This window comes from Neopelma chrysocephalum, unplaced genomic scaffold (genome assembly GCF_003984885.1).
Source record: "Neopelma chrysocephalum unplaced genomic scaffold, ASM398488v2 Primary Assembly neopelma1_26, whole genome shotgun sequence".
NCBI classification, from domain to species: Eukaryota; Metazoa; Chordata; class Aves; order Passeriformes; family Pipridae; genus Neopelma; species Neopelma chrysocephalum.
Genome location: NW_020897695.1, coordinates 3356373 through 3644730, shown reverse-complemented (window position 1 = coordinate 3644730; position 288358 = coordinate 3356373). Strand labels below are relative to the sequence as shown.

General features: G+C 38.6%; 3 protein-coding genes and 1 long non-coding RNA gene across 14 annotated transcripts in view; 2 read left to right on the top strand and 2 right to left on the bottom strand.

Moving 5' to 3' along the window:
* The window catches only part of TBC1D5 (TBC1 domain family member 5), a 289248-nt gene extending 236359 nt beyond the window's left edge, over positions 1–52889 (top strand). For 3 of the 4 annotated variants that reach the window (XM_027675357.1, XM_027675356.1, XM_027675358.1), the window contains 7 exons: positions 2281–2549; positions 7350–7409; positions 12334–12497; positions 29111–29210; positions 42785–42864; positions 43611–43787; positions 49679–52889. In XM_027675357.1, coding sequence (XP_027531158.1) covers positions 2281–2549; positions 7350–7409; positions 12334–12497; positions 29111–29210; positions 42785–42864; positions 43611–43787; positions 49679–49972 — 1144 coding nt within the window. In that variant the 3' untranslated portion in view covers positions 49973–52889. The remainder of the gene's footprint in view (positions 1–2280; positions 2550–7349; positions 7410–12333; positions 12498–29110; positions 29211–42784; positions 42865–43610; positions 43788–49678) is intronic. The other variant, XM_027675359.1, reaches the window with a different exon arrangement.
* Positions 52890–95994: 43105 nt separating this feature from the next.
* Positions 95995–205411, bottom strand: PLCL2 (phospholipase C like 2). 5 transcript variants are annotated; one of them, XM_027675352.1, is made up of 7 exons: positions 205397–205411; positions 193915–194362; positions 139804–142290; positions 136190–136393; positions 120804–120879; positions 106041–106150; positions 95995–97260 (listed from the first exon to the last, which is right to left on the bottom strand). In XM_027675352.1, exons 2-7 carry the CDS (start codon positions 194230–194232, stop codon positions 97081–97083), a joined length of 3375 nt encoding a protein of 1124 aa, XP_027531153.1. In that variant the 5' UTR covers positions 194233–194362; positions 205397–205411; the 3' UTR covers positions 95995–97080. The 5 variants fall into 5 exon arrangements, with proteins under 5 accessions (XP_027531153.1, XP_027531152.1, XP_027531155.1 ...); XM_027675351.1 differs by lacking the exon at positions 205397–205411 and adding an exon at positions 195174–195264 and having other exon boundaries at positions 193915–194462; XM_027675354.1 differs by lacking the exons at positions 193915–194362; positions 205397–205411 and adding an exon at positions 169050–169099.
* Positions 205412–238441: 33030 nt separating this feature from the next.
* Positions 238442–242282, bottom strand: LOC113963872. The gene is made up of 2 exons (XR_003532990.1): positions 242136–242282; positions 238442–240512 (listed from the first exon to the last, which is right to left on the bottom strand). It is a non-coding gene; the product is annotated as an uncharacterized LOC113963872 (long non-coding RNA).
* A 20250-nt stretch (positions 242283–262532) lies between these two features.
* On the top strand, positions 262533–274045 carry DAZL (deleted in azoospermia like). 4 transcript variants are annotated; one of them, XM_027675348.1, is made up of 11 exons: positions 262533–262648; positions 264869–265003; positions 265323–265414; positions 266731–266782; positions 267913–267979; positions 268304–268443; positions 269731–269811; positions 270545–270601; positions 271677–271778; positions 272520–272615; positions 273195–274045. In XM_027675348.1, the coding sequence occupies exons 1-11, from the start codon at positions 262643–262645 to the stop codon at positions 273246–273248; spliced, it is 882 nt and encodes a 293-aa protein (XP_027531149.1). In that variant the 5' UTR covers positions 262533–262642; the 3' UTR covers positions 273249–274045. The 4 variants fall into 4 exon arrangements, with proteins under 4 accessions (XP_027531149.1, XP_027531148.1, XP_027531150.1 ...); XM_027675347.1 differs by having other exon boundaries at positions 272517–272615; XM_027675349.1 differs by lacking the exon at positions 262533–262648 and adding an exon at positions 263401–263524 and having other exon boundaries at positions 272517–272615.
* The last annotated feature ends 14313 nt before the right edge of the window (positions 274046–288358 follow it).

Here is a 288358-nt window from a genome sequence, read left to right as displayed (position 1 = left end):
ATAGATAGATAGATAGATAGATAGATAGATAGGTAGACAGATAGCAAGTTTTACACTGTCTGTTGCAACACTATGGATCGTGCTTAGTTGTCTGGTGGAAGGCCCCAGAAATTAGTTTGGGGGTGCTTTGGGGGTCTTTGATGGCTTATGACACCTTCTGAGACATTACAGCTGCCTCTCACATCAGCATAGTTGACCCAGTTATGCCCCATCAGAAGGGGTGAATACCTTCAGGCTTATGTGTGAATCACCTGGAGGGGGGGGGATTTTTACACCTGAGCCACTTGTGTAAGGGAGGAAATTAGCATGATAAAAAGCATTATCTCACATCCACAGGATCTGCTTCTGAAAAACCAGCTTGTTGCAAAACAAAGGTTGGTTTGTCATGGTCATCCTCCAGGGTGGATACTCACCCCTTCTGCACCTGGCCTGTTCTTATGCAGATTAGAGGTTTCACCACCACACCCAAACCTCTCCTCCTCCCCTTCAGTTGTGGGGTGCAAACCTTGGCCTAAGCAAAGCACTTGCTGCTTTTGAATGGCTGTTTTTTTTAATCATTACCTTTAATATTTCAGTCTCTCACTACTCTTCAGTTTGCTTTTGAAACTGTTTGGGCATCCTCAAGAGTATTTTATAGTTCTGCGATGCTGTCTTTGAAGTGACTTCGTCGGTCATTCTCAGGTGGCTACAGGAAGACTTTTTGTAATACTGGCAGCAGTCAATAAAATGGGGAGATGCAGAAACATCCTGTAATTATTATTCAGCAATCATTCCTTCTCAGCTTCCACAAATTGGGAAGCAACACTTGACCCCAGTCTCTGCTCTGCTGGTCTTCCAAAAAAATGCCAAGTACCATCTTTCTTCATCACCAGTTTATGGCAGAAATGCCCCGTACAGCTTGGGGCTGTATCTCGTGAGTGTGCAGGCTCAAATACTTCCTTCTGATATCTCTCCTACTCTGTCTATTCTGAGTATCTATTCTGAGTCTAAACAACTCAGCTGTTGTTATTTTCTGGATGTGCTTTATGTGTGTGTGCACATTTGTATTGTGTATTCTAAAAAAATCTCTGGAGACAAATAGAGAAATTATATGAAAAGCAAAATCAAAATTACTTTTCCAGGTGCTTGTACAAGTTACAAGTCACCCATATTAATTCATTTTTATTTTTAGTTAAACTTCCCCAAAACATTGCAAAGCACTTTTTTTCCACAGTACAGTGATTGTATTGGTTTTAATTACATTTCTTCACATTTTTAAAAGACAGCTATTTATATCATGGAAGTACAAATCATCAAAATAAAACCTCAAGAGTGAAAAAGTCTTTGTGATTCTGATATATTTCTGTGAAGAGTATTTCAAGCATTAATTATATAAAACAGGAAATTATTGCATGAACAAATAGAAATGGCTTTGCTGATCCGCGGGTTATCGGAACACTTCTACTGGGAATTAGAAGGTTCTTTGCCTCTTTATTTTAGACAGATTAAATGGTTTGACAATTTCCTCATTCTTAATGTTGCATATAACTAAAGTGAATTAAATAGCCACTGTAGTTAAAAATATAACAATGATAAGGATAATGATTCAGTATATGTGTTATATCCTTAAGCAGTCCTTCACCAAAATCACTTTAGAAATCAGGATTCTCGTGCTTGGCTTCAAGTGCTTGGATTCAAGTGCTTGGCTTGAAATGATTGGGCTGGGCAAAAAGTGAACTAAGAGCAAGGGACATCTAGCTCTGCTAACCTAAAAGTACAGTCTACTGTTAGTTTTTCTTGCTGAAAGAAGTATTTGGGTTTGAGTAAATTTAAACATTTGAGAGAATTTAATCTAGCAGAAGTAAATACTAAAGCAGTCTTTGAGTAAGAGTGCAAAAAATCAATTTTATAAAGCTTTCAATTCTATAAAGCCTGGTTTGCTTTTTGTCACTCTTTCTTTTTTTTTATGTAATTTAATTTAAATTATGTAAATTATGTAAAATATGTAAATTATGTAATTTTAAAAGCAAAATTTAGAAAAATGGTGCAAACTCGCTTTGTTTGGGGTTGGTCTGCATTTTTCAGGGAGAAAGGACCAAAAAAATTTGTCACTACTGGTTGTGAAAAATTCACAGTCCCTGTGGTCTCTGCGTGTATTCCAGTATAACTGTAGTAAAACACCCTCTTCATAACATTCAAATCTTAAATTTTTCCTCCCATTTTTGGAGACTGATACATTTATGTCTGTGTCTGTTCAAACCATTGGCAACGATGTGATGATTTCTCTTCTTCTTTTCTCAGCGCCAGTGCTAAGGCTGCTCCTCTGAACATTAACAAAGTGTCCAACAGCTTACTGAATTTTGGCCGAAAGCTCATTGCTCCAGCCATGGCTTCAGGTGGGACTGTGGGCACTCCTGCAGGGGGGAGCAGCTTTCCTCCCACTTCCATGCCCATCAGGAGCACAGTGGAAGCCCCCCAGCACCATCATCACCACCAGCAGCACCAGCACCACCAGTCGCAGCAGCAGAGGATGATGAAGTCCGAAAGCATGCCAGTTCAGCTGGGCAAAGGTAAAGGAGAAACATGTGACAGTACCGTGACAGAGGGAAGCTTTATCGTACATCTTAAGGCCTGAAGAAAGTATTTTTTTGATTTTTTATATCAGCATGTACATATTTGGAGGAAACAGCAAAAAAAAAGTATTTTGTTAGCCAGGCTACCTGTGCCAAGTACAACAGTACATTTGCAGTGTAATACAGAACTAGATGCTATCTTAAGAGTGTGCAAATACTGTAAGAAGTTTTAAACCTTTAAAAAAATATTAACCAGAAGCTGCATCAGACATACCAACAAGCTACATTGTTAGCGTAAACATGAGCCAATTAATTTTTTTGGTTTTTCAAATGCAACCTATTTTTAACTGTTAGACTAATTTCATATGTGTTTTTCCAGGTTATTGGCACAAATCCCATGCATAAAAATGTTAGCTAAATACAAGTGAAGGAAGTAAGGTCAATTCCATAGTAATTCTTAATAAACAAATTCTTACTCCCTTTAGAAAGTGCGGAGCTTATGTAAGAAGTTATTTGAACAATAACATGAATTTGTCTTTTAATAATTTGTGATGACCCTCTGCACTTAATTTAATAAACGCTGCTTCTTTTTCTTGAGCCTTTCTTTTTATATTTCTTGGGGGCAGCTTATTCAAACCACAAACTCAAAAGCTCAGCTTTGGTAGTTGTTCCCTATACTCTGCCATGCTCAAGGTATTTTACTGCTTTTCATCTTCAGCCAGCCTATGGCAGTATGCGCTTTACAAGGAGTATGTAGAGCACAACAGTATCTGCTGCTTCCAGCAACTCATCCCAAGTCATGGTTATGAGTTTGAGGGCTGGTGCTGGTTGCCCTGAACCATTGCATAGGATTGCACCATTTTTTTCAGTGGATTTAAAAGTGTAAGAGAAGGGAAATAACACTTTGTAGCTGAAGCTGGTGTTCTTTGTCTTTCCTCTGGCAGCCATATGGTCCAAAGTTAGTCCTTCCATGATGCATTGCATCCCCAGCAGACACTGAGGGAGCAGAAATGAAAGGTACAGCCATTCTCTTGAAGCAGACAGATATACAGGCACTTCTGTGAGGACCACTGCAGCTGCTTGGCAAAATCCAGAGATGCAGCTTCTGTCAGAATCATAGAATAATCTCAGAAATTGCTCCAGCAAGGGTTTTACAGCGCAGATGTGAAACTGAAGTGCAGTGAATCTTTGATGCAAATCCTGTTCACAACAATGGAGGTAAAATTAGGCGTAGAACAAAATTATTTACACAGTTTTGGAGAGACCTTTTGTTTGCTTTTTAAAAAACATTTTCCACAGTTCCCTTATCACGTTATTCTTTTTTTCCCTTTTGAGTTGAAAAGTGGTCCTCAAGTGGTTATTTTCTTTCCCTGTTTAATATAATAAAAGTGTACAATTTGAAGCAACTTCTATAGGTGGAATCAGTTGTAGCTTAATCTTGATCTGGCTGGTCAGGGATGAGCCTTTTTATACTTGTATGTGCCAATTAATATGTTGCATCATTAGGAAATGCACCTAACACTTCCCATACAAGAATCAGAATAAAAAATTGTAGTTATATTTGGCCATTGTCATGTACAAGCCATGCACATATTTCTCTATCAACAGGAATATGATGATTTGGTAAAGTTACTAAGAATTTATGATGTAGGGCACAAAGCATTTTCATGGTAAGAGGAAATAAAACATACTGAAACACTTCAGTACTTGCAGCTTCCTCTCACCATACTCTGTCTATCCATATTTGGTACAACCCTTGCAGAAGTAATTTAAGGGCAACAAAATGTAAATATACTTTTTCTTTAATAGGTTGAGATGACAGTGAGTTTTGTTTTACATATTTGTGCCATGCTTGTTGTTCCAGACCTGTACAGTTACTAGTATTTTGCCTATAGTTGGACAGAAATTTTAAATGATGGCTGGTAACTGTGTTTGCAGGTGCCATAATTTATATTTTTAAAGAGACACACAAAATGACAAAGGAAATGTAAAGTCTTTTAGAGGCTGCCCAGGGAATTCTCTCTGAAGTAAGTTTAAATGTAGGAATAGTTTAGCAAAAAAAAAAAATTCCCTATTTGCAATGACACTGTGGCAGAGAGAGGCTAAAAAGCCTTTTGAAGCATGATACAGATGCCTTCGTATACAGCTCAGCACCGTATCCATCCCACCTTAAAAGTAAGAATAAGTCTTTGCAGTTCTGTGGAGAAGAACAGTATCACCACCTAAAGAAAGAGATGTACAGCATCTCCAGTGAATGAGGGCACTCCCCACAGCTACGAGAAGCTTCTGGTACTTCCATCCCAGGCATTAAGATTTAGGATTTAGAAGCTCTCATTCCACTTATATTTGTGCTGAACTTCTTACATGCCTTTTTAGCTTCTGCTTTTTTTCTAGCACTGGATTCTGTTGTAGCTTTTGAGTATGTAAATGCTATTTGGCATGGTTTGGGAATATAAGGTTCCCAAGTTTTTAACTAGCTGTGACTAATTGTCTTATGTTCTTGTTCTTCACTGTGTTTTCAGCTCTACTCAACCTCCCGGAGCTTGATTATTTAGCTGAGGTAGGCAGAGGCATGGATTTAGGATTTAAATTGATAGACATTTGCGCTTCTGGTTGATCTAACACTCACAGGTGCTCAGTTGGACAGCATAACAGGCTGAAGTGCTGTAAATCTAACAGGCATCAAGCCATAAGTTATCCATTTTTTCTCATATTGTATGGGTCCTTTTAGGTTTTAAATGCTCAAGTAGTGCTGATAATTTATATTAATATGTAGAGAGTTATAAATTTGAAGAGATTAAATTAATTGCCTGATCTACTTTTTTTTTAAGTGTGAAGAAGTCCTTGGTAACAAAATATCTTGCAGGACTGGCAAAATAATCTTATCCCAGTTTTAACATCTCTGTTTAGACAGTTAACACTCACAAAGCCACAGCAGTGACAGATATCATTTGTGCTGCTGTACTCTATATGAGGAATGGTTGGTTTACATAATCACTTGAAATTATTTCTCATTACAAACTTTTGATATTTGCTGAATTTCTGTATGAAAAAATGGATATAATTTAGATAATGTAAATGAAAAACAGGAGACTGAGAAAAAAAAACCCAACACATAATTGCAAGCCTGGAATTCTAGAGGAGTCTTCAACATTACAAATCACAGTTACACTAAGTATCCAGACACCTAATTGGAAATTCAGTTCCTCCTAATAATGTATTAATCCCATTCAGCCTGTCCTCAGCACAGAAGAATCGGGTATCATTGCTGATTACTTATGCAAGATAGCCCGCTAACAGAAAAGGAATTAAAATATTCTTTTGATCACGCACGTTGAAGTAATTCATTGGCACAAAAGTTGAATTCAAATCTTTACTTCATTGGATTATCAGTTGAATTTGTTCTTTTGAAAGACAAAAATGTTGATAATGGAAAAATATGGGAAAAAAGCAGAATTGTTACCCTTTGTGTTCCACTGGATGCTTGATCATTCAGAAATTGGACACTCTTTGATTACCAAATGGCAATGTGTTGCCAGAAAAGAAAGCATTTCTCTTTCACGTCTTCCCTGATAGTGCCAGATACAGTTTTCCTTCTAGGGCCTTTCATGATGAAACCCAAGAAGCTTTTGATTTGAATGCAGCTTTATCACAAGGGCACATTAGATGACCAGTTTGAAGATTAAGTTCTGCCAAAACTGTGATCAGCACTTTAAGGAGTTACCAGGCTACTGTTTGTTTTTATGAGTTGATACTACTGTGGTATTTGTTGTAACACAAACAGAACTTCCACAATCACCAAATATGCCCTAAACAAATGATCTCCCTATTTAGAATTATTTATGAACTGTCTCTAGAAAATGATTATGCTTTTTAGAAAGATAAAGAAATTGTCCTTACTGATAGCAGAACTGAGTAAAAATTACAGGAATAAAACACAGAATGACAAATGCGTTTTTTTCCATTTTAAAAAACATACAAATATACATATTCTTAGGAAATTATGAAATTTTTTTTGGCAATAAGAATACAGGTTCTGAGCTCCTCAGTACAAGAGAGACATGGAGCTCATGGAGCAAGTCCAGTGAGGGGCTACAAAGAACATTAGGGGACTGAAGCACCTCCCTTACAAGGAAAAGCTGAGGGAGCTGAAACTGTTTAGCCTGCAGAAGATAGAGAGGGGACCTCGTCAATGTCTATTAAGAATCTCAAGGGGGAGTGTCAAGTGGATGGAGAGGCTCTGCTCTGTGGTGCCAAGCAATAGGACATGAGGCAGTGGGCAGAAACTGATGCACAGGAAGTTCCACCTGAACACAAGGAAGAACTTTACTGTGAAGGTGACAAACACTGGAACAGGTTGCCCAGAGAGGTTGTGGAGTCTCCCTCACTGGAGATACTCAAAAGCCATCTGGACGTAATCCTGAGTAATGTGCTCTAGAGGACCCTGCTTGAGCAGGGGGCTTGGACCAGGTGACTTCTAGTGGTCCCTTCCAAACTCAGGCATTCTCTGATGCTCCAAAATAGCACAATTACACTGTCAGTGTTCAAGTACCAGCAACAAAATGGTTTTGATTGTTTGTTAAAGTTTAGATTTTGGTTTAAATCAGTCTCTTAAAAGCCTATGGCACACTGGTTATCAAACCTTTCCGTTTCCTTTTGCCCGCCCCCACACCTCTCTGTCACGATGTCCTTTCTGTTCAAAGCAGGGTCCTTCGGCTGAACCCCCCAAAGCTGCGGCTCTTCCCCTAGTGGAGCTGCAGCGGCGGGGCCCCGCTAACGCTGTTGTTTGTTTGCCAGGCGAGGCGGGCGAGGCGGCGCCGCCGGGGCCGGCGCAGCAGCTCCCCCCGGCCCTCACAGGTAGGCCCCGGGGCGCCGCGGGTGCCCCCGCCCGCCGCGGCGGCTGCGATCACTGCCATTGTCCATCCACCGAGCGGCACTGTTGTGTAGGGAGAGAGCGGCAGCTCCGCTTCATCCCTCCCCGGCCCCTTGCGTGTGCGTGTGTGTGTGTGTGTGTGTGTGTGTTCCTTCACTTACATCCGCTGCGCGCCAGCATCTGTCTGCATTAAAAATCTGTATGTGCTTGTACTTTGTAGCCCATTTCAGACTCTGGCACGGGGGAGCAATTCCACCATCAGTGTCCCTTTCAGCTCCATTACATCCCTCTTGTTATATTTGAGGCGGGTATTTTGAGCCAAACATCTACTTTAATGCACTTGTCTGACAAGGAACTTACCTGCCTTGGTTGAAATAAAAAGCACATGGATTTGTGTGATGAGGTGGTTTGAATGAATTTCAAAAGTGCTGGAAGCCCTTGTTCCAATTTCACTGTAGGAGGAAAAGGGAAACTAATTTATCTGAAAAGTTTTATAAAACTCATCTCATTCTTTTTGCAAATTTTAATACCCTACATTCTGACTATGGCAAATAGATGAGCAGATCTGAATGGTTTTGAATTATATATAGTGCTTCACTTCTTGGTATCTTTGTCCTTGCTCTCCTTATAACTATGAAAGCTATTCTTTTCCTCTGTAGGGACCAAATAGAACGAGTCATCAGTTTCTTATACACCTTTTGTGCATCTTTCTTTGATTTTTTCATATAGTTTAGTAGGGACCTCCAAGGTTCATGGTTATCTCCCCCATAACTTACTCAAACTTAGTAAGACTCGAAGCTCACTTTCCTTTCATTGTAAGTCTTCTCCACGCCTCTCGTCACCTTTAACTGCATTATAAGACCTTATTATTGATCACATTACATTTAAATTTTCCTTCCTCTATTCAAGACATTGGCACACCCTGTGCCCTTCAATACCAACAGGTCTGTTCCTTTTGCCACTACCACTCTGTAGTTTTCCAAATGTTTTTTAGGCAGAGCATTTGTAACTCTGGGGTCATCCCCAAGATCATTAGCAACTGGCAAGTAGTGAGCCACTTAGAAGCCAGTACATGGAGGTAACGTTGCTCCTTTTTGCCTCAGAAATTTCTGGATACATATTAAGTGTATGAAATCCTATGCATCATTACTGTGAACTATTTATGCATTTTAGCATGCATGTATATATTTTTGAGACATCCTACACAGTAATGTGTTCTGACTACTGCATATGTCAGGGATCCTTAGATATTTGTTCTGTGTGTTTCATAAGCATGTATTTGATTTCCATGCTTATGGGGTTTCTTCAGCCTATTTTATATAGGCATTAGGACCTTCTGGTATATGCTCAGAGATATTCAGATATTAGATTTCTCTAATCTTCTTTTAAGAAGGTGTAATTTATTTATCTGAGATTGACAGAATGAGCAGATTGTTTTTTCTTTTGAGGAATAATCCTAAATTAAGAACTCTATCAAATTACCTTCTTGCGAAACTGTTGACTGAGAAGAATGTACCATGCTGCTTATTAAGATTTAGAATCAGTAAGACCCACAATACAGAAGGTACAAATGGCATTTGTGTCATTCTCCGAAGATCCTGAAATCTCTCCATTGGTGCTACAGTGTTATTTCCTAAATTATGTGAGGACTGTTAATGCCTCAGAAATCGGCGCACACATAATACATCTGAAGGACTTCAGAAGCGACATGTTGACTCAGTTAAATGTTCTTACAGCAGCTTCACTTAAGAGTTGGACTCAGTGATCCTTGTGGATCCCTTCCAACTCAGAATATTCTGTGATTCATTAAACTTCTGTGTTGGGAAAATCATAGATATCTTTGGGTTTTTGTTTGTTCTTTTTTTTGGATTAAGGAAAACAGCTTTCTTATTTACAGTTGTAAAAATGTTGACTCCTCTAGAAATTAGAGAAGCCTATTACAATCCAAGAATTTTGCTTTATGACTTGCAACACACTGTGATTGTTCATAACTGCTGTTCTTGCTTAATTCTTAATCACATCCTCCAATAATCCGTGGCACAGCACTGTTCATGGGATTGAATTCAGAATAAAAATTTAGTGTTTCTTAATGATACTTTCCCCATATTTTCTTATTCATGCAGAAGAATCAGGTGCATCCTAACCTTTCTTCTTACTTAGGTGTAAAACATGCAGGTATAGTATTTTTATCACCTCTGGTTCTATATCTTGTATTGCTCTTATTTTTCATATTCATTATATATATTTTTAGGCCATAAAGCCATATCGTTCAAAGCTCTTGGTGTTATTTGAGCAAATTCCCTTTTAGGACAGTTGTATTGTTCCATCCACAAAATCTTGTTTGGTTATGCAAGTAGTGGCGTATTTTGTTCCTCTAAACTGTGACCCATCTTTTGAAGTGTAGCTGTTTGCAGTGGCCATGAGGACAGTTCTCTGTGTTTTCAATTTCCTATTATATTTTGGACATCTTTTTTGTTGGAGCTGAAAGACAGAATGTAGAAAAAAAATCTTTACAGATAATTTTGTCCATTATTTTATCAAGCTGCATTGTTTCATGTGCCTGGTTTCCTCAAATATACTTAAAGTATCCTTCTCTCAATATTATCTGTGAGTTTTTCTCACATAATCTGCTCATTTGCAAGTTGAAGTGCGTTAAGTGCAGGCCATGCAGTGAAGAGTATGTGAAAAATACACATTGCTCATTTCTTAATTGTTTTTTGGGTTTTCTAATCTTGATCCTATGTGGAAGATGATTTCTTCTTGCTAGGTTGGGAAAGAGAGACTGTCTAGTCTTGATTTATACATAATAAATATTTTTTCATTGAATTTCACTCTGTCCACTGAATAGATTTTTTTTGTGTGTGTTTAGCATTTTTATTGGCTGCTCTGACTTAGCTATATGAATTGCTTTTATAAATGCTTTATTTGCTAAAATACGTGATTCCATCTGTTCCAAGACTATTTTTAGTTTACCTACTGCAGAACCACACTTCCGTTATAAATTGCCACTATGAAATGCATATAAAGTCTCCTTCTTACATAAAGGCAACTGTAAGGATAATGGTGTTGCCAAGTGACATGATTTTATCCTAAAATTAGAAATCTTCTAAAAACTTCCTTGTGACTGGATTATTTCTGCTGTTTGTAATACAGTGTTTTCTCCTTTTCCATCTGTAGAATTAGTTGCAAAATACCTGATTATTGCATATCCCATTTCTTTATAAAATATGAAGGCAAAAGTTAAGTGAAATCTATAACAGCCTCCATCTCCTGGACTTTTAAGGAAGCTGTTCAGACTAAGTGGTAGGTAGTAAGTGACTGGAGGAGGGCTGGGAAGAAACAGAAAAATGCACTTAATGAAGTTGGTGGGAAGGAAAGAATATATGAAGAAAAAAGAATAAGGAAGTTGCAGAAGAAGAGGCAATGTGGAGGGGTCTGAAGAAGAGGAGGAGGCAGACAGGAAGGCCCACAGAAGCATGAGAAGCAGGACAAAAAAATAGGAGCATCATAGGAGAGGTGATCAGAATAAGGCAACAAAGAATGAAGGAGAAGGTGGGAAGCAGTTTATATGACAATTTTCCTCTAGAAAATGTTGAGAATATTAAACCCAGATCCTTTCTTGGGTTTTGTCCTTTTTAGTCTGTTTGTGATAAACATGTGATGTTTTATTCTTTGCTAGTTCAATCTCTGCATTTAACAGTCTTTTTCAAAGAGGATATTTCAAATAAATCTGTATTTATTCCCTTACGAAAATGTGAATGATTTAGTTGCAGAGGATCATGCTTGATGCTTTAGATGGTAGCATGAAAGCACACCAAAAACAAAGGAAAGGAAAAAGGGAGAACATAAACAGATTCACCAGAATAGCTGTCAAACAAGAGACAGGAATTCTTGAGCATTAGTTTTATGTGGTATTTAACTTTTTTCCAGAATGGAAAACTCTAGAATTTCACTGAGTCACTCTAGCTTGACTTATGATAGAAAGATTTTTTAAAACTAGCAGCTGTCCTAAAGCAAAATTTTCTTAATGAAAGTTAATGAAAACTGGCATACTGGTTTGTTTTTTTTTCTTCTAATGGAAAAAAAATTAATTTGAATATTTAAAAATACGTTGTGGGCCTCAACTAGAAGAAATGGTCCTTCTCAAAGACTGCCTGACTGCATACATTGTCATGGTGAACCACCCCAGGCTTTTACTCGGATGTCTTTGCTATGTCAGCGAACAATGGTCGATTCTTTTTAAAAGCTCCATGAAATGATAATAAGTAACTATTGAGTAAACTTCATCAAAATGTCTTCTAGGTGGAGATGGCCTTAAATTTGATGCATGAGAGCTTACATTCTTTCCCAAACATGACTTACTTCTTCCTGCTGTAATTCTAAATATTGTCATCTAGATCGTCAGTGTCCAACCATTATTAGAATATGAAGGTCTTGTTCTTAGCCTTTTTTGCAAAGTTTCAGAGTTTATTTGTTGAGAGAAAAAAACTATTTACATTGTAGTGTTGATGAGATCAGATTTTTTTTTTACTATGAGATGGTACTTTGCTCATGCCGCGTGAAGGTCTTCAGTCTGTGGATATAATAGGGATATATGCTGAGATGGTATTTATATGTATATATATATGCACATATATATATATACACACATATATATTTACTAGATAGTGTGTGGTTGTGTATATATCTATATATACACTGAGATTTTGTATTCTTCTCTCATACAAAAATTAAAGTTCCATATGAGAACAGTCCTTCAGTCTCTCAGTGCATGCTGACACATTTCAACATTTCATTCTGTGTTATCTCTGAATCTTGGTGAATGTCAATTAAGACAAGGAGATATTTACAGGGAAAAGAAACTGCCCACTGATTAACTCTTTTTATTATTTTATACTTACTTTACAGGCCAAAGTTCAAAAAACATCAGTTCATCTCCAAGCATAGAGAGCTTGTCTGGAGGACGTGAATTTACAGGATCTCCACCTTTGTCTGCATCAAAAAAGGATTCCTTTTTCAGCACCATCTCGCGCTCTCGTTCCCAAAGCAAAACTATGAGCAGAAAAGAGTCGGTGGGTTCTTTTAACTTTTTTAAGCTATTTTGATGCCACACTTCATCATTTGTTAGAGACACACATTTCTCACGTGCATTGAGCACTTGCACTTGGAAGTGTTTCCCTAAACACACATTAATGGCCAAAGCAGAAATAAGCTATTTCAACCATTTCTGTTGAGTGACATCTCCATTATGGCTTCCATCCCATAATCCTACCTGAAATGAAACTGTGAAAGCACCTGTTGCCTCTGAGAAAGAGGAGAAAAGTCCTTTAAGTTTGTTTGCTTTGTTAGACTTTTACTGTAGTCCTGAAGTTAATAAACAGTTCAGTGGGAAGCTTGAATGCTCAGCAGATCCAAACGTGTCCATCTGTTGTCCCTGAAATTCCTTAATACATCAGAGGATTCCCAGTGTCTGTAGCATCTGTAGTCTGCAGTCACAGTTCTATTTCTTACACAGCTCTGACCTTTCATTTGGTCACAAGAAGCTAATATTTAAACAGGTTGTTCTCATCCAAGAAAATAAGCTCTTATCATGGGTACGTTCCAAAGAAATTCTCATCCCAGCAAAGATATTTTAGGAGCGCTACTTTGATGAACATCATACGCCATGGAACACAAGGACTCCTGTTTATTCTATATACACATTTCCCATTGTCTCTATGCTGATTAAAAACTGTTACATTGTAGATGTAACAAGTTGTGTTTTTTGTAAGGTGAAGGCACAGTGGTTTTCTCTGTTCTTTTTTCATAGATGTATGCTCATATAACTTCATATTGATTTCAATAAATAGGAATTGTAATATCCAGATTTCTATGTTGCAGCATTCTTCAGGTGTTCAGAGCTAAATATTGCGCAGAAATATAATCTGAACATCTAAGCATTTTTTTATTTTAAACAGCAGAATCTTTATTAATACCCACATCATGCTTTCAGTTTGATATTCAAAATGTTCTAATGAAATGCACAACTATATGCAACTTTGTTCAGTTTTTGTTCATGAATGAGAGTGTTTAATTCTTGTTCCAAATGTTTTAATGTTGTCTAAAGACAAGTTGTGTTTTGTGGTTAGTCAGCACGAAGCTATAATTTGGTTTGTGACCATTTAGAACATGTTGGATTTAATTTAAAGCTAAAGCAACAACTTAATATCTCTCTGCTTGTCCTCATGAGTTGAAGAAAAACAAATATACCAGCATTTAACTTTTCTTTTTATGTGGTTAATGAGATCTATATCCAGTTTTCGATTGCAATTTTTATCCAGGCCAGAACTTGGGGTTCTCCTTAGTTCTCTAATAGGAGACCAGGAGAATTTGCCATTATAATATTCATACTCAATTAAAATTCATTAATGATTAATGTGATTTTCAGGTAAATAATTTCCCAAAATCAGAATATTAATGTTTTCATCAAGAATTTTGGACAAAAAATATTCATTGTAACAGATTTGTTGTCCTTATGATAATTTTCAGTGGATTAGTAAACATGATAAACAAAGTAGGCCGTAAATTTTCAAAATAATTCTTTGAACTGTAATATGTAATTTATATTGTACCATTTTATGATTAAACAGCTAGAAAAGGGTTTAGGCTACCAAAATCCATTTTCTTCTCTTCAGTTTTTGACTGACCTTTAATATAGGAAAATTGAATTTGTAGCAGATCCAAAAGGAAAAGGTTTTTTTAAGTCTGTTCTCTGTTGCTCAAGACAATGTTTGTTTTTTGTTTTCCTGTAAATTTCATGATACTTTGTTTTCCGTGTAGAGTAGAAAACCCCAGAGTTCTTCCTGAAATCCCAGTATAGTTGCATCAGAATTCTCCAGTCTTACAGTTGCTTCATTTACAGCTGTTTTTTGGAGGCAGAATGTTTGAAAACATAATGTTTCACATCTTTGTTTTATTTAGCAAACTGAACTGGTTTACATTTTTAATCTAATAATTATACAGATTGTGTTGTTAAGTATTGGGGAAATTACCTTTGTTGGAATATTGCCATGCATCAATCTCTTTATAAAAAGGTGGTTTTAAATCAATTACTGTTGGTCCAACAGGTGAAATTAATGTCCTTCCCAAGCAAAGTCAAAATGCAGTACATACATAAAAACACATTCTTCAACAGAGTGTAAAAAAGTGATTTTCACAGACCAGAGGGCATTACTGCAACAGTGTCATGGGATGAATAGGAATGTCATTGTCACGGATCACACCTGAAGTATCGTGTCCAGTGCTGGGCTCCCCATTACTAGACAGACATGGACGTACTGGAAAAAGTCCAGCAAAGGACTATAAAGTTGATGAAGGGACTGGAGCATCTCTCCTACAAGGAAAGGCTGAAAGAGCTGGGAATATTCAGCCTAGAAAGGAGAAGGCTCAGAGGGGATCTCATCAATGCGTGTTGAAGGGAGGACAGAGCCAGGCTCTCAGTGGTGCCCAGTGACAAGACCAGAGGCAGTGGGCACAAACTGAAACACAGGAGGCTCTGTATGAGCATCAGGAAACATTTTTTTGTTCTGTGACTGAGCAATGGCACTGGTTGCCCAGGCAGGTTGTGGATTCTCCATCCTTGGAGATATTCAGAAGCCATCTGGACATAATCCTGAGCAGCCACCCATGTTAGGTGGCCCTTCTTGAGAGGGGAGTTGGGCAACATGAGCTTCTGTGGTCCCTTCCTACCTCAGCCATTCTGGGATTCTGTGAGAGGGTAAGCTGGAATGTGACATGTCTAAATTCTTTCTTTCCTAAAGCCAGTACAACAAGTTGGACTTTCTCTGTGAGAGTTGTGATCAAAATTGATATTTAACTTGATTCATTGCCTCCAGGAATAGGATGTGTCCGTTTCTCATACTAACAACTTCTAAAGGTAGTAACATTTGGGTTATATTTATTCTTCTACATATTTTTCCCCCTCAAATGCAAAGATCAGTGGAGTGACTTTTTTACTTCTGTTGTCAGAAACAGATGTCCCCTCTTATTTAGTTAAGGAAATGAGTCTACAGCCTAAGGGCTGAATGCACAGTATCAGATCATGTTTTGGCAGCCCATGGCATCCTGGTGTTTATCACATTACTGTTGAGTGACACTCAGCTCTATGTTAACATGAGGTCTACCAAATGTGTTTAAAAGTGTTTTTTGCTCAGCACTGAGATGGTTCCCTACCCCTTTGTATCCCTTATGGCTTTCTGACAGGAGTAACTTAAGTTGCAGTTTCTGGAGCTGCCTTCCCATAAACAAATACAGGAATTTTGAATCTGTAATGCACTCTAGTGCCTGCTATCTTCTGGCTGGGTCAGTCTTGCTGGAATAAAGTCCTTGAAAATTTCCTTTCGTAGCTTGCCTACTGCCCTCTCCTTTTCCACAGAATTGAGAAATAGGGTGCATTTGTGGTCCATTTATTTCTCATTATGTTTTGTTTACATCTCCATCAACCATTTAAGACAGTCTACCCCTCTTTTTAACAAATAGCAAAGTTGCTTAAAGGTTGATTCTGGCAAATATGGTTGCCTGGTCCCAGCTTCTGGCTGAATATTCTGTAAATAGCTTTCAGGCATAGAGATGTGCCAGAGAGGAAACTTTTGAGCCAAACAATATAAACATTTTTAAAACTTTCACTAAAAAAACTCCACAGGAAAAGGCAGTTTTGACTGAAAAGAAACTTTTGATTTGAAGAAACTGTATTCTTATAAGTAAATTTCTACATAAAAGGTTTCAAGTTAAGAAAAATCAAGTTATCCATTTGGAAAATAAGCTAGTTAAAAATTTTCCAAGAAGGAAACATTTCTAAGTAAAATCTGAAGCAGTTTATTTTCTTTACTAAAATAATTGACAAACATGGCCAATCAGAATCCTCTTTTCTTAGCAAAAATATCCTGAACGAAAGTGTCACGCATCATGGTGGTTTTGATTGCACAGACTTTTTAATTGAATCAAATTTGACAACATATGCTATTGTCCCCACAAGCATGTATAAACAACTGTTACTGTCTGTGATTTACATAGCTAGTCTGACTGATTTGGAGTTAGTTATAAGTACCCCTACAGGTTAGAAAATTAATGTATGCCATTATTTTCAATTAAATAGGCAGGCATCTGCTCTACTGATTTAGGAACCTGATTTTAAGCATTAAACTTGACAGTTCTGCTCAAGGAGAAGTGGTATACAAAACCCAAAGAGATAATAAATACTCGACAACCACGCCAAAAAAATCATGCATGCAAAAATTCCTTTGAAAAAGAGCATGCATTTTGTACATGGACAACATCTTGGAATTGGTTTTTATTCCCATTTATGTTTTCCCTGACTGTTATTATTAAAATCTCTTTAAAATGTTTTAAGCAAAATACTTGTCAGTTCATACTTACCAATGCCAAACATTTATTTGGAAATACAAATGCAATGATGAAATGTCCTCTTTTAGTTAGACATCATAAAATGTGCCCAGAATAAGTTAGTGTCTGTGTACAGCAGCCAAGTCTTTGATCAGTGTGTTGGACTTTTTAGGCCTAAAGTTAATGACCTTAATTATTCTTACTTCCATTAAGTTTAACAAACTTCAGTGCCTTAATGTTTAGGTGCAGTTAATACTGGAGGACATATGTCTTCCTTATTCTGATGTGATAGCACAATTCAGACACCTGAAAAATGCAATTTATTTAATACTTCAGTGCTCTAATTTTAGGGTTAGATGAATAGAATATTAAATTTCAAATGCTGACAGGTCACATGAAAAGAGTTCATAGAAAAACCTCTGAGATATTTTGGAAGTGTGATTCTTTTCTTGGTTGCCTTCCTCAGGCTCACATAACATCCTGTAACTTGAATGGAAGAGCTGAAAACAGTACAAGAAAAAATAAGTTGCCTTTTATAGTGTTTATTAGAAATACTTGCAAGTTTCTTATAATTTTGTAAAATGACAGCTGTATGCATGAGTGGCAGCTTTGAATCCGAAAGCTCCTTATCTTTTTTGGAGTGATTCATTTCAGGGAAAATGAACTGTACTGTGATAAAAACAGGAAGTTAATTGCTTAGAAAAAGAAGATGAATAAAAACCCAAGTGGCTCTGCAGTGCTTTTTCTGTCATATTACGAGCAATAAACATGTATACAGAACAGATCTGTGGGGCCATTTGGAAGACTTTAAAAATGTCAATGCAAACTGTTATCTTTCTTTAGTACCAAAGATTCAGTTACGTGCAGCTGAATAATACTTGCCAGTAACTTCTGCACAGAAGCAAATTAGAATGATACCACTTGAAAGAAGGCAGTAAGAACTTTAAACATTATTGGGCAGCCCTATAAAACTGTCAGGAAGAATTTAAAAATTACCAAAATAATGAGTGAAGGAGACCATCAACAATGTTTACAAAAGGATCAGCCTGACTTAAAAGACAAGAAGTGTGATGCTTTCACTTCACAGCAATAGCGTTTACCTGCAGCAGGTACAGGACTTGCTCTGTGTATCCTCTTTCCATACAGTAATCATGAAGTTAATGTTTCAGCATCCCAGTGGCAAAGAAAAACATATCTGAGGATCTGTGTTGATAGTTTGAGCTGACCCTTTTTCCTTTTAACTAGAAATTTCATCTCTTCATCCTGCTCTTTTAAGATAACACCACAAAATTACTGTCCATTTTTGTTCAGAACTGAGACCTGCACTGAACTCTCAACAAAAAAATCGATGTGGATGAGAAACACCTCTCCAAATCAGGCCATTGTTTTAGTTGGGAATTTTTTGACCAGAAAGTGTTTGGAAGATATTTTTCCTACTGAAATAGATTGTGGATATATGTTTAATAGCTTGATTCTTATTTTTGTCTGTGTCTTGTTAAATCAAACAATTACCAATAAAAACATCAAAACTTGTACTTCTGTTATTTTAACAATGTAGTATAAATGGTGTATATTTACAGTCCCTTCATAATTATTATACTTAAGTTTTACCCTCCTTAAGCTCTGAACAATGTAATCAAAAATTCTAAAACCGCTAAATAAATGATCCTGCTCTAGTCTACATCCTCAGTCATGTTAGAAATCATAGAAAAGGTCAAATACATCCAGCCTGACCAGAGGAAAATTTAGCGAAACTATTTTGCAACTAATGCTTAAAAATATTTTAAATGAGTATGAATTTAACAAAGGATGTACTTTGAGAGTCCTTCATAAAGGATTATGTGTATGTCGAACTGTGTGTATATTAAAAAGCTTATTCAGGCAGCAAAATGAAGAAGCATAGTTACGTAAGTACCTCACACCTAATCAACCGTTCCAATAAGATTCAACCAAATACTTAAGTAATGTAATATTAAAGCATGGAGCATGAACTGTATTCATTGCGGAATATCTGTGTATTAATCATTCCATATCCATATCCATACCCAATCCGTATGCATTCAGCAGTACTTACCACATTGTTTCAGAGAGCTCGAAAATCATAAAATAGTGAGGTTATTTCCCCTGCTCACATTTCTCTTACATTTGCCACAGTGGGCTTATGCAGTCCTGAAGGCTGGCAATGTGTGTACCAGATGGGCAGAAAGCCTGTCAGAAGTGATAATGAAAGTAATGGAGAAAATGGGATTCTTGTTCACCTATGTGTTTATTTATAACTATTTCCAAAATACTTGCAGTCATACCATCTAAATTAATATATCAGTTTTATTATTTATGAAGAAATATTCCAATATTCTTCAGTCAACAATCTCAACAGCAGCACTGGGAGAAACCTTTTATCAGAATTTCTGTTCAAAGGGATAATTTCTAGTACCCTACAGCTCTTTCTGTTCTCGTCTATTCACTTACAAAGTGAATTAGTACCTATTTTCTCAGTTGTTCACTGCCTACCCATCCATAGTCATTTATGCACAGCCTTTTGCACTCCATGGATTTTGCAGATTTTTATGGTTTTTATTGTGGCAGTCCCACAGTGCAGTGCCAGCAGTGGACTTGTGCAGTCAGCAGGTAGATAAGTCTCCCAGGTCATGTGTCTGCTTGTGGAAGAGGTTTCTTTCCATCCCTCCTTTCTTTGTCTCCAGGCAGGAGCTTTCTCCATTAGTCATATTTATCCTTCTCCATCTTCCTGGTAAGGAAAAATTGTGTGGGCATAGAAGTGGAGTATTTTTAAGAGAAAAATGCACCCAGATCAGATGAAAACAAGTCCTCTCGTACTCCATTAGTACAGTTGCTGGTTTCTAGCTCTGCAACAGTGAGGCTGGTGCACCTGGAAGCTGTTCCAATAATAGGTTTGACAGCGGGAGCTGCTTTGGAAAATTTCCAAGCCCGTGGTCCTTTGCCACTAATATCTCCAGGCAAGGTGGAATGTGGCAAACTAAGCTGATTCCAACAGCGCAACACTGGCAAATTGACTTTGAACTGTTTAAGATGGAAATTCAACAGCAGGACCTGGTGTTTAGAAGCTGTTAGCCAGAGCTTCAGCTATTTTCAGGATTTTAATTGAAATGAAATGTATCTGTCATGAGGTAAATCTTCTGAGGCACTATCTTTCATTTTCTTCCAAATTTCTATATATTTTTAGCTTTGTTTTTAGAGACAGTAAATCAAAAAAATGGACAATAATTTTGCCTCAAATTCACTAATCTTAGTAGAGTTTATAAATAAATATGGATTATAAAAAAATTGTTTATTTATAAATTATAAATAAACATATAAACTCCTAAAACTAGGGGGCAAGAAATAGAAACAGAGTTACTCTAGTTTGGAAGAAGAGGATAAATAGTTCATTACAAATTCCTGTTTCTTACATTTCAGAAAAGCTTCAGATGCATAATGCTATCAGATACACAATGCTATCAGATACGCGTATATGTATTTCACCCATCTTCAAATCTAAAGAGTATGAAAAGCATAATTTTTCTTGCATTTAGAAAGTGTGGGTCTCCTCAACAAATGCTAACTCTAGAATGGTAGAAATTTGGATGTTGCAAGAAAGTTCCTAGGTCATTGGTTATTCTGAATCTGAGTTGCAGCCCCTTTCAGTTTTCTTGGGGCTTGTTTTCTATAAGTACAGAAAGGCTGACATTCTTATTCATTTAATCTTTTACTGATAATCTGTTCGTTCTGTTTATATGTGCATAGCTTGGACAAGCATTGTGAGATGCCATTCCTCACTGTGTTGCTACTGAAAGCACACAGAGGAAGTAAGGATTCTACTAATGCCCAAAAATATGTGCCTTTGCAGGTGAATGCCTTCTAGCATTTTAATTTATTGCCAAATTTGTCTTGATCTCATCCTAGCTGAACATTTTTATCTGTATTATAAAATTCCTTTCTTGTCTTTGATACTTTTTTTCAGTCACAGCCCTCTGAACCAAATACTTTTTTTTTTGCAGTGTTGATATATAACCTGATTTAGCTTGGCGCCTAGGAGTCACAGTGGATATTTTGTTGACCTTTTTTCACTTTTAATTTTATTTTCTTATTTTTTCTCAATCCCATTTCCCCCACCACTTTCAGGGGGCTGTCACAGCCACTAATAATTCTGCAGTGGCAGTTCTAACGTTTTAACTTTGACGGCACTACATTTGGAATGTAGACTTCTATGATTACTCTTTGCATAATTCATTTGTGCTTACCCTGATGTCCTCTGATGTATTTTGAGGTATACAGTACTACCAGAGAGCAAAATTGGAAGGCAACAGGTCAAAGTAATGACACAACAGAGGAGAAGAGAGATTTAAAACTAAAAAGTATGCTTCTGTAGGTTTTGTACTCCCCTTATCCTTCTTTAAGGTGGGTAACTACATCACAATGTACTATTAATCTGACAGAGCATCTGTTTATACTTTAAGGGTTCTAATCTAGAAAAGTACTGAAATAAGTATGTAACTATCAGTAAGTATGAGATCTGAGCAACTATACCTACTAGCACTACACAGTGAAATTAAGAGAAATTTTAAAGAATAGAAAAGAAAAAAGGGAAGAAAACGTTCCTACTTAAGCTACCTCCTACCATCACGGTGAAGCAGTCTGAGTTAAAATGGTGGAGAAAAAACCATGAACAGGATTTAAAATGGTATAAAATAAAAACACGGCTCGCATTTACTGTGTATGCAGTCTAAAGGAACAAAATACATGTTTTTATAGGATTTGTCTGAAAGTACTGCGCTTAAAATATTTAAAGTTTATGAGAGAATATTCAAAATATTAAAAAACAGGCAGTTGTAAAGATGTGAAGAACACAAAGCATGAGTAAGGTATATTTGGAAATATATTAAGCATGAGGATACTTCAGTTAGCACAGGGACATAGAAATATTGGCAGGTAATAGTTCAGCAGAGGAAATCAATACATAACCTCTACTTCTGGAGGAATTAGTATTTGAAGGCAGTATCTGTACTTCTTTATGTCCTCCCTGAGTAGTACATTAATATTTGAAATAATTCCATTTTGTGCAAAAATTTTACAAGTAAAAAAATTCTCTGTGTAAAAATGACAATATACATTCCACCCCTGACCGTGATGTGATTAATGAACTTTCATCTAATCATTTTGTAGCCCCTTCCACATAGCAAATGCCTTATGAAAACTCTCTTAAAAATTCCATCTTTTCATCGACAACAGTTTGGCTTCATGCTGAAGCCATGTCTAGAAGACTGACTAATATAGCCATATTGTTTCCATGTCCTCCCCATATGTGTGTCTCCAGCCATCTGTTGTCTCTTGGCTTACACTGTGAAGTCCTTTAGAGAAGCAGGATTTTTCTTTTTGTTTGTACAGCACCCAGCAGAGCAAGTCCTTGATCCTGATGAGGGACCATGAGTGATACAGTTAAATAATAGATAAATTAGTAAATAAAATAAATTAAAATTTTGGGTTAAGTTCCGCTGTATATAATTCATTGCTGAGAAACAGTGGTTTCTGGTTTAAATGTCAGCGTATGCTGAAGACCATTCTGTGGCTGTCATAGAACATAAAAAAATTATGGGGGTGTCAACCAACATTGAGCTGTCAGAGGTTTAAGATTATAAGGTTAAATCTTATATTTAATTCTTAGAGTAGAAAATTAAATAAATTCTCACAAAGCGGAAACAGTAAGCACTGCTTTTTTATCAAGGGAAATTTGCATAAAATTTTGCATTAAAGTTGCATTAAAAAGGCAATTTATGCCATGCATCTGAATCTTCTTTGACATGTAAAATGCTACCAACATCCAAAAGTGGTTTCTTCTAAAACTATATTTCTTCAGACCTCCTCTTGTGTAGGCTGCCAAGTTTAAGTGCCCTTACCCATGTCCACAAACCTTATTGCAGCTTGTAAAGCAATGAGCTGTAAAAGGATAGGATTACAATGTCAAAGGTATAAAACTTTCTGTAATCTGTTCTTGAATGTGCTGACCGCTTTCAGTTATTCACAGCTGTTTTTCTGAAACAGTAAAATTTGATGAAAAACAGGGCATGGCAGCGGCATTGCTGATCTCATTATGAGCTCAGGAGAGAAGGAAGGATATAAAAAATTTATTTCCATAGCTGTCTTTGTAAAGGTGAGAAGACAGATGAAAGGAGAGGTAATAAAAAGGGAAGAACAGGCTTTGGACAAATGAAGAGTACAGAACCATATAGACTAGGGAGAAGAAATAGCAAAGAAATGGCAAATGATTAATCATGAAGGAATTAGTTTTCATGGCAAAAGAAAAAAGGAAATATAACAATGTCAGCAATGTTCTGAATGAGGATAAGAAAAAAGACAAATATGAGAAACATAAATGTAAGTCAAGATTTTTACAGAGTCAGTCATGTGAAAACCAGGAAAATAGTTGGGAGATATGTATATGGAGGCACTCAAGTAGAGTCTTGCTTTGACTGAAGACATCAATTCTGGCCTGCTTTATATTATTAGTGAAATGTGAATCAGTGTGGCATCAAAAATAAACTGCTTCCTTTCCATTCTCGTCTTCAATTCAAAATGTTATTGGTTATCAGTAAGGTTATCTACATCATCTGCAAGGTTGAAGGTGTGGAAAAGTATTTTGAAAACCCTGGGACTGAATTTTCAGAAAGTATTGGTTTTCTGTGAGATTGTATATGTCAGTTTGCACATCTTGGTCTCCCATGGGTGATGCAGTAATTTGTTTGATTTGCTGCTTGATTTGTTTTTCTTCTTCATAATGCAACTCCAAATATTAGAAAATATTGCGCTTATGTGCTTCATAGAACATGTTGTTCAGTAAGCTGACACTGATTTTTTATTTTGGTTAATTAGTGTATTTTGTGGTCAGCTGGTTAACTTCTGAGAGCTGTGCCTGAATGAGTTGGAATCATAGTTTGCCTGTTTCTGGTGCTGTTTGTGTCAGATCAGCTGAAAGGTCGGTTTCTCAACAGAACACAGACCATACTGGTTTTCTCTTGACTTATGTTTGGCCTGTTTGATGAATTTATAGATGTCTGTTCATGCATAAGAGAGATCAAATCACTGCTATTTGTACACAAAATAAAAGTGGTATCCAGACTACTCATTGTCTTAGCACAGTGAAACAAAGAAGTTTGCACTTAGAGGAAAGTACAATATATATTGTCTAGACAGGGATTGAGATTGTCTGCACAGTGATGGCTATAAATGAGTTTTTTCATCTAATACTGCTAAAGAATTTGACTTTAGAATACTGGAAAAACTCCTTATTTCTGTGGGCCTTTGTGATTTTGCTGCTTACCTTTACAGAACTATTTTAGAAAAGTACTATGAAAAGATTAGTCTTAGAAATGTCGATTAGAAGAGTCTTCTGCTCAAGCTGCTACTTGGAGCAGGACAATCACTAGCATCAGAACAGTTCCGTGACTTTAAATAGAAACACTACCACTTCTATAAGTAACCTCTTCCAGTGCTACACTGCTCTTCTAATGAAGAAAATTTTCCTAGTGACCAATTTGAACCTTCTAAGGGGCAGTTTTGGGCCACAGTTCCTTCTGTATCATCTGGGAAGAGCTTGATTACCTCATCTTTGTCACTCCATGTAGTTGCAGGCCCTCAGGAGATCCTCTTTGGGCTCTTTTTCACCAAAATAAAAAAGCCCAGCTCCCTCAGCCTGTCCTCTATACCTGTAGCCTTCATAATAGCCCTGCACTGAAACCTCTCCTGTTTCTCAATGTCTTTCTTGAACTGCAGGCCAAAAGCAGTATTAAAGGCGAAGTCTCAAGAGCATGAAGCAGAGGGGTGTAATGACTTTCCTGGATTTGCTGACCACATTCCTTGTAAACAGTTGCACCCAGCTACATTACATTATTCACGATAAGAGAACTTTATTAGTTTGTAAACAGCTCCACAGCCACTGTAGCCTCCATATCCTTTTCAGCAGAACTGAGAGATAGTAAGTTCCTTCCCCATCTGCACTGGTGTGTTGGGTTTTTTTCTCCTCAGGTGCAGAATTTTGCACTTGCTGAAATTTCTAAAACAGGAACCTCAAAAAGGTTTTTCTTGCCTAGGCTTCAAGCATCTCCTGATGTTTGTGAATTGAGGTTCTACCAGTCAGCACAGCAACCAAACCTCCCAATTTTGCATTATCTGAAAATCTACTGAGTGTACATTCTGTCTCCTTATATGGGCTGTTGGTGAAGAGCAGTCCATTGTTACTGTGCTCATTTCCAAACACCAACTGGACATCAAGATATTGACTCTGTTCTTTAGGCCTGGGGTTTTGAACAATTTTCAGCCCATGTACAATCCTTTCATTCAGCCCATACTTCATCGTATTATAAATGATGATGCTTTTGGAAACAAGTGTCAAAAGCCTAACTAAAGTAAAAATATGTGTCATTCACTTCTCTCCCTTCACCTGCATGCCTAGTCATTTCATCATAGCAGGCAACCAGATTGGTCTAGCATGATTTGCCCTTGGTAAATCCTTGTTGACTTCTGTTGATTATTGTCTTGTACTTTACATGTTGAAAATTGATTCCAAGAGGACATGCTCCACGATTTTTCCAAGGACTAAGGTGAGGCCAACCATTGTATAGTTCCTTAGATACTCCTTCTCACTCTTCTTTATTATGTAGGTAAAATTAACCTTTCTGCAGTCATCAAGGATGTTCTGTAATATTGGTAGGTTTTCATAGGTAATAGCCAGTGGTGTTGCAATCACATAGTCAGGTTTTTCAGCACCCATAGGGGTATCCCATGTGGTCCCAGTGCGTTTGATTGCACACTGCTTCTTCAAGTATTCACCAACTTATGCCCCTCCCCTCCTTCCCCCTTCAGCTATTCCTCTCCTTCCCAAACTGTAGATGCAGAGGTCTGGGAGCAGAGTTGGCCTAAAAATTGAGAGACAAAAATTGTTTTGAGTGCTGCAGCCTTTTCTGTATCATGTTGTTGTCTTGTCTCCCTTAATAAGCAACAGACCTTTGAATCTCCTTTTGCTGCTCTGCATACTTGTAAAATTCCTTCTCTTTACCCTTTAATGTCTCCCATTAATTTTAGCTCCAGCTGGGTTTTGTCCTTCCTAGTTTTGTTCATATGCCCAAACAATGATTGTGTGCCTGTCCTTTGTTTCCTGTCATTGTTACCACACATGTGCTCTCCATTTCCACCATTTCCATCTCCATATGGGCTTTTCCCATATTAGTTCATTAAAAATCTCCTTACTCAGCCAAGTGGACCTTCTGCATACCTTGTCTATATGTGCTGCTTCCTCATATATTTCTGGATTAGGTCCCTGTTCTGGCACAAAGTCCTTCCTGCTGGATTAGCAAATCTGTTCACAAAGAGATTCTTCCCTCCCTTTGCCAGATAGACCTGTTCTCTAAGATGTCTGTCCTCATCAAACTGGGTGCCACAAGCAAAATAGCTGAAACCCATCTAATGCCACCAGATATGTGGTCTCCCTGATACATCTGCTGCTATCCAGGCTTCTCCCTTTTGCCACAGGATTAAAGAGAAACAACACCAGGGTTCCTATCCCCTTCACCATTAGGTGACCCCAAACAGTCTTTTGCAACACCACAAACTGCAACTCCGTGCAAGCAAGAAACCTCCCTAGTTGATGAGTCGGGCTGGAAGAGAGTCACCAGCCACTGACTGTCACTCATCACTTTCTCTTGGTAGTGCTCTGATACAATGTCCAACCTCAATTCTTCATCCGAGGGAGCTTGTTCTTCCTCTCTACACCACTGGTCAGCCTTTCTGCTGTCAGAAATCACAAGCTTCTAATTTCCTCCCTCTCAGAAGTGTATGTCTTCTTCCCACTATGTCTTGCCTCAGTTGCACCATCCCTATCTGTTGCGTGAGGTTTTACACCTTAAAAGATCTTGTTAATCACCTGTTAGTAACCCGGATGCAATAAAACACACCTGCCTATTCTTGCAACTCCTCACCTGCTGCTGCAGCAACTGCAACAAAACAAATCCCGCTTCAGGGAGGTTACCCTCAGGGTCCTCTGCACAGAGGTTACCACAGCACTGCTGATGACAGCAGAGGCAAGAGTTATGCCTTGTATCAAGTCATCACCATTTGGGTGTTGTCTTCTTGTGCAAAAAGCCCTGATGTGTCAAGTGCCAAATTCACTGTCTTGCTTATTTGAGCGTCCCACTGTTAGCACTTCTTGGTGCGTTTCCCAAGGATGCCAGGTAAGTCAGGAACCCGAGGTACAGTCACTCGGCTTTGTGCAAGATTTCCCACCTGGCAGGAGATCTCTTGTACTGTCTGTGAGTCCCCAGCCACAATACTCTCCTTTGTGAATGTTAGGTCTGCTGAATACTTCTGCTCCCCAGGTTGGATCCTAGAGAGTGGGAAGAATGGTGAATGTAGTCTTTTACTCAGCACTGGTCTCGCTTGCCAAAAGAAGAGGTACTGTTGTACAATTGAAAAGGTCAGTTTCAGGATCTGATTGGGTGGATTGAGCTGTCCAAAAACATTTTAAGATCAATTTACTGCAGTCTCGTTCATGAATAAGAAAAAACATAGTCTGGGAAACATGGAAATATTTATTACTAGCAGTTAAATTTTCTTGTTCACTTGTAGGAGATGATAAACTGGGGTTCAAGTACTTACTAACGATTTTAGAATTTGATTATGTTACTTTATAGTAGAATGCTCAAATATTGTCACCCTTCCCTATCTTACAGCTGCACTTGCCGTGCCAATGGCAATTGAAAATTTATGGTAGATTATTTCTTGCAGTGACTAGCTGTATGTACTAGATAAAGGTCTTCTGGAGGAACATCGCTTGAATAGAAATGTCAGTCCAAATATGCTTGTATAGGCTGTGACCTATACAGATCCTCATTCTGCAGGCTTTGAATGAGGTCACTCTTTCAGCAACTGTAAATTGACAAATAAAATCAATCCTTTTGAAGTGTAAGTGGTCAAAGTATGAGGTTGAGAAGAAAAAAGTGAGAGCATATAATATAAATAAATAGTGAAAAAAAATGTTTAATATCTGTAGATTGTAGGTGTGAGGAAAAAGTCTGTAGGGAAAAATGATATTGCCACAGATATTACAAAATGCTGTGGTTACAATGCTTTTTGTTCATTAATCTCTTTCGATATAGGATATGTTAGTGGGAAGTTTGCCTGGCTCTGACTTGTTTTCTGATGGAGGTTAAGATCACTTGTACCTTTAAATCAAGAATGATTCATTCTCTTAGTTCTTGCTGATAAGTTTTGGGTTTTTTTCATTTGAAAAGTAAATCACATTCTAATGCTCAGCGATTTCCATCAAAAAAGGGTATGATAGAACTGCAAAGCTCCTAAGAAAAACAAGAGACTAAAGAGTTACTTTGGCTTTATCTGAGTATCTTGAATTCGATTGCATACTTAAACAAACAAAAACCTGATTAATACTGTTTGTGACTAAGCTTTGAAGGAATTTTTCCTAAGGTGTGAACTTTATGCAGTATGGTCTTCAAAGTCAAGACTGAATGGATTTTTAAACCAGCAAACAAAGGCGTTCAAAGAGGAATTCTTAGCTGAGGTAGTTCCCATTCCTTAGACAGGGCATGTGGCTAGATATTAATGCTTCTCCTGGGCCTTAAAATCTTTTTTTTTTTTAATTCCTATTTTAAATTACACTTGATGCGTATTTTTTAAACATAACTTAATAATTTAGAGTAACTGCCTTACAGCATGTGAATTAAAAATAATTTTCACCTAAATATTATGTAAGATGGTGTTTAAAAGTGCAGCTGGCTGTGCATACGTTTTATACAGATAGAGATGACATGTTATGAAAATAAGTGTGCCAAAATATATGGCAGTAATGCATCCTTGAGATGTGATACTAGGTTTCATGAAATATATGCCTTGAAGTAAAAAAAGGGTTCAAAGGAATTGCTGTGGAAATTACTCTGGCAAAAACTAGAATTTTTCTCATTTGGTGAGTTTTTTCAGCCATTACAGTGGTACTGTGTTTGTACAAGGAAAAACAGGTTGCTGGTCTGTAAAAGAATTCTGAATCATTAACCTTTCTGAGATCAAGGTAAACTATTCTATTTAACTATTTAGAAGGAAAAAAAGTAGTATTAATAAACATTGAAATATTAAAAACCCTATTCCATGAAATGGCAAAATTTCCAAGAACAAAGGAATAGAAAAAGTTAAAAGACGTCTAAGTATGTCAGGGGTTAACTTACTACTTTTACTCTGCATTATAGAAAGTTGGGAGTGTTATATGCTAATAATCTCTTAATTGTAGGAGGAAGAATTGGAGGCCCAGATTTCATTCCTACAAGGACAGCTAAACGATTTGGAAGCCATGTGCAAATATTGTGCAAAAATGATGAACACACATCTTGGTAAGTGCAGTACCCTGTATTAACCTGTAAATCTTTGCCAAGGCTCTTTTTATGTTTGTATTAGAACTAAAATAATATTTATGTAGTAAAGTGCATATTATTTTATAAGCCATCATGAAGATTGAATTGATGTACTGAGTTGTTTCATCACATGCTGCCAGCCACTGTATCTTTATTCTGCTTTCAATCTTGGGAGTATTATAGGCACTGATGATGCTAAAAGAGGTAGAGGCATTTTAGTACAGATGCCCTTTGATTTCTTGTATTGTAAGAGACTTGTTGGAGTTCACAGCATCTGAGCTTACAGATTTGAAGTCCATTTGCAATTCAGCATTCCCACAATGATACTTGATGTGTGCAGTGATAGTTGTATAAAATCCATATACTTTCATTAAATGTAACAGCTTCACAATCTACAATCACCTTTGGTGTGTCAAAATGTGTTGCTGTAGGCTGGTTAGTTGGGAATATTTTGCTCAGACCAGGAAAAATACTGTAAGATAAACATCAATATACTGGGAACAGAATCAGCAAATACGCCAGTCTAAAATTCTACTTACATATTTCCAAGACAAGTCAGGGAAAGTAAACAAAATGTTTCGCTCAGTTCAAGTGTAAATATGTTTAACTAGGCTTTTATGAAAGTGGCATTTTTAAACTGTGTTGAACTAAACTCCAAAAGTTAGTGTATTTAGTTATGTGAAAAAGTACCATTGTTAAGAATTCAAGGCACAACTATAATAATTTTAAGATTTATTTTTGGCCTGCAACATCTAAGCAAAATAAATTAAGGTTCAATATTTTTGTGGGTAGACCTAAGCATATGATATCTAAGTTTGCCAGGTCAGAATGTTCAGATGTGAAAGCTATATTATATTTGTGTTTTCTTTTATGTGGGTGTTTTACTAGACACTATTATAAGCCTAGGAAAAGCTAAAAATATTGTTTTATTTGAAAGTTGTGAATCACAGCCTTGAAAAGCAAAGTCAACCTCTAACCCCAAGAGCTTTAGTCTGATGTATTACTTCTGTAAGGGTACATGAGCAATGATAAGATTAGAAGCAAGCAAAGAGATAAATTATTAGCTACTGAAATGATGGGGAAAAGATTGCTGTGTCAAGAAGAAAAGCTGAAGTTTCTTTCCCTTAGGAAAGAAGACGAGGAGTGTTTAGCAAGGGTATCAGTTCTAGTACGAGCATAGGCATTTCACCAGCTACAGCTGCTCTAAAGATCAGAATAAACCCAAAGATACTTGAAGCAGTCTGCCTTTCGGCACTGGATTAATGAACTGAAAGCAAGAGATTTGTCATCGTATCCAGGTGTTAAATTCTTTTTCTCAAATATATTGGAAACAAAAATGTTTAGGGCCAGTAATCTCCCAGGAGCATTGTGGAACAGCTTTTTACCCTCACAGGACAGGGAGAGCCATCCCTTATACAGCTTTGGCTGTGGGGTGTGCTGGGTGCATTGTGACACCCCTGCAGCACTCCCAGAGCCTTCCAGCCTACTTTCTTCTAAGTCCTACTCCCTATACTTTTTCACAATATTCCTGCATGTCTTGTCAATATCATGAGCTATTAATTTTGCAAATTTGTGTTACACTAATGTGTTTAAATCCTATAGAGATTAACAGTTATGCACCATAAACCGAACACAAGAGACAGAGATGTCACCAGCCTTCACAGCTTCTGCACTTGTAGCAAACTGGTGAGGTTAGATATCCCCAAATTGGCCAGCAGATGATCTACGTGAAGGCATGAAAAAAACCCTGCCAAGATTCTTGCTGACATGCAAAATCCCTTCTGACCTGAAATCTGTCCATCTGAGCAGCACATACCAGCAGGTTGTGCAAGAAAATGGATTCTCTATAGCATCAAAGAACACCCTCTGAGGATTATCTCCATGTTCATCCATTGCTCAGAGCTGCAGAGAAGGGCAGCAAAATAAAACTCAGAGCGTATCTGGTTATTTCTGGGTTAAGGGAAAAGTTAGCGGGGGCTGCTACTGTACCTGATCTGATTCTCCTCCTCTCTATCTCTTACCCATGAAAATTGCTTTGTTTCAGAAACTGCAGAGCAGATGAGTTGTATCACTGCTCCTGTAAACTGTCAGAACATTTAGCTTCAAGGATATTACTTCTTCCTGTAGGCTGAATTTTTCTGACTTCATCACTCAGCTTTTGGATCTTGTAGCATTTTCGTTAGCGAAGTTGAAAATCTTCATTTAATTTACTTATACGCAGTGATTAAGTAATCTCTCAACACTGTCTTTGCTAAGTAGAACACTTCAAGTTTCATTTTGTGTGGGTTCCTTTTTAGACTTGGTCATTTTTATGGTCTTCCTTTGAATTCTTCAGGGTTTTCGTACACCTTTTGAAGTGGCTTAATCATATCAGGATATGCTGTACCAGCACTGGCTCAGCACAGTGATTATTTAGCACAGGGAAGGTCATCTCTCTGCTCCTATGTGGCATTCCTCTTTTTAAACATTTTTATTGCATCATCATGGTAGTGCTCTTTGACAGAGTGATAGGTTGAGGAGATAATACGTTATGACCTTTAAAATTTGGTGAATCACTGCTTTCTAAACAGAGGCATTTATCCTGTGAGTAAAATCAGGAAATGTTTATTTCCATATATGTTCCTTGAATTTGATGATATTAAAATTCACTTCTTGTCATTTGGCTTTTTAGCTGACTAATTCAGGTAACTGCAATGTGCTCTATTTTCTTCTACTATTCTAACTAGAGACATAACCATCATACCTTTAATAGTGGTCTAAACTGTTGATTAAAACATACTGCTATATAAAATTCAAGGAGCCCTATGGAACTAAGTCCTTCAACAAAGTGTTAGACAACATTTTTAAGAATTATTAATAAGTCAGTCAAGGATTCAGGCCTGCCTTTTAAATTTGATAAAAACCTCATGGGTTTTTTAGATTGACATTGTAAACCTTTTTTTCAGACTTTATTACTCATCAATATTCTTTTTTCTGTGTTGATGCATTATATTTGCAGGTGACTTTTTAACAAAACCATATTAATTCAGGCTTATAAAAATGCACATACAGTGACTATTTGCCACAAAATTGTCACAACGTCAAACAATTACTGAATGTTCTTTTTGTGGTTTACAATGAGACAGTTTAGGATTTTTTGGCTCTCTTCTCGACTTCTTTCCCTTACAAGGCGGATCTGATGAAAGTCAGGTGCAGTTACTTCATGACAGAGATGACGTGTTGTAGTTGAGAAATTATCAAAATGACCACCTCATCTATTCTATTTTGAATCCCCAGTAATTTATCGTTTTTTATATCAAATCCAATTATACAAAGTATATTTTTATATGATACCTTTTTAAAAAATAATGTTTAATTAAGAATTTCTCCTTTTGGCCCTATAATGATTCTATGTTTCTTTACCAAGAGCATTTTATTTCTATAGGTGTCAACAGATATTTGCTAACTTACATTATGAGGAATAGAATCGCAATTTTATTTTGTTCATATATTCAAAGATGCTTTCATTAAATGTTTATCTCCTTCTGTAAATTAACCACATAATGTACCACATGGCAACAACATAACTGCTTGTAATATCAGGGAATGTTACCATGGGAATGAATGATGGTTCCGAAATATTGCCACTTAGGGCTATGTGCAGAAATTAGAAATAGGTATTTGATTATAAAAACAGAGGACAGCCATTCTGTGATCTTTGTCTCCTTCTTATGGCTGTGCATTAGAAGAACTTTACTTTTCTTCTTTACCTTAACCATTGGAGTACTGCTAGGGGGGAATTCCTTTTAAGACCTCCAAGGACAAATGCTGAAATTATGGTATGTAAAATGGCCAGACAGGGAAGCAGATTTTACTGCTGTTCTCACCCTTTTTCACAAGCTTGTAACAGCTTTCAAGAAAAAAAAATCCTGTGTTCAATTTTTCCATTGTTGCAATGAAGATACATCCAAACTTGTAAACCTGTCCTACGGCTTTGTTCACAATATAAATGCAGAATATTACTCAACCAATAGTGGAAAAAGTATAGTTGCCATAGCTATCACTACTCAAGCATCATCACAGATACATTTTCTTGATGTTACTTTCTCACAAACACTGGCCTTTTTCAGGAAACAGTGTTGTCACTGGTGATTTCAGTAATATGGTAACGTTCTTCAGCATTTTTCTTTCTGGGAAGTACACTACTGTTAGTGCACGTAAATACCTCAAGGGTCAACGATTCAGAAAGCTGTAATACATTAATAAGTATTACAATATTATGACTTGTTATGATGTTATTTACTTTTTTAAGAATTTTGATTGTTTTCTCCCGTCTTTCACTATTCGAAAATAAAAGCATCAAGCTAGCAAGTGCATTCAGAAAAAGATTTTTCCTGGTGACTGGTAAATGTGACATCTGTCTGATGTCTTAGAGCAGATCACAAGAAATTTGTCTAAAAGACATGAACACAAACAACAATCAGAGGGCATCATAATATCTGCTGGAAGATTCCTCACTTGTCCTTCATTACATCCCAGGCTCAAGCCAACACGGCGCTATTAAATGGCAGTTCAGGTAACACCAGTTAATTACAGTATCTGCTGTTCTAATATCTTTAGGGTTTGGACCATGTTAACCCTGGCCCACAACTAGGACAGCCTCTTAACAAAAAGTAGATTAAAACTCTGAAGACATATCAGTACTCCTTGCGCAAGTGCCAATATGAGAGATTGTGAAGGTTCTTTATGAACTTGCCAGTTTTGTTCCATAGAGAAAAGTGCTGAAATTTAAAAAGTTGTCTCTTTATAAGGGACAGGATTCAATCCATCACTTTCTCTGAGACAGAAGAACCTACCATTTCTTTCCAACAGAGACATAATTTCAGACCTCCAAGTGTGTGAAAATTTACCAAATAATTACGTGTGTGGCACAGGAAGCCCTTTTCATGAGAGGCAATTTAAAGGAACATTGGTTCAGTATTAACTTGAATATAGAGGTCTTTATTTAGAAACTAATTTTTTTGATGGGCAATTTATCAGGTTATAAAAGTGGAGAAACTAAAGTCATTCCACACTTGCTTTTGCTTGAGGGCAGCACTATGTAAATGCAGAAGGTTGCTCCCCCAGCTAGCTGAGATTCAGAAGCAATTTAGCTGCTTTCTCACAGCATAGAGCCTCAGCTAATAAGCCCTGGGCTTATTAGCTCCTACCAGCTCTGTGAAGACTTAGCTCACAGGATTCTGCATAACACCCTAGAAATATGTGCCAAGGTACCCAGTTTTACAGAGTAAACAGAAGTCTACCTGGTTTTATTAACTTCACCTTCATACTGTTAGTGCTTAACTTGAACCAGCTGCCAGAGAGACATCTGTTTAGGTGGGTCTCAGAAATATGTTTCTCAATATCCAGGTCTTTAAATCACTTCTTGTCTTGGAGGCAACATCACAAAAACCTCTCAGCTCTGACCCACATTGAATAAGTTTATGCATCCTGGCTCCACTAAGCCAAAGCAAACAAATCCTCTCTGAGCTACCCATACAGGGCTGATGGGGTTGTCCTTACGGTGCATTTTTTGATTTGACTTCTGCTATCTGTAGTATGTTGCTATGTCCTTCACCAGTATTCCAGTACATCTCTGCTACTCCAATGTGGATTATGGTAGGGATGTGGAAAAATTATGTTTTCATCCCCTATTCTGAACACCACCAGCATTCTCCCACTTGAATAATGTCAGTTCTCAGCTTTCATAGGTGGCGTGTAAATAACTGCACATATCTACAAAGTGCCCAGAAGCTATGGCGTCACGGTAACAAGAAAAATGAAAGCCAATCCTCTGAGAGTTCTTTCAGTGGGATCACAGGACATGTCCCTGCCACAGCCATCAAGCAATGCTGGCAACCGTAAGATTCACTAACACTTCCTGACATCTCCCAGACAAATATTTGCAGGACTTTTTAAACGCAGTTCAAAGCCACCTTTTCATTGTGATTATTGCAAACACCATGAACAAGGAAGAAAAAATATAAAAATAAAGGAATAAAAACTGTGTAGTTTGCAACTATATGTAGTTGCAAGTATCATTTTACTTATTGTGTGCAATAGCACCTTTAAAGGTTTAATTGGACTGACTTATGCATCCCTCTTTTAACAGTCAGTGCAGTTGTTATAAGAATGCATTTCATTATAAGGATCATTTGCAGTGGGGGAGGGAGAGGAAAAAGTTGATTTAATGCTCAATATTTAGAGACTGATATACTGCCCAATATAGATGTGGATGCAGTACTTGTTAAATGTATGCAAGATAGTACTGAATTCTTGTTTCTTGTTTTGTTTGTCATGTGATGAGATGAAAGGTTAGGACATTTTTGTAAGGATAAAATGAAATGGATATTATTCAGCTACCCTGTGTTGAAATGAAATACTTCAGAGTTTGTTGAGGAAGTAAGTCCATTAAATGAGTTCTCCTATGCTTGGGACATAAATAAAATAAGCCATAGTTTATAAACCCACTGTGATTAGAAATGTTGTCACTAAAAAAGACCACATCAAAGACAGCCACATGAATCTAAGGGAATTGTTCCATTTAGTTAGAAATAAATAACCTATAAAAACAGCTTATAAATAAAGAACATTAACAACTTTATTAAACCAAATATCGGAGTGGTTGCTGGGAAACAAGTATTTGTTGTATAGCATGACTTTTAGACTGTGACTTCTGGTCATTATATATATTTATATATATAGATATAGATATATATGTAGGAAGAATAAAAGTGTAACTCTTCATGCTCCATGAATTTTAACCACCTTTTTGTCACTTGAGGGTAACTCTTAAGGTCAAAAACTACTGGTTCAACTGATAGAGAGCCTACTTACTTTATACAACAACTGTGCCAGTCCTGAAAGTCCAGCTGTGTTAGGCACCTACAGATGCTTTCATCCTAGTAGTGTGAATGAAAAGGAGATTAAAATAGTGAAGCTTACACACCCCCTCATTACCTAATTAACAGCTTTCCCTGCAACTTTCAGTGAATTCCCACTGCTTCCTTCCTGCTGCGTGGTAAGCACCTCCCTGCCACTGAAATACACTGACAATCCACCCTTTCCTTTCCAGCATCTCTTAACCAGTGGTTTCTCTTACAATGTCAGCTTTAAGGGAATAAAACCTTAGCAGAAGCTAAATCGTGGTATGACTGAATTGTTAGTTTCCCCATTATTTCCATAAATACGCAGATGTAAGGTATATGTTAAGCATAATTTGCTTACCACGTGTAAATTAGAGTTCATAGTTAAGAGTTGATCTTGTCTTTGAGCAAGGGATGGACAAAATGACGTCGTGACCCTACCAACCTCATTTTCTGTACATCTGCTATGAGTTGATTGGTGACTTTTTACTACATATTTCTCTGATGTCACAAGCATTACCACACATTAAATATTGATAAAGTGTTGGTGCTCCACACAACACATGAATCAGAAGTATATACTCTATAAATACATACTTTATATTCAAATAAATGTTTTAAAGAATGCTGTACTTCACAAATAATTTCATACTTCAGATTTTTAAGATCTTTAAATTCTTTAATACTCAAATGTTGCTAAGTGATGCTTTCGATATAATTTATAATTGTTACTATAAGAGTTGACATTCACAGTGAGATAGGTAAATGATTAGGCTACTCAGCAGTGTTGCCTTCATCAATGCTTAGATCACAAATACTATTATTTTAGAAGGGAATTCAACTCCTCTCATTTGTATTTTTAATGCTGGAAAGAAAATGCAGTAGTTGGAAACATCCTGAGCTGCATTATTAAACAGCAATATGACTATGTCATACGGTGTAGTCTTTTTAGAAAGGCCACAAACCACTGTTAAGTTCTAGATTTTCTGCCCAGTTTTAAGGAGAGAGCATATTTTCCTGCTCCATCCGATCAAGTTCAGGTAGGAAAGAAGAATTTGTTGTGAAAAGAGAAAAAAATTGATTATCAGAAGCTAAAGTCTGAGTACATCCTTCCAGCCCCCTAATGTTCTTGAAAAAGCAGTCTTGCTGTTACTAGTATATCATGCAGGGAATGCTGGAAGCATTTTCTGTGAACCCTTATTTCATAAAAACAATCACACAAAAGTACTGGAATATGAGTCCGGAGAGTTGAATGTGCCTTGCCATCTGTGGGAAACTTGGTATTTTTTTGCTTTCCTTTTTTGGAAAAATAAGGAGGTGTAGTAGCACCCTCAGTTCTCCCCTTCCTGCTGCCTGCCTTGGCAGTGAGAAGGTACTTTTGCATTCTGAGTTTGAGCTGTCTTCTCAGTAGTGTAAAGCAAGGGTGAAAAAAGTCGATTTAACATGATTCTGGCACTGTTGATTGTTCACAAGTCATTGATCAGGAACTAGTAGTAGAAAGGGAGCATTCATAATACAGCTTGCAGCTATTTCGAGTTAGCTCCTCTCAGCAGGAGTCATCTTCCTGGAAAAGCCCCACAGAGACTGGCTTAAAATAGAAATCATTAGGAGAGAGATGCACTGCAAAAAGGCAGCACTACAGGAGAAAACAAAGAACCTCAGAGAACAAGGGTGTTAAAGTTATTCCCATGTTCAGTTTTCTCCACCTCCATCTGATTTTATGTCAAGTCTGTCTTATGCCTTCATCTGGCAGGGCTGTAACTGTTTGTCTCCCTCCTCTTTAGGGGAAGGGAAGAGGTGCAAATCTGTCTTCTGGATGGATGGGCATGAAGGGATGCCTGAGGGGACCTTGTCTACAGCAAACTAGTTTTCCCATTCATTTAACGCTGCTCTGGGTGGATTTGATGCAAAATCTGTATTGAAAGCAAGTGAAACTTTCAGGGAAAGTTACTTAATTTAATAAGCCTCTAAAATAATTAGGCCAAGCCTAACAGCTTTTCCACATTCAGAGAGGAAAGTTTTGAACAGCCCCTTTCCCTGGCCTGGGAACTCAGTTGTGACTGCTCACACCATCATGCAATATATAGCAGTTCAACCATCAGAGAGCATAAGCTTTCTCTGATTTTCCTGCTAGGAGCTGCTGTCAATGTTTTTCCTCTTTCATCTCTGTAGAGAGGATGATAGCGTATCTTCAGTTTAATGTTTAGCAATTAATTTAGGGAAAGGAAATGGAAATCTTGATTTTTTGAAAATTACTTCTGCAATGAATTTGCATGTGAACTGATGGTATAACTGTAAGAGCAAGAAATGAAAAATGTATTTCATCTTAAATCTTAATTTTTAGCTATTTCAACTGTTGCTAACAAAATCAGTATGTGCTACAGTGTTTTTCCATATCTTGTAGAAAAGAAGAGCACGAATGCAATCATTTGCATGTTACTCCTCTGTAGTTATAGTTGGCTTTAAAGTACATCAAGGCAGCTGATCATAGTCTCACTGATGAAGTAATTCTTGATTTACTGATCTAGTGTCTATAAAACTTAAATGAATCTACTCATTTTTGAGAGTTAAGTACACAAAATTAATTCTAATCAATTGTATAAAAGGCATCCCTTGAGTGGTGATCCATCATAGTGGATAACATTGCTGAAGAGAACAGTTCTGAAGAGAACAACTGGTTTTGCAGCTCCAGTATTTATGAGGCTTAGTCAAGAGCAGAGTCAGGATATGATAGTTCAATTTGTGATAGTCAGAGGTTTTTTAAAACTAAGTTGAAACAAATCCGGAGTCATGTAATGGCTGTCTGGTATCTCATACGTCTCACAGCAGTGCTCTGACCACCAGCTGAGAAGTTGCAAAATTCGCCTTTTGTTTTCCTCTACTAAGAACTTAATTGAAAAAAAATTATCTTTTTCTGCAGAAAAATTTGGCATCAGCTAAATGGAATCTTGAAAGAAAGAAAAGAAAAAAAAGGCAGTCAGGAATATTTGACCTTAACCTTAGTTTTCTAAGTACTATAGGAATTTGATAACTTTTGAATGACAACAGCTATCCCAATAGATAGATATTTATAGCGTACTGGACTTCGTTTTTAATAATCTAGAAATCACATAATTAGTTTGATTGATTGCATCAGTTTGTTGGGTTTTTTTAAAGTAAGAACTTCCAAATTGATATCTACAGGGGGTTTTTTAAAGATAGTAATTTTTTTATGAAAAAAAACCAAACCCACAAGTGTGAGGTACTGATATAGAGCATTGGATAAGGAAAAAAAAGCCAATTCAGCTTTAGACATAAAGCACTTCTCTCAAAGTACAGTTACATCTTCTGTGAAGGAAGAATAATTAAATTATATATCTCAGCTTAATGTAAAAGTCCCTCAGCTGAGCAATATCATATCAAAAATGCTTCCTAGAACTCTTGAAATAGTATTTTTAAGGTATTTGTACTTACAAGGGTATCTTTTGAGATACAGAAAGATTGATAAAACACTTTTGTCTTCACTTGTGAGCTTAGTTTCCCTCTTCATCTCAGCAGCTTGACTGCCCTGTGAAATCTCCCCAGCAGTGGGAAAAGGCTTGGATGAGAGTCCCCCAGGTGAGGAGTGCTGCGCCCTGGCACAGCCATTCACAAGAGGGCAGCTGCAGAGTACATACCAAGTTTCTTATGCTCCCTCCTCTTCTTCCCACCTCTCCTGCAGTCCACATGGATTTCAAAGGGTGGTTCCAGCAGAAAGATGTGATCAAGGAGGCACTCATGCAAAATCAGTGATGCTATACTTCTCTTATCTGAGGACTTTTTTTTTAAATTCATCTCTCCTCATTAGCCAGGGAAGAAGAATGAGCACTGATAAATTTGGTTTCCACTTATTTGATAGTTAAAAAACTTTGCATTCAAAAGGGATGAGGGCAGGAGATTAGAAGCCATATGCAATTCAAGGACATATTTAAGAAGAAATATTCATTGCCAGTTCCCCAGGGAAACCTTCCTTCTGTTTCATTGTACTAGAGAAGGATATCTCAACTGATGCCCCTGTGTCACAGCTGTTATTTACTAGCAGAGGGAGAGCGGCTGATGACAGGGATTTACATCTTGGGGCATTTTTCTGGGTTTAAGAGGAAATGTGCTCTTTGAGACCAAAATTGTGTCATAGAGCAAACTGCTAGTGGAACTTTTTCCAAAATAGGTTTTAGTGATTTTAACTGATTAAAAATAATAGACCCTATATATCCAAGACATATATCATACTGTACTTTAAGGATACAGCAAATGCAAGAAAAGATGTCAGAAATTCCACAGTTCAATTTTAGAAAATGTTGCTGTATTTCCTACCTTTTTTCTCTTAATCTTTTTTTTTCTGAAACTAATATTAAAGTCTGGCATTAATCTTGATAAAGTATGTGATGATACAAACATTTTTACTAATTTCTACTGCTGGCTAACTTTCATGGATCCATTCATAAGTTCTTAGAAATTTCTCAGTATGCTGGCTCTTCAAACACAGTTACAGCTGGGTTTTGTAGCGATGATAGATTCTTTTGCATTTTTTTTAAATACTGACTTGTAAAACATCTCTAAAGAACAGTAATAATAGTAGATTATTTTCAGATCATGTGGAATGCCTTTCAGCTTTTGTTCTCTTGCTCTTATTTTCCTGATTTTTTAGATTTCCTTCATTTAGTCTTCAGCATGTTGGAGGTTTGTTTTGAATTATTTTCTTGGTCCATCAGCTTAGTCAGTATGCATGCCTTAGTTCTTTAATGTATGGTTTTAATTTATGTTGGGATCAAACACTATGGAATGCTTTTCTTTTTAATGCTGAGAAATGGAAAAGACAGTTGAATTTAGTGATTCGGGCTGTGATCAAGCATATATGAATGTATTTTATTTACCAAATTGAGAGACTAGACAATTTAGATGTAAAGTGTAAAAAAGCAAGTAAAATGTTGAAATAATTATGTTTTCTCTCAATTCATGATGCTACATATTTGCAGAAAGATCTAGTTTTTTGTTATTTCTAGCCTTCATAATGTGGTGTCTTTCTCATTTAAAATTTATGCTAGACATCATTCAGTTGTACTACATTTCATTTCATTGCTGCAGACCTTGCCACTCTAATATGCTAAATAATGCATGCTAAGTAACGTGAACATAGATCTCCTTGTTCAGGTAGGCTGCCTGTGCAAACCTGAGATTTCATACCTTCACTGATGCTCTTGACCTTGATGCACCACCTTGACTTTTGTCAGCTATTGCCTTTCATGGCTCCAGCCTCTTTTATTCCTTCTACTTTTCAGATTGCTTTTTTAGCAGTTCAGTTAGTACTTAGGCTTGGATCTTTTCTCCTCTTTGCCCTTTCCATTCTTCCTTTATACCCATTACTGATTTCTGGTCCACACTCAATTTCAAGCTTGTGTTTATACACAGGTTTTAAATCCACCTCTCTGCTTTTAATCTTTCTTCTTGTACTGTATCCCACATCTCATTCTTTTGTTATTTATTCTGTAAACACAAAACTCATGCCAGATTACTCAATGCCTTTACTTGAAAACTCATGTTATGTCAGAGTTGGCGGTGTCATCATATTCATCCTTGTCAGGATCATCTGTTACAACATTTTTGGCTTTTCACTGGTTTGGGCCCTGAACATGCAGGATGTTTTTAAAAACAAACAAATGCAATGCAGGTGTGGATTAATGGTACAAAGCTTTTGATTGTGAAGTACATGGGATACAGATACTTAAGAGCAGCAAAGCATTCTTCCCAAATGAGTGTCACTGAGGAATTTGGGCTCAGAATGTGTATGTAAAACAGGAGAGGCACAAAGGAGTATCCTGTCATTTCTATTGACAGATAGCATTTCATTCTGCCAATCTGTCACCAGGAATCTTTGCTGTTTTCTTAAAGAGGAGCTAGGAGGCCAGAGAATGATCTGACATAGTTTAAAGAGTGCAGAGCTATTGAAGCTGTAGTTTCTCTGGGCTAGTTTGGACTGTAGCATTGCCTGGAGTTGTCCTGCCTCCTATAAACACTGTATACCAGGGTCCTGAAATGCATCCTTGAAAGGACCACACTATGAGTATGGAAGGCAGGAGTCTTCGGAATTGTTGGTACTGCACTGCTCCTTCTGTCAAATCAGTTTTGTTCAGCCCTGCCTCTTTTACCCAAAAGAAGGGATTGGGAAGGGAATGAAACTTCTTATAGTCTTTTTATAAAGAAGAAGAGCATTCTAGCATCTGCAGTGGCCATGGGATTAAGATGAAGATTGCTGAACTCCTACCTTGAACTTTTCTGTGAGATGCAGCAGATTCCTCTAAATGTTCTTGAATGCTTTCCAAAGCGTCTTCATGTTCAAAGCTGTACGTAACACAGAGGCTGATGTTGTCTTCTAGGGGGCAGTAGTAGCCCGAGTCCCTTGGTACACAGGGGCAATAGCAGTTCTGCAGGAGCAGAGCATTGCTGGAAGCCTCCTGGCAGTAGTGCCAGGCTCAGGCTGGCCTCACCTCTGCAGCTAATCAGGTTGTCAGCCTCTGGGTTTCAGTGTGGAATCGTGTTTGCAGGGCACAGAATTTTGGTTTTGAAAGCATCAGTCAGTGGTAGGTTCACAGCACGTTAGAATTTATTTAGGGTATTTTCTCTCTTTACCTTTTTTTTCTTTTGATGTTGCAGGAAATATTCAGGAAGTCATTTTACAAGAACACTTGGAAAAAGAAGATGAAATTCTGGTTTCCTTGGCTGGTTTGAAGCAGGTACTACTATTGCTTAGCTTAACCTTCTTGTGCCCAAGGCTATTCATCCTTTCTATTTTTTCTCCTATTTTATTCTTTTTGTATACTGCTTTTTGTCTTTTTGTAGCTGTTTTACTAGGGCATCAAGCATTGTGATGTACTTTTATTTATAAAGGTAAAGTTCAGCTATAAACAGTTTTAATTATTTGCTCGATATTTGCTCCTGTGAAAGTTTTGGAGGCCTTGAACCAGAACTGAGGAAGTGCAACCCTGAATGCTGGACTTAAGCCACGCTATCATCCTTCTTAATGGAAATGTACTTGCTAGGCAGTAACCGTGCCTATGTCCCCATTATTTAAATGTGGCAACACTTAATGTCATTGAATTAAAGAAAAAATACTACATACATAAAATGAGAATGCTGCTGAGCATCTGTAGCTCTGATTATACTGTCCTCTGCTCTCAAAATACATTTTATGAGGAAAAATGTGACATATGTTAAACGTATAATGAGGTAGGGAACAATCTTAACAGTTTCATTCGCTTTAGATTTCTTGGATAGTTGTTTTCCAGATTCTGATACAACCACACTTAACTGTAATTTGTATCTTTAATCAATATAGATATGAATATTGACTTGCTTCCTGTCTTTTCAAAGCAAATATTTTGGGGAAATGGTTTATGAAAGCATTCTGCACAGAGCTTTAGAAAATACAGAATTTCTCCAAATTTTTAACTTACATCCTTTCCCCTTCCATTCAAAACAGATCAAGGATATCCTGAAGGGTTCATTGCGTTTCAACCAGAGCCAGCTGGAAGCTGAAGAAAATGAGCAAATCACTATTGCTGATGATCATTACTGTTCTAACAGTCAGAACAAGGGGGCAGGCGATGTCCTAAAGGGACCTGTTATAACAAAGCAACAGTTCATCTCAGGACAACAGGTAAGATAAAAACATCTCAAGCAGGCCATTGGTGGCCTTCCATTTTTTGGAGACTTCCTCTAGCACGTCCAGATATTATATGGGACACACCAGCATTCCTGGTGCTTATGGAGAGTGGTTGAAAGTGTATCTTTAGCCAGTGTCCTACTCCCATCAATTATTTTTATTGTAGCCTTATGCTCCACATGTGGATATTTAAGTCTAAGTGTTAGGTGATGTTTTGGGGGAGTTACTCTTTCACGTTGTTTAGTCACAAAATCACAGATTAATTTCTTACAAAACAATGTAAAAATTGCAGGTAAATGTTCCCATACCAAATGTTCCCACATGATTATTCTCATTGTCCTTGTCCTCCAGGATCCCATTATGTAAGAGCTGATTAACTGCATTGCAGTGTATTCATGGCTAGGGCCAAAAAGGAAGTAGCAAGGAGGTTGCTTTTACCTTCTACTTCATTGTATTGACTTTCTCCTTGAATCAGTAAACAATGTTTTCACATACAAAGCATACAGTCATAGCACAAGTTCATAGACAGATGTATTTTCCTTTGATGCTGAAAGGTCCTCTGTCTAAGACTCAGTCCGACTCAAACGATATCTTAAAAACAAGTACTTTTGTATATGCTTATTTCTATATTGGAGTTCTGTTAGGTCTGCCACCCCACTGCTGAAATTCACACTTGTAAATCAGCAGCAGCACTATCACCTCAAAGTCTAACTGAGCTTGCCATCAGTTTACTTTCGACAAGTTTACTTAGGAAGTACAGGAAGTATTTATTCATTTTCAGATAATGACACAGGGTCATTTTGATTTATTACACACAATTCCCCGGAGTTAGAACACACTATGTTAAAAACATATTTTAATTGTATTTCAGTATTAGAAGCAATACTGAGATTTCTTTTTTTATACTTAGTAATGGCACCTTCAAAGAGCAAAGCTTTGATAGAAAGCTTTCCTTGTTTGTTTAGCTGTTGTCATTACAATCACTACTTTCTGCTATAATTAAGCAATAGGTTAAACTGATGTAGCATATTGGAATGTTCATATAATGACCTCCTATTTTTGTCCTTTATCTCCTGGTATTTTATACAAAGTACCTTTGGCTTTCCTCCCAAAATGGCAAATAACGTTTTTCTGATGATTTTTCACTTCTAGAAACTGGAAGGTAGAATGATATATAACATGACAACATGCTGTATGTGTGTGTGCAGACCCTACTCATGCTGGAGAAACCCTTACTCAGAGGCTGGTCCAAACCGTGTATCATGGAGGTGCTGGAGATTTGTGTTTTGGGTATTGGGAGTGGAGCAGGTGAAGCTTGGTCTGCACAGGTTTCTTTCCAATGGAAACTTTTAGGGTGATGTACAATGACATTTGGTCTTATCCCAGCATGTAGTCAGAATATATACATGCAGCCCCAGGAACTGACTGGCATCTGTGGGTCCCACAATTTCGAAGGCTGCTTGTAAGTCAACTATGACCCATGTGAGTAGAGACTGTACAAGCTGAGCTGCTGCAGAGGATTAATGAGGCATTGGCACTGCATGGTTTATGTTTGGAGGTGCAGGACATTAACATGGATTAGCCTCCTCTCCTCTTATCTTCTGAAAGTTCCAATTATGATAATAAGAAACAGCCCCTTTGACAGAAAGAAAAAGATTAGAATTAGATGTGACAGTCCAGGAGGACTGTTAGTATCCCTAGTTAGTTCGGGATAGTTTGTCTGTCTGTCTCACTATCCCCTAGTTAGTCTGTGCTGTTTCTAAGCCCATCATCTTTAACCACCATGGCTAAAATCAAACAAAAAGAGGAAAACTTTGGACCCCTTTTAATAAAAAATGTGAAAATAAAACTGCAGAATTTAGTGGACTGTGAAATTAGACTGTTAATTTATGGGGTCAGTTGTTGGCCCAAACCAGGCCACAGCCTAAGCTTTTAGCTCTGCTGAAGAAAATGGGCTGCACTGGTGCCCTGGGTCTTGCTGGGAGTACTTACTGAGAGCTGAAAGGGGATTAAAAACAACCACTTCTACACCATTGAATGCATTTCTTGCTAAGTAATTTTTACTGTATTTGCATTTTCTGTGACTTTGGTAATGCATGTAATTCTACTTGGTGGGATTTATACTGTAGAGATTTTTCTGTGCTGCAATTATAGGGATATTTTCTAGGACAGCTGGAAAAGTTACCGGTATAGCTGTTCTGTAATTGAGATAAAATCTGGTCTTTTGTGCTTGGTTGTTATATAAGTATAAATTATCATTTTTGCTTTTTTTTAAAGTGCTCTTCCTCTTTTTTGCCTCAAAATCCCCTTCTGGAAAGCGAGGATAAGGATATAGCCCTTCTTTAGAAAGGAAAGCTGCAAAATTAAAAATGCAAAAAAAGTTAAGATAAAGGCTCAAAGAAATTTGTGATGTTTGGCCTTGGTAGCAGTATGCAGTTGACAAACAGAAGGCTTCTGTTGCTAAATAATGAATGATAATTAACACATTATCTTGCCTTTATGTCTGTTCAAAGAAGGAGGCAAAACGAGATGCTGTTCTTCTAAGCTTTCTTGAATTGTATCCTTGCAGTTTTAACTCATTCACAGTGTGAAGGCAATTGAAATAAGCCTGGTCCTAGTGGCTATATTCATCAGGAAAAATTGTTTGGAGAAGCCATATGGCAACGGGCGTAAGGTTGTTAACTTTCAAAGCTACTGGAAGTATAATTCTGTCATTTTTCATTTATTCAGTAGTGGCAGCAGATGGGAAAAAACATGCTTCACGTCAGCATGAGTTTCCTGAAACAGAAACAGGCAGAAGAAAAAGGAAGGAGGTATTTTACCTCTGGAAGTATCAGTACCAAAATACCAGTGTATGCCAGGGATAGGCAAACATTTACAGGAGGCCCTTTTATAGCATTTTGGAGTCAGTATCTCTGCTTTGCTGCTTCTCTGGTACTTCAGTGAGCTATAGGTCTCCTTAACCAAACCAAAAAGTGTGGGTAGCATGAAAAGTAGTGCTACAAAGCACAACACTAACGACAAGGAATTCAGATGAGTAGTTTTCTTTCCTTTCTTTATTAAAGGGCAAGATGATTTTTTTTTAACTGCACAAGAGTGCATTTTTGAAAGCAGAATTTAGGAAATTGCAACAACAGTCCAAAGTGTTTATGATGGAGGGCCCTTGCTGAGGGTCATTGCCAAAGGCAAGACACCCTGTTATCTTTGGGGGTGCTAGAGAGGAAAATACTGATCTTGATGAGCAGGTCTGTCACTAGGTAAGAACTGTGTTACCCTACACAAGGAGGCGCCATCTCAGGTGTGAGGACTTAAACAGAGCATTCTTGATAGGTTGGAATAATAAAGTCTATAGTTTTGCGAAATGAGACTTTACTGCATTCCCTGGGAGCATGGTGAGACACTGGAACAGGTTTCCCAGAGAGGTGGTGGATGCCCCATCCCTGGAAACATTGAAGGTCAGGTTGTACAGGGTTCTGAGCAACCTGATCTAGTTGAAGATGTGCCTGTGCCTTGCTGTGGGAGACAGACTATGTGACCTTTAAAGGTCCTTCCAACCCAAACTATTTTATGATTCTATTTTGATGGAGCAGAGCCACGGCTGTGTGCTGCCTGTGTCCTCACCCCCTGGAGATGGCAGCTAACTGACTGATGGCTCATGAAGACAGCATTTCAAACAGACAAGATGAAAGCAAAAGGCTAATTAACAACAAATGATGTCTCAGCTCAGAAGTGTTTAAATAGCGAAGTATCTCTCCTTGTAGAATAGATCTGTTTGGTTTTAACTTCATGGAAACTGCTTGAAGTTTTTGACATTTGGATTGCTCTGGTTCTGCGTGGATCAGGAAGTTTTGAGATCAATTTTGATAGCGTTCAGCAAAGGCTAGTTTTTGCTATTTCTAAAAGCAATCTGCTGGGTTTTATATGAATTTTATTAAGTCATCTCAGGAAAATGAATTTGTATCAAAAAAATAATAGATGTAAATTTCTATCTGTGTGATGACTGTCTTACACTGGGACCTGTAAAATTAAAAGAAATACTCTGGACTTAAGATATTTCCATTTGAATTGCAAAATATTAAAATTAATTTATTACAAAACAGAATACTATATGTTATACTTATAATAATATTAATTGTATAATATATTATATTATGTAATTATACCTATATACTTGCAGACAACACGCAAAAATTATAAATTATTAAACCAGAATATTTTCAAAATTTACTAGAAAGGGAGATATTTGAATCCTTATTCATATAAATTTTGGTCACAATTCTGTATTTGAATACATTTTCCCATTCAGCTTTGTGACTTTTAACAATTTGTAGCTGCTATGCAAATGACAACCAAAGACTTCTAGCTCCTTCATTTCATCGTACAGTCATTCTTAATCTCAGGTGGGTTTTGTTCCCTGAGCTACTCTACAGTCCTCTTTCAAGAAATTCTGATCTATAATCAGTAATCAAAGCAAGAAAATAATTTTCAGCTGTAATAATAAATTTGGCAAAATAAGTTTTGCTAGAGGGCATGGATACCATAACTCCACTTGTCACTTGCTGATGCTTGCGGTGATCTCCATACTCCAATATTACTATGTTGAAGACCCAAGAGAATCTCATTCATATTATTCCTGTTGTTCTCTTCTGTAACTGCTTTCTTTTTTCTATAATACCCACAATCTCTCTTTTACACCAAAGTGAATGTAAATTTTTTTGTTTGGTGAAAGAATCACAGCTGAAGGGCTTGTATCGCCACGTATGTGGACATACACACTTCCCCAGCTGCCCCTCTACTTCTCCTTTTTCTCAGTCTTGCATTCATGTAATCAAATATATTGGTTTCGGTATCACACCACTTCAAGATGCTTGTACCTACAGGCTGCTTGGCAGGTTGCATTATTACTCTGAAAAAAAATTGTGTGGAAGCAACCAAGAAAGCAGTCATGCTCTTTTTAGGGAAACATAGCGCTAGACAGGAATTGAATGCCTCTCTTGCAGAAGAAAACAAAGCGTTGTCCTTTTGGGTTGCAGCCAAGCTAAAAGACTGCCAGTTTTCAACACATGAGAAATCCCATTTTACTGTATATGGCAGTCTTCCTTTCTAATTACATATAGCTCTGGCTGGAAAAGCTGGGTTTCTCCTGAATATGGCTAGTATAATGGAATATAAGATTGCAACATCATGGAGTTTTCTGATACACTGATGTGCAGTCTTTTTCCACTACCTGAATGCTCAGGGACACACATTTCCCAAGGTCTAACCAGACAGAATTGGGATTCCCAGACCCTCATTTTCTGAAAGAGTTAGGAAATATTCAACAACACTAACCCTAGAAGCCCTGGGAGCCCTGATCTTTTGAACACAAACGGGTGCACACTAAACCGGTCTATGTGTGGCTCAGATTCCACAGGTCAGGGTTTTACTAGGAAATTTGATATCAAACCATTCCTCTGACAAGGTCCAAAACGCCATTGTTCATGCAAACCAGCAAAAAATTCCTCAAAACTACTTCTACTCAAAACTACTTCTAATTACTGCAGAAAACCAATATAATTACTGAAAATCTTCACAACTGTAAAGTATGTGTTTGATACTTAGCTGCTGTGATCACTACATGGATGCACTGTGATGATAAGACATGTAAGACTGCTATACCCAATAAAGTATTTTTAGTGTTATATTTTATGCTTTTGTAAATGACAAATAAATTATGTCATCTGAAGTTAATATCCGCTTTATTTTTTACTTTATTTGGACATTGCTACTTTTGGATAATAATTATTCGTTTGTCCCATTTCCATATCCCTGACATGCATCATAAAACTCGTTATTTGGTAAAAGTGGTACACACTTTAAGTCCTTTCTGTGCTGTTTTCTCACAGACTACGACTGACTCGAGCACTAGTGAGAACAAGAGTGCTGATGACTATATTATGGTTTCCAAAGAAGAGGAAGGAAGTAAAAGTGCTGTTCCGGAGCCGGTGCAGTCCCTTCAGGCACACAAGGAGTCAGTGGTGAAGCCAGAAGCTCCGTCTCGTTCTTCTTTGATATTCTCTGACCCACTGATGGGTTCAATTTCAGCCTCCTCCAGCAACCTGAGCTCCAGCCCTGATGACGACAGTAGTAACAACAGCAAAGATTCTGACTTTGCTATTGTCAGCCCACTGGACATCTAAAGAAACAGGTTGGGAGAGTTTGGGAAGTCAGTCATTACAACTCAGTTCAAATGCCTATGATTCCATGGGCTGGATACTTCTTAGGATCAGAAGGGCAGAAAATAGATAGAGGTAACCCATTTCAGCTGCCAAAAGCCTAAATTAAAATTAAAAAAAAAAAAAGGCAACACAAATTTGACCTTTTCAAAAATAATATACACCTTTTAACAACTGCCTTAAATAAAGACTCAGTAAAACCCAGTTCTAATATAGCGTTATTCTTAGTTATGCTTTTACTTTACTTAGGAGTATTTTTGCTATGGAACTGTTGCTTTCCCAAAACATAGAATAGTATGTGCTAGGTACCATAATGGAAATGTGTAGATACTTGGCATCAGACTTGAAGCAGCAAAGACAAGCCAGATTTAATGTCGTCCTTTTACAAAATATGCTTGACTGGGTATTCTGAGTAGGAAAAGGTACTGTTTCTTATAAGACTGTGATTAGAGAAGTAGGGAATGACTATCAGAAAGATTAAAAGGATCATCCTAGTAGTAAGTTTGTTCTCCCTTAAGGAATCCTAGTTTCTTCATTTTCATGCAGCAATAGCCTGAGGTGTGTTCAAGCCAGAGGTCTGTGTAGTTGTTCCTCAGCGCTTACAAGAGGCTATGTGACAAACTCCTTGAGAATGGGAAGCTATACAACAGAGCCTTATTTCCCTTTGTCTACTTTTTTTTCCCCTTGAGTGTCCCCAGTTCACCTCTTTCCCTCTTTATATTTGTCTACTTTTACTTCCCCTGGCATGAATTATTTTTTATTTTACTGAGACTACCACAGTTAAAACAGTAGGTGCAAGGGAAATAACAGTATTTCATAGTGTAGACCTGAGCCAGTTGAACTAAAACTAGCTTGAGTATGATAACTTACCAGGGAAGGTTGCAAAGTAAAATGAAATGTTCATAATTAAAAGCACTTTATGTCTCATTGCTATTATCTTCTATAGACTCTGTTTACATATATTCCTATACAATTTCCATATTTCTAGTCAAGAAAACATAATGGTGCAGCAGCGTTAACCAACAGAAAGTTTCTAATAAACTCTATAACTTGTTCTTCTATGGAAAAGTGTATTTCTTTCCCATCAAGTAGCTAGTGCATTTAATAAGAGCTTTTTCAAGTAGATAAGGGGGGTTTTTTTGTGCTCTCTGATCCCTTTAACCTCTATTGGAATTCAGAAAATTAAACCAGTGGTGAGTGGACACCTCCTCTTGCAGGGTCCACACAGAGCTAGCTTGAGGAAGGAATGCTAGTATATCGCTCTATAACAGCAGCAAAAAAAAAGTATTATTTGCTTTGAAGATGCGTATACATTATACTATGCAACAACTTCGTAATTGCATGGCGAAGCTTGTGTTTATTCGAAGGTAAGAAATGGTTGTTATTTGCTGCTTAGTCTGTAACTGTAGATGGAGTGAAGTACCGTATTCCAAAGATGAGGTGATGTGTGATTTGCTGGTCTTAGATTTTACAAGGTCTGTGTCAAAGGCTGAATTGAAGAGTTAATTGTCATGTAATTACATAGTAGTTGCCATATCCTTACATGTTCAAAAGCTGCCATGTAATTCTTTGGAGATTATTTGTGCCTTGTAAAATGTTAAAATACTAGAATGTTATGAGCAGGCATAGCATCACACCTCTCTGCAACAGAGTGATGCGACCAGTCAGATGACTGTTTAGATGAAAGATCTCAAATGCGTAACATTTACAAAAGGTGTTTATTTTGGTTTAATTTTAAACTTCATAGAAAATCACTATGGAATTCAGCATGCATGCCTGTCTTCAGGTTTATTTCATTTCCCTGAGTTTGCATGAATGCCAGGGGATTAGGTGGCTGTTGATTTATTTAGGTCTTTCAAGCTTTTCTAGCCTTAACCCATTAAGCAAGGCTTGTGCCACACCACCAAAAATGGGAATCTGTTCAAAAGCTACCTGTGGAAAGAGGAAAAAAATATTCTGGGGACAGAGAGAAAAGTTTTATATTCTGTAATAGATAAACCTTCAAAGATTCCAGTACTTTGGCGGGAGGAAATGTTTTTACTTCTTTTTTATTTTTTTAAGCATCAGTCTTTTGATTTCTATTCTAGTTGGTTGTTTCAGGGATCACATTGCTATTTTCTTGAACGGTCTCATTGCCAATGGAAGAGTGTGATTTTTACAGGTTTTTTATTTTTGTAAGTTAGTTGTATCTTTAATATTGCATATTTTAAAACAGCAGTAAAAGTCTGTAAAGATTTTGGGAGTTTCCAAGAAGTTTTCTCTGATCAGTGAATACTGATGAGCTGAATGCGTATCATGCCATGGGACATGATAAAAATCTTCAAAAGCAGAGAGATGATTATACGAATAAGAATAGAGCAAATTCCAGTAAATGAATCTGCTTTGGCTGTACCATGTCCTTCCATATCTCAAATATGTTGTCTCTGATACTTGATCATAGTGCAGAGATAGTTAGAATTTTGGTATATTCATCAAGTTAGAAACTTATAAGTTAGATAAAATGTCAAATTATCGTCCTGTCTTGTGTTTTGTTAAGAATATACTGAGAGAGAAATTGTCATTTAAAACATGAGATTATTCTTTTTCTCCAAAAATGACCTGTTCATAATGCTCATGGATAACAATAATCAGATAGAAAAATTATATGCGTTGCAAATTACCGATGAAAACTAATAAGGCATTAAGATATGTATCTGAGACTGTTGTACTGTATCTCATATCTGTAATTTATTACTTTAAAGTCCCTTGCATGTCATGTCAGTTGTATGTACTGCAGAAAGGCAGTATCATATTTTGACTAGGTATTGATTTAGTCGTGGAGCTTTGCATCTTTACTCTGGAAGAACATTTCGCCCGCTTTATTAAAGAAAAAATTAACAAAGTTTCTGGGCTGCGCTTGTGCTGTTTTCTCAAAAAAGAGGGAAAGCTTTTTGGCTAGAATACTGGAGGTATTATTTCTGAGAGATAGGGTGATTAAAAACTTCAGAACTATCGATATAAGCACAAAGTTTATTAATACTTTAATCTGATTTTATATATGTGATCCAGGGAATAAAACTGCTTGTCATTTATCTCAACTGAACAGTATAGAATATTTCCTATTTTACCGTGTTTCTTGTATCTGAAAATAACGAACCAGAATTTAACATGGTGTAACTTTTCTGCAATTTCATAAAACTCAGTATAGTTTCATCGTTGTGTCTCAGTCACAGTACCTGTTTCTGTACAGTACTTATCTGAATCTCAATACTTTATTTCACCTTCTTAACTGTTTCCTATGATTCTCCAGTATGTTCTCATTAGGTGGCACTGAGGCAACTATTTAAAAGATTACATTTCAGATTTAAAGTGTACTTTGCCTGGCAGTTACAATGTCATCTGTTCAAATACAGCAATCCTAACATGAACAGATTTCCAAATTCTCGGTGTCAGCCCTTAAATAGTACTTCTGATTTTGTGCTGCATGTGTTGGTCTTGAATGAATGATTCTAATGTTTTATTAGACTTGAAAAGGTGCAATTTCATAAAATAAACTTCATTTGGCTACAGAATAGTAATTACACTGTCTCATAATCTGTGCTGTTCTTTTGAGAGTGATTGTATACAGTCTCTGCATTAGTATTTCCTGTGTCACCGAGTCTGCTAGGCTCCAGCTTTAGCAGTTAGCTAAATTTAGAGATGAAAGAGCATGAAAGAAGGTCATCAGAGAAACAGCAACTTCAAATGTGCACACAGGCAACTTGTTTGCCTGCTTCTCACAACGTATTTAACCACTACAGTGGTAAGGGAGGTTTTAGGTATGTGGGAGGATCCTGCAAGAGGCAAAATGCATAAACCTAGAAACAGACAATGAGCCAGAAGGGCCGCAGCTTGAGACTCTCTTGAATTATGGGTTCTTTAGGGGAGGAACCATCTTTTTCTCCATTTGTACAGACCTTCTAGCATAGTTTGCCATGATCACAAACGCTGTCAAGATGATGATGATGATAATAATGATAATAATAATGTACTCCTTATTTCACCAGGTTTTGCTCTTTCAAACAGCGAGCTAGATTTAATTCAATAACAGTAACTCAGCTGATAGCAGTAGTGTAGTAGCAGAGAAGTTTGGTCCCACACTGCTAAAATAAGTGCAACTGAGGAGCAGTCACTTAAATAAATTAATTAAAACCAAAGAAACCCCATACCAGAAACAGGACAAAATTATTGCCAAATACAAAAAGCTGTATTTCTTTCCAGACATATACAAAGTATAAGAACTGTTTTCTTAATTGTGCTTCAGGTAGCCCTTGTGTACCTCATTTGACTACATCAGGTAGGTTTGTGCAAACCTATCTCTTTTTTTAGCTTGCAATAGCCTAGTGATGCAAGGATGTGGGAAGCATTAAAATATGTCAGCTGCAGAGGGAAGACATTGCGGTTCCATTTTCTGTGAATGGTAAGAATTTGATCTTTCAAATCCCTCTGATTTAACACTTTCACTGTCCTCCATGGTGACAACATGAAAAACCCTGTAATCATTTCCAGAGATCTGATGGGAACTCTGCTGCTTAAATCATCACATGCAGTTGTAGAGCTTTGAGATGAGAAAGTTTTCACAGCTTTGCCTTTGACTGTGAGCTTTAGGGACTGACTAACTCATACAAAGAAGCATTCAAAGATACTACAAATTATCATGTCAGTATTTGAGACCTTTTGGAATATAAATGGCTACATAATTTTGAGATGTAAGAATAGTTGTCACAATATCTTTACTTCACACCTGCTGTGTTAGTTGAATTCAGTGGATGGGGAATATAGTAGCATTTTCAGAGTATCATTATATTGCCCTTTAAAATAAGAGAGAATATAAAGCAAACAGATATTAAAAGGTAGATTGTCAGAGGTGTCATATAGCTTACTGGATAATATATACCTCTCTGCAATATTCAGGAACATTTATAATTTTTAGCCATAAATGGGGGGACTTGCAACATGCTGGAATACATGACAGAAAAAGTAAATGAACACAAGCCTGTTCTTAAAACCATTTTTAAAGCTCCGAGGATAAAAATACAGCAAAAATATTTTTTAAAAATGTTTAAATACACACAAAACTTGTTTAGACCTGCAAAGATTATCAGGTCTCAGTGAAGTTTCATCTAGTTTAGAAAAGTTAGATGGAACTCCGGCCTCCAGGGAATAGCACAGTGTGACTTACAGAAGCACCTAAAGGTAAGAGTTTGGGACCACAATCAACTTCTACTTCAGACCAGTAACTTTCAAAATCTGGAGAAAATTAATTCCAGTGTATAAGCAATGAATTGCACATGTCTACTAAGTTGTAAAGAAGTTGTGATGGGAGAGCCCCTCAGCAGACGCTCTTTCCAAACTTCTTTTGTTCTCATTTCCCACAGCCAAGCCCATCTGGTAGTTTTGTGATACCAGGCATAACCCATAAAAACTTCAGCTGTTTAATCTTCTTGAATAACTGAATTCTCAGTCACTGTGATCAAAGTTAGCCATTCATCCTCTGAGGATTCCAATACCCTATGCCTGCAGCCTGACCACCAGCCCAACCAGTGTGCTTCTTGTTCTCGTGTTAAATCTGAAATCTTATGAAAATCTCACAATAACTTATACAGCAGGTGCTATCCATATTCAGTCCTCATGACTTCCCTGTGGTAAGCTTTACTGTAAGTTTTATTGCCTAATATTTTCTCTATTCATACTTCTGTTGTAATATTTACAATCAAGAAAAAATAGAAGAATCTTGGCTTGGCTCAAAAATGCTTTGCTTTTTCTTTCCTCCCTCTCCTGGTAAAGTATCTTTGCTAAGGATTTTTGGTTCTTTTACTTGAAAAACAGCCTATGTGTATTTAAACTGCTTTTGAGGTGGAGTTCTGATATGTGTTGTCTTAAAAATGCTGAAACAAGACATTGATTTTTCCAAACCTTTTCCCGTACTAAGTGGGCCTTGAGTTAAGCATCAGCTTTAAAAATGCTTGGGCAAGGGCCGTGGGCTGCAGTGTTGATGGAAAGATGGACCAAAAGATGAAAATTGTATTTGTTACCTTTCATGGATCTTTAGGCTTCAGAGTAAATAAAAATGGGAAAGCAATTGCTAAGCATCATTAACCATGCTGGCATTGCAGTCACTGCAATGTGCTTTCCTCAGTATTTTCTTTCTGTGGGATGCAAATTTTGCATCGTAGAGTAGCTTATAAGCAGAAAAGAAAAATCTCCTTTTTCATGTTTTGACACTTTTGCTGTATGTGAATATTACGTTTTTTTAAGAAATGTTTTTATTGTTATACATCCACAGAAGGATTGCAACAACTTCTCTCCTCTTCTCCATGTATCAGACATTTTGAAGTAGGCAAAAGAAAAGAGAGAGAAATAGCATCTTTAAAATTCTTGTAATGTAAGTGTTGAGTGTTTTACTTGGTGGGATTAGTATGTTTGGTAGCTTGCACCAAGTAGAAAACCAACATCTATTAAGACATGTTGGAAAGAGAAAAAATGTCTACAGTTTTTCATCTGTCTGAGCGCAGGACTCTGTTTGGCTGGTGCTTATTAAGGTGCATTTGGCCTTATTGAATAAAGGTATATGATGAATATGGCTTCTGCAGATTATTTTTTAATAAAGAAAATCAGTACATGCTTTTGCATATGAAATTTCCTATTGTTTTCTAAAATCTTTCATTCTCTGTAAATACCTTTTTGGGCTGCTTCTATAAGATATGTCAAGACTTTATTTTCCCTTCTCATCATCCCCTGTCTTCCTCTCTTGTGCCCTGGCATGTGTACAACCTGCAGAACCATCTCATCTCCCCACCTCTGTCTACCCCAGGGTGGGATTTATGAGAGGTCAAGTTGCAACTCATTTGGGGAAAACCACACAAAGGATGTGAGGGTACAACACAAATCACAGCCTGACCCAAATTAGCAAGTCACACCTTGCCAGAAAACATTTGTTGGTTCTCTGACCTTGCAAAGCCACAAGCATACTGTCATGGTTTGAGAGCCCCAAAATCCAATTCCCTAGTTCTAGCCCCCCTCCCACATCTCAACCCAGTGTGAGATGGGTTTCCACACAAGACTCAAAATGGGGGGAAGGGAATATATATTACAAGACTGTACAACAAATAAATAGTATAATACATCATAAACAATCTTAACTATCTCTACCATGACATACAGTATTTACAATGGATCAAATCTCTTCTCCATTCCAAATAAAAGTCCAGGAGGGAAGAAGGGAAAGATCCTTTCCTCCCTCAGAGCAGCAAGTCTCTCTAAGGCAGCAGTTTCTCTCTGTCTTCCATGCAGCAGCTGTAGCTGGATCTCTGCCAATACACACGAGGGGATATCCAAGCCCCTCGGCCCTTCGTCTCCAAACGAGGGTCTTCTCTTCCGTGGGCTGCATAGCAGGGACAAGACTCGCCTCACCACGTCATATCATGGGGTGTAAGACATCCCATGAAGGTCCCTTCCTCAGGGGATTCAACCCTGAGTCAGAATGTCTTGGGCAGCTTTCAGTTGAAGGCCTTTGCCTCAAGAGTTCTATCAGAGCTTCTGTGCTCTGATCTCAGGCTGCCAGCTTCTCAGTAGCAGCGAGGGGGGAAGGCCAAGGTCACCCCCTCCACATTCTTGTCTGACCATCTCAGTCCAGCTTCGGGATGCCTCTGAGCTTCTCAGCTCCTCTCTTTGCAGCAGTGCTGCTGCGTTTTAGGACTCCTTTCAGGTGGGAGTCCACCACCCCCTCCTCTCTATGAGAGGAGAGGTCTCCAAGGAGTTTGGGGGTTCTGGTTGAAGTCCTTACCCCAAATTCTCTCTCTCTGTAGAACTTAGTTCTCTCTCTACTGCTGCTCTCTTTCTCTTCAGACAACTCTGTGTCTTCTTGCCTGGCTGCAATGTCTGTTTGCTGCTCCTTATCTACTGCTGGCTCTCTGCCACCGCTTCTCCTCAGTCAGTGCTGTTCTTGCTGCCACTTCTGCTGTCCACGGTGGAGGAAAAACTCAGCTGCAGATACTTAGCCCAGTCTTACACTGTTCCAAGTCCCTGTAGCCCCCCAGTCGGGGGCTGGGGGGGGCTGTGGCCCCCCAAAGGGGCTCCTGCCCCTTCCTCGTGGCTCACAACATGGCTACTTCAACTACAACAACTACAACTACAACTACTTTCTTTTCCAGTCTAAGTGTGATATGTTTACATTTTGCAGGAGCACTGATTGGGTCAAACCCCAAGGGTCACGACCCCCTGGGGGTTTACCATTTATAACTCTAGGGGGGAAAACTGTTTCCCCCCACCACAACACTCCACCCCCTGCTCCTGCGGAATCTAAACATATCACAACAATTTGAAAAACTCTAATCAACATGCAATCTTCAATAAATCAAAATATAATCAAAATCTCTCTACTGCACATCAATATAGCATTATCACAAACTTAACTCTACTCTGAGTACTTATATCACTATAGCTTTACTTTTTCTAGAATGGTACAGTCTGTGTTTTGTCTGAAAACTTTTCCTGTTATCACAAGCATCATAGCTCTTATCTCTTTATCTTGATCGAAACCATCCTCTGCTACCAAAAATGTCATGGTTTGAGAGCCCCCAAACTCTTTGGAGACCTCTCCTCTCATAGAGAGGAGGGGGTGGTGGACTCCCACCTGAGAGGAGTCTTGAAATGCAGCATGCACTGCAAAGAGAGGAGCTGAGAAGCTCTTAGGCGTCCCGGAGCTGGACCGGGACGGCCGATGGAATGCGGAGGAGAGTTTCCCCTCCATGCCACTGCCAAGCTGGCAGTTTTGAGACAGAGCACGGAGCTCTGCAAAAGGGGCTTGGATCCCCTGAAGATACAGACCGTCGCGAAGACCCCTGCGCTTCATGATATGACCGTGGTGGAGCGACCTTTGTCTGGGTGAACGCAGCCCACGGAAGAGAAGACCTTCGTTTAGAGATGAAGGGCCGAGGGGCTTGGACTCCCCTCATGTGTATTGGCAGAGATCCAGCTACAGCTGCTGCATGGAAGAGAGAACGAGAAACTGCTGCTCTAGAGAGACTTGCTGCTCAGAGAGAGGAAAGGATCTTTCCCTTCTTCCCTCCTGGACTTTTATTTGGAAGGGAGAAGTGATTTGATCCACTGTAAATACTGTATGTCATGGTAGAGATAGTTAAGATTGTTTATGATGTATTATACTATTTATTTGTTGTACAGTCTTGTAATATATATTCCCTTCCCCCCATTTTGAGTCTTGTGTGGAAACCCATCTCACACTGGGTTGAGATGTGGGAGGGGAGCTAGGACTCGAGGATTGGATTTTGGGGCTCTCAAACCATGACACATACCAAAAGTCACAGGCTGTTGAGGAGTCAGGCCTTTTTTGAAGGGTAAGTATTCATAGGAAGCAGTCTGCATGATAGAACAATTTACTATTATTTGAGAATAACTTTACCTTCACAATCAGAAAAGATGAGTATAACTTTCAGCAAGTTTATTAAATGTACAGCAAAGACCTCATAAGTACAGAGAAGCAGCCCAAAATTCTGTCATTTCATAAGCCTTTGTCATCAATGCACACTGTGGATGCTGACATGATCAAGATAAATACAGGCACTGGGCGCTGGTGATAAAAATACAAACTCCAATGTCTGCTGAAAAAAGGCTGATGAGGGCAAATAGAAGCATAAGGTAGGAGACAGGTGAGTTCAACAAACTGTGAAATACCACCCCTTCAGAAAGAAATCGTAAAAGTTTCAAGTATACTGGTTTTATATTCTCTAAGATAAAGTCACCACCTGGTTCAAAATTATTTCATTGGGAAATTTTATGTAATGCTTTACAGAAATACAAAATTTGAAATATATACAAAACATATACAAGTAATTATTTCAGTTCATGACATTTTAAAATTCCTTCATCAAATCAGTGATTTTTGGATGGAGGGGAGCTTACCTTTAGTAAGAAATAAAATCTACATCAGACAGATTAGCCTATGCTGCAGGATGCTCCTTGAGAACAGAGCCAGGCTTGGCAGCTTACGCTCACAGCCAGGCCTCGCATTTTATGGTGCTGGCTGCTGGATGTTGGAGGATTCTGACCTGAAAACCTCAGTCCTCTAGGAGAGCCGGTGAGCAGCACAGTCAGGGAGAGTTCATACACTGAGGCAAATGAAGCTGGCTTTGTATATGCCCCAGCCATCTGTCTGTATGGCAGACTGGGATGCTGTATCAATATCGAAACCATTAGCTGTGTGATTAGCATTCACCATATTTTGGGTGAAAGAACATTAGGTTAACCCAAGGTTATAGCAATGTGCTGGGAAATGTCCTCCCTAACCTCATCATGCATGCAGAGCCACCGTGGGGAGAGGTAAATCCCCATTTTCAGAGCCTGTGGTTCAGAATTGTCTGTTAAATGCAGACACCCAGCCTGCTTGGATCAGACCATCCTGAATGTAAATCAGTGCACTTCTACTGATGCCCACAGCCCACAGCAGCTTATTCAGATCAAGATATGTTTCTTTTTTCCTCCAGCATCTGCTGGCCTAGATAACCATGGGCATCAATGGTTCACTGCCGGGCTTGGGGTGGCACTGCAATCCAGCAAGTCAAGGTAATAAGAATGGTCTCCAGAAACAAAGGCACCAAGGGAAAACTTTTTTTTTTTCTGATAAGAGAATCTGTTAAAATTTGAGAGTTTTAGAGAGAATGACTGAGGATTAAGCCTGTTGAGAGCATTTTGCATATCAGCTACGTTGCTGTACCAGTGACTTGGGAAACCTGGATGCTGGGGAGAGCTTCCTCTCCCCTCCTGCTCCATCAGAATAGCTCCGTGCTAGCACTTGTTCATCTCTGCAAGTATGTCCTGATTTAGGACACCCATAAGAAGTGACAGGTCCTTGTCCTATCCAGGGTCAGCGTAAATGCTCATTGGAGACAAAGCCCCTAAGTATCCCTTGGTCTTCAAAGATACTAGGCACTGATCACACTTTGACTCATGAATCTGGTTGGTTGTGCATAAAACATCTGTGTTAAAAGCATTTTTACACCTCTGCTGTGAGCAGTTTACCACAGATCCTCCCTTTCAGCTCCTGTCTCAGCTGCTAATGGCATGAAATCACATAGCAAAACCCAGCGAGGGTGGCAGCAGCTGGCGCTTCTTGGAAGTCATTGCCTCAGTTCAGGGAGGTCTAGAAGAGGAATCACAGGCCACAAGGTGCCTCCGCACTGGGCCGAGGACGGGACACTCGCCAGCAACCCAGTACTGAGCACTCGCAGCATACGGACAGCACACACCTGGCCCTTGCCCACTTTTTCAGTCGCTGCATTGATTTTGGGGGATCCATGGTCTGCCTGGCACCCATTCTGTGGCGCGCTCCCTGCCAGACATCCTCCCCATGCTCTGCTCCTGTCGCTGTTCTGGGGCTATTGTGGAGGTCATGGCAAGTTTGCAAAGGCTATTGGTGGGAATGGGCACTAAGCCTCATACAGGTGGGTGTAGTCTAGTTTTCATGCATCCACATGTCCTCCAGTTTGGCTGCATCGGGGGAGAAAGGTCTCCCTTTTGGTTGTAATTGGCTTATTGCTGAAAATCTTCATTACAGAGTTTTTCTTGGGACTTGAACTCAGAGGTAGGGTGTGGGGGCTGAGGAGGTTGTCTTTCTTCAGTCTCTCAGAGTCAGGAATGTATTGGGGCTTATTTTCTTTCTTTTAAATGTGCAGAGACCCTCCTTCTGAGGATGGGCACACTGCCTCGTCGGTGCTGCTTTTTGGCATTGGGTCACCAAATTGCCACCAAGCTGTGCTCCAGAGGGGGCAAGTGGTACCACCAGTGATGGTGGGAGAAGTCTGCATCTGAGCAGGTAGAACCACCCCATGCACACCCTGAAACCCAACCTTTGCCACAGCCTGTGTTACCAGCAAGCTGGGGAGCACAGCCTCCAAGTTTCTTCATGAACTGGGCTCTTCAATAAGCAGAGCATGAAGAACCCTGTTACCAAAGGTCCTCTACAGTGCAATGCATGGGCCAGGCGCTGCCCTGTGGACTGCAAGTGCCCCACGGCAGAATAAATCTGCACTGACCTGAATCAGCATTAAAAATAGATCCCAAGATACAAGACTGGGGGGAAAGGCACAGCATAAGCTCATTGCCACTGCTGACTTTTGCATTTGAATAGATTTTCTTAAACAAGTAAACAAGAAGCTAACATCTGGTTAGACTTTTGTTATGGAGTCCATGTTTTAGCACCATAATTACTGTTGCATTCAGAGTTTTCCTGAATTCCCTTATTTTACATTTCATGTAGTTTAATGAAAGTGGCTAAGAGATTTTGCTGAAAATGCTTGTGTAATATTGATTAGGAGGATAATTTTAGGAACATTTGGCAACTAGAACACATTTTCTGTTTCATAAAAAATACTTCTTTTTCCAAAAAAATGTTTTATATATATATAGTGTCTCGTGATTAAATGTTATATATATATATATATGTGTATATATATATATATATATCTAGTGTCTCATGATTTTGAGACCTACCTTCTCAGCTAAAGATTGAAGATGAGTTTTTCAGAGCAAAGGTGTAGGAGGCTAAAAGAAACTAACTGCACCGTGATAATAACGAGAGGAGAGTGTGAGTGCAATATGAAGGCTGTTGACTCTAGTTGCATCAAAACAAATTTACAAACAGCTCAAAGAATAAATTGAAGTACGCATTAATAACAAGGGCCTTAGTCACATTAGGGCTTAATGAAGGGTTTATGAAATAGCAGCCTTGTAGTACTGTCCTTCAGAAGTGATTCACTAGGATGGGTCTGATAGCACCTGAATTTAATTTGTCCAGTGTATAGGGCACTTAGGAAGGGAGACAAGGATATGTTACCGAACATTGCTTCAGGATTACCAATCAATTCCAGAAAGTGAGAAATTCTCCTGGAGCATCTGTGCTTTGCCAGATGCAGCTTGATGTGCAGCAAATTCAGACAACATTAAAATCAAGAGTAAAGCCTACACTGAGCTCAGACTGTACACAACTCTTGGTAGGAACAGTGCAAGAAATGGGGACTGAAAGAGAGGTTCAGTTCATAACAAATGGAGGTTGTCAAGCACTTATCACTTAATTGCCTCAATGCAAGGCAAAGCACTGCCTTTTCTGCCCCAATTGGACACTTGCCCATGCTGGGGTTTTTTGGTTGATGACCTGTGACTAAGGAGCCTGAGATTCTCCAAGAACAAATACTACCATCTCTTCTGTAGTCTCTACGGTCATTATAGAAACAGGGAACTCCTTGTGCTCCCATCCCAGCTTCATTAAGGTCCATCAGCTACCCAAGTGTCATACAGAGAATCGAGGAGACAAGTAATTCTGCCTTGCTGTTGGAGAAGACTGATGTGACAACTCATCAGCAAGCTAGAAGCGTGAACGCACAGCCAGTGGGCAGAGCTGCACCAAGTGGGAGCAGGAGCTGGTTGGTCTTTGGTTTGGTTGTAACCTGAGGTAATCTTCAAGGGTAGAGTGGGCTCATGGGTAGGATGCCAGACGGAGTTGACATCTGAATGGATTAGGTGCCTAAATACCACTGAAGTGGATATTCGGATTTAATAGCTCAAGTGCTTTGCCACTTCTGAAAATACCGCCAGCAGCTTTGAAAGTCTTGTCTGAGCTGTTCTGTATGCCATTTTCCAAGCTCTGGAGAGTATAATTATAGCTCTGTCCTAATATTGCATAACGAATACATGAAAAATTATATCCTCTGCTGCTGAGGTAATGGGGAGCCCCTGCTTTATTTTAGATTGATAGTTGGAGCTTGTTTATTGAATAGAGCATTTCTAAGGACTATAAATTTGGAAAAGAAAGAAAAATAGTTGACTGCAGAGGTAAGTTTAAAGGTACTATAGATATATCATCAGTATCACATACTTGTTTGTATAAATAGGTACATGCAATGGGAGTAATTGGATCAGACGTTATTTGATACATTTAAATAAAGTTGCTGCTCTGACAAATCATTCTGTGACAACAATAACTCTCAGGGCATGGAAATATTGACTGATAGATGCATGACTTCTCCTGACTTATCACTTCCCTATGTGTACTAATGCTGAAAATACAGACAGTGCCTACTCTTTGCCAGGGACTGGAAAAGTAATTCATGCTCTAGGTTACCTTTGTGGTTTTCAACAATAAAGGCTGGACCAGCTTTATGCTTTCATTAAGGAATAAATGCAGCACAGACAAAAAAGGGTGTTGGACAAGTCAGCCTCTGCACTGTTACGTGCCAATTTAGCCAATATCATGTAGTGCAATCTCTCTGCAGCATGAGATAATGAAAGAATTCAGAGCAGGTTCTTCTGCTCAGAGTCTTTCACAAAGTACATTTCCAGATCTTTGCAATTCAACCTATTCTGCGAGGAGGAAGAAGTAATTCTGCGTGCACGTGTGGTTTTTTATTTCAGGGTGTTTATTACTTTTACATAAAATTGCTGAACTTTATTTGATTCATTAGTTCATTTGCTTTGTGGGAGAGGAAGTTTCCTGGGGGGGGGGGGAAAGAGTTGTAGAAATCTGTGCAGAACAAATATGGTATGCTTTGATGTTTGAATCTGGAAACCAAGACTTCTCCTTTTAGAAAGTCTGAGAAAGAATACCAATGAACTCCTACATATGGGATGGCTTTAAATAATCTTCTTTAGGCTGGGAAACTCTAACATTAACAGAGGACCTAGTATTTTGGGGGAGCATAAACAAGCCTTTATGCAAGGATGAAGGGATTTTGGACAAGGATGACCTAGCCAAGATCAAACACCAACATGCTCACAATTGGTTTGAAACATTTTGGCAGTTGCTATATTTTAACTTTTCCCTTTGTATGTACTGAAAACCATCATTAAAACAACAAGTAATTAGCTTGCTATGTTTATCTGGCCTTAAAGAAGGTATTAGCGTGGTGGTATTTGACAGTCATCATAATCACAGAGAGGACTGTTCCCTCAGCTGTTAACTTGCTTTATAAAGCAAATTGCTCAGCGTGCCTTTGATACAGTAAGTTTTTAGGATGGAAAGAACTTACTGCCAGATGGCTGACACTGCCAAACTGGTCTTTTACAATGATCTTCACCTTCCAATTGCTATGTAAAACCAGCTGCCCGTTCCTCCATATCTGAACATCTTAGGTAGTGAGATTCCCAACGGACCTCCCAACATCCATGTTTTCTATCTTCTAATGGTAAAAGACTAAGCACAGGGCACAAATATTACTCTATCGGGACTGATTTAAACTTCTTTTGGAGAGTGGGGGGAGTGGGGGACTCCTCTTATGGTGGAGAGGAATTTTACCAGCATTGCTAAAGTTGTTCTTAGACAAGAGAGCTGTGTCCAAGAACATCACTGGAAAGCATTCCCTAAAGATCTGAGCTGAAGTTTACCTCACCCCAGATATCTCTTTTGGAGCTATAAACTAAAAACGGAATGGAAGTTAACACGCTATTTTCCCCAATTCTATCCTAATACTTTTTCATTGTTGTTATTATTGTGTTTCTTACAAAACACCCAATGCGATTACTAAGGCTATGAAGCCCTTCCCTTTCAGATCATATGATAAATAACCTAGATCAGGGTAATTTTAGTGGAGAAAAAAATCACCTGCTAACAGTGTACTTGATGATATACTGAGAAGTATGGCCTTCAGGAAGTGGGGAGATGTCATTCTTGCATGTTATCTTACTGTATTTCCTGTAAGGCTCAGCATGTTGGTTGAAATAAACAAGGGTGCACCCAGATGGGTGCTACAGGTTATTATGAGCTGAAATAGCAGGTAGTTCACACTATTTGTGTACAAAGTTTCAGTTCCTTAATAGCATACCAAATCTTGAAACTAGGCTTATACACTTCTGTTGTACTTGGGAAGAATGTACGTTTCTCTAGGAAGGATTTCTTAAGCAAATACAGATCTTCATGCTTTTGATTATAAATTCTGTACAGTGAATAGTTTATGTTAACCAGGATTCTCAAATAGAACCAGTGAAAATGCAAAAACTACTTCTTCCTTTTCATGAGAAAGCTTCTAAGAGCATATAAATATTTTGTTAGAAGATCCATTTCAGCTAGCAGACCTCCAGAAACTAGGGCATTGAGCTGTAAATTTCACATCCTGGTTTTTCCTTAATACCATCTGAGGAAAATAATGGAATCTAGGCTTTACTGTCTTCCCACAGATCATACACAAGATAATGGTGCCAGCAAAAAGGCTATCGCTTGCTTTGTTGTGCTGAGACTGTCACCAATCATGTGAAGCCTAAACCTCGTATTAATCTCTGAACCAAGATGGCTTTATTTTCAAAGTGGCAAGCTTCATTTAAAAGCTGTATATGGCTTGAGGTTCTGGCTGCCTGAGGCTGCTGTGGTCTATAGGCCTTCTTACAGTGGCCGTATCTCATCTGACTCCTCAATAAAACATGCTACACTCACTCACTGCCCTGCCAGGAGAAACCGAGATGGGAAACTTTGCTTCTTCCCAAGCATTGCAGCAACATCAATACCACTGGATTTTTGTAGATATTTTTTGTAAATCCTGTGTGTTATGTTGACAAATAAGGATATTTCATCAAGACTGTCCTCAGATTACTAACTCACACAAGCCAAGGAACTGCATGTCTCATCCTCTGCAATACACTCATTGTGGCATTGGTACAGGAAGAGGAGACCTGTCAAGGCTCTTTTTGCCACAAAGGATTCAGATGTTGCACAGAGGAAACTGCAAACCTGTCAGTATTGTTACCTAATTCTCCATTCTTCAAATAGAAAAAAAACTTCTGAGTCTTTTCAGAAATGCAGCAATGGGACAATTCATGTCTTGGTCTCCATTTTCAGAAGAAGCCTCCCAAGTGGTTACTGCTAAGAACTTGAGTCTTCTTTTTCACTTTTAATGTAACAGGAATAATATTAATGGGCTTTGAGTGTTTGTTTGCTCATTAAGCAGTCAGTAGGAGCTCACTTAATGGAGCACAAACTCGCAGTTATTACATTATCACTTAATTATTCAGCCCTGACATCACTGCATCTTCACAGCAGGCACCCGCACAACTTGGAAAAGGGTGCATTTCACTTCAGCCTTGTACATCTTGGTGAAAATAGGGTAACAGGAGTGACTGGAGGCAGCACTGTGGCAAACTGATCCTGCCTTACTGGATATAGCCTTTTATGCAAACCAAGCTTTTGGCATAGAGCACAAGCCACGGGAAGTTATTCTGAAATAGGGCTGCTACAGGGAAGAGTGATCGGTGCAAAGGGGCTGACAGTAAAAATGTCACATTGCTGTACAACTGTACTTGCCAAGATATTTTTAGGTTGTTTAATGGGTAGAAAGAAAGAGAGAGATGGATGTTTTTGAAGTGGTAAAAAAAGTGTTCACCTAAATTTCCTGAAGTCTCAATTCTTGTGTTTGTCCACAGGTAAAACAAATTTAACACCATGAATCTGCTGTTTCTCTGTGAGTTAATTTCTAGAGTAGCCTTCCATGTAGTCCTTGGAGAGTTACCTGTTTCTGGAGTCTTTCCTAAACAAAATCTGGTCAAATGTCCAGGCAATACAAGTCAAATTATCCCACCTCTCCACAAGGCTGTGCTACAGGGGAATGCTGTAGACTTTTTGTTCTCATAGTGGAGTTTCAATCATTCTTCTTTCAAACATGCAACACAACAAAGGTCAGGTGCCATGCAGTGTAAGAACTCAACAGAGTCTCCTTGTACAACAGATACATTGCCAAAGTCAGTCATTGTTCAGGTGGTAAAATTGGGGTGAGTCAACAGTGTTCAGCTTTGCAAGGCCGTGCTCCAGCTCACTACAGAAAATGTGCAAAAGCAGCAAGGAAAACAGGCAGGAATACTCTGCTCAAGGGTTTGTGGGTTTTTTCATTGTTCTGTGCAGAAGAATATGTTCTTTTATTGCTTTCTCACGGGAAAAGAAAAATCTCTTTGGGCAGAATTTTCTTTTACAGAAATGACTGGCAGATTCACTCAGCAGCACAAGCCTGCGGATAAGTGATTGTTTCTAATATACGGGAACAACTTTTGCAGGAAGTCCTGGAAGCACAACTTTTGAATATCTTCAGTGTTAAGAATACAATGTGACACAGGAATTTGGATTCACCACAATGAGATGAGGGGCTGTGAAGTTTAGGGTGATGACCTTACAGATAATATTTGTTGCTGTGTCAGTCTGAGATTTAAAGGTGATTTTAAAGGATGATGTGTAAAGGCAGAAATGTTTTTGTTCCATTGATATTATCAAGATGCCTACCTTTGTGTTGAGTCAATGGATCAGGATTTAGGAATTTGCAGCCACAGAAGGATCTCTTCATCCCCTTCCCTTCTTTATTTACCTTTCTGTCTGTCATTTTCTTGTTGTAGTTAGCAAGACAACACAACAGTCATTACAGCTGGTAAAATTCATAAAACCTTGTTTAGCAGAAATTACTCATTTTCTGTTGCCGGAAAATTGTCTGAGAAGAGGAAGCCAAGAATGTAAGGGCAAAATACAGTCAAACTATTAATAACACATGAGGCTCGAGAAAATGGCTCTGATGACTTGTGGAATGTTGAATATCACATAAGAGTGATCCCATATCTGTACATACGGTTTGAACTCTACCTACTTAAGAAGTTACTGCCTGGTGTGATTTCACTGAGTTTTTTGGATCTTTTGGCTGGTTTGTGTAGACTTTAGAAATCTTTTGACTGTCTTATACAGGCAGGAATGTATTGGAGGTACATCAGATCTCTGATAAAGTGCTGTATAGTCTGCATATTAATTCTATGCATTCTGTACTAAGGCTCATGGAATTTTCATGAGGGGAATGTCCTCTGTATGCAACACAGGAGAGGCAGCAGTTCTGGCAGAAGCTGACCAGTAGGAGCCCTAGAATCTGGTGCATGCAGATGGTGGGGTTATGAGCTTCACACTAGTTTTCTTCTCAGAGATGCCTTCATTGCATATTTAACCTAGATGACTGCCATTTGGGGGTAAGTACCCCCAAATAGCCAAATATAGCTAAATTCAAGTGTAAGGAACTGCACTGACAAACTAAAATCCAGGCTGGTATCATATTCAGTCTTTTTGGTCTCAGGGTGTTCTGCAGCCACGAAATCTTCTTAACATTTAAAGAATGACTCAAAGTCATCCTGTGATTTATTTTCCTGTCCCAACAATGTTGCAGGAAGAGTTTACAAAATTGTCCAGTCACATAGGAAAGCATGACCTTAATTCAATTATTTATTCAATAAACAATTTCTGACTTTCTGTCTATAGCTTTGTTCCAGTGGAAAATAGCTATAAACAGCCAAGGATGGTGACAACTTGTACTAGTATCTGGCATCAAGACAAATCTATTTTTGGGAAAAGGAGGAGGTGCCTGATAAACCCAGGACATACTTGGACAGTTCCTGTGGCCAGCCACATGTTACCTTGAGAAGTCTGAGTAGCTGCAGCAGTAGGTGGGCTTTGCCAGCTGCATACTTCTGCTCCAAGGAGGCCAGCTTTCTCAAACAGCAGGTGTTAGCTGTGCCACAGCAAGACACACAGAAGTCATGCCTGCTTGCAGGAGAACAGGAAATACTGGGCTGTCTACCTCCCCAGTGCTAGTGGTGACCAAATTAGTTCTTAAGTAGCACCTGTGTAAATTTGCTGTGCAAACCACCCTGTGGCTGGTCCATGTGTGGTGAGGATTGCTGAGGTCTACATAAAGGGGTAATAGATATTCCAGACACTACAGTCATCGGAATGACCCAGCCAAAAGTCTTCTACAACACCTCCAAATGTACCTACTTACCCCACAGAGAAAGTATTACTCACACATCATGGCAGCCTTCACTGGAGGAAGTTAGGAATCTGGAGTATACCAGAAAGGTGCCAAAGCATACCAGAGACGCAGTGCTGGGATTTTAAGTTCTTCTCCTGTTTTTTATCTGCTGCTGATGCTATTCAGAAGTTTGTATGTGTAACCAGTAGAAGGGATAACAACTATGTGGAGAACAGTTATTAATAATGAAAGTGCAGAAGTGACACCAGGACTGGTATTTTTCTGACTTTCAAGTCTCTCACAATAAGCAGAATCACTTTGTTTTATGCTTTATTTTTGTAACATCACTCTGCCTCCCACCTAAAAAATGAACTTTTTATTGTCCCTTAGTTTGTTTTGCTCAGCTCTCAGTCAGAATTGTGACTTGTGACCTTTTTGAGCTGTGACCAGTTTCCTGACTACGCATTAGCCCAAGCTGTTTTATGCATTATTTGAGAACATGAAGATGAAACAAATAACAGTAAGTTGATTGCAAACATAACTCTTGCAAACTCTGCCTTGCAAGTACTCTACCTTGGGAATTCATCTGCTGCTTTAACTTGATACAGAGAAAGTCATGTCTTCATTGCTTATCCGCGTGCAAAGAGATTGCTAATTGAGCTCTTGTCATCTTTGTTGTAAATGAGACCTGCATTCTGGAGCTGTAGTCTCAAGAGGACTATTAATCATCTTAAAGTGTCCTTTTTACTGGAAGCCCAGAGTAATGTAGATTGATTAAGAAACAGGGGGAGAGATGTGTGAAAACAATCCATCTGACAGATGAGCCTATGGCCACTGGATTAAAAAGGAAGGAAAACTTACTTTCTCTGGATTCGTATTTAGCGTTATTAAATGTTTAAGGAAAATTAATGTAGCTATCTAAGTGTTCAAATAGTAATAGTTCTCAAAAGGATGAAGTTGCCTCTAAAATCCCCCTGTGAATTGAAGCACCCCTCCTGCAGCATGAAGAGGTGCACCCCACGCTGATTTCTCACAGCTCCTCCTTACTTTGTCACTCTAATCCGGAGAGTCTGAGGCTAACAAGGGAGTGATAATTATGTGCTGACTGCCCTTGTTAACCTTCAGTGACCTACTCCTGTCGCTGCGCTTGCAGGAATCCCCCTCCCCACAATACAGGGAAGTGACAGAGGTGCTGCTGGTGCCCCAGTGGGTGGCTGCCGTCTCACACGTGAGTGCAGCCATCTGTGCTCCCTGTTGATCTAACATATGTAAAATACAAAATTAATATGAGGAAGGCAGTCAGTGGCAGGTTAGTATAAAGCCTGAGACAGACTTTTTCTTCTCGTGATCTTTTACTCTACTGTTGTTTTACCATGATCCTTTAAAGGGTTTTTATCTGCTGCATATTGATGCTTCTGAACAGTGCTACTGCTGCTCTTACAGAAAACTGTAAGATGTGCCTCTTCAGCGTATTTAATTTTGATGCAGGAATCTCATATATGGCAAGCTACAGAGGTAGTACTAACAGGGGTTACTGCACTGTCGTTCTCATCATCGGCACTTCTAGAGAGTCTGGGATGAATCCCACAGGAAATTTAGAAGCTGCTTTCCGAATAGTCATGGCTAGAACAGAGAAGCAAGGACCTGCCAGCATGGCTAGTACTTCCCCTTTCAGCAGAGAGTGGACAGGATAATGTCAACCTCTTCTTTCCCATCTCTCCACCAGGGTTTGCCCTTCTGAATCCACTAGCAAAAGGCTGATATTGATCTTTGCCCTGAGGAGGAAGAACATAGTTCAGATGACCTGCTAGGCAGAAGAGTTAAGTGCTGCAGTCTGTTCCCAGCCCTTTGTGGCATCTGTGGGGAAAGCAAGGATACTGTATCCCTCTCCTTCATTCACCTCCAAAAATTGTTGTCATGACCAGCTAGATCACTTTTTTTTTTTAATGCCTTTTGTTCTCTGCACAGAAACATGAAACTGAGAGGGATTATTCATGATAAGCTCATGGTTGCTTTAGCTTTCATTTCCCTTTTGCCCTGCCTGAGTTGATTGTTCATAAAAGATAGTTTTATTTCTTTAGCTTCCACTCAAGCTGGGGGGTGTGGGTGTATATGGATAACACCGCACAGTGCAGAGACCTTCCAGCCTTGCAGCAAACAGGTGATGTCCATGGCTGGAAGCGGAGGTCTGATGTTAACATGATGTTGCACCACGGCTGGCTTCTCCTCTCTCACAAGAATATCCTTGAGATTGCCAGCTGAGCAACAGCAAGCAGTCACATTCACATTCCTTGCGCAATGCAGATGTGCAGTAACGTGGGATAATTTAAACTGTTTGCTGTTCAGGTCCTGCACAGGAATGAAGTAAGCAGTGGCAGCTTACCTTAGAGATGTCTGAGCTAGCTGGAGAACTGCACTGGGCCTGCTCTCTGGCTCTGGTGAAAGTAATACTAGTGGTCTTTAGAAAATCATCATGCACCAATCATTTTTCATAAGTCATGTTTTGCCCCTCTACTCTCTGACAGCCAATATTGTTAGCACTTAATTATGCAGATCTCTTGATCAGCCTTATATAGCATAAACAAGTATGCAGGTTTGAAAGTTATTAGACATATGAGAATGGCTAATACTGGGTTGTCTTCAGATTGCCTGAGAATGTCCTTAATTTCATCCTTCTATGACAATCCTTTATCACAACCCTCTATAGCCTCCATCCTGCTCTCTCAGAAGAATCTTGAATCATATCTGTGCAAAGGATTGCTCTCAGCTGAAAGTTAAGATCCTACTAAACACTTTTGTGATCAGACTTTGTAAGCTGTTCCCATGCTGAATTTCTTAGGTTCATGAGACTTCAGGGTTTTGAAATAAAAATCCAGATGGATCCACAGATGCACTACCTGCCACAGGTGCAGGTGGGAGGAGTTTGTAATGGTTTTTGTGTAAGGATTTATCCAGCCTACTCATCTGTTTGAATTTCTTTTAAGGTTTTTATGGATTCTTTTTATTCCCAAACTATCTCTCCAGTCTTTCAAAAATGTAATTAGTAAAGTTTAGCAAGTTTGCCTGCAACCTATGAGAAAGCAAATTTGAAACAAGTGACTAGTGCTTCCCTTGCTGGCTAGAATGACATGCTATATATGCATAATATTCTGCCTCTGCCGAACAGTATAGAAAAGTACATTCTACTCACGAGTTATCTTTGGAGGCACAAAATGGTTTCATTTGAGTCGTATTCTTACATGGTTGGCTAAATTAACCCTAATTCACCAACCTTGTCCACACTAGCACATCTTTATTTGTTCCAAAGCAGCACCTGAATAATCTGAGCAAACTCTAAGTATCTCAGCAAGGGATGCAAAGTTACATTTCTATATTGTCACAGAAAAAGAACAGTTTTACCTTCAAACAGGGCCTCACTTCCAGAAGGATTAGTGAACGAGTCATGAGAATGTGCTGGTTTAAAAGGTAACCAGCAAGGCAAAATGAACTCAATTCAAAAGAGAGATTTATAAGTCAGAATAACAATTTATTAAAATAATGCAATAAGTACAAGTATACAGACAGACAATTGGTTTTAACCCACAAAACCCAAATGTACAAACCCAGCACCCTGGGGTATGAACAAAAGTGGTGTACCTTGGCCCATCCCCCGAGTCCAAAGCAAAGGGAGAGGGGATAAAACCTGCTGGTGGGAGAGCTGCTGCAGTCTGGTCAGAAGTGGTGATTGCAGTCCAGTTGAGGGTGGTGGTCTTAGCCTGGTTGGGAGCAGCGGTGGTCTGCTGTCTTCCTCTGGGTCCCACGAGAGAGAGCCCCAAGGCTCTGAAACTCCCAGTTATATACTCTCCAGTTCAGGCGGGAGTGCTCAGTCCCTCCCTCAGAGTAGGGAATTCCATAAAAGGGCATGTGGATGCTCAGTCCCTCTTATCAGAGCGGGGAATTCCATATAAGGATATCAGAGCGGGGAATTCCATAAAAGGGTACAGGAACATCTTCCCACCTTGCAGGCTTCTACTGACAGCAGTTTTTGGGAAATGGCATGGAGGCTATAGAATACACAGTTTTGGGTTACACCCATCCAGGGATGAATTGGTCCCAGCCGTTCTAACCAGGACATTATCCACCCCTTATTCTATGCCATCCATGTCATGCCCAAATTAACCCCCTTAAAAACTATGTCTCTTTAAAACTATATACACATATGTACAATGAAACATTACGGACCATTCTCACTCAAAATTAGGTCCCCTTGTGGTACACAACGTGTCTCCCCATCTTTTTGCATTACCCACCAGGTGAAACCAGGTCCTTGAGCAAAAACAATCCCTCGGATGGGTTTGCCTTTGCTTGAGGTGGGACTAATCCAAACAGTCTTCCCTAACATACCTCTCATATGCACCACGGGGACTTTATCTCCATCTACAGTATGCAAAGGTTCTGATTGGGCAGGGCCAGCTCGATTAATGGAGCCTCGCGTGTTGACCAACCAGGTGGCCTTTGCTAAATGCAGCTCCCAGTGTTTGAGAGTCTCCCCACACAGTGCCTTCAGGGTGGTTTTCAGCAGTCCGTTGCACCGTTCAACTTTTCCAGCAGCTGGTGCATGGTAGGGGATATGATACACCCACTCAATGCCGTGCTCTCTGGCCCAGGTGTCTACGAGGCCATTCTTGAAATGGGTCCCATTATCAGACTCAATTCTCTCCGGGGTGCCGTGTCGCCACAGGACTTGTTTTTCAAGGCCCAGGATGGTATTCCGGGCAGTGGCATGAGGCACGGGGTATGTCTCCAGCCATCCAGTACTTCCTTCTACCATGGTAAGTACGTAGCGCTTGCCCTGGCGGGTTTTGGGGAGCGTGATGTAGTCAACTTGCCAGGCTTCCCCATACCTGTACTTTGACCACCGTCCACCATACCATAGAGGCTTCACCCGCTTGGCCTGCTTGATGGCAGCACATGTCTCACAGTCATGGATGACCTGTGAGACAATGTCCTTGGTTAAGTCCACCCCTCGGTCCTGAGCCCATCTGTATGTTGCATCTCTCCCCTGGTGACCGGAGGCGTCATGGGCCCATCGAGCCAGAAATAATTCTCCTTTGTGTTGCCAATCCAGATCCACCTGAGAGACTTTAATCCTGGCAGCTCGGTCCGCCTGCTCGTTGTTGCGATGCTCCTCATTAGCCCGTTTCCTGCGTACGTGAGCATCTACGTGACCGACCTTCACACTCAGCTTCTCTACCCGGCCAGCGATGTCCTGCCACATCTCCGCCGCCCAGATGGGTTTCCCTTGGCGCTGCCAGTTGGCCTTTTTCCATCGCTCTAGCCATCCCCACAGAGCATTGGCCACCATCCATGAGTCAGTGCATGGAGGCTATAGAATACACAGTTTTGGGTTACACCCATCCAGGGATGAATTGGTCCCAGCCGTTCTAACCAGGACAGAGAATTAATTATGACTCTTTGTTTCTTCCCTTCATTCTAATATCCACATTTCTATTTTTTTTAAGTGCAGGAATGCACACAGTCAACCTTGCTGTGTCTTCATGGAATACACTTCTGAAAAGGAATAAAAAAGGATACATAGAAGTGCCATCTGAAGCTGCTTTCATAACATAGCCTCTCCCGCTCCACCTCAAAACCACAAATCACTGATTTCACTCAGCCATGAGGCACAGAGAAAAGAAGAAAGATTAAGAAATTTTTGACAGGGAATTTGAAGTAAACAGGGACCATAAAATGAATTAATAACTCAGTTAACTCTTATTTAAGCAACATTGGTAGAAGTCCTTTGAATGACCTCCACAAAGCTTTGCTGAGGCATCCTTTTACACTCTTGTAAAAGATTAAAGTTAACTTTCATAGCTTTAAATCTCCTCTTTCATAGATGCCATATGCTATCATTCTTGTTACATATAAAAGAGAGCTGATTAGAGAGCCACCTTGAAGACCTGACTTTACTGAGTCATACAGTTTTGGAGACACACAAAATTGTTGCTGGTTTCTGGGCATTTTTCCTGAAAGGGTGAATGAACTGATTAAGCTTAAACTGTCATTGGCTTTTTATTGCCCACAGAACCAGCCATTGCCTCTAGTGAGAAGACAGAGAGGAAATGCTGCAGGCAGCTATTTCAGCAGTACTTTACCAAACAGATTATGCACGATTTGTCTGGCATTGAATCACTGACTTGTGTAAACACCAGATGCTAGCGAAATGCAATGTCTTAACTAAAATGCTGTGTTTTGGCCCGCAAAAGCAAAAATTATTAAAGTTAATGCTACTGTTACCTGTATTTGGGTTATGTACCTGTATTATCCTCCCTGTCTCCCCTGGCTGTGCCAGGGGTTGCTCTGATACCCTGATGCTGCTGGTCTACTGCCATGAAAGGGTACTGCTGAGACTCCTGTGTGCCTTGCTCTTGGAGTGGGCTCAGAGGGAATGTTTCTTGATGTCTCCAGAAATCAGGTCTTGCTGTTTGATGCCCTGAAGATGGGCCTGGTCACCAGCAACCTTCCTCTTCTCGCTCTAGTGCCTTCACATGTGTCCTTGGGGGTGTACTGACTCTAAGATCCCCAGGGAGCGGCAGACATGGGGCCTTATTCTGGCCAGAGGGAAGCTGTGGCCATGGCCTGCTGGGATGTGTAGAGGAAGAGGGGCATCCTGCAAGCATTTAAACTGTAGAGACACAGCCTGTGTGATCAGTGCCTGACGCTCTGTCCTCCAATGGCTGCCAAGAAAATCTGCAAGGAGATGCAGAGAAAGGGCAGAAAGCTGTTGTCACAGTGCTCTTGCCTTCCCAACCTGGTCTCGTCTACACCCCTGCTGTTCCCAGTTTCAGGAAGGGCCACACTTTGTGTGTCCAGGTGAGTGCAGGACATGGGTCCATGCAGCAGAGGTCTTGCTGGGTGGTCAAAGAAGCTGGAGGTAGGTATCCCTCCTGAAGGTGTTGCTCTGGGGCACCTTCCCGAAGCCCTCCACAAGCATGCATCTCATCAAGAAGCACACGTGCAGACTGCACACATAGTCATTCAAGGTGCTGGACCCTGAATCAGCAAAGTATTTAGATGCTGGCTGATGAACGTGGAGTCAACAGGGCTTTGTAGGTGTTTATGGTAAACGTAGTCCTGGGGATGGAGATTATATATGTGTGTGTGTGTATACATATATACACACAGTCTACACCCCATGAAACTTTCCGTAGTCTCACAGCAATCACGTGCCTGAACCTAGAACTGCACCTGCTCTTGAAAGGCCTTACCTTGGATTTTGTTCCTGGAAGGGCAACAAAACATTGATTGCCTTCCTTTCCGCTCTTGGAAGAACTGCATGATGAAAACATTCCCCAGGGATCTGCAGAAGAGAATGGGAAAAACTGTATACAAAAGGACAACTGGTGACAGTGGGTCTCCTGTGAGAAGGGGATTCAAGACTGTCAAGAAGAGTTGCTAGTGTGTCAGAATGGTGTGGCCAACTGGCCAACAGCAAAATAAATTACTACAGTTTGCTTGACAAACAAACGATTATATAAATATGTCCGGTATATTCAAGTATGAAGGCTGGTGTTACAAGCATTAGGTGGTGCAGAGACTGAACTGGCAGGGAATTAGTGATACATGATAGTCTTATGGATTTAGTCACAGCCACAAAGAGACTTCTGGAAATTGAGCTAGTTCAGCATCTTATGTACTGCCTAGCCAGGGTGGAGTATCTTGTCCTGTCCAGCCTGGCTGCTTTTTCTGCTCTGTAACTATCACAGCCAGCGATGGGGGGGGGGCTGCTTAGTCTCTCCATCCAGCAACCAGATGTGGCTCCTCAACTGGCAGGAAAGGAGGAAGAGTAATGCTTCATGCTCAGAGTGATGCCTGCTTCATCAACAAAGTAGTACAGCAATTGAGGACAAGGTCTAAGGTTTTCCAGTACTGTTCCACTATGAGAAAAATAATTCAATTATCTGACAAAAAAATATGACTTAGAGGTATGTGGTGCTAAAATGTATTCCTTCTCAGTAAAAACACATAGTTATGGGAAGTCATTAATCTTGCTGCAGAAGAGCTGTATCTTGACGCTTTATTAATCCAATGACAAGATGTGAGGCACCTGTTTTAAGTTCTCAGCTTTACTTAAGCCATCTGGGATCTGCACAAGCCATCTGATAACAGGTTTGCACCACTGGTCTGTTAAATGAACTTCATTAACCTCCACTCCATAACAGTGCATAGCTTTGTGTAGCATTCTCTTTCCATCATGCAGTTCATTGAATTACCAAATATCCAAGAAAACTAGTGTTCTCTGAGGCTGGAAATGGCCAGAAAGCATAGTTTTGGTCACAGTGTTCTTGAGTCTGAACTTTTTAAATTAATTCCCTGTTCCTTCTGGCCTCTTTAAGAGGGAAAGGTTTGCAACTTTCTCTTTTTTTACTGTGGCACCACGTAGCGAGGAATGAACTAGCTTTTCCATTACAAAGCACTTTTTCATTTCTCAGCATGCTGAAGCCTGGCACACAATGCTAACCCAAGATGCAGGAAGGGTTTTTAGCAGCTTAAAGCGAGTTAAGCTTTCTTTCAGTTTTGGGAGCAAACAGAGTTGTTTGTTTCTGAGGGGGAAAACTGGGTGGTTTTAGCTGGAGCCTGGCAAAATTGTGTATATATAGAGCCAGGAAAGCCAGGTTGTTTTGCTGGCCCTAAATATACTCTTTCCCCTTACTCTGAAAAAGACTTTATTTTTAAAAACAGACAAGATTCCAGCAATCTTAGTTCTTTCTTTGAATAAGTTCCCTCTTCCGTTCCTGTACTGCGTTTGCTGCTTTTTTTTTCCTTATTTTCTTTGCCAGTTCAACACTGAATAGAGCCATCCCCTGGCCTAGATTTATCTGCACAGGAAATCAATCCTGTTTCCACTGCAAGCAGCTTCTTCAGGTCACCCTTAGCACAACACTCTGCGAACAAGGTGATGGCAAACAACAGACATCTAATCCCTGTATGATTTCAAGGGAATATAGAGAAGGCTTGTGTTGGTCTTGCAGTAACTTTACCAAAACACAGTCCTGTCCTGAGAAACAGTGTCAATTTAATGAAGATGCAGGGCAATTATTTATGTGTCCACTTTCCTTCTTAGTTCTCCCCGAGATGTAGCTCTCATTCCCCAGTGAGAGAGTGGGCTTTTCTCTCCTCCATCGCTGTTGATGAGAAAATGTTAATAACACTACTGGTAATATCACGTGCTTTATGGTCAATTGCCTCTGTTTTATTTGTAAAGTATTCCGAGATGCCTGAATAAGTCCAAAATACCCTCCAGCCATAAGCCGTGCTTGAGGAAAATTGACTGAGTAAACCGAAGTCATTAGAGGAAGTAAACAGTGTTAAGCAAAATATATGAATGTATAAATCTACACTGCTGCTTTGTCCATTTGGAGATCATGATGTAAGATAGATCTATGATCTCTAGTTTAATTTTGACTTAAATCGGTTGCTGACTGTGTATCAAATGCTATTTTCTGACTAAAAAAAACAGTTCTATATAATACATCATTTTAAATTAATGTCCATCTAGTTCCCCTTGAATCACATACAGCATCAGCAGATGCAGGGGTTATTTTGCTTTTATAGCACCAATACAACAGCAGAAATGTCCAATGTGCACTGCCATTTATATGCTGCCTCCTCCTAAAGGCAAAATTGTCTGTGTGTCTATGTGCAGTGAGCATAATGAACATCCTATTAAATTAGATCCACCCTCAAAAACTAGACTAAGACAAAATCCAAATGGAAAATCATTAAAAATAAATGTCCCTTCTCTCTAAAATCAGAACATGGAAAAAGCCACCCTTCTATAAAGTTAACCCTTTTGTGTTCTTTTGAGCATGTAGCTCTCAAAGTAGTCCGCCAGGGGAGTTTTCATCAGTATGTGCTTCATCCTCATTTAACAGTGGGAGGAAGCTGATATCACCCATCTGTTTCACTTTTGAGTTATAGAGCTTAGGAAGTTGATTTGCTGTGTGTAATTTGACGCGCTGAATGACAACATCAGGAAGAGAGCTCAGGTCTCGTGTGTGTGCCACTTTGCTCTTGCTGGCTAAGATCAAAGCAGCCCCTTTCCCTTGGTGCATCTGTCACAGAGAAGTAGCTACATAAATAGCCTTGCAGCAGCACTTGTGCTCTGACTAGCACATGATTCAATCCCTCTGAAGAAAGTAACGCTGAGCACAGTTACAGTTATAGTTAGTGTAAGTGTCCCATAAGAGAAATTATGTCCAATGCACAACTTGCAATCCTATTTTTCAGTCTCAAAGATTTTAGGCTTCAGTATCATTCTTTTGGCTCATAGTACTACATTTGCTACATGAAGAACCTTTTGCGACATCACTTCTGAGTCTTGTCAGTAGTTCTTGCACCACTAAAACCACGCTGAACACACAACAGCAGCAGAAAAGTAAGTGGTTGGATTTTTTTCCCCCTAATTTTATGAGCGGACTTTCCTTTTGATGCAAACAGAAAGACCTCAGTCGTGGCCATAGCATAGAAGTCACATTGTGCAACTGTCTCTCTTGATGGCACAGTTAGCTTTGCTTGGACACTCTCTGCTGTTTGCATATGTAGGAGAAATTTAGCTGAATACTACATAGATGGTGAAAATAGGGACTTGAATAAAACCTTCGAAACTCCTATAAAGCCAGTTTCTCATTTTAATAAAAGCTGTAATTCTCTTATTTTATTGCACAAAGTAACTTTCTAGCTCTAAGAACCAAGGACAGAAACCCAGTGAAGTTAAAAACACTGTAATTGTATGATACAGAGGATGGAATACATTTAGTGTCCATAACAGTGTCAAATTCCCATTTAACAAATGAACAAGAAATGGTGGTATGTTTTTGTAGCTGTGTATTACCTGTTGTAGTGTTAAAGATTGCAGACAGAGCAAAAAAAAAAAGGCCAGTTTTTTGAGTCAAGGCAACTACTAGAAATTAGTTCAATAGATCAAGGCAGGAGGATTCAGATTAAAACATTTCTGAATTTATACTGAAAATTCTCCAAATTAATTTTGTCCAAATATTCCCTCCCCAATGGGATCCCTGACCACCAGTTCACTATTGACCTGGACTTTTATTTGACTTTCCTTTTTCAGTATTGGTGGCCTGTGTTTAGAGACCTTTTGTAGAGCATGGTGCACCACCCATCATATTGATGGACCTTTTAATGAGCAGTATTAAGTGGAGATGATAGATAACTGCCTCAAACAAGCTGAGGATGATCCATAACATCATACAAAAGCTTAAAATGCACCAAAACCAAAGGCCGCCATGATAGTTCCAGCTTACTTCTTGTTGAAGCCAAGGGTTCATTGTTACTTATTACTTCATGTGAGTTTTGTTTCCCATGTACTTCCCCAAACTGGCCAGATCCTTGTGCAACAGAGCTGGCACCTGTCCACTGAGGAGAACGGGCTCTGCAGCAAACACAGCTCCAGTGCCTGCCAGCCTGCAAACTGCTGTGGTTAAAGGATCAGGGCTGAGAAATAAAAGGACAGAAAGTAGCCATATTTGCTACAAGCAAAGAGATATTTCACACAAAACCAGTAGCTTACGAAGACAGCTTTTTACCAGAGAGGTCAGGCTGTGCAGGGAGGGAGACAGAGGTATCTCTGTGGCTGCATCCTCAGGATGCTGTGAGCCAGCAGAGGGAAGGAGCTGAGCCAAAGAAAAGAGGTTGAGACCCAGCCACAGTGAACTGCTACACACCCTTTTCTCAGAGAAGGTAACCAGGCATCTTAACCAAGATTAAGTGCTAGAAAATCTCTCACTGGCTGCTGCAGAAACCTCCATTTACAGACCCCCTCCAGAGCCACCAGAAGGACACGTGGGTTTGGCTGCTCGGTGGGCACAGTTCTGTCCTGACTGCATGCAGTTGCACTGAACTTGCCCCGAGCTTGATTAGACCAGGGACATCAGTGTCTGGTCACCACCGAGGACTGAGGGACTCCCTCCAGTAGGGACAATCAGTCTTCCCAGGCTTCCGAGCCCACTGCAGGCAAAATAATGGCATTTGGGAATGGTGTTAAAAAAAAAAAAAAGAAGGAAAGAAACCACAAAAAGACCCCCAAACCAAACAAACACAACCCCCCCCCAAAATCAAACAAACACAAAAAACCACCACAACAAAAATATCCCAACAAGTCCTGCTTATTAAAGCTCTAAGGCTGGCAAAAGTCATCATGATGAGCTTTCTCCACCTCTTCATCCAGATACATTTATCTTCTTGTCAGGCCTTCTTGTATCCAAACAATAACAAATACACCAGCAGTTTAAAGCTCATTTCCCTAGCCTGCCTAGGAACCACTCCAAGTTCTAACATTTACCCAATTCAAAAACTGTTTTATTTTGCCAAGGTTTCTCCAGACCCCACATGACACCTTCAAAACCCCTACTTCTCAACCTGCACCATAGCTAGACAGTAGCTGCTATTCTTAAATGCAAGCTTGTCAAAGCTGAGCACAGCAGGTATTGATAAACAGCTGCTGCTCTTCTGGAGCAAAGCAATGACAAGCCGCTGAAAATTTGTTTACATGATTCTTAAAAAGCAAAGTTCTTTCTCCCCAGAAGCGTTATTGATTTAATTGAAGAACTCCCCTGGGGGGCGGGGGTTGCCTGCAGAAAGGTTACAGCCTGTTAAGAAAAAATTATCTCCATCAATTGTCAGCTCTTTAACCTAATGATGACAATCTTGAATAGCTTTCTCTACTCTGCAAAATTACATAAAGCATTTAATTAGATTAATTAGCAAAATAGAGTTATCATAAAGAGTCTGGCTCTATATTTCAGTGCCAGAAAGGAAGGAGGGAAAATAAAAAAGGGGAAAAAAAGTGTGTACATTAGTCTGAATGAAACCTGGCACTCATTAAATAGTAGCTGGTAATTGCTGTGCTTTGATGGTCGAAAATTTTTCTTGTCTATCCTGAAATCTGAAAAAAAAAGCTTAAAAAGTTTCTCTTTTTTTGATGGATACTTGCAATGAATGCAACTTAGGATTGCTTGTTGCTGTTCTTCCAAGGGATAGTGTTTCAGTACAGTGAATCTATCCTTAAACTAGTAGAGAGGTGCTGTAAAGGGAGGTAGGCGAGGCAGGAGGTAGGACCTAGGGGTGGCTGTGTCAGGTTTCTTAGCATAATAGTCCTCTGCAAGCACAAGCTTTACCAATTTCTTCAGAAAAAAAGATACTTAAAAAAAAAGAAAGAAGCGCATAAATTGATAGTCTTGCCAAGCCTGAGACGTGTGAGACTCAAAGAATAATGTTTTGTGGGTTTGAAGTAGACACCAAAGTGAGTCAATGTTATGTTTCATGTTTCCTGCTCAGGGAGCATCAACACTCACATGATGTTCAGCAGCAAAACCCAAGCCCTGGTCTGTGCTTTGTTTATTGAGCATAAACTCCTGTTTCACACTGAAGATGCCATCTGCTCTTACTGTGTCAATCAGATGTTTCAAATTTGTACAACATTACTTCAACCAAATGTTTATTGCTAAAGGAGTGGTAGCCGCTAAGTAAAAAGGATGGATTTGTGTCGCAGTAGGAACGGCCGTGCGACATAAAAAAGGTTCCAACAAAGTTTATTTCCAGGAAAAAGACAGCACACCGGGGCTGCTTAGCAGTCCCTTTAAGTACAGTTTTTGAACACACGTAATCCACACGGATAGGACAGTTCAAACTCACACACCAGAATTCTTACAGCTAATAGGTGCATTTTCTAAACTCTACTTTCTCACAACAACTTTGCTCTTTCTCAAAACAGCTCTGTAAGGTTCCCACAACAGTCCTGAGCACCTGTTCTTATTTTTCTCTCATGTTGATGTTTTTCCCGAACACTCTTGTTCAAAACAGGTCTCTGTTCTCATGAGACAATGTTCTCTGTTCCCACGGGACAGCTTCTTCAGGATGCATCAGTATACTGTCAGGATCAGGGCCTCAGTCCTCTCTTTCAGTCCATCTCAGGGGTACACTTCGATCTGGTCAACATCGACTGCTTCGTCGATAAGTGCCAGGCTGCTGGCAGGTTCTCTGTCAACCCCCGACAGATTTGGATCCCTATTTTCACGTAGACATATTAAAAAATTGTTAAGAAATTTTCTGAACCTTTGACTTTGTTCCTAACTAAGCGTGGTAAGCTGAGAAAGTTCCCAGAACAGAAAAGTCAGAAGACCTGTAGTACTCCAAAAGAGTAAAGACAGAAACTGCATTAGCTGTGCAATCCTGAAAAAAAAAGGGCATAATACACTATTTATACCAGTTAATTGGGCCAGAGGGGTGTGGGGGGAGGGGGAAACAAAGGATGACAACTTACTAAATTTCAATTAAAAATTATTTTACTGAGCAAAATGTCAAGTAAGCTTAACTTCTTATTTGATGTAATTATAACTTGATAATTTTGTACAGAAATGCTTCATGTCATGACTGATATTTTGATTTTTAACTAATTTAAACTATCTAAGATTAGTTTAATGGTATTAATATGTAGTTAATTTGACTGGAAAGACACCACCCAGAAGAAGCATTTCTAGCTGAGTGCCATGTAGTGCCTGATGGTTACTTTCAGTTTCTTTATACTGATCTGAAAAACACTATAATTAAAGATTCCATTTACAGAGGAAGCATAACAGGAGTGTAAATAAAAGTGAGGTGAAAACATTTGTACAGATGGATTTGCATCACTTGACTGTATGACTGCATTAAAAGGAAATTTCCTACATTTAGGAAAGAAAAATCCTATGACTAGCAATGGGATCTCATGTGATGTATCACTAGCAGGGACTGTGTCTCTGTCATTCCTGTGTCATTCCTGAATATGTTTTCGTAGTGTCAACATCAGAATTTATGCTGAGAGATCAAAAAGGATTAATAATGAAGTCAAAAGACTGACTTGAGCCATTGACAATGCACTTCAGTGAGATACTTCTATCTGATACATAATATATGTTTCATCATGATTAGACCACAGGAAAGATATATGATTATAATGGGATCTGTTATCTGGTGAATGAGTGAAAGCTCAAGGAAGACAAACTCAAACTAGAAATAAAGTCGAAGTTCTACCATGAGAAAATATAGCCTTTGAAAAACATAACCTACAAATATTAATTTTTAATTTTCATCATTTCATAGCTCTTAGGAAGGGATGTGGATTTAAAGAACTACTGCAGGTGAAGAATCCAGACAGGAGACACTAGGTGAACTGGTGCTTATAATGTGGTGTTAGACAGACTAAATTATCTGCAGTGGTTCAAACTAAATTACTGAATACCTCTTTTTCTCATGTATTTGCCATAAATTTTCAGTAAAATGGATCTGAGATCAACTTAAGCCTGCACAGTGGCATCCCTCATGCTGAGGAGATGGAGCTATGATTTTTTTCTTTCATTTTTTGCAGAAGTACAGAGTAAGTACAGAGTGGCTGGTGAGATTATAAATTTAGCCTTGTGGCAACTTTCAGGAAAGGAGGCAAGAGTGTTATGAATAGGGGCAAGCAAACCAACTGAGATAAAGTTAGAAACAACCTCAGCCTGGACCACATACTAATATTTACACAAAATGTGTGGAAAAATTAGAATATAAATAGCTGTCAGTGGCTAAAGTCAGGATGCTTTATATGAGTAAAGTACCCCAGGGAAGACATACGATGATTATTTGCATCATGACTGACAATTTCAAAGATGGGGCCCCAGAGGTTTAGCCCAACAAAACCTTGATTTTTAGTGGTGATGCTCTACTTTGAGAATTTTGGTCTACATATAGCCATTCCCAACAGCAGTGATAACACCCATCTGGCCCAGCTCTTGCTCACCTGGAGCTGAGTCCCTCATAAAGAGCACATGAGATCTCTCAGCACGGAAGTGGTTTAGTTTTGTTGGAGTATCCTCAGGGAGAAAATCCATAGCTCTGCCACAGGGTAGCCATAAATAGATTGTGGTGTACCCCAAGTAACATGTTACACATAAACCATACAGAGCCTTCCTGCCAGGTCCCAGGATGCCAGCACACCTGGCAGTCTCACAGACACTTAGTCATGTGTTCAGCTGGGCTCAAGACCATAGTATGGTTTGAGGTCTACAAAAACATATTTTCTCTCAAAATATTCCAGGCCAGGCCAGCCTAAGCTTAGTCTCCAAACACCCCTGAGACCTCATTTTTCCTCTCTATTCCAGGCACTAAACAACTCTTCCTCTACGTGTGATTTTCTTCCTCAGGGAAGCAATTTGGAAGTTGAGCTCAGCAAGCACAAACTTTACGCTACTTGGAAAAAGATGAAATTATATTGCTTAGAAGGGTCTTGGCCACTCTTTTCAAGACATTGCCATTTGATTTCAGAGTTTTCCTGGGTCAGTAACACAACAAGTAGTAAAGCCACCCCCAATGTGAGCATTTGATATGGGTCTCTGGAGACACATGGCTCTGCAATGAGCTGACTTAGACACTGAAACTAGGGAAAGGCCATACTGGATTTCACCTCAAAATGCCTCTGATGCATGTGATATGTGCCAAAACCATCACAAGGTCTGCTCATACCTGTGTGATGCTGTTATATCTTTTGATTTATATATTAGAAGCTCCTTTAGTTAGGGCAGCCCTCTCTATCTAATGCTCCGGCAAGACTCAAAATCCTCTTCCTTCATCAGTGCTGTGCATCAACATCCTGCTTGGCAGAGCAAGCCCAAGGAAAGCACACAAGTAACAAAGACAACCATTGCTGCGACTCTTTCAGATTCATTGCACTTTCTATTAACAGTTCCTTGTTTGCTGAGTCCTCTCTGTCTGGCTGTGTGGTCAAGGTGCAGTGCAGGATGGATGCAGTGTGGTTGGTCATATTCTTACCTGAGAGTGTACAAGGCCCAGTGGAAGACAGGTTACACATATGTGGTGGGCTGTTGGCAACATTAAGCCTAGAACTGTTGCGTTGGTGGGGAGTGCATTCGCACCTAACGTGGAGCATGTGAGAAAATAACAACTTGCAAAGTGCCTGATCCCCACCTTACTGAGTTACCAAAGGGGAAAGACCTGACCACTGTCCTGCCCTGCTCTCTGCTTGGTCGCTCCATGTGTGTGTTGGATGCAAAGGCAGCTGCTGTGCTGAGGGGGGTGGGGGTTGGGCTGATTGCCTGCCTGCCCACTGCTGTGACATTAGAGTTTGAAGCACTGCAGGAGAAACAGTTAATAAAATAAGCACACTACATTTCTCAGTCTGTTTTCACATGTGTCAGGTTTCATTTTACAAACCTCTCATGTTGGGTCTGAAACCAGTTGGCAGTTTGAAGCTTTTGAGAACTGTTTCACAGTTGATCATCCAGCACGTGGTAATTCATCTTTATGACTAGTGTTTTATATTTTTTCCCTTTGGTTCTTCCAGCTGAATTTGAATCTAACTTTGTTTTCAGCATAAGCATCCTTCCAACTCTATATCACATCAGCACGCTTCAAACCACTGGAAAAGTCCAAACTTTCAGCTTGTGTTTGTAGTTCAACTGACTACAACAATTTACTTGAGAAATAGTTGGTGATCTATCCTATTTTGTCATCTTCCCTGCTTCATCTGCAATGTTAGAGCTCTTTCATTCTTAGAAGAGTTGTGCATATGAGGAGAAGAACAAAGTCCTACTGATGAGGCATTTAAATGCCATAAAATGTCACAATATCAGATAAGCTTCAAGATCTTAAAAAAGGATTAAATGTGCAGAGACTTTATTGGATGCTGACACGCAGTTAATAGCACTTTTGCATGCAATGACTTCACACGCTGTTACTGTGCAGTTTTAAATGTCATGTAAGTGTATAAATTCCATTCAAACATAACCTTTATTATGAGGGCATCAATAACAGAGAAATCTAATTAAAAAACAAAAGGCATGGTGGAAACATAACCTTTTTCATACTGAATTGGTAAAGAATTAATAGAATTCTATGAAGGATGTTGTTTCAGAGGAGCACTGACAAGCACAGAGAAAACCCTACCTTTCACCACATGGTTTAGTGGAACTGTCTCCTCTCTCTTCAGCAACCTATCCTCTCCCTCTGTATCCTGTGGCTGCATCAAAATACATGAAAACAGCGGCAGGACCTTTGAAATCCCCCTGTTTCTTTCAGCTCAGTTCATCTACACTGGGACACTTGCCACCTCGCCACAGTCTATTACACCCAAGCCTGTGGCTGATGAATTACAGCTCTGTCAATCCTTCTGTCTAGCAAATTGCCACTGTATGAGAAGGAACCCATTATCACTATCAGCATTACAGAACACTATGGACAATGTAATAGCAGATTATGTTTCCCTCGTTCAGTGCTTATCCCAGAAAACTAGGCCATGGTGTCCTTCAAACCATAATGAGAATTACTATGGAGAGGACTGTCAGTCTACATAAGAGAAGAAATGAGGCTTGACAGTTCAGAAAATTGGGGATAAGTACAGTAGCAGCACCAATTACTGCAAAAGGATTCATTTTTTTCTCCATACTCAGTCTGAAACAGCTAGAAATGACCCAGGCCATAGTTGTTGCCTAATTTTGGCAATATATTCTTATCTGTTTCCAGCTGTTGATTTTGGCTGGAAGACTTGGAATGTCATAAAGTTCCATTTAGGTTCTGTCTCTCCCTAAACCATAGTTAAGTCTAAGCTATGAACATGCCACACCACACTGCAGATGGATGATCAGGATAGCTCTCATCCTTTTCTGTTTCTTTTACTATATTCCTATAGAATCACTATATATATAAATATCACTATGTATAAAAATAAGAATATTTTTTATCTTGTTCTTTGTATTTCCAAACATCACTTGTTTTTATTCTGCATCGATTACTCAGGAATTATTACTCTCCCTTCCAGACTACTGGAAGATAGTACAAAGCCACTTGATACGTACTGTTGACTGACAGGGAGAAGAAAGGTTCAGAAGGGACTTTTCTATTACAGGTAGCCCGTGGCAAACAGCAGAAATGTCACAGGTCTAAGCAAGAAAAATGGATTCAGAGATTCACACTGAGCTGACAAATACAATGAGGAGTTTGAAAGCAGACCTGGATGCCTCCAGCTGGGTGTCTTTCACTGCTGTTGTCCCCTGCCTTTCAAATTGTCTCTCCAGCTTTATGTAGCAGCCATCAGCAGCCGTGCTAAGCTAGACCTCTCTTGATGGATCTTCTGCTACACAATTGGGAAATTCTTTTGGATACACAACCTGGTTTCTGAATGCCAGTATATAGTTAGGGCTTGTGGGACTCGGTGCTATCATGTGGTTCTGAACAGGTCTGAAATCTATGTCTAGTCCTTCCTACTGTCACTAATGCTGGAGGGGGGAGGCTTGTTTTTAACATGTTTATGGTACAATAATGCCCCTTATAAGTTATGCACTAAACATAAACCAGAAATATCTATGGAAAACAGAAGATCTCCTGTAGCAGCAGGCATTGGCCATTGACTTGTACCAGTTGTTTCAGCAGACAGCTTAAAGTTCTCTCAAATATGATGAAATAGATTATTTAGGGCCCTCATGCATGATGTCTAATCATTCTTCATTTAGTGCAACACACTAGAATCTCAGTGATTCTGTATAAATTGTAAGGTATTCTTCTTGAGCTTGCAAAGTTGGCCTCAATGAAATCCTGTGGCTTTGACTACTAGCCACTATAAAGTGAAATCCTGGATGGATTTCAGTATTTTGCAGCCTTTTATTTCATTAATGTGTTTCACCATTTACCTACTTTATCTGTATTTGAAACAGCAACATTTTAATATCAAATATGGCCATTCTTATAGGTACTATTACCTGCAGCACAGATCATAAGATAATTTTAATCTGGTTCTTCTAATGAATAGTCTATGAACAGAATCTTAAATGTGAGGGTCTGATTTTCAGAGAGATTCAGCACTTGAAGGAATTGCATTGACGTCATTTGCATGTTATATACTTAGGCAGTTTGCAAAAGCTGCAATTCCAGCATTGCTTATTACAGTGCTATTTATTAACTATCTTTCAAGTTTGTTTCCGTACAAGAAAGTAAGCACATGACAAATATAGCACTGCTTGGAAACTGGATTGAGGTCTTTTTCTATGTGGATTATGAAAAATGTGAAGGTGATTGATTTTAGACCATATAGTGCTCCCATCAGTTCTCCGCATCTCTGCATCAGTACAGGTGCACGTCATCTTTTCAGGGTCCTACTCCTAGGATCACTCTACTTTTGGTAATGTGGCTATGGTAAGGCATATCACTGATTAGCTTCAAGTACTCTGTTCATATTTAAACTTTGTTCTTGTAGTTTTCCTCTGGGCTTTGAACTGTGGCAGATATTTTATGTAGGTAGAAAATGCCTTTTTTTTTTTTGCTAGAATTCTTCTGGGGAGATGCTGTCAGAGTGCTCCATCACATGTGATGGATCATCACTTACAGAGAATTATCTCTAATACAAAATTGAGTTTTTATCTTGAACTGTCATGTCTGAGAAGTCTTGGCTGTGACACAGGGGAGTAGAAGGACCTAGATTTAGTAGCTGATTGCTCTTCCAGGACTGATTCTATCCTATCTCTTATTACCAGTTCTGTCCTTAATCTTGTAACAGCTGCCGCTTCCCCCTCCTGGGCTAACATTATAGTGACCAAATTTTCAGTCCAGAATCAGATGTTGTCACAGTGCTGACATCACTGGTGCTCTTCACACATTCTGGCTCTTACTATTTGTGAGCTATTAGCTGCTAAAATCATTTTGGAAAGAGTGGTGGAAAAATACTCAGCAAATCAATGCAACAATCTCCAAGCAAATAAACTTCGAATACTGATTGTGAATCAAGGCTTAAAAAAACCCCAAAAGGTCGTGAAGAGTAAAGTGTATAGTTCTGTAAAACTGTGTGCCAATAAATGTAAACACAAAATATTGTACCCTGGAGAATGATGTTCAGGAAATGCTGTTTTAAGTCCTGCTTGCTGTCTGCTCCCTGACATATGCATGGGACTCTCTGAAACACAGTGACAACCATTACTCCCCTGGGAAGCTCCCTACCCACCTCCACAATTACAGATTCCTGGTCTAAGACATGATCTTTATTTCTCCATCCAAAGATATTGTCTTTTCCCAGTAATCCTGGCAAAAGTATCAGAACCAGTACAATATATAAAAAGATATTTGAAGATTTTGTTCCATATTCATACTTGAAAAATTTAATTATTATTTGGCTAAAGACATATCAAAATCACAGCAGTTATCATCAGTTCTGGAATTCAGAACAGGGACAGCTGAATCCTAAGGCTTTTTCTAAGATTTTTGTGAGGGATTTTTTTATCCATAAAATAATATCTGAGAATAAAAGAAGTGCTTCATGCTGTGAGCCACAGTGTAAAGTCTATAGAGTGTAACAAATTTTTCTTAATAGAGAGTAAAAATATTGGAACTCCCCAGGATGTGGGACCCCACACAGACATGATTAGTTCGTAATCAACTGATAGGATTTGTATTTCGTAGTTTATAATCAACTGATAGGATTTCTATTTCAATACCCTCTTCACCAATCAGTAGCACGTTTAAGAATGCCTGCTAAGTACATGCCACTGAAAAACTATGTAGGCATCAGTGCACTTTGTAAAACAGTATCTAGTGAAAGCTAATGTGCATGGTATTCACAGAGTGCTGCCTTCTCACAAAGTACTATTTATATGTCAGTTTATTCGCTCCTAGCCACCTTCCGCAGGGGTTATTTTTTTCTGCCATTACACAGTATGTTTCTTCTGCTACTTCAAAAAGTGGTAGGTGTCACTTCCTCCAATTTATTGATGGAGGAAGCTGAGCGCCAGAGAACAAAGCCCAGGCCTTTGAGTTCCTGCGCTCTGTTTCCTGGCCCTGCTGCTTTCTTCTCCCAGACGGTCACCAATGCACAGGCCAGCGCTGCATCCAGCCGAGAAGACTCTCTGCTCCTCCACACTCATCTCCACGGAAAAGAGATTACTAATAAAACATCCAAGCTCATTCAGAAAGCTCTTCTACAGACTGCAGGTGGCTTAGCGAGGCTGAATTGCTCTTGACAAACAGGAGAGGTTCATCACAGATGAATCACTATTTGGTTGTGCTACGCCCACTCCAGCTCAAGCTGCCTCCTTTCATACCACCCTCCCACGCTGCCTCTCAAACGCTCTCCTGCTGATCACACCCCCCCCCCCTCCTTCCTCTCATCTCTGGTGTGCCAAAGTGGCACTAAGGGGGAAAATCCTAGGAGTTCAAGTGGCAAAGGTATGAAGGCCAAAGCAGTACATGCAGCTGGGCCCAAAAAGAGAAATCAAGAGTTCGGCATTTGTATGTGACCACTCTCCCAGCATCGCTGCTCTCTTTGCCACGCCAGATGATATTGTAGAGGAAAGAAACATTATCTTTTGTTCCAAAGTACCAGTAACCAATGGGAAGCATTAGGGATCCAGCAGGATGGCACTGGGACCACACCATCCTCTGGTTACCTATACTCCTGGGCTAATTTTTTTTTTTTTTACATCCAGTTTTGCTTGTCTTTCTCCTTCTCACTGCTGCATTTCAGTCCTTAAGTGCCTTTCCAACTTGGTTGACTACAATGCATGTTCCCCAAAGCCTGTGACGACTTGTTGTTGCTCTTGTATATGAAGCCCTGTTTCTAATCTTTCTGCTGAGCTTTTTGCTGTCCTGTCTTTCCACAGCCACTCAGAACAGAGTGATGAGTCAGAAAGAGAAGTTTAATAGCATCCAGAAACAGAAACAACTAGAAAACCTCAAGAGTTTTACTGCCTTTTTCTTAATGAGAACAAATAAGCTGCAATGAATAAAGAACATCACATGGGTTAGTTTCAAAAATTATCAGACTGACCTGTCCCACAGCTGCTTTAATAACGGAAAGCAAAAGGGATCAGGAAGTGCTAAGAACTGTAGAGGGTTTGATTTAAGTGTTAACTGGAGTTCAAAAGACTGAAGGTCATTATAGGATACATGCAAATCTATTTATCTTTAAACCAAGTTGTTAAATACTCCATTTAGAAAGCTTGGTCACAGTGAGTAGGTGTGAATAGAAACAGAAAAAATTGTGGTGAAGTCCTACACCCATTACAGTCAAAAAAAGCTAGCTAGTGATTTTCATCACTTTCAGAATTTTGCTCATAGCATCAAAACCCCATGGGTTACTAATCCTGTGGCAGCAGCACTCTGACTGTTAGCTATATAGGGATAAAATGACTTCACAGTGAAGAACAAGCCATTGCAAGCGTTCATGCCATACATGCCATGAATATGGCTGTATGATCCCCCTTCTTGCAAATAACACTCTATATTAATTTTTAACCTTCAATTAACAGAAGTGCAAACCTAGGTAGGCCAAGCCTTAATGCAAGATTATTACACTGTGTACAGGACATTCAGGACTTTCCTTGATCTGTGCAACAAACAATGCATATAGCAAGAAGAAATCAGCATTACTTATAACACCCATGCAACAGAAAACTAGGAAATGATACAAATGGAAGGGATACTCAAGTACTGCAAGAGTGAAGGATTGGTTCCTTTCAGCATATTTTATTTGATTAGTAGACCAGTGTTAAAATTTTTGGAACTCACTTCCATTTTTCATGCTGGCAACTCTGAATCATCTCTCTCTGATGCTTCAACTTCAAAACAGGAAAAAGTGAATACAGTAACCAGCCACAGAACCTTATAAAAATATTCCTATGTCGTATAAAGTAGATGAAAAAAAGGTTGACTCATGCAGCATCTTTCACCATGCCTACTTGTGAAACTGTGCAGGGCACCATTCTAGTAGTCTTTGTAGCATCGTGAAGAGAAGGTAAAGAAAAAAAGGACCTGAGATAAAGGGGAAATTTTGCAACACTGCACTTCAATCTCAATCCTACTGACTTGAGTGAAGACTACCATTGACAGCACAAAGTGGAGCTTTGCCCCCAGTAGAGAATGATCCCCAGCTCTGCTTTGAAGGCTTTTGTTGTTTTGGTGGTATCAACAGACTCAGAAGTGTCCCTCAGTAACTGCTGCTGGAGGAATTCCTAGAGAACAGAGTTGTCCTCTATAGCTGGTGGTTGTGTTCAGAGGATGGAAGGCATGGTCCTGGGCTCTGTGAGTAAATATCCAATGGCTGCTATGTACCACACCACACAAAACCAATGAGGAGCAAAGTTTAGGCAGGAAGAACGCAGATGACGTTTCAGAGAGATGCTCCTTTTTCAAACAGGCAGTGTTCCTCCTTTTCCTCATGTTTAAAAAAAGAATTAACTGTCTACATGGTTAATCTGTATGTGAACTTTTCCTTTCCCAAGTAGCATTTTCTTTTAAATTGAGCAATATGCTGACTTAGGTCTCTATACATACCCATACTCACTCACTGTTTACTGGAGCCAAACAAAAGGAAAAAAGGCACTCAGATAAATAGTCACTTGTATTTTGCCTCCATCCTCCATAGTTAAAAACTATGTAAACAGTTAAACTGTATTACAGTTTATTTAAAAAAATAAAGGCCTCAAAAAACTGTAAAGTCAATCTGTGAATAATGTTATTTGGAATACTTCACTGGATATTGGGTGCTTCTTTCTATATAACCTAAAATAAACACTGTAAAAAAAAAAAAAAGGGCTGATAATATGGATGCAAAGAACGCTTTAAGAAAATACAACTGAGAAAAATATACTAATACATTTGGGTTTGAAATTATCATCACTAGGTTAACAATAGAGCCAGATACTTTGCTTGCAGGTGTTTACCCTGACCTCTTTTACATGCAACATGTAAACTCCCTGAAGGATTTTTAGCTGCACATCACCTTTCAGAGTATCTGCTTGACTCAGCTCATTTTAAGACTTCATGGTACACACAGATTTCGACTGAGCATGAATAATGCATGAAATTGACCTCCATTTTAAGGAATCAGCACTACACTCAAATCCTAACATATTTAAACGGTCACTTAGCTAAATGCATGTATTTTAATTTTTTAAAGCAATATTGTGTATCAATTCTTATTCTAACAAGTTAGGACAGGATCAGAGTAAGCAGAGTTACATATATTGTAGAGTTGAACAGAGAAAATCTCTCAGACCTAGTGTATGTGATACTCATTTTTCACTTAACTATTTTTTGCCTTAAAACCAAGAAATAAAGCACCAAACTGTGTTGAATGCTCTCAGTGTTCCCTCACCTCTTTTCAGGTTGTAGTGTGCTAAAGAGAAATACATAAATGCTAAGAATACCCAAGCATTGGTTCTGACAATGTGGTTGGAGGAAGAGACTCTACAGAAATGGTTAATTTGTGATATAAATTATTTCATTCCTTAAATGCCATGCAAACAGTGGTAGGGCAGGACCGCAAATGGAAACTTACTGGCTTTTAGGTGACAACACTTTTCCACAGTCTCCATCTTTCAATTAGGACTAAAAGTCAGAATTAAAATTCCAACAGCCTAGGTTTTGAGCTTTCTGATGAACTGAAACTGACTGTATATTTATGGCACGGATGAACCTTGATGTAACACAGTTATTTTTCTGTAGATAAATCAGATTTAGCTGTGATAGATTTGGCTCTGGAAGACTAATTTCAACATCAGCTCAGAATACAGTTAGCAACCATGAGTTTCATGTTGCTTCCCATCAACTTCAGGTTCAATCAGAAGACTTCCAGCTGCAAACATAGAGAAGGACTGCCTAAAAAGCAATACCTGTAGGTGTTTACCACAGGCTAAATGTTTCATTTTGTACAACACAGAACAGAACTTGCTCCTGGCAAGATCATAATATTAAGGCACACAATCTGTAACTAGACACTGAAAGAGCTTAGCACCTTCTAAAACTGCTCCTAACCCATACAGTTTGACATTTAAAAGTGCAGGCTCAAGATGTGACATTTACTGTGCAAACTGTTTTCATCCCATCCTGTCCCTGCTTTAATTTTATAATAACTAGAAAATAAATGAAGTCTCTAATAATTCAGATGAAGTGCAAGTATAGCAATGTTCTTGTTCACAGCTCTATTGACTTTTACAGGATGTTATATATATGTAGATGTTCTTTACAGTCTCAATGCAGAAAGAGCATCTTGAACTGGTTAAAAAAGAAAAAAAATCCATGTAGAATGCATGTCTTCAAGACCTCTAATTAAAAAAATGCTTTTAAATAGACATCACCATCTTCCCCTTTTTTCCCCATAACTGAACAAAAACTGCATTTTCATCTGTGTAAGATTTTGCTTGTTTTCCTTCAAATTTATTAGCTTCTGTAATTATATAGTCCATTTTATTGTTAAATCAGAAATAGGAAGAGAACACTCTAGGTTGGTATAGTCATTTTACAATAAGCATATCAGCTACAATATCTTTATCTAATGTTTTCAGAAAACCAAAACAGAATCAGAACAGCAATTGATTTATTTTTTGACAAACCTGCTTATAGAGATATCACCTATTCTGTAAGGAAGAAAATACTCAAAAAATAAAAAAGTTAAAATTTAGTTAAAAGCTTTACTTGTTTGAGAGCAATCTCATAAAACTCTTTAATATGAGCACTTCACTTCACAAAATGAAAAACTATTTACATCATTTTACTTGCAATTTGGTCACATTATCTACACACATTTGCAGAAGATCTTAGGCAAAATAGGTATGTATCTTCTTCTGACATAGGCTATCAGATTGATTGCACATTTTCCTTTTACATAATGGCTCTCCAATAGTGCACTGAAGTCAGTGATCACTGTCTAATTACATTCTCATTTTCATTTATGGCTCAACAATAAAATCAATACCACCTCAAACCCAAATATCTGAGCGGCTGAATCACATATAGTGTGAAACGTGGAGTCCACTTTTTTGGATCTGATTTTCAAAAGAATAATACATCTCACTAGCACAATTAACAAACTGTGCAAAGAAAGAAACTACCTGTGCATCGAATTAGTTTGAAAATCAAGGCTTCTTGTCAAATTCTGTCAACTGATTTTCTGCTAATTACATCTCATTTAAAAAATGTTCATTTCCCAATGGCACTACAATGAACTTTTCAGCACGCAATTACTGAATTACAGTATCTTTTACATATATTTGTTATATTTAGGCCAATAATGTAATTTCCATGTTACACAATGTCATTGCCTTCACAAGCAGAGTTGCTACATACATTCACAGTTTCAACAGATTGTAATTAGCTTCTCCAGTTGTGCTTTAAAAATCCCAAATATTTTCCAACAGTAAGTGCAAAGCAAATGTCCTATGCAGCTACAATTGGTCACAGAGTTATAAACTCCAAAATTACGAGAAGAGCCTTCTCTCATTCTCCATTTTCATCACCTGCTTTTTCAGGTATGACCTCCAGACTTCGACGAGGCTTTGAGATTTCTGCATTTTCAGTGCCTCGCTTATTGAGTCCACACGAAAGAGTGGCATAATGGATTTGTTTCAGATTCTCCAGTGCTTCATTTTTAGCATATTTGAGAAGATCAGCTTGTCCCTGTAAGGAACAAAATGGAGTTGGAATACACAGTTGATACTAGGATTTCCTTCTTTTTGACCCTTCTGTTTGTTTTAGGTTAAAATTATAGCTGCCCTTCTCAGAAAAAAAAAACAACAAACCAACAAACCAAAAAAAAAAAAAGAAAAAAACTACAGAAACCAAATGAAAACCCCTCAAATTAGAGTATTTGATGTTATTAAGAACCAAGCTCTTTGCTTTCTCTGAAGCCCACCAGTAGCATCAACAGCAGGACGGGGGTAATTTCTGCCTAACAGTTTTCAAGAAAGTAATCTATGCCATACTTTTAATCCGTGGTGACTAAAAGTGTTTCTGCACAAAGAAAATAAAGGCTGATCTTAATACTTCAGGGAGCCATTTAAAGCTTTTCCGTTTTTTTCATTCTTAGAGATATTTTTTTTCCTAGCAATCTGATTCACTCAGTGGTAGGATGGTAAAGGACCAACGCTTGTCAATGCATGAAATATGAAAATACATGTTGTGAGCAACACACAAAAAGGATAGTGATGACAAAGACTTCACAGAGTTATCTGCAGTTCAGTTGTCTGCAGTCTCTTATCACTGTCCCTCTTTAGAATCATAGAATCATTTAGGTTGGAAAAGATCTTTAAGAACATCAATTCCAACCATTAACATAACACTGCCAAGTCCACCGCTAAACCACATCCTTAAGCGCCACATCACTCTTCCTCCTTATATCAATTAAGTTATAAGTAAAGCTGTAAGAGAAATTGCCCCACACTGAGGTGATTTGGCTCTGTTCTACAGGACTCCACCTCTTCGTATCAATTAAAGCCCTCTGACAGCAACAGCTCTCATTAGCAGTCTATGGATGGCCTTCCCCGCTGCTGGATCTGCCTACCCTGCCCACCGGCAGGGAATGAGCACAGCTGTAGCACATGGTGAGCACATCTGTCTTACTGTGGGGCACAGGAAAGTTTAAAAATGTGCAGAAAGTCTGCATGGGCCAAAATGATTGTGCTGTGTCTGTGCTTCCAAAGGAGAACTGCTCCACAGCTTACAGAAAAGTCAACAATGCTTCAAAAATACCTGAAGGGGAGAAACACACACACACACACAAGCAAACAAACAAACAAACAAAAAGTCTGGGTACTGTAGTTCCTTTAGACTGCCAGTACCTCTAATGTCCAATAAGGTATGAACACTGACTGCACCTTCTCCTGTAATTGGGATACTCTTGCCTGTCTGTCCTGTGTAAATTTTGGCTCCTGGCAGATACTTCTCTTGAAGAGATGCTAATGTCTCTTCTACAGAGATGTTGGCCCTCCTTCTCTGCCAAATAAGTTTGAAATGCATCTTTACATCTTGATTTTAAAAATAAAGGAGAGAGAGAACGGCAGTCAAAAACGTGCGCACTCATGGTGTGATACTTCCAATGCTTCTTTAGCAACTCAGAACATAAATACTATCCTATGAAGTAAGCAGAATTACGCATCTGAGGCACACAAATTGAAAACAAATAGTGCTTCCTTCAAAGAAATAATGCCCCCCTTCCCTTACCCAAGACTATAATAGCCAAAGTCTTCTTTTCTGATCACTAGAGAGGAAAAAAGTCTAGGAGTTCACCAATCCCAGCACATGCTTCAGTAATATTTTCTTCTAAAAAAAACCAAGGCACTTTTTAAAAAAATCACTTTTTTTCCAAACTGACAAACAACTAAAAGCTAATTTAAAACACTCCAGCACTCTAAATGAGTCATATCTGGAGTGCATCTGTTTCTAGCCCAAGTTCTATTTTACATGGATTAGTAGAATATAGTTCTGGAACTTTAATCAAGTTGTTTATTATAGGCAGAGCTGCTAGCAAACAGTCTATTAATAAGGTTGACCAAAACTTCTCAATTTAACCCCCCCTGCTTTCAGTTACTTATATGCTTGCCAAACTTTAACTACTTAAGCTGATACTTTCTATGCAGGATTCTTGTCATTGGCAGATTTTATTATTATTTCTGTTTAGTATTATTCTTTAACCTCATCCATATGGTTCATTCAGCTCCAAGAATAAAGACAGGAAAATGCCATCAGAACTTTTTGAACAATCTTCTGTACTTCCTTCCCTACTCTCACTTGGGATAGGGACTTGTAATTCAAATGACTTCAGGGACCCATAATAGTGGATCCAAGCTACGAGCTTTTAATGAACAAAAATCAGATTTTGAATGTGGTTAGTACAATCACTTAGGATTCCATTTTTGATGATCCTTCATCTCTTGACACAGCACACACAGAGCAATGTGGCAAGACAATACGTATTCCATTCCCACAGAATAATGAATGTGCACCAGGAAAAAAGTTGTTTTTTCCTGGATGGCTTCTCCAAGACACCAACACTGGGTTGCCAGTGCAGGCAGTCCAAAAGCCAGACTAGAGGAGGGGAAGGAAGAGCCTGAGACTCTGGAGAGGAGGTGGATGGAGAAAAGGAGGGGGTAAGAGCGATCTCTGGGACTGACCTGGCAAGAAGTCTAGGACTGCAAAAAGGAAAGTTGGACTGCACTATACAAAGTAGATACCAGATCTTGCTGAAAGAGGAGACTGTGAAACACACAGTGCAACAACACTGAATTTGGATCTCACAGGTGAGCAGAGAAAGACTGAGGCAACATTTGGGGTTAAAATACAGAAAGAAAACAGACTGACAAAATCCATCATGTTGAAAGAAGCCTAAAAATTATAGACAAGTTGAAGGACTAACAACTCAAAAAAAGTGAGAGCTTGGTAATGAGAATAAAAGCTGGTGACAAAGAAAAACAAAAACACAGAGCAGGGAGAAGACTGCAGAATATAATCAAGTAAGGTGATGAGAAAATGAAAAGTAACACTTATCAAGAAGGATCTCTAGAGGTGGCAAGGAGGGGGCAATATGAACTGGAAAGCAATGGGAAAAACTGACAGAAGAGAAAATTAGGCAACAAGTGAGAACAGAAGAGAGGAGGGAGGCAAGAAGAGAAGGAGGAAGTCAAGAGTTAGAAGGAGTGATTGGATTTTCAGCAGGGAACTATGAGTGCCTGGACAATACTGACCAGGGAAGGAGAACTTTGTAGACAAAAGAGAATCTGGATTATTGCAGAAGAAGTGATCAGACTAAACACATTCGGCCAAGTGACATCAAGTTTAGACCAGGTGTTTGTGAAACCAACTGTGTTGTCATTATCTGCTGGTATGTCTTGATCTCAAGATAAAAGAGCCAACCACTGCTACAAAATATGCCACAAGCTCAAGTGAGAGAGGTCTGTGCAATTGTTACGAAGTGTCTAGTTCTGTTGATATACTATCATGAAGCCATATGCTGGGGAAAGAAAACAGCATGCATCTTAAAAATTCAAGTTGCACTCACAGTGAACACTGTAAAAAGTAATACAATACTCCTGAAAGGCAGAAAAGTTAAAAAGTCATCCAAATCTGAAAAATTTGCCTCCATGCATTCTAATGAACTCAAAGACCTTCCTTCTAGTTATGTATCAAATGTCTCTTGTCCAAGGGCTGTCAAGATCCAGTTTCAGTTCTTTATATTCTATGCATCCTGATTTTCACAGTAGGTGCCATTGACTCAAAAGGCAAGTTAATCGCAATGTCAGTTGACTACAAACTGGAACACAGCAATCTCTCAGACCTATGCACTACTCAGAGTAGTCAACTACTCACCTCAGAGTAGTAGACTACTCACCTTCTTACCAGTCCCAAGTGACTGTAGCAACTTGCTGTGATAAAATGCATATTGTAAAGTCAATAAAAGAAACTTACCAACAGCTCAAACTTTATCTTAAGAGAGTACCAAAAAACCCACATTCAAAGAAACAAAGCTGGTTCGTGCAGAGAATTCAATGCTGGAATCTGGAGCGGCTGCAGAACCAAATCCATATGTTTCTCGCTATGTGGTAGGGCTGTCTTTGTCAAGCTCTCATCTCAGATTAAGTCAAAAGGTAAATTAATTTAGCCCTTAGTGTTGTCTGGCAAACACACCTCAAAACTTGAATTTACTCCCAGCACTGTGGTTAACAGGCAGTTTGTGGTAATTCCCACCTGGGAGCGGGACAGATCACAAGTACAGAGCACTCTCCTCACCGCAGCAAACGACAATCACTGCTCCCTTTCCTTCACCGTGGTTAAAATTCACTAACACAACTGAGCACTACATCACTTGAATACCATCTATTTCATGTATTGATGTTCACAAGCTTCAGAAGGAAGAATCAAGCAGCAAGTTGTTTTTTAGGCAGACATGAAAAAGACCTTAAAAAAGATCAAAGAACAAAACTGATATTCAGTTAAAACCTTTTTATAAGCAACAACAATAAAGGATATGGATTACTGTGGAAGTCCAATTCAATATCCTTCATACCACTCTGTCCCAATATGCCTGTGTCAACTAGTCTGGTTTGATTTTTTTTTAAATTATCATTAAAACATTTTTTTTGTTTTGGAACTTTTGGGTAAGAGGCAGTGTTTTTACATCATAGCTCCTTAAAGGTAACTAAAAACAAAACCAAAATCGTTCCTATCAGTTCTCATACCTATGAAATGAGGTATGACTTCAGAGTCAATTGGATATAGGATTGACTGGAATGTCTCAGTACAGTTATCTTTATAAGCTCTTATGTATTCACTCATGATTTTTGCTTAACTGGTTCTTCACTGGGTGTGGGAACATGAAAGTAAAACTGTACAGATGACATTTGAAATAACTGCATGAACACCCTTTCCCCCAAAAAATCCCAAGAAACTCTATCATTAACAACTGGGCTTTAGCTCAGGTTCTGGAACCCAAAGCTCTTATCAGGAAATGTAAAAAGCCCATACCCCTTTCTCCAAGTGTTCCTCTGAGCAGTGGCTGCTTGGTACAATGGGACATTTCTTTGAGCAACCTGGGCTAGTTCCTGCCCAGGGCAGAGGGGTCGGAACTAGATAGATGAACTTTAAGGTCTCTTCCAATCCAAGCCATCCTACAATTCTGTTTCTATGACATACTAGTGTTCCATGCCCAGCTGACATGCTCTGAGTGCAGTTTTGGAATGAGGATATAAAGGACTTAAAACTGCCTAACTTTTAAATAAAGCTTTAGTTAGGAGCCAAACTCCCATCAGTCCAGCAACTTCAAGAGACTAGTAGCTTCAGATATTTAAATAGTACTGGGTTGTGGGAAATCTTCCAAGGACCTACAGGACTAGGCAGCAGCTATCAGAGGCTTTATGAGTGCTTCGTGGCTGCCTGAATCCACTTGGAGATTTGGTTGAAAAAATTCAGATGATTTAAAAAAAATGTAAAAGTTGCAGTCCTGTAAGTGCCTTGAATGTTCCATTTATAAATACATTTTTAAAAATAGCATAGGTGCAGAACCAATGTTATTACAGAGATAACAGATGTCATGAACTGCATGCCTTGGGATTTCTTTCAAGAGAAAGTAATTCATGTTGTCTAATGTGACTTGTCTAAAAACTCATAGCCAAAAAAGAACATCTAACAAATGCCGATTTTAGGAGTCCCACCTTCATTCTGAGTACTTCCATTGAACTCTCTCTTTGTGTTTAGAACAGCACTTCTTTGCAAAGACTGATTTACAGATGCTGTTATGTTCTTCCTATGGGTATCTCAAATTCTGAGCCTATAGAGGGTTTTTCCTCAAAGTTTTCCTATGCCACACAAGTCCATAAATTTTTACAATAGGTTATTTGTAGGACTCTGCTGAAACAGCAGTTGGAGTAATTTTCTTTCTTTAACTGTGTACTTTCTGGCAGAAAATGTGATTATCTATGTTTAGAAAATATGAATGCTATCAGTCTCAGTAATAACAATAAATTACTAGCAAATGATCTTGCAAACTGCATATTTGAAAGAGATGAATATTCTAACACTGTACAATCTCTAAACCTCTCAGGCAACAAAGTTCAGTAAAGCAGACTATATTTACTCTAAGTGATGTTCTGAAGTTAAACAAATATCTCTATGTACATATATGGGGTGAATAAGAATGGGCATGTGTGCATATGCACATATACAAATTGGATGGAGATATTTCAGCTGAACTCAAACATACTCTACTAATAATAAACTTGGCCTCATGGTTTCAAATTAAGAAAAATTAAATCCTTTAGAACAATAACTGTAATGCATGTGCGTGCAAACACACAGATATTTAATAGCTATGTCAGATGTTCTAAAGAAAGAGTTCCCCTAGAATTAAGCTGTCAATTTTGTTATTTTATCAAACTTTCCATTGCATCAACTGTAGTTAAAATGTCCCAATTGAAAGAAAACGATCAATAAGTATCTTGAGGGTAAAATGCAGCTTAATCGGTTTGGAAAATACATTAGCCACACCATGTGAGCATTCCATGATTCCTCTGTGAGGGAGCTGAGGGTGGCGCTCATGCAGAATTATTTAGTAACCCTGTTCAGAGCCACACAGCAACTCCTGAACCGTAGCCAAGAATCCATACAAAATACTTTTCCTAACTACAAGAAGAATAAAAAGTTAAATCCATCTAAGCACTGCACTGCCTTCAGTGTGTTGTTTGCTCAACTGTCTTGCTTGTTGGACAGCAAAATTTGAAGCCATTGAATAAAAAGGCTTTTATTTTTGTGATATTTGAGAAGGAATTAATTTTGAAGCAGGCAGGGAATTCAACAGATAAAAGAAATTCTTCTTGAAGTGACTCAGATTGTCAGTGTCAATTTCTACTCTAAAAAATGTGGATATTCACTTTCCATCCCTGTTCTTTCATAGTTTTCAGAGAACTGAAAACATGGAAAGAGTAAAACATGGATCAAAATTATGATTGCAGGTCTTTTCTCCAGAGAGGAAGAATAGTGTGTTGGAAACTGATCAACTTCTACTTAGTTATATGACACAAGAGAAGCTATGCTTGCAGCCCGTAGTTAAGAGGTTGGAGTGAAAAACCTCGATGTGTCACTTCAGACACATCAGCCTCTAACTTTTTGTACATCTAAATGTGAGTAACAGCACTTAGCAGATGCCCATCTGAACTGTAATAGCTGTAAATAACTTTTAAGATGTAACAGCATACCAGAACTTTCTGTAACACCTCCTGCTAAGTTTCAACAAGAGGTTAATTAAACATCTCCCCAATTTTTTAAAACAAAATATTCAATATGGGACAGATTGTACCTTCCTACAGAAAGGATCTTAATCTCTGAGTAGAAAAAAAAAAACAAGTCAATGTTGAAGAGATTTTCTCAATAATCTCTTCAAAAGGAAGGCCTTCTAACTTTATAATTACGTTAATCCTAAGGACATGCACATAAGCCTTTCAGTGCTCTGAAGAGCCAGATCTACCATGTGGCTTCTCCAATTTCTGGCTAACACAGAAATCACGACTTCACATTTCAGTCGCAAACCTCCCCTCCACCATCCCGTATGTTCTGAATGGAAAGCAGAGATGAAGCAAAGGTACTGCTGTTTCAGGCAGTATTAAAATAGATTTGCCTATCCAAGCTGGTATCTGACACCTTTGACAGAAAAGAAGGGATAAAACTTATTTTTTTGACATTAGCCCAAACCCACTGTACTGACTCCTCTCTATCTCCTCAGAAGCACAGGACTGGTAAGTGACACATCCCATAATATGTCTTCAGGAAACTCCATTCTCATAAAGGAAATGTGATAGTCTGGTCCTTTACCTATAAGAAGAACCTGCATTCATATTTTTAGAATGTATTAACTGCAGCAAGTTTCTCCCCCTTCTCTCCTCAGCATTGGATTCGTGCTGAGTATAACACAAGGGGGATGGAGCAACATGATGAAAAGCTTAACAACTGACACCAGCACGGAAAGCTGCATAAATACATGTATATTACTGCGCTTTTCTGTAGTAGTTCACTGTAAGAAGCGGTGATAGGGAATTGTATTTTTAAGAAGAACTAAAAATAAAAAATAATTTTCTTTATAATTAAAACAGACTTTATAGTTTAATGTAGTGATGAAATATTTGATTGAGTGGGCGAGAAGAACTCATTAGTGGATGTAAAAACAAAACTTGAGTAATTGGGTTAGAAGAATAGTGTCAAGGGAATAAATTAAAGGAGGCAGTTTTGCTATCTCTGTAAATTTTGTTTTCCTCTGCTGAGATGAAAGACCAGCAACAAGAAACCTGAACTGTTCCACATTCTAGTTTCCTGATGGTCTCGGGCTGAAAGCTTTTTTTTATACTTCATCATTTACTCTTTTGTCAAAATGTAAACAAATGTGCTCAACAAAATGTAAAGAGAATCTCCAGCTCATATACATTCAACTTACTCCAGAATGGATTATGAATATGATTTGTTTCTACCATTAATCACTATTCATCACTGACTGCAGTAGTAACAGCTTCCCTTTTGTTTTTCAGTAACTGCATTAACCTTAACACTCTTACTCCCTTCCAAATCACAAAACAGGTTTCCTTCCAGCCTGAGTCACTTTGCAGAAATCAGTACTCATTGTTTCACTCAGGTATTCAAGATTACCAAGGATCCTGTTGGTGTTAAAAGGTTGCAAGAAGAAAATGTCAAACAAACTAAATGAAATAAGCTTCCACAACAACAGAAGAGAAGAAAAATTCACATTGAGAGTCTGGTATGTTTCAGGTTATAATAACTTAAATGACTATGGCTATAGAAGTGAATAAATCCAGCTGAACTGTGACACAGAGTAATGATCAGTAACAATATTAGAATATCAATATTAGAATATTTTCTGTTTTGAACAGAAAAATACAGTAACTAACCAAAGGAAGACACATTACCTTTAAAATTGTAATGTTCCATGTAAAACTTTCAACTGATTTTTGCAGTTTTCTTTCTTTTAAGCCTTCTCTTGCTCCTATATTGTGCAGGTTTTCATGAAATTCCATTGCTGTGGAGAATAAAAGAGGGAAGAATATAGTATCCATTTTAATGTATTTTTGTGGTCACAGCAATAGCAATTTGAAACTAATATGGTAAAAAGACAGTGAAAAAGCTTCAGAAATTTTACTCTTCAAGCACAAATCTATCTGATCTAGTAATGTGTAATATTATACAACATGCCAATATACACAAATGTCTCTAAGCCCAAATCCACTGAAGCACCTGTTGGGCCATTGCTTATACAAAGATGAAGCCCAGCAAGTATTTCCTACACAAAAACAATCTCTAAGCACAACTGAGTTTGTTGTACCATATGTAAAAACCTTTTTGTGAGTTGCTACAGGATGGAAACAGTAATTTCATTAACTACTCTATTGCAACAAATTTATTTTGTGCCTTGCTACTTTAGGCACTAAATTTACATCACAGTTGTCCAGCTAACAGCTTCTGTGCTGAGGCCAGCCCAGAAAATAACCACCTCACGTTATACCTGAGGAGAAAAGGAATAACTGCGAAGGAGGAATGCCAAGTGAATTGCCAAGGACATTTTACGACACCGTGTAAACTACTGTGTCCAGAAAATTTGTACCCAACAAGCTCCAAATCAAAAATTTTTGGCAAAATTCAGATTAGCTTGATCTAAACATTGAGCAGACCAGCCAAAGCTTTAGATTTTACCCAGCACACTGCATATATAGAAGAAAAATAATTTCTTTTCATGCTGCAGTTACAAGTCATATAAAAATAAACTTTAAACAGTTTCCTTCATACAGGGGAAGTAAAATGTTCTTCCATGGGTATACACAGCAACCCAACATGGACTACATCAACCTTCCTATGAAAGTCATACTTTTATTTGTGCTCTCAGGATATCTCTATCTGTAGTAACATAAGGGGTATTTCGAGGTCAAAAGTTGGCAAGTGGTTCTGACTTACAACTATGAAAGTAAACCCAAATTACAGTTAAAGTAAAAATTGTAATTTTAGCTATGTTGGTTGAGATCTACTTGCCCAGTGAGTGCATGTGCTTCAAAATGTGCTTCAATCCATGAGAAGACTGAGATTTATGGACATTATAATTACTTCTTCTTTATAATCTCTCTACCCCAGACTCATATTTCATTAAAAGTAAGAGATATGACCGAATGTTTTCATTGTACATTCCCTTACCTTACTCTCACATATATATACGCATGTTTTAAAAATATTCATAGATTCATCTGAAAGGCAAGATTGTTCTTTTTATGTTTTCTTACTATTTTGACTTTTGCTACAAGGAAAATAAATGGCAAATATTTTCCCCAAATTAAACTACTGTATCATTTTTATTTCAGTCACTTCTCTATAGCTCTGACTCTGCCTCTAAAGTCTCAAATAATCTTCCTATTATATTTCCCCAAAACAGATTTCTAAACATTCTAAACATTTCTAAACATTTCTAAAGTTCATTAATCCATCACTGTTTCCAAGTATCCATTTCCTTTTCACATCAACAATAAAAAAAACCCTCCCAATATGACCATGGAAAGATTACGTACAGATCCATATTTACAACATTACATTTCTAGAGCCATCATGACAATACAAATCATCTGATTTGTACCATGAATTCTAAGACACTGGTAAACGTCTGGACTTCTGTACCTCATTTCCACCTTTATAATTTTTGCTTTTTAAGTCAATGGACACTAGTGATCAACAATAACATTGAACTAAAACCACTCAGAGAGATATTAAGAATAATGCTGAGGGGCTTCATGATCAACGTGAAATTGGTGCTTTGTAGAGTTCAGATTATTTTTATGTATATGAAATCCCTGGTATCACAGACATGGACACAAAGTGACCACATATTCTGTCAGCCACAAGAGCTCCTTTTGTTCACCAACTACCTTCTATGGTGATGCTCTCCCTTTACACTCATGCTATGATACATTTCTGTTCTGCCAAAGCCATTCCACTCCAGCTAAGTATACTTGGCAGTTAGCAGGAACATCTTATCACAGTTCTTCAGAAAACGAAACAAAGTCAGATCATCCTATCAGGGCACACACATGTAAACCCTCAGCAAACAGGTGTCTCTTGCTTAAATAGCACTAATTACCTCCCTATCTTAAACATCTCTTACAGACTGGCCAATTCCTCATCATCATGCTACACTAAACCTGTCCTACTCTAAGCCCAAACATACAAGCAGGGACAAGTAGATTTGAATTTTATTTCCGTTTCTATCATTAGCTCTTGCCTGATAAACTGAAATTAATTATATCACCTCTTAGTCTCAGTTCTTCCATCAGTTGAAAGGAATGAATTATATTTGCTACACAATATATGGACAACTAAATTTTAGAGTATGAAAGCAGCATAGCATTTAATTGTTGACTATGTCTGTTTTGGTATTTCCCTTACTTGTTCCTGCTTGGTTTTCTCACATTTTGCCTTGGAATTATCTCATGCATTAACTATGGCAAAGTAAAAACACAAGTGTTAAGTTCCAAAATTAAGCTGCTTTCTAGAAGATAACAGAAGACAAAAAAAAAAAGAAAGACCTTCTCATTTACAGCTAAATTAATAAAATAAATTACATGTCCATATAAATTCATGTAAACGTGCCTTTAGGATATGCTGGCAAAGAAAACTGAAAGCTAAATGACTTTTTTTCGTAAGTACACAGAATTTTCTGTCTCTTTGCAAGTAAAAATTCAGCTCTTACTCTCATTCAGACATAGTAAACAAATCACTAGCCCTCATTACTTCTAGAATTATTAGTCCATTAGTAATTTCAAACTGCCTGAGAGCTCTTGAACGATAACAGGCATACTACTAACCTGATGTATCACCCAATATATTTCTGTACATACCATCTGCTTAATCAAAAAGCACAAATTACTCATGTTTTTCATTTACAGTGGCAGATGTTAAGAAGGATATCATTCACAACTTTCTAAGTGATCATGAAGATTATGAGTGTTCTGTTTAGATGGTATTTCCTGTGTTTTAATTTTTGCCCATTGCACAAACATATTTATCTATAATGAAATTATTACTGATTGTAATCTTAAGCCAGAAAGCTCAATTCTAAACAGCTCTTTTGATCAGTCAACTTTACTAAAATCCTTATTTACAAAGAATCACTGAGGTAGGAAGGCATCTCTGGACATTGTTTAGTCCAACACCCTTGACCAAAAGCAGGATCAGACAGAACAGGTTGCCCAGGACTGTGTTGAGTTGGCTGTTGAATATCATCAAGGATGGAGACTCCACAATCTCTCTGTGTGACCTCTTCCAGAGTTTGACCACACCAGGCCCTCACTGAGCCTTTTCTGCTCCAGGCTGAATAGTCCCAGCCCTCTCAGTCTCTTCTCACAGGAACCATCTTTGTGGCCCTTGCTGGACTCTCACCAATATGTCTGTGTCTCTCATGTACAGGAAGTGCAGATCTGTATGCAGCACTGCAGATGTAACCTCACCAGTGCTGACTAGAGGGGAAGGATCACCTTCTTCAGTCTTCTGGCCATGCACTTCCTTAGGTATATTTGACTTCTTATCCATCAGAGCACCCAGATCCTCTTCTCCGAAGCTACTTTCCAGCCAGCCTCCAGCTTGTACTGGTGCATGCACAGGGTGCATGCAGTACTTGGCACTTCTCTTTACTGAATCCTTTTTATGGGGTTCCTATTACCCACATAAGCAAAGTCCCTCAGACAACCAGCTGTTGTATCCACCCTAAACAGACTTTGGTATCTTCTGTCACCTTGCTGAGGATGCATTTGGCCCCATCATCCAGGTAATAAATGAAGATATTTAAACAGTAGTAGCTCTAGTATCAACCCCGGAGGCACATCACTAGTGACTGCCCTTCAGATGGACTTCATGCTCCTGATCACCATGCTTTGAGTCTGGCTGCCCAGCTAGTTTTTAGCCTCTACATTTAGTTTGTCCAAGAGAATTTTACAAGAGGCAATGTTGAAAGCTTCGGTGAAGTCAAAATAAAAAACATCCACTGCTCTTCCCTTTTCCACCAAGCCAGTCACGTCATTATAGAATGCTGTCAAGCTGGTTAGGTCTCATTTGCCCTTTGTAAATCCACGCTGACTCTTCCCAACCATCTTCCTGTTCTGCATGTGTTAGGAAATGGTTTCCAAGAGAATTTACTCCACCACTTTTTCTGGAATTGAAGTGAGCCTTCTTGATTTGGTTTGACTGTGGTAACTCTACTGCTTGTGACAGTGTGATGAAGTTTCAAACATTGTCATTTGATTGCCTTCCGAGTTGGGGGCGCTAAGTTGGCATAAGCTGCATTCAGAAGTCTGGTCACCGTTACTCCACCATAAGTAAGGGCAAGGTAGAATGGAAGCCATACAATTTGCAAAAAAAAGACTGATTCAAGTCTTCCACATTAAAAAGACCAGCTCTTCAGTGACACATTCACCCTGACTATTAAGTCATGTAAATACACTATAATATAGGTAACAAAACAGCAACAGCATGATTCAACAGTAGGGTTTTAAACTGAAAAAAATACTGCCAACAAATTTTCATAACTGTAACCACATATTTCACAGCATATCTTTCTCCCTTGCAGTACACTTACAAAGCACACTCATAAGCAATCCTCCAGTATTTCCAAATATTATTTTCCCCTTAAGTGCTGAATCTCTTTCTGGTTCCCAGTGAATGCTGGTTAGTCTGAATGTCATGATTGTCTCAGCTTCTCCCTCTCAAACCCTCTCCCCCAATCCTGGAATGCATTAGATGGCTTTAACACTTCTTCATCCCCCCGGGAATACCTTAGCATTCAACATGCTCTTCTGAAATTTTACGAACTATTCTTTTCTCCCATTTTGAATAACTCCAAACAGCATGAGGAAAAGAGAAGTGCCATAAAGCTGTTCAATGTGTAGCAACCCTATATCATGTGAGGAGACTAACAAAAATTTGCTTGGCTAGTCTAGCAAAAAGAAAACCAAAAGAGGAGCAATTGCTCTCTAGATACGCATCAGTCAAGTAAGACCTTGGACATGAAAGGATTGATTCAGCTAAAGGAAAATATTAGGATGAATGTCCCTCAGCAAAATTGGAATATATGTATAATTTGTAACCATTGTAGATGTGGTTCTGTAAGCAGCCTAGAAAAGGAGAAAATTACTCAAATCAAAAACTCATATTCATTTTAAGATACACCTTGACATGATCAATGTCCAAAAACTGTACTGGGAAGTAGACTTCAGGACTTTCCAGTCCTGCATATCCTCAGACAGCTGCATGATGACATCTCTAAATAGTATTACATGGCAGATCTCAAACCTGCATTAATTTATGCTTAACATATTCTGATGGAACATTTATGTCTATAAACTAAAAAAGGACTACATGACAGTATAGAAAGCAAGGTGTCTTATTGCTATGACATACTTTAATAACAAAAATTTAATTCCTAAATAAATCATACAAGCCAATACCACAGTCTCGACAGGCTGACAACAATTCTGAGCAATCACCTGTCAAAATAACTTCCAGATTATAACTTCAGTTTTATTTAATGTCCCGGATTCTTAATATCTTATTTGTCACAAATATGTTCAGCAGATATAAAATCTTTCATAACTTACAGCATGCATAGAAGCCTATAATATGTGTGTTACTGTTTTGCCGATGCTTGAAATGCTGGAATAAAGAAGATGCATTTCTGTTGCTGCCCTGCCTATTGTTGTAGTGCCAATACTGTATCTTCATAAAAAAAAGTATTACTTGGTGATGTATCTCAAAACCAACATTGTAGATACTACTAAAAGTTACTCATCTTCAACTGTACTTAGTTTGAAAAAACAGCTTTTTGATTTCCTTAAAACGAAATTACTTCATAGGAAATTCACTATCCTTAATTACTAACTAGAAATGACAGCTGTTGAAAGCTGGTTAGCAATTCCTCCTATTACTGAGATTTCACCATAGCTCCGAAGTCCTATACTTAAGATATTGATTAAAATGTGACATATACAGCAACATAAGTGATTCTGCTATTTTTAAAGTAATTAAGAAAGATATATTAAAAAGGAAAGCGGCCTTAAGCCACTGAGCTGCATGTATTTATGTTTTTGCTTTTTTGCTATACAATATATGTATCTTTGTTGGAACACTCTGATGATAATTACACATTTATTAAAATTGAGATGTGAAAAGAAACTGAAACATGGAAAATTGGAGTGCATGTGTGTACTGTAGGAGTTCAGGCTGTTGGAACTCTAAGATTTGTTTGCTTTTGTAAGAGTTACTATCACAAAACCCTGGCATACAATCTCAGTTTATAGGAAAAAAATTCACGCCTTTTCTTTAACTGAGAATCGAGATACTAGTTTTTCAAGGAAAACTAATTTTTCCTAGCAAAACAGCCAGCACAACACTTGCTAGACTGTATTTTTAAAGCCAAACCTCTACTTGACATGCTCATTTATTTTCTTTGATGAAAACTTTCTTGCCAAGAGCATGATTTACAACCTAGCTGAGACATGACTACACAGCAGGTGGGCTCCTCCTGGTATAGGATTTTTCTCTTAATAAAGAACTTTATCAATGAAATAGTATAATAGTAAAACTTTGGCAATAAATGTATATACTGAGTAGGCCTAATATGAAATGAGTAGCAAACAAAATTTGACTATATCTATATGAGATATACACTGGTAATACTCCAGGTATGAAGCACTTAACTGCAGTCAAGACAAATATATTTTATTTCACTTTCGGTAGAGCACTTTGATTTAAAAGCAAATGAAATACTTATTGGTTACTCTTTTGAAAAGTAATAAAAATTAAATAAATGTTAAATATTTTTAAATGAAAGGAAAATACCATACAGCTCTTGATTAGGTTACCCCATCTTGCAGGTCAATTACTATGTAGACTCACCTCAAATACTTATAAAGATTCTGTGAATAATGTGCATACACAGATTTGTTCTTTACGAGAAAAAACATCCAAGTGTTTCACACATTAAAATATTTTTTCTACACTGTGTAAGTTAAATGGTAATATAGGAAAAGAAAGTTCTAGAAAAGAATTTAAGCTGTATTAATTTCCACACATAAATACTAATATTTATATGTGAAGTACTTAAACATATATAAACATGTAATTTGTTTAGACAACTGCTATTCTTGGCCCCACCTTTGAAAGCTAAGGCTTTAATTTTTAAATATATTTTTAAATTTTTTTAGTTCAGATTATATTCCTTAAACACTCAGGTATTTCAGCCTCATAAACAACTTCCTTTTAAAACAAAGTCTATCAGAAAAAGTGATTGGGAAAGAAGTCTGGCTACTAGATCACATGACCAATAAATCAAATAAATCATATTAGAGAAGCAACCAAACTCAGTATACTTAGAAGTTCTCCCACATTTTGCTTACAGAACACTCTTCACACAAAAAATTAGAATGAATCTTAATAAATTAATGTTTAGAGTACCTCTGTATTATCTAAGAATCATTACTAACTGCAAAAACTGAGTCTTAACAATAACAAGGATTAGATCTTGAAATACTTCCAAGCACCTACTTTCCACCGAAGTCACTCAAAATATTTTATGTCATAACTAGAGAATTGTAATTTCTTTGTGGATTTTAAGTGTGTTGTTCTTCAGCTTCAAGAAGCTCAAGGTACAAATTATTTGCATTCAACATATTTAGATTAATACTTGACAAAAGAATACATTAACTTAATTAGTTGTTTGGTATTTTTTAATTATTTCAACTTCTTAGGCAATGTGCACTATCTCTGTAGTAAGTGGAAATGTTCCCCAGACACAGACATCTTTGTACTGCCCCTACTTAGGTGGTTAAAAAATGTTTTGGTGCCTGATACCCTATTATTCTTTATAAGGGGCAAAGACAAATTGTATGTTTGAGATAAACTTCTTATCCCAACATCCCAATCGACAATGGCATCACAGCCTGCTGAACACCATCCTCTCTGCAAGGACAAAATTAGTGTTTAGTCTTTCAATCCAGACTCATCCAGTCATATTCAATCACAATAATTCAGTTTTCAATATAAGACACTTTCTTTAAAGCTGGAGAACCACTCAGGACATAAGATGTTTACCAACTTCTTTATGAACCACTGTCAGAAGAGATTCAAAGTAGTTGTAGCACCAAGCTTATGCTGGTATGATGATAAAAAGAGGACACCTGTAATATCTGGCCTTTATTTAATTACAACTTTGTTACTTCCAAGAGTTAAGTAAGCAGCTCCACCTTCCTTGAACACTTTCAAGACAATCCTATATAATATTAACCCTCTTGAAAACAAAGTAAACAAAAATAGCATCAACCGACAAAACACATAAAACCCATACTAACATTCTGTACTTCCAAAACAGCAACACAGAAAACCAGATCTTCACATATTAAAACAGTTGTTCTGGAAAACTGACACATAGTATTCCACCCCCAACGTACAGAAAATGTTATTCCACAAGGACATTTTTCTGTGAAGACAGATTGTATTTCTAAATGTGGGTGAAGTTAAGCCACCACATTTATTAGAATGAACTAAGACTGTCAATAATGGGCATAAACACAGAGGTACAAGGGAGAGGATTTTTTCCTACAGACTGCTGTTTCCATCTTTTATTTATCAGCCTTGATCCTCAAGAGAGACCAGTGAAATTTTATGGAAACGTTTCTGATTTTATTTCATGTTAGAAAGCAGACTTAATCAAGACATTGATTTATGGCACATTATAATTTCTCCAGTGTTCAGATCTGGCTGAGCCCATGTTGTTTCACTGACAATAGTAATGAATCTCTTTCACTTCCACAGGAATCTAACTTCTTTCTTCACTAGTACCTTCTGCACCTGAGAAATTTGGCACCCTTTTCTTTCAAGTTGCCTGATTAACACAATTAATTTAAACCCAGAGCCATTTCCCCAACCTGTATTTAACTTGGTATTTGTTGTTATTGCTTAAAATATAAAAAGGAGGAATGTCTATCTGAAAACCTGGCAACTTTTCAGCCCTTCAGCTAATAACGCATGTTACAAAATTTGTCTTTTAACCATACTGATTGTAACACTTTACTACCTCTGCTTTTTCATAATTCTCATCTATGGATAGGTTGCAACTGTTGGTTGGTCTCAGTCAGCAGCTGTTGTATTAGTTTGTTCTCAGATATTGATACAGAAGACCCATGGGGGAGTAAATGGGCTCCTCATACTTTCCTCTCATTTTGGATTAGATAGCAGTTAGGATAACCATGTAGATTTTGAGCAGATCTTGGTACATAAAATGCATGCTGTATTTGTGCACTCTAGTATGCCTCTTTACATCTTAAGAGATACAATTAATCTTGTCTCCTTAATCATTTTTGCAGGTACAAGGCAAATGCTAAAAATACAATCTAATATAAGAGATCAATTTTGTAAATATTTCTGTACTGGGAATGGCTATTTAAAATCCAGAATTCTACTTTAGCCTCCTACAACGTTAATCTGATTTTGAGTACACAACCACAATTTCCAATAATTTTTGCTCACTGAAGTTGCTGAAAGTTGAACGTGCAAATCTAGATAGACATCCTTAATATGATCTGATCATTTCCTGGGCTAGAATGACAGTAACAGTAGGGGAGAAAAAGACATATGAAGGGGTAAAATCAAGAGAGTAATGCAAAAGTGTTAGTAAATTATTTGCCCTAGTAGCAGTGAGTGAGATCATAAAGAAGTATGGGAGATATCTCCTAGGAATCATCCACCCATGTGCAAAATATATCGGGTTCCCCAAAAAACAATACCATCCAAGGTATTACAGTGAGCTATGTATGAGGAGCAATACAGGAAAAACATGGTGTATATCTGGTGTGAATAACCATGGTGAAAAAGATCAGAGCATAAAGAAAAATTACTGATCATCTGTTCACTAACACTACCAAAGTTGATCTAAGCGCAATTCTTCATGTCCCCCCTCCCCAGCAGAATGTGGCTTCAAGAATATTCAAGGCACAGGAGAGGAACAGGATTACAGAGCCAGGGAGTATATGTGCGTGTGTGTGCACGCATCTATATCTGTACATATATCTCAGTATAACCCAAGCTGCTGTGGAGCTGTACCTGAAGGGGCTTAGTGGAGTTGTTTGAGGAGGAAAGACAAACAGAAAGAAAAAATACAGAAAAAATGGAGCAGACAGAGCAAAGAGGAAAGAAAAAAATGATGGACTGAATACAGAAAGCAAGTTAAGAGACATAAATGAAGGACTGCCTTGAACATGCCCTTTATTTCCTTAACTATCACAGAAAGCCTATTGTGCTAATAAACATTGAAAATGATGTTGTGACAAGTATGGAGAAAGGAGCTAAGACAATTTGACAACTGCCTTAGAAAAAATGGAGACATGGAGAAAACGAGGAAGAGCAGGTATTTCAGAAGCATGCAGGCTGGCTGAGAGGGGCCTCAAAGTGCCGTTTTAGTTATAGCAGGTGATTTACGTGACGGTGGTAAATATTGTAGATGGCTTACTTTTGACAGTGAACCTCATGAAAAATATAGTAACGGATCCAATTCTAAGATGTAACTTCACGATCAGCACATCCTACTGATGCAATCAAACAAATTAAATATTCTCAGTCATGAAGTCCAATGATAACAGATAAAGCAGCATTCCTTCACTCCCTATTTATGAAATGACAGTTTAAATGCAGTGGCTTCTAATCAAAAGGCAAGACTTGCTGATGAGAGGCAAGACGTGGATTAACAAGTTCTGCTGAATTTGTGTAAACTCCACAGTACTCAGACCATAAACACTGCAAATTCTCTTTCAAGCCAGGTGTAACTGCAGAAATACAGGGAACCTAGTCATTGCCTTTCACTCAATTGCATGTCTATATACCCAGTCAAAAGTGCTCCTCAATATTTAATTATATCAATTTCTTTTGCGGGATTACGTAATCTGTTATACCATAGACTTTTACTTTTTCTTACATGCTTTGTTTTGATGGACCCTGAGTCAAAACCCAATTTAGAAAGCAAGTAACAGGAACAAATAGTAAAAGAAACAGCTCAAGAGCTCCACAAGTGTCATTTTACTGCAAAACTTAAGCAGTAATGGTGGGGAAATAAGAGTTACAGCTACTTGAACAAAATTGATTTTATTCCTTTGATTTTCAACTACCAGACATATTTGCAGTATTTTGGTATGGTCATCATGCTAATATTTTTCTGCATGCAGCCCAGATGTAACTTTTCCCAGCAATGATGTGCACTGTGTTTATCTTCAACAGCATCCAGAATGGCTAATTATTTCCCTTCTTGAAACTGTATCCTGCTTCTGACACTGCTGAAGGACTGCTTTGAGTACATGTTAGAAAATGTACTCATTTTAGGTCTTTCACTACTTGCATCATTAAAGTCAGTCACTGTACAGATGGGATAAATAAGACAGTCCCTGCTCCAACAACTCAGAATCAAAGTATGAGGAAGAAAGGGAACAGATGGATAAAGAAAGAGTAGGGAGTACACGGCAGCAATGAAAACTATTTTGGTTAAGGTGGTAGGAGGACATGTGTCAATCTAGCTATATTTGTGGGATAATTTTAAAAACAAACTCAAAGGAAGTAGCCTGGTGGATGTTTACAGTGAGCCCGTGGGACAACATGATAGAAAGTATGATGATGGTTGACAATCTATCAGGCAGTGGAAACTCTTGCTACCAAATGAGCAAACACAAGAGAAGCGAAAGCAGTTCAGTCTTGACGCACAATGAGAAAAAAATATCAAAATTCATCTAGGGACAGACATCATCAAAACAACAGCCAGGAAAATGACGTGCATAAAGCAAAACTGTAATGGTCAAATGCAGAAAAAGGATGGTGTAGCCAAAATCCCAGAAAATAAGAATCTGAACAAGAGTTCTGGCAGCACAGATGACTAGGGATAGTTATGCCTCTAAAAACACATGGAAAAAAATATGTATGTTTTTAATGAATCTGAATTACCAGCCCACATATGCTGAAATGCATATTTATGCATCACTTTAGCCGTAAATTGACATTGCTAGAACTGGATACAATAACCTCATTTTCTGAATTAAAACAGAAAACTCAGAGACCATTCCCTGCAGGTATTGTCAAGGCAACCTTTTCCCCTAACTCATTAATTTACCCTTACCGATGTTATATTTCACAAGATTATAGAATCATAGAATGGTTTGAGGTTGGAAGGATCATCTAGATCCAAACCCTCTGCCATGGGCAGGAACACCTTCCAGTAGACCAGGTTGCTCAAAGATCTTCCTGTACTGTTTCACAGTCATATCTACATTTGATTACATTCAATAATTGCCACCAGTAAACTGTGTTTGCTCATTATTTGCCTCCCATCATTTAATGAGTACTTGGAATATCACATGTCCTTCTGAGCTTCCACTGCTAAACATGAAAATTGATTCCCAAGCTGTGGTTGTCTTTTAACCAGTGATGAGCACAGGCATTATTTGAATTATAAAGTAAAAGAATGCAATGGAAGATTCAAAAGAGGAGTTGAAGATTGATGTGAGTTGGGTACAAAGGAGGCTATGAATGGGGTAAGGTGACCTAGACATTCAAATTCTTTACTCTAGCAAAGATACAGGAGCATTTTTGGTTTTTAAGAGATTAAGGGAATGAACTGGATTATCTTCAAATTTCCTTTAGCACCTAGGTTATATTTTCTTCCAGGATCTTTAACTGGCTTAACAGCAACAAAATAAATGGCACTGCAGTCATCTTGAAGTTATGTGAATTTTTTTCTTAGTTCTGTGAAGAAGAATGGTACAGTGGGAACCAAACCACTATTATGTTATTATTTGTTTGTTTTTTTCATTATTTTTGTATCTAAAATGCTTTCAATAACTAATTAAGAACTTAATGTGCTGAGCTGAAATTAACGTGCTGATATGAAGAAAATAGATAAGTTTTTAAATGGTTTAAAGAATCAAAATAAGGAGAAATGTTTACAGTTAATGCTCTTAAGAGAACATTAATTCTGAATTAATTCTGAAAATAACCATCTCGATAATTGTATTTTTGCTCATTCAACAGGCCATCAACCTAACTAAAAAATAACAGTGCATTTATTTTAAAGTTAGTTCTGAATTTTATAAGGCCAAAAGTCTTATTATTAAACTTAACGACAGAAAACAGTTTAATACAGTGAGTCTACTTTGCCTATTTAACAAAACTCTCGTATAAGCCTGTCCATGACAACAAAAATTTACTGCTTATTGGCAGCTTGTGTATTTCTTCTTATTTTAGCAACTTTTCGACTCTTTGAGCCATGGAATGAAAAAGCCCAAGCAAGGGCATGATTTTGCTTTTTCCATATCAAGAAACTACACAGGAAAATGTATAATCTTTTATTTGTAATTAAATAGAGCAGCATCTACTGAAATCATGAGATCAATCAGTCATAACACAATCTTCAGAAACCATTGATATTAAAAGGTAATCCAGTTCAGCTCATTCATCTTAAAAAAAGCCTTGACCCTGCAGGGCTAAAGCTGCCCTAAATAGCAGGATCTATTACATAATCCATACTTAGGCTTATGTACCATGCTGGAGGGTTCTCATTTAAATGAGATCAAAATCTCCACTATTTAGCATGGGCTTTACGTCTTTAGCGTTCTTAAACAAAGGATTCTTGGACCGAGTTGTCCTTCATGTAAAATAACGTGGTAAGACTCAAGAAAATCAGATATATGGAAGTTTACTGGAATCCATACAAGCTAGGAGAAAGCAATCTTTCCTGAAGAGCAGCAATTCTAAAATACAAAAAATGGGCAACTACCTTTTGCCTTACTTCTAACCAAGGATCTAAACTGCTTGAGATACTGGTGACACTAAAAAAATATGGCACACTATCACCACATAAATGGGAGATGATTTAAGAAGCACACAAGTCTACCAGACAACAGTTTTACGACAGCATCACATATTTTGTGTTTGGTATTGTTGTGGTTTAACCCCAGCCAGCAACTAAGTGCCACACACTTGCTTACTCCTACTGGCTGGGATGGGGGAGAGAATTGGAAGAGTCAGAGTGAGAAAACTCGTGACTTGAGATAAAGACAGTTTAACCGGTAAAGCAAAAGCTACACACGCAAGCAAAGCAAAACAAGGAATTCATTCTTTGTAAGCACTGCTCAGCAATAACAAAAACATCTCAATATTATCAGCTCTGTTTTAAGCACAAATCCAAAACTAAGCCCCATTCCAGGTACTAGATACAAAATTATCTCAGCCAAAACGACCACAGTATTTTAGATAAATAACTTCCATTAGATAGATTGCTCTCTTTCCTGTAATCCTTCATTTGCATTTGTGGAAATGACCATATTGACAAGCTACTGTCCATATATGAAATGCTCATGATTTCCAAAGTCAAGCTGTAATTCTATGGATCCTTGATTTCTATGGTTTGAAATGCCTTTTTCACTCTTACTGTATATGCCTAAATTACAACAATCTCTTTTTTTGTGTGTTTTTTGTTGTTGTTTGATTGTTGAGTTTTGGTGGGTTTGGGTTTTTTTTTTTGCTACAGTTGAATAAATAAACTCAATTAAAAGTTTTGGGAAATAAAGAAAAATGCAGTAAATTCTGAATATTTTTAAAAAGCAGTTTGTACTTACCTGCTTTCTGACACTGTACTATCCTCTCATATAAGCTATCTGTATTTTCAACTAGAGTTCTGATGGTGTGAATCATCTGCAGAGAAAATAAATTAAAATATACAGGAATATCAGTAAAATTAAATTTTTACTGAAAATTTTTAATCTGTAAAAGATGCTTAAAAATAAACTCAAATCAATAACATATTTACCATTAACATAATGAATACACTCATTTTTGTGGTCATGACAAGGTAGAGAAGTGTCCTAAATGTAGCATAAAGACATAAAACATATGATGATTTTGGGCTGGGATCTGTGAACACTGAAGCAAAATGTCTACCCCATGATTCATTGTCTATCAAAGTAAGTGGAAATGATACAACCAGGTAATTCACTTTTGGTGGCTTGGGTGAGATAACCTAGATGCAAGTTTCCTCTTCTTCACTCCAACATTCAGGATGATGACCACTCACCACCCACTGCTTGCTTTTTCCTAGGGATCATTCCACTGCTTTTCCAGATTTTCCACATTTTCCCTTTTTGTGGCATGACCCGTACATATGTATGAGACAACACTCTATGGAGGAAAACAAATCATCTGAGGCTGGTACTGGAGGATAAGAAAAATAAATTATTCCTTTACTTGATCTTTCTAAACAAAAATCCTATCGGGGAAGTTCAGCTGAAGGCACAGTCATTAGGATGGAACCGTGCAGACTTTTCAGCCCTAGGGTATACATTGAAAAGTAACAACTTTGCTGCACCTTACCCACTGACGCCCCTGGTATCTATTTAAGCAGACAATTTTCTCACCGCTAAAACAATGACTAAAATTTGACATGTTACTTATGTGGGTGTTCATGTGGAACTTACTTGTTCTTAGGAGACCACAATTCGCTGTTATGAGCAGGAACATTCCATGTTATAGGGAAAAAAAAAGAAAACCCAAAGTTCCCTAACACTCTTCCTCAGAGAAAAATTGCTGTAAGGGGTGTGACTATTATGGCAGTCCTTCCTCACACATATTAGAAGGACCCTCCTCCAGCTGAATGACATTGAGGCTGTTTGTCTGAACATTCCTCTAAGTGAGGCATAAATCAATTTTGAGAAGCAGGCAAGTAAGCCTCAGATTTTTGATCATGACAAGTGTGCAAGCAAGTGAGAGGAAAAACACCTGCATAGACAGACTTCTAGAACTGTCAGCTACACAAAAATCTGGTTTAAACAAATGACAAAGCATTTAAAAAGAATTCTAGTTCTGTTTCTATTATTTCAGTTTAAACCAATAAAGAAAATGATGCAAACTCTGAAACTTTTGGTTTATTCTACATATAAACAGCATGTAAATAAGCAACTTTGGAGTATGTGGAGGTCATCATACTGGATAATTTAATTTCATCTTCACATCCGGATTAATCTGTATTAAAATTCAAAGTATCTATTTAGCCTGATTTATAGTTTGTCAGTTGATGGAGTTGTTTTTTTTAAATAAATGTAAATTATAATAAATGAAGTAAGAATAATTTGATCAGGTTGCTAAGCTGCAAGTGAAAAACTTTAGCTTACCCATTTTTAACTGGATTGTTCTTTGAATACAAATATCAGTGTTCACTCAAGCAAAAACTACCTATAAATAGAATTATGCTGATTACTATTTAAGTGTAACAAATTGAAGACGACTTAATAAGAGAATACTATATTTCACCCACATAGGGAGCAAACTGACTATTTCTGATTGGTCAAGGAGAAAGCCCTATTTCACTGTGTTTCATTACCATTCAGTCTTTAAAACAGTATTCAGAAATTGAAATAAGGTCACTATAAATTTGCTTGAAAGGCAAGGATTTTACCTGTTTCAATATGTATGTCATATAGCACATCTGCTTCTGCAATGAACTTAAATCAAGAGAACTAAAACACAGCTGTTGTCAATCACAAATACACTTCCAGTAACTGACGTTATTTTGCTAACTAGCTGAAAGGAAGCTGTAAAGCAATTTTTTTCTGCATTGAAAATCCCCTTGAAAAATGAAATGCTGAGCATATATGGCTCTTGTTTTTCTCAGGGTGCTAACAGACAATAATAAGGACTTTCATCTGAGCACCCTTTTGACTGGAGTTCATAAAAAAGAGAGACCAATAGTGCTGCCTGTTCAAATATTTGTTCTGTAGGAACTGTAAGAAATATTGCAACATCCCTGTTTTTTCCATGTATAATAATGTAATTTCTAAGTCATCTCAGTTAGGTCCTATTCCAGACACAAAACATATCTATCTGTTCTGCTTCCTTCATACGATACACTCTACATGTACATCAGATAATTCAGAAGCAGTGGAGAACAAGTTTCAACTGATTAGAAAACTTACTCTGAGACACTGCACTGATTTTCAGAAATAAGAGAATTCTAAAATGAATAAAAATGCTTACATTACTGCTTTTTGTTTACTTTCTGTATTGACAAAGCAAGAAAGTTGCACTAGTTCTGCAGATGAGAGGAAATGAAACTTATCACTGTATTAGTGCTCTTTCATCACAGCAAGGCTAACATTGAAGAACAATTTATAGTAACATGCCCATTTCATATTTCACAGTTTCTGTACAGAAAGCTGCTAAATACTCTCAGATCAAAAGCAATGCCCACTTTTCAACTTTGGAAGAAAAATGTCACTGCATTTATGTGACAAATTATTCTAATATCCATTTTTATATTACCAGGACCAGTAACAGTTACTTTCTTCATCTCAGGTCTCTAAAATACATACAAAGCTGTATTTAAGATTAACAGCACTGCAGAGCAAAATTGACTGAGCTAGCAGTCAATTCAGGGGCTGCCTGCCACTACCATTTGATCAATATTATGGAACACCCCAATTTTCTTACATCCTTCACTAAGAAAATAATGGAACAGTATGCTGTGTGCATGAATAGATGCACCTTCTAGTCGTGCTTGATTAATAAAGTAATAGTATTACTATAATTTTATTCTTACACTGCTCTTCACCAGGCAGTCACCGTTTAGTATGTATTCAGCTATTTGTTACATTATTCTTATGGAGTGTTTGAACATATGAATCCTTTCTGGTGTTCAGGCCAAAATTATGACATCACGAAAACACTCTTGTAGATATTAACAGAGACTGAAAGACTTTGGTAGACACAGCATATGGAACAACTGAGTATAAATGGCTATATTTAAACAGAAAATTAGCCTAATCCAAATGATACTGGTAGGTATGTGTATGCTTGATATAAAAGCGAAATAGAAAATGATGAGTAAGCAGCAGCTTCAGTGTGAAAAACAGTATGTCTGCAGCAGACTAAGACATGGAATTCTCAAGGCAAATAAGTTGTGGAAATTGAGGGGAAAGACCAGGTAGAATCTGCTATATACTACACTAGTCTATATTGAACGAGCCAGTCAATAACCAGGTATTTGCTAAACACAGTCAACTTTAAGAATATTATCAGTGACAAAACCAGAAAGAGAAATGCAAACAAACGTAATAGGGAACAAGCAGTTACCAACTGACCATTAAAAATGTATTGCAAATTACCCATGCCTGTTCTAAGAAAAGAACAGATATTATATGAAGTTTAGTAATCTATACTGTCTAGCAAGTCTTTCGCAATACTAATTCCCATTTTTAAGCTACATTGCTTTTTATGGAAGTAAAGATTCAAAATATCCAAAAATATATTTGAAATACAGAATTTGTAACACTTTCTGGAATTTCTTCAATTCTCCATTCAATTCCCACCCCACCACCACACCCCAATCTTGGTATGACCACAGAACTTGCCTGGTACCCATTACGTACCAGACTACGTCCCTTTTTTTTTCTGGTCAATGGAAAATGGGAAATGCAGAATGGTCTGTTTTATGAGACTTGAAGTCATCACATTTTTTCAGAGGCCAGGCTGACAGTTTGATCTATTCTTCAAACTCTATTTGTTAAATCATGCAAGCATTTTACCTAGTTATCAGAAAAACTGCCATAAGTTCTAACAAAAGGACAAATGTCAAGAAAGATGTAAAAAAAAAAATATATTATTAAGAGGTTTTAGAAATAAATGCTAAATGATTAGTCCAGAGCTCTCAGTGAGGATTGGAGATCTGTATTAGTATATATTGTTCCTGTCTTAAAAAGATGATGATGATTAGAAATCACAATTTTTGCTTCAGACTGATGTAACTGTACCGTTACCAGTACCATTCACCACTTACATGACACTGTCTTCAAAAACCAAATTAAAAAGTCAGATACCGAAAAAAAAAATCCTCCTTCTCAGCAAAATAGAACTCTGTCATTAAGACAGCTACAGAAAATTAAAAATAGATACATGTCTAGACTACTCTTAGAATAATTTTTTAATGTTTCAAAGTTTAAGTCTGTTTTACTGTTTTACAAAAGAGATAAACTATGCTATGAACTAACACTGTGTAGATCTATGCATGTATGTAAGTGCTCACACATATGTATACATGCATATATTTGAGACCATTCTTTCAATTTGAGCTAAATTTGAACAATGAAGATCAATTTCTACTAGGCTCACAAAGACAAGTCTTCTGGTAGAATATAAACCATCCTGTTTATGCCTTCAACTTAAGGAAAATATGTAGATTGAACTTAACACTAAATATTTTGAATACTATATTTAACAAAGACTACAGAGTTTGAGAAAGAAATCTTCCAAAACTCATAGGATTTATGCATTCCTCTACATGTGGAACTGGTTGATAGCACACCAACAGAAACATCAGCTGCATTTTAAAATGGAAAAACCAGCCAATGATAAACTGTGTCTGGCTGATGAAACTCAGAGAGAGAAAATACCTTCAACTGACAGAATTGCAACATCAAGGATGAATGTTTTATTTTTAGCAAGTAAAGCACACCACACATTTAAGTCATGAAATCTGTGAATATGTGTTGCCAATACTGATAGGCCTACATTCCAAGAGCAAAACTGAAACTATACTTACAGTAGGTATAAACCCAATCTTCATTAAAATGGTGCTCACGTTCTACTTTCACCCAAATCTCAGCATATTAGATTTCTGAAACCACAAACTACAACATTTCTGAAAACAGTTTAGTATTCAGAGGCCAAAATGGAGCTCTTAAAAGTAGTAAGAAAAATGTAATTTGCATTTTCCAGACATTTCATTAAGTCCAGGATAATACAAATGGTACCAACAGCAAATAGCACTTCTCAAAAAAAGGAAATCAAACATAGGGCATCCCAAACTGCTAATACATAAGCTGCTAATAGTATCTGCACCACTTCAAAAGTACGTGTGGCACAGAGTTGCCTACTATTGCCCCAAGTAATAACAGCAAGGAAAGGAACTCTGGTGGGGACAGCATATAAAGGCTTTGACCTGAAAAACCATTTTAAGTACTGGAAACTCAAGCAAAATATGGTCAGTTCAATTCAACATACAATTGAATATATGTATAAACTGTATCCAAGCAATCCAGTATTCAATGTCAAGGCATCTTTGTTATGGCACTGGAACAAGCCAAAGAACTATTCTTAGTCCTTTCAGTGACAACTGCCGTGGTCAGCTTGCTCTGCAGCTGCATAAAGAGTTGTTTTAAACTACAAGTGCTGCCTTTTATTTTCTGCCGGAGAAGAATGGTGTTATAGCAAATAAAAATCAGATTGTAAACTCATATTAAACCTCATAACTCCAATTGTTCCAACAGTGTGGACAGCACACAGAAAGCATTCTGAAACATCCAACTTTTAACCAGGACCACCATAAACACGAGAAGTGGACTTCTAATAAGTAAAAAACATTCACTGCTTTCCTCTCCTCCGCCAAACCAGCCACCTCATTGAAGAATGCTAGCTGTTAGCTAAGCCTGAATTCCCCTTTGTTAAACCCATGATGACTTCTCCCAGTCTCCCTCTTGTGAGGCCACATCTGGAACCATTCATTCCAATCTGTGGCTTTCCAGTACAATAAAGATATGGACTTACTGTCCAGCACAATGCCACAAAAAGAGTTAAGGAACTGGAGCATCTTTTACATGAGGAGAAGTTGAGATGGCTGGGACTGTTCAGCCTGGAGCAGAGAAGGCTCAGGAGGAATTCTGGGTGGTCAAACACTGGAAGAAGCTTCCCAGAGAGACTGTGGAGTCTCCCATCCTCAGTGATATTCAACAGCCAACTCAACACGGTCTTGGGCAACTTGGTCTATCAGATCCTTCTTTGAGCAAGGGGGTTGAACTAGATGATCTCCAGAGGTGCCTTCCAACCTCGATGATTCTATGTAAAACAGGATTTTAGTTGACAGATAATCCAAATAAGGATTTAGTTGACAATAGTAAAGTTGATATCACCAGTCAAAAGAACTGAGCTTTCTGGTTCAAGACAACAATCAATAATAACTTCATTATAGATAAAAATCAGGTATAGCTTTGCACAAAAAGTTAAAAGTTGCTCTATAAACAACTGATCTTTCTACTATCCAGGTACAGTCCAAAGCGCCAAGGAGAAAAATGACTGCTCCGTACACACGGAGTACTCTTCGCATCAAACATTTTTAGCAAATGTATTGTCTAAATCAGAAATTATTTCTTCAACTAAGCAAGGAAATAAATTTAGCAAAGAAAGAGTCATTGAGGTTAGAAGGGACCTCAAGAGGTCATCTGGTCCAAACCCCCCATCTCATGCAGGGCAACCTAGCATGGCTGGCTGCTCGGGACCATGTCCAAAAGGCTTTTGAGGATCTCCACAACCTCTCTGGGCAACTTGTTCCCATGCTCAGCCACTCTTACAGTCAAAAAGTGTTTCCTGATGTTCTCACAGAGCATGCTGTTTTTAATTTCAGGCCTCTTCTCCTGTCACTGGGCGCTACTGAAAAAAGCCTGTCTCTGCCCTCTCAGCAACCCCTCTTCAGGCATTTATACACACTGATGAGATCCACCTCAGCCTTCTCTTCTCCAGATTGAACAGTCCCAGCTCTTCTAGCCTAGAAGAGATGCTCCATCACCTTAGTGACCCTTTGTTTGACTCTCTTGTGCATGTCCATATTTCCCTTGTACTGGGGAACTCGGCACTGGACACAGCACTGCAGATGTGACCTCACCAGTGTTGAACAGGGCAGAAGGATCACCTCCCTCAATCTTAACATATATTATGATATAATTAGGCATTATGTTTCTCTTTAGACTTTAAACCACTGTCCTCTTACAAGAAAAATGCAGATGAAATTTCCATTATGCTTCCTGAACTCACTGGCATATTACGATATAAATGTAATGCTGTACCTAACTGACAGTGGCAGTATATCTCCATAAGTAGGAAAAACACAGGAACAGACTCATGGCTTAACTTTCTCACCCTTCCTTTCCCCTCTCACCTCTTTTTGAAATGTTTTACATTCTAGGAAACACATACATGGAAAAGGGTTTTTTGTCTTCAGAAAGAAGCACGCTGAGATTATGCCATAATACAGTATAGGAGCATAAGGGATGGAATTCCCTCACCAAAACTAATTCTTGTAGGTCCGAGAAAAAATATGACATAATCTGTTCTTAATTCTGCAGTATCCCAAAATGAATTAGATTTCCCACAGTTCAAGAAAACTTTTCAAAGGAAAAAAAGTCCACAAGTTATCCATTAAAAAGTCTTCTATTCTTTCTTAATTCCTCTTGAGTAAAGTATATGAGAAAGACTAGGTTGAAGACAGAGTAAATATAATAATCAGCAGCTCTCTTCTAAACTATGTACCCAACGACAATAAACTCTTAAATCCAATAGTAATTTCTCTTCACTTTCCTGATACTCTGGTTGTTGTATCAAAATGATTTTTGTCATTTTTTAAGCTAAAGCTGACAGAATGAAAAACTATACAAAAAGTGGACAATAAAGAAGCACATATATATGAAAAAAATCTTGTATCTGTATAAGAAGAAAAATCTATCATCTGTGTGAAAAAATTAGTAAGTAATGTTATGTCTGAAACTAAAACTGTCAGTAGCACAACTGTTTTCACAGAGGTGTGAGTCAGAAAGACAAACAGAAGATTTGGAATTTATTGAAAAAGAAAAAGAGAACCACTATTGGAAATACAGAATACATTTAAGAGAAGTTGCTATGCATCTGACCTATTTTTAAGCTCTTCCATAAACATTCCATTGGACTACATTAGAAACAGGACAGTAAGCTACATGAACTCCTCTTCCTAAGCAGCTGTATCATTTTATGCTCTTATGAATACCGTGAGTCAGCCATTAGACATAATGAGATTAGCGAGAGGATACAAAAAACTTCCCCATCCGTGCTCTGAACAAAAAATGCAGAAATCTTGACTTCACAGAAGCATCAAGTTGTCATTATCAGAGCTTTTTAATCAATGCAAAACAGCTCATGCTTTACAACATTTGGCACTGGAGTCTGAGAATCCAAAATTAGACTTTTGCTTCTGCCCTTGTGGACTGAAAAGCCCAGCATAAGCTGAAGTTATCATCTGCAGTTCTGTTTTTGGAAGCATAATTACAACATTCATGACTGCTCTGTTATAAAACAGGAAAATAAAAACTGATAATAAGCAGCATAATTCTTTCTGAAGAAACTGCCCAAGCTATTCACTATATTTTCCATCAATACTTATTTTTCCATCAGTTTTTGTGACAGATAAACAAGTACACAATCAGTAACTGTTTCAATTCATCTCAAAACACAGGATCTACAATTATTATAATTTATTAAACATGGCAAAAACCATTACCTGGGCTATTTGCAATATTAAATTGCAATGAATGATGTATGTTTTCCCTTAGATCTCTTTACCACTGAACTGTATCCATTTATTAGCTAAATAAAGACAGTTCTACTCTGCAGAGACTTGATAATGAAAGCAAGAATACTGTAGAAAGCCAGAGGCAGTAATGGAAATAGTGAGACAATGTGTGTAATCGCAACTAAAATGCTGCATTTATATTGCCAACTCTGAAACTTACTGTTTTAACACGCATTATAACAATCTACCACTAAGACTGAGAAAGTTGTTGAAAGTCTAAGCAGCCACATATCTCATACCTTGATGATCTTTGCAAATCTGGAGGCATCATTAATTCATACATCTGCAAGAGTACTTAGTTACTTTAGCTAGATCAAAGTTGTTGGAGCTACACCTACTATCTCTAATCTGCTTACTGGAAAAACGTACTCTCATGCAAAAATCAACACAAGCAACTGTCTTTAACAGTTCTTTTCCTACTGGAACATCAGGTTAAGTTCAACATTCACTTCAGCTATCAGAGAAGATCTAAGAATTTTAAAAGGCTAAAAATTTAACGGTATCTTCATTTCAATATGATCGTTTGAAAAGGGACTTTGTCAAATGTTTTGGAAAATCCAATCAGACTGATCTTCTGTGTCTACATGCTTCTTGACTTCAAAGAACTCCAAGGGATTAATGAGCACTTCATTTTATAAAAGCTGTATTGACTCTTCCCCAACATGACATGTTTCTCCATGTTTCCTCTAATTTTCTTCTTCAAAACAGTTTCTACCCATTTTCACAGTACAGATGTCAGCCTGTCTGATCTGTAATTTCATCATCTTCCCTGGAAATCTTTTAAAACACTGGCACCACACTAACAATTTTGATAGTCAGTTGCAAGTGAGAGGATACACACAACAATTAGCACTTTTGATACATAACTCTTGAGATCTTTCAGACCTCTTGACTGAATATCACCTCTTTCTGTTATATTATTTTCTCAGTCATTTTGCCTTTCCTGTGTAATATCTTCTATCACCATTTCAGTTAAAGATGAATTCTCCAATGAGTCCCTCACAAAGAAGCATTTCATATGAAAATTTAATCTCCATAGGTAAATGCAAAAACTAATGTAGCGTTGTGGTTTTATCTCTTTAGCTGGGGCTTTCTTTTATATGTTGATCAGCTAGTGATCTTACACACTCTTTGACAAGCTTCCTGTTTCTGGTATATTCAGAAAAGAAGATATGTTATTTCTAAGTCTGTGCAGGTTATTCTTGAAATTCTTCACTGTCAGCTTTCTTATATTTCTTATTTAACATGGCAGGATTAAATATCTATCTTGTCTTCCCTATTTGCACACAACTTCAGCTTTTTGGAAGACGCCTTCTTTTTTTCATGAGAACCTCCTCCTTTTTGTCCTCCTCAAGTCTTTTTTGATAAGTGGTACATATTTATTTCAAGCTCCCCATGTGGTATCTTTAGAGTGTCTGATATCTATTCTTTTGACTACTTCTCTTATCTAACAAGGTTATTTATTTTTATGCAGATTTTTTAAAGACTATTTCTAAGAGTAGTTATGCTCTTAAGTGTAAAAGCAAGGAATAATAGTTTTTCAATCTTCTATGCAAAGCCTACGTTATTTTCTTTATAAGCCAGATAATGCTAAGAGTTAAACTGTAACATGGAATACCCATGGAGCTTGACTGCAGAAGACATGGTTTCAAGAAGAACATTCTGATGTTCAAGAACATTCTGGACCAACTGGAAAACAGAACACAGCTATCATGGCCTATGCCAGTCAAGTATTCCTCAGAAAAAGTACCAGATGGAAAAAATTTGGATTTTCTTCAAGAGCACAAAGCAGACAGTGGTCAGATGCTATAACGTAATTTAAAATCAAATGAGAGCCAAAGATTGAGTTCTAATCCAAGAGATTGGTGACCACACTGAACTCAGCCTCCTCTGACAGAGTCAGAAACTGACTACTTAGATCAAAAGAAAGTTAAAGAAGTATTTAGATCAAATAGAGTTGAAGTAATCTATTCACTCACTCAGATTTAGGAGATAAACTGATAACTACCAGCACTAGATCCAATTTTTTTTTGGTTACCCCAGAAGTTTGCAAACTTAAAGGGCAGTTTGTGGAACAAAGGCTTCTCAACCAAGTAACTCTGGCACATTAGTAGGCTAAGATGAAGTAGAAACATCTTGAGCTACTTGTTTTCTCAAGATACAAATCTCTAACCACAGCACAACAACTGTAATCCTTTTTAACTTTTTGCAAAGTAACCATAACCAAGGACATACATCAACAACAAGGTAACTAATACAGATTTTATGAGCTAAGCATAAATCTAAACAGATCTGCTAATGACTCAGACTCTGGGAAAGAGGCAATGGATATACTCTTTGCTTCCTTCAGAATTATGAGCTTCAATCCAACACACCTGATAAAGAAGTGCTCCACCCAATTCATCTATATTAATATCAAGGTAAAAAATATTTAAGATTTTGAGCAGTAGCTGAACTTCTGTGAAGTAGCTGAAGTATAAGAAAACTATTAACATTTTACCAAAACCTTGATGCTCAGCCCCTTTTAGCTAGTCTTTTAATAAGCCCTAGCAGTATCTGTCCAGTCTATAACTCCACAAGGTGCAATGTCAAACTATCTACTTCCCTATGAAACAGACACATTCAAGTTCCAAATATAGACTATCATATTTAGTTTATGTCATTGCCAAAATTTCAAACTCCATAACACGAAGTTAACTTCTACATGATTGCATATGCAGTCTGTTGTACCGAGTCAGTAGCTGAAATGAGGCAACAATAAGGCAACTGGATTTAAGCTTACTACAGGGCTACTAATCACCAATCATATGGTGTTTTCCAACTTAACAACTTCACTCTGTTTTAATACCTCCCATTTTTATTATCTCACAACCCCCATCACCAATAAACACAGACCTGTTCTCAAGTCCATCCCTAAGGTATGTATACAAAACCTATTCATCTTACTTGATTTCATTTAAATCAAATACAGACCTCCTATACTGCAGTCTGCAGACAAAAAAAAAACCAAACAAACCAAAACCACACCACCACCCCCAGAAACTGGAAAGAAAAAAAATGGAACTAGTAGCATTATCTAATTAGGATTTAATAAAATTTAATCCTGATTATTGTAGCAGCATTATCTTTTGCACATAGGTATAGTTATCTGCCTGTTTTGTGTTAGTTTTTCTCTTAGAAGTAAATGCCTGCTTCCAAAGTTCAGAAAACCTTATCTTCATCAGATGGGGCACTTCATCCTCCACTAAGGGCAGAGAGAGACAGTCAAATTCTCAACAGTATCTGGTTTCATTTGTATGCTCCTCTAGCATATCTTTGCTGTGCTATTATACTCATCACTGAATAATGCTGCAGACTTAGGGCAAGATAATTTTGTTTTCTCTTGCCATAGCATAACTTCTTAAGGCTTACTTACTGTTTATCTTAAAGGTTATAAGATATTAAAAAAAAAACATGCAATGGTGTGGAAGAGGCACTTGCCTTAACTCCAAGCTTCAGTCTGCAGCATTGATCAGTGATGGGTGTGATGACACCAACAGAGTGCATGCTGAAGTATCACATAAAGGAAGCTGAAGTTCATGAACAAGAGGGAAAAATAAAACATTGTTAAAAAGTGAAAAGATGGTAGGCTGAAAAATATTCAGGAGCACGGAGAAGCTAAAGAAAAATACACAGCTTAAACCTCTGCCTTTCTAAAAAACTCCTTATTATATTTGGTTTTCACCATCCTGAAAAGACACCCCAGTTCCTGTAACACGGATAAAAGGTTTTAACCCATGAATAGTACCAGCTTTGATCACTTACAGCTCCTCCACTAATACAGCAGTGCACGTAGACAATTTAAGAAAGCATTATGTGCTATTTGTTTAAAGATAAAAACATCAAGTATCCAGTGATATACTAACTTTTTATTATTTGCTTCATTGTTTCTTTAAAAAATATATGTACCTGTGCTACACCAAAGATACTCTCTCCTTTCCATGTGCACCTGCAGTATTTCACTCATTTGTAATTATTTCAGTGTAGACTGACTGTCCCGCTGGTAAAGGTCTTGCATCCTTTCTCACTTTACAGACCAACAATGAGTCCTTTAAGCACTCCCAATGTAAACAAACTCTGAATAACTAAAATCTTGGCTGAATATCACTTTCTATGTTTATTATCAGTTTATAAAAACGAGAGTATTACTTACAAATAAGAATTAGCTGAAAACATCATGAACCTGAAACATCCACACTTTGAGAATGCCATTACTTGTACCACATTGAGAGGGCACACCAGGTAATGACAGCCTATGTATTTATGGTACTAATCAAGGTTTGTTTAATAAACATTTAACACCAGCTTTGTTATCAACACTGTTTCATACAAGATTTGACACGCTGGAAATACATAGTTACATAATTTTGACCTAACCTGAGGCCTAAACCAGCAGAAAATAAGACAAGTAGGTAATCCTTACTTCAACAGTACATCTATCCTTTCTCAATTCTGGATAACGATACTCATTATTAAGTAGGATTTTACACCCACATACTAAATAATCATTACAAAAATATCCCCAAGCCAAAACAAACAATTGAGGTAAAATGCATCATTTTGAGGGCTCATTATATGAATTTACACCAAAACCATACAACTCCCCTGTGATCTATGATAATATCAGACTCTAAACAACTGCCACTATAGCAAATACCAATATACGAACTAAATAGCTTCAGAACTCTTCTCCTCAATTTGAGGAAAGTATGATACAGATGTCTCCTACTGTTTCACAATGTGCTTTCAGAAATAAGAGCATGGGAATACGGCTCCCATGGCTGACTTCATTTCACCATATATCTGACAGATTTTAATTGCTTAAAATCTTTTGTCAAACTGAACTGAGTACTGGCAAGACCCAAATTCCACAAATTAAAATGCATCTCATTATTTCAAGTTTTATTTTATTTAAATAATCTTGAATTTACTTATCTTCAATATCATTTAGAGCTAGAAGCACTATCATACTCTTTGTTTGAAATTGAGTCTTTATCTTTCAGGGAAGAGAGGATGGAAACATTTTTGCCACTAAATAAATATTTTAATACTCTTACATATGAAAGTAAAGTATAGATTTCTGAAGTACACAAATATTCAAATTGTGTACAGCCTGTCAGATGGGGGGTGGGTTGGGGGGGGAAACGTGAGAGACAAAGGGGTCACAAGTCACCTCTAAGTGACACTCAAACAAAAAATTTATTCCAGACTTAGAATAAGATTTTAAGTACCTGGAATAGTTTAATAACTAACAACCAGTATCATCACATAAGAACTAACTGCAGGTAGAGACATTTTGGTCAAGAAGATAGAACTTCTTTACTTATATGTTACAGGTGCAATCCCAACAATCCAGCTTGTTTGCACCCTAATTATAGTGATACCCTGTAAGCCACCACTAAGAGGATATACCACTATCTCCTTGTAACTGTGCTACCATTCCAATCAAATTCTGTTGTATTTACAGCATCACTGAACTATATAAACTCTGCCTAAATTGCTAATTATCGATGAGTGCTTTTTGGACTTTGGTATAGCACAATTCTAAAGCTACTTTTTCTTTTAAAAACAGTTTATAAGATGTATATGAAACTGGGCTACTGGTTTCTTTTCCTCTATTTTTGTTCTTTAAATGGCAAGTGACTTGGGCCTGCCAGGTGGGGTTTCTCATTTTAGTGCACAAAATTAATGTAAAATTATCCTAGAAACATTTATTTATTATCAGATGATATATCAAATGAAAGAAAACATCAAATAAATTAATAAATAATCAATTACTCTGCCAGATTACTTCAGTGGAAGTAAGGAGGACATTTCAAATCACACTCATCTGAATCTTTTTTCCACATTTCAAATTAATGCAAGACTGATGTAAATCAGTATTTATCAGTGAATTAGTTCTTCCTTCCTCCCTTCTTGCAACATGTTTAATTTCTAGTCTCTAAAGACACAATTTACATATTTACTGAAGTATAAGGGCTGAAGTTAACATTACAGCTTGCTTACATATGGAGAAATGCCTAATCAAATGAGATCTGTAAGAGACAGAAGAGGAAAATAAAAATGCATGTGTAGCATTTTACACTTTGAGGTGCTTATAAAACAACAATACCTAAAAGCAGTGCCTGACATTTTTTTATTCCATGTTGAGTCAAAGCCAATATAAATCAAGGTCCACAAAGTGGAAAATGTAAAGTTAGCAAATTAATGTAAGATCTTTATAGATATACAATAGGTTTCTAGTTAGTGCAAAACTGGTAAATTAATACATCCTCTTCATGGTAAATCCTCTTGATTATAACCACTTTGCTTTCTGAAGTGCGCAAACACGTGTTTGCATGCAGTATATTAATCTCTCTGGTTTACTCTGTATGAAAACACTATCAGTTGCTGTACATTTGTGGGAACAACTTTCAAGTACTTGTAATGAAGCATGAAATAGGAAGTCATAGGTTAAAATGACTTTTCAAAACAGGCATGGTACTGTATATTAGATATATTTTTAAAAAGTCTTTCAAATAGCACATAAGACAAAGAACTACTCACCATTTCATATGCTGTTACAATCTTTTTCAAGACCTCTGGAACAATCCCTTGGAGCTCCATAGTCGGATACTGATCACTGAGATTCAGTACTACCAAGGGTGTATTATCAGGCCCAACCAAGTGCATAGACACTGCCAAAATGCACTGCATAAGATTTGCTACAGGGGAGAGGCCACACAATTCTTTGAATGAAACTACTGCATTCTGCAAAAAGGAAAGAAAGAGTTTCCTTTACAGTTAAATATGAAATTTAAAGTCTCATTCTCTCAGGATAAAATACTTTACTGTTATAGTTGAGCTATAATGTGGAATTACCACAGCTTTTCCCTGAAGAACTGTCAATTTTCCAAAGCAACTAATATTGCACATATATTTTTAAAAAATGTTAAAAATTCAAACAATTCAATACATGCCATAGAAAAAACCATCTATTTAGAACAAGTATATCGGCTCCCTATCACTGCTAAAATTAACCACACAAAAAACAGTTTCTTAAACATACTGGTTAGATATTTTGAAAAATTCTATGACATTTCAAAAACATTTTTAAAATGCCACCAAGAGAAACAAAATATTAGACGGTGAATACCCCAATTAAGCAAAGTGAAGTGGAAGGAATTCAGCACATTTGTAACTTTAAACATACCTGAACTACAGTCCAGACGTGCTGTGGATCTGTTGGCTCCCATTTGGTGTGATTCACAAACCCAGCACTCCACTATCGATGTATTCCTATCACAGAATCACACTTAAGTGAATTTTTAAGGTACTTTAATACAAATACCAATTTTGTACCCTTCGCTAAGATTTATCACAGTTATATTTTATATTCAGTATGGCAGAGTGTAAAACCATATGTTTAAACACGGAGAAAATTTACAGTATTAGAAATACAATGTGACTCCAAGTAGCCACTGAAATTCCACGGTGCGAATATTGTCAGCACTGTATTTATTGAATTTAGGATTTTTGTACCAATTGGGAGCTGGTGATCTATGGCAGGTCTGGAGTTTGTGTTCCTGTAGGAAACAAAAACAAAAATATGGTATATTTAAGTTACAAATGTGCTCAGTGTTCCTTTCTTTCATGTCACACCCAAGCAGGGTATCTGACAGAGATTTTTCATTTTAATCAAAAGCACTTTTCATCTTGCTGGCATGGTAACACTCATTTGTGGACATGTCTCCTAGAAAGACATAACGCCAACCTTAATGCAAACAGGAATCAAATGTGAAATATTTTGCTGTCCCTTTATGAGAAAAATACTGAAGCAGACTTCAAAATATGCATATATAACATATTCATGCAAAATTATATGAACACTAAATTGCATCTAGCACAGTCGCTTACAGTGTACTTTAAATAAATGTTTAATAGCATCTAGTAAATGTTCAGGAAACAGAAACTACTTTTATTAACTAGACTACACCTTCACGACAAATAATTACATAGTTGAAAAGACAGACATTGGGAAGTCCATTCAAACATATTTTGTTTAAGATAAGTATTATGGGTAAGCCATTATGAAAAACAGTTTTACAGAGAGGTTAACGAGGACCAGGGAATGTATATATTCACTAATGGCAGGCAGGACAGAACTACCATATTCTACTACTACAACTCTTGCCTTTGGACTTCTCTATATGCAGAGACCATTCCTCATACTGTTAAGTAATTTAAACAAGCAACAACATCACATTCTGTTTAATCACTCATCTTATACTTTTATCAGTGATTAATATGTAACAAGTTATGACATCAGCTTTTGTCACAGAAACGTAGGAACAAAAGGAACAAAAAAGGCTTGTATTGTATTCAGATTTAGAGAACCTATTAAACTCACTGTTGCACACTTTCCTTTTGTCTCTCCTTTCATCTTATACTATAAAAAAACAAACCAACCAACTTTGCCCTTTCATAATCCAGCTTGTGGCAACATTATTTCAGCGTCATAAAAATCATAATTTATAACACAAAATTTCAGTAATACAGAAATTAAACAAATCTAACATTCCCTGTTATAAGCTGAAATTTATTTTAATTGAGTGGTTTATTTACTTTTGTTAGCTGTAAAACCTTAGTTACGCATGTTACAACCTTTAATTGTGCACATTACATAATCTGTTAAAGTCTCAAATATCTTCTTGATAGCAATTTGAGAGATGATATTGATAAACTCAGTTGATAGCACATCTTTCAAACTGACAGAATAAAATACATAGAATACCTTTTAATATCTCATGTTCAAAGAAACCACACTGTAGAGTCTGTTTTCAATTACATCATTATACGGTGCATATTGCAGCGTGCACAATAAAGAGTTTAAAGTAGCTACTCAAGATTGCATGTTTTCACTGCTTTCTCAACTCAGCTCTTCCTTGAAAACTGTCCTAAAATACAGTATCTTTTACATGACAGAATTCTAGCCTTCAATAGGTTAACTACAGGTAAAATTCAACTTATATGCAACCTGTAACATGAAAGAAGTCAAAATATCATCCCTGTATTTTTTTAATTATCTTTTAGTATCGCAATTTTATATACCAAGTGGAATGGGAGAGCTTCATAATGATGTACTAATTGCTTCTTTCATATGAAGAAAAATTAGTTTTAAAATTATATTACTATTAAAATCTGTTTAATGTAAGATTATTCAAGAAGAAAATTTATCTGATATGCCTTTAAAATCCAGAACTAAGACTCAGACATTTTCTTTAATCGGTTTCCCCTTAACACTGCCTAAAAGCAAGAGGATTTTACAGGTCACTTTATTTGAAATTACTATGCTTAATTTTACTGATCACTGCGAGTATTCCATCAGAAATTCAGAGATAGTTAAAAGCTTTATTAAATGGAACACAACTTTACAACTCAACTTTAATCTATTTCTTAAAGGGGTTATTTACCTGGAATCTTTACTGCAATCTCCAAATAATGGATCTTTTGAAGTGAGATCTCTTGGCTTCCACAAAACCAAGCACCTCAGCATGTACTTTTTCCTCAAATTCAATGTGTTTACTACACATGACCTTTAAGGTAAGACAATTTCTTCTAGAAGACGCCTTCTGATACCTTAGTGCTAAATCCATGTATTTCTAACATGTTGTTACTAGGAAGAATCGTGAAAAGCAAATGGGTCTTTCTGAAAGCACTGCCTTCTATTTGCGAATAAAGAAAAAACATCAGTGAAACTATGCTAAATACACTTGGACATACAAGAAGGTCTCTAACAAACACTAAAGTCTCCTTTTTCTATCTGCTGTATTTTCCTCCCTCATTTATACTTAATTTTTAAAAACTCAAATGCTGACATACATTTTTCTAGTGTATTTCTAATATTCCTTCAAAGACATAGGATGAGTCAACATCATTGAGCTGAGTTCTAACAGTGAAGTCATATTTCCAGTTCACATTCAATAAAATACGCATGTGCATTCAAGGTCTCATCAGTAGACAGTTTACCTAAAAGGTTGCTCTGACATAATCCATTTTTAAAGCTGTTCAGAATCAGACTCAAACAGCATAACTTACAACATTCTTAAAAGCATATATTCTATATGCATCATAATACACAGACACACATAATAACCAGTAAATTCATTATAAAACTGTACCTGCATATTTTCTCTCAAATCCGTAGCATCCCGAATAGGTTGGAGAGCATTCTTGAACACTTCATCTATTGTTTTAATCCATAATGTTCTCATAGAAGCATATTCCCTTGATTTCTTGCCCTTCCTCACAGAGAGGCCCCGCTTATGAGGTTTCCCACCACCCCTTCTATTAGTAATGGCCACGTGCACAAACAAGGAAGCATGTGCTAAAATTTCACCAGTTAAAGACTGCAGAGGAACGTGCCGATAACCAGTCTGTAGACACTCAAAGGGAATAGTGTATTGCCCGATAAACTCGTCCCCAATGTAATCATCATCCAGTACTACAAAACGCACCATAGCTAGTTCTGGCAAATTTATTTGAAATTCAAAGCTTTCATCAAAAATTGGATTATCCCCGTTCTGATGCATAGTTTTCGTCCTTTGCTCTGCACAGTCAGCAGGGATTCCATGTATTTCAACATAGACATAAGGATCCACAACATCACCTTTGGCACCTGATCCTTTGGGTTTAGGGAAGTTTTGCCCACTAATGATTTTAATATGAAGCAGCTGAGGTGAAACTCCAGGCACGGTGTCTTTTGTATTTGCGCTAAAGAAGGATACTTCTTCTCTCATGATAGCAGGACGAAGGACATAGCCACAGTTTCCATTTTGTCGAAACCAGCCAATGTTAAGGTCCATCATTAAGCCAGGTGTTTGAAAGTTCATTGCTACTATCTGACAACCACATTTCCAAAAGTCCTGGGGATTCATATTACTAGAGTCAATTCTCATAGGACTAGGGAAAACCCTCGCAAGAAAACGCTTGTTATAATTTACAAAGTCTCCTGGGTTTTCGTTGGCATATTTGCTAGCAAGCACTTCATTAAAAGAGCACACTTCCCAGTACTTCTGGAGCTGAAATGAAACTTGAAACTCTTTGAACTGAACCGATTTACATATGCTTACCAACTCAGAGAGATCTTTGCAGAGCTGAAATCGTTTCCCAGTCATTGAGTTTTGCTGTTCTACTCCCTCTTTCGCCACTCTCTGTGACATTTCTGCTCCTTCATCTTCATCTGTAACATCTCCCTCTAGTCCAGAACAACTAGCAGAAAGCTTCTTTGCTTTGATCAGAATTTTCCCTTTAAGTGATTCTGGCGATGGAAGATAAGACTCTTCAATGTTTGGAGACTGTGTATGCAGTTTGTCCCCCAAAATTTTCTTCATGTGTTGTACCATCACTTTCTGCTGCTTAATAGAACAATGATTTTCTAAACACAAAATAAGAGGGTATTCTGAAGCAAAAAATGCATACTTGTTAATAATGTCAATCACACTACGGAAGACAATCTGTGATGTCATTGTATGCCCTGTGTAAATCACTGGCTCATTATCGGGACCATCCCATACATCCAGTTCAACACTTCGACAACCCATTTTTAGAGCACGAATGTAACCTGTGATGTCAGAAGGCCCTCGAAACTGATCCTCGATCAAGTATGTATTATGAGATGAATTTATAAAATAATGAGACAAGGGTTGTTTCATATCTTGACAAACTTTTTTATGCTCTGGATCAAATATGTGGCAGTCTGGTGAAGTAAGGTAATTCGTAAACCCATCTATAGAAAGACAACCCTTTTCCTGGCCCTCTTTGGCTGGCTCGTATTTCTGAATAATTTCAAGGCTTATTTCTTCTGTGACCTGTGCCATACCCTGTTCTGCTTCTAAAAACATCATGAGATCCTTGGTATCTAAAAATTCTTTATTGCTTGAAAACTGAACTAACAGAAAATAGATTTCAGGTCTGGTACAAAGCTCATGAAAAACTTCAATAAATTCTTCTTTTGTTACTTCAGTACCAGTTTTTTCCCTGGATCTATGTAACTCCTTGAATTTTAGCTCAATTTTGTTAGTTTTTAAACCAGGATTTAAGTCCTTTATAAATTGTACAGCATTACATAGGGGTATATGTCCCAAATTATCTACATCTGATTCACTGAACATTTGTGAAAGCCATGAAGTCCGCATATTATCTTGAGTACTTCCTATCATATCTAGAGTATGTTTTCCATAGGAAATCAGGTACCTTAAGCCAGTAACCCAAATATTTGCAACATCTGCTGAATTAGCAACAAGATCTAGTGATTCGTAGTTTTCTCCATATATAATTGAAAATGCACAGTCTTCTGATATCTGGTCATATATTCCATTGCTGCGAAAAATATCCGTATTTTTTCCTGTTCTTACTTCTTTGATTGATTTAATATCAATCTTTGCTTTTTCAGAATCCTTTTTTGAAGGTTCCCAGCGCAGAGACTGCATATCCGCATCCAAAAGGAAGTATCGGTGATACACCCTGGAGTTGGATCGAATCTTTCTGAGCTCAGAGCCTTCAACCATCGCATTTATACAGTCGCTTGCACTGCTGATCTTCTTCTCTGTCGGCATGCTGCTAAAGGACACAGTCTTCTTCCGTTCTCGCTTTTGTTTCGTACCATCCTAGTAAACATGCAAGGGGAAGGGAAACAAAACATCTATTAGTATGATTTTGCTCAACATTGAAATAGGTTTCAACTTAAAGCAGAAAGTTCATAAAGTAGTTCAATAAGGTCTGTGCAACGACCAGTAAGATAGAAATGCTTACTAGAATCATCACAATCAAAATACTAGTAATTGCTTAATATTTGTTCTTGCTTAAATAAATAATCTTCCAGAGTCTTTTTTTTTAATATTTTTATGAGCACAAAATTTAAAAAAACAAGTTTTGAATGCTAATGAAATAATAATGTTGTATTACTGCCTGTATGTACATGCATTTTATTTTATGAGTAATATCCTACTTACAGAGGTAACAGGTTCTACAGTCAAGGCAGTAGGAAGTTAAGCTTTCCTCCAAGTCCTTATAGATACTTGCTGAACTTGTCAGTACAGAATATAATATTTTAATACTATTTAATGCTGACAGGGTGCATTAAAACACAATTAACTGCATAAAATCCATAGGACATGGTTCTAATCTAAGTATATAAGACATTAACAGCACTTATTACGCACAGCTCCCTTCACTGCTGCACCCATGTGTGCTCTTCCCACAGACTGCCCACAGCACTCACACATGCATCTCACTCCTATACTAGGAAACTATCCATGATAGTCTAAAGAAGCTGCACTGAAACACAAGGGACTGGACAAGAGCAGATGTAATTCACTGCAAATTCTGAGTTTCAAAAAATATGATAGTGACTCAAGAGGGAACTTCTGAGAGGATTAAACTGCTTCCAAAGAACCAGCATATCATTAGAAATAAAAGGAATGGAAGACCTGGTCAGGAAGGGAAGCAAAAGTGATTTACCTTTGCTCTTAAAAAAATGAGATAACCCAGAGGTCTTACTTTACTAGAGAAAGTTTGGGATATATAAGTCCAAAAAAAAAAAAAAAGTCATTTGGCTACTTCTATTTGTTGTTTGTATTAATTCAAACAAGTGCAAATAAATCAGTAACACATGACAGGTACAATCAATTCCATAAGAACTGAATTTAAGAAACCTGTGTGATTTCATTATTTGCATTTTCTGAGACTGAAAAATGGTGTGGGTTTTTTGGTTTTTTTTGTCTTGATGAGCCAACTTTTAGTCTGAATTAATGCTTCCATTAAATAATCTTTTTACATTAGATACCCTAATTAGAGCACAGCTCAAAAAATTACTTTTCCAGCTTTATTAAAAAAACAATGTTGATATTCCCCCCAACAGTTTTCCATTTGAAGTATGTTCCAGTGCAAATCAGCATTGCTTATATGGCAGAAAGGAAAGTGAAAGAAAACCTTCAATGATTGCTATGCTGAACAGATGTTCAAATAAAAACCATCCATTACAAAATGCATTTACAGTTCAGGGCATATGTGCTGTATGTTTAATTTCATTAAATTAAAAATGCAGAATCCTGATTTTGTCATTTAATTTATAAGCATCCAAAAAGCCGTGCATTGAAAACAATGATTAGTAAAGTGAGCAGACAATATTTGCTGTTCCGTGTTTGAGAAAATTAATCAACCATACAATTCTTGCACCTTTAATGACAGCAGAATTTGCTTTATGCAAGTTCTCAAGAGACCAGTATAAGCGAATAACCCTGTAGATGACTGTTTTATTTCTAACTGCAGATCAAACACCTGCAATGGATACTGCACAGGGTTGACTCTCAGAATCTCATTACATGTAATTTGGGCATATGGATTGTTTTCAAACAAAATCGAATTTCCTTTTAAAAAAAAATCAAATGTGCTTTTTGTTGACAGAGGTTTTTGTTTCGTTTTAAGCCTAGCCTCTTGTCTGGCTACCTATCTACATCTCTTAACCTGAAAAAGTGGCAAGGGACAGTCCCACAGAAACAAACAACGATGTTCCCTTCTGGTATTTCAGGGCTTGGAACGAAGCATTTTTTAACTCCTTAATGCTCCAGATTTCTCAGTCACAGACCTAGGAGGGAAATACATTTCTCAAACTGTTTGGTGAGAGAGAGCTGACAGATAACCTTGGAACACCAAAACCGTCAAGGCCTGGGAAGTACCACCTTGCCTGACCATGATCAGAAGGAAGGTCTATGCCTTTCTGTGTGATCAGGACTGTATCTGCAAAGGAAAAATAAAATCTTCCATTCCTTGATGCCATCTGATGTAAAGAGGTCTGTCCCAAGGCAACCTCTTTCTCAGCGCTAGTTACCAAAACACTGAATAGGAGTTTATGCATGTGGATCAGAGGAGTAATTCGATCCACCACCTGCAAGATTATTTGGCTTGCCTGCCAGATGAATTTGAAGCCAGTTCACAGTATTCTGCATTTCTGCAGGGTAAAGCAGTCTAGCATCAGTTTATTTAGATAAAGCCTGCACCACAGTGTAAATGACCGTGAAAACATTCCGAGCTCCAGAACACCCTTCATAAGTTTTTGCTTGTCTAGAGATCAATGACCCAGAGCTACCAGACTGCCTGTGCAAGTCCCCATCCTGACAGAGGCATGGCAGTCATGATCAATCTGTATAAACAGAACTTAAAGGATATTTTACCAAAAACACTGGTGAGAATTATTTGCCTGTTTGAATTACCCACCTGTTTGAAAGGAAACAGGGAAGAAACTCTCATTCATAAGCTGAGAATGCAATTGCATAGAGCGCACACAAACTGTGTGAAACAAGTTGGTGAGCCTCAGCGACACAGTCTGGCACGGAGAAGGAGACAGATATATTCTGTTATATGATGTGGAAGATTTCACCCTGAAAGTGGGGTGGCATCCATGAACTGGGTCAGGTCTCTCATGGCCTTAGGTGTGCCTTGAATTGAAAGACTGGCCCATCAGAAAACTGTTACATATCTGAACAAACACAGGAGAGATTTTTCAGCATTCATGAGACTTACAGTGTTCTTGCTGTTCAAGATGCTCGAAGTGACAGTGACTTTACGGTGTGGATGCACAGGTCTGTCCAAGGAAGCAGCTACAATTTTTGTGCTGAAACAACTTTCAGTCATTCTAGGATCTCTCACACAATGAAGACCATGTCAATCTTCAAATTATAACATGTACTGTCATTGTAACAGGACTTCCCCTAAAGACTATCTGTGCTTCAGAAGACTCTAATCACTGAAATCAGAATGACCACCTCATCAATACATTTCCTAACACTAGGTGCCACAAGCAAGGTCATCTGCAAGAATTTTAGAGGAACAGACCAGAACACACATAAAACCATTTTGAAACACTGCTCATAACCACTACAAGCAACTACACAAAAAGTGTAGTTTATCCAGGAGTTCCTAGCAACAGAAAGAAAAGCATCTAGCAGTTTAAAAAACCAGAAATAATCCCAGCTGTCATTTGTGGCACTTAAGAGACAGAGACAGCTGGAGAAAACGGATTAAAAGCACAAACAGGGAAGAGTATCTCCATGATAACTTTATTCCTCTCAAGGTACCGACAAACAAATAGTTGTGTGACTAAGACAGCACTATCTACAAAACAGAATTCTGGAAACAACAGAGAATCTTGAATCAGACACTGGAAGAGATGCACATCGTCCCTGAACTGAAAAGTTTTTAATTTATGCAATTCTACGATAAAATTACTTAAAAAGCAATTTGAATAACCACTGGTACTGACAGGGACAGCAGTGGAGTTCAAACAGCGATTTGATAACTTAATAGACCAGGACAACAGAGGAAAGCAATGACTAGTATAAAGTTTGTAAACATCTGCTAAAGGAAAGAAAGCAGAAAGTGAACTTTATGACCTGCAAATGTCCAAATGAATCATGCCCCAGAAGCAGTACTTCAAGAAAAACATTCGAACATTGAGTTACCAAGATGTTTAGGTACCGCTTGGTCCAGTGGAATTTAGAACATTTACAGCCTGAGGCAGAGGCTTGTCAACTAAGTGTGGGGCTGCAACTTGAGCACAGTGCAGGCCAGTCCTTCCACCTGTCAATACAAGATGAATCTTCCACTCACTAACGGAAAGTTTGAAGGTGGATGCCTGCAATCCTGCCTCTTTCTCCATGACTAAAGCAGCCACCTGCAGCTTTGATGCGGTACTTTTGCTAACTAGGACTGGAAGATCAATGCCTCTACCTGCATTTAGCCCAATAAAGTATTCTTTGAGACAGAGGACTTCAAAAAGAATAGACAATGGTAACAAGAGGAAGTATCACGGTGATAGATTTTTAGAGCACTTGTCTGGCATCTGGGAAGTGAAAGTCCCTGATGTCACTGCTCCATAAACATTTCACTTGGTGACCCTGAATGCAAAATACACCGACAGTCCATGTAGCAGGGACCTGAACACTGAATTTTACCTTCTCAGAGGAATACCTACCTCCCCAGGTGACAGGTCCTGCTGCTACTTGCTTATGCTCTAACTGTAAAAAATTTCCACTTGTTTTTATATACCAGAGGTTAATCGAAATGTGGAAGGCAACTTCATCCTGGTCTTGAGAGCATATGCCTGAGCATTTGAAGAACCCCAGGCAGAGGGACTAGAGTCCAGCCACTCCATGAGCAGGTGAGTGCTCTGCCAACCAAGCAGAGCGGAGGAGCACAAAGGAACGGAGCACAAAACACCCTCCCCACACATAACTGCAGCACCTCACTGCAAGTTTTTTGATTGTCAATGGGTGAGCTTTGACAACTTGTGAGAAAACTCACACACTCTGCAGCAATGATGGCACACAGTCTACAGGAGCCACAGTTCCAAGAATACCTATTTAGTTCATCCCCAAAAGGCTCAGAAACAAGATAAATGTGAGACATTCATCCTAGCAGAGATGGCAATGTCCATACATATGTGTGGTAACAAGACTGCAAGCATGTACAGTGTCTCAAGAGCTTATAAATAAATCAGGTTTTTTTTGCACGTAAATTCTGAATTAAGTGACATGTTTGTGAATCTGAGGGCCAGTGTTGTGCCAATACTCTGAGCAATTACTGGTAAGTTAAGTGAGAACACAGGCAATGCCTAAGTTTGGTTACTTTTTAATTTTTTTTAAATTACACCATTATTTCATGTCATATAGTGTAAAAGCTGTTTTAGATGTAATTTAATGTACATCTGTAGCCAACAGTTGCAGTACAATTCACTACTTTATGATGAAAACAGGCAGCCTAATGATCTTTATGATGAACAGAGTGAACTAATTTTCTGACATGATATAATTCATTGATGACTTGCTTTTATAGTGGATGTGATGCTTAAGTAGCCAACTTGAGTACAAAAACTGCCTGTCTTCATCAAATTCAATTCAGCAACAATTGCAAAATCACCTAGCTTAACAACATGATGTATAACAAGCCTTTTTCAGGAAGTAGTTAGTTAAAAAAAAATTGAAACTTTGTTTATTTAATTAAGATTCCTAAGCATTTTTCTTCAGAACCTCGTAAAACAAAAAACTTGAATTTCATATTCTTCATACCTAAGAAAGCATTCAGGTGTGTCTATGTATAGTTAGGTCTACTCAAGGGAAAAAAAACCAGATACCTAAAGTCAGTAGTTTAAAATATTCAATTTCCAAATGCATTTTGTTAAAAAATATTATAATCCCAGTAATTTGTTCTTTTCCAAGGCTTAACCTGTGGTTTTAGAGATATAAATGCAGGCATAGAGCAGCAAATTAGTTACAAATACAACATAAATATCAAATTAGCCTTATGTTTATAAGTATTTATATCACAAAAATATTTAGGGTTTTCTTTGAAAAAATATCTGTAACTGAAACAGCAATAATAAACAGGATCACTAATTTTTGCAAACACACACAAAACCCCTCATATTATGTATAATTTACCGATGTACATCTGCCAACTCATTCCAGAACATAATATGCAGTATTATAAAAGAGGCTAAGCAAGTTTTTGTGTGAACAAGTCAGTAGATAAATGGAAGGAAAATAGCAGGTAACTCAAATCAGCAATGTTTCATCTTTGTTACACAAAATATAGCATTACTTTCAAAAGTTACATCCAGTTACAGGCAGACTGAGAGTCTTCTTTAGAAGAGGGTGGGCAAAAAAAGGGAGAAAGTGGAGAGAAAGAGAGAAGGTGGTGCAGGAAAGGCATTTCACCATTAGGAGCCACGTCCCCAAAGACAGGAGCTCTATGTCCTCAATGCACCCTCTCTCAGCCCAATTCTCCTGCAATCAAAAACTCAGCAGAAGAATCTGCTGACAGCCACCACTCAGCCTCATTCCTCCAGCCAAGCATCTCCGTTCTCCCTACTCAGTACCTTTTAATTTGCCATTACTAGAGGATTCTTACTAACATAGTGACCCAGATTCACTAAAAGGCATGTAACTTTGTAATGCTTTAACACAGCAGTCCAAAGCTTCCAGAACATGAGAAAGCCAAAACAAGAAAAAAACTCTGCAAATAATTAGCAGTTCAGCTGAAAGGATCCCAAACACTTCAGAAATGGCACACGTTAAATCACACTGCGTACAATAGTTTCTGAATGGAACTGCAGCCACTGTTTAAATGTACACAGCACCAAGCAGTTCTATTTAAGACAAAGTAGAATCCTCAACTGAAATAACAACCATTTGGGAGGAGACAAATCATCAGCTATTTGGAAAACACAGGGCCTCCTACTTGTCGTGAATCACTATATTTGTGCTCAGCATTTAAATATTTCTCCAAATTGGTATTCATGACATATCTGTTGTTTGCAGAAATTTTTTAAGAGAAACTTATTTTTCCAATGTGTGGTAGGTTGACCCCAGACCGACCCAGTTACACAGTGTTATAAATAACAATGAGAAGGAAAGAAAAATATGAAGATTAGTTGCACAAATAACAATTCTTCCTCTTTTTTTAAATTTTTTTTTACTAAAGGAATTCTGTGCTTAAAGGAATATGGACACGGGGTAAGTCTTAGCTCAATATATAATAATGGCCAGTCTTCGCGAACGAAGATCTGGGGAAAGGTCTTTTACCTTTCCAGCCTGCGCAATGGATTTTTTTAGGTGAGACACAGCCTGCGCTGAACTGAGCCCACCCTTTAATCCTAAGGTTCATCTGCCGGGGCCAAGCACGCTTGGACAATGGCAGTGAGGTCCTCAGGACGTAGGTTTGTTTAGAGTGACCTTCTCATAGATGGATGGCCTCACAGGGCTAACGGGTTCCATCTGCCCGGGAGACCGTGGAATCGAACCCGGGTCGCAGCAGTGAGAGTCCTGCATGCTAACCACTAGGCCACCAGGGGTCTCGAGTCTTAGCTCAATATTCAAACAAAAACTACCTATATTATTTCAGATGGGCAAATTGCATGGTTCATGATACAGTTAAACAAATTCCCTCTTCAAAACATTAATTTTCTGTCCTGTCTCTTCCTCCTCCTGCCCCAGCTGCATCTCCATTCTCCCCACTCCAGCTCCTCAGGCCCTCATTAGCACCTGTCTGAACACAGTAAATTAATTTTACCTCACTACCTCAGGAAACAAAAAATCTATTTTCTTCCAAATTAGTCGTGCAATTTTAGTAAGCTGAAACAATTTGGCATTTGATCAGTTAAGTATCAGAGATGGTTCAAAATAACCACTAGAAACAGGGAACGGATTAAAAATGGGGGGAAAGAAAAGAATCACTCACTTTTATCAAGAATTAATTCAATTAAAATCAATGCAGTTGAAACTGTTCTGTTGATCTTACATGACCTGACAAGAGAGCTTTATGTCTTTAGTTTAGTGGTGGACTTCACAGTGCTGAGTTATCAAGTTGGACTTGATAATCTTAAAGGTATTTTCCAACACAATTCTATTAGGGAAAACAAAATCTCCCATTTTTCTGTGAGGTCCACCTCACAGAATGTACATCAACAATTTCATAAAACATAATAAATATTACGGCAAGATATTGGCAACTGCCAACAGCATAAAATAACAGAATTAGGGTTCTCAGGTTCTTGGGCTCATTTGGTTCTGCCTCATTCCAAGAAAACAAGACACCAAAAAATTCACGACTCTATGATATGACAGTATCGCTTCCCCACTACCTACTTGAAAGGGCAGCGAAAAATGGTAGCCTGTGTGTTGGCCTTGCTGCTTTTATAGCAGGCAATTTAACTCAAAAAGCAAGGAAATAACAGGATGTGGTTTTGCAAATATAGTATAGACTAAGGCTTTCTTTGAAATTCTCCTGTTTATTTTAGTCATTTGATCAGTTTACAAGAGTATAAAGAAACCATTATCTAATATTTTTTGTATGTTGGTGTCTTCACAGAATCACAGAATACACTGAGACGGAAAGGACCCCCAAGGATCATTGAGTTCAATCCCTAGTCCTGCACAGGACCATCCCCAAGAGTCACACCACATGCCTGAGAGTATCATCCCAATGCTTCTTGAACTCTGTCAGGCTTCCCTGGGGAGCCTGTTCCAGTGTCCAACCATACTCTAGGTGAAGAACCTTTTTCTAATATCCAACTTAAACCTCCCCTGACACAACCTCAGGCCATTCCCTCAGGTCCTGTCACTGGTCACCAGAGACAAGAGACCAGTGCCTGCCCCTCCTCTTCCCCTCATGAGGAAGTCGTAACTGCAATGAGGTCTCCCCTCAGTCTTCTTTTCTCCAGGCTGAACAGATTAAGTGCCCTGAGCTGCTCCTCATACGGCTTCCCCCCAAGGCCCCTGACCATCTTCACTGCCCTCCTTTGGACTCTCTCTAACAGCTTAATGTCTTTGTTATATTGTGGTGTCCAAAACCGCACACAATATTCAAGGTGAGGCCACCTCAGTGCAGAGCAGAGCGGGACAATCCCCTCCCTCAACCGGCTGGTGATGCTTTGCCTGATGCCCCCCAGGACATGGCTGACCCTCCTGGCTGCCAGAGAACTTCTGACTCACAGTCAACTTGCCCTCAACCAGGACCCCCAGGCCTCTTTCAATGGCTCCGCTTTCCAGCATCTCATTCCCCAGCCTGTACAAGCATCGAGAGTTGCCACATCCCAGGTGCAGAATCTGGCACTTCCCCTTGTTGATCTTCATAAAGTCGGTGATTTCCCGCTCCTCTAATTTGTCGAATTCTCTAATGAATTCTTAAACATCCTTAGGTCCTTCATCATTCAAGTACTTCCACAGTATGTCACAGGGGAGCTTTTCCTGATCCTCTGCTACAATCCACTTCTTCCACCAAGACACCTAAGGCATCCACATGCATGATACCACTTGCACCCTTCTCATTCAGCTCTTACATAAATCCACTCCATAATTTTTTCCAAAGAAAGGAAACAACCTCTTTCATATACAATTATGTCTGCATATTTATGAAATTAAAATGAAGTGGCATTTGGTTTCAGGGGTTAATTTACAATACAGATGAGCAGGGGAAAAGGGAAAAACAGTCTGATCTCAAAAGAAAATAAATAAGAAGCATTTAAGGAAACTACCCAGACTGCTGTGAGCACTGAGAGAGCCAAAGCCTGAGTTATGCTTGGCATGAACATCTCAGTTCTTCGTCTTTCTGAGTCGGTTACAGTTCGGGCTTCTGGGTAGCATTTCCAATGGAGCAAAAGAGGTATCTCGTTTTTACAAACTCAATAAAAGCAAAACACGTATATCTCAGATTAAAACAACCAATATTTTAACCAAATTCATACAAACTACAATAATTATTTATGAAAACCAGCAGTTAATATGTACTGTTTAGTCTTAAACTGAGAAAACTGCACTGACGGAAAGCTGTTAAAAATTACTTGATGCCATGAAAAGAATTTCAGCCCTAGATAAATAAGTAGAAAGTATTTCAGACTCCTAACTTCTCGTGTACTTAAAAAATTATATCTAAACTATGACAAACAGACCATTTTAACTACTATAAACTTATGTTTATTACAACCATTTATTTTTTCAGCCATCAATTATCAGAAAAAGTAATAGTAGTTACACATGCTTTTAGCTTGAATAATGACTGATGATGACAAAGTTGGCCCACTATATGAAGGTACTGAAGGATCTGAACATGCAAATTGGCTTAACAGGTTTCAGCGTGGCTCAGGACTGAAGGCGGCTCCGAGTCTTCTCTGCCATCCCTAAAAACAGTAAGATGCTCTTTCTGCATACATGCACATCCATTTAAGCTCTCAGCATTTTCATTTTCAGTTCTACAATAATGTTTTAAATACCCAAATGTTATAGTTACAATCCACTTTCAGGAGCATTTTAATCAAGACCTATCAACAAGATTTAATAAGCAGAATATCACAGCAATCAGTCTGAAGTTGAATACCAGATTTTTTTCAAGTATTCATAGCTGGATGTAAGTTCTACTGTTAGAAAGCACAGCATTTTTCCATTTCTTGTTAAAGTCATAAACAACAATTTGACTGAATTGACAAAATAAGTAACACAGCTGTCAGGTTTTAAAGCAAAAATACAGCATGTGGGTGACTTCAAAATATAACAGAATAGCTGCATTTAACATTTTTGTAATTTCAGATGCAGGTCTGCAGACAGCTGCTTCACTTCTCCAGCATCGCAGAGGAAAGATAACCCTGATCAGCAAGAGGTGAAAGTGAGCACTGGCTCAAGCCCCCCTACCCTTTCCTACTCCCGTTGGTAAAGCCTTCCCAGCAGCTTTTCCAGAATTTCCCAAAAATGTTAACTGTTGGGTTTGGTTTGGTTGGTTGGTTTTTTTACCAACATTCCTACCTAGCAGGCTGAGACACTATGTTATTTGATTCACAACAAACCACCTGACAAAAACAAGCCTGTAGAGCGTGCATCTTAGGACGTCATTACAGGTACATACTCCATGAAGTTACATGTATTTAAATACTAAAAAAAACCAAAGGATACCTCATACCATGCAGGTAAGATTCATATTTTTCAATGCTGCAAATGTAGCCAACAAATGAAAATAACTGTGTTTGTTATGAATGACTAATTTAGTTGGAAAGCAGAAAAGTACATTGTCTCTACTGTGAGAAATATTACAACTACATGATAATCCCTTAACTGTCAACAACTCTTGCTCACGAAAAATAAACAGCAGATTGACCATGAATGTGTTATATAATTTAAAGGACTGGCTTTTTCACACATCCTTACAGGTCATCCCACCCAACCTCTCAGCACAAGGTTACTATTAAATCACACATTTCACTTTCACTGATGTCGCAAAATGTTCACCTCCACCTGTACTGTCAATGTATTTTTCCAAATTTTAATCCAAATGTCATCTGCTCTCTTGGAAAGTTCCTGGTGTTCTTTTGTGTCCTTTCCTGTCGCTAGTGTTTTCCAGAGAACAACATGGAAGTAAAACTATCACCTAAAGGTTATTTTATCCAAGTCAAACTTTCATGCTTAAGAGTAATAAAATGTAAAACTTTTTTTTCATTCTAAAAACTACAATTACCTCTGCCCTGAAGCTTTCTATTCATCCACTGATTTCCTTTATTCTAGTGATTGATGAATGGTGTCTTCAGATTTGCTTCTTGACTAATGGTAATTGGACAAACGAATTTCACAAGGCAACTTCAAATAAAGAGATGGAACTTCACAAGCTGAATTGTTCTTCTTTTGTGGTTTGAGGTAAGTTCCTTTTTGTCAATTAGGAGAGTGACTATTATCAACAATCAATGCCATGAAGAGTTCATGTACAAAATTCAGTATTAAATTATGTAAAAAAGTTTGAATTTCTAAAAACCTCCTACTTCCTAAACAAATACTATCTTGCAAATTCTTCGAGTTGCTACTTCAGCCTCATTATTTAGATGGCAATGATAATTAAACAGTGATAAATAGCTGTTGAATTTCAAGGAGACCAATTGTTATGAATCGGATAAAAATACTTATTAGGTTATCACTGCTCAGCGATCACACAGGCAGAGAATATGTGAGTATCCAAGTACCTTTGCTAACCTCATAAGGCTGCTTCTCACTTGCTCTCCTGGTTGATTTTCAGATGTATGTAATTTACAGTTGTGAAAAAATTATGGGAAATTCTCATTCTGAATGCTACATCAATGCCCTTCTCCCCCTTAACTCTGTTCTTTAATTATTCATAACAGTTACAAGCACTTAGGAAAGAACAGTGAACTATAAATATTTAATACATGTCTTTCTGTAACAGAAAGACATGAGAGAGCCTACAAAAATCAAATAGTATAAAGTATTTGTTTACCCTAAGCAAAATACTAAGCAAGGCATATGATCTTTAAATTTATAGGTGTTCATAGCTTTGACAAACCAAACCTAATAAATCATCTGTATGCTTTACCAAATAATTACAACTAAACAAATAAAAATTAACAGGTATATCAGTTTTCTCTAGACTCTTAGTATTTTAAAGGGATCTATTTTGATACAAGCTTACCTTGTAAAGAATGCTTAATAAGCATCACTACAGGACATTACAGTTTGAAGCTGTTAAAGGATGCAAGAGTCAAGAGCAAATACACTGAAACAATTTCTGAATTCCCAACCACAACAGCATAATCTTAGCAAGTACTTGCTAAGAAATTCTCAGTACAGATGAGAATTATAGCATTTGGGGTGGTAAGAAAGTATGTGAGAATTTAAAATACTGTAAAAAAAGGTATACAACCCTTCTAGATGTGGAGGGAGGCTACGGATATACTGTGCACTCAAACTGCCGTATAATATGGCAGGTAAAAATAATCCTACTTTTAATTTTCAGAGCTCACTGTATTTAACATGTGGTATGGGCAATAATGAAAATATGGTAATACCATAATTGTGTTCTGTGCAGGAAAAGATTACTAGGAAAACAGCACTTCTTTTTTTAAAACCACTATGACATACAAGAGAAATATCATCAATCTTTCATTAAAATATTCATGTACCATATCTCAATACACCATAGGCAGCTTTCTAAATATCTTACATATCACAAATACTCAAAAAAGTCACAGTGTAGAGCACAAACATAACATCCAAAACTAAAACCAATCACAGAAGCAAAACAGTTTTGTCATCTATTTTCTTCAAATTGAATTACTGTCTGCTCACTCTGAGATCAAAGGCCTCCACTGATTCTGCTCAGCAGCAAAGGGTTCTGCTACCCCTGTCCTTTGAAATGAGGTCAGTGTCCCACCGCGAAAGCCCATCTGCCTAAACCAATAGGAAAAAAATGTGTATGCCTGGAGTGGTCAAGAAAAGGTTGAAGAAAAGCTTAGATAATATTTGGAAACTATATTAACTTTCCTTATCTCAACCTTATAGCCACCCACCATGTTAACTCACAGTGATTAAATGACTTCACGGGGAGAAGTTTTGTTCTTGTTTGGCAGAGAGAGAAAGAAACTAAAGCTGTTCCACCACAGTGAACCCCTTTGCTCTCCCAGCTTTCTACATTCAACTGCTTATTCTCTATTTTGTTAAAATTACTGATTTAACAAAACTTTTCAAATATATTTTATGATTTTAATAGTTCATATTGTATTGTTTTAAAATTATTTGAACATTCACCTTCAACATGGAAACCTTTGTGCAAAATATGTTTTTTTTTCTTTTCCTAATACTGTTAATCAGAACTGAAAATGTATCACAGGAACTACTTTTGTACATAAAGTATGCAGATAGCATAATCGGATGTGGAGGTGGAGAGTATATTTAGATTGTACTTGAAATTTTGGCTGTAGAGTGGACAGTAATGTAAAGAAAATCCCAGCTGTAAATGACATCAGTGTACCAGAAAAGTACTAGAATGGACACGGTTATATTTGCAAATGTGTCTTTTGGTTACTTAGCTTACTCCTCCCAGTAGTTGACTTATACCAGGAAAATAAGCCTCCTGTTAGAATCTGTGTGGTCCCTAAAAATAGAGCTGGCCCTCATGTCACCTGCACCAATAAATCTAATCAAAAGCAGACAAGCCGTCGGTATTAATACTTACACTTGAACCCTGAAAATAAAGACAAGCATTCAAATGCCATAAAGCAATCTGAAGGAAGGACATTTTGTATATTAAATAATTCTCAGAATAGTTTAACTGATACAGAGACTAAAACATTAAATCTTTAACTTTTTACAAAGCCAAAGAGATTATTATTTTTTTTTAAAAGAAAAACACTGACATTAGAATTTAAAACTCTTGCCTTTTTTTTTCTTTAAAAATAGACTGTATGTAAAACATTTCAAAAGCACATCTTTAACCAACTTTACTTGGATTTCTACAAAATTTTGTAAATTTACGCTGCAACATGACTTGCTCTGTTGGACTCAACAGAACTTGAGTTTGAAATGACAAAGGAGCCAAAGGGAAGCATAAGAACTGAGGGGAAGCAGATGCGCCATTAGCAGAATAGAAGATTTAGAAGATTTACATTTCTGTACTAGGCCAGAATAGAAAGAATACATCTAAAGGAAAATAATTTGCTGAATTAATTTGATGCAATGGCTAATTGAAAAGTTAACAAAAATATTAAATTATTTGAATACTGCATTTTGCATATTTGTGTATTTGAATATAGAATTCATTATCTATTATCCACTTTGATTCCTGAACTAAAAATAGTTGCCTTATAATTGAAAATGCTATAAATCAACAAATTCTCTGAGGTACAAAGTTAACTGAATACAGCAAAAGCATTCTGGCAATATTAGCGGAACTGCCTTATTTGTATCTGTAGCAACTTGTTGCTGACAAATTTTCCATATAATTGGATTTTAACTATCAGTATAGTTCAGTAGGAAAGAACAAACAATAAGTGGTAAAATTATTTCGCTGATCTTTGGTAACTTCTCATTCAACACATGTTGAATCCTTATTTCAGTAGCTTGCTTTATGCCGCAGCTCTATTTCAATCCTTTAACAAAGTGTAAATTAGCTATTTGAACTCGTAGAAATAGGAAAGTAACTTTTCAATAGAAAAGTGCACAAATTTTACAAATTTGGAAAATAAACATCAATTTGGTCCCAGCCTATTGCACCGGATTATTTACTTTAGCATTTTTTAAGAACAGTTGCACACATTCCATCATAAAGGATAAATTTTGGCCTCAGTAATTTATTTTAAATACCCTTCATTAAAATACCCATCATCTTCTGCTAGTCCCAACCAGAACAATACTATTTCCAGAATGTTAAGGAACTCAACTTTTAGATATCTCTGTTAACTGATCTGCTTTTAAATACACCAGAAGTATCCCAGTTTACATAGAACCTTTTCCCTACCACAGTATTTGCATACTTCTCACAATGGCCTTTAGTTACAATGAAAACTATTTCTTAAAAGATTTATGAGAAGGTAGGAAATCATAGCAGAATAAGCTTCATGATGATAAAAGTGATTGAGATAGAAGCAGGCTGTTTCCAGGGCTACCAATGAACTGTATATTATGTTTTAGATGGTTTCCTAGGAAAACAATCCTAGGGATCACATCATCTATCTCTTATGCATTCTTTCTCCTAACTTTAAAACTTACTCCTTGGTTTCAAATAAATCTCCGAAAAGATTTAAAGACAACAAGGCTTTCCAAAACCAGAAAGTTGAGAAGAAAAAAAAGAGTCAATAAAATTCAGATTATAAACAAAGCACATATCAGAGAGTTCACACCTCCTTCAATCCCCAAGTCAACCAAGAAGACACAATCCTACTGGAGTTTTCATGTCATTAAACCTTGTGGCAGACACAGCTAAGTCCCAAGAAAAGCAAATATACTGCTACTTTCCACAATATCCTGACTTCCAGAGGGGAGTAAAATTTTAGCCTAAAGAACAATTTTTTCCTTCATTTTTTCATTCTGGCTTCACTGAAATGAAACAGATATAAAACACTGAGATCTAAACATCTGAATGCTTTACTGCCTCTCGCTAAGATTTCCTCAGCAGACATTACCAGCACTGCCAAGATCTCCCGAGGGCTCAGTAAGAAAAAGAAAAGCTTTTTGTTTAACGTTATCAATCAAACTCTGCTCCAAGAAGGGCAGGTGTAGAGTACCTGCCTCTTCAAAGACTACACTCTCTGCTACTACACAGACTAAGACTCCTTATCTCCTCTAAGCAAGACTTATCTCATCAGAGGCTTATCTCATCAGAGCATGACCTCATGTCTTCCCACAGAAGTTCCTGGCAATTTTGAGAGAGAACAGGAAAGGTTTCAGAGCAGATCTAAACCTGTGTCAAAATCCCTATTGTGGTATTTCTTTCAATGCAGGAAATTCAGGTATTGCCTCAAGTGTTTAAAACCAGCATTGTACTTACTATTCACCCCTTTTATTATCAAGATAGCTGTAAACTGCCTCAAAATCAGCCATCCCATTGGCCTTAGCAGATACTGACAAGTGCTGGATACACACAATAAAGTCACAAAACTTCCTTTTACCATCAGGCTTTTGTCTGCAACCATAAGATTTCAGAAATGAGTTCTCTTCAGATTGCCCTAATCTCAAATGATTTCTTTTCTTAGGGGAGATTAGAGCTTTGTAAGACTGGAGCATTCTTCTGTAGACATTGCTACTGAGGGGCAATGGGCCTTGAGCTAAAATAATACCAAAAGCCTGAGGCATGTCAGGTTTTAGCCTGCCTAGTTGTGACAGCAATGATCTAACGACCAGGTGATTATTACCTACTTCGGTTTAGATTTTGGTGAATTGTGCAATGTAACACTATATATTTTTGTAGTTGAAGTTCAGTAGTAAGGAATAGATGACCTGTGTAGAATAACCAGGCTGCGACTCCATAATAAAGCACAGAGCTAGGAAGATGGCAGGGGCCTTGAAAATGCACGAACAGAATTATACTGGACACCCAAAGGCTTTAACTGTCCATGACTGATGGCCAAAGGAATGCAACCTTGGAAAGTAGTAAGAATGTTTTTAAAGCGTAAAAGGAACAAATACAGTACTAAGCCCTGGGGAACACCACTTGTGACCGAGTGCCAGCTAGATGTAACTCCATTCACCACCATCCTTCAGGCCTGGCCAATGATCAGCTAATTCACACATATTTCTGTGTTCTGTTAATTAGAGAGGAGAAATACCATTTGAGCAGACAGCTTACAAATTGGTTAACAAAGCAAGCACTGATAAAAACAGTGCTGAAAAGTCCTTCATGACATGTGGTACACTACACATACCACGGTTGACTACTTGTTAATGTTGATCATAAACATTCTGAAAAACCTCAAGAGAACATCACCTATGCTGTTCAAAATTTATGACTTATAGTCTGCATTTCTCTCAGAGTTTCTGGGTAATTTCTAAGTGATACATGAAATGGTAACTCAAAGCAAGTGTGAGGTTAGACACTTCCCCTATTATAACACTACTAGGTAACTCTGGATGTCTATAAACTAGGCAAGACTAGAATACATTAAAAAAACATTAAAAAGTTCAAAAATGTTATGAAATATTGTTATTAGATGGACCCAAAATTTCTGGAAGAGCTATCGACTTTTGGAGCTCAATTTACAGCTGCTTCCACCAAACCTGTTGTAAGTGATCCATTTTCCTGACTCCTAGCAAAACTCAGTCACTCTTTAAAGAGGTGCTGGAAGTCAGGAATCCCTAAATGAGCAGTTCAACATCCCCATCACTTGCTATGTTAATTTATGTTCAACTTTAAGCAAATCTTACAGGACTGAATCCTTTTTTACCTCCTAACTAATTAATAGTTGGTAAAGCAACATCATACCAACAATAATATATTTCAAGATGTATGAAAACATATCCAAAAATTTTCTCCCCCATTTAGCTCTTCACTGCACTTTGTATGAATGTACTGCAGCTACAGAATGATGATTCAAGTTTTGCTCCCATATGCCAGATTGAACAAATGTTATGCAGAGAAAAAAGATACATTTTATGAATGTATGCAAGTATATTATTCACTGATTTAAGACACTGGCAGCTAAAAAGAAATGTTTACACAGGCAACCTTCCTAAAATTCTATGTTGTATGGTAATAGGATTGCAATTCTGCTTGAGGTTAAAAGTAAATTACTGTATTCAAACCCAGACTCCAGGTATAAACATAACTTTATGAACAGCACGTCTGCCATACACATCATTTTGTTGTGGACACAACTGAACAACATACACATTAGCAATATAAGACTTTTCAAGAAAAACTGGCAGACTTCTCACAGCTTGGGATCCGTCAGTGTGGGGAGAAATCATAAAAATGAGTAACTGGATGGCAACAAGTGCTAATGGTGAGACTGCACATACATCCGCTGGCTGGTTCCAGAAACAAACTGAACAGCTGAACCGAAGGCTAAACAACAGCAAATTTTTTGGACGCTTCTCATCTAAAGACTTTAACCAGCTTCAGGAAATTGTTCCAAATTCAGGCAGCAATTCTGCCTCACTACGTGAGATTCACTTGTTTTAACTGACTTTAAACTCTGTAAATGCAGTCCAAAGTCTGAGGGAAATGGACAGGCTCACTTGCTGTCATCAGATGAAGAATTATAAAGAATATGAAGAATATAAAGATAAGACTAAGATTCAGGAACATGAAAGACAAGGTACTCGATTATGTATTCTTTACCTCATAGTCAGCTCCCTAATACATAGCAACAGAGTACTTTTGTATAGGTTTTTGTATACTTTTGTATAGGTTTTTCTTCAGTTTATCTGTATGTCGTCACAGCAGGCCAATATTTATAACATCGGTGACCTTCTGAAGCTTGTTTGATATAGTCATAACATTCACCTGGCAATCTTTTTTCTTTATTTAAACACAGTATTTAGATAAATTACTTCTGTTAAATAACAGTAATAGATAAATTGCTATTACAAACTAGTTTAAAGAATATCGCTTTAGTTCCCTTTAAAAAAATAAATAGACATTTCCTTCAGGAATGGACCACTCTCTACAAAAGCTTATTAATTGTGTATGCTGTTACACTTTTTGATATTTTAATATATTGCTGGTTAATTATTTTATTCATCATCCAATAACTGCCAGTGATGTATACATTTCTGATTTTCTTACTTTATTGAAATTACAGTAGGACCAGGAAGTCTTCGTGACAGTAGTCTAAATTCTTGTTTTACTAAGGAAATTCCATTCCTTATTCAAAACAAATTCCATATGTTTTGAAGCCAAGCTGTACAGCTACTAAACTTAAATGTGCACCACACATCAAGATTTAAGTACAGATTTAGAAGTCCCACTTTGTCTTACATGGAATAAACTAGACTGGTTTCTACAATTTCTATTTATAGCTGGTCATGAAAATCCACAAAACAAAAGGAAAAGCATTTCAGAAACCAAGATAAGTCTGAGAGAACAGGTATCCTATGGCTTAGGCAATACTATTCACCTTCCAACTAAAAGCTAGTAGTAATACAGCTCACTCTTCCCCTGAACTGCATAAACAAATAAATGCAAGGTGCCAACACTACTAAGTCACTTCCTGCTCAGGCTTCACAATTATGAGAGAGGGAGGGAAAGAAAGGGAACAAATGCTTCAAAATGAAGAGAATTATTCCTTAAAATGATGAGAAATTATAATTACCAAAACTCTGCGAAAGTATCAAACATTCAGCTGGTAATACTAATCCATATCGATATTCCATATGGGGGAAAACAAATTTTATTAATTAACTTCGTCATTTATTATTTACAAATTCATTAATTTTATTAATGAATTTAACCACTATATAAGCTACTTGAATACTGAAGAATTAGACAGAGAGACTTGTTCAGCTGACTATCCCACCATTGTGTAACTGATTTCTACTGAAGCTTTTATAAAAGAACCACTTGAGGCAATATTACTTTTGTCTCCAGTTACAATATTGTATCTTGGCGGCTTCTTCTAGAGGCCAACAGTGTGAAAGTACCTTGATCCACATCTCTTTCTTTTATATCTCATGAAGACAGAAGTCATTCTTCTAATGACTTAAATATAATTCTTACTAAATGAACTTAATTTGTTAATTATGTCATTAAAGTAAAAGTGGAAGGCATCATCAAATAATGGCTCATAATTTGGAACAGTGCTCACGATACCTTTTTAGGAATTTTCAAGCCACATAATTTCCAAGAGCATGAGATCTTAAAGATTTTTCTTATTTTTTATTTGGGTAATCCAAACCACCTTGATATAGCAATCTTAAACATAAACATAATTACTCAATATTTTTAGACATTGCATTGGCATGTAGACTTTGAGCCGCCTTTTGGGTATATTTACAGAGGCTCCTGGGACACAATTACCAGGGAAACCTCTGAGGTCACATAAGTTAACGTAAATTACAGAAGTTCCAGGAGACTCCAATTCATGTTAAAATTGCATGTACCATGCATGAATGCAGCCCACTGCACCCCACTGAGCCAGTACAGCTGCTGCAGCACTACAAGACAGCCCAAGTCCTATAGGCTGCTTCAGGGAGAATTCCTCTTAAAACTGATAGAGGAGGGCATGGGGAGGAAAAAAGTAATTCTTAGCCTCAACACACCTGAAGCCACATCTTGTCACATCCCCAGGTTCCACAACTGCTATAAGGCTCATGTTCAGTCACATTCCTGATCTTCCCAATCATGCTCACTCCTCTCCACTATCTCTTCCCATCTTTTACAGTCCCCACCCAACACCAGCAGTGATCCTACATAGCTCATGCAAATCCTGATCCTATCCTTGGCTTGCAGGGCTTTCAGACAGCCAAGAGACAGCACGTGTTGCAGCTCATATGGAATGACACCTGTGTGGAAAGGCTTGGCAATGCAGACCTGGTGCCTTCTCAGAAAGTCATCACTAAAAGGACAGATAGTGACTATGCTTTCCCCAAGTTACTGCAATGAAGAATAAACAGTGCATCTTTTTTCCACTCAACTGTAAATGTTCATGAAATCTAGAAGAAATAAATTACATCTGAGACATCTATCCTTTAGTCTCCTTTGCTAGAAATTAGCTAGTAGCAAGCAGATGCAGTAACTCACTCCCTCAGGACACTTGGCTGGAAAAATTATCTTCTCATAGAACGACAATGTATGTAACTTTTATAAATACAACTGGAAATCTTTGGATTAAACTCTGATATCAAGGTAATTAGTTTATTATATACCTCATTGACTTTCAGCCTTTTTTTTTTTCCTCCTAGCTAAGTAAGGAGATGCAATCTGTTTGGATCTCTGGATCATTAAAGGGAAAACACATAACACAGGAAACATTGTCTGAGCACTCCAGATAGGAAGCACATACAAAAGATCTGTCTCCTGCTAGATTTATAAAAAACAGATATCTTTTACAGGTGAGAAAAAACTACAGACTTGGAAAAAACACAGTAAAAGCTGTGATGTTTTCTCATTTATCAAAAATGTTCTTGTGCACATACAGTAAGTCACACTGCCACACAGAACCTTCTAATTTGTTTATTTTACTATAGCCACTCCTACATTTGACACTAATTTGCACTATTCTCTGAAAGAATCACAGCTTTATATTTACTTAATTTACAGACCTTTTGCTAAGATTTTTAATCAGCAACATAGAAGAGTATCCGTTCTTTATTATGTCTTAGTTTTGGAAGGAGACTAGCCAAGCCAGCCTGTAGTATAAAGAAAAAGCTTATTTATAGAAGATGGCATCAGTCAGTAAAAAAGCCAGTGGAGTTCTATTATCCATAAAATCTTTCAACAAAACACACTGAGATGATCAGTAAGAGTTCTAGCATTGTCCTCCAAGCTCAGGACTACAGACAGAAGAAAGCACAGCTCTGGAACCACTTTCAAAACAGCTGACCCCCTACTCCTCTTCACCACAGTGATAACAGAGGAAAAACTGATCATCACACTCTCCAATAACTAATATTTAAAAAAAACCCAAACCCCACAATATATTAAAAATTAAAAACTGATATAAAAAGATTGAAGATTCTCAGAGTTTTTCCATTCATTCAACAACAAAAAAGTAATATCCTTAAAATAAAATAAAAAACTACTCTGGTTTTCTTACATATTTTATTTTCAATATTAAAATAATCTCTTATGCAGAGCTTATTTATTAGAGTTAAAAACACTTCATAGTACAGATTCAAATTTCTGAAAGAGTAAAGAACCTGTTTTTACAGTGGAACCAAGCCATGACTCTAGGACATTACACATCATGGGCTATACTATATGAATGTAAGAGTATAATGAAACACCAATAATTCTACCTGGAAGGGGAGAGAAATTTAGGGAGTACTGGGTATGTACATGTATGTACATGTAAACACAAAAAATAAAAGAGGATAGGGAATAGCCATCTTCCAGTCTCACATATTTCTACTTTGAAAAGAAGCACAGGGCCCTGCATCCCACCAAATTTCACCACCTATATTACATCTCATGTACTTTCTTCAAATTAGCATTAATGATACATATATGGCCAAATGGGAATTTTATAGAATGCCTGCATACCATTCGTCACATGCAGATGTGACAATTTCAGAGCAACAGTCTTTCAAACTTAATCAAAACACACTTCAACCTGATTTTTCAGTGCTTTACAATTAGCAAGAATTGCCCAGATCTGTAAATTATGGGCAGTTTGAGTGCACTCAGTAATTTATATACATAAGCACTGTAAAAACCAAATTTGTAGAATTTGTAGAAACAATGTTTTCTAGAAACAAATGTTTTCCTTCCAATGAAACATGTTATTTGAATTACAAGTTCACCCACAACATCTGAGGCCCAAATGATGCATAAAATATCACATGCACTAGATAAGTGGGAAATACAAAAGAATAATTGGTATTCATTCTGAAAATTTATTCCAAAAAGGAATGAAAATTAAAACTGAATTATAAATGTTTATTTAGATTGGTCTCCAAGTATTACCCAAACATATTCTCTAATACTTTTTATCTGTACAATATATTCTCTACATTTTATAATAATGAAGATATGCAGTGTCATTCTGAGGAATAAGAGTCAGAAAACATTTCCAGGCATTTCCTCAGTTCTAAATGCACAGTCAAGTGATCATAGCTACAGACTGGAAGCAGAAACTCATTTGTTGTTGCATAAAGTGACATTCCCAACATTCTCTAAGTTTTGAAATTCCCCCTCCAAGAGTGCTGGTCTTTCACATTTCAATGTTAATATTTGTAGATACATTCAATTGCTATCAAGTAAGTAGCAAATTACTCTCAAAGGAACGTCCTGTACTTTTGGAACAAACATTTTGAAGGGTATTAGCAACACATTCTGACTGGAAAGAGGGAAGGATATTTTGATCCGTGTACTTCTGAAACACAGTTGTTTTCTAACATCCTCTAAAAGTGCCTGCATTTAGAAAGCCATAGCATATACACAGACCCATATCAGTGACTGATGTGGAACTTCTGTGATATAGGTAATTTTTGAATTCTGTATGCCTACTTGAATAACACATGACCTGATAGGTTTAACCTGAAAGAATTCTGCCTGTAAAAACAGACAAAAAAAGAAAAATTAGGGATGACTAAAAATTAGCTTATTCAGTTCACATAAAACAGACAATGCCAGCGATTTGAAGATCATGTCTGCTCTGCAACCCATCCTTGCAACTGATTCTAATCCTGTAAAGTCAACATCCACAAATAAGCAGAAACTACAGTGGAATGAGAAAGAGTTCCTTGAGGTCTTCTAGGAGCTACTGCAAAGCACGTGAAACAATTTTATAAAAAAAATTCCAAGCAAAAACTAAAGTTAAAACATTATTAGAAAAAAACTGTAACAACTTTTTTAATAAGAACTTTTTATTCCAAAATTTATGACATTTATACTCAACCCTGTCTCTAATTCCCCTAACAGAAACCTTCGTAGCTTAAGCACTCTCTAACTATTAGCTGCAGAATAGCATCCAGATTTCCCTTTGTTGATCTCCTTTCAAATCAAGTGCTAAAATCAAGTATTCTGGATTTGCAGTGCAGTGCAACTAAGCTGAATTTGACTCAATATTAAAATTACAGCTAGTAGAACTAGCTTGTTCTGGCCATTTTTAGAATATAATTGGTGATCCTATTGTTCACAGTCTCCATGGACTTCCTTATATAACTTTGTAGGAAACTGAATCTAGTATGTATGAGTTTTATTTCATGGATGGGTTTTTTCCCTTGCAAAAATCTTCATAGCATGCATTGCAACAACAGTAATCATGATGAAGGAAGCCAAAATTATTCATCATTTCCTAAACACTGCTTTGTAAAATTCTACAATTCTCTACTTTCCAATATTATAAACCAATTGCTCCTAAGAAAACAAGAAAGGGTGAAACCAATTTTTTATTAATTCAGTGATAACATGAAGTTAGAAAGCAAGTTCTTTAGTAAATAGCAAAAATGTGTTTCTTCCTCTGCTAATGCTATTTTAGATTGCCAGGAAGATTACCACCCATTTTGCAAAAACTAGCAAGCATTTTTCATTTAAAAGTATTTGTCAAGTCCTCAACCACAAGAGCCTCTAACTACCACTCATAAGGTCACTGATTGCACCGCAAACATTAATTAGTCAACCACTGCAATAAAAAAATAACAAAAAAAAATCAGCTCTTAGAACATGTATTTTAATTTTACAGCCTTTACAAAACATGTTTACTAAAATTAGCTTGGCAAAGCACTGGGCCAAAAAGAGTTTAAGTACAGTTTATTCTCTTTCCTGTTGCAGCTGTTTTAAGCATAATTAAGCTTGCAGGGTGTTCAACTGTGGCATCAGGATTTAGAAAGGATGCAGAAGATCACAGGAATGCAAAATATATTCAAGTACAAAACTAGTCAGAGTCAGGCTACAGTTACAAACTACAGTTCATGAAAAAACTTATATAGCTTCAGTAGTACAAGAGTTACATTACTATCACTTATCAACAGTCAAAAGCTCCCCTAACAAGAAAGTAAATTGTTATAGAAGAATGTCAAGCAGAAATTTATGACCAACTGACAACTGAAGCACAAGAGAAGTTACATAAGGTCTTGGCATTCTTTTAAAAAAAGGCTTTTTATCCTTATTGATGTAATTAACTTTCTTCCTTCAGACACAGATAAGTCTGTATTTTAAACTAACTTACTCTAAGAACACATAACTATGTAGATACTTTAAATAGTCACCTAATTGTCTGTCTTTCCCTCTTACAGTCTTTCTCACTTATAGCTTTTAAATGTATTAGCCTATCTTAAAGAAATCTGAAAAACAAGACAGATATATCTTCACATCATTTTATTCCAGTAGTTTTCCTAAACAATGGTGTGAGGAGGGAGACGCAAAGTGAGACTCGAAAAAGTGGGCAAAATTAAGCTGCTCATCAAAACCCATCACCCAGTTGGCCTACGCAGTTGCCTCTTCAAGAATGTGACTTAACATGAGAACTCTATTGTCGTTATTGTAAACTTCTTAGTTTCCCAAAGATATTTATCAAACATTACAATTATTATTGTAAAGTCTTATTTTTTCAACTACCTATAAAACACCTTGTGTTCCTCACTAGAAAAATGCACAGAAGTCAAGTGTTCAAGAATCTCAAGATCTGCATTGAATCAAATGTCTTAGATTCAGAATTTCAAACAAAAGTATATTCTACCTTCATCTTCAGGTTCTCAGGACAGCAAAACCATGGCTGCTGACTTGGCAAACTCCTACAAATCCATTTTGGCCCGTGTCTCACCTTTAGACCCAAGGGATTACATTTCCGATTTCATCTTCTCCAAAATGGAAAAACAGCATTTAAGGACTAAAAATCTGTGTTTTGACTGAAAAACTGTTTCATTAACACTGTGACTTCCAATTGCCACATTTCTTTTGCTGTAGACAAGGGCTCAAGCACTCAATGAGATGTTACATAGTCTACCACTACTGATAAACACCCTACAGCTGGATTTAGGATCTTAAAGTTCTGGTATACATAGTTAATCCACTCTGAAACTCAAGTAGTTGCAGCAGATGGTAATCAGAAATCTCTCATCAGCCCCAGAATACCCTCATGGTATATCATCCTATAAATAAAGCATATCGCCTTCCCCCTGGGCTGTAGAACTGATTATGGAACATCAGAAATTTCTCTAGATTATAGAATGTTCAGGAAGATACTATGCTGCAAAGGCTCACATCTCATAATTTTTGAGTGGAGTATTTTTATGATGAAATCAATGCAGTTTGTAAAAATGTCTGATTCATTTGAAGCTTATGCAATTGCAATTTTACACAAGAATTTCTAATTTATAAGTGCAGTTTTTAAAGCATGTTTTGTCTTACTATGTGCATATTTTGAGTTTTACAGAATTGCAGTCAGCTAAGAATAAAAATAATGAAAACTGATGACCTGATTTGGTTTGCAGAATAAATTAGCTCTACACATTTAAGAGCTAGTGCTACTTATTCAAGGCAGAAAATGGCACATCTGAGGTTTGATCACTGTTTATAGGTAATGAGATATATTAAAACCAATTATATTCTGGTTTCTTTCCAGACATCTTCAAGAACAATTCAGCATAAGTCCCTTAACAAAGAATCAAGCATCATTACTTCTGACTTCATTCTTATTTGGGAGGGGAGAAGGGGTAAGCTGGCTCCAAACATAATAAGTCACTATACTGGCTGTAGCTTTTACAAGTTTCCTATTAATTTCTATCCTTCTTCTGCACATACAAATGTAGAGAAACCTTATTCACGTCCAGCGCATCTAAAAAATAAAACCTGAACGAAAACTTGCGTCACAACACTATGAAATCCTCTCTCAACCTTACCTCCCAAATATCAAAAAGTAGTAATTATTTCTTCCCTTAAAATAACAATTTGCAAATGAGAACATCATGTTCTGAAAATTTTGGGAAAAAAAGTTATTTTTAATTACTTCCTGAATGTGGCAAAGTCAACAGTCTTTGTTATCTCTCCTGGCAACCTGTTGCAAGTTCTGGGATTTCCTCGGTTGTAGGGACAAAAAAGGAACTTTGTTTTCATCTACTCTTATATGAGGTCATAAAAGTTTACCAAATAAGAACAACATTGGCATCAAGAGTTCTTGTTGATCAGGAATGTTATTTCTTGAAATGTGAAAAAATGCAGACTCATCTTTTGGTGTATGTTTACATTTGCAAAGAAAAATTTCCTCAGACAGCCGAATCCAACAGATTTGAATGCTGCAGCAGAATGCAATCCCTATCAATACTTTACAATCACATGAAATATTGCAGAATACTTCCGAAATACTTTATAACCAAGTGAACCCTAACATGACATCTGCATTAGAAATTAATTTATATCATTTTTCTCAGAGATCTCTTCTCCCAACCCACACTTGTCTATACAGAATGTCAACAGACTTAGCTATTCAGAAACTTCTGATTGCATCAGCAGCACAGTCAAGTACCCAGATAAACATAAGTAATTGAAGTAATAATGCTTATTAAGCAATCAGTAGCTCACAAATTTCACTTTCAGTATTCCACCACCTAGCTTTACTGACACAAGGGCAGCAGCCACAATCAATGTATGAAAACAACTACGTTCTTTTTCTAGTGATACAGATCCTAATGATCTGATAGACAAAAAGTTATTAGATACCAAGGGTTATGCAAGTCTTTCAGATATTGGGGTAATTCAGACAACTTTCAATGCCAAATGTGGAATTGTTTTGGTTGGGAGAGGAAGAAATTACTTCCTGTGACTACTGACAATCAAACAAACAAAGTCTTCCTGCTTCTTAGTAAAGCAGTGAGAAATGAAACCACAACATGGTATAAATGGTTAGATGTTTCCCAAAATACCTTAGAATGTTAACACCAGTTAAAAAATAGTTTTCAAGTTTTGATTTTTTTAATGAAGCTATTTAAACAACTGTATTGTTTTGAAAGTTTTCTATTACAGATCTTATTAACAATGGTCAACACTGATTTATATTCATTATACTTGGGAACTTGAAAGTCAATTTCATACCCATTTTTCTGTCATTACACTGTATATAACCTTGCCAAATTCATGTCCTTATTATTATTACCTTGTGATATATAACACTAGAATTTTCTACTTACAAAGTCCTCACTGAAGGAGGATATTCTATATGAATAGCAGGAGCAGCTTTGAAAACACTGCCTTATCCACAATCTACTTGCAGTTTTGTTTTAACCACGTATACACTAAAATAAATACAAGGAAATTGATATCAGTAGAAGAAATATAAATGTTTTTAAGTTTTACTAAATTATAAAATCTAGATAGTACACTTACATAAACATATTACAAAAACAAGCTGCTAATGTCAGTGCTGCATTCTGTGCCTATCATTATTTACAACTGGTACAAGCTGCTGGTTTGTAATTAACTAATTTCTGTTAGTTAGACACTCACACTTCTAGCTGCCATGCCATAAAATCTAAGCAAATACTAACAGCTACTGCAAGCATACTAACTACAGAATTATCTCAGCAAATTTATTCTGCTCTTGTGTGAGAGATTAAAAATGTTTGCACACATTTAGCTAATTCCTGAAGGCCAGCAGTAGGAAGAGACATAACCTCTACACTGTCCTTCAATGTTTAAACAGAAGTGGACACAAAACTATGTCAGTTAAACAATTACTACAGTATGTTGTGATACTGCCTAGAGGCACAGTTAGGAAAGGCACCTGAACATAGTTGTCAGAAACTGTCAGAGTCTACAAAAATAAATCAAGAGTCCATAGGGTTTGCTCTACAGTCTATAAACTGCTAAACATTAAGCCTAAATGTGCCATTAAAGATCAGGAATTTTATCATACATTGAGCTACCAAATCTTTCAGTATTAAATCATGTACAGGTATACCTGTCATACCCATCATACCCTTTCACTGCTGTTAGGGCACACGGAATGAACCTCACAGAGAGAATAAGACAGCATTTGTAATTAGCAAGCCTTGAGGGTATCCCACTGGGAGTGGTAGAACCTAGGGAAAGCATAAATAAAATAAAAGAAAAATGATGCATAGAGAAGTGAGGGAAACAAGAAGATATTGTATCACTATAGCAAGTGGTGTGATGAGAGCAACCAGAGGAAAACAAGCAGCACTGGTGAAGTAGAAGGCAAAAGCCATATTAGTTTTGTATGTTTCGGGATTTTTTGATGGGGTTTTTTTTAAGAAATTAAGACTGGATTTTGTGCCAGTTGATGAAGATTGGGAAGTTCTGCTTGACCCACAAGACCATGGAACTGGAGGAAAAGGCAGCCTGAAGAAGCCTTCACATGAAAAAGAGGAGAAGAAAGAAAAGAAGTGGTGACTTCTCAGCAATGTTTCACATGGTAACTACCCTAACCTTTGGGCCACTTAATGAAACTCAATCTCAAGAATCTGTGTTCATAGGACAGAGATAATACCCTTTCCTCACCACACAAGTCCCTTGCAAGGTAAATGCACTAGCCTTAGAATGATGCCGTGCAGGTGCATTCATAAATGGCAATACAGAACTACTTTCACTCTTACTCCTTCGCGTAAGGATATTAATTATTGTTAATAGCATTAATAATGATTATGCATTACTAATGATTATCATTAGTAATCAATAGTTCTGAACATCTGTATCTTAGCTCAGCAAGTCTGCAACTAAAGAAGATTAAAATTTCTTTTTTTTTCCTTTCAGAGGTATATTTACACTGTGACCAAGAACAGACAATATTAGGGCAGTCACTTGGCTGCCATGGCCTGCTACTGTCTCTGCAGAAGTACAGATCTTTATACAGAAAGATTCTCAAAGTGGTCATTCCATCTGTGTATTTCTGGAATCTTGTTTTTTATGAGTTATATCCAAGCAACTTAAGAATCACCTATCTATTTGCAAGCTTGAGTGATTTATCTATAATTTTACTATGTTTTATTAATGTACTTCTCCTGCCTAAATATTACAAGCACTCTGATAAAAGTTCATATTAAATGGAAAAGTTATATTTTTAATTTCAAGTGTCTTCAAACTATATACACCTGCAACTTAGAGAAATGGCTTTGCTCATGCCACCTTCTTTGAAAACAAAGGACTGAAACTCATCTGCAATTTTGTTATTGTTTCTGACTACAAGTCAAACACGCAGTGCTGACTTGTAGTCAGCTGTCTTCAGAGTCTAGATAAAAGTTTCCTTCCACAGGTAAGTTTAATAAAGTGAAAAGGGAGCCAGCTACTCAGAGTCACATCCTTGGAGGCAATGCAGAAAAGCATGACAATTATCTCATTGTTTAGAATTAGTAAACACTACCTTTCAGGTCAGATCTTATTCTGAGAACAGCACATGAAGAAATTCTCCAACACCACACAGGAAGTTAATTTTTTTCTTTTACTGGTATGACCCTTGCACTAATGTGTTTAACACTGAGCCATATAACAGCTGCTTACTTCTGCTTTAGTGAGTGCAAAGTGCCATATCAGTAAGGTTTGGCTTCTTCATTTCCACGCTCCACCAAAAAAAAAAAAAAAAGGCCAACTGGCTGTTTAACACTTGACAACATCTCACATATCCTTTCTACCTTCATCTATTAAACATTATCTTTTCTTTAAGCTTTAAAGCATTTTTTAAAATTGTATTTTATATGGCAGAAACTAGGAACATAGTAACAGATATCAGTACTAGAATCCAGCAAAAGTATTAGATTCCGCAAAGGGACTTTTTTCCCCACCATTATTCCCCAGCTTTTAAATGGATGCTAACTAAGAAGTATGCTCTTCCTACATTCTGCTTAACTTTGGCAAGTTTTATATGTTAAATTACAACAAGTAAGGTGTGAATGTAAAACTGCCAAGCAAAAAAACTATAAAAATACCCACTTCAAACTACTGTTTTTAATATACAATATCTTTATTCCAATATTAACAATTCTAGTACTCTTCTATTCCTAAACCTTAAAACAAGAGCAGTTTCTCCCTCCAGTTTGAAGATAGCAAGTTTAGTAGAACAAATATGCCTAAGACTAACAAACTTTATTTAAAAATGCCCTAAACAAAAAAAGCAACTATTTGGCATTTTAGCAACAGTTGATCAAAACTTCTTTGATAGTGGGTGTAAGCACAGCTATCCCTTCTCTGCAACTTCTATGTGGTGTGAAAGAAACACAGTCTGCAACTCATGCTCTGTCCTTCTACCACTACTGCAGCTCGAAAGAAAACTGGCCAGAGGATAAATCCGCCACTGTCTTGGCATCGCTTCCTCCTGTTTGTAGTATTAATACTGTGCTTCTTTTTAACCTTTTCCCCCTAATGTTTCAGACAGACCATTCACAGATATTTTTGGCAGTGACAGACTCAGACGGCAAGCTCGGGAATGTATTTTTCCATCAGTAACAGTTCAGTCTACGGCTGCCTTCCCGGCTGTCTGGTTCTCAAGCCTTCTGATGACCTGTTTGCCAGCCTGTTCAGCTGCTGCATGCAAAGCCAGAACACTGCACAGTAAACCAACACGCAGGTTCAGGCAAAAGGGCTTCCCTATTCCTCCTTTTGTGTTGCACAAAACCACAAGAAGGGCCTAAGGTAAAGGTTCTCATACTGAGCTTTGTAACAATACAGATGTAAAATTAACACTGCCTTGTTTTGTAAAATATTAAAAGAAACATCAGTCTGAGAATGTACAATATATATTCACATGTCAACCAAAGAGCACTTGAGTTGGCAATATTCTGATGGTTACAGAAAGTAGTAATAGATATATGCCAATTCAATTAATGCTAATTAAGCACTTGGTGTATCTCTCATTTAATTCAAAACCATTCATGTATAAAATTGCACCTATTTGTGCCAATGTAGTCAGTTACAGGAAAACACTTCAAGTCAAGCTTTGCATTTTCTGTAAGCATATAATACTTTACTTTTTAAAAACCCTACATATAATCTGAGGAACAACTAAGAGAATAAAAAAATCAATAGTTTTGTTTACACAAAGATAACATCTTGAAGTTTTACCTAAAAGTTATAAGTCAACCATCTAAACCAAGCATTTATACAAATAAAAATATACAAGAGATTTCAAGAGCAGTTAACTTAAGGTTCTGTTGTAAATACCTACACATAGAAAAAGAAGAATAGATGATAAAAAAAATCCAGAACCAATTTCTCTAACTCCTGCTAAGCTACTGACCTGTATAATAAAGGAAATAAATCAGTCTGAACAATGGAACAATAACTATGATTGTTTGTCTACAATTTCTGTGTAAGAGTTTTTATGTAACACACCAAGTTCCTTTTCCCAAATATAAGTACTTCAGATTACAAGCCAGACCACTTTTCCCTTGAATTCAAGACAAGGCTTTTACAGTTCAGAAGCAATTAACTGTTTTACAATGTTATTAAAATATTATCTTATCAGACTTTTTGACTCATATGTACTAGATCATTCCTAAAAACTGACATACGATTTCTGAAATTATAAGGAAGTTTGATGCACCGGGTAGATTGCGAAATGAAAAGTAGAATTGATCAAATCCTCCTTTGTTACAAATGTTAAAATTAGTACTTTGAAAATCTATGAAGATTTTAGCTCTCTGGAACTGAAAGGAGTGAAATTGCACCCTTTTCCAAATGACCTGCATCTGTCTTTTTTTCTTGTTAAGACTAGAATTACATGATAGCCTTAAGATTTTTTTTATTAACACCACTCTCTTCAACTGGCAAAGTGACAGGAAGACGTCTGTATCATTTCAGAAGAGAGAGAAAAGGGTATTAGTAGCAGCCAAAGACATTTGAAGACAGAGTAGTTATAAAGCCAGCCTTGATGGCCTGCATGCCATGCCAGCTTTGCAATGATTCAATCTCTATAACAGATTGAGCCACAATTTTTAATTGATGTATGTAATACTTAAAAAATTAAGTACTCTGAAGAGCTGTTAGGCATGTAAAGGCTATCACTTTTCAAAGCCATACTAGCTGTACACAAGTTTTCTGATCACAAATCTATCATATTTCCTACATTCATCAAAGTCAAATCACAAGAAGTGGGTTATTTAAAAGACATCAGTATGTACCAACATGAAATACACACACAAAGAAACTCCAGACCATACATACATGTATGTATTTCGGAGAAGAGACTATATAGATGTTTACTTATTTGGGAGAATTGTATTACTCTGATACCTTGGGACATGGAAAACCATGTTCTGGCTGGGATCGAGTTAATTTTATTCACAGCAGCCTCTGTGGAGCTGTGTTTTAAATTTGATTAAAAGGGTGTGGATCACACACCAATGTTTTGGCTGCTGCTGGATAGTGCTTGCACAGTGTTCAGTCTCCTTTTTCACCCCCTCACTGTGGCCCTGGTCCAGCAAATGGGCTAGAGGTGGACAAGAAGCTGGGAGGGAAAAGAGTCAGAACAAAGACCCTGAATTGGTCACATACATACTGTAAAACATCGTGCTCAGCAATAAAACTCGAAAGGAAGGGTCTGTCTACCAAGGTGACTTGAGCCACCAAGCTGCTTGTGGGAGGTAGGTGGCTTCACTTGTTTTTCTTTCCTCTTTCCCTCACTTATTAAACTGTCTTTATCTTGAACAATGAGTTTTCTTGCCTTTGCTGTTCCTACTCTCTACTCTGGCTGTGGGAGGGGCAGCAAGTGAACAGCCGTGTGGGTGCTTGACTGATTTCCAAGGTCAACCAACCCACTACACATGATAAGTTAAAGATCCTTTCCAACCCCATTTTCTGCTAAAAGGCTCAGCAGCAGCACCTTCTTGGGATTAATAACACTGTCCTCATTGTGTTTAAAATACCAGTATATAGAGGAAAAAAATACGAAGAAAAAGCAGCCAGGAAAAATGCTGCAGAGCAAGTGATAAAAGGGGTTAAGCATGTAACTAAGAAAACTTACCAATTCAATTTCTTCTGGGGTTGTATTCTCATTACTTTTGATACTAAACCTGTAGACACTTCTATAAGTCACAGAAAAAATTTTAAAATCTTAAGTTAGAAAGAGTCATTTTACCCACTGTTGCCAAAGGATTTCCAAATTTTTTCTCAGTACCCCAGAAAATGCCATTTGTTTAGTCTAACCAGTCACAGTCCAGATTGTTTTTTCTAGATTCTACTTTCAAATTATCTGTGGTTTCTAGTACTCTAGACAAAAAATGTGTCCAACAATCTTCTGAGGAACTATTCATTCTCCATATTTCCCTTGGGAGAAAAAGAGATTTTTCCCAAAGGTCTTGACAGAGACTGGAGTTCAAAGCCTCCAACTAGTATCAAAAGTAACAAAAGAATTCTCATTTGAAAACAAAACTACAATTCCTGGGAATCCTCCAGGCAGAAACTGTCATTATAAGCAACCAGGTTTACAGGTAATCTTCTTTAAGATTTTGAGATTTGTATTTAATTCTATGTTCTAACTCGAATCTACATTTAAAAATAAAAAACATTTTTTTAAAAAAGCATGAAACAATAGAAGTAGTTTTTATCTTTTCTTTCTTTCAATCAGTAGTAAGTACATGGCAGCAATAAAGCTTGAATCTGAATCAGGAGCTGTGGAAGAAATCTCTTGTAGCCTCAGCTTTTAGGGATGAACACTGAGAACTGTTATTTTTACATCTGCAGAATATTCTCCAGTTCCAAATGATTCACACTGACCTACTAAGGACCCTTCAGATTTGACTGGATTTTATCAATTCCCATCAGTATATTACTAAACACTACAAGCAACCACAGAACAGTTTTCTGTTCATTTTCATCTCTCATACACACCACAATTTCCCATCTCTGCTGAGCAAGGAGGAGTAATTTCAGTGCCCATGATGAGACTGCCACATGTATCTTAACTTCAATGCAAGAACTTTGTTAAAGGATTCAAGCAGCAAGCAATTTCTGTTAACAAAAGGCCAGCTTGAACTCCTTGAAAAGAGAAAAAGGCAACAAGAATGAAGAAAATAACCTTCCTCTCTCCCACACACAGAAGTCATCAAATCATTCCTAACATATTCAGAAATAATAAGGAGTTTTTTCTTACATGGGTAAAAGAGGTGAATGGAAGGGATGCAGAATAAATAAAAGAATATACAGCTTTTATCTCCCTAGAGAGGCTAATTCTGGGAAGAATAATTCCAAGCATATTTGCCAAAACTAGAAGAAACAGAGTGAGCACATGCTGGAAGAAGGCTTCATCCAAACCATTAAAGAATAGTGTCAGTGATTTAATCCAATACTTTTTTTTGACCTTTTAAATTTTAACAGCTGAGAAAAGCCGTGAAGGATTCAATAGCTCACAGTTTAAGATTATGAATCCTTTGTGGAAGAATCACAGTCACACTGTATAGGGACTACACTTCAATAGTGACAGAGGATAAAACAGATACATTTAAATAATGCAGAAAAACAAAACAGAGAAACATGAACGCCAGACTTTAAATGAGGATGTTGATGTGACAGATATTTCAGAAACTCCAGGTAATGAAAACTATGAGTGGAAAATTACTGCCAACACAAGTTCATGAAGTCAAAATAACCCGTGAAAGGTGGCTTACAGTTAAATCAGATAAACTAACTCTGCCAAAACATATCAGATGATCCCTATGCACTGGGATTCCAGGTGTGGCCAATTTACTTTCACATACTGAGGAAGAAGAGGCTGAGGGACACAGCACGATATTAACAACAGACTTACATTTTTTCCAAGTAGACTGGATAGATGTTATGTTTAAAACAAGATTCCAAGAAATCTTTTAAGCTATATATCACACATGATTACTTTAAAGGAGAACAAACATGACATCAGAATACAAATCAGAAAGTGAAATAAAGAACAAGGAATGATTTCTCACCATCTCACCCTATAAAAAAATTAAGGAGACATCAAATTAAACTAGCAGGCAGCAGAGTCAAAATAAAGAGGGGCCAGTATCTTTTTCTTATCAGCACCCTCAAGCTACAGAACTCTGAGCCACAGGATGTTCTACAGATGCCAAAGTGCACAGGGTTCATAAAGAAACTGGGAAAAAATAATGGGTGCAAAACCTGTCCTTTAAATGTAGATACTAAATATGAGAACACCATCTTTGACTCAGAGAATCCTTGAGCAATAGGTCACTGAAAAATATTACGTTAATATTGAGGCACAATGATACATGTTAGTTCATCATTGCACTTCTCTCTGCAAAAAGCAGGGCAGGGGGAAGCAGTGAACTTCTATTACTAAAGTAAAAGCACTTCACTGCCTGTCTCCTCCTTCCTGCACACTGAGGTTTCTGAGACAATGGGGGCTGCTGTCCTTGCTTCCACGCGCTGCAGAGCTTGAGAGGCTGTTACGGCACCCGGGCACCTCCCTGAGGCCTCTCAAACTCCAGAGAGGCTGCACAGCTGGATGCTTGGCTTCACAAAGCTGCCTTGCTGCAGCTCCCACCCAGCCTCCCTATGCTGGCAGCCTTGGCTGCAGCCAAGAGCTCAAGGACAAAGCAGCCCAGGAGGCAAAGGCAGCAGCGATGGCTGCACTGGCCCCAGCATGACCATATCCCCCAGGTGACCTTGCTATGAAGCACCTGGGTTGCCAGAGGGGCTCCAATGTGGTACTTTAGTACCTTGTCCTTCCCTGTGCTAGAATCCAGTCAGAGCTTGTGGATCAGAGACAGAGCAGCCTGGACATCCAGCACTGAGTTGTCTTTTTCAGTTATGAGTTCATCCTTTACCAAGCCATGCAACTCCATCTCCTGTACTTTTTGAGCAGATTTTCCCCATCTAGTACTTATTTAGGGGGTACACACACAAGTTTATTCCGTCCTCTTACTCATCCTTTGCCTTGATGACCTTCAGCTTTGCCTTCCTTGCATGCTTCTCAGAGCCTGCACTCAAGCACTCTTCTGCATGTCCACTGGAGATAGGATGATGGGCTAGATGCAGAAAGGTCATTCTTAACAGAAGACTTCATAAACCTTAAGAAGAGATGTGTATTTAAGAATTTGTTTATTTGTGTGTTTCACTTTAATTTAAGTTCTATATCAGTTTTTAAGTCTCTGATCCACTTGAAATTATGGAGGTTGTTGCACCACCATGCTTGCCTTACAGCACACGACTGAACAGAACAGCTGATGACTACCAGTTTTAAGAGCTTCCCAAACCCATCTTTTTTTCCAACAGGAACACCAGCTAAATGGAAGCGAGTTTTATTGAGGAACTTTGCAACGACTCATGAAGCTACTGTAGCTCATGGCAAGGATCCTACCACCACCTTTGTGGATGGCCCCAAGAGAAGAGGAATATATCATCACAGCATGGCTTAGGTTGGAAGAGGTCTTAAAGATCATCTAGTTGCAAGCCCTCCCCCACACACACCCACAGGCAGGGATGCCACACACTAGACCAGGCTTCTCAAAGCCCCACCCAGACTGGCCTTGAACACTTCAGGGATGGGGCATCGATAACTTCTGTGGGCAAGGTGTTCCAGTGTCTCCCTACCCACTGAGTCAAGAATTTCTTCCTAACATCTAATCTAAATCTCTCCTCTTTTACTTTAAAACCATTCCCCCTTGTAGCTCAAACATAGTTTTGAGATATTTTCCATTTCCTTTATCCTTGGCTGTATGGAAGTGTAAAGGAAAATTAAATTTAAAAGAACCAGAGAACAAGAGATGTGCAACTCCAGTATTCTGTAACTTTCCCTCTTCCCTTTAAATATCCACTCTCCTTTAATGCTCTGACCTGCTTTGTTACATGTGAACTGGTATCATTATGGACCAGAAGCTGGTTGGCCCATTTCAAACCCCACAGCAACACAATATTCTCTTCCTATGTACTTAATAATCTCCAAGCCACAAAACAAACCTGAAAGAGAACTACTATTTTTAATTATTCTCAAATTAAATGAAGAATACTTTAAATATCTCTGCTTTTAAGTTTATACTGACAATTTTAAATGCAAATAGAATTCTATTTTATTCCCACATCTGGCTCTTCCAATGATTCCTACGAATCAGGAACAAATATCATGAAAACTACAATTCTGATTCAATGATACAGCAGAGAAAAATAAAATTACTTTGTTCTTTTTATTGTTCTTAGATATCAACACAGGTCAACTACTGGAACTCACATAACAGCAAGGTCAGAGAAGAGACCCTCCCAGTCTAACACATAAAAAGAAAAAAACCCAAACAAACAAAAAAAAGGTAACGTGGACAGATTTAGAAGTGAAGGAGTTACATGACGCCACCTTAAAAGACAGCTTTTTGCATCATTTGCTCATTTCCTCTATTTGAAAAACTGCCACATTTCTTTCCAAATTATTTGTTAGAGAAGATCTTAATCACAGTTCTGCCCTTTACATTGATTTCTGAGACCTTGTTTCTCTATGATATACAAGTGAAAAACAAATGTCTCAGCCCTAATAAATTACGCAATAACTGAAGGAAAACAGATTGTGAAAAATTGAGCATAATAACTATCTTTAGTAAAGAATCTCAAAATTATTTAGTCAAGGAATTGGAGAAAAGATAAACTCTGAAATTTTTCAAGTTACAGCTTAAAAAGTCTTTTGTTCCCCCTAAACTCTTACATGTAAGCAAAATAGGGTTATAAAATTTTAGCAGGTGTCACCTCCTCCCAATCAGTTATTGTGACCATGGAAAGAGAATGTATAACGTGAGATAATTACATTTTTCAGTAACCGTTTGGTTCAAAGTCTCCTAGAGTTTTAGAACATTTCTTATTGTGTTTTACAGTAAAAAAAATTACATTAAAACAAAGATTTCCTGGAGGCAGAAAGAAATGGCTTTTCATTGCTAATTTAAAACAAGTAACGACTTTGGCAAACTACAAAAACAGCAGAGATGGAAATGAAGAAGTTTCAAGGAGCACAATTTTTGCCTCACAGAACTGCAGCTAATGTAACGCACAGAATGACCACAGACAGTGGATGAAAATGTTTCTTAGCAGTAGCATAATGTAAGACAGAGCTTCAAACATTTTATTTTCTCTAAAGTGTTGCCTCTCTCCCTTCCCTCAATGTAGCAGGTGCAAGAAAGCAGTCTTATTTGTTTTCCTACGACAAGCTTACTCCCTGGGATGACCATGACTTTTATTAAAAGCAGGGTAGAAACAAAAGAAAAATATATTAGACCCAAAATTTTGTTCTGTCTATACTAAAAAAGAAATCTTATAAACTTAAGAACCATCATTAAAAGAACTGTATTTCCAGAAAGAGGGTTAAGAAGTGTCACATTCATTTCACCCACTGTCATATTGCAAGAAGATGATTTGACAAGTCACAGAAGGATTTTGCTGCTGCTCAACAACTACCTCTCACAGTAAGAACTCCCAAGATACTTTACAGCAAGAAAGCCACTGGTATTCCAGAAAGAAAAAAAGAAAACATCATCACAAAATACTATTAAGTGTATCTTTCCACAATGCTATACTGTGCTGAAATCCTCTACGAGCTACCAAAGTTGTAGGTAAAGGACTCAAAAATATTTTGCCACATTCAGTCACATTATTCTTGCCATAAAACTCATACTGAACTACAACCAACAATCTATTATTTTTTTCACCAGCTTTCAAAACCCGCCCTACTACTTAGCAACAAGGAACATATGCAACACCAACACTTAACATACCTCTTTCTGTTTGGTATCGTACGGAATTCTACATTTTCCAAGTAACTCCTTTAAACATTGTGACTATGATTTATATCTCAGCTGTCCATGAAATCATCATATTTCCCCTTCATTACCAGCCCTGAAACCTGCTAGCATTCTCAAGCCTCTGGTTTCAGAAACTGTGGACTCAGATTTAAATTTCTGCCAAGTTGTTGGCCTGAAATAATACAGAACTTTTTTTATCCTTTCTAGTATAACAAATTGAGAGCTTTGACATGAGGCCTCACTCTTTTTTTTCCTGAAGTTTTATCTGTCAATAACAGCACTATAAGAATTTTTAACTGCATAATCAGCTGATTGGATGAACACTAATACAGTTTACATTGTCTCAAAGGACTTCCAGAAGTTTGTTACCAAAGTTTTCTAAGCAAGTAAAAAGAGGAAGGTTCGTACAACTGCATTGTTAACAATTTGGGACACAAACATCTTGTTATTTTTGTCATTCATTGCTTACTGCAACTATTTAATAATCTTCTTAATCCTCAGACGAATAATTCTCTGAGGTGAAGTATTACATATTGTTCTATTTTCAGGAAGCTAATCTGATTGCTATACTTTGTGTGAGTTTCCTAATACCTAATACCTAGAAATACCTTCTTGCTCGTTTGGACTCTGACACAGGTGTCCTCACACATTATAAAGAGAGCCTCACACATTATAAAAGCAAAAGAAATCAAAGATGAAATAAATTATCCATTAATGTGAGTGTTCTACAAGAACCTTAAAATTCAGAAATCTACGACATCCAAAATACTATCAGATTGTAATACACAACCAAGATCCTTCCTATTTAAAGCTTAACATAAAATGAAATCACTTTTATTAGTAAAATATCTTTCAGCTGTATGCAATGTCCATGCCATTTTATTCTGGGCAAACAAATACACTTGACCACAGCTGGAAGCTAGATGTGCCAATCAGCAATGCTTTGTGTCACCAGCACCATAAAAAGACTTTATAACACATTAAAAGACTTGTAACAGAACTCCCATCTCCTGCAAAGATGTTAATGGCAGCCACTTCCAACACCAAGTATCATCGCTAGCATAACCACTTACACAGTTCTTCATAAAGGTTTTAAATATTCAGCAAAAGGTTTTAACAGCGCTGCTCCACTGCCAGTTAGCAACAGCGATACCATTTAAATCTTTGATGATGACAACACTAAAAATAAATAAATTACAGTCCAACTTAGTATCGCAATATTGCTAAACCTTCTTTATGCCACAGTGGATTTACACATTTGACTGGTGCACATTTAGAATAACATTTTAGTCCTGCACTGCAAAAAGTTAATAAAATTGAGTGAAAAAAAAATACATAAAAGGGCACCAGAGTGAAAAATGCAAAGAAAAACTTCAATAGGTGGAGCAACTAAATAAATCAAGATTCTTTAGCCCAGAAAAAAAAACTACATAAAGCAAATGTGAGGAACACCTTTCAACTAATCTGTGCAAAAGAGTGTTCTTCTAACACAAGAACCAGGGGATAACAGGTGAACAACTAAGCGGCTGCCAGGTAAAACAAGGCAACAAAAAGTGCATCTACCCCAAGCTGTGCAGTCAGCCTTCATCATAGATAGGTTCAAGCCCCAGTCCCTGTGGGACTTAAACCCCCTGTGAAGGATGACAGCCTTACACTGGAATCTGTCATTCCCTGTTTGCCATTCCTTTTTGAGGATTCACAAGCAGACATGAACTATTGCAGTGCTGCACAGAGCACACAGAGTTCTGGTCCAGCACTTTGCTGGAAAGAGAAAGATCTTCACCAGCTGTTACAGAAGAAAAGCAGAGTATGACCAGTCTGTTACTGCTGCAGCAAAAAGGCCAAGCTGCGTGAGGGATGGGGAGAGACCAGAGATGGAGGGAACAGGCAGGGGGACACAGCAGACAAGGTGACACAAACCTGAACCAAGCTGAGTAGGATATTGAAAAACTTATGAATTCTTCCACAGCATATTGCTTCTAAATCTACAAAATGCAAAAAGCTAAGACTCACAGCTAAAATCACTCAATGCCTTCGCACTCCACCATCGCTCTTAGAGCCGATTCCAGATCAAGCCAGCCACTCGCTGAAGAAGGACCAAGCATGAGGTACAAGGTACATGTTATTTAAGGTGATGAACAAATAAAGCTGAAAAACGTCAGCCTCAAACAATGCTTGTGAAACTCATCACTGCAACTACTACAACTGGGAAGAACAAAGAGAAATTAAAGGAGAGTTGGGTTCAACAAATTAAGTACATCCAATAAGCTATTTAATGCTCTTGAGGGCTCTTCAAAAGAAAGAAAAACATAAAACTACACGGACCCAAACTACTTATGTCTGCTCTAGCTTTCTCCACTATGTGGTAGTAACGTGCCATAACTAAACAGAGTACTATTTCACATAAATATTAGTCTTGAACTCTAGGACTTACACTGGAAATGCTTTTTGCAACAAACTGCTATCAACCTATCTAAAAAAAAAAAAATTATTTAGTGACCATTCTCTGAAAATGACAAAGTACGTTTCAGTTGATTCAAGCTATTTCCTGAAGTTACTTCCAACTTTCTTCCCACCTTATATAGCAAAAATGTATGTATTTGTAAGCAAGTGAATATTGCAATGAATGTAAGTATTATTTCAGCAACTCAGACTTTTCTTACAATATGTGCATGAACGATATTCATTCTGCTTCTAATTTACTAAAGGAAAAAGAATGGTAGAGCTTAAAAAGTTGCTCTCTTGCCTTTTCCTGTACCATTTACAGGAGTCAGCTAAAATCAATAAACAACTGCCTATCTTAAAAACACCAACAACAGGAAGAAAATCTAAACAAAAGTTTTGACAGCAAGCTGAATTCCTGTCCTTTTAGTCCATGTTACACTATGGTAATACAAAGAATTAAGCAATTAAATTAGTTTATATATTTTAAATAAGCAGCCATCTACACTTTATTTAAGGACTGTAGTTTAGAGTAAACAGTTGACAGACAAGGTCAAACACTTTTGTCACCGCGAACTAGGTAATGAAATATATAAAGCATCCAGGATTTTCTATCATAAGAGATGCTTCACAAAACAAAACTCATGCAGACCGTTCTGCTGCTGCAGAATTTCACAATCATTCTTCCTCTCCTATCCCACACTAAAAAGGGCAGTAAAGGATGGAGATATGTTCACATACATGGATGCTAACACATCAAAGCACATAAAGGCTCTGCTTTTTTTTAGTGAAAGCAAAATAATAATGCTGGTAAGAAAGGAAAAAAGAGATAAGAAAACGGGGGGAAAAAAGTTATAATCACAGAAGCTTAACAATAAAGAGATCTTAAAAATTCTGTGGAAGTGTTTTCTACCAAAAAAGCAGCAGTTCTTTTTCTTCTGCAATACTGATTATCTCATAATTGAGAGAAAATATCAAATAATTTTCACTAATTTTAGCAAAGGTATTAGGGCAGTCATGACACTAATACACATAATATCAATTATATGCCATATATTTGTAAGGTACCCGTTTTTTATACCACAATAAAGCCCACAAATAAGTTTCTTTTATTACAGTAAATATTTTGTACAGTGAATGTTTAAGTCCACCTCAATATCTTGTTATTTTTTTAGTTTTCATTTTATAAAGCTGTCAGCTGCTATTCTGAAAAGGGGTTTGTTTGTTTGTTTGTTTGTTTAAAGACACTTCCTGTCTGCCTGCACTTATTTCCAGAACATGAATGTTCGGGATCTGAAAAGATCCCTGAACATGGTATACAAGCTGAAGTACTCAGGGATATTTTATTAGTTATTCCAAAGGGTCAAATGACATTAAAAGGAATCCCAGGAGAGGCAGAAATGAACCACAGATATTTTACTTTCCCAAGGCTGCATCAGTTAACACTGTGAGCCTTGCTACTGCTGATTTCCAGTCGCATGCCATATTGCATTCTTCACTGTCTTGAACATTGGTGTTCTGCGAGGTCAGTGTCTAGGAGGGAACAGGTGAATGAACTCAGGTATGTTCCTATTCAGAAGCAAGGGACAGATGAGACTATACAGACATCTCTAGAAATGAAACGAGTTGCGTACATATTAAGAGAAGTACTGCAGTCAAGAGGATAGGTAACATATCCTTCCAAAGGATTGCTTCATGCATAATCTCCTAAAATAGGGAGAATTAAGTACAATGGCACTACCCCATGTCTAAATGGCATGCCAGATGTGAAAATCAACTGTAAAACAGTAACAACAATCTTTATAGACCCAGCTGCAAAACAGGGAAAGAGGCCACTTACTACTTACTCTCCTTAAAGACAAACAAACCAGCCCCTTTGAAAGGGCCCTTTTTTACATCAATGCTGTAAACTAGTAATAATATTATAAATTTGTATTTACTATTATTTTAAAATATTTAGAGGAAACAATATTTTCTCATAAAGTATATTTCTGAACTCGATTCTGCAACATCATATTGCCCAATTTACAGGTGGTAAAGAGTACAAATAATCGATTTTTATTTTAACTATGGAGTCTAGAATTTGATCTTGTATTTAAAATCCATAGTCTACAACCACTTAACAAAAAAAGAAAAAATTCATGTATCACATATGATGGAAATGAGAACATAGTTAAAACTGGATGTTTACCTGAAGGTGGAAGAGCTGCCGGCATGTTAGAAGGTAAGTTAAAATCAGAAAGAACCTGACAAATTGAAGATATTATCTGAAATAATTAGAATGCTGTTAGTAGGACAAGTACAAGCTTTTAAACCCTGTGCAGATGATTGCTTTTGCCCATTGCAAAGAGGAACAATCAGCCAGCAGCGTGCATAGAAGGATCACAAACAAAAGGTGATTAAAAGACAAAGAGCATCATACTAAAATTTATTAACAGTTGATCCTGTAACAGAGCAGTGGAGCAGAGTAGACTGACCTCTTGAGGTCTCTTCCAGTCCTATTTTTTAACATTCTTCAATGCATATATGTTGCTGATTTTACTCATATTTTCCTCTTGTCTGTGCATATTAAACATAAATTACTGTACACCTTTCCTCCCCCAAAATCGACCTGCTAGTCTGTTTATATTTAGATTTCTGAATTTTGAGCACAATCCCACATTTGTATGCAAAGACAAATAATTTAGAATCCATGTACTAGTGTTACAATATATATTTCAACTTAATTTGGCCCTTAAAGATTGACAACTGGCAAATTTTATTTAAGTTTTTCCTAATAGAGTCAATGCAACCAATACAAAAGTTGATGGCAGTATCACCCATGGACCAGCAAAGGCTGGGAAACTACACAATTAACTTGTCCTGTCAGTCTCTGTTTAAATCTCTTTTAATTTGCCATGAATGCAACCAAATCATGGGAGCAATGTATTATTTGTGAGCCATGAACAGGAGACCACTGCTCTAATTCCTAGTTCAAAAATAGGGTAAACTAATAGTCATATCTTTGATCACGCCTGATAACAGGCATAAGTAAAAAACTCATCAAGTATTCATAATGACTTTAAATGCCATTAAATAATTTTTCACCACTGAACAGACTGACCATGTTTTGTGGATAGTCTAAGGTTTTGTGGGAGCAGGAGGTGAAGGAGTCGCTGTAATTCACACTAGCCAAGCTCTTTACGCAGTCAACAGAAGCAGACAGATAAGCTCTTCCAGAAGAGAAGTCAGAGAAGCTAAATTCATCCAAATTAAGTTCCTGCTCCAAGTCAGCTTTTGGAAAAAATACTTTATCTTTGTGGGCTATAGCACATAAGCCAACTAAATTACATACTGAACTTGCATGAAGTGAGTATCCACATGTATACATTTCTACAAACACCTTTTCCTTTTTTTTTGTGTTACATATATTCAAATAAAACTCTGATTACTGCAGCCCGCAGAAACTGCAAATGCAAATAAAAATATATACCAAATGCAATGCACAACATACCCACTCAGTGGCTATCACACATCTCAGTCCAGTGTCACTGTTAACAAGTAGTAAACTGCCTGATACCTCTGTGTAATGTATATACATGATACTCTATGCAAATACCTAAGGTTTACAGCTTTTGTATCACAGAAGATATAATTTAGGATTGTTTTGGTGTTAAGTATTCTTTTAAAATATAGATTATATTTTTAAAAATTAGGAAGCCAGTACACAATCAGTAGTAGAAGACGAAGGAGAATGAATACAAATACAGATAGGTGCTGGTCATCTTCTATAGTCTAGCTAAGAGTCTAACAAATCACAGAGACAGCATCCTCTAAAAGAAAGCTGCAGGATTCATGGAGCTGCAGTCCGCTATTCAGGTCTCTCATACTACCTGACAAACCAGAGATGAGATAGATCTACAACAAATCAACAAATCAACAAGAGGAAACTAAGAAACAGACAAAAACACATCCAGAAACAGCCTCTCAGAAAAACCTACTTTGGCTGTCTAGTTGAATAGCTGTCCAAGGTCAGATGTAGGGACAGCTCAACTATCACAGCCTCCTTTCTTAAATATAAGCTTTTTTTGTGCTATCAATTTTGGTGTCAATTAGCACATGTGCTCTGGGCAAAATACCTTTCACTGTTGGGACATTCACAACCACAGATCTTTTGTTAACTAGGAATTCAGATGATAATGTAGCATTCTGTTTCCAAGGGGAAAGAGCTTGAGGAAACAAAATACCTGTTAGTTCTCTCCTTTTTTCTTCTCTATGGCTGTTTTCTTTGAACTTAAGGAGCCTTAGCACCTTTGGGAGTACGACTGCTCAATCAAGCTTACTTGCAAATGTGTGACAAAGTAAGAAGTTACTTGGGTATAAATACATGCATGTATAAATACATCAAAAAAATCTCCCCGCATATTTGCAATATGAAAGATGACTGAAAATCAGGTAATTTCATATACTTAAACTTCCAAAGCCAAATATGTATGATCTATTCCTGGGCCTCCAAAAAGACTTGCAAACATGCCATTGTGGCTAAGGTAATTTAGGACTGCAGAGAACCTAAATCTACTGAAAATGCTACTTTAGAGTTTGCCATGAACACGAAAGGCTTTCTGTTAAAGCCTTTAAAACAATCATAGTGGTAGAAAACACTGACTAACATTCTCCATATTTCATATTTTGTACACCTGATACAAACAGGTATACAGTATGAACTAGAGATCATGGAAGATTGAACAAGATAGTAACATAGATTGGCATTATAACAAGAAAAAAAAAAGATCTTGATGTATATGCTGTATGTGACAGAAAGACACAGACACGTTTAATTTTAAAAGCAAAGCTCTGCTGAAAATTAAAGCCTAGAAGATCTATTTGCTAAATTTGGCTCCTCTCTTCTCACAGACTTTGAAACTTAGGAGTTGACAATGTTCAGCAAGTGCATGACTTTCCAAAATGAAAGCTTGAGTTTACACCCAGAATAGAAAAGAGAGATACAAATTTGTTTAAGTTATCAGCCAAGAAATTTATTGGCTCTGAGATCAGCATTGGTATATGAAAACAAACACCCCGGACTTTGCTTCCACACACATGTTGATAAAAAACACTCCTGCTCACAGAATGCCAAAGCCACCTTTCTCCACATATTTCTCTGAGTTGTCTTCCTAAATAACTGCAGTCTCTCCTAAGTGTCTCTCTTCTCATTTTATTACTGCAAACTGTCTCCTCATAAAGACATATCTGTCCTCCTGGATCTCTCTCTGTCTAGGGTTATAGCTTTGAGAAACCACGAGGTTCTGTAAGCATTTACTGGACACCCCGGAAGCAAGCAGTTCTGAGGAAACATACACCACAAGTCATTTGCTGCCTTTAAGGTTCTCAAATGCCTACCACCTCAGAGTCTCCTTAAAGAGAGGCATGGAGGAACCTCACACAAAAATAAAGCAAGCTCACTGCCAACTGTCAGAACAGCTAAGAAAAGTTCACAAGATGCTTAAATCCACTTTGAACTGCAAGATGTAAATTCATTTTACAAAGTATTATAGGAAATGTTGTAGGAAATTGCATAATAGGAAACCATAGCTAGTTGCACCAAGGAAAACACTATGGAAAAACAAAACACTGACCACAAAACCCACTACATTCAAATAAGTGGCACATAACTTAGTTCACAAATCAGAAAGCTGAGAGCCTAACTCCCATGAACACACAACATATCATCACTACCACCTCCTGAAAAATCAGAATCTCATAAATACAGAGAGTAAGAAATAGAAAGGGAAAAAGCATAAACACAGGTATGTAGGTCCTAGCCCTCAAATTTGGTTAAAAGGCAAGCAACGAAATAGGCTATTCCATAAAAATTACTAGAAATGAAGAGTACAATCTTTAATCCTTTCAGCCTAAACACAGTTTATATATTTGTGAAAGGCCAAGGAAACTACTATGTATGAAGATTGTATTAGTTTTTTCCAGTAATAGTAACCCTACCACCTGTCATCATCGTAGGTGACACTTCAAACTCATATATCATCTTGTACCAAACAAGAAAAAGACAAATTGATGAAGGCACACAAAATTAATAAAAATAGAAAAAAAATATAGAGCTACCAGAAAAAGAGATAGAACAGAGACTGCAAGTAAGAAAGGAAAGGGAAAAAAGGCAGCAACTGCTCTTCTCAGAGTTATGAAAATAAACAACCAATGGAAGCACAGACTGAAACCAAAATAAAATACATATCTCTGCTCCTGATTTTCATGCACAAACATGTGGTTCTATAAGAATTTAATCTGAACTGGAACTTTATTCAAATGCCAATTTTTTTGTTTGCAACTCAAAAGCCTACACAGTAATTGGCAGACGCAACATTTAAAGTATTAGATTTTCCATAAAGATGCATTTTATGGATCAACTAACAATGTCATGTTTTGCATGAATGTATGAAATCTACACCTGCATGGAACAGACCTGTTTCCTGAGGTTACTCTGTATCTTCTTTAAGAGCAGTTTTACATCCCTGATATAAATTATTAAAACATTTTTCAAAAATATATGACATTTTACTTTTTCCTCTCTGTTTACAGACCATAAGAGCAGGCAAGAAGCATCTTAAGGTTTACTACCTGTGCCAGATGTTCCAAAAGGTTTCATAAAGAAAACCAGACACCAGCACAACTGGATTCAAACCACCTGTGAACTGCTGAAGCAGGCAGAACAATATTCAGAATATATGAAGATGAGTGATTTTTTCAGAAGTATTAAAACAGTTATATCTAAAATAAATATGGACCACACAACTTTAAACATAATGTTGTCACATTTTTCCACTCATGATAATTATTCAAATGATAACACAAAGTTTTAGTAATCGGTTCTTGGCTGCTAAACAGATTACTGTTCACATCTGCAAAATGGTACTGATTGGTAATAACAGCAGAAAGTTGAACAATTTTTTATTCCAAAGCGCTACCATTTCTGTAGAAACTAAGAACCTTGATTCGGGTATTCATGAAATGCAATTCAAAACCTATTTCCTTATCTCATGCTTCTTGATTTTAGTATATCATGAACCCCTTGGCACTGCGACCTTGCCTGGTCCCCAGAGAGGCAGAAGGTTGCTGTATAATTAAATCACACACTACAAAGTACTACAGTGGCATGATATACACTGCAAATAACACTACTGTCTTTCTTGGGCTACCACAGAGGAAACAAAGTAGTGTTAATAAGTATCAGACCTGTAAAAAAAATCACTGGCAAATCCAGCAAATATTAAGTCATTCCAAAACCAAGCTCGGCTGCCCCTTGTCCATTGTTGTAATTTCTTTTAACACACACACATACACACCACACGTACACGCCCAGCATCACTGCTCAAACAGGAAGGGTGGGTGCAGGCTGTCAAATGTGTTCCACTGCTCACTGCCCTTGCCTCCCGTTCGTTTTTACAGCAAGGTTCAGGAGACGGTAACATAACTTTCCATACACTACTAGTCTTGAAATCCCACACTCTTTTCTATCATCCAATCATCAGAACAGAGGTAACAGGTAAAACACAGACTGTGTGAAATTTCTGTTCTAACTGCGGTGAAGAGACAAGGGGTGGATTGTGCGTGCAAATTGTCCCCTTTTGTTTGGTGTTGTGATGGTGTTGTTTTGTTTTTGGTGTGGGGTAGGTGTATTCTTTTTTTGTTGATGTGACTGAAGTTTGTGAAGACTGTGTGTTCAATGTGGATTTTAATGATAATTCTTAAATACGTAATTCACAGAGGCAAGAGGTGGAATGTCTTGGGTTTCCGTGACAAGATTTTGGTAGCAGGGAGGCTGCATGGGGGGCTTCTGTGAGAAGCTGCTAGAGTCTTCTCCTGTGACCGACAGAGCCAATGCCAGCCAGCTCCAGGCTGACCAAGGCCGGCCCCATTAGTGACTGTGGTAGTGCCCTGGGATAACAGATTTAGGAAGGGGGGGAGGAAGCAATAGCAGTCAGAGAGAGAAGGGACAATATACAAGAGAAAAAACTCTGCAGACACCAAGGTCAGTGAAGAAGGAGCAGGAGAAGGTGCTCCAGGTGCCAGAGCAGCGATTCCCCTGCAGCCCATGGTAAAGACAACAGTGAAACAGGCATCCTGCAGCCCATGGAGATCCACAGTGGAGCAAATATCCACCTGCAGCCTGTGGAGGACCTCATGGCAGAGTAGGGAGATGCCTGAAGAAGGCTGTGACCCTGTGGGAATCCCACACTGGAGCAGGCTCCTGGCAGGACCTGTGGACCCATGGAAAATGAGAAGCCCACACCAGACAAGGTGTGCTGGCAAGACTTATGACCCTGTGGGGGAACCACACAGGAGCAGTTCATGAAGAGCTGCACCCTGTGGGAAAAACTCACGTTGGAGAAATTCATGGAGGACTGTCTCCCATGGGAGGAACCCCACAATGCCACAGGGGAAGAGTGTGAGGAGTCCTCCCCCTGAGGAGGAAGGAGAAGCTGAAACAACTGACCGCAACCCCCATCGCCTGTTCCCCTGCACTGCTGGAGAGTGGCAGGGTGAAAGGGGGGTGTTTTTAAAATTTGGTTTTATTTCTCATCCTACTCTGATTTGATTGGTAATACATTAATTGCCCCAAGTCAAGTATATTGCTGAGGGATCTCTACTAGTCCTTATCTCAACCCACAAGCCTTTCATTCTATCTTTTCTCCATCTTCTCTCCCCTGTCCAGCTGAGGGGGGAGTGATAGAACGGCTTTGGTGGGTGTCTGGCATCCAGCCAAGGTCAGCCCACCACAGCTGATTTTGGAAGTATATAAATATCTAAGAAAACATCTAGCTTAATTTAGATCTAGCTGATCTTGGTTAAACTCGGATCTCAAATACTTGAAATTGTGCTTCATTTTACAGCTAGTACAGCTATTATACCAATGGAGCAATTTCTCTATGTTCTCTCAACCTTTTCACTGGAATTGGGAAAGGTGACCCAAAACATCTTTCAGGAATCGTAGATGCAAGAAAAGAGAACAACTTCACTTGTAAAAATAACTGTATTAAAAAAAACCAATCCCATTCCTTTTTTGCCTAAGCTACATTCTACCATTGATGCTCCCCCTACTTTTCAAGCTGAAACACTAGCGTTCAGAATATGGAGAGGTAAGTATAAATAAAGATGTTTCTATAGGTGAAGTACAACACAGCCTACTGTTAAACGAGCTGTCACTTTTAACAAGAAGAATGCTCCCTATTCTACCTTCTCCCACCCCCAGCCCAATGAGATCCTGAATTTCTCATCACCTGCTGTGTGCCTGTCACACACACAAGCCAATGGAGCCACAAAATTGCTCTGCACAGGTGCATCCCAAATAACAAGCATACTGTGCAATTCACATCTTTCCCTGCCAGGCTGGTGCCCATGTTGTCTTGTCACAAGCCAGCTAGTTTCTCTCGCCTTTTCTAAGAGGAGTTAGAGCCTTCTGCTTTAATAAACCTCAAAGCACGACGTCCTCCACCCCAGGCATGGATGTATACAAAGCCATCCTCTCACTGTTGTCCACTTCTGACAAAGGAAAAATCGTCTCCTCACCACAGGGGGAGAGAAAAAGAAGAGAAAGAAAAAAGCCGTCTGTCCTTTCATCTAGAGCCAAGGTTCTGTGAGCCAAATCTATCGCCTGCATCTCCCTGCCCCTGTCACAGAGAAAGACCCAAGACCCTGATGGGGAGAAGCAAGAGCTCTTACCTTAATTATGCTGCTCCTCCGGGGGATGCCGGGTTTGCCTTCTCGTTGTTGACTGGTGGAAAATCCTTTCTCTTTGCTGCTGCTCTCCGGGCTTGCAGGAGGAGCTGATCCCGGCTCTTCGCCGGCTCCCGGCTGTGCACAGTCCCCGTTGGAGACCCGGCTGCCCGCACTGTCAAAGCGGGATCTCCCACCGCCGCCGCCGCCTCCTCCTCCTCCTTCCCCATCTCCTGCCTTGAAGGCCACCTTCCCGTGAAGCGGCCCCGGGGAGGAGGGCAGCCCCCCGCCGCCGGTGCCGCCACCGCTGCCAAACTCCGCCATCAGCCTCCCTGGCTACGGCAGAAGCACCGCCGCTGCCCCCCCTCCCCTGCTCCCGCGGCCGCTCGGCGGTGGCTCTCCTTCCGCTTTCTCTCTATTTACGATCGGGGGATGTTGAGCCAAAGTCTCTCCCCTCCGCGCATTTGGCAGCCGAGGCCGCGTAGCTCCAGGAGGGGAGGGGGGACGGACGAAACGTGTCGGTGGCGGCTCGGCGAGCACCAGTCCCGCAGCACCTGAGGAGGGAAGAGGAGACGAAACGTGACAGGCTGCCCTCGCACGAGGCGGGGGAGCGTCGCACCGCGGCGCGCTGCCCTTCGCGCACACGCGAGCGGGCGTGGGAGGAGAGGGGCTGCGCGGGGTCCCCGCCGGGCGCCCCGCGGGGCAAAGGCGCGACCCGCCGCGGGGGCACCGGGCGGGCAGCGAGCGCAGCCCCGCCGCGGGGAGAGGGGCCGGCCCGCCCCGGCCCCCGCGGGGCGGGGGAGGCTGGAGGGGACCGGAGGAACTACGCTGTTGGGGCTGCTCAGCCGGGGAAAGCGAGAGCCGTTGATGGCGGTATTTTCTCACCCTGACACAGCGACACCCACAATCCCTGAAGCGGGAGCGAAAAGAGAACTTGCAGAACAACACGCCCCACACCCTCTGGCCCCGGCCCGGGGAGAAGCCCGTCCCACGCACGGCGGGGACGATCCGCCGCAGCCCCTCTCCGACCCCGGGCGACGATAAGAAGCGGCGGAACGCGACCAGCGCCGCCGCGGCCCGGCGGGGCAGCCCCCAGTCGCCCTCAGCAACTTTTCTCCCCTCCCTCCCGCTGCCCGCCGACATCCAGCCGCCCCACAGCGGCGACAGCCGGCCGGGGCAGAGACACCTCCAAACCCTGCACCGCTACTCGCGGTGCCCCCGCACCGCACTGCCCCCCTCCCGCACGCTGCGGCCCCGCTACCCACCTCGGCGGCGAGAGGAGCCCCCGGCTGCCGCTGCTATAGTAGCCGCTTTTCCCCCTCTCCCCTCCTCCCCGCTATGGTCGCCGCCTCTGCCCGGAGCCGGATACAGAGAGAAACTGATTCATGTGGCTGCTTCCCTCGCTCTCTGCTTCTGCTGCTGCTGCCGCCGCCGCCGCCTTCCCCGGCCCAGTGCTCGGCAACAGCGGGAAAACGCCGGCAGAGCCCAGGGGAGAAGCAGCCCCGGCCGCCCCCGCGAGGAAACTCTCCAGGGAAGGCAGAGCAAACGATCCAGGCTCGCCCCCCTCCCCGGCGCCGCCAGTCACAGGGGCCGGCCCCGCGCGGATTGGGCGGCCCCGCCGCCAGCACCCCCCTGCGGCAGCTCGGGGGCGCTCCGCCGGAGGGCAGGACCCGCGCCCGCCCCTTCCCGCGCCCCGCGCTCACCGCTGGATTCCTCTGCACGCTCCCGCCCCGCGCCTGTTGCCCGGGCTCCGCGCTGACACAAAAGAGCCCGCTCTCCAGCTCCTCGCGCCTGGCGCATCCTCCTCTCCGTGCTCCTCTCCGGCCCGGGCGAAGACTCCTTCCACCCCTCTTGTCGCGGCCTCGCGCCCTTCACCCGCCCTGCCCACCCGAGGGGCCGCGGCCGCCAGGGCGCACAGGAAGGGCGGGGGGCGGCGCCCCTGCGAGCGTTCCCGCGCCCTGCCGGGAGCTCACAGCCCGATGAGACCCCAATTAGTGCCATTAATTAATAAAGGAACGAAGGTGGTGGAGTGCTGGAATATTAAAAGCTTAACGGAAACTGCAACTTGAGTTACCCTGTATCCACAACACAGCAAGCACAGCCGGAGAGCCCTCACATACCCCATTACACTCGTTTAGGTTTGCTGTGAGACAAACAGGAGGGACTTGGTGTACGAGGAATAATTCAGAGCACTACATGTTTATTTTTACCTCTTGACACGGCTGCATATTGCAAGAACTTGATATTTCACGATTAAGTTGAATAAAGGGAAATGAAATGCCTCCGTTGAGGCACTTGGCCCTCTGCTTGAAATTCAGAAGTTGAGTCAGGGAGACATTGAGAGCACAGGCAAAATTGAGAATCACATTAATAGGAGTGCAAAGAGTCACACTGAGCAAAGAGACACCTAAGATAGCCCACGCCATCTGACCTTCAGCATTTGACTGAAGTGCTTAATGCAAGAGCTCGACTCAAATTATAGTTGAACGAAAGCACTACGCTTTTCATTTAGGCTCCCCCATTTGTCCTCTGAAGATCACTGTGTTTGGAGCCTTGGAGCCAGAGGTCGGACACCTAGATACCCAAAATAAGGCAGTGTGCTGGTGCAGAGTATCATGGTGGAAACACTGGAGTAAAGGGCACATTTTCAGTCCTGTTCCCTGGCTCCAGGGCTTTACCATGGACTGCAGAGTGGTGTCACCATACCTTGGTGGCCCACTGCCTTGAGCTGTCTCCAAAGGGGAAGCACCTCCATCTTCTCCTTCGGAACACAAAGGGACAGCTCACTCCTCCAAAACACTGAGAGCCACAAGGATGATGTCTTTTGTCTGTGTTTACTGATTAGATCACTTGGAGCGTGAGAGCCCTTATTTCAATGTCCTCTTCCTGAAAGGGTTCACATCTGTGTCCCCACTGCCATTTAAAAAGCTGCCAACTTATAGACTGGTTCTGGTGTATTTTCCTGGGGAAGATGTGCCATGCTATAGAAAGGAAACCAAGAGACACTGGGCCAGAAAGAAGATGGAGCACAAGTGGGAATGCCACTGCAGTTTAGCAGTAGTCTGCTCATGGGTGTTATTAAATAGTCATCTTGGAAGCAAGGAAAGGACCAAACAACTCACCATTGAGGTGAGAGGTCTAGGAACTAAGATACAGGAAGCCACTCAGGTTTGTGTCATGGAAATGCCACACCACTCCTGCAGAATAAATCTGCTTCAGGTGCATAATAATCACGTATAATAAACTGTTAATCTCTGGTCCTTGACTCGCAGACAATATTCTGGACAGTGGTGTTTGTTACTGCAGCGAAAAAGGACCATAAATTATGATCCAGGTTGGAAGAAAGTATGAAGCTATTTGGAGGATATTACTTATTCAGTATCATTTGTAGTGGATAAAGGAAGTTCAGAACCTGACACTGCTACATCACTCATATATGGTCCCAATTTTAATAAAAATATTAACAAGGTTTAAGGTTAAATGAAAACCTAGACATTTGCAGGATTTAGGCAACAAACACTGAGGGACAATGAAAGAGCCAAAGTTTGTGTTTTCCATTAGCTGGAAATACAGTGATTTTACCATTTGCCCTTATCTGAACATCTCTTGCATGAACATCTTGCCTTTCATTTAACTAGGAATAGTCAGCCTTAAATATTAAAGGAATGCTCAGTCTTGTATCTGCATATGTGGACATCACAAACCATCCCTCCAGGAGATACTTTGTCATTAGGATCGTCACTGTTTCTTCTGGAGGATGAGATTTATACCCAACAGGTACAAAATGTTATTAGAATCATTAGTCACAGAGTGTTGCCAGTAAACTGGTGAGGAAGATGTGTGCTTCTTGTCATTTTGCTACTTAAGATGCACATACTAGAACACCAGTTTTAAGGCCTTTAGCAAAATTTGATCTGTTCTGTCTCAGAAAAAAAAAGATGAAAAAAACCTTCCCTTTTCAACTCTGCTTATCTGTCCAAACTGTATAAAAACAAGATAACACCACTGAAAAAGAAATCATTTAACTTTAGCCTTGGCAGTTCTGTAATGAATGATATCAAGACCTGCAGACATTGCCAGACTTTTGACTGTAAAGGTGATGATTCAATGCAAAGGAATGAGTAAAACTTCTGAATCTAATCTTAAGGACACATGCCCGCAAATCAATATAATAGTATCAACACTATGCTTATTCTAAATACTGAAATTTAATTACTAATAAAAACATCGTGTCAGACACTAAACTAGAAAGGTTGTACCAGAAAGATGAAGGTTGCAAATAATTAATTCTTCAAATCTGAGGTTTCTTCTGACGACCATTCACTGAGTTTTATTATTGCCCCATACTGTTTTACAGAACTTCCTTACCTTAGCAGAGTGTTTGTTCAGATGCATTTTGAATGCATTAAGTTGAAAAATATTTTCATATACAAAACAGAGCATTTCTGATAAACCAAATCCCAGAAACGGCCATTGAGACTAAGCTACTCTGTAGAGACCTTGTTTATCCCTGTGAGCTCAGGTTTCCAGAGCTGTTCATGTAATACCAATGTAAACCATATACTTTCTTTGCCACAACTTCTTGAAGATCATAGGGTGAAGAAACTTTTTTGTTATCATTATTCAATAGTGGCCTCAGCAGGCTCTATTTGTTTAATTGTTAAATGAAATAAGGATTATAATGGAATCAAAAGACACTTCTGTGACAATATTTAACTGTGAGAACTTGCTGTCATGCGCAAATATTAGCTATATACATAAAATCCTATTAAATATCAGAGTTCCACAGCTAAGCTAATATTACCCATTGAACTTTTCTAACTCAAATAGTGTGGCAGTAGAAACATGCCAAGAAACAGGCTATGTTAAAACTCCAAACTAGTGACTAAATGACCGGTGTTTAAATAAGCCAAATACTAGATTATTACTAATATACAGAATACTTTTTATTCCAAACATGAAAAACTTTAATTAGCAATTATCTTGTTTGAATGTTGCTTTTCTGACATCTCTGCTTGGAATAATTTTTTTCATTATTGTAAGTATCTCTACAATTCCAGCGATAATTTCAATTGCTTGACTTGATTGTTCAGGTCACAGTCTAGCACATACTTGTTTATTATACTTGTTTATAATTAAGTATACACATTTAAGCAGTCCCATTACAGTCGCAATCTGATTCATAATTAATCCAAAGCAAAGTTTAGCTATAAATAATGCATTATTTTATACAACATCTGTAAAGTGCAGGTGTGTTGTATGCACCTAAAAAGAGCAGACAGTACAAGTGGGGGAATGTGTACGGATGTGCACTAAAGACAGCAAAAATAGGTAGGCAAATACAGGCTAAACTGACAGATTTGTTTACCACAAGCATTTATTAACATTGTGTACTTGAAAGTAATTTTGCTTATAATTTTTGGAAGTTCATTATACTATCAGTAACTATCAGAGTAAGTCAGGAGTTGGACTTTGATGATCCTTGTTGGCCCCTTCCAACTCAGGATATTCTATGATTCTAAGTAGGATGATTGTTTTTTAAATAAAGCACATTTTAACCTATTAAATACAGCTTAAGGAATGTTTACTCTCTATCCTATCTCTAATGCCAGTTAGTTTGGCTACCAGCCTATTAGATGTGATGGCTCAGAATTAACAAGAGCTTAACAGTAAATCTACTCTTCCACTACAGACTATTGAATCCGGAAGGAGTGTTTTTCTAAATCAAGAATATTTGAAAGTTGTTCTCTAAACTGTCTGTTATTAGGACTATCATGCTGTGGTGGTTAATTGGTTGCAACATAACTTTAAATCACTATGAAAATGCGAGTCTTTGTTTATATGTTTAAAAAAGGTCAAGATTTTTAAAAACTGAAGGACAGAATTCCCCCCCTGCCCTTTTTAAAGAGAGGACACTTTAAGGGAAAGTTAAAGGGCGGACAGGAAGGACTTTCGGGAAATCAGAGATCTCCCTTAAGGCCTCAGTTTGCAAACTAGAAATTAAGTCTTTTTCAAAAGTCTTGACCTAGGCACTATTTTTCAGTAACTCTTTTGGGGATCCTGGAGTTACCTTAACTGGAAATAAAAGCTTATCATACTCTAATGCATGCTGTTAGTTTGCCACTCTTAAAAAGGCTGATATTTTGTAGCAATACTAATTGAGATTATATTGTCTAAGGTTTCTATGGAGCAAAATTTGCATTTTCTTCTACTAGGCAAGGCAGACACAGTGGAAAAGCTTTGCATCATGCACATTTCAGCTAAGGCATACGTTTTACCAGAGAGACTGCAACAACAAACCTGTTCTTGAAGTGTTTCTGATGCATCATTAAAAAGAGCATACAGTGTTTGCCATCTCCTAGCGTTGTACTCTGCCCTCTAAGGAGAAGTTACAAAGTTACAAAAACGGGCTGAGAGCCAGAATTCTGCAAAGGATTGGATTTCATTTTGTCCCTTCGTACCATTTGTTAGTAAGCACTGGGTATATAAAGAGGCATTTGACTTGTGGGACATAAGGCATTTAATAAGTCATCTATTTTTGTAATTTGAAGTATCTGATTATTATTACAGGAGCATGCAAATAAAATAATCCACAATGAGCTTTTATAACTTCTTCAAACCTAAACTTTTGCAAACTAACCGAAGTGTTAATAGTGATGAAAAACCTTCGTTAAATTTGCACACAGAAAAACCACAAAGCTTTTAGTTTGTAATTTCAGCATTATATGCTTTGCGAATTCTCATCATAGCAGAGTATTAAACACTTTCAGTCCTTTGAGGAAAACTACATCTTCTACATTATAGATGGGTAAATAAATAAAATAGATTGATTTTTTTTGACAGACTGAGTTCCTACTAAAATTGTCTTAATTTTATCATGTCCGTGAGGGTAAACACTGGTTCTACATGTGCTTAGTAGGAGTTGCAGTGTGTTATGTCTTCACCTTTGAGGACTTAATAGGAGAGTTAACACATACTCACTTCTGCTGATAAATGGTTAACTGTAGGCTGGTATCAGTTTGTCTTGTTAGAAAGCTTACAACAGAACACCACAGAAAGAGGAATATATACGTATAAAAGATGAATTAAGTTCTTTTATTGAATGGCAGTCAAAATTCACATTATTCATTTTAGGCTGGCAACTTTTCTGAATTACAAGAAATCAGATGTTATTCTTAGTATATGCCCACAATATACTAAGGTAGAGAGAGGATTTGATTAAGCTCACATACTCCAAGACATAAATGCATTTCTTTCAGTCATTTGAGAAAAATCACAGAGAAAAATACTCATTTCCATTGGTGAAGGGAAAAAAAATCACAAAATTATTTGAAACATATTTTAAAAAGTTTTGGTAACAAATGGGGAACATAGTTTTTCATGCTGTTTGACATGAAGACAGGTAGACTGCAAGGAAACACAGTGACATTGTATCCTGTACTAAAGCTTATAATGCAGTTCCTTCATCCCATTAATTTTCGTATTGCTCATAATAGCAATAAATATCAGTTCCTGTCCCATAGGAATGGTAGGTTTGGGTATGTTGCACTAACCAGCACAGGTCTTAACAGAAGTCAATTCCACCATTTAATTTTTTATCCACTCTTCCAACTTTTGAAGCATAAGTCAACAGTCATATTTTTGTTCTTTATTTTTAGCTCTAAGAATGCTAATAACCTACAGTCTTTGTAGATGCTTTCACATGCATATTCAAAACTTTTTTACTAGAAATAGCTTTATGGTTGAAACATCTGGCCAGAAGACCTTAACTAAACATCCACTGTACCATTACCACGAACTGACAGGAGTGCAGTATGCAGATAACAGTCTTCTTAATTTCTCTGAAACATTTATATTTTGTATAAACTATATATGAAAATCAGGATCCTGACCACTAATGTAACTTATCCTATATTTCAGATAACTGTATATATAAAAAAATCTCAGTGTTAATATCCAGCAACTTCATTTTCTGAGTAAACAGCAGCTGAAGTAAGGGGAAAGCACCATTTTTCTTCTGCCAAAAACCAGAAGGAAATTCCCCACTTCTGTTCTTTGCTATGGCAACATACTCCTGGAGGAAGAGTCACCAGGAGGCAGAATCTCTACTGGGACACCAGTAAAACTAAACAGTACTTGAAGACTTTCTAATTCTCTCACCTATTTGCCTGCATGTATCAGGAGGCTGTGAAAACAAAGTTGTTCCAGCTGGCACTCCTCTTACTCCTCTTAGTCCAGAAAAAATCCTTCCATCCTTCCTTCTCCCATCCAGCTTCTCTCTTGTAGGGATCTATACTGTTTTCTTGCAATCACTGTACAAATTGCTTCTTCCTCCTCCATCTAAGATAAGAATCTACAACGAAGTTCAATCCTCTGAGCATTTCTAAGTCTCTGACAAAGGACAGAAGAAACTCCAGAAAAGTTAGGAAAATAGTAAATAGGGTGTAGTGGTTTGAGCCAGGTTTTTCCCCCTGAAACTCGGAAAGTGGTAACCCCCAAGGGGTGGTGACCCTTGGGGTTTGACCCAATCAGTGCTCCTGCAAAATATAAACATATCTCTCCACCGGAAAAGAAGCAGTGGTACTTTTTAATGAAGAAAGGTGGCCATGTTGTGGTGAGGCCACGAGGAGCCAGGGCGAGAGCCCTGGGGGCTCCGGCCCCCCCCAGCCCCCGGCTGGGGGGCTATGTGGACTTGGAATGGTGTTGAACTGAACTAAGTGCCTGTGGCTGAGAAGTTGGAGGAGTTTTCTCCACTGTGAGTGGGCGACGGAGCAGCAGGGACAGCAGCGTCCGAGAGCAGTGGCAAAGAGCCAACTGATAAGAACCAGAAGAAGCAGCAGAAGCCGGTATGCTGCATGGAAGACACAGAGGTGTCTGAGGAAAAGGAAAAGCAGCAGCAGGAAGAGAACCAAGCCAGCAGCAGAGACAGAGTTTGTTGGGGTAAGAACTAAATAACCAAAACCCCCAAACTCCCCTGGAGACTCCTCTGATGAGAGAGGAGGATGATTGGACTCACTTGAAGAGTCTTGGAGTGCAGTATGCACTGCTGAGAGGAGCTAGGAAGCTCATGGCCTCCTGAGAGCTAAAGCCAGGACGGCCAAAGGAATGTGTGTGTGGGGTGACCTTGGCCCCTCCCCACTGCTGCCAGGCTTCAGAGAAGCTGGCAGCCATCTTTGAGTCAGAGCATGGGAGCTCTGCACAGGGGCTTGATTTCCCCTGAGGATACCAGACCGTCACGAAGACCCCTGTGCTTCGTGATATGACCATGGTGACGCGACCTTGTCTGGGGTTACGCAGCCCACGGAAAGACCCCCGTTTTGGAGACGGGGGCCAAGAGAGGCTTGGAGGCCTCCCTCGTGTGTGCTGGCAGAGAGCCAGCAACTGCTTCTGCCTGGAAGAGAAGAAGAGAGCCTGCTGCCTAGAGAGAGACCTGCTGCTGAGAGACTGGAAGGGGTCTTTTCTTTTCTTCTTCTTCTCTCCTGGACTTTTATTTGGAGGGAGAAGAGATTTGGCCCACTGTAAATATTATTGTCATGGTAGAGATAGAAATAGAGTTAAGATTATATGTAATGTATTATAGTATAAGTATTTATTTGTATAGTCATTGTAATATATTCCTTTCCCCCCATATTGAGTCTTGTGTTTTTGTCTGGAAAACCCATCTCACATGGGGTCGAGATGTGGGAGGGGGGCTAGGAGTCAGAATTGGATTTTGAGGCTGTTTCAAACCATGACATAGGGAAAGAGCATGAATGAAGAAAATTAATGAAAAGGGACAGCAGAGAAGGACAAAAGAACATAATGGTAAAACCTCTTAACATTTACTTATAACAAGTTTTAGGATTACTGTCATCATATTCCATAGCACTAATATAGCGACAGGGAAAAATAAAAGAGTGGACAGTGAGGGAAAGGGCAAGTGAAAATTAGAGAGGGACATAAAGCCAAGGCACTGGTAAATGGAAAGCAACAGTAGGAGAAAGAGAATAAGAACTGTTCGTCATTGGAATTGCAAAACAGATTTGAAGACAGAAGAGGACAGAAGGAAATTAAACAAGATTGATCAGACGGAAGCAAAGAATGTTTTGAAATATAATATTACAATAACATTCAAAGAACTTGACTTAGTTGTCAAGGGGTATGACTGTACAGGGGAAGAAGGAAAGAAGACCAATCACATGGAATGATTATGAATGCAAGAGCTCCTCACATTCACATACAATGAGGAAGTAACAGACACAGGCTAAAGAAGAGATTTTCTCTTTCAGTCTGCATTGCCAACGTTGATATGTTCCATATGTGTTTCATCCAGCAGAAGCAGCTGAGACCTAAATGCATTCTTGGCTATTTGACATTAGTCATTTCAATACTTAATAAAGTCACTTTCTGGGGAAAAGGGTTACTTTGGGGGAGGGGGGGGTTACTGCATTTAAAATTCTCTCTTTTTTCCCCTTAAGTTTCTAAGTTCTTCCTAAGCAAGAAACAGAACATTTATTTCCATATCTATGAAAAATAAGATCAGATTACTGATTTTAATATTTTTCAAATTAATAATATTTGTATCTGCATTACAGAGAAGACTAAAGGCCTCGGTCAAGATCAAGGCTCATTGCTGTTGACAATGTATAAATATATGGCATCATCCAGTTCTGAGCTGGCACCTAGCCATCCTGCTTGGAATACAAACAGTGTGATCTTGCATCTGCTCACAGAAGACCGCATAGACGTTCTCTGGGTAATTTAGGAATGGGATCTCCAAAATTTCTGACCCTCTTCCTGAGCACTGGATCATCTTTCTTTAGAATGTCCTTCCCTAGAAAAACGTCTTCTGGTGCATATATGTGTAGCTAGAAGGAATTTAGGAAAAAGATCAGTGAAGAACTGAAGCACTGTGTGTGCTAAAAAGATTCACCAGCATACATCTACTGGCTCCTCTGATTCCTACCACTCTGCTTCTCTGTTTTTTCATTTGTTTTAATTATTTTAAGGCACCTTATATACTTTAATCTGATTTGAAGTCTCAAGTAAGAGGTACTATAATAAGAACAGCCATTTTGCATAAATGATTCTTTACAGGTGCAAAGGGTGATGGTGTCAATGAAAGGAAAATTATCTCAATTAAACTTTATTAAGTACAGCATTTTAACATAAAATTAGCAAAAAAATGCAGAGACTGATTTACTTAACTTCATATCTTTTAAAACCTTACAAAACTTCCCTGGGTATTTAGAGATGCAGGTGTGTTTAACTGAACTCCTCAGAACTAAGTTCAGTTCTTTTTTTGACCAATTATCTCAGAACTTTCAATTCTGCTAATTTCAGCAATTCCTTCTGACTGAAGAGGCACTTAAAATACTTAAATATTGTTCATCTGGAAGAAAAAAACAGTTTCTTTGGCTTTTTCTTTTTTTATCTAGCTTGTTGAATTATTAATAATGCTTTGTTTCACATTGCTTATCAGCATGATTCCTGGATTATGAGTATGGACACACATACACACACATTCCCAACTATTTTCTTTGTTTCTCCATTCTGTGGTGAGTATCCTTTGGTTTTCCCAATAAAATACATAGCTGTGCTCTGGAAAAAAAATAGGTGAAGGTACATGAAGCAGATGAAGTAGATGTTTCCAGCAAGACAAACTATGTGAAAGGAGCGAATAAAGCTAAAGAACAGTGTACTGCACTGTTCCCCAGTATCAAGCATGGAAAACACCTCACAAATACTAGTTGTAAATGTAAAAATTAGTTACTCAAGGAAAAGAGAAAAATTGGCCAGAAAAACCGCAGGTTCCATAAATAGGTACTTCATTTGAATTTCTGGGTTTTGGAATCAACTTAAGATTTTATTATGTGAATGACTTACAAATCCAATGGGAATCCAAAATTAATTCAGTGGAAAAAAAATCTTTAACCTAAGGCATTAAGATCGTTTCATTATATGTGAACTAGTTTTCCTGAAATTCTCTAGTATATTTTTAGATTTAAATAGGAGTAATGCAAGATATACTCCACAGTAATTCTTCCTTTTACTTGTAGTTAAAGATTGACCTCTCAGTTCACTAGCACAAATTTCTGTGAAGTATCTGACAGGCAAATCAAAGCTTCCATCTTGGTTGTACACTTCAACACAACAGTTTGACCATTACAAATCACCAAGTATTAAAACATACTATTCTACATTCTGCCTTCCTTTCAAATGCAGACTATAATTAGCTGTAGCCTCCCTTCTGCTCTACCTTAGCCTAAAGAGTAGTGCTAGCTGTGTGTGGAAGTACGTACAGTTATATATATAGGTATAGTTGATATACAGGTTCCTTGGTTCTCAGGCTGGCAAAAAGCCAGTATAATACAAACAGGAGGACAGTTATTCCCAATTATGCCCAGCATAAAGTGCTGGGCAGTAGCATGACATTACATATTTTACATCTTATTATCTGTGACTTAATTAAAACTACAGAAATTATCTGAATATCTGTATTTTGTTCTGTAACTTAGGGCTCTCAGGGCATTCTTTATCATGCTTTGAACTAAGAAAAATTACATACAGGACATTTCTTTCTTGTACAAAGGCAGCAGTTAGAAATTCAACACATAAATTAAAAACTCTCTGTCTACTAATATGAGCATGAGGTTAGGTTGGCCATACCAACTGAGAGTATGACTTGCAAAACCACATCTACATTAGCTACCCTGAAGGGAATTCTATTTGATTCATAGTGACATGCTTGGGCTCACCTTATATTCACTTCCATCAAGGTAGAGAGGATCACTTGTACTTAGATTTTTCCATTTTTCGCTAAGAGCAATCATCTACAATGGACCTTTGTGGGCTGCAGTTCACGGACTTTGGACCCTCCAGAGAGATGAGGATCAGGAGGGAAAGATTGTACTCAGTCCTTCAGGCATGCTGGTTGTGAAGCTCCATTGCTGGGACTCCAGAAGCAGTAACGCACAAAATAGTCCCCTACTGCAAAATGAGTGCAAAAAAACCCTGTAACCCTGAGTCACTAATAAGTTAACCATGATCTCTGTCAAAGTCCCTCTGCTTTTCAGGCCTATTCCATGTTTCAAATACTTAATCATGTTTCCTTTCCATTCCCTAGTATTGCTACCTTTATATAGCAATACTCCCGTCTGCAGTAATGCCAATCATTAATGATAAACTATATTCCTTAAATAAACGAACAGTTATATTATAATGTGAAACTGTCCTTTTTTATTTTTTACTTTGCCTTTCCAGGACTCTGCAGACTACTGCCATTTGCAACAGGTTTTCTTAGGACCTTGTCTTACAGAAGACAAAATGTTCTGGCCCTAATCCAGGAAAGCACTTAGATACATGTTGACATTTAAGTAGATGAGTGGCCTTAGTGAGGTCAATTGGACTACTTACTTGTGTAAAGCTAAACCTGTCCTGAAATATTTTGTTTGATGGACACAGACTATTCAGCACTTTTGAACCCTTCATGAGATCATACACAATTATTATTATTGCACAAATATTTTACGCAATAATAATTGCCCTCCAGATTATTTGAAATAAGCAAGTTTGTATTCAGTGAATAATTAATGTAGCAAATTTCAATCCAACCCCACGGAAAAGGTATATGATTACTTCCAGTAAGTATAAGGTATTTCTAATTGTTGTTGTGTTTTTCTGCTGTGTTTTGGTGTGTTGAGATTGCAAGGATAGGACATACGAGGGTCTGAGTGTGACCTCAAACCTGCCCCCCAGAGCATGGCTAAGTCTCTGTCTCCCCTCTTTTGCTCTCTGGCAAACACTTGCAGCAATGCTAGTTCCTGCATGTTTGTGAGGGAGTGTTTTTTTAAAACAGGGCAAATGACCAGACCTCAAACTCGTTAGCATTTTTGATGGAAAAAGAACATCAAGATACCTCAGCATTATGTTACCTCTCTAATCATAAGCTAGTACTGCAGCATGGAAGCTGAATGTTGCTTCTTTGCCCTATAATCCAGCAAGTCGATCTTTCAATGATGTGAGACACAGCTCAGACTGAGTTTTTATTCTTCCTCTACATTCACTGAATGGCTGTCTGCCCTCATTACTGATACATTTTTCCTATACAGCATCATTAACAGAAATTCACAAAGAGTGAGATTTTGTGGTCACTTACAGGTTCTTTCTTGGAGGTACCAAGCACAGAAGGGAAAGAGGCCTCATAGGAAAGTCCAGCTCTGTGTGGCATTTACTTATATTCCAAAATAACCTGCTTCTACTGGAACATACTGACAACAAGACTTTAAGATCTCAGTGAACCACTCTACTAGGATAAATTAATTTGTTAACAAGTGAGATGATTGTGGAGCTAGAACAGCAGGGCTTATCTTCCAGCTTCCTTCAGACTTTCATAAAATAATTTAGATTAATGATCTTGGCAAAAATTCCAAGGCTTTCTATTAGAGAAAAATGTCTTCTTGGTCCTGATATGTATACATTACCTATATAAGTAAACAGGAAATATTAATCAGTGAGATCCTAACTAAGAATTTTCTATTACTTGTTTACTTACATTTTTTATGATCTTCAAGTTGTTATAGAAGAAGAAATGTGAAAAGCTAACGCACCAATTTGAAGGGTATCATCTTCTTTATGCATTCTTTGTCCTGCCCATGAACTCTGCCACCAGTTGATTGCCACAGAAGGTTATTACGGAGGAGTTAGTTTCTGACCTTAATTTTTCCAGTACACACTAATCAGTGAAGTGATCACTGTCCCAAGATGTGTAGCTCCTCCTTCCTCTCATACTGGTGTTCAGCATGAAATAAAACACTACTCCACAGATAAAGCCAACAAGGTTTACAAAGCCTCTGAGTTTAACTAGCTGCCAGGAAAAAAAAGTTACATTCAAATTAACACCTTGAAATTTGAGGACTATCTCAAATCACACTTGGGCTACACAACCCTTTTCACTTCTCAAAACAATGTTGCAGCAATAAACTGCCTCGGCACTTCCTGCTCGCTTTACGCGAGGAAGGCCATGCAAAAAGACCGTCTGCCTCTGACACTGGTCGGCAGCAGGAAGCCAGGGAGGCATCACAGAACAACACGTTAACCCAGCTGGTTAAAACCCTCCTGAGCATTTTGTCTGAGCTTGGCCAAAGGTTAAACTGGTTCCTGTGAACTAATCTCTTCTGCCTTGATTTTATGCTGACTTTCTGTTGCTTGTAAAACAGGAAGCAACGGCCAGACTGAACTTCAGCTAAAATATTTTCTAGTTTTGTTTCATGACTGTTTGTTTGACTCAGCAAATCTATTGTTTGTTGATTGTTTTTACTACAATACCTAGGATTTCAGTAATTCAGAAACTGTCAGAGCATTTTGGCTTTGAAAATATGTTTATGACCATTCATAGTTCTTAAGAATATCCGTTCAAAACACTTCTGCATATTTATTTTGTTACAACACTATCAGTGCACTATTCTAAGGAGAACACACCTTCAAAAAGTATTCAAGAATGCATATTAAGAAAAAAGGAACATTTCTCTTTCCAAAGTATGCAAATTGTAAACATGGCTTGAAAAAATAAGCCTAGTCATTAAATTCCAACACAAGAAAATACCCTGCTGCGTTTTTCAGTTTGAAAGAAATTCACAAAACCCTATGAGTACCTTGACCCAAACTCCTCTTCAGATCTACCTGCAACAAATACCAGTTTTATAAGGCTTCTGCTCAAGTGTGTGGAGTTGAGCTTTCTCTTTCTCTTTTTCTACCAGTGTTTCCAAAGTGCCTCCCTCTTGCTTGTTACCAGGCAACAGAACAATATTGCTCTGCATGCACATCGAGCAATAAATGACATTATACTCTATTTTTGCAGAGTTTCTCAAAGAAAATAAAGACGTCCTGAAATACTGTCTTGTGAGATAAATAGCTACTGCCCAGAAGACATTTAAATGCTTAAAATGCTGATTTCTTTCTTCATAGAAAGGCAGAGATTGGGGGAAAAAAACAACAACAAACAAAAAAACAAAAAACAAACCCCTTCTCTAATAGAGGAGCTCCCGTCCAAAGTGAATTTATAATGCTTAAATAGACCACACTGCAGAAGAAAGCTGCTTCAGTTGTTATTTCAGACAATTAACAGCCTTTTAGGTTCTACGGCTACTTGCATAAGCCTTTATTTTACAGTCAAGGCAAAACTAATGAAGCAGCAACAGACATCATGTTAAAGTACTTTTCAGTGTCCTAAAGACTAAAATGCTGACTTTATGACAAACCTTTTTTTTTTGCCTGTTTCTTTTTCTTGTTTGATGTCAACAAAAGCCAAGAAAGTTTAGCAGTTTGCCCAATAATCTTTGCTTTTGATAGCAGTTCTTAAAGATGGGCCAAGATACAATCTAACAGCAGATCTTCTCTTAACCCAAATCATCACTGAGGGGGAAGGATCGTTTGCAGCCCTTCATCTGGAATCGCACTGCATTTAAGAAAGGTCTGACTCTAGGCCTTGACCAAAGTAAATCTAGATTCTTCTATGTAGTTTTGATTCAGTTTCAGATCTCACACTGTAGGTCAGATTCACTTTTATGTAACAGTAAGAAAAGAAACTGAAGGCTTTTGCAGTTTTTTCACCTCCTTCCCCAAAAAGAAATAAGAGAAATTTTAATTTGAAACAAATAGTCCATATAATCCTACTAGAACATGAAAGGTACTGAATTCTTAATCCCTAATTCTTGCATACAAAGTTAGACAGTGGCAACAGTGAATAGCCCTCACAGGTGTGTTACACAAATTTTTCTTAAAACAATGTCAGGGGTGAAATCTCAGAATACTCATCAGCCTATATTTTGATTCTGCAGTGGTCAAATTGCATCATTTTAAAGACATTTTTAATTTAAATTTTTAAGGGTAGCTTTCATTTTTGTTACACTTCCGTTAGACTTTTTTTGTTGTTTGCTTGGGTTTAGATGTAAAACTGTAAGTGATTAATGTTTTCAGACTAGATAAAAATCTATTCCCAGAATTATTTGACTCATGACCTTCAGGACAGACAGTGCATCAGGATATATATGACACCTGAAAAAATAGCTCCATCCCCTGCTGCTGTTGATTTAAAAGTGGTATACAGTTACTTGCTAGATAACAGGAGAAAGATTTGTGGTTTGTTTTCTTGGATCTGGGAAAATGCAGTACAGCAAAATGATGCATTCTCAGCTTGTCTAGATAACATAAATAGCATTGCTCAATGCATATATTTGACACCTTATTTACTCCAAAAGTCAGCACAGATGAGCATGGAGTCTGTACAACAAACATCTTGGTTCTGTCTCTAGCTCTTGCAAGAGGAACCAAGTGCAAATACAGGATTAACTTATTTACAGAATGGCTGGAGCATTAGCTGGTGATTGCCTGTGGTGGGAATACTATTCCTTGGTCAAAAGAAAGACTCCACTCTGCATTAAAATATAAATAGCAATCACAAGAACTAACACCTCAAGGCATGACCTGGCTTGTAGTTTACTGCCATTTCTTGTATACCAGTCCTTCCCCACGTACAGCTTGTTTTCACCAAACAAAAAATATTATTAGCTTCTTTTACAATTCATAAAATCCAGTACACTCAATTGTACTTGCTGAACCTTATATAAAATCCCCTAGTGGTAGGCAACAGCATATTTTCTCTGCAGAAGAAAGCAAACAATTATATCAGATGGGATGAGAGTGAGTGATAAGATGATATGTCTAGAGAAAACAGCTAGATCCCTTATGTGTTCATTCTAACAGTTGACTTTATTCATAGAATTTTTTTGAGGAAAAAAGTTCAAGTCAGACAGAAAAGAGGAGATGGTGACACTTGAACTCCTCTGAAGACAACTTCATTTTTTACCTTATCAAAGTTATAATATTTGAGTAGTCCTACTAAAAAACAGGGAAGAAAAAACACTTAAAAGTATTTATTTTTTATATGTTGCCAATGATGAGGAACAATATTTGCATATTGAGTCCCTTTCCACATATACAGGCATAAAACTTGCAATTCCAATTATTTTAAGCTAAGCTAAATGACAAAATAGACTGTGCTATCTCCTAAAAAACAATCAATAGCCACTGTAAGGATCAATAATCTAAAAAAATATTGACTGCTCATGTCACAACCTGTACTTTCCATTACACAGTAAATACAACTGTAGATCAATATTTGCCAGATGTCCATTTGGAAATGAAACATTCTGACTATGGTCTCTGTCCTTAACTTGCAAAGAAGTACTGGTCCTTACGTGTCATTTAAACATCCCTTGGTGTGCTGCAATATTCCAGTAACAGCATCTCCCAGAAGTCTCGTTATCTTCCTTGTCTAAACTTAGTGAGGGAGGTACTTTCAGTGGCTTTCACTAATCTGCCCCGCATTGTACGAATCAGACTTCACCATTCTGACAGTACAGATGTGTATATTTGGAAAGGGATGAGAGGAAAGTGCCTGATCCAGTAATGAGGGGGTGTTCCTTATCTTTAAAGATAGCTGACTATCAAGGCTCACACTTTGCTCAAGCAAGTACATTTCTCTTATACATCTATGTTATTGACACAGGTGTATATCCTAAAAACAATCACCCCTTTGTTAAAATGAAAGGCTGAACAGTACAAAAGCTCCTCAGCTGTTAAAATCCCACTGCTGCTTCCCCAGACAGATTTGAGGCACTGAATTTGTTGAGCATGGAAATGTTCCCATCTCTCAGTTTTAAGTGGCATGGGCACAAGGCGCTCAGAGCTGCAGCACTGACCAAGGCTCCACGGGTGGGGCAGAGCGGTGGCACTGCTGACAGGATTTCTCTCCTCTGAGATATGCGATGAGAACTGAGAAAGCACTGTGGCACTTACATCTGAAGGAGGAGCTGGATTTTGTGTTGCCAGAGAGGGAGAGAAGGTTTAAATATGTAATTTTTAGAGACTGTCAAAACCTAAAAGTGCAAACATTGTTAACATCTCTTTAAAATTCTATCAGGGAATAAAAGCCACCTGGATATGTGCCATCCTACAGTTGAAAAAACGTTTAGCAAACCATATGCTGCCCTAGAAGACAGGTCCTAGACAGATCCTCCTTGACTGGTCTGAGAGAAGCAGCCAGTAGCCATTGCCCAATCCATGCAGCACCACTGTGTTTCCTCTTTCTGCAATAGCTGCTGCACAAGGTCCTAGAGATAATGTGCACTGCTAGGGAAAGCATCTGTTTTCAAGCGTGCATAGTACCTCTTTCCATTTACATTCAGGCAGTAGGGATTCTAACATCCTCCTGATTTACCTGTGGTTATTAAATAGAGTCTAAATTTCCCTTGCATTTGATTTTGCACAATATGATTCTATAGAGAATAGTTCCCCTTTATCAATATAATTCTGAAGTAACTTTACGGGCGTCTTTAGTTCTACATCAGTGAGAAATGGGTGCAAGTGATTTCAGTCAAAGACTAATATGGAATATGACTCTGAAAATTAAAAAGTCAATTGCTTACATTTTACTGTCTTGTCTGAGCAGTCCTGGTGAATTTATCAGTACACTAGTGCCTCTGAAGCAGGATTTGGCCCAGTGATGCAAGATGCCATTAGCATTTCAAAACAGGCAATATTTTGCAACAGTGACAAATATCCTATAACTCACATAAGTTACATATACTTGCACAGACTTCTGTTTGGCCACACAAAAGACTAATTTTTTCCCTAGATTCCAAATGGCTAAATCTGGATCCCTTATTCTCAATCCTGCATGCCTACCATCTCAACATTAATTAATTGTATGCTTCTCAACCCTGTATCTTCTCAGTCTCATAAATTATTCTGGCCCTTTCAGCCTGACATTAATTAAAGTGCCTCACAATTCATGCTGACACACTTTATCTTGGATTCAAACTGTCTTTTATGGTGATAGTTTCAACTGTACATACCAGTCCTACAGTTCATACTGGTCTCTCCCATCTTTAGTACCTGTAGCCTATAATGTATCCACCAGCTTCATCACCTTATCTTGTCCACTGTCCATCACTGCTCCTTCTGCATTTACCTAGGTTCTCCACTCCTTTTTCAGCCTCAGGGAGGAAAGTCCATAGCCCTGAACACCAGGCAGAAGGAGAAAGAGGGCATTTTAGCAGAGACTGGGGCACAGGGAAAGCATAAAAACATTGAGAGCTTTTCTTATAGACTAATTTATTTTCTTAGTGGATTAATATAGAAGTTGGTTTGAGCTATGTATTCATACAAAGGTCAGTAATTTTTCAGCTACTAGTTATTTCTGCTATATTGAGGAAAATGCAAAATTCCCAATAGTGACTAATTTAGGCATCTTGGGCAGGTTTGCCTAGCTGGGTAAAAGAGCAACAGTGTGGTCAACTCCTGTGGGAATTTTCCAGCCTGATGGCTCTGCAGCATCTGTATTATGGTGGCTCCTGGGAGCACACAGCTGCCAGCTGGAGGCTAGCAGAGCCTGCGGGGCTGATCTCTGCCAGCAAACACCCTGGAGGCCTTGCTGCCTTCCCCAAAGGCTTCTTCCCAACTATAGGATGCTGGTGCCAAGCAGGGAAGCCAGAGCCCTGGAGGCAAAACAGCAGGGAGACAGAGAGGTCTCAGGAAAGCTGCAGCAGCAGGAGGGTTGCAGAATATCATACTGAGAGAAAGAAAATCATGAGATGAAGGGAGGGAAAAAACCTAACCTATTTCTAGCTATGTACAGGGTTCTTCCTCTACTCCTTCATCCCTTTTTTTAGGATTTTTAGGAAGAAGCAGACCCCTGCCACTCTCTCAAAACCTCCATCTTCACCGTGAGCGCATTCCCAGGAGCCCACAGCAGTTCTGAAGCTCTGGCTGTGCATTTCAGCCATGGCCACAATAAGACTGTCACAGTCACAGACAGACCAACCCAAGGATGTCTCAGGATGCTGCTTCCATTCCACATAGATGTAGCGAGAGGTTTGAGCTGGGGAGCTTGGCACCATGCACTGCCACACTGTAGTGAGAAGCAGGATTGGAGGTACAGGATTGAAGCAATATACTGTGTATAAGAGCTGTGTTTTCCTCAATGTCGCAACTGTTGGCCCCTTTGTGACAAGAAAAGAAGCAGAAAGAGTGGAACAGCAGAGTAGATAGAGAAAGAATCCAGGCTTGGGGATAACACCAATAAGGGAAGGATTATTTCCAGTGAGAGAGCAAAATCACGGCTTAGAAGGAGGCACTAGGAAGGGACAGTGTCCATGGAGGAAGGAAATCTGCTCAGAATTTGCATTTTATTAGAGAAATCTAATAAGATCTTTACAAACATATATGCCAGATCTTTCCTTTACTCCAGCAGGTTATTCTACCTCTCAGATTTACAATCAGAGGGCTAAACACCAGTAACAAGTCCCAAACCTTTTTAAAAATAGCCTACTTAAACTCTTCTTTATTTGATTATAGGACCATGAAAATTTCCAGGTGCATTTTTTGAAATTATGCTGCCAAGAACCTCAGAATCTTAGCTGTCACTGCCAGCTAATGCAATTTCTCCGGACAGCTGTATTTCAAGGAAAAATACCAGCATCCCGATCCAAAAACAATGACCTGGAGAAGCCTGAGCAAATTAGCAAGAACATGATGCAGAATGCTGTAGAAACCATCAATGTATTTTACTAATTAGACTAGAATTAGCTGGAGTTTTAGTCAAAACATGTGAACATTTACTGTGCTATGTACCCTGTTGATGTTAACATGATGTTGAATTACAGCTACATACGAATAAAAGCTTTTTCAATGAGCAATGAAACCAATATTTTCCTAGTGAACTTTTGAACCTCTATTATTTCAAAATGTATTAACATTGCTGGTAAAGAAAGAGAGAGATTTATGATTGATGGTTTGGAAATTTTTGCTTTGTGAGGCATTCTGAGGACAAAACAGTCATGAGAAATCTACCCCCTATCTGCCCAAGCAACTTGTGCTCCAAAGCCAACCAGGAAACAATCCCAGCCAGTATTCAAACAGATGCCAAGAACAAATATAATCTGTTCAAGAAAGTATGTTAATAATTCTTTAATCCCCAATAGATGTGATCCATATATAAAAAAGCCAATAAACATATGGCTGGAGATGTCACAATGAAAGACTGGAAAGAATCGAGCTATCAAAATCTGTCCTGACAGTCATCAAGTGACATCTTATGCTTCTATAACTTGCTGAAGAATGTTTCTGGTATCATTGGTTACAGTATTACCCAGTAATTTATAACATAATGAAATATTCAGTGCAATTTCCCCATTTGTAATGGGAATAATGGAAGTTTTCACTAGTTTATTGGAAAAGTTAATTCAAATTTGCTTTTCAAATGAAAAGCACTTTTATTTTAACAGATAAGTACCAACCTCAGTTTTCATCTTTGTTACTGTCTTTCTTGTATCCCAGTTCTCATTGATACCTTTTTATCTTCCATGTTATCTTCTACTGAATGTGTTGGTAAAGACTGTCTAGTCTGACCACAGGCATGACAGGCCGAAGAACACAACACAGCCATCTATGGATCAAGCCCATAGAATCTACTTGGGTTATGCCCAACAAAAATGCCTGGTTTTCACTCTTTAGTTTTAGTGCTTTTTCCTTACTCTTTTCTTCTCCTCCAGCAGGCTGAAATAATTCATACCACCAGAGACATAGGAGCCGTATGACGCATTTCCTTGCCTGTGGGGTCTGTCAGCTGAGAGATTGTGTTTGATTTCTTTTTCTTTATTACATAATTTAAAAATATAGTAATAAATAGTAGCATAACTTTGAAATTTACCACAGGCCACAAAGAGAAGTAGTGCATTTTATTGGAGTGGAGTCTCTCTGCACAGATATTGTAACTACTGAAATACCATGTCTCAGTTTAATGAGACTGAAAGGCTTTGCTAAGGAGGATGAGTTATGAGGAAGACCAAACTCCTCCCTCTAAGCAATTGTAAATCCGAAATTAAGAAGCTCCAATTGAGGAAGTATAGAGAAAGAAAAAATAACAGCCCTTTATTAAAGGATATATCTGTATTGGCAGAACAACAAAAGAGCACAAAACCAATCAAACAATAATCCTGTACCCAAAAATCCCCTTCAAAAAGGAAACAGTTCAGTACTTTCTGCCTTCTGGCGCAATTCTAACCACGGTCAGCAGGGGGCGCTGTCAGATCCCTGGAGGAGCAGAGCCTGCAGTGCTCGGTGTGGGTCAGCAGGGGGCGCTGTTGGGCCCTGGTGGTTGCCATGTGGGGCCTCGGTGTGTGGGAGAAGCCAAAAATGGAGATCTCCCCTCCCACTGAGAAGGAGAAAGGGAAAAGGGGAAAAACAGAGGGTTCTTCCCATGAAACTCACGCTCTCTGCAGCTGGCTGTGGCCAGGATTTCCCCCCCTTTGTTGATGGGCCCATGCCGCTGCCAAACACAGGAGTGGAGAGGGGAAAGGGCGACCTCCTCCCCAAAAGGTTCTTCTGCAGGTGGGTCAAGCCTCTCTGACGAAATCTGAGCAGGTCTGGGCTGGGGGCAGCACAGGCCTCAGGAAAAACGGAGGCAAACTGGGGCCAGAAAGCAGCCAGATGACAAGGCCGAAAACAAAGTGAGCCTCGGACCCCTCCAACACACATCAACAGGGCAAAAGTGAAGTGCCTTCCCTTTCCGAGGAGAGAAGGAAAAAAAAACTTCTCACCTCCCTCCTCCCCCCCTAGTCTTCTCAGGGCTATCAGTCTGGAATGTGGTTCCTTTGTGTGTGTCAATCACCCTAGGCAAACACCTTCCCCCTCCCTCCTTCAACATCTTTCTTTCACAGGGTGCAGGGGAAAGAAAAAAACTCCTATTTGTTTTTTTAGAACAAGTAAACCTATGACACCATGTCTCACAAAATCCATAAACTGCGATTTGACTTAATAGACTGGGAATGTTGTTTAAATGGTTAATTTATTTACTGCCTCTCTAAAAAAAATTTTGTAGAGAATTCAAATTCTATTTATTCTAGCCATGCAAAGAGCTTAGGGAGTATCTGATAAAAGATGTAATGAACTGTATATAGTATTGTATATTGATACTGCATTCAATTTTTTAAAAAATAAATTACTTTTTTTGAGTGGATTCATACTTACAGATCATCATAAAATTTTTCCTTCCCCCTCTCCTTACTGTCCTTATCTGCCTTTCCCACTCCTTCCCTTATTTTTAAATACCTCCCACATTCCCTGGCCCTCATGCTCCCCCTCCCTCCCACTTCCATCTTTTACACCTTTTTTTGCACTATTTTCATTTTCTTCATTCTTTCTTTTGACATCCCATCCAGGATCTATGAAATAATTCCTTCTGTACTGTTCATTATTCCCCACCTCCATAAAATATCCGAAATACCATAAATGTCTGCCTGCATCTCTCGCTCCCTTCTCAGAGCCTCTTCTTGTCCCCTGTGCCTCAGAACGCTTTCTGCACATGCTGCATACCCTGCAATCTTCTCCTATTTTCCCTCCTGCTATTCATTCAAGCTCTTGAAGCCCATCCAGTTTCTCCTCTGTACTCTAGCTTTTTTTGCTGCCAGAAAACGGTTTAGTTCTCATATTTCTGGGCAAGGAAACAATCTCCATTTCCTATCTCACTTCCTGGATACTGTTTCACCATCAAATGTCTCTGCCCTTTATATTCAACCCCTCTTCCCTCTCAGTCCTAGCAGTTCTTGAATTTCTGTCTTGCTTTCTGCCATTTAGAAGTTCAGATATCACAGCATCATTTATCCCTCACATGTCACTGCCTCTTTTATTTGTAACTAATCCAATGTCAAATATAGATAACCAACCTATCCCAAATTCCTCCCAGAGTACATAGTTCTTGAGAGACAGTTCCTTCTACACAAATTATTTACAGGTCCAGTGTCATTGTAGAATAAGGAATGACATTTCCCCCTCTCAAAGGTACAGCTGAAAATCCCATTCGATACAGTTTTGTGTTCTGTGGTGCTTTGCATTTAAATCACAAAAGAGATTTTCATTAGCATGTTGGCCAAGTTAAAATCCTCGGAGAACTAGCAGTTATTTTCCCTGAATATCTTGAGTTTCCCCCATTTCCGTAATCATCTGTCAGTGCTTGTTCCCTGTTGTAAATACCAAACATTTTTTAGGTGATAACTACTCTTTTGGTCAGTTCTGTTAGAACCTTGAACATAATTTTGATCATAATTTCATTCCAGTGTCCCAGGTCCCTAAAACCATGGTCTTTTTTCGTCTAGGAATGCCTACTTTACAGCTTATATATTTAACCTTTGACTCAAGAAGGGAATTCTCTGCTAGATTTTTCTGAGATGACAGAAGTCATATGTGGCCTGGCTGTTTGCTGCCTTTTTGAAGAATTAATTAAAGCAACGCTTGCTTCAATTCTCTAATAAAGTAGAAGTATTCCTAGATATAGTATAAACTTTCATATTCAAGGGGGGGAAAAAGAGCATTTCACTTGGGCTTACAGTTAACTCCTCTAGTCTAGACTTCAAAGTGAGGCTGTACTTATGAGATACAGTAAGTCCTGAGGGCTCTTAGTCTGAAAGTCACTGATAAAGTCTCTGAAAAGCAAAGAGTGTGGAATCTTCCCTTCTTCTTAGAACAAAGTTATGATTCATGATCAGCAAGAAGGCTAAAATAAAATTTTAAAAAAAAATCAAAAAGAAAAACAGTGATTAGAGAGTCCAGTCACATCAGATCTACCATATTAAAGTTCAAGTTTTTAATTCTGAGTGAAGGTAAATTCTGCATTTTCTCCTAACAACTGCTGAAGAGATCTTATCCAAACTGCTGTCATTATGGACAGATATTAATCTCAGCTTCTTAGAAATGTGTCTGTAACAGTAACCAGGGATGAACCCTATGTTATTTTTCAATGCTGCCAATTCTACACTTAGGATAGAAACCTGAAGATTAAACCTGTCCATCATCTATACTCGTGATCGCTGCAGCTACTTGTTGCTCAGGACTGCCTCCTTTATGTTAGAGGAAGCTTCTTGTGGGTCACAAAAACCAGAGAGGTCTTCAAATAAACCTGGTCAGAAAATTCCTGTCCTTCAGCCCTTTTCCTTTGCTTTGATATACCAACTGCAAGGAGAGGGAAGTAAGAATGTTGCTAGATGGTCTCTACAGCACACACACACACTTCAAAAGAAGCAATTCTCCCTGCTTACTCACCAGTTACTCGGTCAGGGAGCAGCTACTGCCATTATTTTATAGCACAAAGTGGTTGTACAGCATCAAAGAGCGTGACCGATTATTTTCATTATTGTCTATACGGCATGTAGCAGACTGCTGCCAGCTTGTAAATTCTAAATGCTAAAAAGTAGTTTTGATTATATTTTATTATTGGAAGAACAGTCCACTCTTCTTGGAAACATTTCCTCCTTCTCTCTCCTCCAAGACACCCATAAATAATTTCAGTCTTTTCAGGATAGGGATTTCAAAGTGCCCTTTCAATTAAAAAGTGTTTTTACTAGCTTGGGTGGTTCTCTGGTTACAGTTTGGTTTTTATAGCTCTATTTTTAGGAATATGGTAATCTGAAACTACAAGGGAGGGAATACCACTGGTTCTTCCAGCAGCTGGAGATGAAGAACATTCCAGGGTTAAATGGCTCTTGGTTAATACTTGCAGTAAGTTTGTCTATAATTGTTCTCAATGCCTCAGAAATGTCTGCATAAGAGGGAAGATTATGGTTTTGTGGTTGTTTGGAGTTTCTGAAATCCCCTTGTTCCACTGTGTTGCATCTGTGAGTCTGCTAAAAAAGATAAAATATAGCTGAAATCTGACATTTCAAAATATACGGGTGGTGCAAAATTTCAGGAGTAAAATTTGTGTGGTGCAATTCAAGAGAAAAAAGATAGCTAAAATTCTTCCAGACATGCCATCCTCAAGTACATTGCCATAGACATTCAAGATCAAACATTTCTCAGTTAGCAATAGCTTTAGGATGGATGTACCTGTATTCTCCCTCCTTCCACACTGGGCACAGGCGTACGCTTTACGCTTGCTCACTTGCACAACCCCAAGAGACTAAAGAAGCCTTGAAAGATAGGAAGAAGAGCAAATGATGAAAGTGCATATGGACAACTTACCTTGAGGGTTGCTGTTTACAGAGTGGACCTGTGCACAGACTGCCATGCTTACTGTAAGCCACAGGCACAGACAAAAGAAGGAAAGATTTTATTATTTTCAAATAGAAGGATAGAGCTTGTTTGACACCCCAGGAGTGACACGATGCCTTGTCCCTAGAAATGAAAAGTCTCTGAAAAAATATCAGCAGGTTAACAGTTTGATTTTGATGAAAATCTGATTTAGCATAGGCAGAAACTGTCTGAGAGAAAAAAAGAATACACCAATTTCACTTTGTGAAAAAGTCTACACCCACTTTTTTGTTTGCTTTAAAAAAAACAAACAACAAAACCAAAAACCCCAAACAACAACAACAAAACAGCAATGTGGATGACTAGTGCTACAAAAAGGAACTAAGCTAAACTCATACTGAGAAAGGTAGAAGAGAACAATAACTTTTGAAAAGTTTTGAAACTCTACATGGGACGAATCAAACCCACAAGACCAAGCAAAACTCTGAGCAGTCACAATCTCTACTATTAAATTCCCAACTGCAGAATTACTCTCAACTCAGTTCAGTCAGTATAAATAAGCAAGATAACTGAAACTATGATTTATATTTCTCCACTTTTCAATTGTTTGTTTTGTATGCCTTCAGGTAATTTGGGCAAGACTCTGCCAAACTTTTACATTTAATGCTCCAAGAGAAGAGGGAAAAAAATAGGAAGAATGTTTTCCATGCTTAGGTAGATAGATAAGATAGATAGAGGGATGGATAGAGAGACAGAGAGAGAGATAGATAGGTAGATAGGTGCTGAGCAGAGATAGAGGGTGGATGACACAGAAATGCTCAGTTGCAAAAGGGAGGAGATGAGGTAGGTGTAAGAGGTAGAAATGTAGGTCTGCTGACCCAGTTTTAAGGCTGAATATATATCTTTACTTAGGTCAGCAAACAGAGATCAAAACAAGACTCCCCAAAACTTTGTTCATAAATTAAAAAAAAACTTTTCTGCCCTAGTGTATCAATTGTATTCAACACCAGTCAATTTTATTTTTTATTGTATTTTTATTGTTTTTGCAGCATATTACATAATACTGTAGGCACTACACAGAGACCCTAAGCCTAGCTTTATGCTAGAAATTGTACAAATACGTATAAGAAAATGCTTTTTCCTTCAAAGAACTTGAATCTACTGTTGCTTATAAATTATATTTAAAAAAAAGGTGAAGAAGAGAAAATCATGAAGTATAATAATCATAGAGCCAAGTGAGCAGCGAGGTTTGACTTTGATGTTGCTTATGCTGAAATAAATTTGGAATGGGTTGACCAGAAGTCTTAAACCAGTTTAAAAGCTGCATCAATCAGGAGAAAAGGACAGGAAATTCTGGGATTTCTGGGGACTAAGGAAAAGCCACAAATGCATTTTACATCATAAAGAGAGAAAAAGTGAAGTTAAGAAATGATGCAGGGTTGAGAAATAAGATGCTGCCACTTGTTCAGGAAGCATTTGAGATGCATTCGGGAAGCACACTGATGCTCTTGCTATGAAGTGAACCTGGATGAGACCAGAAGGGACTTCATATAAGCAAAACCAGTTGGAAAATTGGAAAAATTAATTTGGTGGAAAAAGAGTGTCTTGAAAGTCCATCAAACTGGGAAGAAAAGGGAAAAAGGAATAAACTAGTACAATAACATAAAACAGAAAATATGATGGTAGGCCACTAAAGGTGCAGCTCAGAAGGGTTAGAGTCTTCCCATTTTCCTCCCCACACTTCCCATATGGTGTTCCCCAGCAAGCTTCCCCACAGGTCTGACTGCTGCTGGAGAGACCTGAAAGACACTACCTGGAAGGAGGGTAAGCCCAGCAAGGGCTCCCAGGCCTCACATGCTCTCTTCCCAGGCAACCAGTGCCCAGTCAGCCAGCTGTTTTGTCCACTAGCACCTTCCCAAGCGAGGATGGGGAAAATACAATTTCTCATAGGTGGTCCCTACAGCCAGGAATGAGATTGTCAATGTGAGTGACTGACTGCAGGAAAAATTCATCTCTGGATTACTTGGCTATTTCTTAGGGTGGTACATAGCAAAGCATGAGCCACATAGCAGACAAAATGTCTTTCAGGTGGTGGCAGGAAAAGAAGTTAATTGGTAGACTAACTAAAGACTTGGAGGAGATGCAAGGCACCTCTTGTCTGAATTTCACTTTTGTTTTTTTTTCACTTTTAATGAGACGACAATATAATGGGAGAAACATAGAAAGTCTGTACACAACAATCAAGCACAGGCACGATCAGTAAGATAAAGCTGAAGTAACGGGACTGTATGAAAAAAAGATTCTAAATGAGCTGATTTTTTTCCCCCTATGTTGCCAGTGATAAAATGAATACATGGACAAATGAAAGTGAAAGGCTTCAGAACAGACATAAGGGGTAATTCTAAAATTTGAACATCCTTCTTGTACCATCTGATTTTCACGACGGAGAGGAAAAATTAATTCCTTTTTTGTATGCTGCCTAAGTGAGAATCACCAAATTAGGTATATTGTTTCTGTTGTTTTATTTTATTGTGCTGTAGCTAGAAGAAGAAATCAATAAGTAGACAGTAAAAAGGTACCTCTCCAGAGAAAGCTAATCAACCTATTATTGATTACCTACAGTTATTTTTTGAATAGAAAAATACCAAGACAATTTTCAAGAGTCACATATCTTGACTGAACACAAAGCCTTGGCAGCGCATAGAAGAGCCATCACAGTGCCAGAAAGACAACAGGAGACAGCTTTCACTGGGCAGAGGTCACTCCTAGAATACGATACTTCACAGCTAAGGACTCACTAGGCATTTGAAAGGAATATAGAATTTGCATTATATTTTCACCTCTAAATACTATAACAAAAAAAAAATGCAAATGTATTTTGGAAAAAGTTTTGTAATGCTTACATGTTTGATTTCAGTAATATAAATGCTTATCCAAAGTTAGATGCTCACTCACCTGAAACTTTTTGCATTTAAGTCTTCCAAGCAGGAAACTATCAATGTCCACAACCAGAGTGGACAAATCCTTAGAAGTTATGAGTAATGCAAGAGCCCACTTACACTGTACAAGTCCCAGGACAATGCATTATGTACCATTTAACATTCCTTAGTTTTTCTGCAGGGCAATGATTTCATCTGCAGTGCATCTGCTCTCTGTCTGCTGGAATAACTCACCTCATTCATTCAGAGGATATTTTCTAAAAACAGAGCTGCTCTCACGTCTCAGTTTAAGGACAAATAGCCCTTTTAAAAACAAATGTCTGGCCAAAACTCTTATAGTAATTGCAAATGTTATCCCATAATTTAAAGGAAAGATCATTACTGAACAAGGTTGTTTCCCCTCATATGCCAAGAAGACTTTTGGTTCATTTTCCTGCTTCTCAGATATTTTGTATTCATTTAAATTTCAATTAAAGAATTATTAGAATCTGTAGAATTTGCTTCCTAAATTAAATAGTAATTTTTTGCAATCAGTATAACCTAATAGATCAACCTCAGGTCAAACTTGATTTTCTGATGCACTCAAGTTTATTGCTCAGAGTGGAACATATCTTAATATAGCATTCGAGTATCCTTTTCGTCTACAGATAGATCAGAACAGTAAGCTGGCTTACAGAATTAATCCTCAGAATCAGATGAATCAAATCACTGCTTATTGATTTAATAGATGAGGGGGTTATTTGATTTTGAAAATGTTATTTGTAATTGCTAGTCATGTTTTTATCTATGCCCATTAGTATTTTTATAGTGTAAAATACATGAGGGGTAAGTCATCTTTAATAGATATAAAGAACTGCATCATCTACCACCTATACACCTAATCTTTCATCATGCACAGCCCTGAAATTCCAAGTAATCCAGTATTTCCAATGGCACTCACAAACAATACTAGTGAAAATGTGTACATGCCATAGTGTCAGTCAGTCAGTCAGTTATCTGGAGGAAAGCCTGTTTTAAAAACTACCAAAAGAAGTTGGAAATAAGTATCTATTCTCAGCCCGTAGACAGATGTTGATCTTCTCTGAAGATTCATGTGTATCCATGGAAGAGGGTGGACACAGGAACGTGACCTTCCACCTGCCGTGGAGGCCATCACCTCGGCAATGTTGTTCTCTGTGACTCAACAAATACCTGCTACTGTGCAAAACGAAAATTACTGCAATACTCCCCAAAGCAGTTAGTTTAAGCCCTGTTCATTTTATCAAGCTTTCTGATACCCCTTAATAAATAAATTTCACAATAAATAGGATTTTCAAAAGCATTTAAATTACATTGGGAGTGTAAGACTATAAATCCCATCTTGTCTAGACTTGTCTTTGTACAGGATCTGTTATGATGCTTTAAAGAAAGAGCAAATGAAAGAGATCTGTTCTTTCATAGTTTAAGTTCTAGTCTTCCATGTGAAATTCTGAATAAAATGTGTTCCCAAGGGGTTTACAGCAAAGGGGTTTATAGCAAAGCCCCAGGGTTTATGGGAAAACCCCTTGGGGAAACAGTTACTCATAACTTCCTTTCCCAAACACAGCAATGCTAGCCAACAACATTAACATAATTCAGACTTTCACATGCTGGTGGATGTATTAGCTGATGGTATTTGAGTTGCTTTGAAATGCTGCCTGAGCCTACAGATGCTGCCTTTAAGCATCAACACCAGCTTTGTTAGGTGGCAATAATTCCACTGCTCCTGCATTCAGGAACAGTTATGTCTTGCTGTTAAGGCTGCTCCATCCTGTGCTGGTTGCCTGAGACTTTCTCATACAAAATACTTGAATCAAAGCCCTTGTCTCCCGCTTTCCTGGTACTTAAATAAAGCAGTCTTCCTCCACAATCTGCATCCTTCTGATGTAAAAAGAAAAAGCAATCATGTAACATTGGCTAATTCTTGTGGTTGGACTGCTTTTTCAAATATAATTTTCTACCGGAGACATGTGCAGAGTGTCATTTTCACAAGGAAATGGAACAATCCAAGAGCATAATCACACTGGTCGTTTGCTCCATCTACCTGTCTCTTCATCGTTCTGTGATTCCCCAACACTTCTGATATCAGTTTCGAATTATATGATCATATTGGGTTTATGAATCCAAAGGTTGAATGAATTGTATGTAATCAAAATCTAGGTTTCACTTGTTCTGTTCTCTAATTTGGCAACCCTAAATATGATTCAGAGTTTAAGTTCACAAGTCTTTAATAGTTTGTTTCTTGTTTTGACAATGCCACCAAACTGTAAGATTGTCAGTCAACCAGTATCTGTACGGTTCAGCTGTACTCATCTGCAAACTACTTAAATTCATGTCCAATAAAGTGCAGCCTGTGGCAAAGCAGAATGTACCTAATTTGTAGCCAGAATTTCCTCAAAGATTTATCAGCAGTCTACGTTGTAAATACACACTGTGTTTTCAGCAGAAAGCATTGTTATTCATATAGTACTGGAAGCTCAAAGAACCACCTGCCCACAGGTGGGCAGCTATCAAGCAAAGGCCTAGGGAAAAGCTGACCTTGTAGCCAAGAAAGTGGCTTGAACTCAATTTGGTGATAGCATAGAATACATGTGGCAGTTCCGAGGACCACAACAAGGAGGAGGGAATGAGAATTAGGGTCAGTGGCAGATGGACAATGTCCCTGATGAAAGAGATGAAACAAGGTCTTCAGAGTACCCAGGAGCTCCTGTGCATTCAGCCTCAAAGGCTCAGGGCCAGATTGGAGAAAGGACTGCTGGTGGCCTTGAGAGAAAGAGAACACAGGTCAGCAAGGGCTATCCTGCTTCACAGGATGCTGCTTTTAAGCTGAGGCTCTTGCCCTCAGTTCCTGCCTGAGCTGTCCCAGCTACACCTGTGCCTGGCAAGGGACCATTTATCTGGACCACAATCCTGACGCGGTGTATTGAGGTTGTCCCTGCATCCCAGCGGAGATATGCCTGATGATGGGGACTCCAGGCTGACACCAGCTGACCCTGTGCCTGTCCTGCTGGCTCCATGAGGAGACCAGGACCCTGCTCCTGGTGCCCCAATCCCCAAGGAACAGCCCTTGCTGACAGGTGTGAAGAGTGACAGACAGGTGTGAAATGGAGAAGAGAAAATGGAAAAGAAGATCCTGGCCCTAATATAATCCAGATGGTGCTCCAGGATGCAAGGAACAGAAGAATGCAAGTGCATAAGATGCATAAAGTCTGATCAAATCTCACCCATAGTTTTTCTAATGTGGAGTAGGCAGAGGCTTAATTTGATGTAGCCTTGAGCTGCTGACAATGAAGTCACACCTCAGGCAACACAGTAGGTGTCTCAGTTTAATGAGACTGAAGTGTTTTGCTAAGGAGGATGAGTTATGAGGAAGACCAAACTCCTCCCTCTAAGCAATTGTAAATCCGAAATTAAGAAGCTCCAATTGAGGAAGTATAGAGAAAGAAAAAATAACAGCCCTTTATTAAAGGATATATCTGTATTGGCAGAACAACAAAAGAGCACAAAACCAATCAAACAATAATCCTGTACCCAAAAATCCCCTTCAAAAAGGAAACAGTTCAGTACTTTCTGCCTTCTGGCGCAATTCTAACCACGGTCAGCAGGGGGCGCTGTCAGATCCCTGGAGGAGCAGAGCCTGCAGTGCTCGGTGTGGGTCAGCAGGGGGCGCTGTTGGGCCCTGGTGGTTGCCATGTGGGGCCTCGGTGTGTGGGAGAAGCCAAAAATGGAGATCTCCCCTCCCACTGAGAAGGGGAAAAAGGGGAAAAAGGGGGGAAAAAGAGGGTTCTTCCCATGAAACTCATGCTGTCTGCAGCTGGCTGTGGCTGGGATTTCCTGTGCCACCAACCACAGGAGTGGAGAAGGGAAAGGGTGATCTCCTCCACAAAAGGTTCCTCTGCAAGTGGGTCCAGCCTCTCCAGTGAAGTCTCAGCAGGTCTGGGCTGGGGGAAGGACAGGGCGCAGGAAAGTGGAGGCAAACCAGGGCCAGAAAGCAGAGAGATGACCAGGCCGAAAACAAAGTGAACCTCAGACCCCTCGAACACACACCCTCTCTCCATCAGGGCAAAAGTGGAGTGCCTCCCTGTTATTGTTTACCTTGGCTGAACGCCAGGTATTCACTGGGCCTGCGCCCAACTTCCCTCTGGAGGGAAAGGGGAGGAGGAAAGGGGGAAAAGAAGGGAAAAACTATGAAAACCATAACTGCCAAGAAAAATGGCTTTATATGCACAGAGAGAGAAAAAAACCTTACAAAACTGTACACAGAGAGAAGAACTTACAACAAAGATTACTTCCTCACAACAAACGCTCTTCTCCCCCGAAGAAGCAGCCCATCCACCACCGCGCAGCTACCTGGAAGAGAAGAAAACCTTTACTTCCTTCCTTTTATATCTGAGCTGATGTAACATCGTATGGAATATCTTATTGGTAAAATATACATCAGGTGATCTATCCTAGTTCTGTTTCCCTCTCAGGGAGGGTAACAAACCCATTACACTCCCATTTCCAAGGAGAGAGAGAAAAAACCCCCAAAACTCATCACCGCTCCCCACAGTCTTCGGAGGGCCATCAGCTTGGAATGTGGATCTTCTGGTTAGTTCTTTTGTGTGGGTCAATCACCCAAGGCAAAACTACCCTCCCCCTTTACAGCGATGCAGGGGAAAGAAAAATTCTCTGCCTGGTTTTTTAGAACAAGTAAATCTATGAAAGTAGGTCACTCCATCCCTGCTTTTCCTTAGAAGCGGTGTGGCAAGATGGAACTGCTACTCATCCTTACAGAGGAGTATCTATATCAAGCATCACAAGGGATTCCCCTGCCCTCTTCCTTTTAAAAACCAGCTGGCGAGTGGACTGAAAATTTTCCTTTAATTGTCTGGACAGTCTGCTAAACAGCAGCAGTCTGCTGCTGGTGCGCAACAAATGGAGTTGGATTTTTTTTGCGGCCTGTCTCAACAAATTCATGCTTGTTTTGCTTTAGGAGCCCAGCATTTTCCCTGCTACCAGCTTGTCTCTGCTTCAAGTATCCACTTTCCTGTATTTTAATACAACACCTTATGAATCTCTGTCCTTTTTCCTTCAAAATGTGGATAAAATTGCAACCTGACCCTTTAATTATCAAGTTGGAGCTGGGTAATGCTCTTCTGGTCATTCTATGATAATATCTCTAGGACTTTACAAATAATTTAGTAAATCAGACTCCACATTTCATCTATGTCCAGCCAGGTTTATTTGGTTGTTCTTTTCTTTTCAGATCAATATATGTATAAATGAGTTTATGTATAAAGCAGTTTATTACAGTGATCTGCTACCCAATGAAGACAACGTGTCTGCCACCACTGAAGTTTATTCTGGAGGTGCAGTCTGCTTGTAAATGTGTATTTGGAGTTAAAAACATCCACTGCATTCTTAGGGAGGTTTTTTCAGCAAGGCCTTTTTGACATGAGCAGCTTATTACCAGCTCTGCCTAATGCTAATGCCTCACACAGGAAGACAAAAGGCTTTTTCTGCCTACAGATGCCTGCCAGAGCCTGCGACCCCGCTGTGCCCACAGGCTTTCACTTTTTAGTATTGACTATGATGTGCAAGTGCTGCGCTCCAGATTTCACACCTCTGCAGCAAGACAGCTTCCTTCCACAGCGGCGGTGAGATAAGGCAAACACATCCCCTCTTCACCTTCAAGAATAAGACTCAAGTTTCGCCCGTTTACCCTCTACCGATTATGCCTTTTCTTCCCAAGTTAAGGCAGCTGGTGCACTTGACTCCTACTTAAAATTAACAAAGCACTTTCTATTTGCTTGGACAATGACAGTCTCCTTGGTTTATGCTGTGATGCTCTCCAAGAGTTCTGGGAAGGGTTATTCTCTGCTGCATCCTCCAGACTGTGCATGTTTTGGAGCTGCCTACAAGATTTATTTCTGTGTCTGATGGAGTCTCTCTCCCTGTGGTGTCCCAGTCACAATCTGGGCTTTTTTAACAGGATCTCTGTCCCCCATCCCTAGTTGCAAAATGGCTCTTCTGCCTTAGATCAGTCGCAAGCATTGCTCTCTCTCATACTGATTTTTTTCCATTCAGAGCCATCTCTTAATATGCTTTCTTCTTCTTTCCCAGACTTCAGTTAAAGCCATGGAATAAACAGAAATATGCTTCACTCAGTGTGTGATTTTTTAATTGAATTTTGACTTATTTTTTTCAGAAACAAACTCATAAAAACAACTCTCCAAAGGAGTGTGACCTACAGAAGTACTCTAGCTTTCAATAAAAGCAAGCACCATGACACAAGAGAAAATGCTCAAAATTAGGACCTGAAATCCTGATAATTGACTGTGTAACATAGGGATAGTCAAATACTTTCTTGCTCAGAGCAGATGATGTTCTATAGAGCAACAGAACTGAGTTTGGACAGGCAATGTTAGCTTGATCTTTTGGACGTAGACTACTTGATGAAAATCAAGATAACCTCCGTGCATACATTGGCCTATATTACTTCATACAAAAACCCTCAACAAATCTCCCTCAACTCATTCTGCAGTGAAAATCTAGCTCGTATTATTTCACACTCAAAATTTTCCTGTGAGAATTACACAAACATTCTGTTTTTGCTATAGGTTACTTATCACTCCTTTAAAATGTCTTTTCTGTTATTCTCCCATTTTCTTTTCTCTCTAACCATATTTTACTCCAGGATCATGGACATGTAGTCCATATAAGTGCGTAATGAGGACACTGAGACTAAGATAAAAATCCTTTCAAGTAAAATGATTATTTATTCAATTAATAGAAACATACTTAAAATTCTTCCTTCATTTAAATCTGTCGACAGATTAAAATGCTGCTTCCAGTGCTCTTTCTGTAAGCACTGACTCTTCTAGTCAGCAGTACTACAGCAATAAATGTGTATGCCTGCCATGCCTTGATTAAATAACAAAACTAAATTATCTGAATTTTATCCAAAACTTTCTATCTCATCTAATTTAAATTTTATTTTTCAATAAAAAGTCTGAACTTCAGACAGCTACAGTTAAAGCAAGAGACTTTTGAAATTATAGGAAATATTAGCATATTGAAGACAGAAACTCAGCTGAGATTTCCATTTACTGCCATCAGAGAAATTATCATATAAATAGTTGAAATGATGTCACTTTAAAAAGGTACACAAAACAATAGTTGAAAACACTGAAAAATAACTTGCAATATGACGAAATATGTTACTACACAATAGTGAAATATAAGGAAGCACAGGCACTGTTTTTGATAAAAGGAACTGGTATAGTTTCCAGATTTTATCATGTCAGGTTTACTTGTTTTGGCTCTAACTACCTGTTCTGAACAAAACAAAAAAAAAAACCAACCAACCAACCAAAAAACCACAAAACCCACCCAAATCTGCATAAATAGCACAACAAATGATATATAATATTAAAATAAAAACTATATATATATGTATGTATATATATATATGTATATCTATTGGCAACAAAAACTGTTGTTCCCAGAGTGCCCTTTGGGACTTTAGAAAGCACTGGTATGTGGTCAGTGCAGTATCTTGTGTTCAGTTTGAAAACAAGGAATATTTTTTTCAAACTTTAAAACACACAGAAAACCACCTGGGGAAAAAGCATAATTTGTGAGCAAACGTTATGAAACCCTTGAAATCTTTGTGCTCCCTCTTGCATTTGCAAATATTGGTGCTATGCATGTACTGCAAATGTGTCGCCAGCTGTCAGAGACACCCGATATGCGGCATGCCGTGATCTACGTACTTTGTATACGTGGCCTGAAATAGGGGTGAAGGAAAGCAGTAGAGAAACACAGTGACCCAAGGGATCAGGTTTTAAGCCTTTGGCTTAGGAGAACGTGTTTACACACCAAAATTAGACAATTTTATTCTGCAAAAGTCAGAAGAGTATGAGTAGCTTGTGCTATCCCTGGTGCATGATTTAAAAGGTGCTCACCTTGTAATAGTTTATCCCCTCACAGCAGAATAAGCTGTAGCAGTTAGTCTGTCCATAAATGGTGTATGCGAGGAATTGCGCCATGTAGCTCTACTGGAAAAGAAATTGTAACCCTACCACCTCCCATTTTTCTCATGTTGGTATAGCTATGTGTTGATCAAGACTTAAAAGGGACAGCAGTTTGCCAGGGCTGAGAGTGACCGTGCAGATAACAGAGCAAAGCAAAACAGTCATGGAAGAAGAAACTGAAAATATATCAAAAAGCATCACAATTGACTCAGGTCTTAATAGTTAATACATAAAACATGCCAATACTTTAATTGAAGGCAGATATTACTCAGTTGAGCAGCAGTCATGAAATCTTTTTCTAATTCAGGAAGTGCTTAAAACTGATCAGAGAATTGGAGTATGTGTTTTTTTACGGTTTAGGGACTGAAAATGATGATACAAATGAAACCGCTGAGCAAGAAAGTTCATTTCAGGCTAATGTACAAACACAGCTCGAAAAACTCAGGGCTCCCTTATCTTATAAAAGTAATCACGGCATTCATCTCTACCTGATGCAGCATACTTTTCTAGTTAAACAACCTTACAGATGATGAGCATAGCTATAATTTTTCAAAAATGGAGTCACTGTTCACAAATTTAAACACAATTGTAAAAAAATCAGTTCAGGAAATATATACTTTTCAAAACTTGTAAGAAGAGGAAAGTCATTAATTAGAAACACAGAACTGTCCATCCTGCCATCAGAGCTCAATGTTTGTTACTCAAGGTACGTCCTTGTCACACTTCTGTTCACTCAAGGGCACCTTTCAATTAAGAGGGAGAAGAAACGATAGACAGGAAATCACAATTTTCTCTTTTAAGAAAATTCTTTGTTCACTGCTAACCACATCTAAATGAAATACAGGGTGCAAAACTCTTTATTTTTACTGATCCAAACAGCATCATACAAAAACAGCCAGACAGAAGGTAGGGGCAAGATCTGTCCTCACCTGCACAGCCCTCATTGCCCTGTGCATGTTCCAGCTCACTGTGACAACATAACTGCAAAAAACCCTTTCCTCCACTGACTACGTTTTGGTCACATCAACTTCTAAATGCATTTCAAGTAGCCCATTTATATCAGTAGAAATGTTTGGTTGTCACAGAAGGGAATTTGATGCAAAGGCAACATTGACTCCTCCAAGTGCGCAATCCCCAGCAGCCTCCCAGCCAGGGGTGCAGAGCCACTCACACACACAGATTGCTTGGTCCAAACAACAGCAGTGTCTCATGCACACAGGCCCAATTTCAGGTCTCCCCTTGCCATCCTAAACCATCTTTTTTTTTTAAACCCATCTTTTTCCATTCCAAGTGCCAAAAAAAAAAAAACGGTAAGGACAGTGTTATTGTAACATGATGCTCAGGGCATGTGCTGTACACCATAAGGGCAAGTAGGGGTTGAGATGATGTTGGGATAGCATGGAGGGCTGGGAAGAGAGAGAGAGCAAGGAGCCAAATTGAGTGCAGTCTCTACTGCCATCTGGAACAGTAACTGAGGTAGAGCCTCCAGACACATCCAAGTTTTCTCCTACAGAGGACCAGCTGCTTTGATCCAAAAGACAAGCTGGGACTGAAGCAATGTGCGCAGTGTGCATGACTGGGCAAAGACACAGGAATGAAGCAGAAATCTAAGGCAGATGCACCCTATTGTAGCCCCCCACAAATCCATAGTGGGGGGACAAACTTGAAGACAGCAATGTAATGGAAACTGAACCTGGAAAATTTCAAACCAAAGCGAGAGAAACACAGTAAGGGCAGAATTAATTACTCATGGGAAATGATATATTCATTGTAACTGTAACTGGTTCAATATTATTGAGCTCTTTCTAAGAGTAACACAGTGGAGTGATGGGCACAGGATAACAGTTTGTGACAGAACTAAAATAAACACCTGCCACTGAAGCAGCCCTAAAAACCAATTATTTAACTACATAGGTTTGCATCTGTCTTCTATAAAATTTTATTAGCTTTATGTGACACTAAATAACTTAAGAATGCCTCCACATTTGAGAGAAATTCTAATCTATCACCATTCAAAAAAAGGACATTCTGTTTTTCTCTGAAAATTCCCTCTGCCAATATGCTAATCATATTATTGCTGATCCACGAGAGGTGAGGGGGTGGAGTAACCTAATACAATGAGAGAAACATGAACCAGTGAGTATAACACAAGGCACAGACATGCATTCTTATAAGCCTCATTTCACATTCAATATAACTGCTCTGTTTTACTGACAGTTTAAATCATAATGACAATGAAACTGAAGATTCCTACTGACGGTAATATAACTATCTAGCACTTTCTTCATTTCTTTGAGCAGCTTGAATACATTCAGAGTAATAAATAAAAATGTGTGTTACAGTTTATGGTTGGTGAGGCAATGTAAGGTTGCAGATAATTATTTATTATTTTTTTCAAATAACATTTCTTTCCAACCTTCAATCAAGCTATTGTTCCAATCTACTTGGATACATAGGAGAATCAGGTCCTAAAACATTCCCATAAGCGAGATTAAGGCCCAAACGAGCCCAGACGCTGGATCCCAAAATGACAACTTAACTTTATTTTGTAACACAAAGGAGCAGAGAGAAAGAAGGGACATATAAAAGTAGGAAAAGCTAAGGGTAACTGTTAAAAGCACAGGACAGGAGTTACCATTGCCATGAAGTGCCGCTGGCTTGCAAGCTGGTAGATCTCCATTGGGTTTCTACCATGGTTGCCTTGTAGCCTCCGAGAAATGAGCTGAACTGGCAGGGTAACAGAGTGGCAGCAGCTCCCGCAGCAGTCCTCAAACACTCCCCCTGGAGTCACCGAGCACAGCATTAAATACCCTCGCCGTGGTAGCCCCTGGATGTCCATTGGCCAGTTCACCAGTGTGAGAAAAATCTCATTTATTAAATTTAGAAAGATGGCAAAGGTTTGCAAAACAAAAGGAATAAAACGAAAAGGAAAAATTAATTACAACATGTGTTGGGTGTCCTAGACATGCAGGATTCCCAGGAACACACCCTCCAATTCGAAAGTCCCGCTTTTTAAACATTCTTAAGGTTCAACCCTGTTTACGTCATAGAAGAGGCGTTCCCCTCTCCCTGGTTGGCCGTGTCGTGCTGGGAGGTGGAGTGTCCAGCAGCATGGCAGCTTCCAGGACCAGCCATGTGGTATAAGGTGTTTCCTTACCAATATTCATTTTACAGTTCCCTATTCCCGTTCGCATGTTTCCCTGACACCAGTTCCAGGCTGAATCCGGCATCTTATAACTCCGCGATACGCCTTATAGGTTAGTAAAGAAAAACTCCTACGTTAGTGATTTGTTTAATTCATTTGCTTGTAATAAAACTGATTCTTTATTTCTCACAACCAGTATCCAAGCAAAGTTCGCCTGGTACTGAGATGGGTCCTGAGTATCCATTGGCTGGTTCCCCAGTCTCCAAGCAAGATCTGCCTGGCATACCTTATATGGGAGAGTAAGTCCTTGCCATGTTCTTGATTGTAACAATTTTTTATCTTTTTTGTTCGTCTACCTGCCCCGATGGCTTGCTAGGTGCCTCCTGGAGCTTTTGCAAGTAGCTCAGCTCCCGCAGCAGCCTAGCTGTGGCATCAAGGCTTTTTAGCTCCATGCTCGAGACAACTGCAAAGCAGACTCCATCTTTTAATCACTTTATTACAGCTTTCAATTAGGCTGAGTTACTAGAGGCCAGAAAAAATAAGAATTTTGTAAAATCTTTCAAATATTAAATCCTTTTCCAGAACAATTCAAATCCTGTGAGACCTCCTTGTATGTCTTCTAGTGGTCACTTGAGCAGCAATAGCCTTTTATCAAGTATTGAATGCAATGAGCTGTCCCCTATTGCCAAGATCTTCCTTCCCTACAGTACTGCAGGATCAAAGCACAAAGCTCAGAAAAGAAATATTTAGGTAGCAAACTAGTTCTTTGTCTAATTAAAATGCTTGAAGCCCACAAGTGTTAAAACCCAATTTTCTACATAATGACCTTTCTCTCCAGTAACATTCAATAATGAACACTTCTATGAATATATAACTCCCAGCTTGTCTACACAAGGGCACTCGTACACCCCTGCTTCTGTCCAAGCATCTGCACCAAGTACCACAGGGTTCAGCCAGCACATTTACTTCAAGCAACTCCTTCAAAGTGTCCCTCAACAAGTTGCTTTTGGTGAGTAAGGCAACCCATCCACCTTCTAATTCTGCTTTTTCTGCTGTGGCTTTAGCTAGATTTTCTGATAACCAGGCGGTCTTTGTCTAACAAACAGCAGGTCACCAACTGAGGAGCTGCAGACACAAAGCGAGATATGGCAGTGTTATAGGTTAGAAATCCAAAGAGTGGGAATTTTTCTTCCCCCTGCCCCCACTGTAGGAAAGATGGAGTTTGAATGGAAAGGGGGGCAATGAGTGTTACAAAGGACCTAGAGGCAAAGCCGAATTCCTAGCTAATGGCCCATCAAGGCTGGAGAGGGGGGGCGGGAAGGAGTTTCTGAGATTTTGGTAGCTGGCCCAGGCTCACAGGGGGGAGTTGCTGGCTGCCCTTACACAGGACAGGTCAGTTTTGCTGGGTGCTCTCTCTCTGGAACGGCGACAGTGTCTGTGTGCGGGCATTTCCGGAGAAAAAGCCTGGAAGCTGGGCTTTTCTGGCTTCTTGTCCTGGTGAAGCCGGATCACAGGTCTCGGCTGGCTTTGCACACTGCCTCGTGACTCCAGCCGGAGCCTACAGTGTTTTCATCGGAGAGCTCCGTGCTCACTGAGGGAGAGAGGAGTCTTGAGACACCGTCATCTGGGAACAACAGTGAGTTCTGTTGGGGGTGGACTGCTTTCCTTTCCCCCTTTCTTCCATTGGGGGAAGGGTCCCCCATTTTCTTATTCGGCTTCTCCTGTGATCCGAGACCACCCCGCAGACCCCCTTCCCGCACAGTGACCGCCAGAGCCCGACAGCGCCCCCTGCAGGTCACCACAGAGAACTGCAGGCTCTGCACCTCCAGCGACCCAACAGCACCCCCTGCAGGCCATGATCAGGACTGTGCTAAAGGACAGAGAAGTATTCATTCAGACTTTTTTGTTTGGTTTTTTTCTTTTGTCTGAAGGGGACTTTTTGAGTACAGGACTATTGCCTAGGTTTTTTTGTGTTCTGTTACTGTTCTTGCCAACATACATATATCTTTTAATAAAGGGTTGTTATTTCTTCTGTTTTTTCTACACTTCCTTGATTAAAGCCCCTTAATTTTGAATTCACAATTGCTGAGAGAGAGGAGTTTGGTTTGTCTCATAGCTCATCCTCTTTAGCAAACTTTCCAGTCTCTTCAGACTGAGACAGGCGGGTAATTACTAGACAAGCTCAAAGTCTTACTATGATACGAGCCAATTTTATCTGCATATGAGAAACTGCAGCTGGATCATTGGTTGCTTGAATAATAGAATTCAGCCCTTTGTACATTTTTTTCTACAGAAACAACAGATTTAGGAACTCAAGTCCAATATTAAAAAAAAACCAAATCAACAACCCCATCCTTAAAGCTACTCCACTGTGTATTGTCAGGCCACACATTCACAAAAACACTGTAGTCTCTTTTCCCTTCGCCTGTCACCCAGGGGTCTGGTTATCACTCTTTGATGTCAGCTTTGATACAACCAGACTGCTTTGAAAAGTGTAGTATGAGAAAGAGCTGTAAGACATCTTATCAGGGGCCTCTGCACTTGGCTTAGGAGTTGCATTTGAGCTCAGGTCCCTGCTATCAGTCCTTGCCTGAGTTGCATTATAGATATGGCTGTGCCTGGCTATATCCTTTGCTGATCCTGTGATTGCTTTCTGATTTGAATTTGCAGCTTGGGTTCATACCTGTCCCATCATTACAGCCGCTTCTGTGTAATTTTGTACTTTGTCATTCAACAAGCAGTGGAATCAGTGAATCCTGGTCTATTATGGATTCACATACACTACAATTACTCTCCTCCACTCCTTACATCCTTCACTCAGAAACAGCAGGGCTGCTCTCACTGTCTCTACAAGAGCTCACTTATATTAAAAGCCTGAACTCCCAACCCGCATTACCTCCCCATCTCCACCATACCTCTGAATCTCTTACAATGTGAACATTAGTTTTCTGAGTTTCTTACTCCACTGAAAGGAGTAAATGGAAAGTCATGACCAAAGCAGATGGACCTGTGATAGAGGCTACTTCTGGCCATTTACTGAAGAAATCCATTAATACAACACCAATGGCAAATAAGTAACAAAGTCTATAGTGTTGACTGTCAGCTTTTCAAATAAAAAGCTAGTCTGGCATCAGCCTGTACCAACTCATGCTTGTTTTGTCAAGCAAGAGAAACTTTTGGAGCAGCTTGAGCATCCAACCCTGACTACTGATGGAGAACTTAAAATCACTGTTATGACAACTCACTGATGTGCACCACGAGCAAAGTGTATTGATTTTGTCTCTAATTCCTCCAGAATGATACATTTATGAGTTATTCTCCTGTCTTGCAGAGAAAGTTCAGTCCAGCTCAAAGTATAGCAGAGATAAATTAAATTTGTTATTATTATTAGTCTATTTTGCTGTCAGTATGCCAGGTAATTTCTGCTCAACAACACAGACTAAACAAGTAGCTTTATATTATTCTTCTGAAACAGCAGCAAAAACTTACCATATTTGTTCAACTGCTTCCATAGTAGAAGGCGGTATTTAGGAAAGAAAAAAATGACCAAAACAAGCAGTCAAACATTACATTTTTATCTCCTGATTTGTTTTCTATGACACATACAAAGAAAATCACACTACTTCACACTTCTCTGATTCTTTTCAGTGTTGACTGTACAGTTACAGGCAATGGAACGTGATCCAGCAGAAGCTGAGTTTATGGCCAAAAGACAGGGTGTCACTCTTCCTATTACGCCTGTGCATGCCAGTATTTCTTCTCCAAGGGTGAAGTACTTTTCTCTTGGCTTCTGTAACTGTTCTTGAAGAGCCCATAATGGTCTTCTCAGAGTTGATGTCATGTATTTGCGTAAATGTGGCTACAAAACACTGTCTCCAGGTATTTTTTCGTCATTCAGTAAAGATAAAGTAGCATTACATTATGAACTCTGGTCACTTGTAACTATGGTTTTCACCAATTCAAGATGAAGCTGTGCTTCATTTGTTCAGGACACACTTTAGATTTCATGCTTTAAACAGTTTTATGGATGAAACATAGTTTAGACCGAAGTTTTCTTTTTGTGATATAAGAATTAAGGATGATTAAAATACTTGTAATTATCTTAGTGGTGGGGCTTGCATAATTATAGCAGCTTATTCTGCACCCTGGTTCTATCCCACTGGAGAACGCATGTTCCCCTGAAAAGACAATTCTATTTGAAGCGGCATGTGAAAAAGTGAAATTTCAATTCTGCTAAGCTGATATACTGTAGTATGTCCTGTAAATGTTCTTGTTTCACAACTCATCAGCTAACACTGGATTTCAGGTGTTTATCAAAAACACTAATCATTAGTTCATTCAAAAGCATTAGATTCAGTTTCAAATATATGGCATATGTTTGAGACACAAACATAATCCACTGAGTATCATTTGAGGGCTGTGAGTGCTCTGTTAATTTGAAAAAAACACTATAAATCAAGATTTAAAAACATCTTTGCACCCTGAACACTTGCATTACTCCTGTGTATAGACAGAGTTGGCTTGCAATCATTACAACTCTATTTAGCCTTTCTAGATCTAACCAAAGAAAACATTTTCTTTCTTCCTTGTCAAAACGGTGGAAGCATCCACTCAGGAGATATGATTTATTTGATAGAAATGTTCAGAGCAGATATTTAAGTTCTCGCAATGAGAATTCCTACAGAGATTGACAGCCGATTGAGTTTATTGCCTGGTTATCACACAAAGTCAAATTCTAACAATGACTAATGCTTTGCACAGCTGTAACTGCTCTCTGAACTACCTCATGTAATCGATTAAACTTGAATCAATGTTATGGGAGTGTTTTACAATGTGGAAGCATTTTTGCTTGTTCAATGCAGCCAACAAACTTACCCCCTGTAGGACTATACACATCAGGAACTCCAGCAGTATGAGTCAAAAATCATATTTGCATGCAGCCAGGCAAGCACAGGATTTGTTTCCTCAGGTGGTTTATGAGATACAGTCTTGATTAAGTGACCATCTTCTAAAGCATTGATTTGAACAGTACAGAGACTCCAGTGCACATAGCCAACATTAAATGTATAAGCTTACAGCCACCTTCTGAATGCAGCAGAAACAATAACAGCATCGCTCACTCCCAGCATGCTGTACTCGGGATTTCCAGCTACATCAAAACACTACTCCTGCTGTTCATGCAGTCTTTATTAAGTGTCCAAGCAGCTCGGAGTGTGCAAGCGAGCCCTTCTCCAGGCCACACAGTGCAGGCTGCATGGGCTTCCACAGCCTCGCCACACTGGGAGTTTGACGACCTCTGGCTGTTTTCAGTGTCCACAGTCAAGGTCTTTTTTTCCTTTCTCAGGCTATCTGAAGGGCACCCTCTTCTGTCCAGCACCCAAACTGCAGCACCACAGTAATTTTCACAGATGTTTCTTGATTCTGTAAATGAAAATTGCAGTACTGAAGTTTTTCTGTGAGATTAGTAATTCCACGATCCAGCCTGCTCCATGATAGATAGAAGACTGTTCTGCATATGTTAATGAAGACAACAGGTGTAAAGGAAAATTAAAATATTACATGGAAAGCAGGAAAATTTACAATGGGTAGGATTGATAGAACTGTTTTTCCAGTAGAAATGCAGGTACCTCAGTTATAAGGAGTACGATGAATGTTATTCACTCATAATTCTCTGAAGAGCTATCCTTGCCGAGTAAATGTAAGAAGCTTACTGTTTTTTTCTGGGTGGATTGTCTCAAATTCCAAGCTTTCATTACAACAATCCAGGACTAGGAATTGTTGCCATGTCTGCTTCAGAAAGAGGTTGTTTCACTTGGTTTTGTAAAAGTTTTAGGGAGGCAGTGTCTGTCCCAGTTCATATCCATCCCCACAGCTATGTATTTATTTAATTGAAACAAACAAAACCTTCTCCCTCCTCTGTTCAACATCTTTCTTTTACAGCGATGCAGGGGAAAGAAAAAAATTCCCCCGTTTCTTTTTAGAACAAAGAAACCTATGACACATGGTCATAGCAAAATACTTTACAGGCTTTATAAATTCAAGATTTCATAACATATTTGAAGGTAATAAGAGACACACTGCCTCTATCAATAAGAGATGCACTGCCATACAAATGCATAACTAAGCACTGATCTCACTGAATTTTTACCACACTTCATTGTCATATCCTGTGTAATTTTAGACCAGAAGAATATTTACTTGGATGGGATATAAAACAGGATGTATCTCTTTTGATCCTGCAATTTTTCATTTTATTACAGCCACCTAATCATGCAGTTAGATACAGATTTAGCTGGAGGATAAAAGAAAAGATCCCTGTGTTTTCCACAACTATGGGAATTGAAGCATTTACATTAAATCTATTTTCTTTTGCACAATTTGCCTTCAGAGAAGAAGCTAAAAAAAAGACTTCAAAATAAAATCAGAATTTTAGAATCAGTAATTCTATCCTTACGTTTACAGAGAAAATTTCTACAATGTGGAAACATTCTTTAAAAATATTAAAGACAGCAATTGGTAAAAATGTGTACTGTAGCTAAAGAACTAGCAAATATAAGTCTCCTTGCTATCAGAGCTTGTATACACCAGATTGCCCCCCTAACCCTGGTAAATACAGTTGAGGAGCTTGAATGAATTTGCCGCACTAAACTGCATGTATGAGTGACACCTGTGGGATGCTGGAGAAGATGAATGTTCCTTCCCGTATGAATTTGCTCCTGCATACATGGGGTACTGAACCCAGAGACACACCAGGGTATAGACTAGGAAAATTTGAATGCCCTTAATGAGAAGAATAATAAAATGGAATGAAGTGTGGTAGTGTAAATGCTCTGTCGTGCTGCTGGGGAGCAACAAGAAGAGTCTTCACAATGAGCTGAGAGCTGGTAATACAAGATAAGAGACAGTCACAGAAAACTGTGAGAAAACTGTCAGCCACTGTGGTCCACCATGAGCCACTCAAACTATGAGGCGAAAAGGACAATAGCTGTGAAAAAGGCAAGTATCACAAAGAAGGCAAAAGAGAGGTGTTTCTGGTAAAGATACCTGAATATTGAATCATGCTGAATTCTCATCTCAAATGCTGTGTATCGTCTGTGTACTCTTCAGGAGAGATGAATTCACATTGGACTACAGCTACTCGGATAAGCACACAGAACCCCTCTCTGACATGTGTAGTATGATTTAGTCTGCAAAAATAAAGGTTGACAGGAAAAATGACCACACAGAAAACAGATGGTAAGTGACATTTTGGAGAAAGAGATACAACCTAAAGGACGGGGAGTTTTTATATGAAATGTAATATAGTATAAATGGATTGAGAACATATTTAACCTAGGAATCAGAAAAATATTTTTAATCTTCAGAGAGTTTAGAGGCTCTGGAACAGCTTTTCAGTGGGAGTAATGGTAACAAAAAACTTAATTTCAAGATGAAGATTAATAAATTTGTAAATGGTGGGATAATATATGTGGTGTGACCTGCATTAGGGATAGAGTAGCAAAATTGTCCCAGGAAGCCCTTACTAGGCCTACATTCATATCAACAGCCTCATAGAAAAAAGAACTCTGACTGGTACAAGAGCACCATAAAAAGATCTGAAACATAACTTTGGAAATCCAGATACCATCACAACGTATTAATTATTACACTGTTTCTTATTCTAGTGGAAGTCTCTGGGTAAGTCAGGCTTATGTCACAGTGATGTATTTTCTTCCAAACTGAAAGACTGAGTTACCTCCGAGCTATTTAAGTTCCTATTTTCTTAACACTCCTCTTGTCTTGCTTTTTTTTTTAGTTTTCATTTACTTAGTTTCTGTATATGCCATCTTCAGTTTAAAGTTTTCTTGTTAAAGGACAGGGCTTCTGTGTAATCTTATCTCTTTAGGGTTTTTTCTGACTTCAGAAATTTTCAGCTGAATTCTTCATAACTTTTCATATTTGTCATTGATAGTGTGGCTTAGTGGAGTCATATAGTCTCTTCTGTGTAAAATTAGGGTTTACAACTATATTCATGCAGAATTGTAAAACACAAATTCAAAGGTTTTGTCTTTACTGCCACTGCTCTAATTGCTCCAAGGATAACTTTACAATGTCTGCAATCCCAGGAGGCAAAAGTACAGAAAGAAAAGCCACAGCAGCTTTGTTTTTCAAAACCTGTCATGTACTGTAAGCAGTGATGACTTCAGATACAGAATATCAAAAGACACACACAGTGTTTCCCTTCATTAAACAAGCATTTGATTTTAATACATGTGTTGGCTGCCAACTACAAACATACTGTTTTCTAGATCAAAGAGTCTCTGTGAGGTACAAAATCATTGACAGTGGTTGTCATCACAGTACTGGATATGCATATTCTCTCAGGATACTTTAAACAGGTGCAGCCAAGTGTATAACCAGACTATCTTGGTGAGAAAAATTAACCTGGCTGAGCTCCATGCTGCTGCCACTGAGATATTTGCAGTACCTGTGCATATACACGTATAAGTAGGCGATTTATGCATCCACTGCACTGTAGTGTGCAGCATAAATATATCTGCAGATTTGGAAGAAGCAAAGGAAGTAAATGGTGATGCTGAAAATGACTCATTGGATTTCAGGCAAGCAGCCGGGATGCTGACTTTGCTCAACAGCTGAAAAACAGAATGGAGGTTATCCACCCTGCACCCTACCTGCACGGGGAGAGGCAGTGAGAGATGGGGCTGAGGAAGACAACATAAGTAGGAAAATCAGTGGGATTTTAAGGTGAGACAAAACTGCTGAGGTCTCACTGTTATTCAGCAGTTATCAAATGTCTTTGAAACAAGGCTAGAAGTGCCCCATGTAAAGGATGACAACCATTCTGATAATATGAGCTGGCTTGTCAGCTTGAGTTGGCAGAAGTTTCTACAATAAACTGCTTTGCTGATGACCTCTGTAGATGTCAGCAATTACTTTTTTTTTTATTTAATATGCACTGATAAAACCACAGGCAATGGAACATTAAAAAAAAGTAAAATGTCTTCAGTACAAAAAAAAAGTATTTTACAATGTTTAAAATGCCAGGATTAGGGCTGTCCGTGATGTCTTAACTTCCACTTTTTGGTTGTGCATATTTATATTAATACAGTCTCTAATGAAGTGATCCTACAACACACACACACCCTCCCCCATGCTTAGTGCACAGGGTAAGTGTGATGATGGAGCCTGTTTTCTGTAGCATCCCTTCCCACTTGCTGCAGACATGGAAACTGCATGGTTAGTTGGTCTGAAGACCACAAGAAGAGAAAGGATAATCCCATGATGTGAAATCACATACTGCTGCCCTAGGAACTGTTTCAAAAGGTGTTCCCAGTTGCCTTTTCACTGCTAACCTGTGCATCAGTCAGCATTCACACCAGCCATACCACGCATGGCTGGGGGCCCTGGCTCATTTAGGAATACCTGGTTGTTCTTTGACACTTTGCATCTGGAAGGTTTCAAGTTGCAAGCCTGGGGTGAAACAGCTGAGGTTTCTGAAAGGTGTTAAGATTGTGTTCATAGCTAGGTAACAAACTGACCCTCAAAAGCAAGCTGACTGACAGACTGACATACACTCAGCAATAACAGAGGGCTGTATTAAATATAAAAATATCCATTAAATATCAAACCCTTAGGAGGAAATTCAGTATCAAATGCTTCCTCACAAATAAGGACTATCCATTGTTCTCCTGACTACTGCATGACCTTCTTGAAGTAACAGTGGGACTCTGCAATTAAAAATTGTATCACAGTTCACACATAAGATGGCTAAAGGCAATTGCTCTAACGTGAGCAAAGCTTTGTGTAACTTTTTGTGCTTAACTTTGCAATATTAGCAATGTTTTTTGAGCAATATTTGCAAGCTTTATAGCTTAATATGAAAGGTACTAAAGAATTACAAAATAGCATTATAAGATTAGGCTGAAGTACAGAATTGCAATTCAATTCCTTTCAGGACATACCCATTGGGATCAGAAAATGATGATAGAGTTTAAGGTTATCTGGTTATGCCAAGAGTTATAGTTCTATGAATTACATTTCCTTGAGCAAAGCAGAGATCAGTCTCTGATTGCCGAAGCAAAAGAGAGCAACAGGTCAGCTGGGATATAGTGAACAACTGTCTATTTATGGTATGATTAACATTATGAATTTTCAGTACTACAGGAGATTAACAAGAATTGTTTACATTTTCAGGTGTGGTGCATTTTGGCTATATTGGCTGATATTACTGTACACTGTAACCTGGCTGCCTACAGATATATTTTCATACTGTATTTTAAAATTTTTATACTTTGACAGCCACAGCTGAATCAATGCTGAGATTTTGACCTCTTTTGGCAAAAGACCATAGTTTTACTATGTATTTGTACTACAAAACACTGCTGCTTTCCTGATACTACAGCAATATAAGTAAACTAATAGATAGCACCAGAAAAAGCAAAATGCAGTAAATCACTTTTACTCTTAATCATTTACTAAAGCTTAATGAACTTAATCAGTGAGATTTTCTAAGGATTACAGAAATAGGGGTTTTTTTCCCAAGGAAATTAAGAAAAATTACCAAATATTGGGACTAGTAATTTTCAGTGGAATTATATTGATATAAACAAGCTGATTAGCAGGCCAATAGATAATAATTTATCCTTGGTTTATTAACATTAATTCTTATAGTATTGCAAATAGAAATAAAAGTGGAGAGAGAAAGAGCAAGCAATTTGCCCCAGCAATCAAACAAATACTATATCAGAAGTATGGAAGCTCAGCTGCTGCAAAGAATATACAAAATGTAAACATTAATATATATGAACATTCTGCTCTATTTAGGAGTATATTATCTATATTCATTCAGAACATCAGAAGCATTTTTCATCTCAGTTTGAGTCCTCACAGTAAATCATTACTGTATTAAGAATTAAATTTCTGTTTTAATTTATGTCAAAGAAATTAGAGAGGACTTACCCCTAGAGGTTGTATTAACAGCTGTTCAGATAATACTTATATACATATATTATATATATATATATGCTTAAAACTTTGGTCTGTGAAGCCTTTTTTTTTTTTTGCTTTGAAACCAATTTTCAAGCAAACCATGTGTGAGTTGGTGTCAACAGTGAAGAGAAGTAGTTTGGTTTTGAATACATAAGCCAACGAAGAAATATGTATCATTCTTTCAATTCAAGTGAATTACTAACATCCACAAATGTAAGGAAGTCAGCTGTGGGCAGTTATTTAATAAATTGAAAAAACCCAAATAACCACATATTCCAAATACATAATTATTTTAAACTCCTCTTTCTTTCTAGGTGGAGAGGTTTGATTTATAGTGTGGTTAACTACATCTGCACAAAAAATAGGTCTGCACAAAAGCCAAGGAATACAACCGTCATGCTTACCAGTAGTTTAGGATTTGAATTATGCATAGCAATTGCAGCAGTACAAACCTCTAAGGTATGGAGCAAAAGATATCTATTTTTGTGATTTAACCCCAGCCAGCAACTGGGGTTGCCAGTACCTTGCAGATGCTTGCTCACTTCCTACCTCCCTCTCCTGGTGGGATGGGGTGGAGAATCAGAAAAAAAGGACAAAACTTGTGGGTTGAGATAACAGATGATGATGATGATGATGAAAAGGGAGTGGAAAAAAAGAGAGAGAAGAATAAAAAGACAGACAAATGATGCACAATTCAATTGCTCACAACCTGTTGATCAATGCCTAGCCTTCCCTGTGCAGCTATCAGCCCGTAAGGGCCAACTTCCCCCAGTTTATATATTGGGCATAATGTTCTATGGCATGGAATGTCCCTTTGGCCAGTTTTGGTCAGCTGTCCCAGCTCTGCTCCCTCCCAGCTTGTGCACCTCCACACAGGCAGAGCATGAGACACTGAAAAGTCCCTTGACTTAGGGTAAGTACTACTTAGCAACAACTAAAACATCAGTGTGTTATCAACATTATTCTCATACTAAATCCAAAACACAGGACTGGATCAACTACTAAGAAAGAAAATTAACTCTATCACAGCTCAAACCAGGACGCTCTTCAGGCCAATCCTCACACTGCTCACCTGCATTGCAATAGGCAACTAATATAGGAATGCTGACATCTGCTGTACTCACATGTTCCTATGATCTCTAAATATGCCTTCAGAAAAAAACCAGGGTCTCTGAGGTACCTGAGAAGACCAAGAAGGACTTGTGACTGGCATGAGTGAGAATGATAAAAGACTAATTTGTAGTTCATGTTCTAAACGCTCCACTTGATCTAGCTTCTGATGTTATTCATTAGACTTAACAGAACTTCTACATTTGCAGTTTGCTTTTCAGGTGTGTAAATTCTGCTTGGAACAAAGTTTGTAACATTAAAGCTCTACTAAGTAATCCCTTAAGGATAACTTTAAAAAGAAGCATCTGTAAAGAAACAGAAAGGAGACATTTACTTTGAGTTAAAAATACAAACTAGCTGTGTAGCCTGGTGAGAACTTTGGGTGGTGGAAGAGGGAAAATAAAATCTCAAGGAAAACTAAATTTATGGATTGGGGCTCTATTCAGAAAAACACGGTATAACAGTTTTAACCCTTAGAGAATTGCCTATCTTTGAATTTCTAAGTAGGAAACCTTACAATGATATAGAAAGACCTGCAATAGCAGGAAGATAAAGTAGATGAGACACCTCCCTAACCAAAAACTGATACTGGTTAAATTGTTAAAAATTAATAATAATTTTAAAAAAATCACTGAGAATCCTAAGGTACATATTAAATGAACCATTACAAGAAGGCAGGTAGTCTAATGGAATGAAGAGTCTGTTTTATAGTCAACACTACATATGACAAAACAAATCTATAACCAACCTTATTCCATGGTACAACAACTGCAAAGGTGGATATATACTCTTATGTTTAGGAAACTTATTATCAAAGTAAATAAAAACCTTCTTTAAAGGAGTTTGGCAGAGTAAATAAAGAGAAATAGCTAAGTATTTAATCTTCTTGAAGATAGTACAGCATGAAGACTTATGGAAAGAACACAATTAGCTCTTTTATTTAAATTTAAATATAAAAGGTATTATATTTGGAAAGGGATGGTGTAAATTTCAGAGTACAGCCAGACGAAAAAGACAAGTGATTAAATTGGATGTTATGTAAAAGAAGCAATGGTCATCTAGGAGATGAAAACACTCCTAAACATCTCTCAACAAAATTGCTGATGGGATGAATATTCTTACAAGGTAATAATTTCACTCAGTATTCTTTCTTCACTGAGGTACAAAAACTAACCTTTTATTTTAATTATATACTTCTTGCTACTTTACATTGTTTGGCTCTGTAATGTCGTATTCTTTCAACCAGTATTTAGATGAAGTTTACTTCTATTTTCAAGGTATTCATATAATCACAGACTCACAGAATGGTTGAGGTTGGAAAGGATTGCTGGATGTCATCTGGTCCATCCCCCCTTCTCAAGTGGGGCCAACTAGTGCAAGTTGCCCTGGACTATGTCCAGATGGCTTTTGAATATCTATTTTCAAGGATGAAGACTCCACAATGTCCCTGGGCAACCTATTCCAGTGCTCAGTCACCCACACAGTAAAGAAGTGGTTCTTGATGTTCAGAGCCTCCTGTGTTTCAGATGGTGCCTATTGCCTCTCGTCCTATCAGTGGCCACCACTGAAAAGAGCCTGGCTCTGTCTTCTCTGCACCCTGCCTTAAGTATACATTGGTAAGATCCCCCTGAGCCTTCTCCAGGCTGAACAGTCCCAGCTCTCTCAGCCTTTCTTCACAGGAGAGATGTTCCAGTCCCTTCATCACCTTTGTGGCCCTTTGTAGGATTCCCTCTACCGTTATACTGGAGAGCCCAGCACTGCACTCCAGGTGAGGCCTCACCAGTGCTGAGCAGAAGGCAAGAATCCCCTCCTTCAACCTCTTGGCAGCGCGTCTCCTGATGCAGCCCAGGATGCTGTTGGCTGCCTTTGCCTCAAGGGCACACCGATGGCTCATGGACAACTTGGTGTCCACCGGGTCCTTTTCTGTCAAGCTGTGTTCCAGCTGAGTGACCCCCAGCATTTATTGGGTGTGCCTGGTGTTGTTCCTCTCCAGGTACAGGACTTTGCAGTTACCCTTGTTGAACTTCATGAGGCTTCTGTCAGCTCATTTCTTCAGCTGTATAAATCATCATATTAGAATTCCTTGATAACTGTAATCTACCAGATGCTGTTGAACAGCTGAGTGCATATCTAATCTCACGAGTTTACTTCACCTTCTAACACATTTGAAAGAATAAAGAATGGTTATAGAAAATGTAACAAATTACATCACCACAAAAAATGCTTAGCATAATTGTTATTCAAATCCATACAAACTAGAATTAATCCTCAAGAAGTAGCTATAAATCATTGTTTCACAAGAGGTGAAAGTGAGGGCATAGATAACATGTCCAAGGCAAAAAGACAATCATACTGAAGGTATAAACACAGAATCTGCTAAATTTCAGCCCTACATCTATTTAGCAAGACCAAATTATTCCTTCATGCTGATAACTGTAATTACATTTATGCATAGCTAGTATTTACTATAAATGTCATAATAAAAATACAAGACAAAACAAAACTGAGAAGTAAGTGTTACATTTTGATAAACATTTCAGACCAAATCCTGGTCTCAGTGAAGTCAGTATTAAAACCTACACAGATTTCAACTAAATCAGGACTTCACGTTTCATGCAGTTGTGAGCCAGGGCAAACTGGCTCTCATACTCATGCAATTTTGGTGAAAATCGTAAAGTTATAAAAGTACAATATGCAAAGTACATTTGGCAAACAAACGATAAAACTTTCAAAGATTATTTCACAGAAATGTAGGACCAAATGAGACCTTAAGAAACCACCCCGACTGAACCTCTCATTTCTGTTCACTTCTTCTGCACCTCCTAGAGTTTGTCTACATCTTTTTAGAATTGTGGAAAAAGCAGATAGAGAGTTCCAGCTGAGGTGTCACCAGTGTTGAGCATACCAGAATAATTTATTTCATTACCTTGTTTCATTACATTCATAGCTTTCCTGCAAATATTTCCCAAAACTACATTATTTCACTCTTTTGCGATACTACTGTATCACTGCCTTATATTTATCTTACTATCCAGCATAAGCTCTGGATTCCTTCTGCTGTATAACTGACAGGTGGTCATTCCTTGTTTTGTTCCTGTGTATCTGATTTCTGACTTCTTAAGTCTTGATTTTCCAAATCTAATAGGAGAATTCATCCTGCTGATTGTGGACAATGATTCCAATTTGTTAAGATAGTTCTGCCCTTCACAGTACCTGCCCTCTCTTCCAGCTTGCTCTTACTCATAAATTTTGTAAGCACATTCTTCTTTCCACTATTCAAGTGCTTAATTATCATACAAAATAGGAATGACCTTAGGACAGTCTCTGCTCGAACCTAACTTAAAATTCACTCTCAGTTTGAAGAAAAACATGGGTAACTCAATTTTGAGAGTCATTTTTCACTCTGTCTCTATATTCTACTGTTTGCTAGCAGTATAGAACCATGTCAAACTCATTTCTAACAGCAAGATATATCACCCACAACCCATTTGGACATGAAGTCAATTATTTCCTTACAGTGTAGCTGTTGATGCCTCTTTTACTCTCTTCTCTTAATAAAAGAGTATCCTGGAGGTTCACAGGATGAGAACAGGAAGGCAGTGCTGTCAGAGAGTCAGAGAAGATCTCTGACTCTTCTTACTCATCACTTAGGCCTTCAGCACCGCTTTTCTCCTCCAGACATTAGTAAAGCTACGAGAGACACAGAGAGCTGCTACATAACCCTACCACTTCTGCCTTTTCCCCCATCCTGTTACCCAGATCTGCAGCACCTTATAGCTAGAGAAGAGCAAAGGCATTGCAGATGGGGGACATTGCAAAAAACTGCCTATAATGGTTGGGAACTGGTCTAGGAAAATTTGATTATATTCTCCAATTCTGAACATCTCCCACTCTAAATTTTCTTTAACCTGTTCTGCCTCTCTTCAAGCTAAATTTTAAAAAGGACGTGAAAAAGAAAACAACTAGATCAGTTTTTAAAATTTGTTTTAAAAATCCATATGTTCATATTAAAATGACATCGCTGAGCCCCTAAAATGCAATACAAATTATTTAACAATAAATTAATAATGTATTGCAGGAAGATATTAATAGTTCAGTGTCAACCTCAATAGCAATAGAAATAAAATTAATCAATTATGCCTATTACCTATTTTTCTCCCTTTCAGATGAACACAGAGAAAGGAACAGTAGCAGAGATGAGGAAAAGCAATAACCTACCACATCAAGGTTCGAACAGTCACTTGTTTGTCAAGATATTAAAAGTTCAGTTTTAACTCCTCCTTTTCTTCCTTGCTGCTAAAAAATACGGTTGATTTTAAGCATATACAAAAGTTTGCTATTTGAAGGCATTCCAGAAAAAAGTTTCATTTTTTTAAGGATTGGAGCAGTTTTTTTCAGGATTGAAGCAGGTAAGAAGCTGTGAGGCATCATAAACTAGCAGAGCTAAAATGGGTGAGATCTGCATAACAACAGCTTATATCAATGCTGACATCAGCTAGTGCTCTCAGAGCTATGAGTGTTAAAAATAATTTGGGCCTACTGATACAATTGAAACAATACTTTTTAAACAAAGATTTTGATGTTTGAATCTATTTTAAAGGTGATGTGCAAACAACACAATAGTAGAATTTTCTAAAAAAACCCACAGTACACAATTATAAAACACATCTTTTAGGTGAATTGAATTCTATTTTTAAAAGCACACTTACCCTCTTAAAAAGTAACACAAAAGAACAGAGAAAATCTTTTCCTTCAGGGATTTCTTACAGATTGTTTTACTCAGGGCCAAGTGAAAACCATTCTGTGCACTCCTGGCCCCTATGAAAAAAGTACATTGTGTAATTCCTAGGCTCCAAAGGATTTCTCAAAGATACAAGACAAAGCACGTGTCTCACCCATATTTTCCTTCTGGTGTACAGAAGGAAATATTCAAAACCCTAAATCCACCAATGCTGTTGTATGTGTTGGTATGAGCTTGCTATATGGGTTAAAATCCCTTCTGAATTTCCTTCAGTAAATGAGTTGAAGTTTACACTTACATATATGCATGTATATGGTATGAGTTTGTGTGAGATTTTCTTTTTTAGAGCAAACTATAACAGATGTTCGCTTTGTTTGCCTTTATAGTGCTGGGGAAAAACATGAAAGTTGTTCCAATATATGGTCATAATATTTTCTCTTTCTTTTGGCAGACTGTCTTAGTTTAACAAGACTACAACTTATAAATTAAGTTGTAGCCAGCACAGCAGGTGATGGCTTCACAGCCAGCGATGAAGGAGTCCCGAAGGCAGAATACCTCACTCTGAGATGAGTCGGTGTCTCTCTCTCAGTCGTTCTTCGAGAGGTGTCCCGTGGGGAAAAAAAACCCTTCCTCTCCAGAAAAGAAAGGGAGGCGGCCGACCCCTCCCCCCCCCAATCCGCCGACAAAACCGAAAACCTCCGAACAAAGGACTCCTCAGCCGTGCCCCGCGGCAACCGCCCTTCCATGGAACATCCCCGTTCCCCCGCTCCCGCGCTGCCTAGCGGGTACGACTTCGCTCCGTCCCCCTCCCTCCCCATCCCCGACTCCCCCCATCCCGGAAGAAACAGATGGGGGTGCGGAGGGGGGGAGAGAAGGGGAAACAGGACCCTAGGGAAAAAATTCCAACATCTCTTTTCAAACCTATGACACAGACATCAGATGGCTTTAACTTCATTCAAGCTCAAATGAGCAGTGCTGTAGTAGCAGTGAAGGTCTGAACTCATCGCCTGTCTAAAGTGATGTAAATGTAGGTTTCCAGGACAGAAGTTGTTCCATTTTGTGTTACTGATCTCTCCAGCTACCCTTTTGCTCTTAGTCCCAGCAAAGGATCCCCTACCATTCTGCTGTATTTAGTAACTAGGACAAGAAATGCCCTTCTGGGTCCAGCCAAAAGTTCATGTTATCCGCAAACTCAGTCTGTGACAATTGTAGTAGCAGGTGCTACAGAGTGAGAAAAATCTCTGTTCAGGATGAATGTTGACACAAGTTTTAACAACAGAGGACAGGATCTAGGACAATGCCTGATACGCGTTGCTTTTGAAAATTACGAATTTATGATACGTTTTAGAAAAGAAAACTATTTGAATGTTCTCTCAAACAGACATAGTCTATCAACTCTTAAAAGGGACAAGGAGAAGATATCTCTCCTGTTTGGTCCCCTGCTTTACATTATCTTTTTGCTTTCTGGCAACATGTCCCTATTTCTGTGACCTTTCCTGTTGAAAATACTTGGACACACATTAATTACTATAACTTCATTCAGCTCCTCTAATTTGAAAGATGCAATTCCAGATGTTGCCCATTGTTCACTTCTTGAGCACAATCTCTTGGTTTCCATTACCTCGGTGGGCATCCTGTTAGTTTTCATAATTTGATCTTTTTTTATTCATTGCACTCACTAATGCAATGCTCTCTTTCCCTTCAGGATGAATACAGAATATATGTGTGGATTTAACATTCATGAACTTGGCTTGCTGTTAAGACCTAGAAATTGAGATATGTATTGAGATATTACAAGAAATGTTGTATAGCATAATCGTTATTTTACAGAGATTGTATTTCCAAGCTAGTCTTTAAAACTGATGTATGCAAATGTCTACTATAATAACTGGGGGAAAAAACAAACAAGGAAATAAAATTAATGATTACAGCATCTCACTGGCATGGTAAATGTCACATGTTTACTCTTCAACTCCTCCTCTAAATACTTTTTTTCTGCGTCACTTTTTCTTTCTATGCTGCTACCTAAGATTGCATATACCTAATCCTTAAGTCAACTTGAAAATTTCAAGAATGGCTACAGTTTATTACACCATTATGAAATCACAAAGCACTGTTTATGTTTTTATTAATATTTTTGATACTTTCCTTGTGTTCCTGACAGCCATACAGTCACATTCACTATATCAGTGACAAACTCTCTGCCCCACCCCAAAACTGAATCAGAGAGCAGACCTTAGAACTTCTTTACTATTTCCCAATCCCCACCATAATATAATCAAAGATTATTTGCTACTTCAGTCATCCACACAGACTGCCAGTTCTCACTCATGTTACTCCAGATTTGCTAAAGATTGTTTTTTAGATCTTTTGCTGCCAGCACTTAAACCACAGGGCTGCTCAGAGACATTCTGTATTAGTGGAATTTGAGTTGGTGGACAGCCTTCAAGTTCTTTGTTATGGGCAAATAAAATTAAATTTTGGCATTAACAGCTGTGACATCATTGGCACAGTCACAGAGATAAGAGATTAATTGTTCAGTTTCTGCAAGATCTTTCAACAATCGAAACAGATCGATGGGATGCTGGTTTAAAGGTAAACCAGCAGGAGAAATGAACCCAACTCAAAAGAGATTGTAAGTCAGAGTTATTGTCATTGCAAAACTTCTCTTGATGATTTTTGAGCAATCTTGGGAATCCAGGGAGGTCCCAGCTGACTGGAAGCTGGCAAACGTCCCAATTTTCAAGAAGGGTAAGAAGGATGACCCTGGAAATTACAGGCCTCTCAGTCTCACTTCAGTGCCTGATAAAGTTATGGAGAAGATTATTCTGGGAGGTATTGAAAAACACCTGAAAGACAACACAGTCGTTAGTCACAGCCAGCACAGCTTCACGAGAGGAAAGTCCTGCTTATCAAACCTGATTTCCTTTTATGACAAGGTAACCCACCTAGTTGATCAGGGAAAGCCAGTTGATGTAATCTTTTTGGATTTCAGTAAAGCTTTCGATATTCTCTCTCACAATGTGAAGAAAGGTTATGTGCAGGTAGCCCCAGACAAGCAGTGAAGGATTTAGGAAAATTTATTTTCAAAAGCTGAGAACACTAACATTACGGCACTGGCTGCACCAGGCATTTTAAGATGCGCCCCGTTTTCTTCTTAAGGCTTTTATTGTCTGCCTGGCCCCCCTGCTGCGGGGGCCTTCAAACATGTCTGCAAGAACTTATCCTCTCTTGTACCAGGGAGTCAGCTCCTCTGAAATGCAGAAGAAAACATCTAAGACTATCCCTTGGAAAAATGCCTCTTTCCCAGGTGGGAAAGTTTTCTTGAGTGACATAAACTCTTGCCTCCTTGAATTAAATCTTACAGAAAGATTCTTCTACACTTACACACAGTATCCTTCTGGACAAAATGTCCAGCACACAGTTGGATAAACATATCATGCAGTGGGTGAGCAATTGGCTCACAGGTCAAGCACAGAGGGTAATAGTGAATGGGGTAACATCAGAGTGGTGACCTGTCTCTAGTGGGGTTCCACAGGGCTCCATCCTAGGCCCTGTGCTCTTCAACATCTTCATAAATGACTTGGATGCAGTACTGGAAGGGATACTGAGCAAGTTTGCAGACAACACAAAGCTAGGAGGAGCTGTTGACTCCCTGGAAGGCAGGGAGGCCCTGCAGAGAGACTTCAACAAATTAGAGGACTGGGAAATCACCAACCATATGAAGTTCAACAAGGGAAAGTGCTGGATTCTGCACCTGGGATGGGGTAACCCCAGATGTACAGATAAACTGAGGAACGAGATGCTGGAAAGCAGTGCCACAGAAAGGGACCCGGGGGTCCTGGTCAATGGCAAGTTGACTATGAGTCAGCAGTGCCCTGACAGCCAGGAAGGCCAACTACGTCCTGGGAGGCATCAGGTAAAGCATCGCCAGCCAGCTGGGGGAGGTGATTGTCCCACTCTGCTCTGCACTGGGGCGGCCTCACCTTGAATATTGTGTGTGCAGAAAGGGTTAACACTTTACAGGAAGAATGTCGCTACAGGAAGAATGTCGCAAGGAAGGATGGGAAATGTAGTCTCCGCAGCAAGCCCCCAAAGGAAGTACTCGACGGAGCATGCCCACTGGAAGGGTTCGAGAAGAAGCGCTAGGGAGGTGGCACGTGCTCTATGGTTACGTAACCTCTGATGTCATTGGGGGTATATAAACGCATTTGTCCATTAATAAATGATTTGCCAGTTTGCACCACAATGTGGTGGGTCCATGCCATAACTGCTACAATTGTGTGCAGTTTTGGACACAAGAAAGATATTCAGCTCTTAGAGAGCGTCCACAGGAGGGCAACAAAGATGGTGAAGGGCCTTGAGGGGAAGCCGTATGAGGAGCAGCTGAGGGCACTTGGTCTGTTCAGCCTGGAGGAGACTGAGGGGAGACCTCATCACAGTGTACAATTCCTCGTGAGGGGAAGAAGAGGGGTAGATCTCTTCTCTGTGGTAAGCAGTGACAGGACCAGAGGGAATGGCCTGAAGCTGTGTCAGAGGAGGTTTAGGTTGGATATTAGAAAGAGGTTCTTCACTCAGAGGGCAGTTGGGCACTGGAACAGGCTCCCCAGGGAAGTGGTCACAGCACCAAGCCTGACAGAGTTCAAGAAGCATTTGGACAATACTCTCAGGCACATGGTGTGACTCTTGGGGCTGTCCTGTGCAGTGCCAGGAGTTGGACTTGATGATCTTTGTGGGTCCCTTCCAACTTGGTATATTCTCTGATCCTGTGATTCTGTGATTTCTTAGTTACTTGTCTAACTTTGGAAGCCCACAAATATTTCAGTCAACTACTGTGCATCGTGGCAGTAAATGATTTGTTGAAGCTTTCAGAAATATAAGGGACAACTGCATTTGTGTCTTTTGCAAGCGGTCTTGCAATAGGATGATTACAGAGCTCGTAAGTCATGAAGTCACTAAAACACCAAGTCATTAATTTTGTGGAGAGTAGCAGCATTTGCAGATATACATATACTTCTACCCTGGAAAAATGTGATGGTGATCTATAGGAACAAAGGTCAAGAAGGTTCTTTTTAAGAAAGCTGAGAGAAGTGCAGGAAATATGCTTTGATGTTGCCCACCTGACAGTCTGAATGACTGAAATGTTGTAACTATTTCTTCTGAAAATAAATGATAAAGCAGCTCTGACTTGGACTATTACAACAGTCTGAGAGAGACTTTAAAGAATCTGTGCACACAGCATTACATTTTAATCTCTTGGAGAGCTGAGCAGAAGTGAAATATAGGAAAATAAAATTAAATCATGCAATGATTTGTCAGTATGTTCAGGATTACAAATTTGTGTCTATAAATTTTGAAAGGTTTGCAAATATACCATTTTAAATACTGTAGCATTAAGAATATGCTACTTCATAGTTGGAAAATTTGATTTGTATTTGATTAATACTATTTTCTATGCTAACACTTGGACATTTACTTCATGTACTGGTTAACTCTTGATTTGCAAGGCATTTTGTAAATATTTTTCTATGGTGACTTTTAAAAATCAGGTATGCCAAATGTCAGAGTGAGGCAGCAAGAAGAACAGACTGACTGCAACAAGGATTGGGGTTGGTGAGGTAAAGTATTGATTTCTTACTATTGTGAGAAGTTCTTAACTGGGCCCCCAACAGTCCTTATTTTTACCATGCAGGAATCATACTCAGAGCGATTGTTGTCTCCCATCCACTTCACATAATCCTGTCAAGTTGCACCTGACAAACGCAAACCAACTGTAGGTGTAAGTATGCAAAATGATTAATGGCAGTAAGTCAAATGCAAATAAAAAATAAACATTTGCCAATTGTGGTGTCAAACAGTTGGGAATTCTCAGTATTAGGAAGTCAATTTAAGACAAGCTGTAAGGCTGAGTGCTTATTTCAGGTCCTATTAAGCATTTGGAATCCAGGTAGTCTTTTTTTCCTGAGAAAAGCTCTTGGCTTTTAACAACTTCTCATATCAAGTCTTACTGATTTCAAAATCGTCACCTACCAGAATTGACAGCTTATGACAAAGATTTGGGCAGCTTCTCAATTAACAAGGAATCAGAATTACAATTAGATAGTTATTTTTCTTTTAAAAGAATTTCAGAATCTTACTATTGACCTGTCGTGAGATGTTGGCTGAGATCACAGTACAATGACTCGGTTCAGGACTCCTCTAATCTCTAGCAAAGCCTGAAAATACTATTATTGAGATATTTCATCACCAGAACTTTTTAATCTTTTCATAATTCCCGAGTGGATAAGGTTATTGCAATGTAGAGCCATTGACATCAATATGAATAAAACTCTCTTATGTAGGCAAAGTTCCATGTAAAACTATCCAGTGACTTCTAGTCATTTGAATTTTATGAGACAGAATGAGGAAGATAAATTAGCTAAAGCACAATCTGATTCCAAATGAAAATAAAACTTAACACTGTAACAATTAAAAAGAACACAAATATTGAGTAACTGGTACAACGGATTAAAATTATTAATCATTCCCATGCGGTATATATATATGAGCTAGAAAAATATAAATGCTTCAATTATTATACTGCATAATACTTCTGTCTCCATCCCTTCACGTTCAAGTACTTTGTTAAAAAACTGAAGAAGCACAAAAAGGTGGATTTTTTAATTCAATGTTCTTTTGTTTTGATTCCTGTAGTATCACATGGTAGAAAACATGCAGATAGCGATCTTTTTCTCAGCCACATTATTACTGCTCAAAGTAATGTACTTTCACTGAAGTCAGTGAAATTGTAAAGGTTTTAAGGCTTGATTTGCTGACAAAAGGAGTAACTCCAGTATCCAGTTGCATAACTTCTAACTCAGGTAAGTTTCTCATTAAATTAAGGGAAAAAATAACCCAGCTAAAGTATAGAAAATCAGGCCCATAATCATGATGCCAAACAAAAGGTTAAAGTTCAGATTTTGTGCTATGGAGTAACCTTATATGAAGGATAAAGGCTTTAAAACCTCCATCAGAGTTGTCTTTGGACAGCCCAAGGCTTTTGCGTGGGTCCTGCAACAATACAGCCATTTTTCTCTCCCTGAAGATGTTAAAGAAATAAAGAGCAAGATGAGACAACACTGGTCTGTCCTTTCTTTGGCACAGTTAAGAATGGGCACCAGGGCTGCTTTTGTTCTCCTTCCTGATTTCTGCTCTAGCACAGAAATAGAACAGCAAAAATCTTGTCAGAAGACTATAAACTGTAGTTTTTCTGTAATTTTTGAGCACGTATCACCTTTGTGAGAGATACACCACGATGATAACCCTTATATAGTCAATACCCTGTATATTTCTTACATTATTTAAATATATGATTTGCACCTGGTAGAGAGAAGATTGAGAAGGATTTGTAAAATCACATTGCTCTCAAATCAAGTGCACTTAGCAGGGAGTTAATGACTTCGAGTTTAATGAGTACAAACACTGCAACAGAAAAAACCACGGTATAATACCAGAAACTATCTGAACATATTAGTTGGCTCCCTCTGGCAAAAGAATGTTTAGGAAGCTATTGTCCTTCCTACAGGATTCTAACTGCTTTAGAAAAGAGGCTTAGGTATGAAGTTTGCAAAAGATTTTGTAGGATTTACTCACACAACATATGCCTGTGATACAGACTGAATGCAACTTTTTTTTTTTGGGGGGGTAGTATATTCATCTTAGATGTGAGTTTACTGCAAATGCAGTTATACTAAACAATACATTTGCATAATAATGCCTGTTTCAGCAAATGGGCCTTTCCATCTATTTGCCATGCAGACATTAACTGTGTTTAAATCGTATGACATAACCAGTACACATAACTTTATCAGCAAACCTGCCAATTGTGGACAGTCATATGCAAATAATCCTCGACCATCAGGTGACGTCAGTAAGAGGTCTCCCTGTACTTGTTTAATGGCTTGCAAACAGCTCATAAGATACGCGGTTAACTCTTTAACCCTCAGACATCCGGCTAAAACTCTATTATTCCACTCTTGACTGTTTAAGGCTTTGTGCAAGAAAGGAGAACACACGTAGTATTTATTGTAAATTTTTAATTCTGCTACCGATCTCATGAGGTGATAAGTACCACCTTAAAGGAAAGAAACAACACAGGTAACGCTGCAATCTGAAAGCGGCTGAAAGATAGCTACGACAAAAGTTTGTAAAATCGTGCATGGCATAAAAATGTGACAAAAGCACCAACATTGTCTGTTAAGTCCTGAATGAAATGGCTCTAATTATCAGGAGAAAAGCTTAAGTACTTTTTCCATGGAATGCCTATTTGCCTTGTGGTCCCTGGTGCCAAACTCTGTTTGGCAGACCTGAGTTCAAGTTACCAGAGAAATTTATAGGAAAAAATCATTGAGTATTTTCAAAGCCATATTACAAAATAAAGCGTGTATCAGCTTTCCTACATTGATTAAAGTTATTAGGATTAAAATTTAAAGAACCTGTCAGAATTTAAATGCCTAAAGGCTAATCACAATTAATTGGTAATGTTAAATATAGACTTGACCACAGAACAACTTCTTACAATGATTTCAGCATTGTCCTGACGTAGATTATGGATAACTCAAGTATATATGGTTTAGATCTTAAGTTTTCACTTAATCATTGCCTGTATGAATTAAATTTATTATCAGACTAATTAAAGTGTTCTAAAATAATGCGGTTTCTAGAAAAATGAGCTCTTAAAGGAATTCCACTACTGAAAATTAAGGAAATGGATTAACGATGAAAATAATTCTCTGGTTTTCATCTGAATCAAGGGGGGAAAAAGTGATTTTGTTGGAATGCAGAAATTAATTGTGGGTTTTTTTTAATATAACTTATTAGTGTTCCATTATTTCTTAGAGTCGGGGGGGAAAAATATAAGAAAAATCAGTCTGCAAATGATCCACTACATTTCAAAGGATTTTAGCACGCCAGTAAGAATATGGATTCTGGTTTGCTTACTGAGGCCAATAGAAACTCTATTAGTGGTTTCAATGCAAATTGTAACAGCATGGAATTTTTTTTTTAAAGCAAATATTCATCACAACATTATGATATATCCCCTTAAATAGCTATCCCGATGCAAACAACCATAAAGGAAATGTCCAAAACTTGACTAGATATAGAATAACCCTTTAAAACTGACTGCTGTGAAACATATGTGGCATTTTCAGTACAAAATAGGAAACTCAGAAAACAGACATTCAAATTCTATGTGGTAACTCAGCATCGGCATGCTTGTCTAAAAATTCTTCTCTTTTTCTTAACCTACTAGTTTGAATATCTTTTTTATATCCTTCTTTTACATTCACATATCTTCTCAGAACAGTTAGCTGCTTTAGCTTTACAGAAAGACTCAACATGATTCTCAAGAAAAGGTCCCAAAATTGTAGAGTCATGAGAAATGCTGTAAAAATTCAAATGATGTCTGATACTCTTGCTATCCAGTTTTAGTTCTACTTCTAGGAAGACTAAATCTAACCTGACCTTTAAGGTATGTAGTTCTGTACTTCTGACTATTAAATTTCAAGATGTAACCACTAATATTTCTATCAGATTGGCAATTTTTCATCACATTTTTTGTAGAATCCTCATCCACTGCAGCCTATCAGATCTGAAAACGGAGGCTCTCCCTGCGTTATTCTGATTTACCAAATTAATTGATTAACCAATTTACTACTTAATGAAAAAAAAGGCATGTAATTATTCATATCACTTGGTACACTGTTAAAAAAAACCCCTAAGCATTACAAGAAATAAAATTTCATAGGAAAAAACCAGCTTACATGTTAGATACATTCCAGTTTATCAATTTAGCCTTCTACTTTCATTTTTCATCCTAAAAAAGGATCATTCTTATGCTTTTGCCATTAAAAAACCCTGCATAAATAAAACATTTTATTAACCTAGCTCAGTTAGAGGTTGGGTTAATTTTGTCAACACATCCCTAAGTTTCCCCTCTCCCTGGAACTTTCAAAAATCAGTATCTGTTCTAAACATCTGACACAAGTGGCAAAAAACTATTTAAAAAAACTCATTTCCAAACCCTGTTGTCTTATTGTAGAACCAGAAGGGCTTACAGAGAGTTTCCTTCTAGAAAGGTCTTGAGCCACGGGTGATGAAACAGCAGGCTGCTTTGCAGTACAGGCCGTCACAGCATGGAAACAGATTGCTCTAGAATAGCTATATAACATTGATTCAAGAAAAAGCAGCGATGAGAAAGCTACAGGTTCTGTCTGAAAAGCTTTGTCTCAAAGCTTCTTCAACAACACACCACAAACCAAGTTTAGAGCGAGTTCTCGTCAAAATGCTAAGAACTGCTGCCACCACACGCACTCAGCAGCGACATCCCGTACAACAAGGCCGCAAATGACAGGCCTGATTCCCCAACAAAGAAAAGCCACACTTTCCTCGCCCCTTTGTTTCCAGTTTTTTAACTAACGCACCCCGCAAGCGGTGCCGTGAGGGGCGGAGAGAACGAATGTGAGAGCGCGACCAGGGCTGGTGTAAGCCTCTCCCCGCCCCTTTCCACTTGGGGCTACTTAAGCAGAAGGCCGAAGGCATCGTGATTTCACTCATCGGGGACTTCAAAGAGCTGCCTATACTGTCCGCAGTTTTTCTCAAAAAATTTCATATTACTTTTGTTTTAAAAGCCTCATTTTTTGGTGTGTGGGCGCAGCCTCGGCTTCGGTGAATGATGGTAGGTGGAGGGAAGAGAAAGGGGCGCCGTCCTGGGACAGTGGGTACTGGGGTGCTGGGAGGTAATGGGGGGCGCTTCAACGCGGAGCCGCCGGGGCTGGGTGATGTAGTGCCTTGGTCCTTTCCAACCCAGCTGATTCTGTGATTCTTTTTGGTGGTTTTTGGGGTGAGGAATGGGGCTCTCTACAGCCGGGGTAGTGTCGCCTTAGAGCTGTAACAGGGCTGAGCCCCTGAGGGCTACTAGCATTTAAAACTTCTTGAAGGTTTTAAAATCTTACGAGATGAGGGGTTAAGGTTATGGAGGAAATGCCGCGAGTGAAAAACCACGGAGTTGTGCGAGGGAAGGGGGGGGGTCGCAGCCCTCGGCCTTACGGTTCTGGCGAGGGCTTGGCGATGGACCGCACTTCACACCCATGAGCGGCCATTTTATGGCGGCGCCGCCGCCATATGGACTCCGCCGCTCGCTGCCGCGGTGCCGCCGCCCTGCGCACGGCCAGGCGGGACGTCCCTTCGCCTGTTCCCGGGTGGCGTACCCCGCCGCGCTTAGGGTCTGAACAGCTTCCATTGCCCTCAGAGAGGAGCTGAGGAGTGCGAAACCTCCTTCCTTGCGCCATGTCGGCGCTGGGCAGGCGAGGTGCGAGGGCGTAAAATGGCGGCGGCGGCACCCCGTGCCCCGCTCGCGCGAGGTTCCCCGTTTCGGTTTCCCTCAGCCGCCAGAAACAAAATCCTCCCTCGCCCACTGCGCTGCGGGCGCCGTGCGGGCAGCGGGAGCGCGCACCGACAGCCCGCTTCCTATTTGTTCTTAGTGTTTTGGGTTATTTTAAATTTGAAAAACGAGACTTGCGACTGAAGCGTAGACGCTTCAAACAGTATACGAGTAAAGTGTTCTTTTGTACAAAAAGCCCCCAAACCACCAACAAAAAAACACACCCCCAACTCTCTCTCTTTTTCTTTTTTTTAAAAAACCTCTTTAGTATCAGCTGTTAGCGTGCAGTGCTGGGCTGAGGGCTCCACTTAGTGCCCATCGGGAAGGCTGCGGTGGGAGCCATGTTCTTCTCTCAGGTGGCGGCGCTGTCATGGAAACTGCGCAGCGGGACATGAATGATAGGGTTTAAATGTTAAAATTAAGAAAAAAAAAGGAAAGGAAGTGTAATGCTAACTTTAAACAAAGAGCATGTTGAGGCCAGCGAGAAGCCTGAGAAACTGGGGGCTTGTGCTTTTGTGGCCAGAAGAAAAGTTTTCCGCTGCTAGATGAGCATTAAATTGAGCGATGTTTGCAACCCATTTGAGCAGGTAGGTATTTCTACCACCTGGCCCCAACGATAGTCCATTTTCACCTTTTCTTTTGCCAAAAGACAACTGTAATGAGGAGGTTAATCCAGTTGCCAGGCATCAACTTAAACTTCATGCTTGCTGGAATAATGCAGAGAGCAAACTGACTAATTTTACCTTGTGATAAGAAAAGGAAAAAGATTTGTTAATTCCAGTAAGCTGAAATTTATTTTTGAATTGGCAAAAGTTCTGCATCGTAGTACTGAAGTCTTGAAAATTAGCTTTAAAGGAAGATTGTGTTTCTTGTGTTCATACTGTGAGGCTCTCACCACTGTGCATTTTTCATCTCTTTTTCAAGTTCTAAGAAACACTTGCATTAACAACTATTAAAGCTTATTTTTGATGCTTACCAAATTGCCAGAATGTCTAAGTAACCTGTTTATTCTTTCTTTCAGCTATTTAATGTGTAAAAGGGTTAAATAAGTGTATTATCCTTGAAGGTTCTGTTCTGCATCATTAGTGTGAGACACAAATGCTCATCTTCCACCGTAGCCAAGGGTCTGTATGACAGGTGTACCAGCAGTATCTGTGCACCAGCCTGCTTCCTTGTGCTGGTTCTGGTGCTTGCTGAGTGGGTGCTTCTGCTGAGAGCTGTTTCCCATTCTAGGCTGCCAGAGAATTTGCACAGCAAAGTGAATACTGCTTCTATGTTGGTTTGCTGGAACAGATCTAGAAAGAAAGAAAAGCAGAAGCCAACAGTTATGTCAGCTTGAGGTTGCAGTTCAAATGCCCTTTTAGCTGGGTAGGCAGCCAAAGAAATGGTCTTCTCACTTTTTGTTTAATTTTTGTCCTTGATGTCTATGCAATGTCTCTAGGAAGCTGCAGGCATTCTGGTATCTTAAAGTGTAATAGGTTGACTGTAATAAGTATTTCTGTTGATATTTTTCAGTCTGTAAATGTGGAGACCCAGTGTGCAAGTGCCTCAGAGAGTAGCACCTATTCATCAACAGTCAGTCAAGGTTATGTTTTACCAGAAGGAAAAATCATGCCAAACACAGTCTTCGTTGGTGGAATTGATTTAAGGGTATTTATATATTCATATACTTTTAATTGTTTAAGATATGTACTTCAGTGGGAAGAAAATGGAAATTTAACTCTGGGTTTGTGGGGGGCTTTTTTGTGTAGTGGTGGTGGGGTTTGTTTGGTTTTTTTTTCATGTGTGCATTTTGCCAGTCTTAAGGTATTGAAAAGCCATGGGAGAATTTTGGAACAGATGTGCCAAAACAAACCTTTAGTTCTTAAGCTAGTAGGAGATGGGCTTAAGAAGATGGTACTGTTTGCTTTAAGTCAGTTCTAAGCAGTTGAATGTGTTCAAAGAAGTTCAAGACTTCGTTTTCTTTTAGATGAAAGAGGCAGAAATTCGGACTGTCTTTGAACAATACGGTACTGTGAAAGAGGTGAAAGTAATCACTGACAGAACTGGTGTCTCGAAAGGGTGAGTACAACATGAGTGGTTGTTTTAAATTGCTGCTTATGCATAATTCTGTCATAGGTAATATGAGCAGATACTTAGCAACACACTTGACATGCTTAAGCCGTAGTGCTAGCTGTAGTTTTCTGTTTTGGTGAATTAACACTGTTAAACTAGAAGATCTGTATTGCCCCTAACTAAGTCTGTGTAATCTTACAAAGAACAGCCTGATTTTTCTGGCTTCAGTCTATCTGTTCAGGGAAAAGACGGTTACTACCCCTTAACCAATGGAAGCAAAGCTTTAAACTTAAGTCACGCTCATGCAGACAATTCTTCTGCAGGGCTTTTCTGATGGTGAGAGTAGTTAAAAATTTAAAGATAGTTCAGGATGGTTAAGAGAATCAAGATGGTTTATTCAGAGCAATGGGACTGCACTCTTCTGACACTTGGTGATAAGTTCTAGAGTAAAACAATCCAAACTCATGTGGGTAAAGAGTGAAACTGAGTATGTGAACGAAGTTCAAACAAGGGAAATTCCTGTTGGGTATACAGAAAAAAATCTGGATTATTGTGGTGAAACCCTTAAATAAGGAAATGTAGGACCTTAGCCTATTGAATTCTGGGGAAGCTATCCCAGTTTTGAGGTTATCTCTGCTTCAAGGAGGAGACTACACCCTCTGGGGTTTTCTCCAGCCCAGTTTTTTCTAAGATTCTATGCATAGATCTGAAGAAGTCACATTTTTTTAGGCATATGTAGTGTTGCATGAGCTGGAAATAAATTTTATTTGCTCATATTCATTGGTAGTCCTTACAGTGAATCCTGATGTGCAATTACTCAGTGCACATTCTGAATATTGATAATGAATTGACTGACTTGATTAATTGGACACAATTTTTAATACAGTAAACTAGAGAGGCAGTGAAATAAAGAGAAAAACCTCTTCAAGGATTGCTTCCCCCACTGGTGTCACTGTTCCTGTAATTCCTGCTTTTGTCCAGACCCCTGTAGTAAATACAGAATTTGATGATAATTCAGATCTTAATTTTTTTACCTTTCTGCGTTATTAATACCAACAGCAGTACTCATTTTAAGAAGTTGAAATGGAAAAATAGTCTTTATTTGTATTTCAAATTAGTCTAGAATCTGTCATTCACTTTCTTTCACCTGGCCCAGTAGTAGGTGCTGCTAGTTAGCAGTGAATACTTTCTCAGGCTGAGTCATAAACTAATGTCCTACTTGATGTGCAGTATAACATACCTGGCATATATGTTGTTAACTGGTCTATTTCTAACAATCAAATCAAACTCTGATCACTGAATAGCCTGTTTCTCCTTTTTAGGTATGGATTTGTGTCTTTCCTGGAGAATGTGGATGTTCAAAAAATAGTAGAAGTAAGCTCTTTTGCTAAATTATTTGAAGTTGATTTATGAAGGCTAGAGACAGGTTCAAGGGAAGTCAACTTATGTAGACTAAGTTAGAACTAGGAAAGTCTAGGGCAGCCGAAAAAGTAAACTTGATAAACTATCTGCCGGTGGTACTATCTTTATATATTTACTTAAGTAAGAAACAAAATTAGTGTTAGCCTTGGTGTGTTTGGCTGCTTGCTTTTTGTAGTGGATGATTGTCATAGAATCCTTGTCCTTATGTCAGATACACAGGCCTTTTATTATTGGAAATAGCATTCTCACGGAAGACAGTTTTTTACTTGACATTTCAGCAGTTGCGGTATGTTTCTCTTGCACTATTTGTACCTTTTGGTGCTACTTGGAGTGCAGGTATTTTTTAAGCCTCTTGGACTGTGCTGCAGCTGTTCATGTGTTATAAATTTTCCTGTAGTTAACACAGGAGATAAGGGGTAGAACTGTTACAGCCCTTCTGCTCTTACAGTTCATTATCAGAGAAATTTTAAATCTCGGTGCTTGCAGCCAAATCAGCTACTTGGTTCTGATAGACTTCAGTAGGTCTCAAACCATGGACAGAGTTTTTTGTTTTCCCTCTTCCTCCCCACATTGAGTACAGTAACTGTGAAAATAAATGTATTGAAATACTTCCCTCTGAAGCAGCCATTTCCTTTAGTATAGGTGGACAGTTTCTAACACGTTACGTGAAGCCTGTCAGGAAGTTGGTGGGAACGAAGGAAGTGGCAATGTGAATAGGGAACCTGGACTGTGGTCACTCTATATTAATATTCTCACTGAGGCAAGAATAATTAAAATTTGTATGTATAAAACCACAGGGCTGACAGTCACTAATATGTAGTTGCAAGCTACTAGTAGTGCATGTTGCTATTAAGGCAAGTAATACGAAACAAGTATGGAGGCAGTGAGTAGGCAAATAAGAGTGCTGAGGGCACTGCAGGAGGATAAAATACGTACGGTGTTAAGAAGGAGAGGAGAATCAAGGCTGTTGCACCCGGAGGTGAGTTGATGGTACTGTGGTGTAGAAGCAGAGTCCAGTCTCATTAAAATCCCACAAACCAGTCACCTCGCTGACTCCTTACAGAGAATTAACTGTCTTTCAGACACAAATCAACTTCCATGGCAAAAAGCTGAAACTGGGGCCAGCGATTAGGAAGCAACAAAACCTGAGTAAGTATATCTAAATAAAATAGTTTATATAGCAAATATGTATTAACAGTTTTTTTTCTTAATTATACATCAGTATTTTTGCAGATACATACTGCACCAGATAAAGAGTATGTTACAATTAAACCTTGGTTCTGACTTCTGTGACCTCACTTGTATAAATGATGTACAACTGTGATAATAAAACTTGGGTTGGTAGCACAATATAATATGGTTAATGTTGAGTTAAATTTAAAAGTCAAAAGTCAAGATTTTTTTCAGCTTTATTTCAGATTCCTGATGAAATACATGTGAAAAGGCCTTAATACTATCTTTTCTTTGCTTCAGAACAAGCTTCTTCCGTCCATCCCAGACCGTTTGTCCTTGGTCCTTCTCCGCCACAGTTCCATAATGTATGGAGTGGTCAGAATACAGAGACGTATTTTCAGCCTCCACCTGTAATGAGCCCAGTACCACCATATGTTCAGGTAAGGCTGTTCATGTTACTGATTTTGAATCATTACATATTTTTGAAGGTGCAGTCTGATCAGATTCCAATCTGATTTGCCTACTTGTTTTCATATTATCTTCCTGAGTAAGAAGCACACGACTTCAAACCACTTCAAAAGAATGCTGCCAGCAACCTTGAAAAATTGCTTGTGTTGTGATCTCTTTATAGAGGAAAATACCTTCTAAGAATGAGAACTGTTGAAGGTGGAGCTAAGATTGAATTATTTAACAGTTCTTAAGTGATCTTGTTTGTTGTTGATGTACTTAACAAATCAAATCTGTCCAGATTTTTAATGTATTGCTGTCCTGCCTCAGAATAAACTACAAGCTTCAAAATGTATTTTTGTAAACAAGTATGGAGCCAGAAGTTGTCTCTGGTACTCTTCTCTCCTCCTAGCCAAGCAGATTCTTGGTTTTGAACTGCTGTTGTGTCTTAAGAACAGCAGATGCTGTTTTACTGCATCTGCTGCTAATAGCTGTGACCAGTACAGTATTGCCTGCAGGGCATCACTGTATTGATACTTTGGATAAGGTGTAGGTAGAGTGAGTTCTGTACTGTGAACAGACCAGATTAGACTCTTACTGCATTAGCCTGTGTATTGTGGCAATGCAACAGGGCAGTATTAATTACCAACTGATTCTGCTTTCTATATTTTAAGCAAGTGAAGAAGAGCAAACAGCAGTGACTCACAGAAATAAGGCAGAGAGCTTGACAATAGTATTCTTGCTGATCCTCTTAAGCGTAGGAAGAAAAATACTCACTTAAATGCTGGAATGTGCCTTTAACTATTTTCTGAAGAAAGGTTCCAGGTTAATGTTGTGTCAGAGTAGTTACAGGGAAGAAATACTGTAAAATGTCTGAACTGGAGTATTGAGCTTCCCTTTGGCACCTAGAAACTGATCTTCAGGCTGTATCCGTTATTGTATAGTAGTTAGTCTGCTTCAGGTCTACTACAGAAAGTTTATGGCATAACTTCTGAAATGACTTAAAAGATCAGCTACAAGCAGATAATGGGATTTTTAGATGTGTAAGACACTTTAGAATCCCACTTTCTAGAGATTATTAGTGCCTGAAGTGCTGAAGCCAAGCCCCATGGGAAATCTGTAAGGATCTCTTTAAGTAGTGAGCCTAGTCTGAACAGGAACTGAAGTAACAGTATAACCACATACTTCTGAAAACGTGCTTCTAGCTAATACCTCTACAAATAAAAGTACTTTTATCTTGCTTCAAACTTGCAGTTTTAAAAACAAAGCTTTATTTGCAGCCGTATCCATACAGTTCATCACCAACTGTACTGCTAAAGCAGCAAGTTCCCATAGGATATCAACCGGCTTATAACTATCAGGTATGTATGTAAAGCTTTAGTAGCAGCAGAAAGGCTATTTGATACCTGACAAAACTGTAATGAAATGTTAACCGAAGTCTGATCTTTCTGTGAATTCTGTTTTCCTTCAGCTCTTCCTTTGCAGATATTAAAACAAAACCTAGTGATATATTTATTCTAATGAGATGGAAACTGTTGAATACCTTAGTATATGCTTTGTTTTTTTTTAATAAAATATAGTTTTTGTTTCCTTAAATATACAGTGATAAATCAATTTCCAAATTAGGAAAAAAGTACATGGATTAGTAGTACTTCTTCTTGTGGGAAGGAGCTTTGTGTTTGTACATGCCGTAGTATGGGTAGCTGGTGTTAGGTTACTTAAGAGTCTTAGCAGACTATACAAATGTGGGGTGTATATAGGGGGGACGCACTCTGGCACTCTAAAAACATCAGAGAAGGCACTTACTGATAGTGGGTTTTGAACTCAGAATTAAGACATGTGGGTAAGTCCTGTTACTAAAATTCAACTAGAAGTTTAGTAACTGGAAGCAGCTAGAGGTTTGAGATTGTTTTCAGTGTGGCTGCTGTGATTTCCCTTATTTTTCCCTACTATTTAGAAATCCTATTTCTTTTTTTTTTTTTAACTTGGAATGAGAAGAGGAAGGAGACAGTTGAATAACATAAGCAATTTTGTTACTTGTCTGTGTTGGAAATTAATGAATTAAAACTGGTTCTTGTCCAATATTTGTTTAAGGGTCAACCACAGTGGGTTGCTGGGGAGCAAAGAAGTTATGTTATGCCTCCTGGTCTGGTGAGTCTACAAAGTTAAACTTCTGAAACTGTCTTCTCAATTAGCACATGGTTTTTACTGTTTGATACTTAAAAAAAAATCAAAGTATTTGTTGTCTGGATCTGTATGTAATCAGATCTATAAAAATATTGCTGACAAGAGCATGTAATTGTTTAGGATTTCTACTGAAGTGGTGCCTGTTTGAGTTACCAGATGGAACAGACCTAGCTGTTTTATGGCATTACTCTGTACATTCTGATCACAGAACTCTGGAATTTTAACATGAATGGAATTGGTCTTTTCAGGAAGTCAAAGGAAAAATAAGTGGTGACCTGATGGACAACGTGTTTTTAAATTTAAAAAGTTTCAATGTTCTTTGCAAATACTGATTTATTTTTGGCTCCTTTCAACAGGTTTTAAAAATAATTTCCCAGGCTGCTACAAACTGTAGATGGTGCTGCTGGCTTCTAAAGAAATTACTTGTGCTCTCTATGACTTTATACAAGTGACATCTATGAGAGAGAGGAAAAATACTGTGTATTTCTTTAGCAGTGTTGGAACTTAAGTTGCTTCTTGGGGCATTTTTGTGTTCTTTAGGTATAATCTTGTGGTTATTGAGTGCAGTTTCAATTAAGTGTTTAAAAGCTGTAATACATAATTTTATTTTGAATGATACTCTCTTTTTCTGAAAGTTTTCAGAAGTCGCTGAAATACTGATTACCCTGTTGGCTTGAAGTAGTTTTTGTTCAGTAACATCCATGAGTTGTATGACAGTATGTCACTTAATAATTAAATGGCAGCAGGTCAAAGGTCTTTAGAGTAGGAGTGCGTAGGGCTTTCTTTATTAGGTGTTTTAAGCTTGATTATATGAGCGACAACTCTTCTTGAACTGTCTCTGTTAGCAACTGAAAGTACCATTAGTAACTGCCTTAATAAAACAGATCAGGATACAGCATTTCCCCCACTCAGGACACTTCTGGCAGAAGTGTGAAGATATAGTTGGCACAGCTTTACAGATAGATAGATGAGGATCAGTGAGAACATAACTGTGCATGCAGTGTTAATGAAGTATTCCAATATTTATAAAACTATACAGGTTTATACATCAGTAAACCATCACTCTGAGGATCCGGGATTTATACAGACGGAATGTGCTGTTCCTGAGCCCATGCACTTGCCTGCTAACAGCCCACAAAAGGTAAGGTCTTTCTCAAAACTTTAATGTTCTTTACCATAGATCCTATTCCCAGAAATTTGCACATTAAGATTATGTGGCTTGGGTCAAGGGCCTCTGACAGGTATCCTAGGAATTTAGGTTACAGTTGCCACTTTTAGCCAGTTGCTCAGTCCTGTGTATCTGATTGGTGTGTACAACTTCAGAAGTCTTATGTTTCCTTTAAACTATTAGTGCTTGTCTGCAATGCTGAGGCCTGTATAAAATGTGTGATCTACTTGATTAAGTATACTAATGTTTTTAAGTGACAGAACTTTACCTGTCACCTTTACTTTAATCTGTATTAATTTTAGGGAAAATTACAGGTACTAAAAAAGCATATTAGATAGCACTACCTGCTGTTTTAGATTTATTTTAAGCTTCAAACATCTCTGTTGGTAGTGGTTACTTCCTTTTTCACTGTTTTGTGGAAGGTGACCTCAGTTTAGCCAATAGTTGGCTCTGAATTCAGTTTTCTAAAAGAGACTTTGTTTTTCAGCTGCCAGCCAGCCTATTCCACTGAGGGGAGATAATGTAACACTAAAGGGGGATAATGAGTTACCAATATTAAAAGTTAGAGGGGGGGAAAAAATGACAAATACTTCAGGGAACATAAGGCATTTGAGAACAATACTGAATGCCAAGTGAACCACACCAGCATTGCTAGGTAGTAGTGCCCTAACTAAGAAAATCAGTATTGATGCATCTATAACTGTATTTCAGAAGTCTGTGGACAGGGGCATGCAAACAGTAGTGTCCTGTCTGTCTAATCCTGAGAACCAGCTGAGGAATGACTCTCTATCACAAGACGACAACATAAAGGTATGTAGTGCAAGCAAAAAGAAATCTTAAAACACAGCTCACCTTCGATTTGTTCACCTACAGGATACAATAAAGATGAAGGCATTAATATCTGGAATGCCATTTGAATTTTTTCCTTCCTTGTACGTGCTTGACTCTCAATTGCTTAATGCTGGAAAGAAATGCTGAGATTGGATTCAGTGGCTTTAATCAAGATGGCATGAATTGCTGAACATTGCTAATGGACAATCAAGAGCATAAGTCTGGGTAGTCATTTCTTAAAGACAAATGGCTGAAAGCAGTGGGTTACTATGTGGTTTGGACAGAGGATGTTGCGTTACAAGCCTTGATAGTCTGTTAGTTATGTACCACTGTAGATGGTGGCTAGTTGTGCTTTGTCTCTGCTTTAACCAATAAATTGTAGTTCAGGTTGGTAGCTGGTCTTCTGAAACGGGAATACAGAGGCTGTATTTATCAGTTTTGTAGAGGGGGAATAAACTACAGAGTATCTTGATATAGTTTTCATGAAACTTCAGTTACCTTATTCTGATCATTATCTGATTTTTTTTTTTCCCCGTCCTGTCTTCTGTCCGATCCCAGGAGAGCAAAGTGTATCATTTCCGAAAAGGAAGGACAGGATTCAAAAGTGTTTGATGAATGAAGACTTAAAAGTATCTAAATTAATTAAGTCGATGTTACTACAGTTCAGCAATACTTTCAGCATAACATTTCTCAGAGTTGCTTCAAGTTAAGTTTGTGTTCATGTTCGACCTGTTTTGATACAGTTCCTGCTTGGGTAATTTGAAGTTTAAAGTTGTAAGAGTTGACAAACTTCGGTTACATTGTTTGCATGCTTCCCCAGTTTGTTTGCTGCATGTGGATTTTCTTCTGAGTTTTAACGTACACTTTGCATATTACCAGGTTTGCTTTAACCACAATTTGACTCACCCTGACCAGTTAATTTTTACAGTTTAGAAATGGAAATAGTTATTTGCCCAAGAGATTGTATTTTAAAACTGAACTCTTAAATCAGGGCAAAAGAAGATGTAACTGAGCTGAAGCCCTTCTTAAGTCCTAGTTGCCTTTAGACAACATAATCAATGTGATTATGTTCATTACTGACACTTTATGTACCTGCAGTCTTGAGCATCACTATTGTTTTTGGGTAAGTAATGAAGAGAATCCTGACATTTCTGTATGTAACTTAAGATGCAAGAATGTAATTATCTGTATTGGCTACTCAGTAGAGTATGATTTTTTTAATTAAAAAATCCTAAAAATATCTGTATGTTAAAATTCTGAGAAAATACTGCATTTAAAATATGCTTTTGTTATGTGATGCAAACTGTTAATCAAAGGCTAGCTGTAAGACTATTTTAATAATCATGTATATTTTAGTTGTGTATTTTGAAACAATGAAATAAATTTTTATTTTGCCTTGGCTACCTAAATTTCTGGTGACAAATCTAACTAATAATTTGGTAAAGCTATTAAAACCTTAATACCCTGTACACGAATGTCCAAGGACTACTTCTCAGGAGTGTTTTGGATAAATTTAATTAAAAGGGGGTGGGGGACAATGTCAGTTTACTGGTAAAGATAATTTTTTCTTTGCAAATGCAGATGTATTTTGACTTGATGTTCTAGTTGGTTTGGTTGCCCTGGGCTGTATTTAAAGCTTTATGCTGGAGCTATAAGAAAACACAGAAATGCGTATGTGTAGCTCTCATTGAAGAATCTCAACAGCAAAAGAAGACATAAACCTGAAGATACCTGCACAGAATGCACCTTTTCTGTTTATTTGACCAAGTTTTACTCCCAGGGCCATCTGGTGAGTGAGTTAATGGTTCAGTGTGTGTGAAATGGTGGTGCTAGATACGAACTATTCTTACAGGAATGCTGAGAAGGCTTATCACAGGGAAATGCATAGCCAAGGCCTTACAAGTGCCGTTTATTTTCTCTTCCATTACATCATGTTGTGCTGGTTTTGTTAGCCACACCCTTAGGGAATTGAATTTTTTTTTTTAAATTCCCATCTTGGAATTGTACCTTTTGGAGCATATGCCAGTAAAAGTAACAAGCTATAACTGAGAACATGCATTTATAATGTTGTTTTGAAGTACCCTGTAAATATAGCACAAAAACAGTAGGTAAATCTCTTTTGTGTTGCATTCTGAAAGTTGAAACATCTGTTTAATGTGTGTGTGGCTGAGGGCATTTCTAAAATGGGTGCATGGTTGAAGCTTCTTGCAAATTTGTACCTCTTGTATTCTCAAATCAAGTGGACTGTCAGTTGTGAGCCAGCAGGCAGTAGTGAGGCTTGGTGGATCTGCCTTGGCTTGTGCACAGTATGTATGTTCTGTGTGAGACTCAAAAGCATTGAGTCTCCTTTGAATATTACGGTAACTCTTTGTCAAAAGAAGCAGTTGTTTAGACAAGATACCAAGTAAATGCAAGCATTGTATTTTTCTATTCTAGAGCTATGATACTTGGTTTGTATTATGGTTCTTGGCTGAAGTGCCCCAGTTTGCTGCTTGGTGGCCTTTTCATACTTTCTTTACAAGCTTTGCCCCCTGACAGAATTATTCTTGGAATGAGACAGCCAGACAGATGGCATTCTTGGATCTCCATTAGAATGATTGTTTGGCACAGACACTAATTCTCTGTCGAAATGGAAATATTTTTTTCCTTCTAGGTATTTGTGTGCTAAACCAAGATGAATTGTGTCTTAACATGAAGGTGATCTGATCCTCGATTGCTACAAAGAAACAAAATGGTTTTTCCTAAAAGTCCTCTAACAGGTATACAGTCTGTATTCCTTACAGGAATGACTTGGTAGACCAGTGTTTTAGGATAGATAAATATTTAAGAGCTTTTATGTCTGCCACTTTTAATGTTGCTAACAAAGTAAAATTTTTTAAAAAAGTGATCCAGGCTATCAAGACAATGGGGCTTTTTCAGATGAAAAATGGCATCTCAAGAAAATCCTAAAGTAGCTTTGCAGCCAGATGGATATTTACTTCGTACTTTTTTATTCCTACTCCTAAAATTCAGGCTTAACCAGGGGACAAAAGTACACATACTTTACCTGTAACTTTTTTTAAAAAAGAAGGTCCCAGCTGAGTTTATACAAACTGGGTCTTTGTATTGCCCCAATGATTCTTCTGGCTTTAACTTCTGTGAATAAGTTCAAAGGGAGGTTTTTTCTAGTAATATGAACTTATATATACTTGGTGCTCAAGACAAACATGAAAGGGAGTTTTCTGCTCATTTACCTTAAAGTTGGGAGACTGTAGCAAGTACAGTAATGAGGGCAGGATTTATATTTAAAAACATACTGCTGTAAAGTACAGTGTCAGAGCTGAAAATAAGGCTATTCATGCTGCTAGTCCTAAAACAATTACTGTATGGAATCTCAAAGCTTCTTAATATGTAGTCAAATAAAGATGCATGCTGTAGTTAATGTATTTCTCACGTATTGGGGGTATTAGAGATACTGCTTGTAAGACAGTGCCTATGTGTCTGCAGTAAACCTGCTGTGTTTGGGGTGTGTGTAATCATGCCCTCTAAGCTTCTGACTTAACCTGTTCTTGTAGGTAGTTCTTTAGGTCAGGTGTTCAAATTTCATTGTATTGTTTGAACTATTTGGTGTTTACTCTAGATGACCTTTAAAGGTCCTTTCCAACCCCAACTGCTCTATGATTCTCTTAAGGAGTCTGCTTTCTTTTTTTTTGGCTAGAACAAACCTAACCAAATGTTTTTCCCCCCATTATTTTGTGCTTGTTCCTTTATTACACTATGAGTGAGTGTTCAACGAATGGTTAAGCTTCTTTTAAGGTCCTCCCAGAACAATTAAAACAATTATACCCACCAATTTCAATAGAAGTCTTCTTTCCCTGGGGAAGAATTTGTGCTTAGAACTGCAGATTCATACATAGTTTATTTCATAGCATGGCTTGGGTTGGAAGGGACCTCTAAAGGCCATCTAGTGAACCCCTCTGTAATGAGCACGGATATATTCAACTAGATCATGTTGTTCAGAACTCTGTCCAACTTGACCATAAATGTGTCCAGGGATGGGGCATCCACCATTTCTGGGCAACTTGTTCAGGTGTCTCGCTGACCTCATGGAAGAACATTTCTTCCTTCTGTCCAATATGCGTCTACCTTCTTAGTTTAAAATCATTACTTGTCCTATCGCAACAGGGCTTACTAAAATGTCTCAATCTTTCTTACAGGTTCCCTTTAGTGTTGGAAGGCCTCCCTGGAGTCTCCCTGGAGGTCTCCCTGGAGTCTTCTCTTCTCCAGGCTGAACAATTGCAGTGCTCTCAGGCTGTCTTCATGGGAGAGGTGCTCCAGCTCTCATGGGCCTCCTTTGGACCTGACCCAGCAGGTCTATGTCTTTCCTGTGTTCAGTATTCCAGGTGAATGCAGTACTCCAGGTAGGGTCTCACCAGAGAGGCAGAATTGCTTCCCTTGGGAGGGTAGGGGGCAAACAACCTAGTGTTGGCCTGTAGTACAACTGTGCAGCCATCCAGTTCTTGCCATGTCAGCTGACTTTAAACTGGGTGTAGGCAGCAGTTAAATTATTAAAATGGAATTAATGGCTTCTGTATGTCATAATAAGATAAGTGATGCCTTTTTTAAAACATGCAAAGGGGAGCCTGTATACACATGGTGGAGTAATCATTTAGAAATGTGTTATGAGCACGCACTTCAGTCTTTTTCTTTCAGGGGGACAGTGAGGTAGGTAATAGAAATATGCATTGGTCAGAGGACATAAATGAAATCTGAATCATTTTGGTTGGAAAAGACCTTTAAGATCATTGAGTCCAACCAGTGTTAACCTAACACTGCCACATCTACCAATAAACAATCCCTAAATGCCATATCTACATATCTTCTAAATAGCTCCAGGGAGGGTGACTCCATCACTTTTCTGGGCCTCCTGTTCCAATGCTTCAAAACTCTGTGTGTGAAGAAATTTTTGTGAATATCAAAACTAAATCTCTCCCTGGCACAACCTGAGGCCATTTCTTCTTGTCCTGTTGCTTGTTACTTTGGAGGAGAGACTGACCCCCAGCCTCCTTTCAGGTAGTTGTAGAGAGCAATAGGATCTCCCCTGAGCCTCCTTTTCTCCAGGCTAAAGAATCCCAGCTCCCTCAGCTGCTCCTCATCAGACTCGTGCTCGAGACCCTCACCGGCTTCCTTGCCCTTCTCTGGACATGCCGTGGTGACTCATTGTTTTTCTTGTCGTGAGGAATCCAAAACAACACAGTATTCAATATGTGGCCTCACCAGAGCCCAGTACAGGGACACAGTTGCTTCTCTTATGTGGCTGGCTATACTTTGTGATAGAAACCAGGATGCTCTTCCTACCTGGGAACACTGCTGGCTCATGTTCAGCCCTGCCTGAGCTGCAGCCTAGCAGCCAGCGAAGAACTGATGCGGAGCAGGGGAATCCAAGTGTTAAAGCATCACGAAGGCCCGGGGCAGGTGCTGATGCAATGTGATTTCTGCCCAGTGCTCTGAGTGTCAAGGCAAAGAAATTCAATAAAGCACAGGAAAAGGGTAGGAGTAATCTACTACTCTGTTAAGAAGGGACTGTGATTGCTAAGTGGGCTGAGATACAGAGGTTGCATCTTCCTGTGGTCCCAGTGGATGCCCTTAGGGGTAACTGAGTTGATCTTTGCAGTGTGGGAAATACAGCTGCTCCTTCCCTATCAGTGGCATTTGCTGCCCGCGTGATAGTATTTCAGGTGAAACAAATGGTGATGACGTCTTGAGCCACCACACCCTGACCCATGGGACGGAAAAGCGGGGTAGAGTGAGCAGCTTGGAGGATAGTGCTGCTAAAACTGATGCGACCCCCACAGGATGGGCTTATGCCTCCTTGCTGGTCAGGCAAGCCAGGGTTGGCCTGCGTGAGCTGTTACCATCAGGCTTCATGCTGGTTGCAACCCAGGGGGTGTAGAGCCGGATCAGACATGTCAATACCAGACCCTGATGCGGGTGATGGTTGGCCGTAACCCCCTCCACGGTGAATTTGATAGATGCCAAACTGCCAGCTATAACCTGCTGCACAGTAGGAACCATGTTGATGACCATTGTGATGATGTCAGTACCATCTAGGTGAATTGTAGGCATTGTCACATAATGTCAGTTTGGGGTCGTATCATGACATGTCACAGAAGACATACCATCAGTTTTGGACAAGATTTTACCAATTTTGACCAGGGTGGATGGGCTACCTTAACCTGGAAAAGGGGCACACACAAGTATGTTTGATACCTAGCCAAGTGCTTCATCGTTAATTAGTGACATGCATGCACTGTACCTACCTACTATCCAGCAAAACCACAGCCAAAGGAATGGGCTTGGAATCAGTGGGGAAAGGAGCCTGTTGAGCTTGACTCTAGTCTGGCACTGTAAAGAAAAACAAAAGATGTTGAATAATCACGAGGCCAGGCATATGTTTGGCAGTGTGGGGTGACCGGCCCTCTGGAGTCATGGCCATTGGTGAAATACCACTACTGTTAAGATTTTTCACTTACCTTTGGGGGGTGGAGTGGGGGTGTGAGCCTGGAGGGGGTTGAGTCCTGAAGGGGGCTCTCACTTCTAGCTGTGGACCAACTTCCCCGTTGGCATGTCCTTTGCAGCCCCAGTGTCCCTGCAGCTATAGGCTCCATGGGCTCTCTGAACCCTAATGAAAGCTTGGGGCTGAGGTGCCCAGCATGATGGGTGGCCCAGATGCTCTTTTTCTGCCATGCAGCTTTCCATCCACTCTTCCTTAAGCCTGTAGTGTTTCATGCAGTTTCTTGTGACCCAGATGCAGGATCCAGCACTTGGCCTTGTTGAACCTCCTAAAACTGGACCATCAGTCCAGGCTTTCTAGATCTGTCTGCAGGGTCTTCCTGCCCTCCAGCAGGTCAGCGCTCCTGCCCAACTTCATGTCTTTTGCAACCCACTGAGGGTGCACTGATCTCAACTAGATCATTGATAAAGATATTAAACAGGACTGGCCTCAATACTGAGCTTTTGGGAGCCTCATTAGCTGACCAGCTGGACATAACTCCATTCACCAGCCATCTTGAAGGTTTTTACCCAGCAAAACATCTGCTTGTCCGATCCTTGAGCAGCTGGTTTCTCCAGAATGCTGTGGGAAACTGTCAGTCTTTACTGAAATTCAGGGTCCACAGCCTTTCCTTCATCCACTAAGCAGGTCACGTTGTAATAGAAGGAGATCAGGCAAGTGTGCCTTTCCTAAACCCAAACTGGATGGGCCTAATTCTATGCTTGTCCTGTACCTGCCACTGATGATGATCTGCTCTATAACCTTCCCTGGCACTGAGATCCGGCTGATAGGCCTGTAGTTCCCAGGATCCTCCTTGCACCCCTTCTTGCAGAGGGGCATCAGATTTGTCAACCTCCAGTCAACTGGTACTTCCTGCTTAGTACTGTTAAGTAGCATAGCAGGTCACTGACCATTTCCACTTGGACTATGGGGCCCTCATTTTGCTTCCTGGCCCTATCTTCCAGCTCAGGTGGCTGGATACCCAGAGAACAGAGGGTGGCAGTCTGAAGACAGTACCTTTAGTTACTGAGGGAAAACTTCTGTGCCAGGATTGGTGGGCCAATGCCCCATGGCACTGAGCAGCACACCTGTGATTTGCAGGTAGGTTTCAAATCTGCCAGAAGTGATGTTTTCACTACAGCCATCAGAGGGCTCTCACTTCTAGGCCTACATAACAGGATCTGGCTGTAGCTACGAGATGTCAAACAACAGTTGCACTGAAAACATTCAAGGCATGTGCTTATAGCATATAGACAAAACCTTACAGCATGAATAAGATTTCCCCTAAGGCTGTTAATTACCTTTATTTTGAGCAAATATGCAGAAATTATTTGCTTAGTATACTAGATGAAAAAAAAGACATAGGTCTCTCTTTTTCGTTAAATGTTTTACTTGTGCAGATAATAATTACCAATGCAGCACTAAATGTTAGGAATGCTAAATAAGGTTGCTTGCTTGGTACTCCTGATTCTACTTGCATTAGAATAGATATTTTTATACATAGTTAAGCAGCTTGTTTACTGAATTTCTTCTAAGGAAATGGGTTGCAACAATAGGACGTTTTGGTTTAACCCCGACCAACAATCATGTACCACGCAGCCACTTGCTGTCCCACCAGCAGGATCGGGGTGAGGATTAGGGTCTCAGCTAGAAAACTCATGGGTTGAGGTAAAGAAAAGCAAAAGCCGTGCACGCAGGCAAAGCAGAACAAGGAAGGAATTCACTGCTCCCCATCGGCAGGCAGGTGTTCAGCCATCTCCAGCGTGTAATGGTTACTTGGGCAGACAAACACCATCATTCCAAATGTTCCCCCCTTCCTCCTCCTTCCCTCTCCACTTTTTATACTGAGCATGATGTCAAATGGTATGGAATATGCCCTCGGTCAGTTGGGATCACAGCCGTGTCTCCTTCCAGCCTCCCATGCACCCTCAGTCTCTTTGCTAGAGTAGCAGTATGAGAAGCATAAAAGGCCTTGGCTCTGTGTAAGCCCTGCTCAGCAATAACAAAAACATCTCTATATTATCAACATTGTGTTCAGCACAAATCCAAAACATATCCCCATGGTAGCCACTGCAAAGAAAACTAATTACCTCAGCCCAAACCAGGACACAGATCTTTATTGATAAGACGCTTCTTGTAAGTGCTGGACTTCATCTGTTTTTGACAGTGAAATACGTCTGTCTGGTCTTTCTCTTTGAATGTTACAGTATTTATAAAACCTGAATTGTCAGTTTTGCTTATCTCACTGTTGCATTAGATATCCCCTGACTTAGGAGACGGACAGACTCTGAAATTACTTGTTTTCTTAGGTAGTCTTGGGTAGTTCAATTAATTAAAAGCACAAAGTTAACAGGTTTTAAAAGCAGATTTTTCAAAGTAAGATAAAGAGGATCAATAGTGGTGGAGTTTCAGAAATTATATTTTAGTGCTATGTTGCCTGTTAGTAGACTGTGAGGTCTGGGCTGATGAACTTTGTTCTGCTGTGGTTTCTGGGGAACTCAGTAAGGTGCACAGCACTTCAGAACACCAGTCTGCTAGAAGATGGGGAGCTGCTGTGCTGTGTGATAGCTCACACCAAAGCCTGCTTTCTTACACTGACACAGTACCAAACATGGCTACTGGGGTGAAGAAAGCTTGAAAAGTGATTTTTTACTTCTGCTACATGTAACTTGATTGTTCAGCTTTTAAAAACAGCGTTTTAGGCAGTTAATTCCGTGCAGGAATATCTGCAAGAGGTTCAGAAGCCTTGAGCTGTTAAGTCAGTAGATTGAAATAAAAGATAATCTTGGAACTGACACTTCAGCAAATTCTTCTATGGCCAGGGAAAGAACATTTTCTAGGCTCCTGTGTAAACTCAGGGCCACTACAGAAACATTTTATGTCTCAGCACTGCTGAGCAGTTGTCTACTGATTCCATTTCCCTCAGCTTGGGAGGGATGAACATGATGAAGCACATCTGCTTCTAAAATGGCCCTTATTAATGTATTTTCAAATTATTAAGTAGGTCCTGAAGTCACGTCAGCACTAACTGCAAGCAGAACTCCTTCAACTGAATGAGATTTGGTTACTTATTCTTTAAAATAAGCTTTAAAACTGTTCTTCCAAAGAGCATTCTCAAATAAACGAGACTGAAATATTTTTACATTATAAGTCTTGACTTCTGTCTCTTCTCCTAGACTCTTTGATGTATTTTTGAGAAACCATACCTGAACATAACACAGTATGGTGACTGAGCTGGGTGCAAATCAAGGTGTAGGAATTCTTACAGGCTAAAGATACACGAGGAGTTCATTGTTTTTGTAGCATTTCTTATTCACATTATGCTTTGTAATACTTCAGTGACATAAGTCTGGCTAGTATCTGGTTTATAACCATCTCGGATCTATTTCTGCATGTTAATCTTCATGCTGTGGTGGACCCAGCTGTGCAGTCCATCTTCTATGCAGAATGGTACCAGTTGCCATGACAGCGGAGAGCTACCTACTGGTGACAGAATAATAGGCATGTGACTTCTTTAGAAAGTGTCACACTGTCATTTAGTCGTGAGCCAGCAGGTGGGGCATGAAGCTAACAGAAGCAAATACTGTTAATTTAAAAAACCTTTCTCTTGGGCAACACTACGGTCTGCCTTTTTACAATAAAAGCTGCCCATCGCAGAATATAGCAGTTCTTATTGTAGGCTAATTAATTTCTGGGTTAAAAAGTACAGCTGTAAGAAATGCAATGAGAGCACTTTGTAAGATTGCCAGAGGTTGTGTTATGAGTTGTGGTGGGTTTGGCAAAAAGGCAGGGTTTGTGAGCAGTTTTGACACTGGTTCCAAGTGTGTCAACAGGATAGAACTGGGCACTCATAGGGAAGCAGGACTGGAAAGTTTAAACCACTGATGTATTCCATAGCTGAAAAATTTTTGTCAGCTTATTCGTAACTCTTTTTATTTGTACAGTGCTTACAAATAAATCCTTAAATGAACTTGACAGTATTTCAAAAGGGTATGAGTCAGAAAAGGCTTTGGTCCCCTTTTCTGCTTTCAGGTAAGTCTAGTTTATTCTGCAATCCCAAGAATTTGATAAATACACAACAGTTAAAAAAAGCCCGTTAAGAGATAGTCAAAACTCGGTATATTCGGAAGGTACTCATTTAGCTACCTTCTTTGTTCCCTTTTTTACAGAGGTGGGGTTGAAATGAGTAAGAACATGGACCACTTCTTTAAACTGGTACTCATTCCTGGTCTCTCTGTTCTTGTAAATGGAACACAGTCACTGGCAATGGATGGGAACTCAGTGCTACCAGTGCTCAGTGTTACCTGCTGTTTTCAGTGTTTCCTAGGACCAGATCCCTCTAGGTTGGTTGGAGGAGGGGAGTTGGTTATCCAGCAGAAATTGTAGATAATTTAATTTTCTGTTGCTGTGTCTGCTTTCCCTAGGGAATTGTGATCTCTATGAAATGTTTGCTTTCCTGGGTGACATTTTCCAATATAAATGACATTTTATGACAGTATTATGAAGCCAACAGTGAATAGACTAAAAAAAAAAAGATTTTTTTAGATACGTATTTGCTTATCTTGTTATTATAGAAACACCACTAAAGAAGTAAAAAAAATAAAGTAGTATTTTTGCTGAGTTTCTACATTTAACAATCTTAGTTAATAAACATATTAAAAATAAACAATCTTAGTTAAGAGCTTCTGTACATGCCCAGATCAAGTTTTGTCTAATTCATTATTGTACATCATTATTGGAAACCTGTCTCTAAATGGAGGCAAGAAAGGGCCAGAAAGTAGATCCTTGAGAACATGCTCAGCTTCTAGTAGCTTGTTTTGCTCAGGTTTTGATCTTTTATTCTTCCTTTTGGTATATATTGAAGAGAATAGCAAGGCAGGCTGTACTAGAGTATTTTGCCACAATGTCATAAAATGCACAACATTTGTTGTAAGACTCCAATATGTTTTGATCCTTGCCTTACAGACTTAGTAATGCTTTAACCTAAATAGCAATCCATTAACTTGCAACAAAGCTGTTACTTAAAAAAAACTAATTAATTGGAACTGCCTAAAAAGAAGGCAGTAGTAGATAGTACTATGCATTTATACCTAGAATTTTCCAGGAGTACTCACTGTCTGTTGTGAATATAGTAGTTTCAAGTGCAGTGTACATGCTGCCTAAGCGGCCTAAAATATTCCTGTATGCAGAACTAGAAGGAGCTCCTGAGGCCACAGGACAACCTAAGTCAGGAAACTTCTCGTGTATATGATGAGATATCGTCTGAATAAGATTGTTATAAAAAATGTAGGGGACATACGTAGCCAATGATGATTCTTGATGTCATCTTGAAGCTTTGAGTTTTGGCAACAGGTCCGTTACAAGCTACTAGAGTGGTCTCTTAATCCAAGTGGCAGTGGTCTGTGTTATGGCAGCAGATGATGTATTATCTCAAACCAGCCTGCTTGTAACATGCAGCTTCAGAAACTATGAAATTCATGTTTCTGTGTCTCTTCTCTCACATATGTACAAGCTAAGGATGACACAGAATTGTATTATAGTACTGTTAGTTATTTTGGAAAGAATGCTTTTCAACTTGGAAAGCAGATGTCTCAAACCTAATTAGAAACAGAATTCTGTCTTAGTTTAAGGACAGGAGCAGTTAAGGGGATTGGCCGAGATGCCCATTAAGTGCCCCTGGCAAGGCTCTGTGGGAAACAGAGAGAATCTCTGTCTTGCCTTACTCGAGAACAAAGTTTGATTTACTTTCACCTGAATTAAATAACATGAAGAGTTAAACTTCAGACTCTTTAACATGTTAGGAAACTGAAGTTTGCAAACTAGATTTTTATGATACTAAATTTTAGGAGTCTAATTATCTGCTCTTTTAACCTGTGTGTTGTACTTCTTACATAGTAACAAAGAAGTGGAGCTAGTGGGGAAAATGAAATGCTGTAATTAGTCACAAATGCCGTTAGTTTTCTTACTGTATTTGTTACTTATGACAACAAGGGTATACTTTAAATACACATACTTAATTGTAAGGTCAAGGATGAAACTTTATGGTTTTATTTTTCAAATACTGTTTCCCAGGTGCTTTGCATGGCAGAGTAAGGTTTCTAAAGACTTGCAGCAGGTTTTTCACCTTACCATCCCAGAAAAGTAAAATAGTGCAGAAAATACCAACCTTTGCAGTTACAGAAAGTTGGTCAAGTTAAAATATTTATTTATTAGTACAAGTGCACAGATAACATCAGACAAGTTTATGTTTTGTGTCCATATGGAAATGCTGATGAGTATAGAGTCCACATTTGTCTTGTTCGAATGCTACTTGCTTTGTTAATTCATCATGTGCTCAAGCACCTTCTCTTCAACACCATTGGCTTTCTGTGTCTGGTGTCCCAAGGTTCTGAATGCTGAAATCACTTTCAAAATCACTTCTGTAATGGAACTGTCTAGACTGGTATGGTTTTACAGTTTTCAAAATCTGAAACTATTCTGTAGCTACTCCACTCATGCGTTTCTCTTGATAACTGAGTCTCTTCGGAGCAGGCTATTCTTGTCCTGCACTGTTACTTCTAGTTGGATCTAGAGTAGAAAATGCTCTTTGATACTCATTCTTTATACTGCTTCTTAGGAGTCTGGGTTAGATTATGGTTCTTGTTCACTTTCTCTTTTGTCAAACTTCATCTTATTAGCTATACTTGATCCAGTTACACAACAAAGATATCTGAAAAGGGCCTTACACTTTTTACTGGGGAGGGTGAAGCACTGTTTGAATACTTCTAGGTCTGAGAAGTTTAAAGAAAACTTAGAGGTAGGGTAGTTCAGGCCAGAGTGATACTTCTGGTGTATAAAACAATGCACTCGGAATACGCAGTTCATGTGCAACTTGTGTGAGATCCTAAGTTTGCAGAAAGGATGAATTCATTACAACTTACTTTTTCATTAATTTTCAGATCTTTGCATTAAGTACTGAAATTCCTAGGACTGTATCTATTTAGATGGTAACGAGCAAACTCCTCCCACAAGTTATTACAAACAAGGCTAGAATCAGGTGTTCATAACTTTAAGATAGTGACTCATTAGTCTTTTGTCTAATCTAGTCCCTGTTTTGCCATTGGAACATAGCAGTCTATAACTTCCTCAGGAGGGGAAGTGGAAGGACACACACTGATCTCTTCTCTATGGTGACCATTGACATGACCCAAGGGAATGGCATGAAGCTGTGTCATGGGAGGTTTAGGTTGGATGTTAGGAAAAGGTTTTTTACCCAAAGGGTGGTTGGGCACTGGAACAGGCTCCCCAGGGAAGTGGTCACAGCACTAAGCCTGTCAGAGTTCAAGAAGCATTTGGACAGTGCTCTGTGGTGCATGGTGTGTGACTCTTTGGGCTGTCCTGTGCAGGGCCAGGAGTTGGACTTCGATGATCCTTGTGGTTTCCTTCCAACTCAGGATATTATATGATTCTATGAAATTTGTGGAATAGTATTTTTCTGGGGTGTATTTTACCTATCCATCTACTACAAAGATTATAGATTGTTTAACACTTAGTAAAAATTTCATTAACTTTTGCATTATTTAAAGCCTGGTTGTCTAGTCCTTTTTTATATTAGTGAAATCCGTTCAAATAAGAATCTCAGCTGACTTCACGAACACATTTGGGCACCAAGTATCTGGTAGGTGGAAATCTAAAACTTCAAAAGTTCCAAGAATTATTTTCCTTTATATGTGATTTAGCTTAATGCAATGGAGAAATGGAAAAATGCATTGGTTGGTTTATAGTCCGGAATGTTCAAGAAACAGAAATATGTATGAGTGCATATCTAATTCCTTACTGATGGTGCTAAGTGCTTAGTCTGGATATCTAAAGGTAGGAAAAGGCACATATTCCAGCTCCTTCAGTAATTTAGTGTTTTTTGTTAACATGAAGTCTTTGCCTTCTGCGCTGGCTTATAACTAGTTGACCTTTTATAGAGAGCTTTCACTTGCAGTTTTTTGAAGCACCTATGCAAGAGAAACAGCTCGTGGAATGTAATCTGAAACAGGTCATAGCTTCTCTAGTGCTTGCTAGACTGGCCCTTATGACAGGGAAAATCTGGCCACTGTTCTCATGACATAGAGCAAGGGCAGCTTTAGTGCCAACTTGATACAGCAATAAATCTCAGTCTCTGGACAATGGTCTTCTATATGCAGCCATTTAGGGGCATATCTCTCCTATTTCTGAAGGTTCTTCTACAGCTTGGATTTAACCAAAATTATTAATGAGATGAGAATGTGAAATCTGTGTTATCTGTCAGGTGTGTACTGAAACATTCAAGAAAGGTGAAATAAATAGGGATGAATTAAATATACTGTCAGTAATTCTTAAATGTAGCCACAGTTTTCCTCTTGGTCTGCAGAGGCATATCCTGTCAGATACTGATCACGTCAAAATTATGTCCACATATTGTTATATAACTATGTGTAGTCTTCAGAAATTTATGGCCATAAGTGTATTTTAAGTTTCAAGAGTACAGAAAGCACCTTTCAGAAAGAGCTTCCAAATAGAAAACTGGTCCGTAATTATACCCAGCCTCTGCAGCTCCCTAGTAGTTGCTGACAAATGAGCAACAGAAGCACTTTAAGAATAAGAAATTTAAAAATATTGTCCTGTGCCATTAAAATGCTCTAGTGGTAGAACTCCTGTTGAAGTCACTCTTCTTGGGAAATAAAATATGAGCTATTTTAAATAACTAATTGGGCTAAAATTTTGAGCTAGTCTGAGGCATAGGCTGCCTCCATCTTCTGGAACCCTAGAAAGGCATAAGTAGCTTCTGCTTCTGAGCAGAAGTTAGGTTCTGTGCTGCTGCTGCTTGGGCAGAAAGGTTTATATCACCATCACCATTAGCAGCCAGGGACTGGTCTGATTCTCTAGCAGCAGTATAGTTCCAACTTCTCCAGAGCTTTCTAATTTGTCTGAGTTCCTTCAGATTTGGAGGCGGTTTTCCTGGTATTACTGAGAAGCTATAGCTTAGTTCTGAATAACACCTGATGACATAATTACTTTGCAATAAGTAAAGAGTTCATCAAAAATTGAAACTTTTTATTTCCACTCAAGCTTATCATCACCTCTGTGTCTTGAGTCCTTCAGCCTGTTAAAGACTCAAATGTTGAAAACTACAAGATATTCAAGACCTTGAGAGTGCAAGAGTCTTAGAAAAACAGATTGG

Bases quoted from the DNA above. Each gene is read 5' to 3' on its own strand.
- DAZL (XM_027675347.1), top strand. The intron at 268,444-269,730 runs GTAAGGCTGTTC...CTTTATTTGCAG, and splicing joins CAGTACCACCATATGTTCAG to CCGTATCCATACAGTTCATC. The intron at 269,812-270,544 runs GTATGTATGTAA...TATTTGTTTAAG, and splicing joins AACCGGCTTATAACTATCAG to GGTCAACCACAGTGGGTTGC.
- PLCL2 (XM_027675352.1), bottom strand. From the start codon at position 194,232: ATGGCGGAGTTTGGCAGCGGTGGCGGCACCGGCGGCGGGGGGCTGCCC. The intron at 120,880-136,189 runs GTGAGTAGTTCT...TTTTCTCTGCAG, and splicing joins TTGTAACAGCATATGAAATG to ATGATTCACACCATCAGAAC. The intron at 106,151-120,803 runs GTAAGTACAAAC...TATTCTCCACAG, and splicing joins AGTACAGTGTCAGAAAGCAG to CAATGGAATTTCATGAAAAC.